General features: G+C 35.9%; 2 protein-coding genes across 7 annotated transcripts in view; one reads left to right on the top strand and one right to left on the bottom strand.

The window, feature by feature from the left end:
* Positions 1–46,303: 46,303 nt before the first annotated feature.
* Positions 46,304–177,748, top strand: LOC145678666 (membrane progestin receptor gamma-like). Of its 4 annotated transcripts, none has more exons than XM_081749051.1 (2): positions 46,304–46,392; positions 163,851–177,748. In XM_081749051.1, the coding sequence occupies exons 1-2, from the start codon at positions 46,313–46,315 to the stop codon at positions 164,872–164,874; spliced, it is 1,104 nt and encodes a 367-aa protein (XP_081605177.1). In that variant the 5' UTR covers positions 46,304–46,312; the 3' UTR covers positions 164,875–177,748. The 4 variants fall into 4 exon arrangements, with proteins under 4 accessions (XP_081605177.1, XP_081605179.1, XP_081605180.1 ...); XM_081749053.1 differs by lacking the exon at positions 46,304–46,392 and adding an exon at positions 129,379–130,862; XM_081749054.1 differs by lacking the exon at positions 46,304–46,392 and adding an exon at positions 150,658–150,834.
* A 40,609-nt stretch (positions 177,749–218,357) lies between these two features.
* Positions 218,358–288,358, bottom strand: part of LOC145678665 (uncharacterized) — a 203,779-nt gene continuing 133,778 nt past the window's right edge. For all 3 annotated transcript variants that reach the window (XM_081749049.1, XM_081749048.1, XM_081749050.1), the window contains 5 exons: positions 272,542–272,683; positions 252,055–252,313; positions 238,219–238,314; positions 230,826–230,989; positions 218,358–220,172 (listed from right to left, as the gene is read on the bottom strand). In XM_081749049.1, the coding sequence (XP_081605175.1) occupies positions 218,513–220,172; positions 230,826–230,989; positions 238,219–238,314; positions 252,055–252,313; positions 272,542–272,683 (2,321 nt within the window). In that variant the 3' untranslated portion in view covers positions 218,358–218,512. The remainder of the gene's footprint in view (positions 220,173–230,825; positions 230,990–238,218; positions 238,315–252,054; positions 252,314–272,541; positions 272,684–288,358) is intronic.

The raw sequence follows: 288,358 nt of genomic DNA, 5'->3' as shown, positions 1-288,358 counted from the left end.
GACTTGGCCTTCGAGACCGAGACCGAGACCGAGACCGAGACAAGCATCTGTTCACCGAGACGAGACCGAGACCGAGACGGCAATTTTTGACTCGAGACGAGATCGAGACCGAGACCGCTACTTATCAACCGAGACGAGACCGAGACTGTACAAAGTCTCGTCTCGATCCCATCCCTACTCGAAATCTCTTCAAGTTAGAGACATGAAATTTGGTACTTGGACTTTTCATTTAAAGTAGTTAACATGTGTTTCAGAGTTTTTAGATGTTTGATCTAGAAACAGAAAGAAAAAAAGTGGTAGGCTTGATTCACTGATATGTCCATACTAGGCGTTCGAATTTCGTGAGAGACTTCGTAGTAAGACGAATTCTATATAAGTGATGCAAAAAGATGTCAATGTTGCCTACAGCAATACGTGGGGTACAGTTGCTGATGTTCAATAATTCTCAACAGAGAGTGAATTAATCTTTACCTTTTGTGCTTGGTAAATTATTATTATTATTATTATATGTAATTACTATACAGTTGGACCTCGATAACTCTAATTCCTTGATAACTTTTTTTTTTTTAACTTCCTTTGAACTCTCCATAACACTCGATAAGTCGGATTTTAGAGTTTCATAATAATATTTAAAAACTTCCGTAGCTCGAACTTTTGCATCTGCACACCTCTACATGTCGAAGTTTATCTCTATAAATCGAATTTCTCTTGATGTGACCTCCTTAACTGGAAGCTCTACCTAGAGTCATGCTTTTACGTTATTGTCATTGTTGCTAATATGTACTGTAAATGTGTTTTACTCACGTCTAGTATTTTATTTTTATTAGTCAATTAAAAAAAAAAAAAACTTTAGCACCTTCGAGTTATAGTAGTTGAATGAATAAAACTTCAAGTTATAGAGGTTATATAGTCACTTTACATGTGGAACGTGGAACCTCGATATCTCGAATTTTTGTTGTCGCCATCTTCATTGCTCGAACCTTGATTACTCGAAAAACTCGATTTTTTTATCTATTCCCTTCAGCTTCGAGTTATCGAGGTCTTACTGTAAAATATGAGCAGTAGTGACAGACTAGATGGAGCATCCAAAGTAAAAAAAAAAAAAAAAAAAAAATCTATTGCTTATAAATAAATATTGCATGTCTTAATGAACTTGCGAAGAGGGACCATTTTAACATTTTCGAGGAGGGCACCCATCTTTAGTTATGTTACTGCTTGCAATCGTATTTTCATTCCGTTTAGGTTGAATTTGCATGCTAACTATATATAAAACAGAGTCATGTATGAATGTGCAAACGTCAGGGCCGGCCTTAAGCCGATTGGACCTATTGCTCCCAATCGGGCCCCGCGCCTAAGAGGACTCCGCGCTAGTGCCGTCTACTCTACTCTTCAGTCCCGTTTTAACAGCATATGCTCAGATCAAACAAGTGTGTTCTGGTGCCTATAACTAAATTTTGCTACTAATACATGTAATATTAGTATTTGCCATTCTGCTCGCGGGTCCCCTCGACCAAGTGGCTATGATACCATTAAGATGGCTCTGTTACAATTGGCTGTCAAGTACACACAACAACATATTGCAATACAGGTACATCCATGGACTTCATAAGGTAGGGTATGGTCTCTCCCTTACAGGTAAATGAATAGTTTGCATTAAGTTTCTGGGCATAAGCAAATATTTTCTGAATTTAATGCTGCAGTAGTTTCTTTATTTTTTACATTTACAACTTCTCTTGTAAAAATTGATATTATGTCCAGGGAGTATTCTGTACACTCCCAACACCTCTAACACTCCCTGAATTTCCTTACACACACTCCTGGGCGTAAAAATATTGTTTTCTTTCAGTTTGTGTAAAAATTCTGGGTGCACACCCTCTTTTATTTTGAACATCCAACTAAGTAAAAGTTCCTGGCGTCTTTGTACTGATTATGTCATGTGATACTACCGTGAATACCGAGATAGTATCAAATAAATGAGCTTCAGTGCGACTTCTTTGCATATCCTTTCTCTCATTATATTTATATAAAAGTACAAAACCAGAGGACAAACTGTGTCCTCACATGCGAAAAATCCCGTGGATGTATTTTTAAAATCAAGTCAGGAAAAGTACTGCGTACTGAATAGGTTGCTGCTTATGAAGACTCGTCTTCTAACTCGACTAATTCAATGGAAAATATGTCATCCATTTTCCACCAGTTCCTTAAGGTTTCTGATCGTCTCATCTCCGTTTCATTTTGTCTGCAGTCAATAACGATTTCAAGCTGATTATACTTTCATAAGTAGCTACCTATGATGTTCTCATTAGTACACATTAAGTTTACCTGACTTGAACTATTTTTTTAAAATACAGGTGTTAAAAAATCTTTGAACTAATGAATTCATATCTTTTTGTATTTCATTATATCTTACAAATATAAACTTATGGAAACATAGACTTCACCATTGTATTTCTCGTAAAATACTAACCCAATTTGATATATTACATGACCCCCTTCCTATTTTAAAAAGTCGAGTGAGATAAAAGGTGGCCGACATCAAGATGGCGGCCATGATAAATATACTCTCAAATAGATGTCTACTTTCTCCCGGAGTAGGTTAATGTGTTTTTGTTTTTCATCCCTTTACCCGTTTTACAAATAAAATGAAATTTTCAAACTTGAAGCAGACTGTTATGGCTTATTCTGATCAATCAGGTTTTATGCTACTGCGGCCGTCTATAAGGACGGAATCACTTTAAATTTTGCTTACGCTCGTTTCTTGATATTTCACAGTTCTCTGCCAAGTTTAGTCAAGAAACTAGATTTCGACATTGATACATTTACTTGTAAAAGAAGAAAGCTATGAAACACTGGTAAGAACCTTCTTGAAGAAATGCGAGGCATAAGAGTGAAATATGTATTTTAAAATTCATTCACTGTCTGCATTTCCATTTGTTATTTTTCTGAAAATTAGTTGCTATAAGCAATGAACATGGTAAGCGTTTTCACCAGAACATCTTGCAAATGGAAAAACGTTATAAAGGGAAATGGGACCTGTCCATGATTATTACTGTTAGTTCCTCCTGAAGGAGAACTCCACAATACAGAAACGGGAAAGTGTTTCGAAACTCTTTGCCGTGAATTATATTTCTGAATCAAGCTTATAAGTGAACATGCAGGGTATTCCGGGGATAAACTGACAAACTTATCATATGTGCTCAGGATCTCAATAAATAAATAAATAAATAAAAATATCTGCGACTTTGGTCGGAAACGCTTAATTATGCAGAGAGAGAGCTAATTAAAAATAGTTACTGGAATTGGTCATTCCTCTTACCCTTTTATTATCCCTAGATATATCTCCATAATTAAGCGTTTTCGATCAGTCCCCCCCCCTTTTTTTTTTTGTATTAGTTCTAAACTCATATGCGAAGTTTTTCTTTTTCCGGAACACCCTGAAAATGAATACGTAATAACAATATACACTTAAGTTTGTAAATGATGTTTTTGCAATGTTTAGTTTCACATATATGTATTTCTTTCATTAAAACTTAGAATTTATCGTCATAAACACTTTTTATTTTATATCTCAAATTACACTTACTCCTGACGGCAGTTTATTATCATCATCACCACAGCAGAAAATCTGAGGGTGATAAGAAAAAAACTGACTGCACTTGTGTTTTCAGGACGTTTGATTTAGTAAGGACTAGCATATATTACCCGCTTCGCTGGTTGAAATAAATAATTTAAATGCACATTGATATTGCTAATTTTCGATCATTTTAATGTATGTCACCCTCGTCATCCGCAAGAACTATAGATTCAACACTTATATCGGCCAGTTTTGACCACACACACACACACACGCATACACACACACACACACACACACACACATATATATATATATATATATATATATATATATATATATATATATATATATATATATATATATATATAGTCCCCCTCCCCCAAATTGCGGGCCATGGCATCGGAAGTGTCACCGTTCATCTCAGCGACCAAAAAAATGTGGATTCAGCACTAATGGTCATTTTCTATGATTTTTAAATATCTCTTCCTCCCCTCCCCCAAATTGCGGATTTGAATTTGAATTTAAACGGGGTCGAAAGTATCACTGTTCATCTAAGGGACCCAGAAAATTATAAATTCGACACTGATGGTGGCCATTTTCGATTATTTTTATATATCTCATTCTCCCCTTCCCTCAAATGGAGGAGCTGATTTTGTATTTAAACTGGATCGGAAATGTCACTGTTCATCTGAATGATCCCAAAAACTATGGATTAGACACTAATATTGGTCATTTTCATCATTTTTAAAATTTCTCTTCCCCTCCCCCTCCCCTACGTTGCATCGTCAAAGTGAATAGCCTAAAGTCATCCCTGCCCCTAAACTCATGTATGTTGAAAATTTGACTGAGATCAGTCGGGTGGTTCAAGAGTGATGAAGTCACAAAGACAGTCATTTTTATTTTGATTTTTTTTACATATATCTCACCCCTCACTCTCCTGTACGTTAGCTTGTCAAAGTAAAAGGATAAAAAAAAAAACCACCCAAGGCGCGACCCTCATCTATGTTGAAAATTTGATTGAGATCGGTTGGGTGGTTCAAGAGTTATTAGGTTTTATATTTTTTTATATATCTGTCCCCTCTCCTTTCCCTCCCCTAAGGTCTACCGTCAAAGTAATATGGTAAAAACCACCCCAGGTCCGAAATCATCCATGTGGAAATTTTTTAAAGATCGGTCGGGTGGTTTAATTGTGATGAAGTCACAAAGATAGTCACTTTTATTTTTACTTCTTTGACATATATCTCCCCCCTCCCCCTCCCCTTGTACTGTAAAAGTGAAATGAAGAAAACATCCCAGGCCCGAACCTTATCTATGTTGAAAGTTTGATTGAGATCGGTCGGGTGGTTCAAGAGTTTTTAAGTTTTATTCATTTTGACATATTTCCTCTCCTCCCCTCCCCTCCCCCTCCCCTACGATCTACTGTCAAAATGAAATGATGAAAAACTTCCCAGGTTTGAACTTCATATATGTTGAAAATATGATTGAGATCGATCGGGTGGTTCAAGAGTTATTAATTCATAAACATAGGCACTTTTATTTTTATATCTATCCCCCTTCACCCCCTCCCTGACGTTGCTCCGTCAAAGTCAAATGATAAAAATTATACCAGTCCCAAACCTCACCTGTATTGAAAATTTGTTCAAGATCGGTAGGGTGGTTCAAGTTATTAAGTTTTATTTAATTTTTTTCTTTGTCTCCCTCTATAAGTTCTACCTTCAAAGTAAATAGCTAAAAGCACTCCTAGGACAGAACCGCATCTACGTTGAGAATTTGATCGAGATTTGTCGGGCGGTTCAAGAGATTAAGAGTCACAAACATAGTCACTTTCAATTTTATTATATAGATTGCATCGTTTTATCCCTGCACATTTGTGAAAGTTTAAATTTTAGATATATTACTTCGAAATACATGTCAAATTTGTTAGATATTGCTGATATACTGTTGTATTTAATAGATTCGTATGAAATTCTATAGTACTATAGATATTTACTATATTTAATATATGCACAGTGGCGTAGCCAGGATATCAATTCGGGGTGGGTCCGGGGTCCTCTCCCGGAAAGTTTTCGGTAATGGGGAAACTAAAACTCAGTTTTAGGGTTACTTTTAACAACTTTAAAATTTTCGGGGCTCCTCATCCTGTCCAATCAACGGCCTTGGATTTGGTTTGAACACAATCAGCAGTTTCCCAGTTTCATTACACATTTCAGCTCTCTACATGCCATCGGATGCTCAGCTTTCATCTTCATCTACAAAAGCAATACCGTTCAACAATTTTCTCTTTGGACAAGGTAGCCTGAGGGCTAGACGTTCTGGCCCCACTTTGCAGGGACGAACCAACACTTCTTGTCATGTCTTATCTTTTCTGAACTAAACTGAAGTAATCGTTTAAATATATCACTTCACAGTCATTAAAACAAGTAGTATTATGACTATGGTCTTTTCAGATGTGATATACTAATATTGCTAGTTGTAGATTTACATATACACAGACCTAATTTTAGATTGAAATGTACTTTGTATATGTGTAGTCGATTAACTTTCAGGGGCCGCGGTGGCTCAGTGGTAGAGCGTTCACCTCTGGTGCTTGGGGTCCCGGGTTCGATCCCAGCCCCCGCCAAGTGAACTTTGTGGTGGACAAACACCGTGTGCGTGGGTTTTCTCGGGGTTCTCCCGTTTCCTCCCACTTTCTTCATTCCACCATTTCATTCATTACTCATCATCACCGTCTCCTTTAGCCTAACCGGCATAACCGTGGGACGTAAAACTCACAGATTTCATTTTATTTTCATTTCGATTAACTTTCACTCACTATTTAAGCGCACATTTTGATTGTCATCCATTCTGTCTGCAAAATCTCTATTAAACTTTTGAAATGAAATGATTTGTTTTTGTTTGACGTCCTAGGATTTGTTCTTAGGAGACGGATGATTAATGAAAGGGAGCTATTATGAAATTAAATATAGTGTGTACTCCCACAGGGAATCAGGTTCGGGACTATGTACACCACAGGCAAACAAACGCGTTAACCACTAGACCAGCAGGGAGAGCGAAATACACACACACACACACACACACACACACACATATATATATATATATGGTTTTACAGACCTTGGTGCGAGTTAGTTATAAACCTGAGGGCCCGCAAAATGTTCCCAATCGGGCCCCGCACCACCTAAGGACGGCCATGGTCTTACATGGTATACATATAACTAACTCTATGGCCTATGGAACCCGGAGGTTCAATGCCGCGCTCACAAAAGCTCTCCACTGACTTCTATCCTTGGCTAACTGCATCCAGTTTCTACTTTGTATTCCAATCTCTGCGAGATCCGTCTTAATATTATCCTCCCATCTACGCCTAGATCTTCCTAATGGTCGTTTTCCGATTGGTCTTCCAGTCAAGACTTTGAAAGCGCTTCTACTTTCTTCCATTCTAGCTACATGACTTGCCCACCTAAGCCTCCTAGACTTGACGACCCTAACAATGTTGGGTAAACCATATAACTTATGTAGTTCCTCGTTATGAAGTTTCCGCCATTCCCCATTCCCGTTCCTCTTGGGTCCGAATATTCGTCTCAGGATCTTGTTCTCAAATACTTTCAGTCTATGTTCTTCCCTCAGAGTAAGTGACCATGTTTCGCAACCATACAGAACAACAGGCATGATTATCGTTTTGTATAGTTTAAGCTTCAAATTCCTCGACAGAATTCGCGACGACAAGAGATTTTGAACCGAATAATAACACGAATTCCCTACTTTTAGTCGACATTTAATTTCTTCCTGAATATGACTTTTCTCTGTTAATATTGATCCTAGATATTTGAAACTATCCACTTTATCAAAAGTATTATTTAATATTTTAACGCATAATTTGCTGTATTACGGTCCCGACGCACTTCCATGTATTTAGTTTTCTCTGCATTTACTTATACCTATACAATGTAAAATACTTTCAATCGTATACTCAAATACATTCGGATAGATTAACCGGCTACATTAAGCAATAAGTTACATAGTTAATTTAATTATTGTTGCTAAGTTTATTGATTTATGTTATATATGTATGTATGTTCAGAGTAGAGAAAAGCAAGTCATTATATCATTTTCAATTATTACACCTTCAGATCTGTGTGCAATGTTCAACATCGTTTTATCCCCACATAACAATAACCTAATTCGCACACTTATTATTATTATTATTATTATTATTATTATTATTATTATTATTATTATTATTATTATTATTATTATTATTATTATAGGTCGTCTAAAATTTAGAGTCTGTTGCGCACGAGATGGTGTTAGTGTCACAAACCTTAGGTTGGTTTTGGGTCGCAGCTGATCAGGCGTAACGCCATTTGAGAGCTTATAGTTGAAGTAAGTAGATATGCAAAATGTGTTGGAATTCTTATGTGACGTAAAGCATTGTGCCGTATTTCGATAAAGGCACAAATGCTGTGCATTTCCGTGAAGAAATCTATGTTGTTTATAAGAAAGATAGTATCAAATGCAACAGCCAAAAGATGATTCAGTCACTTTCATTCTGGAAATGTCGATGTCCAAAATCCTCTTCACGGTAGGCGACCAATCACAGCAACAGTGGATGATACTCTAGCAAAAGTCGAGCAAGACCGACTCATGCCATCGAGCAGGGGCGCAAATCTGTCTTCAACATTGGGGGGGACGGGTAAGACAGTTTCCATATTATATATATAAGCGATGTTCAAAATATTTATGAAGTTGAAAAACAATGCTGTGAAGGATCAGGGGAGCAGAATTGTCTTCAGTGGCAGAATTGTCTTTAGGAGGCTATCGGGCTCAAGCACGCCCCCCCCCCCTCCCCGAAATAAATTTGTTAGTTTTTCGCATTCCACGTACAATAATCCTTCTTACCATTTCTAAGAATTTCATTGACTTTCCATTTTCTTATGCTCTTTGTTCGGAAATAATACTGTATTTGACAAATTTCATTCCATGTATGAACTGCGTCCTTTTGTTCTTTCTTTCGTCCTTTCTATTTTTCTATTTGTTTTTCTTGACGTTACTTTCTTTCATTTCGTCTATCATATTTTATCGACCGTTGTCAGTTGTGATTCAAGGCAGGCGTCATCAGTAACTCCAAGACTAACAGGAGTTGATAAGCGAAACGTGTTCCACTCCAAGTTGCGCGGATATCAACATGACAGGACTTAAGTAATTATAACAAAGGAAAAATTATATCGTTTAGTTATTTTTAAAAGAAAACGTTTGAATTACAGAAAATCAAAACGGAGGAATAATTAGCCTGGAAAATTAGGAAGGCCAAGAGGATGCTTCCATTTTCTTCTATGAATAGAATAAACGGTTAGATTCACTCCTAAATTTTTCTATCATATCATATAGGATTTCTCGGTCTGCAATTCTTTGCCATTATAACTTCAATTTATACATAAATTAAAATATATTTAACTCTCAAACTCAGGTGGGCAATTGCCCATTTCCTTCCTTGTGTTGGGCATAGCGCCTCGAAACAAAATCCTAAATACGCCATTGGTTGTCTTCAACATTGGGAAGTGGGCAGATTTGAGGCTTATTCTAGAGAAGGGAGATGAAACTCATATTACGGTAGATGAATCTGATCAACTATTGTAGAGTATATTATATATTAGGTGATGTAGATGAAGTAGTAGTACATATCAGTATTACAAATCACTGCCGTGAACACATTCTGAAATCTGAATACATGCATATTTATAATTGGTATGATTCTAATTAGGATTCCATCCCATCTTGCCTAATCCCATCTCGCCTAACGATTTATCAGCCGCTGATATCTCTAAGATAAGAATGCCCGCCATTTTAGGCAAGATGGGAGTTCCCATCTTGCCTACTCCCATCTTGCCTAAGATGTAAGAAGGGAATTTCTGCACTAAAGAAGGAATTCCTGTAGAGGGAATTTCTCCATTAAAGAAGGAATCATTTTAACCAGATGTTTCAATCAATATTCGCCGTTCGAATGTGTCTGCAGTACAGATACATGGAACAACGATTACATTTTCTGAAACCATCACAAATCTCGGGATAACAATTGATCCATATTTTGAGTGGAAACCTCGTTCAACGTTGTGCGTAAGAAAGCGTTCTGGTCTTTTCATTCACTCACCAAACTAAAGAAAATTCTAACCATTGACACAAAATCACTCCTTGTAAAATCTCTAATATTTCCTCACCTCGAATATTATGATGTAGCTCTATCAGACTTAAATGAAGAACTGTTTATAACGTATCCAAAACGCCTGTATACGGTTTGCTTATAATCTTAAACGATCAAACAGCTGGGACTAATGAAACTTTCAGACGTTATCTGCATCGACTCACACTTCTCTAAGATTTTGCGCTTTTAACAACCCTCTTACTTATTTCAACGATTGCAACCATTAAATGCTCATCACGATCACGATACAAGATCAGGTGTAAATAAACTCTTTTCACTTCTCCCACACTCCTCTAAATATTACTAGAAATCATTCTTTGCATCCACTGTCCGTGCATGGAATGATCTTCCACCCAACATACGACAATCTCAGTCAATCAATCTATTCAAGAAGTCGGTTGAGCAGACCATCCATGGGTCTCTCTAGGCCAGAGTTTATCAACCTAGTGATTGCAAGAAGCTTTCATGGAGGTCGCGAAGATAATTGGAAGAGATAAATATAATTAGAATCTAATACAGAAAAGTATTTTTAAATATTATTTTGAATTTTGTTCTGATAGGCATATTTTTTTATACATACTGTTAAGAACAACAAAAAATGGTGTCTTCCCACTTGAGTACGTTCCCATTTTCGTACATGTCAAAATCCTTCCCAGTTACGTACAAGTGCCAGATGCAATGTAATGTCATGATTTAAAAGCGAGATAAGAATTCCCATTTCCATACAGGTTCAATAGCTGGTACTATTTCTGTGAATTTTTGTTTGTTTTTGAGCAGAGCTTGATGTGGAATCTAAAGGTTTCGTTTCGAGTAGCAGCCACAACGAATAAGAGCCCCTGAATAGTTTCATTTTGCACGCCAACACGACCTTCTTTATTGGCAGACATTTAAGAGCTACAACAAACTTTCTTCCCAATTTTTTGTAATTCATGCAGATATTGAAAGTTCAATAGAGGAAACTAATGTGATTCCAGTGGTTTTTAGCCTTCTCCCGAACAAGAGAAAGTATATATATGAAAGGTTAAAGTCCTGAATTGGAATCCTGAAGTTGTAATGGTAGACTTCAAGGAAGCAGTAATAAATTCTTTTAGCACAATTTTCCCTTCAGCTTCCATAAGTGGGTGAAATTTTCACTTTAACCGGAGTCTTTGGTTTAAGATACAGGATTTGTTCTTGGTTACAGACTACAAAAACAATGACTTCAGGTTCGAATGTTTGCGTCATTAGCTTTTCTTCCGTTAGAAATGGTCGACAGTGGTTGACTATCTATTCAAGAAGACATCCTCTAAGCTTGAGCAGTTCTATGGTTATTTCATTGACCAGTGGCTAGAAAATTCTACAGTCCTAATTAACATGTGGTACTGTCATAAAAAACGCCATAGAACAAATAATCCCGCAGAGGATTGGGATAATAGATTAAATACTCTGCTAAATAAGCAAAATCCTCATGTCATCGAATTAGTCCGTTTTCTCAAGTTAGAAGCCAGGAGAAGTGACCATGCTTACGACGTAAAGTATCTCAGCTTGCAAGGTAAAAAAAAAAAAAAAAAAAAAAAGGATATATGCAGCTTGAAAAAAAGGGGGGTTGGGTAGTTTCGATGTTTCAAAAGATATTAGATGATATTTGGTTGCACTTTCATATATTCATAAGTTGTCATAAACTGTAAATCGTATATCTATATATATTGATAAGCATTACTTGTAGAGGGTGGTAACAACGGTAAACGGCCTACTGCACATGGACCAAGATCATAGAAGATCCATATCAGGGGCGATCTGGCCAGGTCGGCATGTCGACAATCGCGGCATGCGAAATGGAACAGAAAATTTCCAGGACACCATCCCAACACATTTTCATGTATCCAAGCCTTACAAGAAGAGCAAGCTTCGAATGAATTAGCTATAAGAATGTTGGAGCTGGGCAATACCCCTACAAAACAAAAGAAGAAGTGGAGAATAATTGATGAAAGGCTAAAAAACTTAAAACAAAGACTAGTGAGCGGAAATATTGATTTGTTCAGTTACCTTAACGCAGTATCCCATAACGTTCACATAGGGTAGCTTCTCTCTTTCTCTGTGTGTATATACTATTTCATGGGGCAAATCATTGTAACATGAGCATTAATGTGCTTTCTTGTTGTATAGTGCTTATTATATATTCATATTGTAGTTAACAGATATTGCTAATATTCATTGAAACATACTGAAACTAGATTATTGATTTTCTTATATAGAAAGATTAATACATAAATTATTTCTTTTCTGAAATGTGCGTATGATTTCACAATTTCTTAGTGTTGGTGGTTAATACTAGTACAGGAATTCCCTCTTTAGAGCAGAAATTCCCTTCTTACATCATAGGCAAGATGGGAACTCCCATCTCGCCTAGAATGGCGGAGATTCTTATCTTGGAGATACCAGCGGCTGATAAATCGTTAGGCGAGATGGGATTAGGCAAGATGGGAGGACACCCTAATTAGGCATCCACAAAGATCCACGTTAAAATTGTTTTATAATATAAATAATGACTTCCCCAAAACTATGAAAAAAGAATATCAATTATCTATGACGCAACAATACTCTTTGAGCAAAACGATGATAATCTCAATAACATTACAGAAATCGTTACAGAAATCTGACGCATGTCATATACTCTTTAGTTAACAGATGTGACCTTAAGATTATGGAGAAAAATATTCCAGCAATTGAATTCTTTTCTTTGCTTACGAAGTATCCTCTCTCAAAAGAAAAATTGGGACACGTGGAAATACGTAGGAACAAACCATGGTTTGAACTAGCAGAGAAGAGCAGGCAAAGCAGGCAGAGCAGGCAAAATTACGTTGGCTACAAAATCCGAATGAAATAACTACACAAAATTTCGTAGACATCAGGCGGGAAACGCGATTTCTTGAAAGCGAAAATTTAAGAAACTTGAAGATAATAGTAAAAATAGAAACATTCGGGACATGTATAAAGGGATCAACGAATTTAAGAAAGGCTATCAACCTCGTGCTTATATTAAAGAAAGCTGATGAAACAGTTCTCACTGATACAGATAGCATTTTAAATAGATGGAAAGATTTCTTTGACGATTTGCTTAACACGCAGCCAAAAACTAATGTGCGTGGAGAAAAGGAGATACACACCGCAGAACCGTATATTCCAGAACCCAACCGAACCGAAGTAGAAATTGCTATAAAAAAATTAAAGAAACGCAAATCTCCGGGTGTAAACGAAATTCCGGCTGTTAATTTTAGTTGGAAGCGAAAAATTGTGGAACAAGATACACAAACTTATTCTCCTTATCTACAAGGAAAAATTTCCTCAAGAGTGGAAAGAATCAACCATTGTTCCAATCCACAAGAAAGGCGACAAAACTGACTGTAATAATTAAGGCATCTCTCTTCTGTCAACATCCTATAAAATCATTTCAAACATTCTATTAGCAAGATTGAAATACGCAGATGAAATTATTGGAGATTATCAGTGTGGATTTAGACGAAATCGATCAACTATCGACCAAATATTTACCATTCGCCAAATACTTGAAAAGAAGTGGGAATACAATGCCTCGGTACATCAATTATTTATTGATTTTAGAAAGGCGTACGACTCGGTTAGGAGAGGAACATTGTACAACGTTCTTACAGAATTTGGAATACCGAAAAAGCTAATTAGATCAATTAAGGCATGTTTAAATGAATCCCAAAGTAAAGTCCGGGTAGAAAAATATTTGGCCATGAGCTTTCACGTCGAGAATGGCTTGAAACAAGGAGATGCGTTGTCGCCATTATTATTCAACTTTGTCCTGGAATACGCTATAAGGAATATCAAAGATAGCAACCAGGACCTAGAACTGAACGGTGTTCACCAGTTATGCGTACGCTGATGATGTAAATTTAATAGGAGATATAGGAGAATAATAGAAAAAATTGCAGAGGTCTTATTAAACGCTTGCAGGGACAAAACTTTAGAAGTAAATACAGAGAAAACTAAATACATGGAAATGTGTCGGGACCGTAATACGGCAAATTATGAATGCATTAAAATATTAAATAATACTTTGGATACAGTGAATACTTTCAAATATCTAGGATCAATATTAACAGAGGAATATCATATTCAAGAAGAAATTAAATGTCGACTAAAAACAGGGAATTCGTGTTATTATTCAGTTCAAAATCTCTTTTCGTCGTGAATTCTGTCGAGGAATTTGAAGCTTAAAATATATAAAACTATAATCATGCCTGTTGTTCTGTATGGTTTCGATACATGGTCGCTTACTCTGAGAGAAGAACATAGACTGAAAGTATTTGAGAACAAGATGCTCAGACGAATATTCGGACCCAAGAGGAACGTTAATGGGGAATGGCGGAAACTTCATAACGAGGAGCTACGTAAATTATACGGCTTACCAAACATTGTTAGGGTCACCAAGTCTAGAAGGCTTAGGTGGGCAGGACATATAGCCAGGATGGAAGAAAGTAGGAACACTTTCAAAGTCTTGACTGGAAGACCAATCGGAAAACGACCATTAGGAAGACCTAGGCGCGGATGGGAAGACAATATTAAGATGGATCTCGCAAAAATAGGAATACAAAGTAGAAACTGGATCCAGTTGGCTAAGGCTAGAAGTCAGTGGAGAGCTTTTGTGAACGCGGCATTGCACCTCCGTGTTCCATAGGCTATGGAATTAGTTAGCGTACGAAGCATGAGTAGGTGTCTAGGCTTGAAGGATACGGAAAAAAAAAAAAAAAAACAAGGAATGTCCATGTTTGAGCTTTTTCGTGTGCTTTGTCCTATCTGTTGGTGACTCTTGGTTCTATTTGACTGTATATACCATGCATGCGTAGATGTAAAAATGTCCATGTAAAAAGAGGCAAAAGATGTAACAAACCTATTCTTTTTACGCGGTTTTCAATATTAAAACGCCGTTTTCTCGAAAATGCAGTTTTGTGACATTCCTTCTTTTTTTCCCCTTATCCTTCAAATGGATTAAATGCGCATTTACTGTAAAGATGGATTCTACTGACATTGGATAGTTTGTATACTCTTCGTGTGCTAGGGCCTAGGGGAGAGGAGGAGATAAGATTTCATATCACGTTACGTCACGCACAGTCGCACGCCTTCATTTTCATTAAAAATGGGAAAACCAAGAGAAACCAATTTCATCTCACTTTTCTTTGTGGCAGTCGGTCATCTCACTTTTCTTTGTGGCAGTCGGACACAAATCATCACACTTATATGCAAAAAGCACTTTTCAAATCGGATTATTGGGAGAGCCTCCAGTTCCAATGTTGGGGGGACATGTATCCCCATTATCCCGGAATTTGTGCCTTACCTATTGCTGAGACAACTTTCCAGCATGAGGAGAGGGATATATCCTCTACTGGCATTTATTACAATTTGTGCCCAAGTAGCGGAAGTGGAATGAATACATATTGGTGAGACTACTAAACGCACTACAGCACGAAGTTCAGTTTGAGATACTACAGAATACGATTCTTTTTAAAAAATGGAAAAACCAAGAGAAATCAATTTCATCTTACATTCCTTTGTAGCAGTCGGACACAAATCATCACACTTATCCCAAAAAAGCACTTTTTAAGTCAGATTATTGGGGGGACAGTCCCCCCCAGGTCCAAGATTGGGGGGGACATGTCCCCCTCGTCCCCCCTGGGATTTGCGCCAGTGCCATCGAGCAGTCATGACATCGCCAATGGCGTTAATATTCATCCAGTGTTCGAAGTGGAAAAAAGCAGAGATGGTATGTTTTATTACGATTTTGACTCGACATACCAGCTTTTTAAATGTTGAAACACAGTGAGGGTATGTTGCGTAAGAAATCGCATGACACGATGACTCAAATAGTCCGTCAGTTAGACCGCTAAAAATGAGAAAATAACTTCACAAAGAGGGAGGAGCTGCAACCATTATAAAATTGTTCAACATAGTCCCAGCAGTGAAAAAATGCATGTTGCCCACCCTGAATCGGTAGCTTTCCCAATATGGCGGCCAAAAACAAAATGGTGGTATCAATTCTTAAAACCATCATAATTCTCTCAAATAACATATGTTTTAAAAGTTTTGAGGCTCAATTACATATTTTTCGGGTTTAAGGATTGTGAATTTTGTTTTAAAAATGCATTAACTGGCTTTATTGTATATGGAGTGCATATATTTACCAAAACACAGTGGACAAAACAATAAATTTACTCCAAAACTCTACATTTATTTAATTCTCCTACATATTGCGGGATTGTGTGTAAATTAGATAACGTTCTTAATATGCTTGCTTCTTAATATGCTAATATGCTTGACGTAGATGTAGGCTGAAATCTGTGAATATAGTATTTTACAAATATGTGTATCACATTAGTAGCACCTTTATTTTCGTATATTCAGCAATGCAAAGTAATATATTAAATATAGTTTTAACGACGTAAGCTATATCTGGTGTAAAATGTCTCTTAATCTTCTTCACTGTCACTACCAGCGTATTCATCACAACTACAGTCTGCATCATCTATCATATTCTCACAGTGAATCTTGCAGAAATCAGTGCAAGAAATACCAGCGTCGACACAGGAACAGTTGTCCTTCTCGCATTTCCTCTTACAGCTGCATGACACGAACTGCAGTATTTCTTCTGGAGCTGGTTTGCCATCAATCCATTGAATGGTGATAGTTGAACCATTAATGTTCCACCCATGTCCATCTGGAGATGGAGTGTCCGGTTCTCGTTGTAATGCTCTTTTCCATATAGCAGTCTGGAAATTTGCTCTCCTAATATGCAGTCTAAGTGAAGAACGACATGGTGGTAATCCTTCTGGTTGAACAGTGCACCCCTTCACACAGTGAAGATTATAGCGTAACAAGTTTATATCTTTTGCGCTGTTGTCCTTGGTGTACAGTTTGCAAACAAGTTCTTCTAACAACAAAAATGTTTCTTCATCGACGTCCCATTGTGAACCCAACCGTTGTAGAGCTTTTAAATACATACTTGATTTAATGACAATCTTTAAAATAGACAACTTTCCTTTCCCACAAAAGGATGACACTGTATCACAACCAGATATGGCATGAAGTCCTGGTAATGCCAGAAGAAAGTCTGAAAGTGTGATATCAGTAGGTAGCCAGTTGGATATAGCTGTGACAATGTTTTGACACATTAATATTTGTTTGTTTCCACTTTTCCCCATACAGATATATCCGGAATTCTTAATACGCATAGACTGGTAGAGCAATAGAACAAGCACATCTGTGTCATCGGCATGAATAACAAATGGTTGTTGAAGGGAACTAGCATGGAGAAACATCCTAGTGTCACCTTCTTCTTGTGTACTGCACAGTTCTTCTACTAATGAAACACTGTCTTTTTCAATTTTCCAACAGTCACTTCCACATGTAACGAATAACTTTCTACTACCTAACTGAGCTCTGAAAACTTCCTTCTTCCACTCTGAAACAAGAAACTGAATTACCTCTGTTTTGTTTTCAGAACTTTGTAAAAAGGAGTGCCACTGAGGTACTGCATAAGATCCAATGAGGTTTTTATATGTTGGACCAGATGTAGAGCTATATCTTTTTTCTCGTTCTGCAAACTTAATGGAGGTGTCGAGATACACATCAAAGACAACATCAACTCTCTCGCTACTTGTGGACATAATGGTGTTGAAAAGTACCTGAGCCAATGCAGTAAATGTTATTCCCTTCACCACATTACACTTCTGAAGTAAAGCCATGCCATCGTATATGGAAACACTGTCTTTTGGGTACACATTTTCTACTGCCGCATCTTTTATTAACAGTTTTAACAAAGATGATTTTGATGTCTTCCGTGGTTTTCCATATACATCACACAGTGACCAGGGTAATGGACCCAAAGGATATGACAGAACCATTTTCATGTCTATATTTCGAAACTGACCAAGTATTGCCAATTTCGCAAACAGAGTACGATCTTGTCTTAGAGGAATTTCTTTATCCTTTAATGTCACCTTCACTACTGCCTTGAGGTCACTAAAAGTTTTCAAATTTAACTTTGATTGTTTATCATAGAAGCCAGTTGTTGCTGGTATTGTACATCGTTCTTTAGCAAATGCGTTGCACTTTTCCATACCATATGTTTTAGCATTCATAAGATGATCTTTCACAAGAGGAGTCGGAGCCATTCCTGTCGCAATGTTAACAAGCTCAGTGCCACACCAAGGGTTTGCAACACATTCATTCACTGAGTTGATTACAGAATTTACTGCTTCCATATCTTTCAGTATAGATGCTCGTGAAAGCTGTTTGTGCTTATACTTCTCTCCTACAGGCTGCTGTTTTACATGCTGGAGCAATGTTTTTCTGTAGGCTGCACGACGTGACGAATTTAAAACCCATTTCTGAGTTGTTGAGAAATTTGTACTGAATCCGATAACACCTCCTGAAGTCTTACAATCTTTGTTAATAGTGTTTTCAATACATTTGTCGGCTTCATTACCTCCAAAGGTGTTTGATTCACTCATTTGAATGCTGAATTCCCCTCGCTTAAAGGCATCATACACTGCGGGGTGAGACTGTGGGAGCTGAAGCATATCATTGCAGTACGGAAGTAAGTACTTAGCATAATTCAGCCGGTCATAGGCAAATACCCAAGGAATGACTTCCTGGACAGAAGACAAATATAAATCCCAATCTCCAGTTCTACTTGCAAATATAAGGTTAAATGCCAGCTCCACAAGATCGAGGTAACTCATCCAAAACTTTGCTAAATCGTTGTCGCCTGTTTCTAAGTTCCTAATGAACTCTAGTAGGGTTTTCATCCAATCTTCTGTGATTCTATTACGCTGCAGCGATTCATATGTAGTCTGGCAGATGTTCTTTTGAAATTCTTCAAGAAGTGTTATAAATTGTTCGTGTAATAAGGGCTGTTGTGAGAGGAGTTCTGAGTCCTGAAATTCCTGTATCAGCAAGGAACATAACGCCTCATAAACTGCTTTATGCATTCGAATAGCTCGATTGTAGCTTTTCCCACTTAGTGCATTGTCAATTGACCCTTCCACTACAATCCCACTGTTGACAATTAGATCTTTCAAACCAGCAGCTCCAAACCTACGACCAATTATGCCTAACAGCATCATCAGTAGGTGGAATCCTCCCATCATCAGCACTATATTCCTGAACTGGTCCTTGTGCTTCCAGTACACCTCACATGCTTTAGCATAAAATGCTTGATCGAAAACACAAACCACAGCAGATAACTTCATCTGGTCTTTTATTGCACATCCTCTACACAAAACATCATAGGCTGTTCTTATGTCAGTGGCTGGCGAATCAACAGTATCTAGATAACCAATCTCTGTTTTTATGACAACCACTCGATCCCGCACTGTGATGAAGAATCCTGTCCAGCCTGGTACCAGGAGACTTGGATTGGTCCTCAGGCAACGATTGGTAATCCATAACATGTACTGTACTCTCTGCAGAGCTGAAACTGCTTTGTAACTGGTAGAATTCCCTAAATTTTGAACATGTGTCAATTCACCAGGTGGAAGCCGCTGTCCACGGTAGTACTCTGGCATTTTCCTCGTCGTCAAATCTTCAGGTAATGATTTCTTTGACCGTTTTTCAGGGGGTTCTATTGGAGTATTAGATGGCTGTGTAGTTTCTGTGGCAGTAGTTGATGAAGTCCGAGGTTCTGTAGACAAGGCTGTTGTTTTTGCCTTCAACAGTGATTCACCAGTTTGTCGCATAGCGATTATTGAATTTACACGATGTGATGTGCCACCACCTGTTAATGTTTGTTCTAAATTGTCAATGTTATCTGCAATTAGTAGGGCAACATCTCTCTCTGGGTTCATTGACACTAGAAATTTATCAGGAAGTACCACATGTCCTTGTTTTTGTTTAGAAATAACATTTAGTGCATATTCTGTTTCTAGTTCTTCAATGATATCATAGCTTATACCATGACCATTACTATTCAGGAGCCGTACAACTTCTGTGTTGTTACACAGAGCTTTTACTACAGATGGGAGTAAAACACTTTTAGGGGGTTTAATTTCACCTCGAGAAACATTATACACGAGGTCCTGGGTCAAAGAATTCTTTAAACGCAAGACCCTTGCACTGCATTGTGCGGAATCAGATGTGCCACTGAGTATAAGTGTAACAAATGTATCTAATCTTGGTGGTACATACAGAGAAATGCATTCAGGATGCAAGTCGTCTTCTGTTGGTGGCCATGGTAGCCTTTTACTAACATTTGAAATGTCTTTTCTTAGAGTTAGAGCTGCAAGATGCACTGTTCTATCTTCTGCTTGCATGTTGCGTAGATTCTGCAATTCCTGTTGCAGTTTATCATTTTCTATCACTAACTTCTCAATGTTTAACGAAACTGGGTACACTAATGTTCTCCTATGTTCAGTACTAACAAATACCAAGTTCTTGTTGTGTAATGAAATTTGCCTCATAAGGTTACCTCTTCTCGAGGAACTTAATTTTCCTCCTAATTTTTCAACTTCTTCTTCCATAACTTTGACAAATTGTTGAAAAGGAATAACTCGAGGATTCTTGACTAAGTCTTCTCCTAACTTTAAAACTTCAACAAACGCAACATTTTCACAGTTCATTTCCAAATTGTCACTGCTTGGCTCTGAGTCATTCTGTTTGTGTATTATCCTAACAAAATTTCTGTAACATGTGAAATGATACTTAGCTTCACTTGACACTAAGTCTTTAGTAGCAATACCTAATATTTTTATAGCTAATTCTGCTTGTTCAGTCTTTAATCTAAGATGTTCATTTGCTGCTGAGCGAACTGTGTTATCTGCTCTCAGTTCACAACTTTCAGAAAGTGGTTCACGTGTTTTTGCGCCTTTAACATACTTTGTTTTCTCACAGAATACACACACTTTTGGCAGAATATTTGGTGATACACATGTCCTACTTGTCTTGCGACGTGGTTCCACATCTTGTGATTGAATATTTTTTTCTTGTATTTTCTGAAGCTTTTGTTTATGTGTAAAATCTTGGTAACATTTCCGGTGGTATCTAATGTCTGCAATACTGGTACAGTCATCACTGAGCTCATTTATATGATGATTTCCTCGGGTTTTTGCAGCATATTTCAGTCTCTTCCAGGCAGCCTTCACATCCTTCGGTTCAGTGAGGTCAGCAGCAGATGCAGAACAGATAATGCACCTTCCTCCTGCTTCCATCTTGAATCTGTGGGGGAAAAAAATTGTTAATATCATGGAATTTAATTCTCGAAATAAGTTAATATAGCACCAATTTTTATATTCTACTTTCAAATTATTATGTAATGAACATAAAACATATTTGAACCATGTTCTACAATGAACTAATAGATTCCTCGATCCAAAGAAACATGGAATGGAAACGAAAAGTTAATAAAATTGACGTTATTTGGGAGACTTATGACGGTTTTAAGAATTTACGCCGCCATTTTGTTTTTGGCCGCCATTTTAAGAAAGCTACTCTTCCAAAGTGGGCAACATGCCTTTTTCCACTGTTGACACTATACGAAACAGTTTAAAATATGTTGCAGCTCCTCCCTTTTAGTGAGGTTAAATTTTGCTGAATCTGATAGACTAAAAACCATGGGAGAACTTTTCCGTAGTTACGGGCGGCGGATCATGGAGAATTTTTTCCCCGGTACAACTTTCTGAGAATTTTTAAAAAAAAAATCCTTTTATATTGTATTATAGAGAATTATACACGGAAAGCTTTAAAAGCGAGTTTTTATATTATCAGTTTGTAAATGGTTTCCCGCCACACCATTGGCTTTTTGAGTATCTATCCACGAAGGCAAGTCTGTAAAAGGTCTGCCTAGTTCGGTCAAACTATGTACTGTTTTAAAAACCCTACAAATGTTTTTTTTTTTTTTTCATATACCTACTCTTGGGAAGCAGTTGCATGCAATAACCAATACAACCAATACGAATCCTTGTGTAAGAGTAGGGCATAAATTTGTTTGTAGACACCTCATTTTAAAAGCAAAAAGTAGGAAAAAGAAAACAAAAATGTTGATACTGCCAACTATATAATAAATAGTTTCTATATAATAAATAAAATTTTTGAGGTGCAAAGCTATTCGTCAATCACTTTGTATACAAATGGATTTATTAAAGGTATATTAGCATTCACTTTCCAGTGACGGTATGTCTTGATCACTGAAAAACCAGAGACGGTATGGGTATGTCTTCGTGACTGAAAAATCAGAGGTGGTATGGCATACCACCGCATACCGTCTCACTTCGACCAGTGTACCATCAACAAATAGTGTTAAACCATTAGGAGAAAGCTAGCTTTTTTTTTTTTTTTAATGATGTTTGAGTGCCACACGATCTAAGTCATCAGGGATGAAAAGTGGGTAACCTATGACAGCTATGTCCGAAAAGGATAGTGGTCGAAGAGAGAAGAACCTACGCAGTTTGTGGCAAAGCCCACACTGATGGCTAGGAAGGTTATGCTGTGCGTTTGGAGGGACATCGTTCATCACGTATGATGCTAACGCCGTACAGAACGATAGCTCGGACCTGTATTGTTGACAATTAGCGCGAATTCAGCTATAGCCTTTCTATTTTATGTGTGCTCTCGGAAAATATGTTAAACACACTTCGGCTTCACCTCCGCCACCCTCTTAGGGGAAACCAAAGAAGTGAATGACTTCGGCTCTGTTGCCAATTTGTTATTTAGTCGTTTAGTCTTGGCGAGTGAAGATTGTAGAGTACTTAGGATTTCTAACAGAACAGTGCACAGTGAAGCCCGTCAATGTCGCAATCCTGTCCACATTCAATTATTGAAAAAAACTTGTCCAAAGGAACTCTTTTCTCCTCTTCCCAGGGAGATATGGAAAAACATACATCGACAGTAGCGCCAGCAGTGGCAGGCTTGAAATAGAAAGGCTCTAGCAATTCAAACGAAATGGTCGAAACTGGTCAACAGAAATATTGTTGTACAAATCGCTGACAATGCTAGCTCGCATACATCCTTAAGAGTCTTCATCCCGGCGAAATTAAAATACCGGTAATTTTATAGTAATTATGTGATATCTTCAAATAGATAAAAGATAATCGAAATGTGGAACAAGAGCGCCCTAGACAATATTATTTTACATGAGAAACCGTTATCACGACTCACTTATCTGCTTTTGATTTCGAGCCATTTTGAAAATCGGCATTTATTTTCGCGTTTCTAAACAGCTGAAAACGGAAAGCCACTAGGTGACTTGTGATAACAGTATATCACGCAAAATAATATTGTCTAGGGCGCTCTTGTTCCATATTTCAATTATCTTTTATCTATTTGAAGATATCACATAATTACCGTAAAATTAGCGGTATTTTAATTTCGCCGGGATGGACTCTTAACGGCCCGCAGAAATTAAGAAAACTTAGTTGGATGTTTTAATGTACCTATCATACAGGGCAGACCTGGCACTGTCAAACTATTATTTGTTTCGGTCTCAGCAGAACTTCCTGAGTGGATTAAATCACAAGAATCTAGCATGGTAAGAGATTAGAATTTTAGTATGGTGGGGATATCAAAATTTTAACGAAACATTTGATCTAAACCGCACCTTAAAATCACTTTGGAACACCCGCTATAATTAATTCAAATAAATACATAGTCGTGAAAGTACTTTGAATATTGCTGAAATATTACAAATATGGTGGTATGGTAAACGTGGAATGAAGGGCGAAACCCAAGAAAAGCCAAGTATACATTACTTTTTAACAAGAAAACAGCTTAATAAGCTATAAATAGATAATTAATTCCAAGTATATTGAACATTGTTGGAATATTACAAGTATAGTAGCATGAAAAAGTGAGAAAAATGGGAAATCCCGAGAAAAATCATGAAACGACGTTTCTCATGAGAAAACTTATTTGTCGAGGACTTGGACCGAACTGAAGACCTACGCGTTCGTAGGTAAACATGTTATTTCCTAAACAAAACTATTGCAATTAAAATAAAATCTTTACTTGTCCTACTAAGATCAAACTTAGCACTCCTCGTGGTACAGGTGGGGCATTCTAGCATTAAACTATTGCATTGTCGGAAAAGATATAATACATAGTTGTGTTGCCTCTTGTAGCTTAACAAAAAAAAAAAAAAGGATATAATTTGATTGCATTACAATTATATATTTGTTACCAGCTCCTACACACCACACTCGTCCATAAAATTACATTTTATTATGATCTATTTTTTTTCATATAGTAAAATAAGTTTGATAAAAAAATATAATTATATGAATTTATCTATTCATTTTTAGAATGGAGTAACAAGCAAAAGCAGTTACATTCTGTAAAATGTATCCGAAAGAGAGACTACCCTTTTCATGATTCTTGTCTAGGTGTCCAGTGTGTGCAGAGAGGTCAGTGATAAGGATTATATAAGATACTCAAAGTTTTTATTGAAATACTCGCTGTTCCTAAAACCATATACATTTTTTTTTTTTAAAGATGGTGCCCACAAAACAACAGAAGGCATTTTGTGCTGATGGAATACGCAAAGACAGCGTCCGTTATTACAGTTCAACGCAACTTTCGGTGACAGTTTGGGGTAGATCCACCTGACAAAAACTTCATTAAGCTTTGGCACACATAACTCATGGAGACAAGTTGCCTATGCAAAGGCAAAAGAACCGACCGCCCTTCGCGTTCAGAGGAGACAGTGGGTAGAGTTCGGCAATCCTTCCAACGCAACCCCACAAAGCAGGGGCGATCGGGGCAATCACACCCCCAGAAGAGGAACTTATATATATAAATAAAACCCATCCCAGAGTTTGAAACTCTTAAAAGTACCTCTAAGTAGCAATATTACAACCTTCCACCCCAGAAGCCCGTCCTGGATCCACCACTGCCACGAAGTCAGTTCAGAAATTGGGCCGTGAATTAGCATTGCCCCGCTCAACAGTTTGAGATGTTCTTCGTAAGCATTTGAAATTCAAGACTTACAAGTTGCAGCTTGTCCAGGCACCTACTGAAGGTAACAAAAGATGTTGGCAGACATGTTGGAATTCCTAGAAAATTTGACTTTAGGGCAGGATAGTCTTCAGTGAGGCGATCTTCCATATCAACGGCACAGCCAACAGACATAATGTTTGAATCTGGGGTTCACCCTCACTCGGCGAATCATTGAGTATGTCAGAGATTGTCCACAGTTGAACGTCTTTGTTGTCATGTACAGAACGAAGCTTCATGGGCTATTTTTCTTTGCAGAAAGAACTCTAATGAAACACTTGTATCTTGATATTCTCCAGATGTGTTTGATACCACAACTTGAAGAGGACTCCCGATATTTCATTTTCCAATAGGATGGAGTTGCACCCCACTTCCAGATAACATTATCAAAATTTTATTTTATAAATTGTTGTAAGCTATTAAGAGTCTTCATCCCGGCGAAATTAAAATACCGCTAATTTTACAGTAATTATGTGATATCTTCAAATAGATAAAAGATAATCGAAATGTGGAACAAGAGCACCCTAGACAATATTAGTTTACATGAGAAACCGTTATCACGACTCACTCATCTCCTTTCGATTTCGAGCCATTTTGAAAATCGGCATTTATTTTCGCGTTTCTAAACAGCTGAAAACGGAAAGCCACTGGGTGACTTGTGATAACGATACCTCACGCAAAATAATATTGTCTAGGGCGCTCTTGTTCCACATTTCGATTATCTTTTATCTATTTGAAGATATCACATAATTACTGTAAAATTAGCGGTATTTTAATTTCGCCGGGATGAAGACTCTTAATTACTAGTTAGATGTATAGAAAAATACACTGTATTTACATTAATGGCAGTGAGGTCCAAGAACTGTTTCAGATGTACGCTGGATGTCTTCTGTACTTACGGACATCTGCAAATAAATAACAGGCGAAGATTATTAGGAAGAAAATAATTTAGGAATTCATTACCTAAGTTATAAATATTAAATATTAGACGAATATATAATAAGTTGATCATATGCTCATTCATTCAATATGGGTGAAAGTGTTTATATGATAAGCCAAGTAATGATGAAGCCACATACTGGTATTGTCAAAAGGACAAAAGTAGTATGTTAATTAAAATATTATTGTTTAAATGAATAATTAAAGCCTTCCTATCACACACGATCATCATAATAAGTAACCGCAAGTAGAGTACCGTAAAACGGGGCTACTTTGACAGGTTTTTGGACTAGTTTAGATGTGTACACGGGACACTTTCTGTAACCAATGAATGATACTATTCTCATCATAACAATAGGTATCTAGACTATCACATCCACTACTAAACCTAAGTTTCTACAAGTAAGTTTTGGCGGGAATAAATTAAGAAATACCGGTCAAAGTAACCCCGGGGGTGGGGCTACTTTGACATCTTATGTATTTGCTGCATAAGGTCAAAATTACTCAACGTATGAAATTATTTTGACATGGAATTTATGTAAATTGTATAAAACACGGTTTTGGTCATGTGTAAGGTACGGTATGCTGTATACTTGATAAGCACGAAATCTTTATTTTGTTGTAGTACATCATTAAACACCACTATACAAGTTTTTCTAAAGCTTTACTTTTAACATCTTTTACTTTGAACATACACGGTGCTTTGCCTTACATTCTTACTTTATTTTTTACTCTACTTTATTTTTTTACTTTACTTTTCTTTTAACATGATTACATATGTACTGGTATGTTATCTTTACATGTAACAATGGAAAGAAAAACCTTAGTCGTCAACATCACAATCGTAACAAGCATACTGAGGATTTTTTGATCCACCATTACAAAACCCACACACCCATTTTTTGCACAGGACACATTGAATCCACTCTCTTCCACCCTTCCACGACACGTTGATATATATCGTCAGAGTGCGAATTAGATTATTCATTTTGGGGGGAATAAACAGTGGTGGATCTAGAAGTCCTTATATTATATATTGAGGGATAGGAAGGATATTGGGAGGAGGTAGAAATACAATGGGAGAAATCCCTCATTCCCTCCGGCAATTCGCACCATGGACACCATATCAGCCTTTATCTATGAAAGTATATGCAACAAATCTCACAGGAAGCACGAATTGTTCATCTGTCAAAGTAGCCCCGCTCTATGTCAAAGTAACCCTAAATGTCAAAGTATAATAATTAAGTTTTACGGTATAAAGTCGTATAATAATGACCCTTATGAAGTACAGATACACGAAGCAGCTACAAGAACACTACGTACAAATATCTATATCTACAACTACATTATCTACACTCTATCCTCCTTATGCAGAGTCGTTTTGACGTATGATTAGTGTCATACTAAAGGCCTAACTACTGCAGGAAACATATGTTAGTCGAACTCTTGCGTAAGGCACTAATCACACCTCAGAACGACTCTGCATAAGGCCCTACATCTCTAGTTACGTTCTACTGATACCATCTACTGCTCTGACTACATTCTACAAATATCTACAGTCTACGCCTAAATCTACAGATCTGCCACTACAACTACTTCTAGATGTAACTACAAAGTTAAATGAAAATGATTATATTCACCTATAGGAACGTCTTAGTATCCACTGTAGAAAGAAGTAGGCTACAACAATATGGATGACATGTGATATGTGTTAAAAAAAAGTTTTAAGTTGTAAAATTTATCATATTCAGTGTTTCTTTCAGAAAAAAAAAAATTTCCGGGGGGCACCCTTAGTATTCTGAGGGGCATAATTATACTGTTTTCACAAGGTACTATTTTATTTACTATTGTAGACGTATTATTTTGGTCTCCTCCGGGGGCACTCTTAGAGCTCCGAGGGGGGTGCAGTGCCCCCCAAAATGTCTGGAAGAAACACTGGTTGTCTATGCAAATTACTATTTGTTGTTTAAGCTTAAGAATAATTAATAACCTACTTACCTTGTGTCAGTCTTCTGCAATTTTGTATTCTGATGTTTGTCAAAGTATAATATTTGATGCGTAATCATGGCCTTTCTAACTTTTTTTTTAAAGATCTTTAATGATATTATTGTTAAAATTGTCTGTTGAAACTTGCAATTAAATTGTAACACCATCAGTCATGAGTCGCCTTTGGTAATCCCCTCTTTCTTTTGGAAACACAGTTCGCTCATATTTTCCGAACTACTCAGACTCTAAGCTAATAATTTAATTGCTTGAATCCAGGGGCGGATCCAGGACCGACTTCTGGGGGGGGGGGGCGGTGGGTTGTCATACTGCTACTTTTAAGTGCTCCAAACTTTGGGATGGATTTTATTTATATATATAAAATAAGAAGCTTCCCGATCGCCCCCCCCCCCCGCCCGGATCCGCTCCTGCCCAATCCAGCGATTCGGAAGATATATTCAGCGTTTGCGCACTGGGCGTCTTATTTAACTTAACAAGTAGCTCTGCTTCACTCTATAGAGCGCGAATCCAATGCTGAAGCGTAGGACAGGTGAATTTTAAACTGACTGCAAATAATGAGAGAATACCTATGATGATGATAACGATTTAAGTTACTTCTCTCATTGAACATTTTACCCAGTTCTGTAAGTAATTTTGAACCTACGTTTACAATTCAGATATAGTTAAAACCAGTGTTTGAAAAATTTTCTGACCTAGCCCTGGTTATAACCTTAATATTCTAATAGAAACACTGAGAACTTTCTGTTAATATACAAGCGACGAAATGTGATTTTGACTCCTACTGAAAACTTACATATAGCCCTACTCGTGTCAAGGACGTACGTGAGGTCCAGACCCATCAAAATTTCCGACATTTCTGTAGATTTAATCTACTTTTAGGAGCAATTTTACAAATTTTAATATAATTTATCCTCATATTGAATTTGAACCTCCTGAAAAGCTTTGGACCACTCCGGAAATAAATTCCTGCGTACATCCCTGATTCGTGACACAGATGTAATATAGCACACGTAATGACTACAACGGATTGTAGAACTGAAGAAACGATTTTTTATATAAGGCAATAAATTGCAGATTAAGTAGTATATTAAAACACACTAAGGAGGAGAAATAAATTAAGTATACGTACACAGTAAGCAAAACGATTATCTATTTTTTCTTCTCTTCCTTAAATATTTAATGAGTTTCGAAATATAAACTAGCATTTTCGCGTTATATCCATGGGCGGGGTTATGGGGGACATTGCCCTCCAACTTTTTGATAAAAAAAAATAAAAAATGCCACTTATAAGATCCTTCAATTCTCATTTGTGTTTACCGTGCCCACCAACAGACAAAAGGTCATCCCTCCCCCAGCAGACAATTCCTAATTCCGCCCATGGTTATACCGAGTCCACAGAGAAAATTTTGATTTAGAAATTTATATAAAATTTTTCGAGAACTGAGATGAGACGAAATTTTTTTATACTTCTCCTCTGGTACGAAACGTTCCTAGTCTCGTCTCGAATTTGAAAATTGATTTCTCGTTTCGACTCTCGCTGTTTTCGAGACGAGACGAGCAAATTCTCGTTTCGTGGCAACACTAGACCCGGACTCCCGATTTCGTTGAATGTTTCCCACGTGCCGATGTGCCGTCTGGTGGGTCTTTAAAATGTCTAAATTTACGAAACAAATTAAGACGAGAAAAACTTTTCGAAAATCAGGAGGAGATTAGAATGACTTTTTTTTTTTTTTTTTTTTTTTTTTTTTTTTTTTTTTTTTTAGAATCGAGACGAGTTACTCTAAAACTTACGAGGCGAGTGGGCAACACTACTGAAATATACACTAATCAAACTTTTAATCACAACATTAGCAAGCGGACGATATATTTATACCGAGGTTGTACGGTTAATGATATATAGCTCCTATTATGATTAACTCTTTAAACTTCAATTTTAGTTTAAGTGCGAGATGCTACCCAAAATATCCGAGAATGTCATTGTGAAAACCAAAAAACTATACTTACGTCGTAATGTCCTCTGGCATGTATGTAACGATCTCAGCGTTGTTCCCACTTTTGGAAGCACTCCTGAAAGTTCGCAGGATGAAGGGTGTTCAGAACCCGTTCGATTCCACTTGGATGTCTTCAATGAAATCAATGTTGCCTTTTTGACCAGGAATTCCTCACAACGAGCGAAGTGTGTGGGCGGGCGCGTTATCACGGTGCAGCAACCAGTGTTTCATTTGCCACAGCTCTGGCCATTTGTCCGAACATCTTCCTTCAGTCTCTTCAAAACCTCGCAATAAAACTTGCCCGTTGACATTCTGAACTGGTGGAACAAAGCTTTTTCCGACCTTGGAGAGGATGGCATCTTCCATTGTGATGATTGCTGCTTCAAGTCCGGGTCATAACCATAGACTCAAGATTCATCACCTATAATGACTCTGAATAAAAAATTTGGTCACTCTTGAGCTCTTTGTTGCAGCTCAGTGCACGTTTAAGAAGGCGAGGGAGAAATTTCGCAGCAATTTGTCTCATGTTCAGTTCATCGGATGGAATTCGCTCACATGTACCTTACGACAGTCTGTTACAAACATCGTGAATTGTCTGTCTTCTATCTTCGCGAATCACATCACGCACTTTCATGATTTTTTCCGGTGTTGCACATGTTGATGGTCGACCAGAATGTTTGTCATCTTCCACAGATTCGCAACCTTCTTTCAAACGCTTGAACCATTCAAATGTTCTTGCTTGACTCAGTGCACTCTCACCAAATGCCTCTTTCAGCATGTGGTGGGTTTCGGCTGCAGTTTTCTTCAACTTGACACAGGACTTGATGCAAATACATTGCTCCTTAACGTCAGCCATTTGACAAATCGCAGAAGCACTGAAACACGTCCTTACACGTACAACTACAACTCACAACTAAATGCGCCAAAGATGACGCAACTTTGTGATGTTGTGAAGTAGCTAATATATGTACCCCGAGACATCTAGCGGTGGAATGTCATACTGCTACTGATTTACCCGGTAAAAAAATCTCGAATATTTTAGGTAGCACCTTGTGTAATATTGTGAAAAGATAAGGCATATAGACTATCAATTGATAGATCGCATCGTACCTTCGGTCCCTGGTTCGATCCCAGTTCGCGCCGTATGGACTTTGTGGTGGACAAACACCGTGTGCATGGGTTTTCTCCGGTCTCTCCCGTTTCCTTCCACTTTCTTCATTCCACCTTTTCATTCATTACTCATCATCACCGTCTCCTTTAGCCTAACCGGCATAACCATGGGATGTAAAACTAAAGATTTCATTTCATTTCATTTTAGATCGCATCGAGCGGAATAACGAGACAAGTTTGAGGATATTTTCCATGCATAGTTTTCGAGAAAATTTTTATGGCGCTGAAAGGTGTATGCTTGTTGTCAATAATTGATGGGTTTTATTTTACAAGAATAGTAAATGTATTTATTTGTGAAGGTGCTCTTTATGAAAAGTATCCCCCTGTTAATGTATGTATTATTGTTTGATTTCTCTTAACAGTGGCGTACGTACTCCTAACAAACACACCCATAATTCCAAAAGTGACGCATGTATTATTTGAGGAAACTGAAAAAAGATAGAGAGATTAGCAGGGGAAATTACATTTTATTATTTTGTACAATCACTGACAAAAGAAAATAGTTCTGTAGTAAAAGTCATATAGTATAGAAACGTGGGAAAGCACCCTATGAGCGCACACCGCATGACTACAAAAACGCCTCATTGAACAGTAGCACAAACTCAGTGATTACTACACTACTTCTTTTTTTTTTTTTTAAGTTTAATGTAACACGAAAATACATTAAAGCTGGGGGAGACGGTGATGATAAGTTGGGTGATAATGGAAGAATTCCGAGGAATCACAAGTTCAGTTTGTCGACCACCAAGCTCACTTGGTGAGGGCTGGGATCGAATAAGGGACCCTAATCGAAGAGGTGAGCGCACTACCACTGAGCCACTGCGGTCCCTACAATACCACGTCACAGTTAAAGTATCTATACAACAATATTGAATGGAGTAACTGTAAAATCAATTTTCTTTTTTTGTTGATACTTGCTTTCCTGTACTGTTACTACTAATAAGTACACAGGAAATACTTTCAATTCAACTCAGTTTTATACTTTCTCTGCGGCACTCAGATATTTGAAATGACACCTCTCATACCAGTCACTACGAAGGTTCAATTTTGGAGAACTAATTTTTAAAGTTGCAAAAGTAAAATTGTATTAAGTAAGATGCTTCTGAAAGACAAAATAATAATAATAATTGAAAAATTAATTTAAATTTATAAAAATAGTTTATGATTTCACCGTGATAGTTAAAGAAATTTTACCACACACACATTTCGTATGTTGTAGGTAGTCTCTTTTACACACACATTTCATATGTTGTAGGTAGTCTCTTCTCGTGAAGAGTGCTTGTTGTAAAAGCTTTCTTTTTCCCATTGCAAAAACTTCTTCCATTACACATAGTGGCGGCTCCAGAATTGTATAAGAATAAACACACATCGGCAACGAAAAATCCACTCGCGGCTTTGGGACCTTAAATGATGTTTTAACTTTGAAGGTATTCTTTAATTTCTGATGTAAGCAGTGGTGTACGCGTGATGGGTTCGAGATTTAATCTCTTCTTGAGCAGCGGCATAAGCACTGGCACAAATCCCGGGGGAATGTTGAGGGGGACATGTCCCCTCCAATCTTGGAGCTGAGGGGGACTGTCCCCCCAATAATCCGAATTGGTATGTGTTTTTTGGGGAGAAATGTGATGATTTGTGTCCGATTGCCGCAAAGGAAAGTGAGATGAAATTGATGTCAAACAAGAATAAGCCTCAAACCTGCCCGCCTCCCAATGTTGAAGACAATTCTGCTCCCCCCCCCCCGCCCTCCACAGCACTGTTTTCATTCAAACTCATAAATATTTTGAACATCGCTACTTTGTATTCCTATCTCTGCCAGATCCATCTTAATATTATTCTCCCATCTGCGCCTAGGTCTTCCTAATGGTCGTTTTCCGATTGGTCTTCCAGTCAAGCCCACCTAAGCCTCCTAGATTTGATGATCCTAACAATGTTGGGTAAACCGTATAAATTATGTAGTTCCTCGTTATGAAGTTTCCGCCATTCCCCATTCCCGTTCCTCTTGGGTCCGAATATTCGTCTCAGGATCTTGTTCTCAAATACTTTCAGTCTACGTTCTTCCCTCAGAGTAAACAACCATTTTTCGCAGCCATACTGAACAACAGGCATGATTATCGTTTTATATATTTGAGGCTTCAAATTCCTTGACAGAATTCGCGACAAGAGATTTTGTACTGAATAATAACACGAATTCCCTGATTTTAGTCGACATTTAATTTCTTCGTGAATATTTAATTGCTCAGAAGCTATTTTACTTTATTTTATAAATTTAACTAGTATAAGAAGTTTGAGTAATTAAAAAGGGTTATGGTTATGAAGCACCCTGTACATATATACAAAAATCATTTGACTTGTCATGGGTCTTGGTTGCTCAGTGCTGGAGCGTTCACCTCCGGTGCATGGGGTCCCTGGTTCAATTCCAGCTCGTACCAAGTGCACTTTTTGGTGGACAAACACTGTGTGCGTGGGTTTCCTCAGGGATCTGTTTCCTCCCACTTTTTTCTTTCCACCGTTTCACTCATTTGTCATCATCATTGTCTCCTTTAGCCTAGCCAGCATATCGTGGGACGTAAAACTTAAAGATTTCATTTCATTTTTTTCACTTGACTTGTCCTGTAAGGATATAAGATCGAGTGCTTGAACCACCTTGATGAAATTCTGGGTACGCCACTGGATGTGAGGTACAAATATTACAGAAAAATAATAACGAATTGGCCACTGCATAATCATATATTTAATATAGGCCTATGTTCCGCATACAGAATTTTATCTTAATTTAGATATTTTACTTAATAGAAAGAATAAAAGCTACTGTGAGAAATGATTGAAAGTTGTCAATACTGCTCAAACTACTTTTTTCAATTTGGATTTCTCAATCGATTCTGTAATATTCATTTGGATAGATATTCAGTAACATACATATTTATTAACAGTGAGACTTGAAACGAATACATATAACTATGTACTGATTGAAAAGGTAACTAGCTTCATTTTTCATGTATTTGTAATATTTATTAAATTGTACACGATAGACATGATAATATGTTCATAATATGTTGAAATTCAAGTATGCATTTGATTTCGATCGTTTCTAAAGCAAATTAGATTTCATTCTAACATTCATTTTCATAGTATTTAGAGTATATAATGTGAATCACACGTGCTCCTACTGAGAACCAAATCCTTATATCCCGTGCAGAAGACGCTTTCGCTAACGGTAAAATCACGAGAAAGCTCCAAAACATGCATAAAATTGCAGAAGTCTAGCGGTGACCAAATTTACTATATTCACCGTGAGCTTTCTCCACCTTAAACCTACACTACATACTTGGCTTCACAATTAACTGTTCTCTGCTAGTTGGTATTTATTTGAATTACACATATAACACTTTTTTTTTTTTTTTTTTTTTTTTTGTCTACGGCTTCGCATGCTTGCTTTCACTGTAACGTTTCAGACGTAAATCAATTTACAATCTAGTTCAAGAATGTTCATTAGTTCCCTAAATGCTTCCGAAATAAAGAAAAAAAGTTATGTTAATTTACATCATGTGCTATTAAGTTCTGAATATCGAAAAGTAAATTAATGAAGTATTTCATTTTTCATTTATAATGCAAAAATGTTCTGTAAAGAATTTCGGTCCTGAAACAATATGTCACCATTTTTCCGGACAGGAAGGTCCAGCTTTATCGTGTAAAGCACGCAAAACCAACAGAGGCTGAAGGGTTCCACCTACTAACCCACTCCTATCTTCTCTGCCGCATTAGCTGCAATGAAATAGAAAAAAGCAAAAAACACACACACACACACATTTCTTTTAGTCACATCGAAGGTGTGATTACCTTGTATGTAAGGACAGGCGTTTAACCCGCGATCGGTCCCGCCGCACAGTGGTACATTTTCCCAATTTCCTGGCCAAAACCTCTATTGCATATAATTTCAATTTTTAGCTGCTCAGTTGCTAAGTACATAAATAAGAAAGACTTAAAATCGTAGTAGTGTATTGGTTTAGTAGTCAAATGACTCTTCTGATCCTAATTTGCCAGTTAAAGTATCATGTTTTATGTATTTTTATTTATGTAATTTGTAATTTCATGAGCATAATTTCAGAGAAATCTATCAATAATGATGAATAGTCTCAATGTGAAACAAAAATACCAAATAAACATAGTAGCTTATTACATTTTACATACATTTAACACACATAATTATTCTACAATAAAATTACTGTTTGTTGCAAAATAAATCAAACAAAAAGAAAATCAAAGAATGTTTTAAAATTAAAACAAATAAATTAAGATAATAGGAATACTGTCGAATTCTCAAAAAAAAAAAAAAAAAAAAAAAAAAAAAATCCGAGCTATATTCCTATCGTTATTATTTCTGTAACTTTGCTTTGGACGATTTACAATAAGCCCTAATTTCTCCTTTAACTCCAAAGCAATTTTTCCTTTTCTTTCATGGAAAATAACTCTCTCAGCTAAATAACTTACTTGCCACTTCTGAATGCTCAATTTGTAAGATAAGTGAAGATATTTAAATAAAAGTGTCCAAACGTGTAATGTAGATAATCCGAAATGTAGAGAATCTATATTTATATTTTTACGAAACATTTTTTCTACGCTATTGATCTTTTTGAATGTGACTCCACATAGATGACACTTTTGTATGGGTTCAATACTTGCCCCCCCCCTTTTTTTTTTTTTTTGATTCAGGGTACGGACAACAGCATCTTGGGCTTCGATTACCCTCTTAACTGTGTGGTTTAAAGTTCCTTGCAACGTTGTTTCTGCAGCTTTATCAGAAATTCCAGTCTCTGTCTCATCAGTGTAGTACTGTACTTCCTTTTTGCTTCTAGAACAGTTCTGTATTCAAGGAAAATATTACTATTGGCATCATTTGCAGACGATCTCATGACATTATATTGCGATTTTGTTAACTTGGCTTCAGCAATAAGTGACCGTTTCTTTTCCCATCTTAATGGAACTATGGAATGCGACGATGCTATATGTGCTTTCTGTACTTGGAAGCTCTATGATCAGACTTGTAAAAATAATGTCCTTTACTACCCTCGGTTTCTCCTGAAGCCCGTAGGCTCATTTGTGTTGCATAGATATGCAAGTTCACTTTTAGTTATTGTTGCTCGCAATGTTTCTGTTTTCTCCTTTTTTAAACGGTCGCTAATTTCTTCAAACCCAGTCACAGGACGCCAACCTCTCTGATGCGCTTCAGCGGCATTGACAGGAAAACTGATGCTCTTTCGCAGTCACTTTTAGTTCTGCTCAAGAAATATTTGTGTATTTCTTCTTGCCTTTTGCCACCTATTTTTAAAGTCGCATATTAAGTGATTCAACATAACTTTTAAATTTCTAAAAGTGTTTCAGTTCTGACCCGGTTAGCCTAACTATATATTCCCTGAAAAATTTACATTTCCCTTGAAATTTTAGGGCTGTCTTCTCTTACATAACATCAAATAATTCCTTCCTTGTTAGAGTTATAGGTCTGCTTCCTGATCTTGAAGGTAAATGAAAGAAAGAAAAAAAAAAAACTTTTTGTACAATTTATTCCAAGAATTAGCAAACACCGACGTAAACCTAACTGCGCAATTTCTGGTAATATGTACAATTACGCGTAAAATGGCCGATAAAAGCAGTCGTTTTCACCGCAATCATAAATAACACTACTCATTCTATGAAACTTGAGCCACAGTGTTGCTCGATCGCGCAGGATCGGTAACTTTAATGCTATGAGAAAATTAATAACACGATGCATCATTGAACAATATACATATATAGGTAAATTAATTTGTTTATTTAAATGTTATTAGTAATTCTCAATAAATATCGTACTAATATATTCTATAAGCCTCCGGGAATTTAATCCATGTTGTAGTTTTCTTTTCTAACATTAATCTTTACAATATTATAACTTAAAAAAAAAAAAATCAGAATCACCGTTTACAAGATTCTTTCAAGCTGACTAGAGTGGATGTTAGATTATTATTCTGGCTCCGTATATTCCCCTAAAGAGATAAGATAAACAAGAATTGAAAGCCAAATCCTTCCTCTTCAATTTATAATGACACTGAAAACTAAATTAACGATTTCGATTTTAGGGTTTTGGCCAGGAATTTGGGAAAATGTACCACTGTGCGCCATTAGAAAAAATCTAACAATAATACATTTTTAGCTATAACTATTTTCTTCTTTTTTTTTTTTTTACTAAAGTTATCTTCAGTAAAGTTTTTACTAAAGGGTTTTTTTTTTTTTAACTAAAGCATCGTGACATTTTTTTAACTATGTTGCCAAATCTTTATGGACACCGATTAGGGTTACAGATTTCATATAAAAGTAACTAAAAAATTTGTTCGGTCATTACTCATCTCTATACAAGAATAAATGTCCATAATTATATTGCATTCAATATTACTTTTTGTATTCATTGGGAAGGCACCTAACTTCGTGACCGTGTTTTAGAGCCGCTCCAGCTTACACATGAAATCACGTAACTAAGTGGTGTCCATGACATTTTTCATTGATTTGATGTTAATTTAATGCTCTATTACACCACACCGCGGACGCGCTTACTACTTTTTTTTTTCACTTTTTCTTCTTCAGATTTTAGTAGAAAGATTAGAGCGGATATGAAATAAGCATATATTTTTGGGACGCTTCATTGATTGCAGAAAACTGCTTCTTCCATTATCAAGGCCCAGACTGGCTGTCAAGGGATTCTGACATTGCTAGGCCCCGCTCCCTTCTGTTTTTAACGTTATGTTAAATTTGGATGTTAAATCATTTTTAGGAAAATTTAATTTAAAAATTGTATAGTACAGTCCTGATTTTGTATTCTGGCAAGCAAACGGCTGAATAGAAATTTCACTAACATAAAACTAGGAAAGACGACACAGTTGATTTGTCTTCGTGAAGTATAATATATTCTCTCTCAGCTGGATATGGTCTCTTTTTCGGGTTCCTAAAAATGGATCGGGCGGGTTTTTCAGAAAATGAAGGATAAACTGTTTCAACTTTAAGTAACGAAAACATACACATTTATAAATATTCCAAGGAATACAACACATCTAGTTGTAAACTGGATGAAAAACAATATTTCTGTACTAACAAAGGATGACGGACATGAACGTGTCATCCGGACATCCGAATCAAACCTAGTCCATTCGATAAACACAACAAAGACATGTTCATGTACCAAATTTCACAGAAGTAAATCCCCACGCTGAGCGGGTTTGCATATCCAGGCTCCTAACTATGAAAATATTTACGATCACTCCAACCCCAATCATTTCACAGATTCAACCTGTTGTATAAAAGTTATTAGGACATAAAATTGAATGTAATTTATACGAAAAACCCTTTTATGCATTGCAAGATCTGTAACGTCCAAATATTCACCACAAACTTATAGTTGTATCGACATAAACAAAACAAAAAAGTGTGGAGCAGGAAACCACTTTACAACACAAAAGTCAAAAGAGGTCACTGAAGACATACGAACTGGTCGAGCGGTTTGGGTGACTAGTCTGTCAATCAGAAGTTTATGTGTTCAAACCCTGTAGAAAATATTCGTTTTGTTTTTTTCTTAAAAGTGTGTTCCTATTTTCATCAGAGGACTGAGAACATTTCTTTGAATAAATCTTTGGAAATTACTTTTCTCTCAAATTCGATTAGAAGCGAACATTATATGAATTGCAAATCTAAAATCCACAGCTGAGAACAAAATATTAAGTATGTTCAATATGTCATTATTATCATTTGATTTGTAATTAAAAAGTAATTATAAGCATTGACGATTTCAGAAGATTCTCCCCGGTAATGGTCAAGATATGAATGAGAAAAAACTTATAAAACATTATTAGTCTACTTTGAGCATGATCGAAAATAACTTATGGCCACGAAGGGGAAATTTATGTCGACAGGGTCTCAAATTCTCCTACGGGTCATGACCTGAAATTATCATTGTTTGAAAGGTTTCCTTAACAAATAGAATATTATATTTATTTCTCCTTCTACGTTTTGAAATGGAAAAATCATAATTTTAAATAGAATTATAATACGATAAGCATAAAGATTTATACAACTAATGAAGTAAATATCCTTGTGTAAGTTATCGATTTCTATTCGGATTAAAACTCGAATATTCGTTTGCATCACACTTTAAAGTAAATCCTCTCTATATATAGTTCCTACTGGAAAGCATGTTTAACTCCAATTACTTAATCAATATTTTTAATAATATATTTTTATTGTAATACTCTTACTATTCAATGTTGTATGCACTTAATTTCCCAAAGCAAAACCTCACAAATGTATAATTGACTAGTAAATATTATCAAATAAATTATCATTTAGTTTACGTAAACATTGCATCGCCTGATTTGAAACTTCGTATTTTAAATAATAATAATAATAATAATAATAATAATAATAATAATAATAATAATAATAATAATAATAATAATAATAATAATAATAGTAATAATAATAATAATAATAATAATAATAATAATAATAATAATAATAATAATAATAATAATAATGATAGTAGTAGTAGTAGTAGTAGTAGTAGTAATAAAATCATAGCCATATCTTTATCAGAATTTCAGGCTTAGTCAATAAATGAATTCAACATAGTCTCTATTCGAAGCTCTATTTAATCGAATCAGATAGAAATACGAAGAGGAACTTCGAGAACAGATAAAAGAAAAATGTTACTTTGGTGGGTTTGGATGTAACTTTTAAGAGTTAGTTTTTTTTTTTTTTTTTTTTTTTGCAAATTACAGACAAATGCCTTGGACACTTTTTTCTTTTCTTTAAGTTAACTGATTCACCGAACGTATCTGACATATGAGTAACTTGTCTCTATATTCTACTCGGTTATACACGTTTTACAATCTTTTCCATTAACCTTGAACGACAAGAACACGAACACAAAAACATCCACATAGGTATGACAGTTAAAATTCCTAACCTCCCCCACGGGGAATCGAACCCGGGACTACATACACCTGAGGCACACGTGCTAGCCACTAGACCAGCGGGATGAGCAAATAAAATGTATTTTGTAGTGTCTGAAGTTTATAGCTATTTCACCCTGTTGTAGTATGTTTATTGATTTTTTAATGTTTACCGTATTCGTTACTTTGAGGAATGATATATATTATTGATATAGGTTTTATTACATATTCGGCCATAAATATTATATAAATTATCAGAATTATTCATGATCTTCCATGGAAATTCACTGGTGCATGCGCAGTAGACAGACAGTGTAATTGGAAGATGAGTTCAACAGAGATTATAGGGCTATATTCCGCCGATTATATTTTATTTAATAACTATTTAGAAGAGATAACGAAAACGAGTCTACATAATGAACATGGAATTTCCGTAGAAGATAGAATGGTGAGGTGTATACGGTTTGGGATTGATATGGTTGTTGTTGTAGAATCTAAAAAGAAAATTAATAAGATGTAGAAAACTTGAGAAAGGCTTGTGAAGAATATGGGATGAAAATAAATGTTAGAAAGACAAAATCCATGGTGATTGAAACGAAGCGATCGGTGTGAAATATAGAAGTAGGAGCGGGAAAAAACAACAAGTGATTAGTTTTCGATATCTGAGTACTATTACTAGTGATGATTTGACATGCGAACGTGAAATAAAAGCAAGGATAGAAATGGCGAAAAGAGCCTTTAGGATGGAGGAAATAGTATTTTGAGGGGTATGGTGGCAGGGAAGAGAGGGAGAGGACGAATTAGACTATATAGAAACAGAATTAGGCTATTGGCGATATCAAAACAGAAAAATCGTATGTGAAGATGGAGAGGTTAACAGAAGATCGTGGAGCATGGCAGCTTCTCAGCTGCGGTAAGTGACCCGCTGGTAATGGCGGAATACTTCTGATATAATGATACTGATGATGCACAGTAGGAACAGAAATATCCACTTTACTGTCATTGCTAATACGAATCACAATGCAAATTTCTACAGGTTGTCAAAATACCTCGCTCTAAAAGCTGTAGAAAACTATCTGTTACTATGCGAGGGAAAATCATAGGTCGAGCAACAATTAGACAAATTGCCATTCAGATAGCTAGGGGTATGAGCTGTGACGAGAAAACAGTGAAGAAATTGATTTAGCGGTATGAAGAAGGTAGTGAATATTTCACATCTTGGCCAAGAAGTAGGAGACCAATAATAATAATAATAATAATAATAATAATAATAATAATAATAATAATAATAATAATAATAATAATAATAATAATAATAATAATAATAATAATCATCATCATCATCATCATCCCAGGAATTTATATTTATTTCCAGCAAAACTTTTGCATACCCTCCTAGTGCAATATGATGTTTTTGTAAAACGGTAATTATAAAATTGTCAAGCTGAATTTGAAAGTCATAATAAGTAGTGCTTTATTTACTTATTGCACAATTCTTTTATGCCAGTAGCTTTCGCCACCTTACTCGCTCTTCATGCTTACTCAGGAGGAAGCTGCAGGTCCCTAGGTTGGGAACTATTGCTTTCCACCAAGGAATTCAGACAGCCTGTTAGAAATTTGCGTTCTGACCAACATCAGAAAATTGTGTTCTTCTGTTTCTACTGCGCATGCACCAGTGAATTTCCATGGAAGATCATGAATAATTCTGATAATTTATATAATATTTATGGCCGAATATGTAATAAAACCTATATCAATAATATATATCATTCCTCAAAGTAACGAATACGGTAAACATTAAAAAATCAATAGACATACTACAACAGGGTGAAATAGCTATAAACTTCAGACACTACAAAATACATTTTATTTGTTCTTCCCGCTGGTCTGGTGGCTAGCACGTGTGCCTCAGGTGTATGTGGTTCCGGGTTCGATTCCCCGTGGGGGAAGTTAGGAATTTTAACTGTCATACCTACGTGGATGTTTTTGTGTTCGTGTTCTTGTCGTTCAAGGTTAATGGAAAACATTGTAAAACGTGTATAACCGAGTAGAAAATAGAGACAAGTTACTCATATGTCAGATACGTTCGGTGAATCAGTTAACTTAAAGAAAAGAAAATAGTGTCCAAGGCATTTGTCTGTAATTGTAAAAAAAAAAAAAAAAAAAAAAAAAGAAAAAAACCTCTTAAAAGTTACTTTCAAACCCACCAAAGTAACATTATTCTTTTACCTGTTCTCGAAGTTCCTCTTCGTATTTCTATCTGATTCGATTAAATAGAGCTTCGAATAGAGACTATGTTGAATTCATTTATTGACTAAGCCTGAAATTCTGATAAAGATATGTCTATGATTTTACTACTACTACTATTATTATTATTATTATTATTATTATTATTATTATTATTATTACTATTATTATTATTATTATTATTATTATTATTATTATTATTATTAGTATTATTATTATTATTATTATTTAAAATACGAAGTTTCAAATCAGGCGATGCAATGTTTACGTAAACTAAATGATAATTTATTTGATAATATTTACTAGTCAATTATACATTTGTGAGGTTTTGCTTTGGGAAATTAAGTGCATACAACATTGAATAGTAAGAGTATTACAATAAAAATATATTATTAAAAATATTGATTAAGTAATTGGAGTTAAACATGCTTTCCAGTAGGAACTATATATAGAGAGGATTTACTTTAAAATGTGATGCAAACGAATATTCGAGTTTTAATCCGAATAGAAATCGATAACTTACACAAGGATATTTACTTCATTAGTTGTATAAATCTTTATGCTTATCGTATTATAATTCTATTTAAAATTATGATTTTTCCATTTCAAAACGTAGAAGGAGAAATAAATATAATATTCTATTTGTTAAGGATACCTTTCAAACAGTGAAGATTTCAGGGCATGACCTGTCGGAGAATTTGAGATCCTGTCGACATAAATTTCCCCTTCGTGGCCATAAGTTATCTTCGTACATGCTCAAATGGACTAATAATGTTTTATCAGTTTTTTCTCATTCATATCTTGACCATTACCGGGGGAGAATCTTCTGAAATTGTGAATGCTTATAATTAGTTTTTCACTACAAATCAAAGGATAATAATGACATATTGAACATACTTAATATTTTGTTCTCAGCTGTGGATGTTAGATTTGCAATTCATATAATGTTCGCTTCTAATCGAATTTGAGAGAAAAGTAGTTTCCAAAGATTTATTCAAAGAAATGTTCTCAGTCCTCTGATGAAAATAGGAACACACTTTTAAGAAGAAAAAAAACAAAACGAATATTTTCTACAGGGTTTGAACACATAAACTTCTGATTGACAGACTAGTCACCCGAACCGCTCGACCAGTTCGTATGCCTTCAATAACCTCTTTTGACTTTTGTGTAAAGTGGTTTCCTGGTCCACACTTTTTTTTTTATTTTGTTTGTTTGTTTATGTCGATACAACTATAAGTTTGTGGTGAATATTTGGACGTTACAGGTCTTGCAATGCATAAAAGGGTTTTTCGTAAAAATTACATTCAATTTTATGTCCTAATAACTTATATACAACAGGTTGAATCTGTGAAATGATTGGGGTTGGAGTGATCGTAAATATTTTCATAGTTAGGAGCCTGGATATGCAAACCCGCTTAGCGTGGGGATTTACTTATGTGAAATTTGGTACAAAAAATTAGGTGCCATGGACAACGGAGTAAGTCCCTGGGGCCCATTAACGCTGTTACTATAAAAAAAAATCATAGACTCGCAGTGAAATAACTATTGGATCAACACTGTTCATTGGAAAGTCATGGTTTATACAGGTATGAGGGAAAAGCGAGTATTGGTATACAAGCTTTTCCCTCATATCTATTTCGTCTATCAATTAGGATTGCCAACTGGCCGGTTTTTCATCGCCCTGGCCGGAAATATTGCTGTTATTTTGAAAAAAAAAAAAAAAACGGTAACCGGTACAAACGTCTTACCAGCCCCTTTATGAACTTTTTTTTTTTTTAAATTTGTATCTAGTTCGAAGCAATTTCATCTAGTTCAAAGTATAGATTTAAAAAGCAACTTTCATTCTATTAATCCAAAACTGTCACCTTTCACCATCTATCAACGATTAATATATTTTGTTCATAAATTTACATAATGTTAAAGAGATTACAGGGACTGTATCAGGGGAAATTTGAAATTTACTTGTAAGGAATTTTATACATTTATTGAGAGTGAAAAAGGACTTCTTCAAGCAATTTCCTGTAGTTAAAGTATAAGTTTAAAGAGTAAATTTCATTTTCCAAATCCAAAATTGTCACGTAAAGATCCAACTTCTCTTCATGTGTTTCGATAATTTTAAAGAACTGTCAATTACTGGTAAATACAATAGGTCTAAAATGATCAATGCCGATTTCAGTTTCTCATTTATAGCACAATGTATCTTTTAAGCTTGTTAGTGAATGTACTAAGAGTACGCAAAATACAGGTGTGCTAATGCACTTTTGTTCACGATAGTATATTTCCTTTTCATGGATGAGTCCGAACAGACATACCTCACACTCACACTTAGACCTATATCATAGGGAATTTTGAGGGGGTGCCGTTTTTTTTTTTTTAATTTTCCAGAGATGGCAACTCTACTATCAATACAAAACTTGGTAACCACATTTCTTATCCCCTATAGTATTTTTTGAGATACATATGGGTGTGTACTTTTACCCGGAGCCACTCCAGAGGGGTTCAAAGTTGATGGAAGGGATTTTCGGAGGGAATTTTCCTGACATTCTCCCATTTTTCCCTGTTCAATCAGGAGTAAAAATGTGGGGAAATGCGGGGGAACGCATTCCCCTCAATTTCAGAAAATATCTATGGCGTCCCCCGCTTTCTAAAAAAAAAGTTACAATGGGCAAAAATAGGCACGGGAGACGTCGTGACGTTACGCGTCCCCCTACCTTTTCAGATCCACTTTTACCCCTGTGTTCAGCTACGTTATGGGCCCCAATACATAGCACCTCTGGAAAGCTTGTTTCATGCTGAAGAACATATATATATTTGTGTGTGTGTGTATGAACATACCTTTGTTTTGTTTATCGAATGGACTAGGTTTGATTCGGATGTCCGGATGACACGTTCATGTCCGTTCCTCGTCAGTATTGTAAAAGTTTAACTATATGAATTATGTCTTTTCATTATGCGATTACGAAGACACTTGTCGAGTAATATGATTTTTTTTTTTAATTAAAAAAAAGATTGCCATAAAGTATCCCTATCTTATGGAAACATTATGAATAATTGCAGGGGTCTCGTAGAACACATGTTATATCGTCAACAGAGAACCCCATTTTAAACTGAAGATATTACTGTAGCACTCTTTTAAGATTGTCAGCAGTGGTTGATGTACCGTCATAATACCAGTCAGTAATAATTTCATGGGTGGCCCGGGGGGACAGGGTAGAAATTTCCTCCGGGGTAAATCTCCCGATTGTCCTTCACAAGCGTTAGCAGTATCATTACACTAGCCTACTACTTTAACGCATTATGCATTGAATTCACCCCCTCCCCCAAAAGGAAATCGTTCGAAATCATAATTGATACCGGTATTAAATTACAATTTAGCGACGAGAAACGTAAGGTATTTATCAAAGTACCGGTACCGGCGTAGAGTCAGCATATGTCGTTTCTGTTTCTTTCTTTTTATTCACATAAGTTATCAGGTTTGGTGAGATTTCCTCGTGGGTTATGTTTACTGTTAAAAGATGTTAAAACATTTATCTATTATCATCCAGAAAGTTAATGACCTCTTGAGGTGTTTACTTTGTTAGTAATCGCCGTATATTTGATTCGAATGAATAAATAGTTCTCGGAAATTGCTGAAATGTTAGTTATTGATTAATCTTTTATAATTGTAATACCTTATGAAGGGTAAGTAAGTTAACGAGACATACAGAACATACGTGTTTGCGTTTCTTTTTATTTCTTTCTGAAAAAGATGTTCTGGCTAAATCATTTTGCCTCCTTAACGTGAATATGATGTCATATCCATGCAAGATGGCTGTGACGTAAGACTTGTATAGAAGAGCCTGCGGCAAATTGCATTGCCATTCATAAGTCTTGTTTTGGTATTCGGTCGAGACAACACCGACCAGTTAGTTCACCTAATCGTGATAGAAATAATTTATTGATTAAAGAATACACTGACACTTTATACAATATGATATCCTTATTTATATTTGTAGAAGGAGCAAAATTATAAAATTGATAACGATTGTGTTCACCCAAAGATTTCTCCTTTCTTACGTACTAAGTTAATAAATTCTTGTTTACACTTGTCGAACATACTTATCTAATTGCTTTCTTTCTTGTTTCCGTAGTACTACTGAGGCGCTAGTTGACAGGTGGAAAAGAGCGTCTAGCGGCGAAAATCCGAACTAGTTGGAGTTTGAAGGCAACTCACTTGTTGATCGTAAGTAGATGTATGTCTGTGTGTGTGTGGGAAGCCAACAAAGTTGGAGGGGCTTGGCACGGAAACAGGCTGGAACAAGGCTCAGGGTCCTGGTAAGTGCCTCTACGGATATTTCCCAGTGAATTTAGCACGTATTTGTCGTGCTTAATTCTTTTAATATTGGTGTTATATAACTATATTACATATGTTTGGCGTCATCTGGGTTGGTGGTATTCGCCTTGTTTACGCTCGTGTATTTACAAACAGTGCAGCGACGAGAGAGACGAACAAGATCACGAGTACGCATCAGTGATCTTAGAATGTAAGAATGAAATTAAGCAACAGTTCGTTCAGAAAATGTAACCATTATATACTATTTGACTTCCTATGTCATGTGATTTCTAGAATAGTAGGATAATTCTCAATTAATATGCTTGAGTACTTTATGACTGAAGGGGCGTGACGCTTTTCATTTCTCTCTTTTTTTAAATCACATTTACCTTAATATAAATTTTTGAAGAAAATTGCGGGATAGACATCAGGGAATTATGGCAGTCTTCTATTACTGTCTTTCTTTTTTTAATTTTGATCATCCATAACAAAATATTGAACTTACTGTTGTAATTGCGTATATCGTACAAATTTTGTGTATTTATTACCTTTTAAAGAATGCCACTGGGGAGAAGAGATTAATTATGTCTAACTGCATATAAGCAGTGTAATTTGTGCATTTGTTTTATGAGTCGTGTTTAAGTCTGTCAATTTGGATTTTTAAAAATATGTTTCGTACTTTGTCGAACGTTTCCCCCCCTCTCTTCTTCCCTTCAAAAAGAACCAAATGCTGCAAGATAAGCATTTAAGCCAGGGATGCAAATAACCACTCGCCCGGGGCGAGTGGTTCATCGGTGCGGGCGAGTATTTAATATCATACCGAAGGAAAGTAAACGATTTCTATTGTGGGATGTGGGCTAGTACCGTCAAGTGGGGTGAATAGGAACGGTTTTCCAACTTCCAACCAAATTATTTTAAAACTGCTCGGTCAATAAAAATAAAGTTTTGGTCTCAAATGACAGTCTTTATGGGGGCAATAGAACTGTGACAAATATTAAATCCCCTTTCCTTTTATTACATGTTTTATTTTAAAAAATATTGGTTGTTCCTATTCACCTGCCAAGTGGGGTGAATAGGAACAAGCATTTATTTTTTGCTTACTTTCCTATTGCACTGCTCGAAATATCAATAGGAACAAAAAAATAGTTTTTAAAAATATTTATTGAAAAAGGAATGATTCAAAGACATTTATATTACCAACATAAACATAATGAGGACTTGACAATACCGTACTATAGTTACAGTTCAGATACCAACATTGCAATTGACGGAAAATATCATCAATCCTCTACAGTAAGGCTTGGGCAGCGGGAGTTTCCCTTTTACCTGCCCAAAATGAAAATCGGATACATCTGGAACGTCGGGAAAACCATACACGAATCCACTGTGTTCCCTAGTAGATCTGCCGCGCAAGAACGTTGCTGTAAGACTTCCATTTCTTTTGGAAAGAACTTTTCCGATGAACAACTTTTCAACATTAGCCCTCATAGCTCTTGATGTATCAGCTACAGGAAAAGACACTAACAACCAGTCGTCCTCTGAAATGTCGTCATAGTTAACATCTGTTACTACCGGTACAAACGTTTCCTGCTTCCCCTTGTCCTCCTCTTCATAGTCAGTTTCGATTGCTTCTTCCTCTAGCTCAATATCGTCTTCTGAAGAATCTAGGTCATCTGGGTCTTCCTCATGAAGGGCAACACTTTTTCCGGCTTCAACAGACAATTTCTTCTTTGCAACTCTTTGTGGAATGCAACTCCCATATCGCATTTCTTTGAACATTTCCAACAGTGATCCGTCCAACGCTGCAATATTTCCTGAAGCTTCAGGATCTGCATCGGGAAGCTGCTTGAGAATCTGATCTCTGTCTATAAGAAATATTCCACATTTGCGAAAACCAGACTTTATACTTGCAGTAGAATGTTCTTCAATGGCTGTCAGAAGCTCTGCAAAAAGCCTTGGGAATATATCTTTCCGAAGAGCTGATTCTCGGATACCAGGGCCTCTTTTCCACTTGGAAATGAGTTCCCGCCATTTCCTCTTGAGAGGGGCAAAAAATGCAACATCAAGTGGTTGAGTTAAGTGTGTTGAATTGGAGGGAAGGAATATAAATTTTATGTTATTTTCAGAGCAAAGGCGAATTGATTCCACTGACAGATGTGACGAGAGATTGTCTCCGATGAGTGCTTTAGGACCATTTAACTTTCTGAAGTATGGGAGGGCAACAGTTTGTATCCAATCGTCAAAAGTGCGACTGTCAAACCAACCCGATCTGGTACAGTTATATCTTACTTCCGGCCGTCCTCCGAGCTTCCATGTGTTGTACAGCGGGGGACACTTCTAAATGGTACAGCCATATGGAGATTTACGGCAAGAGTGCTCCACCAGTTGAGTCCAAAGTATTTGCTGGAAGTATTGCAACCGAATTAACTTTAAAAGAAGGCGGGTGGCATAATCGCCAGGCAATGAAAATTCCCGTACACTTGGGCGAAATTCCCACTATCGTCTACAGTATCATTTCTCCAAATGAAATGAATCTACTTCTTATGGCAAACATATTACTTGATATTTGTTCTATTTGTGGAGATAAATTGAAACAAAAAATTGAAGTCCAATCCTGTTGCTGTTGGAATGAACACTCTTTCTGTCGTTTGATCTGAAATTACTTTGCAAAGTCTGAATAAATATTCTGTCACTTCAGGAGGGTAGGAAGAGCGGATACCCCCCCCTCCAGCAGTATGAAAACACATACATTTAATCAAATGCTTAGTGAGAGTGAGCCCATTGGTATAGCACTTTTATGATTTCAATCTTTGCTCCCAAGCCATCTTATGTCATAGCTGATGACCTTGGAAAACGAGAGATGCAAATATGATGAAACAGAGATACAGTCACATGCACAAATTTAGAATTTGAGACAAAATGATCGGATAGCATCCATATTTTGTCGAAAATTTTGATTTGATAAGTAGACATGTAAAAGCTCACCCAAATCTGAGAGCATCCCACTACCAATTGTTGAATTCAAGTGAAGAACTCAGTTGAGAGCATCAGATGATTACGGAGGGGGAGAAACATCTTCAGATATGGGAAACAAATAATGAAAAAAATGGACTGCTCTGAGCAGGACTCGAACCAGGAACCTTCTGATTACTAAGCAACGACTCTACTCACTCATCCACGGAGCAACACTGAAAGCTAGGCAGTCATACGTCACAAACGTTTTTGTAAGAGGGAAAGCTAGGTCGACCGCGAGGGTGAATCAGTGGTCGCGATGATAAACAACCGAGTTTGTTTTTCGAAGTCCGAAAAAGTGAGCCTAGATCCGCAAAAATTCCCGCAGATATATCAGGACCGTAGCCAGAACTCGAAAGCAGGGGGGGGGGGGCGAGAGCACTTCTGGGGGGCCCAACCTGACTCCACGTTTTCATATCTATTGTTGCTATTTAACCTTTATACACTTGGCAAGAATTTGAACGAAATCGTAGGCTCTCAGGCTGGGGACCTAGGGGACCCCCTAATTACAAATTCCCTCTCATGTATAGCTCGTTGGAAAGCTTACGGAACACTGATTCCAACGAGGTATCACTTGTGGAATTCCCACCCTAATCGTAGAAGAAGAAAGTTCATAAAACTTTTTTAAAATACGAAAAAATTAGAACTTGGGGGGCCCTTGCAACCCATACAGACACCCAATGCTGACAAAACGATGATAATGTATATGCAATACACTTATTATAATAGTACTTTGCATTGCAGCAATTGCTACCATTTTTTAAAGCGAGAGAAAAATTCAGAAAAAAATCTATAAGGCGCCCTGTATATAATTTTCGAAGGACTGTTACAGAAATTCGCGTTGGCGGCCCTGGTGAACCCTCTAATCATGATTGAAACACCGTTGGATATGTTATGGAACACAGATTGCAACGAGGCAACAAGAGTTATGCTTCTAGACCAATTCAGTGAAAAATATCTCGTCTTATATGGAAGTCCAGAAAATAAATGTAATTTACGTAAAAAAAAATGATACTTAAAAACTTGGCCAACCTTGTCCCTTTCCTACTTCCCTCATATAAGTAACAAGTACTTTTGCAGGGTATTAGCGTGCAATTTTTATGACAGTACCCCCAATGGAGAATGCCCCCCAAAAAATTAACAAAAAAAAAAACAAAAAAAAACACGAAATTTACCTTTCTCGTCTCCGCCGTGGTACTCCCCACATACATACAATGCATATCGGCGACAAGCTTCATCTTTCACGAAGACTTTGATACCAAAATTATCTTCCTAGCTTAATTAGGGGCTGAGTTATTAAGGTTTAAAGTTCAACGCAGCAGATGCGTCCTTTGGCGTTTAAAGGTTAAATTACGATCATTGTATTCCCAAACAAGAATTCAGAGTAGAAATAATCGAAAACTACACAGAAAATAATTAAGGGTCAGTAATGTGAAACATACTGTATAATGCATTATGTACTGTATATCAGATGACCAGCTTGCTATTTAAAAATATCCCCATACTCCCATCTATTTTACATTTATAGATCCGTATTTCCAATGTGTGAATTAAAGAACATTTTACAAGGGGAATAAAGTGAACATTTGAAAATTATCATGAGGAAATTCAAAATTTATATGAGACATCCAGCTTAACAGAGAGGAATTTCTCCATCATTCCCCTAGTAATTTGCACACTGCGTATCTCAGAATCTTTTCACTACATATTAAATGCATTTTTTTTTCTAAGACAAATTTGGAGAAAAAGTAACTCTAAGAATTTGTATAAATTGAATTACATTGAAAACTTACTAAACAATGATATGTAATTGTTTGAAGTAAGATATAAAGCATTCATATGAAGGAATTAATACAGAAATAAAATAGATGAATAAGCTATACTATAGTTACAATTTGGACAATCCGTACTCCTCTATAATTCTGTACTGTGTGTGTAAAAGTTTAAAATTTTAGTTAAATGATCAAAGCCAATAACAAATAATGAATGTATAGCTGATTCATCAATTTATTTTTCTTGTGAATAAAACAATAGGGAGGGAGACAACAGTGGCTCAGTGTTAGAGCGTTCACGCTGGTTCGATCCCAGATCACGCCCAGGGGCGTTATTTGGGGAGGGCAGGGAGGGGCAATTGCCCTCCCCCTGAGTTTGAGATTTATATAGATTTTATCAATGGACTAGTAGTAATCAGTGAAAAACGCAAAATTTTACATATATCAAGAGGTCTTGCCCCCCCCCAAGCAAAATCTGAAATGATGGTACTGCTCACGCCAAGTGAAGTTTGTGGTGGACAAACACCGTGTGCGTGGTTTTCTCGGGTTCTCCCGTTTCCTTCCACTTTCTTCATTCCACTAGCTCATTCATTTATTCTTATCATCACCGTCCCCTTTAGCCTATTCGGCATAACCGTGGCCCGTAAAACTCAAAGATTCTTTAAACAAAAGAAAAGAAAAGAAAATGCGTCTACTTACTTGACTTTAAAAAGCTCCAATCGCCTATTCTTCATTGCGTTGAACTTCTGCAGAACTTTCATGATGTCTAGGTTTGCAGTTCGTTTCTTTTCAAACGCAAGAAACACCAGGTTGGCCAATCGTTTCTGACTCATGGAAAGTCTTTCTGGGCTATTTATGCGGGTCAACACAGAAAACGAAGATTCACATAACGCGGTACTGCATGCAAATGTTCGGATAGAAGCAAGTAGAGCATAAGTATCTTCATAAGCCATTTTAACCTTATAGATTTCACTGAAGGCGTCAGAAGAATTACATTTGCTAACATACGCCTTTGCAACAGCAAGTTCTTCTTTAGACGATATGGTAATTCCTAATGAAGATAAGTAGTCTGTTTTCGGAAGCTTGAGATTTTCTGCTGTAGTAACTACGTCCAACAAAGCATTGTTACTGTGGAATCGTCTGTTAATTTCTATAAGAACTAAATCAGTCGACTCGTAGAACACCTGTCGCGAACACTCAACTTCTGTATTCCCTACACCAGTTGTTTCTGCTACAACAAAATCCTGTAGTGACGTACTTATTTTTCTTTTCCTTGAAGGGCGTTGACAAGCTTCTTCAATGTGGGTATCTTCTATCATGCGATTTGTTTCACCTACAATATCTCGAAACGTTTCATCATTTCGAATATTGTTCAATGTTTCCACAGCAGCATCAACCAGATTTCATGCAGTACTTAAACTTGCTTCATGCGACTGGAGAATTTTATCAACAGGATGAAGAATTTCAAGTATTTTTTTCATCAATAATAAAAAAATCGGAACTGCAATTTCCCAACAGTCAGAATAAGTCCAGTACTTTCTACTAATTCATCCCCATTAAAATTCCCGTTCTTAACCAACTTTAGCACCTCCAATATTTCCATATAATTGTCGCGAATTATTTGTATTACCCGTAAATGTCCTGACCACGGTGTTCTAAAAGACGAGCAAGATTCCGACCTTCATACAAAGTAGCAATTTTACTTCTTTTAAGGAAAGTATAAACCATGACACACTGATCAAAATGTTGTTTGACAAGAGGAATATCGTTCACACATTTAATTACTACTAAATGCAATCTGTGATTGAAACAATGTATGTAAGGAATATCACGTCCTAGTCGTTGCTGTATTATTGCTTGCACTCCACCCTTCTTCCCGCTCATCACAGAAGCCCCATCGTAACACTGGCTCAACAGTCTTGTGCAATCTAAACCATAGTCCCGAAGAACATTAAGTGTGAGATCGGCAAAGGAATCGGCACTAAGAGATGGCAGAGTTTCTATGCTTAAAATAGACTCACGAACTTTACCGTCCTTCACATATCGAATACCGATACCCACATTTTCTCGATTGTTTTGTCACGTGTTCCATCCTCCAATAGAGTGAACCATGGCACATCTGCACTGTTAATGTCATCAACAATATTTTCTCGAACAGTATCTGTCATCACTTGAATTATATCATTCTGGATTTCCGGAGATAAATAGGAAGCATTTTGAGGAATTTGTTTGTAACAATCGGCCAGTTTCTCGTCCTTTCTTAGTGTATATTCAAACATATTTCGGAAGAGGCTCTGTTCCTTGTGTTCTTCAACATTATAAGTCCCTCTCATTGGTAATTCATTCACAGCTAGGAACTGAATAATTTCCGCGGTGCTCTTTACATAATACTGATTTTTTCAAGTACACTTTGATTTACTAAAAGTGACACTGGTTTCCTTACAGCTGTGCGCTTTTGTTTCTCTGCCCACATATTCATCGCAACGATATGTGTGGTTGTTGCGGCATGTTTTATTAAACCTGCTTTTGATTTATCAAGAGCGGCCTTATAGTTACTAAAACCTTTAGATGTAAAGGCTACTTCTTTACATCCATAAGGTTGAAACTGTCTGCATGCGTAACAAAACGCAGCATCCCGGGATTGCGAATATTCCAACCACGTAAATCTCTGAAACCATTCCGTTTGAAAGCATCGTCCGTCTTTATTCCGAGGATAAGATTCCAGTTTTATTTGTTTAATATTTTCCCCCGGTTTTGAAATATCTTGTGGTATAGTACTGATATTCTTGTTTTTGTCATTCGCTGATGATGGAACGGAAACAAGGGGTCACTAGTGACTTTCGTACGTATTATAGATTTATCCATTTTTACACTGAAATCTTAATTAAAAAAAAAAAACCTCACTGTGCTTGCAGAAAGAACGCAAAACACATCACGATGCGCACGCAATCAGTTAAAACAGACGCTTAATTACTATAAAAGTCATTAGTCATTAATGCACTGAAAACTCAAACAGCTTCCACCAAGACACAAACTTATGCGTATCTCCGAGCGGCACTAAAGCACAAACACCCACCACTGCGGAACATTGACTTCTCTAACGCACGCACACGAACTACGCGTATGAACAAATGTTATCTATTGATGTCGAAGAAAATCTGATGGCTACCGACTGGCACCAAGAGAGGCAGAGAAGGGGCAATAAAACAGCCACTCCGCCTACTATACTGACCTTACATACGAAAGTACTTGTGGATCGTAGAAGAAGATTTACTGTACTGCCATGAAAAATCTATATTTTCAAACCTCTGTTGTACGCCGATGAAAATTGGCGAGATGGGGAAAAAGACAAAACATTTCCTTTCATTCTCTTTTCGTTTGGTGGCTTTCCCCCCCCCCCAACTCATTTCACAACAGGAACTCTCCATCCCTAACCTTCCTCCTTGAATTCGAAGATGACTTATTTATGGCCCAAGCCACCAGGCCTGACAACGGCGTTCTTTGTATACCAACTGCAATCGGGTTCAAACAGAATAAGAAGACAAAACCATCTGGTTTATTCTGGTTTATTTTCATAAAAATACTGAAGGAGTGTAGTTGGAAAAATAAATGAAATGTTGCTTCCGACAAAGTATTTCTCATAACTTTAGTTTGTGGCCAAAGTCTGAATACGATAAAACAAAAACAATGTTTCCATGCATTGCTCGTTTCTTTATATAGAAGCATTTGAAACACTGGTGAAAGTTTCAGGGGGAGCTGAAGGAAGCCACAGGGGGGGCTCAGCCCCCCTCGCCCCTTCCTAGCTACGGGCCTGAGATCTATACACAGGGAATTGCATGTTCCCGCCATTGTTTATATAGACACTAGCTACAAATCGTACTGTCATCCGAGCGATGTGAAAATGAAAAACAAAATCAAACTACTTTTTTTTAAAATTAATATTGATTGCATACCTCATGCACAGTTCCAATATGCAAAATCAACCATTATCTTAAGCAGAAATTGCTGAAAACGACAGAAAATGGATATTTAAACATCCAAGTAGAAATATGTGCTCGAGCGATGGTATTATCAATATTATAATACAAGCTCTTCCAAGTTGCGGCTGTGGTCAAGCGGGTTTAGTATTGCTATTCACATTTCTGAAGCGAAGGGCGACGGTTCGAACCTCCGTGCGGAACGTTAAAGTTATTCTTCCTTTTTTTTTTTTAAATATATGATAACTTTTTATAAATATAAATTTCCACTGTGAAGTGGTAGGAAACACATTATCCGACAAACTGTCACTTTTCAAATCCATGTCCCATTTACTAGCCCGCCATGTCCATAATTCATATACGAAAACGCTAAAAATGAGAAATGTGAACACAGTTGAATACTTAAAACCACACGTCCAAAATGAAAATTATTCATATATATATTTCGGGGAGCTTTGCTAACTTCATTCTTGAAAATAAAAACATTCTACAAGATATTTCATTCACTTTACAATATTTTATTTGAATAAACATAAAATTTGGGGGCGGATCAAGCCCGGAAGTCCCCTAAAATACACCTATATACGTATATGCATGTTTTTTTCTTTTCTTTCTTTTTTCTTTTTTTTTTTTTTTTTTTTTTTTTTTTGCATTACAAAACCTTAGGGTACCTCATAATCTGGATTCTTATAAAGCAATTTGAACAATTATTTAGAAAATATGTACGGCTTAAAATGGGATTAAATCGCAATGCCAGTAATCTGTAATATCTTACATTTTTATTTATTTACATTGAATGTGTACTTGTTTTATACTGTATAGCATGAATATTAGCTGCTACATAAGAAACAATTATCTATAATTGAATTTAAGTAGGAAATCGATATAGTTATTATAAGAAGCTTGTGAAAATGAAGTGTATAATAATGGTTGTATCTGAAATAGATGTTGCGTAATGGTGTAGTTGGAATACTTACCCCGCCAGCTTTGGAATACTGGGCTCTTCAAACTGTCCATCCTTAGGGATGCGCAGAGTGGAGTCGAGACAGAATTTTCCTGACAAAATTCAAGTCGAGGCACAGCTCTTCCAATAGAAAAACATACATGTTTCGAGTCGAGACATCACTTTTACACCATATTGTCGAGACAAGACGACATCAAATCTTGTCTCGCCCATCCCTACCATCCTACCTACATAAAATCAATTTTGGATACGAATATTCAATTTCTTTTAACAATAATTGTAATCTACGATACAGATTGAAGTAAGATATTGGCTTGAAGTGCTTTATTACCCACTTAACCTTCGTATACTGCAATTATATCAAAGTTTGGCATAAATAATTATTATTATTAGAATGTAAACACTGAAGAATATATATTAATACACAATGAGGAAGAACTCAATGCTCGTAGTAATTAACAAATTTGTTGCATGTTTATTTAAAATTAACTCTCTTGAAATCTAAATAATCATTATTAGAAAGAAAGCAAGAGAACCATTTGTTAATTTGGAAATATTATAAGAGATTGAGGAATAAGTATGTAATCGAACAGAATATATGAAACTAAATGGAATGGCATGTGGAACTAAACTTGAAAGAGGATACGATGTGTAAATGAAAAATTAAAGAAACCAATGTTAACAGCAGTAGTCACTACGTACAGCAGATGAGTGAAATCTCGCCCCCCCCCCAAAAAAAAAGTTCAACAATTCTCAAACATAAGGGCGTCACATTTTATTCGTTTCCTGACAAAATTGAAAAATGGATTTTGCATATTGTTCGTCTATACCCCTTCAGTATAGTTAGCTAACAAACCAAGTACGATCGACTGACTAGACGTCACGTGAGTGAAATTTATATAGGAAGTTTCGATACAGCGTTCACCGAAGTGGCGCAGACGTGGTGTTGAAGCTTCTGGTAGGTCCTATTTCGTAATGGATTTTAGTTCATTGAGATTTCTTTATACGTATCAGAAAGCTTTTAACTCCATACTAAAGGCGTGTCGTATGATTTATTCAAACCGTCAGATATTCGGACAACCATGAGCCCAATTCGTTTTGCTTCACTGCTCACAAGTTTAACTTGAAATAAATTCTTACTTTTCCACGGAAACACTAACTGTTTGAATGCTCATTTTATTATGGGTGAAATGTATAATTCTGCAAGTAATAAAAATTTTCATGTCCTTCTCCGAGATTCGATCCCTCGTCCTTTGGCTCAGCAGTTCGACACGTAGACAACTAGACTAATTGTCGTTGTGTAACAGCACGGAGGAAAATCGGTTTCAACTGCACGAAGGAAATTGAGGGCATTGGTTATAGCTAGTGTTGTAAATAGAAAAAAAACGGTTCGTATTTTTTCAGAAATGTACGTTTTTTTTAGAAAAAAAACATTGCCTCTCGTTTTTTTTCTAAATTTCGTTTTTTTTCAAATAGTCATTTGTAATGCATCTTACGTCTATTTAAGTATGAAATATTTTTATGTAGGTGTAATCACCGTAAAATGCAACATAAATTAAACGCTAGATACTGATACGCTACAAATATTTTACAATTTACATGAATACCATACCTATTAACAATTCGGGTTTGAGCAGTTTTAATCAATATCAACTAAGAAATAAAAGTAGAAATGGAATTTTGTTTTTTCGTGAATGCAGGCCTTTAATAAGTACGAAAATAATGTCACGAACAGAATAAAATTCCAATAATTTGACTAAAGATAAAAACTAATACTAATTTGCCTAATAGTATTTTTCTAAATGTCATATATAAATAATTTGTCGACTAGATATATATGATATGCAGAGCCGGCTCTACCACATATGCAGTGGCGTATTTACGATTTTGTTTCGGGAGAGGCTTTGCTAACTTTCGGGGGCATTTGCCTGAAAATGTTAAAATTCTGCAAGATATTTCATATACTTTACTATAGTAAGATTTCGGGGGGGGGGCTTAAGCTCGGAAGCCCCCTAAATACGCCACTGTATATATGCAACACGTGCATTTGCGTGGAACGGCAAGCTTGGATGGTACGACAAATTCTGTCATAAGTATATTATTTAAATTAAATATTTCTTGTTGGAAACAGACTTCATGATGATGATAGTTATATTTACTAAGCTGACCTTCTATTTGAATACAACATTCATAAATTATGTTTAGGTTGCATTAGTTTAAGGTCACATGGACAATGCTAAAACAAATGGTCGAATAAATCCGAGCACAAATTGCTTGATTGTTGTCAACTGCAAGAATTCAATTCTCGAATATTAGTGAATATCTGTTCCATTTAGTAAGTTATCACAGTTTTGATATGAAAGTAATCTTGTTTTTGTCAGAAGCAAGTTCCTTAATTATTGAAGATAGAAACAAGTTTTTTTTTAAAAAATGTTAGAAGATGTAGAAGAAAAATCAACAAATAAAGATAAAAGAGCTAGTTGCACTGGAATTGCAAACTGATACATTTAGATTGAAGCTCGATAGTGAATTCTATAAAAAGGATTACCATCTTTCCTCTGCAGGTGTGTTTGCTTTATCTTTCACTATCATAATAGATTAACATTTAAAGAAAAAAAACATACACAAGGGAATTGCATTTTTAGTAAGTATTTAAGCCTTTCTGAGTGCGACTGCACTTACCCTCACCTTTGTTGTTCATGCTGGAGTAGCATACTTAAAATCATGACTTCTAAGATTTGTTCTTTCTGGAGAAAGGGGGAGGCGAAAATTATGCCATTGCACGAGGCGACAAATTGACTAGGACCTGAATATAGGATGACTCAATTTGAAGTAATGCAGGGTGTTTCAAAATTAATATTAGGGTTTTGAAACTTTGTAGTATCTATTACAATTAACTTACAATTATAAATATTATATCAAATGAAAGAGAAACTCAAACAGTTTTGTACGCACGCATGTACATGCATTATTTCTTCTATCTGCCGTTAGAAAGAGCAAGTAGCAAAGATGAAGACTAGAGAGCAGAAAGCTTTTTTTGTGTTTTAATAAAAACTGAATCTGTACAGTGCAACCGTCTGTGTGAAGAATATTAAGGAGACGCTTGCAACTACGTCTTTATTGTTTGCAGTTGCTACAGGTCTAAAGCCTACAGACTACGGTTTACGTGCCAATTTTGCAAGTGAAATATTATTGCATAACAATGAAGATTTTCTGGATCGTGTCGTCTTCAGTGATAAATCGACTTTTCACCTAAGAGCTAATGTGAACACTCATAATGTTTGCATCTGACCGTCAGCAAATCCTCAGGAGATGGTACAATTGAAACGAAACTCCCCTAAATTGAATGTGTTTTGTGCCATATGGCGGAAAGTTTATGGGCCTTTCTCGCCTATCGACTAGATGTGTGCCGTGTGACGAATGAATCTCACATTGAACACTTGTAGCAAAAACTGTTTAAGGTGCTCTTTTACTTGATGCATTGCTTATAATTGTACGTAAAATGTAATAAGTACTACGAAGACTTAAAACCCCAAAATTTATTTTGAAACACCCTACATTTCTCACCAACAGTGTTGGAACTAAGATGTAAAAAGGAGAGAAAATTTTCCTTATAAAGTTATTGTTTACAACGATATTATTATTAGTCGAGACTCTAACTACAACAACAACACGAGTTAGTAGTCAAAAAATGTAATCAAATGTATACTCGGTGGCCCAGGTGGCCAAAGTGGCACACACAGGTGTGTCACTTGTTTAATCCGCTCAAGTGTGGACACTAATTAAGATATCGGGATATTATTCTTGCAAAATGTGGTTGGTTTATAGTTTATCATATTAATTTCTTTTTTTTTCTGGTATCGAATTTCTTTCTCAAATTTCACCCCAGTCAAAAATTTGAGAATTTTCTAATTTCGAATTTCCTTTACTTTTTTTTCCTGTAGCTTCCTTCGTTGTAGAAAGACATCCTTAAGACTTGCCAGGTAGATACCTCGGATGGATACCTAACTGTTGACATCAATTGGACGGGCCTGCGCGCAGTGTTCCCATTTAGGAAAATTAAAATTCTCCTATATTTGGGCAAAAAATTAGAATTTTTTGTTTATAAATCCGTACCTGTACGTCCGAGTGCAAGTCAACTTACGCCAATCGAACATTTGTCCTTACTTAACAAACGAAAGTACAGATCGTTACAATGGGGTAATTAGGGGGCGCACGTAAAATTCGTATTTAGGTTCTAGCCCTTGATTTTTCTAGTTTTTCCTTACTTTTCTGTTTACCGTAATATATTTTTGGTAATTAGAAGCTTTATTCCTTAAATATCGCCATAATACTTGTAGAATATATCAGTGGTGTACCAATGTTTGATTTAAGATAGTTTGCGTCTGTTTGGTAGCAGTGTTGCCAGCTACAGAATATTTTAATTCCAGATTTTAGGGGGAAATTTTGGAAAAATTATATGTTTTGACTCTATTATTTCCCTCTTGCTGGCGATATCGGAACAAACGTACCATGGTCTGGAAGTCTCGTCTTTGCTCTACACAATGCACTATAGAATGTTTCAATAGAATAATTAGGGGAAGTACGGTTGAGGTTTACAGTGGACCTTGTCCTCTAATTGGAAAGATAACTGATTTTTTTAAAGGTAGAATGAGATATTTTTAATTGACATGCTTACTTTATTAGATATCGTCACAATACTTGTAGGATATATTAGAGGGATACCAGAGCTTATTTTAAGATAGTTTGTGTGTGTCTGATAATAGTGTTGCTAACTACAACAAATTTTAATTCCAGATTTTAGGGGCAAATTTTGGGAAAAATTCCCTTTTTTATTTCTATTATTTCCTTCTTGTTGGCTACATTCGAACAAATGTACCAGTGTGTAACAGCCTCATTCTTAGCCTACACAGCACACCATAAAAAGTTTTACTAGAATAATTAGGGGAAGTACAGTTGAGATTTATAATAAACCATGTTTTGGAAATAGTAAGAAAATGGTGAATTTCTGAGGTAGAATGAGATTTTTTTTTAAAATTTCATGCTTACTTTGTTATATATTGCCATGATACTTGTAGAATATATTCTTGGAGTACTACGGTTTATTTTCAGATAGTTTTCGTCTGTCTGATGGCAGCGTTTCCAGCCAAAACAATTAATTTCCGCTATTAGATGAAAAATTCGGAAAATTTCCATTTTCCCCTCTATTATTACCCTCTTACTGGCTACATTGAAACAAACGTACCACTACCTGAAAGCTTCCCCTTTGCCCTATAGAACGCACCATAAAAAGTTTCAATAGGGTAATTAGAGAAGCTGTACCCCGGCATATTTGATTTTTGCTTCTGAGGCGTAAAAAGTGTCAAAATTTCATGTGTATGACAGAATTTTTTTCTTTCCCTCTTTGGATGGAAGCCAGCGACTTCAGGACTTCACTGTACCTTGTCAACACACCAAAGATTTGTTTAGGTGACTTGAACCCATATAGCAGCAATGGTACTAGATACAAAAAATTTTTGAAATTCGGTTAGGGACTTTTTGTAAATTTTCACCCCTACATTTCCCTCAATAATTTCCCACCCGTTGGCAACACTGTAATACAACTTACACCAAAAAATAGCCACATCCATTTTCTTAAAAACAAGGCCTTAACCATATCAATGGAATGAATAGTTTTTGAGCAATAAGTGACTAACTGGAAATGTAGGAAAACACCAAAAATGACCTGGAGCCGAAAGGAATAATCACACAATTTTGCTCGTATAGGTTCAAAGAAACAAACGATTTGTAAGTTACGAGGGCTTCGACTCAAGTTCTGTTGATTATTTCAATAATCTGCAACATAAATCAATAAATAATAGTTGCCAGAAAAAAAACAGACTTTTGAAAAAAAAAAACATGAAAAAGAACGATGTTTTTTATTGAAAAAAAACTTCACAGAAAAAAAACCGTTTTTTTACAACACTAGTTATAGCTGGATGGAGGCAAATGCCATGTGCTCCCAAGTTCGTAGTGCCACTTGCTGTTTTTGGAAGATGAAGACAGCCTTAGGGAAATCACGTGTACTGATTGCAAGCACCTGGAAGATTTTGTCGTAGATTTGGCAACTCCAAATCAATACATTCAGTGAGTGAACTAGGAGTGCAATGATACCGGTACTCTATTTTACTTTGATTGGTGTTGTTTTTATAAAGATGGAGAATGAAAATATTTTACCGTTCGAACATTTGAAAGAATACTTTTTTCTTAAGAGCTGAGGATGATAGAGGACAAAATTTAAAAGTAACCAGTCTGAACTGCCCCGGCGGAAAATATTTATCAACAACTACGGTGCCATAATTAACGATTTATAGTAAGGGGTTAATATGAATAAACTGTGTTCTGATGAGCAGGCCTACTTTATTACTAGAAAATAGTTTGCTGATGGTATGTAATATTGGGGTATTTTCAGATCAGTTTGCTTATCCTAGAGTCCCGTTCACCATAGAGTTTGAAATTAGCTTTAAAAAGAATGTATCGATTTTAGAGTTACTGGCAAGTCCTGATTCACTCCCAGTTTATGCGTTCTCATTTTATTAGTTGTAATGTAATGTTTCTCTATATTCTGTATTTTTAATTTTATATAACAACATTGTTATTATTATATAATTAGTTTAGCAGAATAATAATAAGCAACATTTTTTTCTAACGCATAGGGATGAGCACGAGTCAAGCTAAAACTCTACTCGACTCGAATTCAAATTGCGTTTCGAGTCAAGTCAAAGGTAATAATCTCGATTCGAGTTCCGAGCCGATTCAGTTTTTCGCGTCGAGTTTGATAAATGGTTCGTTTGTTTTAACTCGTCTTGAAATCATGGCCTGATTACACTGGAAACGAAAGCCATGAGAAATGTAAGCTAAACAGTAATATGGAATACTTATAGTGTTGCTTATGAGAGGGGACACTGCTCGCATCTCGTCTCGTCTCGATAGCTAAACCACAAGAGACTTTTCATAACAAACTCAGCTCGGCTTGGCTCAACTGAGAGGATGGCTCGAGCCGGCTCACTTGGGGTGAACCATCGACTCGAGCTGGCTTGGTAGGGATGAGCCATCTGCTCGGTTCGGCTCAACTGAGCCGAGGGCTCTAGTCGAGTCGTTGGGTGAGTTGTTGGCTCGGCTCACTTCTCGGTTCGGGTCGATAGTGAATGAGCTGTGAGCCGAGCTGCTCGAGTCGTTGACAATTCTAAACCCGGATCGAGCAGTTTTGAAGATATTTGGCCAGTGCCCTATAACTTTTAACAGTGTTTGGCTCGAGCCCGAATACTCAACCTAGACCCTCAACCCAAATTCAGAAGCTAGTGAGCAATGTCCTTGACTCCTAGACTTCACGACTACCGAGGTTCTCATTCAACTAGTTTTTTAGTATTCAAATACAAGCCGCCTTACTTTCACGTTTACATACAGAGTTGTTACAATTAATAATAATAATAATAATAATAATAATAATAATAATAATAATAATAATAATAATAATAATAATAATAATAATAAAAGTTGTAGTAGTAGTAGTGTCATTGATAATAATTATACTGTCTATGTAATATACTTGAAGAATATACCAAATTTCACAATAGTACATCCGCACGTTAAGCGTGTTTCCATATCCAGGCTTCTAACTATGAAAACATTTACGATCACTCCCCTAATTATTCCACAGATTCAACTTGTTGCATATAAGTTATTAGGACGTAAAATTGAATATAGTTTATACGGAAAAGACCTTTGTGCATTGCAAGACCTGTAACGCGCAAATATTCACCACAAACTTATAGTGGTATCGACATAAACAAACAAACAAAAAAAAAAGTGTGGAGCAGGAAACCCGCTTAGATACACAAAATCTAAAGAAACTCCATGAAGACGACGAACTGGTCGAGCGGTTTGGGTCAATAGTCTATCAGTCTTAAGTTTATGTGTTCAAATCATGTAGGAAGTATTCGTTTTTTTTCTTAAAAGTGTGTTCCTTATTTTCATCAGAGGACTGAAAATATTTCTTTGAATAAATCTTTGGCAACTATTTTTCTCTCAAATTCGATTATAAGTGAACATTATATGAATTGCAAATTTAAAATCCAAAACTGAAAACAAAATATTAAGTATGTTCAATATTTCATTATTATCTTTTGCTTTGTAATGAAAAACTAATTATAAGCATTGATGATTTCAGAAGATTCTCCTCGTGTAATGGTCAATATATGAATGAGAGGAAATTGATAGATCTTTATTAGTCCACTTTGAGCATGATAGAAGATATGGCCACGAATTTATGTCGACAGGGTCTCATATTCTCCCACAGGTCATGCCCTGAAATCATCACTGTTTTAAAGGTTTCCTTAACAAATATCTAGGTAGAATATTACATTTATTTCTCGTTCTACGTTTTGAAATGACAAAATCATAATTTTAAACATAATTATAATACGATAAGCATAAACGTTTATAGAACTAATGAAGTAAATAGTATTGTGTAAGTTATAGCTTTCTAATCGGATTAAAACTAGAATATTCATTTGCATCGCATTTTAAAGTAAATCCTCTCTATATATAATTCTTACTGGAAAGCATGTTTAACTTCAATTACTTAATCAATATATTTAATAATATATTTTTATTATAATATTTTTACTATTCAATGTCGTATACACTTCATTTCCCAAAGCAAAACCTCACAAATGTATAGTGGGCTAGTGAATATTATCAAATAAATTATCATTTAGTTTACGTAAATACTGCATCGCCTGATTTGAAACTTCGTACTTTAACAACAACAACAACAACAACAACAACTACTACTACTACTACTACTACCACTACTACCACTACTACTACTACTACTACTACTACTACTACTACTACTACTACTACTACTACTACTACTACTACTAATAATAATAATAATAATAATAATAATAAATCATAGCCATATCTTATAAGAATTTCTGGCTTACTCAATAAATGAATTCAACGTGGTCTCTATTCGAAGTTCTATTTATTCGAATCAGATACAAATGCCTTAGACACTTTGTTTCTTGTCTTTAAGTTAACTGATTCACTGAACGTATCTGAGTAAGTTGTCTTTATTTTCTACTCGGTTATACACGTTTTACAATAATTTCTTTTAAGCTTGAACGACAGGAACACGAATGCAAAAATATTTAGGTAAATTAAAATTCCCCCACCGGGGACCACGTACACCAAAGGCACACGTGCTAACCACTAGACCAGCGGTAAAAACGAACGAAAACTGTTTCGAAGTGTCTGAAATTTATGCCTATTTCGCCCTGATGTAGTATGTCTATTGATGAAATGATGAGGTGTATACGGTTTGGGGTTGATATAGTTGTTGCTGCAGAATCTAAAAAGAAAATTAATAAGATGTAGAAAACTTGAGAAAGGCTTCTGAAGAATATGGGATGAAAATAAATGTTAGAAAGACAAAATCCATGGTGATTAAAACGAAGCGATCGGTGTCAAATATAGAAGTAGGAGCGGGAGAAAAGAACAAATGACTAGTTTTCGATATCTGAGTAGTATTATTAGTGATGATATGATATGCGAACGTGAAATAAAAGCAATGATAGAAATGGCGAAAGAAGCCTTTAGGATGAAGAAAATACTATTTTGTGGGACCTTGAATAGAGTTGAAAAAGACTCCTAAAATGCTTCGTGTACTGTATTTTACTGTATTTATAAGGCAGAATCATGGACATTATGCAAAAATGATGAGAAACAATTGATGGCTTTCGAAATATGTGCGTGGAGAAGAATGGAGAGAAATAGCTGGGTCGAAAGGAAAACGAATGAGAGGGCATTAGAAATGGAAGGAGAAAAATTTTATTAAGAAGAGGAAGAAAAATTGGTTGGGATATTGATTAAGAAGGAACTGTATCATGAGGGATGTGCTAGATAGTATGGTGGCAGGAAAGAGAGGGAGGGGATTAATTAGACTAATTAGGTTATTGGCGATATCAAAACAGAAAAATCGTATGTGAAGATGGAAAGGTTACTACAAGATCGTGGAGCATGGCAGTTTCTCAGCCGCGGTAAGTGACCCGCTGGTAATGGCGGAATACTTCTGATATAATTTTGCCGATGATGCACAGTAGAAACAGAAAAATCCACTTTACTGTCATTGCTAATACGAATCACAATGCAAATTTCTACAGGCTGTCAAAATGCCTTGCTCTAAAAGCTATAGAAAACTATCTGTTACTATGAGAGGGGAAATCATAGGTCGAGTAACTATGGGACAAACTGCCATTCACATAGCTAGGGGTATGGGCTGTGACAAGAAAACAGTGAAGAAATTGATGTAGTGATATGAAGAAGGTGGTGAATATTTCACATTTCGGCCAAGAAGTGGGAGACCAGTAATAATAATAATAATAATAATAATAATAATAATAATAATAATAATAATAATAATAATAATAGTAATGTCAGGTATTTATATTTATTTAAAGCAAGTCTTTAGCATACCCTCGTAGTACAGTATTATTTTTTAAACGGTCATTATAAAATTGTCAAGATAAATTTTAAAGAGTCATTACAAGTGGTGCTTTATTTATTTATTTCACAATTCATTTCTGCCAGTAGCTTTCGCCCCCTTACTCCCTCTTCATGCTTAACCAGGAGGAAGCTACGCGTCCTCAGGTTGGGAACCATTGCTTCCGTTCGACAGCCTGTAGAAATTTGCATTGTGATTCGTATTAGTAATGAGAGTAAAGTGGATTTTTCTGTTTCTACTGTGCATCATTGGCATCATTACATCAGAAGTATTCCGCCATTACCAGCGGGTCACTTACCGCGACTGAGAAATTGGCATGCTCAGCGATCTTCTATTAACCTTTCCATCTTCACATACGATTTTTCTGTTTTGATATCACCAATAGCCTAATTCTGTTTCTATATAGTCTAATTAATCCTCTCCGTCTCTTTCCTGCCACCATACTATCTAGCACATCCCTCATGATACAGTTCCTTCTTAACCAATATCCCAACCAATTTTTCTTCCTCTTCTTAATAATATTTTTCTCCTTCCATTTCTAACGCCCTCTCATTCGTTTTCCTTTCGACCCAGCTATTTCTCTCCATTCTTCTCCACGCACATATTTTGAAAGCCATCAATTGTTTCTCATCATTTTTGCATAATGTCCATGATTCTGCCTTATAAATACAGTAAAATACAGTACACGAAGCATTTTAGGAGTCTTTTTCAACTCTATTCAAGGTCCCACAAAATAGTATTTTCTTCATCCTAAAGGCTTCTTTCGCCATTTCTATCATTGCTTTTATTTCACGTTCGCATATCATATCATCACTAATAATACTACTCAGATATCGAAAACTAGTCATTTGTTCTTTTCTCCCGCTCCTACTTCTATATTTGACACCGATCGCTTCGTTTCAATCACCATGGATTTTGTCTTTCTAACATTTATTTTCATCCCATATTCTTCAGAACCTTTCTCAAGTTTTCTACATCTTATTAATTTTCTTTTTAGATTCTGCAACAACAACTCTATCAACCCCAAACCGTATACACCTCATCATTTCATCTCCTACCGAAATTCCATCTTCATTAGGTAGACTCGTTTTCGGTATCTCTTCTATATAGCTATTAAATAATGTCGGCGAAATACATAATCTCTGTTGAACTCATCTTCCAATTACACTGTCCGTCTACTGTGCATGCACGAGCGAATTTCCATAAAAGATCATGAATAATTCTGATAATTTATATAGTATTTATGGACGAATACGTAATAGAACCTATATAAATAACATATATCGTTCCTCAAAGTAACGAATAGGGTAAACATAAAAATATCAGTAGACATTACATCACGGCGAAATAGGCATAAATTTCAGACACTTCAAAACAGATTTCGTTCGTTGTTATCGCTGATCTAGTGGCTGGCACGTATGCCTTTGGTGTACGGGGTCCCCGGTCAGATTCCCAGTGTTGGAAGTTAAACATACTTTGCAGTAAGAATTATATAGAGAGAGGATTTACTTTAAAATGCGATGCAAATGAATATTCTAGTTTTAATCCGATTAGAAAGCTATAACTTACACAATACTATTTACTTCATTAGTTCTATAAACGTTTATGCTTATCGTATTATAATTATGTTTAAAATTATGATTTTGTCATTTCAAAACGTAGAACGAGAAATAAATGTAATATTCTACCTAGATATTTGTTAAGGAAACCTTTAAAACAGTGATGATTTCAGGGCATGACCTGTGGGAGAATATGAGACCCTGTCGACATAAATTCGTGGCCATATCTTCTATCATGCTCAAAGTGGACTAATAAAGATCTATCAATTTCCTCTCATTCATATATTGACCATTACACGAGGAGAATCTTCTGAAATCATCAATGCTTATAATTAGTTTTTCATTACAAAGCAAAAGATAATAATGAAATATTGAACATACTTAATATTTTGTTTTCAGTTTTGGATTTTAAATTTGCAATTCATATAATGTTCACTTATAATCGAATTTGAGAGAAAAGTAGTTGCCAAAGATTTATTCAAAGAAATATTTTCAGTCCTCTGATGAAAATAAGGAACACACTTTTAAGAAAAAAAACGAATACTTCCTACATGATTTGAACACATAAACTTAAGACTGATAGACTATTGACCCAAACCGCTCGACCAGTTCGTCGTCTTCATGGAGTTTCTTTAGATTTTGTGTATCTAAGCGGGTTTCCTGCTCCACACTTTTTTTTTGTTTGTTTGTTTATGTCGATACCACTATAAGTTTGTGGTGAATATTTGCGCGTTACAGGTCTTGCAATGCACAAAGGTCTTTTCCGTATAAACTATATTCAATTTTACGTCCTAATAACTTATATGCAACAAGTTGAATCTGTGGAATAATTAGGGGAGTGATCGTAAATGTTTTCATAGTTAGAAGCCTGGATATGGAAACCTGCTTAACGTGCGGATGTACTATTGTGAAATTTGGTATATTCTTCAAGTATATTACATAGACAGTATAATTTTTATCAATGACACTACTACTACTATAACTTTTATTATTATTATTATTATTATTATTATTATTATTATTATTATTATTATTATTATTATTATTATTATTATTATTATTATTATTATTATTATTATTAATTGTAACAACTCTGTATGTAAACGTGAAAGTAAGGCGGCTTGTATTTGAATACTAAAAAACTAGTTGAATGAGAACCTCGGTAGTCGTGAAGTCTAGGAGTCAAGGACATTGCTCACTAGCTTCTGAATTTGGGTTGAGGGTCTAGGTTGAGTATTCGGGATCGAGCCAAACACTGTTAAAAGTTATAGGGCACTGGCCAAATATCTTCAAAACTGCTCGATCCGGGTTTAGAATTGTCAACGACTCGAGCAGCTCGGCTCACAGCTCATTCACTATCGACCCGAACCGAGAAGTGAGCCGAGCCAACAACTCACCCAACGACTCGACTAGAGCCCTCGGCTCAGTTGAGCCGAACCGAGCAGATGGCTCATCCCTACCAAGCCAGCTCGAGTCGATGGTTCACCCCAAGTGAGCCGGCTCGAGCCATCCTCTCAGTTGAGCCAAGCCGAGCTGAGTTTGTTATGAAAAGTCTCTTGTGGTTTAGCTATCGAGACGAGACGAGATGCGAGCAGTGTCCCCTCTCATAAGCAACACTATAAGTATTCCATATTACTGTTTAGCTTACATTTCTCATGGCTTTCGTTTCCAGTGTAATCAGGCCATGATTTCAAGACGAGTTAAAACAAACGAACCATTTATCAAACTCGACGCGAAAAACTGAATCGGCTCGGAACTCGAATCGAGATTATTACCTTTGACTTGACTCGAAACGCAATTTGAATTCGAGTCGAGTAGAGTTTTAGCTTGACTCGTGCTCATCCCTATGCGTTAGAAAAAAAAGTTGCTTATTATTATTCTGCTAAACTAATTATATAATAATAACAATGTTGTTATATAAAATTAAAAATACAGAATATAGAGAAACATTACATTACAACTAATAAAATGAGAACACATAAACTGGGAGTGAATCAGGACTTGCCAGTAACTCTAAAATCGATACATTCTTTTTAAAGCTAATTTCAAACTCTATAATAAACGGGACTCTAGGATAAGCAAACTGATCTGAAAATACCCCAATATTACATACCATCAGCAAACTATTTTCTAGTAATAAAGTAGGCCTGCTCATCAGAACACAGTTTATTCATATTAACCCCTTACTATAAATCGTTAATTATGGCACCGTAGTTGTTGATAAATATTTTCCGCCGGGGCAGTTCAGACTGGTTACTTTTAAATTTTGTCCTCTATCATCCTCAGCTCTTAAGAAAAAAGTATTCTTTCAAATGTTCGAACGGTAAAATATTTTCATTCTCCATCTTTATAAAAACAACACCAATCAAAGTAAAATAGAGTACCGGTATCATTGCACTCCTAGTTCACTCACTGAATGTATTGATTTGGAGTTGCCAAATCTACGACAAAATCTTCCAGGTGCTTGCAATCAGTACACGTGATTTCCTTAAGGCTGTCTTCATCTTCCAAAAACAGCAAGTGGCACTACGAACTTGGGAGCACATGGTATTTGCCTCCATCCAGCTATAACCAATGCCCTCAATTTCCTTCGTGCAGTTGAAACCGATTTTCCTCCGTGCTGTTACACAACGACAATTAGTCTAGTTGTCTACGTGTCGAACTGCTGAGCCAAAGGACGAGGGATCGAATCTCGGAGAAGGACATGAAAATTTTTATTACTTGCAGAATTATACATTTCACCCATAATAAAATGAGCATTCAAACAGTTAGTGTTTCCGTGGAAAAGTAAGAATTTATTTCAAGTTAAACTTGTGAGCAGTGAAGCGAAACGAATTGGGCTCATGGTTGTCCGAATATCTGACGGTTTGAATAAATCATACGACACGCCTTTAGTATGGAGTTAAAAGCTTTCTGATACGTATAAAGAAATCTCACTGAACTAAAATCCATTACGAAATAGGACCTACCAGAAGCTTCAACACCACGTCTGCGTCACTTCGGTGAACGCTGTATCGAAACTTCCTATATAAATTTCACTCACGTGACGTCTAGTCAGTCGATCGTACTTGGTTTGTTAGCTAACTATACTGAAGGGGTATAGACGAACAATATGCAAAATCCATTTTTCAATTTTGTCAGGAAACGAATAAAATGTGACGCCCTTATGTTTGAGAATTGTTGAACTTTTTTTTGGGGGGGGGGCGAGATTTCACTCATCTGCTGTACGTAGTGACTACTGCTGTTAACATTGGTTTCTTTAATTTTTCATTTACACATCGTATCCTCTTTCAAGTTTAGTTCCACATGCCATTCCATTTAGTTTCATATATTCTGTTCGATTACATACTTATTCCTCAATCTCTTATAATATTTCCAAATTAACAAATGGTTCTCTTGCTTTCTTTCTAATAATGATTATTTAGATTTCAAGAGAGTTAATTTTAAATAAACATGCAACAAATTTGTTAATTACTACGAGCATTGAGTTGAAGAGCCCAGTATTCCAAAGCTGGTGGGGTAAGTATTCCAACTACACCATTACGCAACATCTATTTCAGATACAACCATTATTATACACTTCATTTCACAAGCAGCTTCTTATAATAACTATATCGATTTCCTACTTAAATTCAATTATAGATAATTGTTTGTTATGTAGCAGCTAATATTCATGCTATACAGTATAAAACAAATACACATTCAATGTAAATAAATAAAAATGTAAGATATTACAGACATTGGATTACTGGCATTGTGATTTAATCCCATTTTAAGCCGTACATATTTTCTAAATAATTGTTCAAATTGCTTTATAAGAATCCAGATTATGAGGCACCCTAAGGTTTTGTAATGCAAAAAAAATACATGCATATAGGTGTATTTTAGGGGACTTCCGGGCTTGATCCGCCCCCAAATTTTATGTTTATTCAAATAAAATATTGTAAAGTGAATGAAATATCTTGTAGAATGTTTTTATTTTCAAGAATGAAGTTAGCAAAGCTCTCCGAAATATATATATGAATAATTTTCATTTTGGACGTGTGGTTTTAAGTATTCAACTGTGTTCACATTTCTCATTTTTAGCGTTTTCGTATATGAATTATGGACATGGCGGGCTAGTAAATGGGACATGGATTTGAAAAGTGACAGTTTGTCGGATAATGTGTTTCCAACCACTTCACAGTGGAAATTTATATTTATAAAAAGTTATCATATATTTAAAAAAAAAAGGAAGAATAACTTTAACGTTCCGCACGGAGGTTCGAACCGTCGCCCTTCGCTTCAGAATTGTGAATAGCAGTACTAAACCCGCTTGACCACAGACGCAACTTGCAAAAGCTTGTATTATAATATTGATAATAGCATCGCTCGAGCACAGGTTTCTACTTGAATGTTTAAATATCCATTTTCTGTCGTTTTCAGCAATTTCTGCTTAAGATTATGGTTGATTCAGTGATGTAATGTTAATTTTTTTAGGTAGGTATACGCTCCATTCCTTGTTACACACACACACACACACACACACACACACATATATATATATATATATATATATATATATATATATATATATATATATATATATATATATATATATATATATATATATATATATATATATATATATATATATGTCTATCTATACTTCTATTTTCGAAAAATGTCACATTCAAGATATCGGGGAAATTACGGAAAATATAATTAAACCTTGTCCCATTCTATCCACAATCATCTATGAGATCTTAACTTAATTTGTGAAATTATGTATCTACTTTCCCCATTCTTTTGAACTTGGTATTTTCTGTCAAGACAAGTGTGTTTCCTCTGAAATTCACCATACTGTTTCTTCTAATACTATCAGTCTTTGCGCTGTTAATGCTCAGAGTTCAATTTTGTGCACTTTCCCGCTTTCATAACTCTGAAAGGAAGCAGTTTTCAACTTCGGTGTAATAAACTTTTTCGCTTGTTTCCGTGTTTTCTGGTAGTTTCTACCCTTGAAGCATTTTTTTTTACCAAGTCATTTTAAATAAAGTTTTCTTTTGTAGAAAGTAATTTGAGAACACAGTTCTCAAATGAAGGAATCAAGCATTATACTTTATGCTTTATTTTGGAACATTATGCTTTATTATGCTCTTAAAGATATCAAACTTGCTTATGTGAGTAACTGTCAAAACTAGAAATAAGGTACCAACCATGAGTGAAATATTCTGTTATGCTTTTTTTTAAGCTTTATGGTTGCACTGCCAATCAGTGTTTCCTCAATTAATACTAAAGAAAAATCGGTCCTTATAGTTAACAGATAGTTATATCTTAGAAGTTATGGAATATCCTTGCTTATACGCAACTCACACTGGCTCTGCGCGTATCGGTTGCATTAACAATCCGGATATGTGTATAAGGTAACAAGAAGAAAAACCTTGATAGAAATCTGCATTTCGGAGAATAGTAACCGAACCACTCAACCTATTAACCAGAGGCAGAGAAAAAGATTACCTTCAGTATTAGAAATTAATTTAAGACCTTATTTGGCTCTCTGCTTTAGGCCAATTTATTGCTGAAATAATCTCTGGTGCCAAGTTAGAATCGGGTAATATCGGTATTCCCATCTAAAACTTTAGTTCAATAATTTATTTCGATTCGAGGTTTCCCGTCAGCAGCGACTCAAAAAGAAAAAATAACAAACTACAATCTTACCAAGCGAAGTATCCCAAGTAATAGAATTTTGGCTTCGCGTTCGGGAGGTCGTGGGTTCGATTCCTATTGCTGACCATCCTGACTAGTTTTCCTCAGTTCTACTAGGCGAATGCCCGGATAGTACCTACTAAACATGCTAGCCGACACCTTACCAAATTGTGTGCCGCAGTGGCTCAGTGGTAGAGCGTTCACCTCTGATACGTAAGATCCTTGGTTCGATTCCAGCCCGCACCAAGCGACCTTTGTTGTGAACAAACGACATGTGCGTGGATTTTCTAGGGATTCTCCCACTTTCTTCATTTTACCATTTTCATTCATTTCTCATCATCACCGTATCCTGTAGCCTAGTCGGCATAATCGTGGGACGTGAAACTTGACGAATTCATTTTTTCCTTCCTAAATCCTTTCCATTGTTATTATTGTTGTTAGATATCCAGTATAAAATGGCATCTGAGCGGTATGTGGTGATTGTTAAATGAAATAAAATACAATAAAACAAATACGCACCCTAGAAAAAGGGGAAAGTAGCTAAAGATAACAAATGCTGTCCTCTTAAAAGTCTTTCCTAAAAGAATAAAAGTTGTAAACTAAAAAATGGGAGTTTTTCTAATTTATAAAATTAAATTTGAATATTCAAGTTAGTTCTTTTTATTAAAACCGAGGAAGCAAATAAGAAAACCCACAAGCCTAACTCCTCTAGGTAAATTACAACTTCCGTGATCAGACATTTTCTTAGATATTGAAAGGTGTTTCATGACTGCTTATTAAATTATTAAATCTTGAGCACACTGTCAGACAAAAGGATTTTAAAAGGACGCTGCCTGGAGTTACAAGTTATTATTAACTCCTTGTGTTATTCCCAAGGATGTTATAAAACAGAGGATCTGCTCATATGTATATTCATCATATAAGCTCAGTGAAGCCGAAAAACAATCGAGCACCGTATGAGCCGGGACGCCTGATTGGCTTCTCTCGTTTCCGCCATGATTGTTGGCTCGAAATGTTGCGATCTTAGTGGCGCGGAGTGGGCAGAATAGGTGTGGCGAAGCTGTGACGTAGTGCTTCACGATTTTGTTGTATGGGTAGATCCTCTATTTTATAACATCCTTGGTTATTCCAGCATTCACTTAATCCGTCAAAGAAAAGCTTGGAAAGAATAGTGAGGATGGATGGCTATCGATTGTTTAACAATAGAATTACCCGAACAACTGTTTTAAGCGAAATTTAAACCCAGGGCCGTTCACACAGATGTAAATTCCATTAATAATAATAATAATAATAATAATAATAATAATAATAATAATAATAATAATAATAATAATAATAATAATAATAATAATAATAATAATAAGTCAAAAATATGTGAGAAAGCCTTTGCAGATCAGCTGTCCTAAGAGAAATGTTTCTTCATTCACATCAGACAAATATCGGAATGGCACCTAAATTACAGGCCCCAAGTATCCTCATTTCCAATGCCTTTAACGAAGGACGTTATCCCTCTGATATCTGCGTCATCAAGCCGGAGATGCCATAACAACCTTTATAATATGAAATAAACTTACGTCTTTGTCCAAAGTAGTAGCTGGCAAATTAACATGTTCTTTGGATTTTTCTTTACTATTTCTTGATGTCTTTGCTTTTACATTTCCGTCAACGGAATTTACACAGCTATTGTCTCTTTTCCTTTTTAGCCAATTTTCTAACACCTTCTTCGACATCTTAGAAATTGCGAATCAACTCTTAATTGGTCAACCCAAACTACTAAGCAAATATTTTAGAAGTGACGGCTGTACTGAAATGATCAAAAATTGCTGTAACATTCTTATACACTACAAGTCTTTCCTGACTTTTCTTTTCTACCCTCATCTATTAACAAATTTTCTTTGAATATTTTTTATCTGAAGAAAAACGGAACAACAAAGGAACATGTTTACTGTTACCCTCTCCCTTTTTTCCCAGTAGGTTGCAGAGTATTTATCGAAATCAATCGTCGCTTTCTTTGATGTCAATTGCGGCTACAAATGAGCAGTACTAATCCGAGGTTCGCTGTTGTAGTTGATGGTATTGGGAACGATAGTGAATGCTTCAAATTAAACCGACGATAGGTCACGTGTTTTGTTACTTTTGTTGTTGTGGAAAATCCTTCCGCGATTAGAAAGGAACTGGCTCGATCCCGTATTGCCTCACTCAAAGTGTATCCAGTTGGCAAACTTTGAATTTGGATCAAAGAGGGAGTGAAAAGTGTATCATCGTTATGTCAAAACAGAACAAGTTCAATGTTACCACTTGAATATAGACCCTACACCTACTCCTCCCTCCTCAACACTTTCGGACCATACGAGTGGACCTAAAGGTACCAAAATCGTAACTTAGTCGTGATAATCGGTCCTGACTCAAAAATACGAATTGTAGGGGGGAAAATATGACCTAAAATGTGTTAAAAGTTCTTTCTAAGAAAATATTCAAAAATTTTTAAAAAAAGAGGTTGCTACCCGTCTTTCCAATCTGCCTTTTGCAGGTCAATTTACGGTCGAATCTGAGGATCCTGTAATATTTGCTTACTTTCAACAAGTTTGGACTTTTTTTTTTCGATTGGAAACTTATTTTGCCCTGAGGAGTCATCCAAAATGGCCGAGCCTAACATTTCTAACTCAAAAATACGAATTGGGGAGAAAATTATATTTAGAATTAAAACAAATTGGATGAATTGATCCCGAAGTTTTGAATTAGTATATTCAAGGTCAATTTACGGCTGTAAGACAAGAAAAAAGTCCCCTTTTCAATGGTCTTTGAAAAAAAAAAACTTTTTGGCGTGAAATTATTCCCCTCCCCCTTAGAATTTGAAATTATCACAAGGAAACAGGGGCCCCGAGAAAAATGTTATAGATATCTTATACTCTGCCTAGCCATACATTATTATTTTTATTACTAATTTAGGCTAAATTCAGTGGCGGATCTAGAAGGGAAAACATGGGGGCTGCCATAACCCAGGCTATCATAGATATATCATGAGTTTACTATAAACTTACAAAAATATATAAATAATATGTTAAATTATTTTTGTCACTCAAAAAACTGGGGGCCTAGGCCCCCCTGGCCCCAGGCTAGATCCGCCACTGGCCACATTATTCTATTGATTGCAGAAGCGACCTGGATTCATCACCTTGGAAATTCAGCTGCGAATATATGTAAGGCACTATTGATAAAGGAATTAACTTCTTGTGTTGAGTGTTTCGTCTCGTATATTGTAGTGAAATGTTTTAACATATTTTTTCTTCAATATCTTATGACTACACAAAATTGACTCAAATCCTTTCTTCAACCATCTATTCAATTACATTAAAATTGACGTCATCTATGTGTATAAAAAGTACAAATTATCTTACCTTAATGTTACAGCCAACATTTCTGGAGGTTGAATAAAGTTCATAAATTTTGAATGCTGCCTCTGCAGCTGGGTCCGTACACGATCCAACAACTCATCAAAAGATACGATAGACATACGAAAGTAATTAAAGAATTTTCCATCGTCTTACCTTAATTGTGGAAACAGTATAGAAAAATCTCCTTCAAGATACCGTTTCTCAAAGAAAGGGTGAACCCATATGTGTCTCTGACGTTTTTTTTTTCTGCCTATGTCTTAACAAGGCGAGTAGAAAACACATTTTGCGTCTGTCCATTACAACCACCACAACACGACAAGAGTTACAGAGTTTTGTTTCTTCAGTTGCACAGTAACCCTGCTCGCATATTTTTCATCCACGGCAAAACGCCGGATAATATGAAAGGGGCCGAAACTGGATCCGGCAAACAGCCAGAAACGGATCCGGCAAATCGCCGGATAATGTGAAAGAGGCCTTAACTTTATCTGTCGCTGATCTTTAGAAACAAAAGAGTTCCCAATACAAACATTATAATATAATACCAGAGGTCAGCTTTCAGAAAGTGGGACAACACAATGTAACATTTCGAGTTAAAAGCATTGCACATTCAGAATGCTGTTTTCCATTATAAAGGTATTCTCGGAAAATTCGATTCCTACATCCCCGAAAACGAAAACATTTTAAAAGAATTTAGACATAATTCGCAGCAACAACCTGACGACCAGCTGTTTAGTGAGATTTTTTTTTGTTTTGAAATGCAGTACATGAAAAGCAATTGTTGCTTGTTCCAATGAAGTGGCTATACTATGGATCAAATGTAGCGTATCTCCGCGGACTTCCTAAATGTTAGGTGGCTATACGATAGTTTCTAAAAATTAGAGGTGGGTATACCCCGTATACCTGCGTATACCCTCCATTACATCCCTCGTTGATTTTGCATATTGGAACTGTGCATGAGGTGTGCAATCAATATTAATCTAAAAAAAAAAGTTTGATTTTGTTTTTACATTTTCACATCGCTCGGATGACAGTACGATTTGTAGCTAGTGTCTATATAAAGAACGGCGGGAACATGCAATTCCCTGTGTATAGATCTGCGGGAATTTTGACGGATCTAGGCTCACTTTTTCGGACTTCGAAAAACAAACTCGGTTGCTTATCATCGCGACCACTGATTCACCCTCGCGGTCGACCTAGCTTTCCCCCTTACAAAAACGTTTTGTAAGTGACAAACGTTCTGTTTCTGACGTATGACTGCCCAGCGTTCAGTGTGGCTCCGTGGATGAGTGAGTAGAGTCGTTGCTTAGTAATCAGAAGGTTCCTGGTTCGAGTCCTGCTCAGAGCAGTCCATTTTTTTTTCATTATTTGTTTCCCATATCTGAAGATGTTTCTCCCCCTCCGTAATCATCTGATGCTCTCAACTGAGTTCTTCACTTGAATTCAACAATTGGTAGTGGGATGCTCTCAGGTTTGGGTGAGCTTTTACATGTCTACTTACAAAATCAAAATTTTCGACAAAATATGGATGCTATCCGATCATTTTGTCTCCAATTCTGAATTTGCACATGTGAGTGTATTTCTCCATCATCATATTTGCATCTCCCGTTCTCCTATGTTGTCAGTTATGACAAAAGATGGTTTGGGAGCAAGATTTCAAATCATAAAAGCGCTATACCAATGGGTTCACTCTCGCTAAGCATTTGATTAAAAGTTTATGTTTTCATACTGTAGGAGAGGAGCTTTTGCTCTTCCTACCCCCCCCCCTGAAGTGACAGAATATTTATTTAGGTTCTGTAAAGTCATTTCAGATCAAACGACTTAAAGAGAGTTCATTCCAACAGCAACAGGATTGGGCTTTTATTTGTTGTTGCACTTTATCTTCACGAATAGGACGAATATCAAATAGTATATTTGGCATAAGAACTACACGTATAAGATTCATTTTATTTTGGAGAAATGATGCTGTAGACGGTAGTGGGAATTTCACCCAAGTGTACGGGAATTTTCATTGCCTGGCGATTATGCCACCCGCCTTCTTTTAAAGTTAATTCGGTTGCAATACTTCCAGCAAATACTTTGGACTCAACTGGAGGAGCACTCTTGCCGTAAATCTCCATATGGCTGTACCATTTAGAAGTGTCCCCCGCTGTACATGTTTACCGCTTTGTAGACAACGTATGGAGGCAGCAAAACTCCGCTTGCTGATGCTGCAAACATAACGGACGTAGCTGACTTACTATGATTCATCACCCTCTCCGGGTACTTACATCCACGTTTAACAACAACTTTTGATCTTCCAGGATCATCTGTAAGATTACTTTCATCATAGTTTACAATGTTTTCAGCAGGAATCCTGTTAAGCTCCTTCTCCAAATTGTCAAAATATGCATTTATGACTTCAGGAGACACTGAAGCCCTAGCTTTCTTGATGTTTTGGCTTAGCCGAACTGCCAATTTTGCCGAATGACGTAGAAGAAAACCACGAGCAAATTCTTTCCCTGGAAAATTATTTTTGAACTTTGGAACTGTTTTCCCACATTTGTCCAGATATCCTTTGATCATAAGCCTTATGTCATACACTTCTAGGGGATAACCCCACTCTGCACACTTTACAATTCTGTCAACAATCATTTCTTCTTCATTTTTTGTTAGCACTGTTTGACCTCCTTGAGACTTCACGTTAGAATGTTTTACATGTCTGTGTAAAACTGTTGTGGGTATGTCGTATTTGTCACTTACACTTCTGTACGTTAATCTGTTAACGATAATGTCCCTTTTAGCCTTTTCCAACAGATCTTTTGGATATTTGCGATATTTTTTGGCACGGGGATCTGGTTTATAAACTCGAGGCATTCTGTTCCTATTCACCTGCCACTCTCAAAAATACTGTTGTTATTTACAGAAGTGTGTTAAAACCAAATTATCTGATTTCGAAACTAGTTTTGCACGTTAAACCTCGAAGTGCGCTCATAAACAAATGATTTGAAGTAGCATACAACAAATTGCTTAGAGCGCCACCTCTGGAGTGAACAAAGTTAAGCTAAGTTCACAATTGTCAACAACAATGCGGCTAAAAATAGTTGCGGAGAAAAAAATATCAAAGCAAGCCGCAAAACCTATTATTGCACGTACAGCAAGGTTAGGCTATGAAGAGTGTCTCAGACAATTAAAATAGAGTTTATATTGCATAAATGAAACGTAAGACTGAACAAATTAAAACATGAAAGTTTTGTTCCTATTCACCACACAGTTCCTATTCACCCCAATTGACGGTAACTTTTTTCTTTGACGAGTAAAATCTTGCTTATTTGCATCCCTGATTTAAGCATCTGAGTCAAGCATGATCTCTCATCAGATTCTTAAATCTTTGACCGAGCCAAGTCTTCAGGTTTCTAAAAGGAGAAAAAAATAAGACGTGACCATATCTGGAGCATATGATGGATGAAGTAGCAGTTCGTAGTGTAATTCGATAGTTTTGGCCATGTCAGTTACAGAGGCTTGGATCGAACTATTGTTCTGGTAAGGAAGAATCTGTTTCTTGACTAAAGGGGTAGCTTTTCCATTAGTTCTCTGTGAAAACAATCTAAAAGGAAGCATCGGCACAAATCTTTCTTCAACACTGGAGGGGAGGGTAAGACCATTCCCATTTTTTTTAAAGCGATGTTCAAAATATTTATGAAGTTGAAAAACAATGCTGTGAAGGATCAGGGGAGTAGAGTTATCTTCAACATTGGGTGGCGGGCAGATTTGAGGCTTATTCTGGGGGGTAGATGAGATTCATATTACGGTACATGAATCTGATTTCTGAGGTGAACATGTTGTATATTATGCAGGAAGGGACATAAATTTCAACTCACTTTCCTTTCTGGTAGTCGGACACAAATCATCACATTTCTCCCCAAAAAACACATTTCAAATCGGATTATTGGGGGCATAATCCTCCAGTTCCAAGATTGGGGGACATGTCCTCTCATCCCTCGGGATTTGCGCCAGTGAAAGGAAGCACAGTATTAACGTATAAGCAGTGGCGTAACTGATGAGCCCGCAGGGCCTGCAGTGCGGGGGGGGGGGCACAGAGTGTGAGGCCCACCGCGAAGAAAATGTCCAAAATTATAATCAACAAAAAAGAAAGCTGAATACGGAATATTAATTTCCCTGAGTAATATTATTTACTTTAGAAAGGGAAAAAATATTCTCTTGAAAAAAAAATCCATTCTAGTAATATCAGTTTAAAAAAAAAACATCTTAGCACTCGAGGATTAAGGAAAAATAATTTTGCTGCCGACTATACAATGTGCTGAAAATGTCTTTTTTGGCGCAAAAAATTATGCAAGAAAATACGTATCCCTATTACTACCAGTTATAAAAAATTTCCGATTCATAAAAACATACTCCACTTATTCCTACATCATTGTTTAGCCATGATGTGAGGTGAAAAATTTTCTTCTTTATTTTTCCAGAAAATTTTCCGTTCTAAACAAATTGTTAAAAAATGAAAGATCGTTTAAAGAATCTGAAAATTATCACGGCTCAAACAATTTTCGGTACTATGTAGGAACAAGTGAAACAATTTTTCATGATTCGAAATATTTTCTGTCCTCTATGAAAAAAATAAAAAAAAAACTATGAGTCGAAAAAGCTTAAATCACTTTGAAGCAAAAAGCTTAAATCACTTTGTGAATCGGAAAGTTTTATTGCTCTGTAGAAACAAGTGAAAGGAATTTTCATGGATCGGGAAATTTTCATTGAGATGTAGAAACAAATGGAAAAACTTTCATAAGCGGACAGTTTTGGATATTATGTATAATGATGTTAGGTGGAAATTTTCCGCTATATTTAACTGCATATTGAGATATAAAATTCGATTCCTGTAGAGGATAATTAGACAGCAACAAATTATAATTTTCCAATTAGCTTTCGGGAACCAGAAAATTTTCTAATATTTCAAGTTGGGAAATAAAAATTTAGACAGTGTTTCTCTCCCTCTCTCTCTTTCTCTCTCTCTGTGTATGTGAAGTGCAGAGAACATACATCGAGTTCGTAGAGAACAAATATCCCATTCCAATATTTAAAATTTAACAAGAAATCAAAAACAAACCTTTGTGAATTTATCAATTATTTGAAAAACAGAAAATTCCACTATTTCTTCACATATAGGCCTGTCTATGTAATGAAATAACTACATAAAAGTTCCATATGAAGATTATTTTTATAACAGAAAAGAAGAAATGCTTTGATTTTATTGTGTTTAACACTCGTAAATCATAATTTCAATATTGGAATTGTGTTTAATCAACATCTTAGAGCAGATATTTGTATTGTAAAACTACCATTATTATGTATAAAAATGTATTGGAAATAATGATGATTCGATAGAACAAGCATATACATATATAAAAAAGAAATATGTTTTTTTTTATTTTGTAAATTAAAATTAAATTACTTGTTGCTTTTAGAACGCAGCGCTAATAGTGCAGCTTTTTACATTTTTTAAATATTTTATTGGAAGAACAACTACACAAATTAGCTTCCTTATTAGTTATATTTCACTTTCCCCTCTGAATGAATATATGAATAAATAAATGTTTATTTCCAGAAAATGGTCAGTATTTGTTTTCATGAGTTACTTAAACTCGAATTTTGGATAGTCAAAAATTTACAGTAGGCACTTTATATTATCTCTACTTATTTATAAATGTTGCAGTATGTAAATCTAGAAAAGTAGTAAAGCTCTGAGAAAACCGTCTTACGCGTATTAAACTAACGAAACATAATTTTATGAGTTCAAAAGTGGATTCTGAGGGAAGAACGCATTGAAGTTTTTGAAACATTTTTGAAGAAATGAAGAATCATTAGATTTTCACTTCTTGAAACTTTTTAAGACAATATTTATTACCAATAAATTTTACGGCTAACCAACGATATACGAATAAGTGAAGTATGTTTTTATGAATCGGAAAATATTCATCACTTTTAATAAATTTAAATTTTAAATAATATTTGTACTTTACGAACTCGATTTATGTTCTCGGCACTTTACACACAAACAAACACCCCCCCCCCACACACACACATATACACACACACACATATACACACACACACACACACACACACACACATACACACACACACACACACACACATATATATATATATATATATATATATATATATATATATATATATATATATATATATATATATATATATATACAGAGAGAGAGAGAGAGAGGGACAGAGAGGGAGAGTTGAATTGAGTTGATTTTGAGTTTAACGTCCCTTTCTGCAGCGAGGCTATGTGAGACGGGACTGACTGATTAACGTGGAATCCAAACTACATGAGCTTCCACCGGGAATCGAAGCAGATCTCCCATGCCAAAGGCGCATATGCTAACCGCTTAGCAACGAAGGAGCTCGCAGAGGGAGAGAGAGAGGGAGAGAAACACTATGTAAATGTTTACTTCCCAACTTGAAATATTAGAAAATTTTCCGTTTCCCGAAAGTTAATTGGAAAATTATAATTTGTTGCTGACTAACTTTCCTCTACAAAAATTCAATTTTGTAGCTCAATACGCAGTTAAATATAGTGGAAAATTTTCCACCTAACATCACTAGGGTAAAGTAAGGTATATTCGTGATAAATCACTATAAAGTCGATATTTCTATTAAAAGTTAAAATCTAAGCAAAAAGTGAGGTTGCATATAGATAGTGCGTACATTGCTTTATACTGTTCCGCTGTATTGTTTATTCTGCATACAATCTGTAGTGTGTATCAAGTTAGTTTATAAAATGAATACATGCATAGGTAATTTCGTGAGAGGTAAGGAAAGTTCGTGATAGTGGGTAGGTATATTCGTGATAGCACTGTAATTAGTACAATATAATAATGCTAATTGAACATAGGAATGAAATATCAGCAGGAAAGAAGCGCCTTGCAGTTATAAAGCGTTTGATACACAAAATACTCTTACTCTAATTAACAGGACTACATAGGGCCTATCCACTATGATGTGGGTATGTAAATATGCCTCATCAATTCTTAATAGCAAATCACACATAGAAACAAGCACACAGATTAGGCAAACAAAAAACGAAGTTCGTGTAACAGTCAGTCCTCATCAGAACTTGAAGGAGTTGTGGCGCAAGAATCACACATAAACACATGAACACACACAACCTGTCGTCCTGCTTTTGAAAACGCACATGGTATGGCACTCAACAGAAAGAACATTGGATCTATTTATCCCCTGTCTTATTATGCGCATTGTCTTCATAGCTTTCACCACACACATCACATTCCCAGTCATCATCACGAATTGCCTGTTTCTAACGGATAGGCCTAGCTTTATTGTTATAGGAAGGTCGTGAATTCTAAGGTTGATCAGCAGAGTTAATATTTTGCACGTTAGTAGGGTTAGAAACCGAGAGCTTTCTCGGTCGACCAACTTGCTTCGTTCAGACAGTTTGAGGATGTATCTCTCTGCTTTCGTCTTTTGGACGGAACTCTCATATTTAATCCGTATCTTTTCTTGAACTCACCCCACCACCATTTATTTGCACATTCACTTTCAGTGTTAGTGATTTTTTTCTCCCTGCTGATTTAGCAGTCTTGTATGTGAGACTCCTGATTTGCTTTACCGTGAGTCCAAAGCCAGCTTCCTGCATATTATCGATAATGTAGTTATAAATTTTTAATTCCAGTTCAGGTGTCAATGCAATAGGTCTTCCCATTTTCGGCACTGCAGCATATGCTTCATTTCCAATATCAGCTAGGCCTTGTCTCTTGAGGAAATCGTTTACGATACAGCATGGAATTTTCATCACTTTTAAGGCTATTCACACAGAATACCCTCCCACTTTCACCATTTTAGCTACTCTCAGAAAGTATTTCTGCTCACATGCTCGGTATTTTCCTTTCTTGGGTGGCATCTGAAACAACCAAAATAGGTCTAGCTATTCACTATGAACAAGTGTAAACATAATATTGACAAAATGGGATTATGGATTTTTACTAGGAGCGAAAAGGTCAAGATAAGCAGGACGTTGATCTATAGACATATTGGAAGGAAAGTGGACCACAGTCGAGATTAGTTGATAGGGCTATAGCCGTATCTAAGCTTTAGGCAATTATTTATCGTTGATGGAATTTTCAATTGCGTGCGCAGTTAATTTAATAATTATATAAAGCGTCAAAAACATTTAAATTAATATATCAGTTATGAAATCAAACACCAATATTTACGTGCCTCGTTTTGCTTTCGTTGTTATTTCATGAAAATAACAGACGTGACACAATCTTCCGCACAATGTAAACAATACTCCTTCCTCTGTCTTGTTTGTTTCCCTTCAAACCTATTTGGGCACATGGTCCAGCGGCACCGGCATACACATGAAAACTGGATCCATACTCGATCTTGTGGCAGGAAGTGGAAATCTTACTGGGATAAGTTTCTTTGCTACAGTTGCTTAAAAAACTATCACGAAATTACTTATACCACGAATATACCTTACTTTACCCTATATATAATATCCAAAATTGTCCGGCTTATGAAAAGTTTTTTCCACTTGTTTCTACATCGTAATGAAAAGTTTGCGATCTATGAAAATTCCTTTCACTTGTTTCTACAGAGTAATAAAACTTCCCGATTCCCAAAAAGTTGTTTCATTTTTTTGCTTCAAAATGATGAACATTTTCCGACTCATAAATAGTTCTTAAGTTTTTCCATAGAAGACAGAAAATATTTCGATTCATGAAAAATTGTTTCGCTTGTTCCTACATAGTACTGAAAATTGTCTGAGCCATGAACATTTTCAGATTCTTTAAACGATCTTTCACTTTTTAACATTTCTATACATGAATTCAATCAATTTTATGATTACTGAGGAACTGTTACTTGATTACTGATATTTTTTTAGAACGGAAAATTTTCCGCCGAAAATTTTCCATCTCACATCACTAATTACTACATTGTTCAGAACCTTTATAACTTACATCGTGATTTCAAATTGGTATTACACAATGAAATAAAGTTGAAAACAATTCGGGAACTAGCATATCTCCTATTAATAGATAACTGTACTTTGGCTTCTAGCGTTCCCGGTATATGCACAGCTTTTTTGTTAATTTCTGACCTTATCAATGAATGTTTCTGCAGCGGAGAAATGTTTTTCAAAATTAAAACTGATAAAGAACCATTTACGCACTTACATGTCTCAAGATCGTTTGACTAGTCTCACAAGAAGGCAGACTTTGGTAAATGAACTTCGGGGTGATAGTTCACATTTAAAAATATAATATTACGTACTGGGAGAACGCAATGGCCAAAAATAACCGAGAAAAACCGTCTGAAATTTTCTTACTCGTCGTATAAATCATACGACGCGCAAATTTTTCAAGTAACGGCGTGGCAGAGTGAGGATAATCTGCGACTTGTGTGCAAAGGGTCCCGGGTTCGATTCCCATTCGAGTCAAACCTTTTTGTTTTATGCTTCAACCAATAAAGTAGCCATTTGTAACTATAAGTAAAATATTAATTCACCATATGCTTATAATAAATAGAAATTTTCAAATCACTTGTAAAATCTTTCAATGTTCCATGTTAACTAGGAACAAAATTTAATTTATTCCGTAAATATTATTGTTTCTGCAGTCGTTGTGTAAAAAATGTTTTTGACGCTTCGTGTCTACGTCTGTTGACAGTGTGCAAATTACAAGGGGAATGAGGGGGAAACTACTTTCATTATAGCAACATCCAGTATTAGCAAAGGGGATTTCCCCTAAACTCCTTTGTAATTCGCACATTGTCAATAGATGTAGACACGAATCGTCAAGAACATTTATTACACAATGACTGTCGTAACCATAATATAACTCGTGATATCAGTATATTTACGGAATAGATTAAATTTTGTTCCTAGTTAACATGGAACATCGAAACAGTTTACAACTGATTTGAAAATTTCTATTGGTTTGTTCATTCTAAACATATGGTGAATTAATGTTTTACTTACAAATGGCTAATTTATTGGTTGAAGCAAAAGCCAAAACAAGTTCGACTCGAACGGGAATCGAACCCGGGACCCTTCACATATGAGTCACAGATTTTCCTTACTCTGCCACGCCGCCACTTGACAAATTTGCGCGTCGTACGATATACGCAGCGAGTAGAAAACTTTAAGACGGGTTTTCTCCGTTATTTTTGGCCATTGCGCTCTCTCAGTTTGTAATATTAACTCTATAAATGTGCAATACCACCTCGCAAAAAATGGCCCCGAAGTTCATTTACCAAAGTCTGCCTTCTCCTTGTCAGTATTTTCAGTGTTGAATGTGAGAGAACAAGAGCAATAGACGTAAGTAATATAATAGAAATATTTGTAGAAAAAAATGATAAAAGATTACACCGCTTCAAATGAACTTCGACATTCAGCGATTCGTTTGTTTTTTTTTTTGATGAGCATTAGTTTTAATTGTAATTTAATTATATTCCATGGTTACTATGTTAATTATGATTTATGAACCGTTGTCTTCTTCAGGGACACCATATAGTGGGAAGTTAATGGGCATGGGAAGGCCCTAAAATAATCCTGCGGAGGGGAGACATTTTTGCGTTACGCTGCTGCGTGTGTTTTACCCTTTTCCAGGTAGTTGATGAAAACCATAACATGGAAACCAAAAAAAATCAGTGCCTGATACTACAGCAGTTCTTGATTTTTTTCGAGCACATTCTTCTGCTGAAATCAACCATTGTTTTAAGTGTTCTTTGCATTCTAGTTGGTAGTTATGTATCCAACCGTGTCCTCAAAAGTCACGGTAACTCAGTGGTAGAGCGCTTACCTCTGGTGTCCAGTCCCTGATTTGTTGAGTTGAGTTGATTTTGAGTTTAACAACCCTTTCAGTAACGGGGCTATATGAGACGGAACCCGGCGGGAATCGAACCAGGGTCTCCGACGCCAAAGGCGCGTACGCTAACCGCTTAGCCACGAAGGAGCTCTAGTCCCTGATTCGATCCCTGGTTAATTAATTTTGTGGTGGACTTACCTATCGTGTCCGTAGGTTTCCTGGGAGTACTCCCATTTCCTCCCACACTCTCATTCCACCAATTCGATCATTCACTTGCCCTAGTCATCCGTCATCTGTAGGCTAACGAGTATAAATGTGAGACGTTAAATTGAAAGATTTTATTTTATTTTATTTATTGTTTTTTTAATGAACAGTGACATCATGCTTCAAAAACTCACCTGGAGTTCGCTTCCACATGTTCAAATATTATCTCGAAATGTTTATACGATTCCGCTTTCGGTCAACAGTGAGGAATCGCGGTACCCATCTTGCCAATCATTTTCTCATACTTCACTATTGATGAAGAGTATTAAAATAAAACATGTTCGATTGAGATAATTACTATCTTAGGTACCTCACGTATCTTTACTCGACGCTTGTTCAGCAGAATATTATGAATTTTATTTATAGTGTAACCAAATAAGTTCTTTCCATTCAAGAGCAGTGATAAACAAAGAGCAATACAGTGGAATATACGCACCTTTAGGTTTCGAAGTAATCTCCGTCAGCGTTCAACACTTGTTGCCAACGTTCCTACAGCTGCACAATACCCTGATGATAAATCTCGGCAGTCGTGGATGTAATGAAGTCCGTGAGTGCGTTCCGCAGGTCTTCCTCATTTGCAAAGGATCTCCCATAGACGTGGTTGTCGAAGAAATGAAACAGGTGGTAATCTGTGGACGCAAGGCCCGGTGAGTATTGTGTGTGGCACAGTGTCTCCAAGCCACGTTGTTGAGGGGCCTCCCGGATCCTGTTTGCCACATGTGGCTTGCCTTTATCCTGCAGAAACAGCACTTCGTTGCGATTCACAAATGCCAGTTCCTGCCGCAACAATGCACGGTGCACCCATTAAAACTTCCGTGAGAGTAGAGATGAGAGAGATAGTCTGATCATTTAGAAGCAGCTCGTAATGCACCACTTGCCGGCAATTCGACCATGCAGAGAGCATAACCTTTCGTGGGTGGTCTTGAGGTGTGATGAACAGGGTCAGGTGGCAACAACTAATATCTGGTACGCTTAAGAGTGTCATAGAGATCCACTTTTCGTCACTAGTGAGCAAGTGATCAAAGATGTATGTGTTTAGGTGCCAAGTGAGCAAGGATAAACAGAATGTCACTTGTTGTTCATTGCTGGCTGCTAACAATGTGTGGGGTACCCTCTTAATTAATTTGTATGATTTCCCTATCCCATGCAGATGTAGTCTGACTGTTTTAGTGGAAACATGGAAACTTTTTTTGCAAGTTCATCAAACGTCAGTTCTCCTCGATGGCTGCTTTCAGGGCCTCGTTATCCAACATATAATTGTGGTCGTCCGTCCACTTCGAGGTTCATCTAAAAGGCTCAGATCTCCCGAACGAAATTTCTGGAACGAAATATCTGGCGGTGTGTTCGTTTAGCACACCACGTTCGAGACTTCGGAAATGCAAGAAAAATAGCACAGAATAGAATAATAATAATAATAATAATAATAATAATAATAATAATAATAATAATAATAATAATAATAATAATAATAATAATAATAATATATTATTATTATTATTATTATTATTATTATTATTATTATTATTATTATTATTATTATTATTATTTGCTGTGTTTTTGCCGTTAGGCTGTTCATGGCACAGAAATAAACTATTCGGGCACGTAGCCAAGCCCTGACCTTCTTCCCGTTCGAGATCAGAAATGAAAAAAATAAGGAAGGATGAAAAAATGAAATGAGAAAAAGAAGGATCGCGTTAAAAGTTTTAAAAAATCCGGAAGCTTTTTGTTACTCTTTCTTATGAGAAGATTTGTATTATTTGAAATACATGATGGCGTGGTGAGCGAGATATCCTGGAAGAGTCAGGGAATTTGAAATTTCTAGAAAAGTTACAGAATTCTCAGAATTTCTGCTACTAGTCAGAGGGATTTCAAGAAAGATTTCAAGCTTCCGAAAGTATAGTATCGTTGTGTAACAACGTGGACATTTTTTTATCATAAATTTTCGTCATCGCATCCTTGCAGTATCAAACATGTTACTTCAAAAACAATTTTCTACTGCTCCTTTAACCTGTCATTGGAACAGACAGTAGTTGACGGAATAATAAAAACAAAAATTTATATGGAAAGAAAGTTCTGTTAACATTTGATTCAACAGAGAAAGGAACGGAGATGTTGTAAAATATTTTACAAGACATTATTGACTATGTACTTTTTATAATAGTGAAAATGTACTTTTTATAATAATTGGGGTCACAATGAAAGGAATATTGTTATATTTGAATGAACAGAGGAAGGATGTAAATATTGTAAAATCTCTTTCAGCACTTTTTTTTTTGGTTATTTTACTCGAGATTTCTCATAATTTATTAAAATACTTACCAGCATATCCTCATTTTATTGTCGTAACAAACCAATATATGTTGATAGTAAAGTAGTTTAGATTGATCGAGCTCCTGGGCATTCAGAATTTCATGTTACCTCCCCCCCCCCCTCGTTACGAAATCCTGGCTGAACGAAGCAATATATGTTCCAGTAAAATACTTTAGAATGATCGAGCCCTTGCACTGTTGTGATGACCACAATATTTCATGTCACGGACCCCCCCTCTTCACGAAATTCTGGCTACGTGCCTGTATTATTATTATTATTATTATTATTATTATTATTATTATTATTATTGAGCAATTTCAAGGAACTAAAAAAAGTCTCTTTGGGGAAATATCTTTTTCCTAAATAAATTACCACATTAACGGCCTTATGCAGAGTCGTTTTGATGTATGATTAGCTTCATACTGAAGGCACGACTAATGCAGGAAACATACTATGTTGGTCAAACTCTAGCATGGCACTAATCATGCGTCAGAACGACTCTGCATAAGTCCCTAAATGTTTACTACTAATATAGTTATGAAAATTCTCCAAAACTTCACAATGCTGCTCACAATTTTCCAAAAGCTGTAAATCGTATGGAAGAGGAATCTATTGTCTGCTTTATCAGTATCAACATGTTGATTTTCTTGGCTTTCAATGCTCAACATTGAGAAAATGTTCGACCGTTTGCAGGATTATGCTACAATATACAGTGACTAGCCAGAGCATTATGACTACCTATTAAATATCTGGTATGTGCACTTTTGTCTCGCAGGAAGCAATGGAAACTATGAGGCTTTGATGAGTAGCTGGAGACATGGCGCACGAAATCTGTACACACAAAGTTCCTTAGTTACCGTAAATTCCGAGGAGGAGATCGATGAGCTCGGATCTTTTGTTCAATAACATCACAAAGGTGTTCAGTTGGGTTAATATAGGGTGAGTTTGTGGGCCATTGCAGCAATTGAAATTCATCACAGTACTCTTCGAACTACTGCACAACAATGATCTTGGAACGAGGGGCGTTGTCCTGCTGAAAGATCCCATTCCGAGCTGGAAATGTGTCGACTTATATGGGTGTACTGATCATCAATGATCTGCCGATAGCTAGTAGCCATAATGGTGGCCTCCACACGTACTATTGGGTTCATGAATGACAACGTGAAGCCTCCCCAAATCATATTAGGGCCACCACCGGCCTGTCGTCACTCTGCTCTACATATCTCGTGCGGCTTTTCCCCTGGAAGACAACGGACTCTGACCTGGTCATCAATGTGATGAATGCAGTATCATGTTTCATCAGACCATGCAATGTTGTGGCATTGCTCTGCGGTCCAATGAGGATTGACACATGCTCATTTCATAGGTTATCAAAATGAAAAATGAAATGGAATCTTTAAATGAAATCTTCGAGTTTTACGTGCCACGTTTTTGCCGGCTAGGCTAATGGAGACGGTGATGATGAGAAATGAATGAAATAGTGGAATGAAGAAAGTGAGAGGAAACGGGAGAATCCTGAGCACACGGTGTTTGCCCATCACAAAGCTCACTTGGCGCGAGCTGGGATCGAACCAAGAACCCCATACACCAGAGGTGAACACTTTACCTCTGAGCCACCGCGGCCCCAGAGGTTGTCAATTATGGCGTCCAGTTAATATGGTACACGTGTGAAACGTCAGATGCAGAAGCCCATACCTAACAGCATATGGTGAACTGCAGGCTCAGACACATTCGTGCTTTGTCCACTGCTACAGTCTGTTGAATTCTGCTATTAATTGTGCCACAGATTTGATCCTATCCTGTTGTACCAACTTCGAAATGACGTCCGACATTTTTAATGAGCTGTGGCCGCTCCACTTTTTGTGGTTTGATTTGGTGATGATTTCACGGTCCCTCTCAACCTTGCAAGATACTAAACACGGCAGATTACGAACATCGGAAGTCATGCTGTTTTCCGAAATGCCATCACCAGCCGTCTGGCTACTCCATGAAGCTCTGATATATCGTCGTCTTTTCCCATTCAACGCACAAGGATTACACTGTTTAATCGGGTGAAATCCCTGCACTGTGTGGCGAGCGGTTCTGCTGTATTGTCTGTCAAACAAATAAATGCATGTTTTCTGCGGGATAGTGTATTGCCCCTCACTGCTATGAAAATAAAATACTACACATTACCCCACATCAACTTCCTATTTGCTGATCAGTTAAAACAGTATTCCTGGGCATCGTGGCGAAAAATGTATTTGCTTTTTCGTGCATTGTACGAAAAATACAAAGAGTGAACGTAATAAAAATGAAGCCAGGAAAAATACTATGCGATGTAAAGTGCTTGGACTCTTTCGCCAAATTACTCAATGTAGCGCTTTCCTTGCAAGTAAGTCTTGGTGTAATCGGTAACACCGTGGGCTCAAGTTCACGGGGTTCTCAGATCGATTCCCCCTGAAGACATACGTTTTTTTCTTTACAACAATAGTTTTTTTTTTTTTTAATTATCCAGTCATCCGAGAAAAGGAAATTCTGTACAAACAACATTTCACTTTTGTATTCATATTATCGCGAAGAAATATGATCATTTCTTGCAGTTCAAACCGTAGACCAGCGTTTCCCAACCTTTTTCAACTTGCGGCACAGTACGGGTGTAACTTGAATTCTCGCGGCACACTCATAGATATTATTATTATTTGCAAATATAAAATCCCATGGTATTTTTTTTCTGTGGTTACTGATCTCCTTCTCACAGAGATGAAAGCTCGATCACTGGTTTTCCCCTATGCTAATTCATTATGCTTACTTTTTTATTCTAATTTTAAAATGAAAACAATTGCAATGAAATATAGGATCAGATTTTTAAAAATACCCTTTCTTTTTCAAAAAAATTGTATCCAACCTTTCACTAAGAACGAAGATCACTAAATAACGAACGAACAAACAAATGTCTTGTACTTTTAACTTTGCTGTTTTAACCAAAACCGGTGCATATTATTCCAAATACAGAGCTTGCGATGCGTCGAAGTCAAACACAGCTGTTGAACGAAGTGTTGTTCTGTCATTCACGTGCGAATGAGTGTTCTACGAACGTTCACTTGACGCGTACCGTACAAGTGTTTCCATTTCTCGTGTTAGTATTACTCTCAATTGAAGCGTAACATAGCTGTTAACCGTGGAAATGTGTACGAGCCGAAATACTGTCTGCTACACAGTAATAAATGTATAATAATATATATATTACAATTACAGTAATTTTTCCATGGTAGAAATTCATAGTAATGTGAAATACAAAAATGTACATTTTTCCCTATGTCTTGCAATTTGGTTGCTATAGAATTAATAATTGTGTTTCGATTTCCTCGCGGCACACAAACGGTCCATTTGCGGCACACCAGTGTGCCGCGGCACACCGGTTGGGAAACGCTGCCGTAGACAATAAGTTAGTGAATAATGTTTTTCGGTCTTTCATGAACAATGTCCAGTGTGTTCTCGTCGGCAGAGCTCTACACTGTAGACCTTAAAGTTGCAAGTTTATGAGGAAAACAGTGTCCAGTTATTATTATTATTATTATTATTATTATTATTATTATTATTATTATTATTATTATTATTATTATTATTATTATTATTATTATTATTATTATTACTAGAATGACAAAAGAAGGAAAGAATAAGACATATAGTCGAAGCTATTGATAGGAACAGAAGAGATATACTTTATTTCAGATTCTTTTTAGGTTTACACATGAACGTAATAATATTATTACATTTATGGATTGGCAGATAGAATTATTATTTTACGAAAACAAGAAATGGAGTATAACTATTTGGTAGCTGGTTGCAGTAATGAATTTTGTTTCGCCCTTTTTCTAGATAGGGTGAGTTGATTTTGAGTTTAACGTCCCTTTCAGCATCAAGGCTATATGAGACAGGACCTACTGATTAACGTGGAATCCGAAACACGTGAGTTCCTGCCGGGAATCGAACCCGGGTTTTTCTAGGTAGGAAGGTGAGGTGACACCTTAAATAGAACCGTTCTTGTGACTATAGTTGTAAGTTCGATCACTATTGGTAATTTGTGTCATTCCTTTCATGCTTTATCAACATTGTATGTAGCGTTAAAGCTAATAATAACTTATTGGTGAAATCACGTGTAAAATTTGAAGACCGAGTTAGTTGTGTAAACTCGCACACATGTCGAGGTAACGAAGCCAGAGTAATGTGCGTATGTCTCTGCTCCGGCCATCCTCCCTCGTAGAGTATTCGATAGCAAGGTAGTCTGAAGATCTTGTAGTCCACGAATCGATTCCCGCGCAAGCAGAACTATTTTTATTTCTTGAGCACAAGTAGAAAAGGCAAAAAAAGAATAGAGACGTTTGAAGTTTAGATCTAACAAGTAAGACCGAACCAAATGTATGGGCTATTACGTGATTTGTTTAAAGAAACAATAATATGGAGGAAAGTTGTTTTGTTTGTGTCTAGGAATGGAGTATAAATTAAAGAAGAAACTACACTTCTGTCCGGAATTTCTGTCGCATGTCTTTCAAAACTACATAAATAGAAACAACTCTCTTTCTTATGATAGAAAATGTTAAATGTCTTCTTAGAAATATGCAGAAAAAGGAAACCAATATTTCCAAAAAAAGAAACATTTCTGTAAAAAATTAAGAAATAAAGAAGTTATAATTAATAAACGAAATCTCCGAAACTCATCGCCAAATTCTAAGTTCCATTTTCGTAAGCGTGGCAAACGCGCGGCGAAATTTACAGAGAGAGAAAGACGCAACTTTATCCTTTATTTGAAATACAACGTAAATCTTCCATAATCTTACTTACTGTACATGTTGCACAGCTCTAATAATAGTAGGTATTACACATTTTATACGTAAACAAACAAATAAAAAGAAATAAGTCACAAAATATGCGAAGAGATCAGGCAGTTTGTGGTAGTGATTTTCTGACCCTTAACGTCTACTAAGAGAGTGACCCTAAACATGCCTTCGTAGAGTAAACGGTTAGCGCGCGCTTCTCAAGTGTTTTGTTTTTATCCACTATCATCAGTTCGAATCCCATACACTACGTTACTTTTTTAAAAAGAAAAGCTTGATTCTGCCAATTTCTTAAACAGTAATATTTTTTTCTAATAATATTGCTTAGTATTATCGTTCATTTTAGTTTATTTGAATATTTCCAAATAATCCAGAATTACGTTCTTTAAATAAAATATTACAATTATAAAGATTTTATAAAAAGACATTTCTAATCATTATCCTAACAGAAGGGGGAACTTTAAATATTTGAAATGGTGAACACAGCGTGTGTGGGGGTTTTCTCTGGGTTCTGTTCTCCCCACTTTTTTTTATTCCACCATTTCTCATAACCACCTCCTCCTTTACCCTAGTCGGCATAACTGTGGGACGTAAAACAGATTGTTTTTTTGTTAGAGGTAAATGACTATATAAGTAAAGTACTGTAAATAATTGTGAATAGAATTTTGTACCTTCAGATAAAATATTAGCTTTCAACCCTACCCGTTCGTCTAGCGAGTTGCACGTGCGCCTTTGGTGTATGCGGTTCTAGGTTCTATTCCCGCTAGAACACAAAAAATAATTATCTTTTCATTTCCTCTTATTAATTGTCTATCATTTTTAACCTGAAGAGCATAAATGTGAAACATTAAACTAAATAATTCCGTTTCAATATTGTCCAGTGATTTCATTGTCTCAATCATCAATTGTTGCGATTTTATAACATCCTTAGTTTAAAGTGTAAAAAGAAGCACACGGAAGGAACTACATCAGGTAGTTCATGTTCAACATGACCAACAACAATGCGACGAAATTTTGGTAACTCTCGGTCCACTCGTCTAGTGCCCAGGTCGCACACAGACAAACAAATACACAAACTCTTTATTTTATTTATATTTATATTTATATTTATTATTATTATTATTATTATTATTATTATTATTATTATTATTATTATTATTATTATTATTATTATTATTATTATTATTATTATTATTATTATTATTTGCCTGACATGCGAATCTAATCCTATACACTGCATTTAACAAGTCATTGCTAATTTTATTTAATTATATCATGAAAATAAATTTTAGTAGGTACTCCAACAAGGTGTAAAATAATCCTGGCTAGGGACCTGGTTTGAAGGGGTAGTCGGGGCGAACAATGCCATCCCTCTAGTGTCGTTACTGGGTTAGACAGCGATTAAAGAAAATCGAAACCAAAAATATGTTTTGAAAACCGAAAATCGATGTTTTTAAATTTGATTTTTAAAAAAATCGAAGATTTTCAGTTTTCTGAAAAGTCGATTTGGACAGCATTACTAATTACTTTGGTGTTACGAACTTCCATTATTTACTTTGCAGTTGTACACACGGAAAAGTTGGCCCCGATGGCTGACATATTGTGTTGGTCCCAACCCCCAGGGCCGGATTAAGGGAGAGGATTAGGGGAGCTGTAGCCCCGGGCTCCCAGGTAAACTGAGGCGTCCACTCTGATCAAAATTTCAACTGGCTACATAAAAGAATCATGAAGATATCATCATAAAATAAAATATGACCAAAAATATGAAATATATTGTCTTAACTTCCTACTGTACTTTGTCAGAAATGTATTAGGCGGTCAGCAGGAGCCACATATATTTTCTAGCCCCGGGTCTCCAAATAAGTTAATCCATCCCTGTACTGTCACGCCACTAGGCTATACTTTCGGATCCATTTTATATTCCGCTATATAGGAAGCGTGTTGGGTTTCACTATTGTTTTTACTTGCACCGATATGACTGAAGCTGACATGGCCCATTCTTACTTTATAGGGGACATGAGTCGCAACAAAATTTTAATTAAACGTTCAGTTCAAACAGCTTGACGTATGCAGATTGCCTTCTTGACTGTTCACAAGAATATTAGTTGTTGCACACGTTTTCCAAATTTTTCTTCCTATTCCTTCTGACCTCTCTTTATTAAAATTTTCATTTGGCCCCCTTTTGATTTAGCCCCTGTCTGGGCGGCGATTGCCACCTAGCCACCTGGGCCAGTCCGGGCTTGTATTTGACAGTTGACAAATTTTATTTTGCCAATAACTCGGGAACAAATGAATTAATATGGATCATTTTGTTATCATTTGAATAGTTATAATTTAATAACGTACCAAAAATAGGCACTCTAACAAATTAATTAATTGTTGAGTAATTAGGAAAAGAAATTTTGTCAACTGAAGAATACTTCTTTCGTGACTGTAGGCCTACGTCCCATGCGTATGTCCTTTGGGTTCAATGAGACAATGAGAAATGAATGATAAAATAAATTAAGTCGGACAATACTAAACACTGAGTGGGATTCGAACCTGTACAGACAGGCCTTGTAATCGTAAGCTTAAGCCTTAGACACCTCTACCATGCCAGTTGGCGGTGTTACGAATTCTTAGGACAATACTTTTTTTTGAAAACTAGGAGGAAGTGATGTGACTTTTGGTTCTATAAATGAATATTCTTTGTCGCAAAGACCTAATAATACAGGAAGAATAATGAAATGTCATTTGGCGAAATGTATACCCTACATTATATGTATCAAATAAACGTTCGGTAGAACGGATATTGTTTCACAGAAAATGCATTGTAACTAGAATCTCTTGAAAGACACCTATTGGCGATAATTACCCAGAATCCATTATATAGCGATTACAAAGATCCGACATCCTGTACACGAGTTACACGTTGTTCAATGTTTATGCTAATACAGGTTATCATTAGGCATTATTCAAGCTGGTAACGTCATCGTGTAATTATATCACAAGTGTGTAAACACAGTGTTTGTCACTGAGAACATAACATCCGTCAGGCGTGAAACAATCTAGTAATTACATCGCTTAATTGAAATATTATTACGGTTATCGTGAATTTGAAAAGCATAACATGACTGCAGTTTAATCAAATTACTTGTTTATTAAACAAGTAATTAGCTGTATTATTGTTGTTATTTTGTTGCGCATGTGTTCTTAAGAGTCCTCTCGTCACAAGCCCTTTCATTTGATATTCCAATAAGAATGCTTCGCAACAGTGGCGTATCTTGAAAATCTCTTACAGGTTTACTGCAGCTTGTACTTACAGCATAGTACAGATACCTCATTTCAGCGGTTTCCTGCATTTGAGTGTTATTCCAGGGAGGTCACGATCGAGCCTACGTAAATGTGCAACTACGTACTTTGATCTTGATCACATGCAAAGGATTTGATAACTATCGAACGAGAAACACTAAATTACAAAGCGTGTGTGCACATTAACATACAGAAAGACATGCTTAATAGTGATTTTACTTTATAATGTTAGAATTGTAGAATTAATTTTACTATATATTACTTGGTTATTACTTTCAAGATTAATGCTCCTTCTTTTAACACCGTGACTATATGAGACACGGTCAAAATTTCATGACTCCGCAGCTCTTATCGTGAATCGATCCCTTGTCTCCAGCGTCAAAGCTCTGTGCACTAATCATATTCTATAACCAAGCGAAAGCTGTGACATACTGTATATTATTCATAAGATACAAGCTAATACGTAGGTAATATTTAGTTATTATATCAGAAACGCTTATTCTCAGGGGTAAAAGTGAGGGGGAATGTGGGCGGATGTCGTTACTCTACTTTCAAAAATATCTATGGCGTCCCCCACATTCTGAAAAACTACAATGGGCAAAGATAGGCACGGGAAACGTCCACTTTTACCCCTGCTTATGTTATAAACCATGATAGTTATTGCTTCAAACTATATTGATTTTCTGTACATTGGCAACTTGTCTAATTTCGCCGCTTCATAGAGGTCTACATGGGGGACCTCCGCGTAGCGTAGTCGCTAACGCTCTCGCCTTCGGTGCGACCGGTCCCGGGTACGATTTCCGGTGGAGACACTCGGTCGCTTTTTCAGGCCAACCACCCTGAATGAGGTTTTCCTGGGTTTCCCTCATTCATACCAGGCAAATGTCGGGGTGGTACCTAACTTATAGGTCCCGGGCCGCTTCCTTCCTTCTCTGATACTTTCTCCATTCCCTTTCCTCGGATAGTGTGCTCGCCGACGGACATCATCCCTCACACGTGACGGGCTAAATGGCCACAGATGCCGAAAGCCCAGAAATCTAAATCCTAAATCATAGGTCTGCATGGGCCGGAATTTTTAGTCCGGGCCCGGCCCGGCCCGTGAGCTTCTAATTTGAGACCCAACCCGAGCCCGAAATATGTTTTAGCATTTAGGCCCGAGCTCATGTGTTAATCAAATGAGCCCGAAGTAAGCCCGAGTTTAAGAAACTTAATAATTAACGTAAAATTGTATTTTTATTTACAGCAAAAAGAGTTAAATATAAACTAATTATTTGCTGAGCAAAAGTATATATTTTCATTAAAATTCAACACGTGTTTCAGTTTCGCCAACTAACTCTTTGGCTTTATCAGACTTAAGCCTACGGGCTCGGCCCGAGCCCGTGCACACCTGCGCTTCTCAGTGAAATCGAAAGTTGCCAACATAGATAGGTTGCGCTGGATATGAAACTTGTAAGTAAAAAACGTAATTAAATAAAATATGTTGTTCTATAAACAATAGTAATCGAAAAGAAGCTTTCAAAGGATTGGAAGTAGAGATGCAAGGGCTCGAAAAAAAAAACGGCTTTTTTGAAAAAAAAACTCGGTTTTTTCTGCTTTGCTTTTTTGCTTGGGGAATTTTGGGCTTTTTTCAAAATACTGCTTTAAATTGATAAAACAGACTTTGTATCGCTTCTCTATAACACAAAAAATCATTTAATTAGTGGTTGATGCTGATAATAATATAAAACATCGAAAATAAACTATGAATTTCGAAAAAATATTTCAAACAATTTTTCTTCAACATATTTACATTATGAATTCCACAGGATTAACCAGTGTATATAATAAGAATTTTTTAACCTCCTATATACAAAAGTAAGCAGAGTTGGCAAGAACCGTGGTTGTTTTTGAAAATGCCAAAAACCCGTTTTTGGGGGATGTTTAAACCAGGCTTTTTTGGTTTAAACCAGGCTTTTTTGACTTAGATTTTTTGCTTTATGTATTTATATTACATATTCACAGAAATAAGTTTGTTTCGCCTTGATGTTATTATGCAACAGCGGGGTTATGCCGGAAGAACTCCCATAAGCTTAAAGAAGTGCGGCCAGTATATTTCTTAAGTTGAGAATCTCCCGCCCTAGCCATTGGGAAAATCCTGTCATTACTTGAAATGTAAGACAATAACGGGAAAATCCTGTTATTGCTTTGCATGTAAAATTTAAAGGCCAACGTACCATAATCAGTACGCTAAAACTGAGGTATTAAATTACAAATTTAGTACCGGTACGTAGATATCATTGAAAGTCCAATCCAAGCTAATGTTGGAAGCTACGTAGGCAATCGATAAATTTTGCCAATTTCTATCAATATATTTAAGCAATATTGGCTTCTTTATAAAACAACATGCATTTAGGCATGCAGAAATATACAATTTGGTTTGTTTCGTATATTTAGGCTTAACATCCTTACGAAATACCGAGGTTATCAAGGAGAAGACTTTCGCTTAAACTAACATCCGAACCGCTACTTGGGTTACGCATGAAAGAAGGTTTGTGGTTCGACCGAGAATTGAACATGGGACACCTTGATTAAAAGGTGAAAGGGAAATAAAACTATTGCAGGTGGTTTGATATCTGGAAACGTTATCATGAAGTTCACACGATTCGCATTTTTCATTCTTTTTATTTTTGTGGTTTAAACCAGTTATTAAAAAAAAAGTTGGTGTAAACCAGCCAACCCTAAAAGTAAACACTTCTTTTTAAAGAATACACAAATAACTAGCAAAATAGTATGTAGTATTTTTACTTCAAAATATTCCATACCCTCTTTTTGAAACAAAATAAAATTAAAATAAAACATAAGAGAAATACTTAGATTTATATGATACACTTAAAGGCTGCACATCTAGAGCTTTTGGTTCTGTATATTCTTGAAATTCTACAGTTAAGTTTTATAGAACCACCATCACAGTTTACCCAATCCTCAAGTTTTCTGAATTTTTAACAAGAGGGATTCAACATATCATTACGGAACTCCCCCCCCCCAAAAACAAAAAAAACTACGGAATATATTTAAGTTAAGCTAAATACAACTCCACAACAAACATGACTGAGTGATTAGCTTTTGCGCTTCTATCGGGAAGTCCGGGATTCAACCAGCATTCGACCATTCTGACAAAGCTTTTCTTCATTCCATCTGTGAATGTAGAAATAGTGCGTGTACTGTGAGTTGGGCGACTTCCTTTTTTATTGTTTTTAAATCGTTATTATTACTAATTACCAGCAGTGACGGTTTTGCGAAGGTTAGGGGGGCGGTCTTTCGGACTGAAGCCCGTTCCCCAAAGTTACGGAATGTCTGCAACAAACGAAATATCTATTATTTATGCCTTTACTCATAAACTTTAAGCTCCCGTCAAATAAAAATTACGAATGTTTAAAAAAAACTAAACATTAGTAAGAAACCCTTCCCAAAATACTTTTCTAAATCCGCCACTGATTCTCAGTATGAAATGATTTTTAAAGTTGTATCCGGAAGATTATTGCTAAACATATAAACGAAACGAAATATTATGCCTATACTCATAAACTTCAAGCACTTCCCAAATAAAATTAGGACTTTTTAGGAAACGAAACAATCAGAAGAAACCCTCCTAAAGTACTTTTCTAAATCCGCTACTGATTATTTGTATAAATTGGTGTTCAAGGTTGTGTCCGGAAAATTATTGCTAAATCACTTCACAGCTACAGTATAACAGAAATATGGAAGTACGGCTTGACGGATATATTGAAAAACGTACGCTTTGACGGATAAATAGAAAAACGGGCAAGTTTAACTTTTGCGCTAGAAGCTAGAGTACTAAAAGCTCTTAGAAATAAAACACGGATGACAAACTAGAGAAGAAAAGAGATGTCGATAACTCAAAAGTTAAAATAAAGTTAAATAGCCTCTAAAATTACCCTCAAATACTACATTCTTCATGTTAGCTTTAATTCGTAAAACACGTGCTCCATCCATCTTGATGGTGAATTTCAGAGCGAAATATCACATTCAGGTCATGGAATTCTTATCTAACTATAGAATATACTATAAGAAAGCTATTTAGATAGAAAAATCATGAAGTTGAAAAAAGCTAAAATTTCCAAAATTCTCGGTTTTTTCCCAAAAAAGCCGGCTTTTTATGTGAAAAAACCATCGATTCAAAAAAGCCGGCTTTTTTGCATCTCTAATTGGAAGTAATATACTTTAGTTTAACATTTCAAATTATTGCTGCTGCATATGTACACACATATATATCTTCTTAATTTTGTGTATTTTGTCTTATAAACAAAAGGATACACAATAAGTCCAAATATAATGTAGCGGACACACTTGTAACGCAAAACTTTATAAGGTAATATAAGAAAATGCTCAGTTCTGACTATTCTTCTTCTTTCTTCTTCTTATTACTATTTATTAATTTCTGCCACTTCCGGTTTGAATAGAAATATGCATAGATAGTTTGGAAGTCTATTAATTCCTTTATCCACCAGGAAGTGCAGGCATTTTCTCTCTTCTAATGAAGCGTAAGCGTCATAATGGAAATTTTACCACGATGAATTTAGTTCTGATAATTTGTTTGCTGCCGCTAAATGCCGTAAACCCGGTAAACGTAGGATTCGCCACTGCTTACAGTTGAGTTTTGCGTTTTTACAATATGTCGTTTAGCATCAGTAAGTTCAATTTTTTGTGACGTCATATACCCAGCGTCAATCTTTCGCTACTACATTAATCAAATTGTGTCAAGCGTTTTAATTTCTGTGGTGATAATTTGTTTAATAAAATGACATTTTGTGTCCTCCATGTTGAATTTCACATGATGCCATATACCCAGTGTCTCTTCTGAGTTAATGAAAATCAATCACCACACTATTCATCAAATTGCATGAAGCCTTCTATGTGAGTTTTAACAAAATTACTTTTTGCGTTCGCCATATTGAAGTTCACGTAATATCATATACGTATATTGTTTAAAGGCAATATTGCCATGTACAGATTTTTTTTTTTTAATTGACCTCGTTCCCAATTTTTGAGATGAAATGTTCCACAATTGCTTTTTTTTTTTTTTTTTAAATAGTAGAAATGGATGAACGAAGTAGACATTCATTCTTACAAGGAAGCTATCCAACTCCTCGACGAGTATCATAGTGAAACTTGCACAAGTGGAAGGACATATTAAAAGATGGAATTATACTTACTCTTACGATTCGCAACGTTTCGAACCGGAAGTAGAATGATCATTTCACCATAGCCCCTGAAAGTTATGTACTCTGGTCATACATGCCAGAATGTGATACGTAGATACACAGGAACCTGTTTTCTTACGAAGACAATATTGCAAATTCAAGATGATAACAGTTGGTGGTGATTGGGATCTCTAGTACGTCATTGATGTGAATCGATGTCAAATGGAACGCGATACACGATCGTAAGTTTCAAACGAACACGCGTTCCCCGGCGGAGAAGAGAGAACGCTGAAACCACAACGCAAGAATGGCTTTCTATTATTACTATTAGTATGACATTATTATTATTAGTAGTAGTACTAGTAGTATAATTAGCATTATTAATATGAACAGTATGATGAGTAAAAATAATAACAATGAGAAGACAACAAATAGGCTATATTGTTGGGCCCGTTAAGTAACGAAGGACTTCGGTCCTTCTTGAGTGTCCTCTAGCACTGCTATAAAGGTTTTTAAAATTCACAAACAACCATACCCCAACCGGGATTCCAATTCGGGACCCTTGAATCGCTGGCTTCACGCCTCAACCCACAGAAGCACGAGGTCTGCAAGAAGAAGAAATAGTATAGGTTAGGGTTTTTCAACCTGGGGGTCGCCAAGATAAGCGAAGGGAAGAATGTAATTAGAATCTAGAACCCGAAAATATTTTTTAAATAATTATTATTTTGAATTTTGTTCAGATAGACAGTTTTTACATATTTGTATACATACTGTTAAGAAAAAAAAAATGGTCTACTAAACATTTTCAACAGGTACATAGGTTTTAAAAAATCAACTTAAATGAAAGAAATATGATATGAAAATAATTAGAACTGCGCACTGAAATACCAGAAAAGTACAAATGTAACAAAACCTTTAAAGGAAAATGCAATTAAAATTGAAAGCTAATGAGATTCCTGAACATGGTGTGATTTCACTATTGCGGCGATGTCCGGTTCAATCTTCGTAACGCACTATATCAAGTCATTTAAAATATTCAATAACTTTTTAAACAACTGTCCAAGTTTTTAAAACTAAAATTAGAAATCGCTTTATTTTTTTATCATATGACCCAAAATTAAGGGAGTTATAAAATTTGAAAATTTTCATACGGCCTCCATTTTGAAACAGTATGACGGATCATATTCGATATTTGTAATATGAATGAACGTAAGAAATTTGGTTTTAATCCATTCGCTTTTAGGGAAGTTACTGTATCCACTATATACAAGAAATGGATTCTACTATTATAGAAATAAATGTATATAGCGAGATCTCCGCAATAGGTAGGCCTATATTAAAAATCCGACACAAGCTTATTACGAGCGAGAAATTATAAGGGGCTCGCTGGCAACAGGATGTGATAATATGTGAGTCGTAATCGGAATTAGGTTGAGAACCACTGAAATAGAATTATTATTATTTTATTATTATTATTATTATTATTATTATTATTATTATTATTATTATTATTATTATTATTATTATTATTATTATTATTATTTCTGTCGTCTTCTTGGTCTTATTCCGACTTCATGTTGGTTGAGGCGTCAAGCCAGCGACTCAAGGGCCCCGACTTCGAATCCCGGCTGGGTTGTGGTTGTTTGTGGATTTTAAAACCTTTATAGTAGTGCTAGAGGACACTCAAGATGGGCCGAAGTCGTTCGTTACTTAACGGGTCCAGCAATATAGCGTATTTCTTGTCTTCTTCTCCTTATTATTATTGTCACTCATCATACTGCTCATATTAGTAATGCTAATCATACTACTATTACTACTACTACTAATAATAGTGATACTAATAACATTAATAATAATCATAGAAAGCTGTTTTTGCGTTGTGATTTCAGCGTGTCCCTTTTCTCCACCTGGTAAATGTGTTCGTTTGGAACTTACGATCGTGTATAATGTTCCATTTGACACCGATGCGCATCAATGACGTACTAGAGATCCCAATCACCACCGACTGTTATCATCTAGAGTTTATAATATTTGTCTTCGTGAGAAAACAGGTTACTGTGTATCACATTCCGGCGTGTATGACCAGAGTACATAACTTTCAGGGGCGACGGGGGAAGGACCATTCTATTTCCGGTTCAACGACGTTGCGAATCGTAAGAGTAAGTATAATATCATCTTTTAATATGTCCTTCCACTTGTGCAAGTTTCAATGCGATACTCGTCGAGGAGTTGGATAGCTTACCTTGTTAGATGCTTTTCTGTAACTCACGATGGTTGGGTGATTTCCTCAAATCATGCAACGTTAATTTAACCCATTTACTGGGTCATAGAATGATTAAATTTCGCAGTGACTGAAGTCGGGAACGAAATTTGTAGGCTTAAAATTATCCCCTTTTCCCCATTAGGGTGTGCTTTTCGAGAAAGGCTGGACAATGTGTTATTTTTAATGACAAACTCATATATCAAGTTTTATCGTCCTAATGTGAGATACTTGATTTTTGGAAGCAAGATTTAGCCTCCCTTAATATACGTTATTTCAAAAAAGTCCTTTCTTGTCTCTTGTTTTCGTGGCAGAGGAGTTTTTTTTTTTTTTTTTTTTTTTTTTTTTTTTTTTTTTTTACGAATTTTGTGTTTTTAGCAATAGTAGTATGGCCTTCATTTACGTTGGTAAACGAGTCACTTTTACAGTATATAAGAGTACAGATATGAAAGGAAAAAATCTAAACCGCACCAACACATTTTAATAATTACGAACTTCTCAAATGAAATAATTAGTGCAATATTGATCAATGGCATAGCCAGAAACACATCTTACAAGGGAGGGTCACGAAGTGGCTTTGCTGAGATCCGAACAAGACAATTGTGTTGGCATTTGATATGTTTTAACTACACGAATCCCAAAGTTATACGTGCCACCTGGCGGGATATTGTGAGTTACAACATATTTGTAATGTAAAAGCTACAAAGCTGGCAAAATAGTTTGAACCGAGTCATTTTTACGTTCAAACGCCACCATTTTCCATAGGGTTGCCGAGGCTTGTTCCATCTTCTTTCATTTAACAACAGCTTTCAAACGATGTGCTACTCAACCCCCTTGTCATTTGAAAATTTTGAGTAGGACCCCGTCCGGAACCCTGCGGGGATCCTGGGTCAAACTTTTTTTACTCCAAAAAGTTTGTCCTTGAAAGTGATGGGATACGTGTTCACCGAGTTTTCCATTTACCGAACCGTTTCCGAACAACTATTCTGCCAGGTAATTTTTTTTGTAGCTTTTACATTATAAAATATGTTGTAACTCACGATATTCCGCCCGGTGGCACGTATAACTTTGGGGTTCGTCTAGTTATAACATGTCAGATGCAAACACAATTGTCTCGTTCTGATCTCAGCGGAGCAACTTCGTGACCCTCACTTGTTAAAGGGTACTGATAATTCCCATAACAAAGAAATGGTTACATATACATACACCAAGCACTATGTAGCATCCTGGCTGAAATGTGGGCCATTCGGTCGGACAGAGTTGTTCATGGAGCAACTTCGTGACCCTCCCTTGTTAAAGGGTACTGATAATTCCCATAACAAAGAAATGCTTACATATACATACACCAAGCATTATGTAGCATCACCGGCTGAAATGTGGGCCATTCGATCGGCCAGAGTTGTTCATGGGCTATTGTGACACGAAGTTTAGTATTATATTTCAGTTCCTAGATGTGAGACGAATTGCAGGTGAGACAATTAAGAAAAAAAGTTATATTGTTTTCAGTTTTCTTTAGTTACAAAGTATCAAAGTACTTATGAGTGGTCAGAGCATTGGTTCCCAGATGCCGTTATTTCTGGCTTTTTGGATTGGGGATCGCTACCTCTTAGTTTATGTAGCTCCTCAATTGCCTCATGATGGTGTATTAGTACCAGGAAATTTTCGAGAATAGAACTACACGGATAAAAATGCATAATCCAGTCGGCATGTAAATGTTGTTTTTACCAGGTTACGCGCGTCACCACATTACTTAATGTTGTTTCATTCGTAGTACGATCTACACCACCGTCCAGCGAAAATTTTGTATTGTGGGACCACCATTTCAAATCTAGAATTAACGCCATACCCATTCCGACGGTGGTAACTTAGGTATATAATGATGTTACCACCTTTCTACGACTGTCCCCTCTTAGTTCTTTCTAAATCTGTGATTCCCTACCTTACGAGAGTAATAAGACGTCATATTCTGTGAGAAGGAAAGAGAGGAAAGATGTTTTTAACACGAAATCCAGACGCTGAACTCCAGACTTGGCATGGTGTTCCCACCTGCTGTACTTTTATACATGAAATTACATTACTTAAGGAGCGCACCCTCGTAAATACGATGTATCCACACGGAAATCCTAGTCCTTTTTTTCTCAGTGTAGGGACTACGCACAGCGAGATCGGACACGCTATCAATAGACAGGAAGTGAATAATCCAAATAATAATAATACTAAAATTTAAATTTCGACTTTCTCTTTTATGCTCTCTATTCGCATTTACAGTTGATACATTTTGATGCATTGATAAAAAAGAGTTGAAAAATATGTAGTATATGCATAACTAATCTGTTGGAATCCTGTGTAAAGATAGAGCTAATTAGAAGAATTAAAAAAAAAAACATCTGTATAGTGTTTAATGTTTAAAACTCTCTTTAGGTTAAGGGAGACAATGATTAAAGCAATTGAAGAATGGTGGAAGAATTGGTGGAATGAGAAAATGGGAGGAAACGGGAATACCCCGAGAAAAAACACAAAATCACTTGACCGGGGATCAATCCGTGGATCCCACGCACCAGAAGTAAGCGCTTTACCCTTATTTCTTTAAAAAAAAATACTTCCTGGGTCTTATTTTCTCTCTCTCTCTCACTCTCTCTTTTTAAATCACTGTTCAGGACTACTGAACTCGACAGGGACACGGACAGAGAAACATCGAGGACAATTAAAATACTACCCATACTGTTACAGAGGGACTCGAACCTCCAATGGATTTCACCTCACGATTGTCGGTCCAATGCCTCAGACCTTTTTTTTTTTTTTTTTTTTTTAAGTTTACTGACTCACCGAACGTGTCGCAGCAACTTACTTGAACTACTTATTACTAATTTTACTTGCCTTACTCGTTTAACTTGCTTTTCCAATCTCCTAGAACAACAGGGACACGAACGCAGAAACGTCGAGGACGGTTAATATCACAAAGGCTCTCCCACCAGGAATCGAACCTGGAATCCCGTATACCAAAGGCGCACGTGCTAGCCACTAGGCCAACGGAGAGGGCAACCACTCGGCTACCCACCGGCTTCACTGATTCCAAGGAAATGTAATTTGTTCTTTATCTTTGTGTTCATGTTCGTTCTTCCACAGTAGAAGCTCTTTTCGAATGTAGAAACGCTAAGTAGAAATAGATTGGTTGCATATTGAGCCAAACTAAAGACAAAACTCTCCCAAATTGTGATTTTTACTAATTTTTCAGAGGGTTTAATTTCAGTTTCAATGGATATTTTGTACTGTTTATACATAATAAGTGCCTCTCTTGGTATCGTACGAATACAGTTTTACACTAAAGTACCAAGAGTCATTTGATGGAAGTGGAAAACTTAGTAATGTCTCTGAAACATCGCAGAGAAACGGTCAAACGGCGGCCATGAAGCAGTTTCATTGCTGCCAGTTCATCTTCTGTGAGTGCAATGAAGCGTCATGTATTGTACTGATTGCAACCCGACGGGAATTATTGGCGTTTATACCCAGCATAATAGTTAATGCTAGACGAATGGGGCATGCGATTTCGGAAGTCTTCCGGATATTGATTTTTCTCGCTCCATAATGTTAAAAATGTGTCATAAGTAAAGCATTGGAGGCACTACAACCCATGAGAGACAAGGCAGCATTGGCCGCCTACGTGTGCTGAGTGGCCACGACCAGCGACATCTGGGCAGACTCGTCCGGACAAACAGACAAACAACAGTGCGTGAACTGATAACGTGAATCAGTGTAGGACGTTCCAGTAACGTGTCTCAGAGAGTACCACATTGCAATGGGATTTCCGTAGTATATCGCAGCCGCAGACTGATATGAGTGACCCACTACTAACCACTTACTATCGGCAACGGCGACTCATTTGGGCTCGGGAGCATGTAGATTGGGTCTTAAATGATTGGCAACGGGTAGCGTGATTTGATAAGTCACGTTTCTAGTTAGTATGTGGGGATTGTTGGGTTCTGGTGTCGTGCAGACCCCATGAGTACATGGACCAAAACTGTCAACATCCTATGTTTACATGGGATGATTTGGGTTCTATGATCCGCTTGAACCGGACATTGACCGGTCATCGCTATGTTCAGCTGCTTGGTGATCATCTCCAGCTATTTATGGGCTTCTTGTACCCTGCCAATAATTTGATTTTCCAGGATTAAAATGCGCCATGTCAGCGGGCTGCAACGGTGCGCGTCTGGTTTGAGGAACATTCTAGCCACTTTCAACGCATGATTCGGCCGCGTAGATCACAATGTCATCCGCCATACTCCCCAGACATTGCACCATCTGATTATCACCTGTTCCATTCCTTGAACAATCACCTTAGAGGACGCCAGTTCAAATCCCTAGTAGAGGTGCAAAATGCATTTGATTCCTTCTTCGCTTCACGGTCTACCAAATTCCACCACGATGAAATCTATGGCCTTCCAGAACGTTGGCAGAAGGTCGTCGCTGCTAGTGGGGACTATTTTTGATCTTCCAGGTACGTCTTAGGTGGCATATCGATGTTCGAAGGTGGTAGGTGAAAAAGCGACAAAACTTTCTTGGTTACCTATATACTTTTTTAAAATGCATTTTTCGTTTCCATCATATACAAATACGGTGTTGTCCACCACAAATTCACATGATCTGGATTCGAATCAGGGATTGCTTACATCAGAGATGAGGGCAATACCACAAGCTATTTTTTGGTTTAAAAGTAACTGATAAGTTTCATGAACACCGAATTATCTCAATTTGGGTTTTTACCCTTTAACTATTTAGATAGTGACATGAACACATCGAGAACTACGTAGTGGCTGAATGGTTGACGTACGCACCTTTTGTGCGGAAGAACTGGCTTCGATTTCCGACGAGAGCTCGTGTGGTTTGTATTTCACGTTAAACTGTAAGTCTACATCTCATATAGCCTTGATGCTGAAACATGACGCTAAACTCCAAATCACCCAACAAACACATCGAGCACAGTTAAAAAAAAAACACCCACACTCGTCAGTAGAATCCGAATCAACGATGGATTACGCTTTACGATTATAAGCCGAGCGTCTCATACGGCTTGACTACACCATGCGCAAGATGAACTTCAACTGAAGTCGTAGTTCTGAATGTACTTCAAACTGTTCCGTGTATTGGTTCTGAAATGAAATGGAATTTCTGGTTTAACGTTCCACGATTATGCATCGACCCTAAGGGAAATGGTGGTGATCAGAACGAATGAGATCAAGAAAGTGAGAGGACTCCGAGGAAATCCACACGCACGTTTTTTGTCCACCACAAAGTCCACTTGATGCGAGTTAGCATCAAGCCAGAAACCCCATGCACCAGAAGTGAGCGCTCTACCACTGAGATACTGCAGTTCCTGTGCTTGATTCGGATTGGAATCCACAAACAGTATCTGGTTTCATCCAGTTATAAACTGAAGGGTGATGGAAACTATTAATTCTTCATTGAAATTTCAGAATGTTCATTCCGTAATTATATCCCTTCAAAATTTTTACCTCTCAGACTGAACTGTTACATGTAATCTAATCCACGAATTTCACAACCCACAAAATATTTCCTCACAACTCATCAGTGGGATGGCAGCCCACAGATTAAGAATCGATGTAATAGAGAGCTGTTGAAATGTATAAGTAAGTCATGTATCCAGTAGAGAGTGTACGAGTCCGATGGTAACCCCATAGAGTAAGAATCCGTAACGATTGGACCAGATTCAACAACGAGGTGATGAACGGTGGGAACTAATGCAACAACAAAATAATCACATGAACCAACGATTGGACCAGTTGCAACAGCGAATTGAAGATCGGTGGGAACAAATGCAAATACAAAATAAAGACGATTTAAAGCAATTATCTGAACATATTGACGGTAAAATAGAATCTATGAATCAACAATTTAGTGCGAAAGAGGAGTTACAAGAAGGTCTGGCAATTATTGAAGATACTCCATTATCAGTCAGCAGGAATGCGTTAAATGAACCTGAACCTTCTACAGATCCTAAATTTGCATCAATGAAGAAATATGACATTATCGATTTGAATGTGTGGATGAAATTAGCTGAATGTTCGCAAAAACATACTGCGGTACTGGTTGGATCAGATTATCCTAACTTCTCTCCTCATTCGAATGTTTTTGATTGCTTTACTGATACTATGTGTAACAAAGATTCTGATATGTATCAATGTGCGAAAAGTTATGATCATTTTCGTGTTGGGAACGCTATTGGCTGTCTGTATTCCCAGTATATTCAACATGATATTAATCCTGTGATTCATGTAGCAAGAAGAAAGTTGATTCCAGTATTCGTGAAATTCAGAAAAAAAAATGTATGCCCACCAATGCTTGTAGTGATTGGCCGATTGAATCGGAGCTGTTGGAATGGTCATTCAACGAAAAGACCAAAATGATAGTAGTGAACAATCAAAGGGCACTTTTAACGAATGCGGTGCAGTGCATTGACTTTAGTAATCTAAGCATGATAGTGCAAAGTTTTGAAAATCCATCAATGGTGCAATACAGTACTAACCTGTACCAAACTAACCTTAATCGAAACCAAGTTCGAAGTGTCCATGTGAGATTAAAGTGCGATCTCAATGTAAAAGGTGATGTTAAATCCATATGTACCGGTAATAAAACCGAACCTAATTACAGAAGAAACAGAAACCATGGCAGGACAGACTACCCTGGATGTCATATAAAGAACAAGTATAGATCAATTAGGAGACAAAATATTTCACCACCAGTGAAACGAATGAGAACTGAACCTAATTTTACCGTTAATACGACGCAATCTAATCACAACAGAAATAATATGGTTTTTCAGAACAGCTGGATGGCAGGAATTACGGTAATAAAAGTAAGAAACGAAGAACTGTAGATAACGCGCAATACTGTATTCCTATTTATGACTTTCAATGTAACCTATACAAATTCGTTGGTCATGTAACTTAAGAATCTTATATATATATATATATATATATATATATATATATATATATATATATATCCAACTTATTGTGTTGTAATTTTTGTTATTTTATATTTCCAAACTTACATTTAACCTAGTAATTTATCTACAGTATGTTGATTGTATTTCCTGATATTGAATTTTGTTTCTGTGTTCAATAATAATTTAATCCTAATATGTATTTCATTCGAATATATTTGATATGATTATTTCTTATTTAAAATATTACAATGTTAGACATAATGACAATTGAAATTATAAGAATAAATAGCATAATGACTTTTAGGTATCAAATCAAAGTATAACTGAAAAAATTTATAAAATATATATTTGTCAACATTTCTTTTGATTTTGCTCGAAGAATTTTGATTTGTGAATTAATATCGTTATGGCTTAAAAACGGACCTAAAATAATTTACAAACTGGACTTCTGACGTGCCCTATCGACGATATAAAATGTAACAATATGATAAATTATGAAATTGAAAATAAATATAATATTAATATTGATACAAAATAAATATAATGAATAATAATTATGATACGAAATATAATTTGTGTATACAAAGGTCGTCTAAAATGTGTAAAAGTTAACGGTCCAGAATTCTTTTTCTTTTAATTGATCCGTCGAACGCCATATACAACAGTATGTTGAATACTTGTATTCTTTATTGTTTACTTATATTCTCTTTTATCTTCGAGCAATATTTGGTTTATAAATACGTACAAGCCAGTTTATTTTATAGAAGAAGAAAAAGATAAAATAATATAAGATTATATATATGTTTTTAATATATAATGAAATATTGATGGGTAACTAAGAACGATGAACTGGAGGTTGTCATAGAAACAAACAAACAAGTTATAATGTAATGTAATGGACTCGCTGTTATGTTGGATGTGAGTTAACGTTTTATGAAGCTCCAAAAGATAATAAAAGGTGTAACAAAGTAATTTAAAGTCGGTCAATTTTACTATTTACGAACCAGTGCGTTTGTTGTGTCAGTTATATAGTGATATATTTGTTATAGAGTGTATGAGTGGGGTGACAACCCATAGAACAAGAATCGAGAGTTCTGGAGTGTACAAGTCAGTCATGCACCCAGTAGATAGTGTAGAGAGTTGTTGGAGTGTACGAACGAGTGGAATGACAATCCGTAAACTAAGAATCAATGAGATAGGGAGTTGTTGGAGTGTATGAGTGGGATAACAACCCATAGAATAAGAATCGACGGAGTAGAGAGTCCTGGAGTGTACGAGTAAGTCATGCATCCAGTAGACAGTGAAGAGAGTTGTTGGAGTGTACGATTGGGGTGACAATACGTAGAGTAAGAATCAATGAAGTGGAGAGTTTTCGGAGTGTATGAGTGGGATGAAAACCCATAGAGTAAGAATCAATGAAGTAGAGAGTTGAAACGTACGAGTAAGTCATGCATCCAGTAGAGAATGTAGAGAATTATTGGAGTGTATGAGTGGGGGTGACAACCCATAGAATAAGAATCGACGGAGTAGAGAGTCCTGGAGTGTACGAGTAAGTCATGCATCCAGTAGACAGTGTAGAGAGTTGTTGGAGTGTACGATTGGGGTGACAATACGTAGAGTAAGAATCAATGAAGTGGAGAGTTTTTGGAGTGTATGAGTGGGATGAAAACCTATAGAGTAAGAATCAATGAAGTAGAGAGTTGAAACGTACGAGTAAGTCATGCATGCAGTAGAGAATGTAGAGAATCGTTGGAGTGTATGAGTGGGGTGACAACCCATAGAATAAGAATCGACGGAGTAGAGAGTCCTGGAGTGTACGAGTAAGTCATGCATCCAGTAGACAGTGTAGAGAGTTGTTGGAGTGTACGATTGGGGTGACAATACGTAGAGTAAGAATCAATGAAGTGGAGAGTTTTCGGAGTGTATGAGTGGGATGAAAACCCATAGAGTAAGAATCAATGAAGTAGAGAGTTGAAACGTACGAGTAAGTCATGCATCCAGTAGAGAATGTAGAGAATTGTTGGAGTGTATGAGTGGGGTGACAACCCATAGAATAAGAATCGATGAAGTAGAGAGTCCTGGAGTGTACGAATCAGTTATTCATCCAGTAGACAGTGTAAAAGTTGTTGGAGTGTGCGAGTGAGGTAACAACCCATAGAGCAAGAATCGGTGAAGTAGAGAGTTACTGAAGTGTGCGAGTAAGTTATGCATCCAGCAGAGAGTTTAGAAAATTATTGGAGTGTACGAGTGGGATGACAACCCATAGAGTAAGAATCGATGGAATAGAGACCTGTTGGAGTATATAAGTAAATTATGCTTCCACGAGTAATGTATCTGCACACCTATCGACTCTGTCATCAATATTCTTGCCTGCTTGTCACCAACAAGTTTCTGGGTTTTCTAAAATACCATATATCTTTCTAAATATCTCTGAGTAGGGTCGATGTTACTTGTATACCATGTAAAAGAGTTTGGTTTCTATGGCGTGATATTTTCTCAATAAATATTAAAACCGGTAGTGATAGTGGATTTTCACAACGTCCGGTGTTAGTACAGGGATAAGAGTGAAGATTAAATATATTCTTGAAACGCTTAATTGATTACAGAAATCCGCTTCTGTTACTGTTTATACTCTATCAACGTTAAAACTGGAATTGGTTGATTTCTACCCCACTTTCGATTTGAATATAATATCTATCGACGAACTTGGTTTCGCACTTTTGGCCCTCTACATCTTGGCCAAAAATTATGGTGATCCAGCAAATGGTTCTTGATATTTTTTTGTCTTCCGGACAGACAGACATTGTTTTGGCTCCCGGACGGACGGATACAGTTAAAGAAATGATAAATATATAAATGAATTTTGATAAACCAAATTGCTTAAAAATTAATTGTATTTCTACAAAAAAACACTTATTCACCAACAATTAGAATAAAAATATTTCTGCCGGCTTATTGCAATGAAAATTTTCCGATTCATAAAAACATACTCCACTTATTGCTACATCGTTGTTTAGTCGTGATGTGCGGTGGAAAATTTTCTTCTATATTTTTCCGGAAAATTTTCCGTTCTAAACAAATTGTTAAAAAGTGAAAGACCGTTTAAAGAATCTGAAAAATTTTCATGGCTCAAACAATTTTCAGTACTATGTAGGAACTATTGAAACAATTTTTCATGAATCGAAATATTTTCTGTCTTCTATGGAAAAATTGAAAAAAACTTTATATGAGTCGAAAAACTTTCATCATTTTGAAGCAAAAAAGTGAAACAACTTTTTGTGAATCGGAAAGTTTTATTGCTCTGTAAAAACAAGTGAAAGGAATTTTCATGGATCGGAAAATTTTCATTGTCATATAGAAACAAGTGGAAAAACTTTCATAAGCCGAACAGTTTTGGATATTATATATAGTGATGTTAGGTGGAAAATTTTCCACTATATTTAATTGCCTATTGAGATATAAAATTCGATTCCTGTAGAGGAAAATAAGACAGCAACAAATTATAATTTTCCAATTAGCTTTCGGGAACCAGAAAATTTTCTAATATTTCAAGTTGGGAAATAAAAATTTAGAAGTCTCTCTCTCTCTCTCTCTCTGTATGTGTGTGTGTGTGTGAAGTGCAGGGAACATACATCGAGTTCGTAGAGAACAACTATCCCATTCCAATATTTAAAATTCAGCAAGAAATCGAAAACAAACCTTTGTGAAATTATCAGTTATTTGAAAAACAGAAAATCCCACTATTTCTTCACATATAGGCCTATGTAATGAAATAACTACATAAAAGTTCCATATGAAGATTATTTTTGTAACAGAAAATAAGAAGAAATGCTTTGATTTTATTGTGTTTAACACTCGTAAATCATAATTTCAATATTGGCATTTTGTATAATCAACACTTTAGAGCAGATATTTGTATTGTAAAACTACCATTATTATGTATGAAAATGTATTGGAAATAATGCCGATTCGATAGAACAAGTACATACACATATATAAAAAAGAAATATGTTTTTTTTTTTATTTTGTAAATTACAATGAAATTACTTGTTGCTTTTAGAACGCAGAGCTAATAGTGCAGCTTTTTACATTTCTTTCATTATTTTATTGGAAGAACAACTACACAAATCAGCTTCCTTATTAGTTATATTTCACTTTCTCTTCTGAATGAATATATAAATAAATAAATGTTTATTTCCAGGAAATAACCAGTATTTGTTTTCATGAGTTACTTAAACTCGAATTTTGGACAGTCAAAATTTTACAGTAGGCACTTTATATTATCTCTACTTATTTATAAATGTTGCAGTATGTAAATCTAGAAAAGTAGTAAAGCTCTGAGAAAACTTCGTCTTACGCGTATTAAACTGACGAAATATAATTTTATGAGTTCAAAAGTGGATTCTGAGGGAAGAACGCATTGAAGTTTTTGAAACATTTTTGAAGAAATGAAGAATCATTAGATTTTCACTTCTTGAAACTTTTTAAGACAATATTTATTACCAATAAATTTTACGGTTAACCAACCATGTACGAATAAGTAAAGTATGTTTTTATGAATCGGAAAATATTAATCACTTTTAATAAATTTAAATTTTAAATAATAGAATGGGATATTTGTACTCTACGAACTCGATTTATGTTCTCGGCACTTTACATATACACACACGCACATACACTCACACTCACAGAGAGAGAGAGAAAGTTGAATTGAGTTTAACGTCTCTTTCAGCAGCGAGGTTATATGAGACGAGACCAACTGATTAACGTGGAATCCGAACTACATGAGCTCCCGCCGGGAATCGAAGCAGGTCTCCCATGCCAAAGGCGCATATGCTAACCGCTTAGCAACGAAGGAGCTCGCAGAGGGAGGGAGAGAGAGAGAAACACTATGTAAATTTTTACTTCTCAACTTGAAATATTAGAAAATTTTCCGGTTTCTGAAAGTTAATTGGGAAATTATAATTTGTTGCTGACTAACTTTCCTCTACAGAAATTCAATTTTGTAGCTCAATGTGCAGTTAAATATAGTGGAAAATTTTCCACCTAACATCACTATATATAATATCCAAAATTGTCCGGCTTATGAAAAGTTTTTTCCACTTGTTTCTACATCGTAATGAAAATTTTCCGATCTATGAACATTCCTTTCATTTGTTTCTACAGAGCAATAAAACTTTCCGATTCACAAAAAGTTGTTTTATTTTTTGCTTCAAAATGATGAAAATTTTCCGACTCATAGTTCTTCAATTTCTCCATAGAAGACAGAAAATATTTCGATTCATGAAAATTGTCTGAATCGTTTGTTCCGCTTGTCTGTTTCGCTTGTTCCTACATAGTACTGAAAATTGTCTGAACCATGAAAATTTTCAGATTCTTTAAAATATCTTTCACTTTTTAACATTTCTATACATGAATTCAATCAATTTTATGATTACTGAGGAATTGTTACTTGATTACTGATATTTTTTCAGAACGGAAAATTTTCCGAAATGGAAAATTTTCCACCTCACATCACTACTTACTAGTAAAAATCTCCAAGCAACAGATGAACGAACGGAGTCAGAATAAATGAACGTGAAAATTTCTTGAGCGCTAACTACATATAATGACTTCATGCATATCTAACTTATTCACTTCGGTGAAATTGAGATAATCGAAGACCCTGTTGGCCTCTTCCACATAGCCTATGTGTGTTTACCATTGAATCTAGATTTAACATCGTTGAAATATGAAGAAACTGTCGCCTCTACTCAGATATTGAATATAACCAAAACTTAAAACAGAACACGACTCTTCTCTTGTTGTCACTGGTTACCATGGTTTACAACGTGGATAGAAAGGTTGATTTGTCATCCAAGAACCGTTGATAAACTTGTTAGGCATGCTATACACTATAGATTAGATCCTAGGAAATCTCTTACGAATTTTTCTAGTCAAAATCTCAACGTGTATGGCATCAGATAGCATCTATGTTCTGAACGATCCTATGAGATTTCTCTTGTTTAGAGCATGCTGTATTTCGGAAAGCAAATTCGTAAGATTTCGATTTAAGCGACAGCAGGTGAGAGAAAGTTTGTTTCTTTTTTTAGAGGTGTGCAATTTAACAATTGACAAACATGGGTGTAGTCATCCTGGTGCTATCCTATTTTAGATCTCGCAAATTTGTGAAATGTAATATAATTTTGAAAGAACATTTCACAAGAAATCCAAATATGTGGATTCCTGTGAGTTTAATATATTATGAGAAATGCATGTTGAACTTCTCAAAGACGTAGTCAGATCAGACAGGAAAAATCCTCACATGTATGGTACAAAAGGGTAGGATTTCCTGCCAGATATGTCGTAACATTTTTCCGGAGGTAAATTGTTATAGATTTTCTAGGATCTATCCTATAGTGTTTAGCAGGCCTTAGTGCAATAGTGTATGACCATGATCAGATGGTTGCTTCCACGTCAACACAGCGCTATCTTCCACAGCAGCTTCATGATACGAAGAAGAAAACTTCATGAAGATTATCCAGCGTTTACATATATATATATATATATATATATATATATATATATATATATATAGACCGTTATCCTTGACTCAGCATTTGATGATTATACGTGGTGAAACATTACTGCATGAAATGGGAATGCTTTCTGTTTTGCCCAGATTCTCACCAGACCAGTTTGAAGACCAAGGTCTTCCGCATACCTTCTCTGATCAACTGCATGCATATTGTAATAGTGAACACTATGTTGCAATGCTTGGCAGTGACTGGCGTGCTTCAGTGTCCCTTTTCACTGTCCAAGACTTTAAAGTTACTGTTGGGTGTACAATCATCAATTATGGGCCAGTTGCACTGTTTACTTTCATGGAATGGTCAATATCTAATCAGCTGCTTGCATTCAAAATACAATCAATCACCAAGGATTTTGATGACATTTGTCACTGGGCTGCTGTTGTTATAATTTTCAACTTGAGAACCAAAACCTGTGCTGAGATGTGGTTTAGTCAAGATGCCAATATTATTTAGAAACTGGACACGTCTGTTATCTGAAAACGAATCATCTCAGACATTTCAACGGAGGAACCTGAGGTTCACGATGATGCAGATTCTGAGTATTTAAGCAGCAAATCTGATTTATCTGTCAGTAAGTGTCAATTTTGTATCAGAGCATTGTTTACTCGATGTAGAAAATGAATATATAGTGTAATAACATTATAAAACTTGAATTTAAAAAAGTTTTTTCATCATAAAAAGTTTTATTTTTAGTTAAATAACCAATATTGTTTTGTATGGTTAAAACTAGCAATTATATGTAAAAAAAAATATGTAAAATAATACTTAATTAGGTAAAAAAAATAAAAAAAGGAATTTTAACAAATAGTAACACTTATTGTGAATTAATTAGGTTTTTCGGCAGTCACGTAGCGTAAAAAGTAACTAAAAAAAACAAAACAAAAAACCTCAGGGTTTAAAAAATATTGAGCTAAAATTGTGAAGAACAATTGAGCTAAAATGCTCCCGAAGTCCCACCTTATTTTATTATATGTTCGCTGCTTATTACATCCGAGTATTGTAATATCTGAAAAGAAAAATAAAGTTAACTATTTAGTTTAACGTGTCACAATTATGTGGTGTAGCATACATATCTTCCAGATATTTTTTTCCAGGAAGAGGAGCAAAATCAAAATATGAAGATGGAATACCATTGGCTAAAGGGCGTGCCCTGCACAAGTGTGACATATAATTGCGCTTTAATTTATCTTAGCTCAGAGGGGCCGGGTTTACTAAGTCTCGGAGTGGAAGCCCTCCGGGAGTATGCCTGGAAAACCATTTTTCTGTAGGCTACAAGAGAGGCTGATAATAAATGCAAAAATCAAATAATTAGTGTACCTGAGAAAGTGCGACAATAAGAGGGGAACCCTGTGAGGACATACAGGCATGATTTTGTCCACCAAGGACTCACAGAATTCCTTTGTAGTCGCTCAAGAAATGAGTTTATTATTACTGAGTCACTGTGTCCCAACAAATGAGAAATAATTAAAGAAGTAAAAGAATTGTTTTCTTTTAAATACTTAACTTTAAGAAGCAATAAAGCTTTTATATAAGAAATATAAACTTTTATATAGGCTATAAAGAATAAGTTAAGATAGGTCGGTAATGCAGGTTACATAACGTGTCAGGCGTTTGGCGCAATGCAATTTCTCGAAGCTACCAGTACCATATGTTCACTAAGCGCAGTAGTAGTAATGGCATGACTTGGCCGAAGTTTGGACTTTGACCCCGACATTTGTGACGTCATAGGTCAAAGGTCAATGACCTTGGCCCGGGGTCAATGACCTAGGGGTACATAGGACCACCCCCTCTAAATTTTGGCAGGGGTACCATGGCCCACCCCTAAATTTTGGCAGGGGTACATAGGACCACCCCCCTTAAATTTTGGAAATGGCCAAATCTAAAAATTTGGTATGGAAGCCTAAGACCATAGTATGTACCTCTATCAGTATTGGGTGTCTATGTCGTTCCCTTTCATGGGTAAAAAATTGCCAAAAATTCAAATTTCGGGGGTTTTTGACCTAATTTATCCTCTTTGATGAGGTATTATTGCCTTATATAATTATATGGGCGTATACAGGGGTCCATTACCTTTCATAAGACATGGGTACATTAATGCACCCCTTGAAAAATTTGGGAGGGGTACCTTGGCCCACCACTTAAATTTTGGAAATTGACCAATTTAAACATTGGGTATTATAGTATAGGACCCTAATATGTATTATGATAAATTTGGGTGGTCCACCTCATTTCCTTCTAGGGGTACAAAATTGCCAAAAATATAAACGTAAGCAATACGTTATACCACGTGTTTGGTTTTTGGTCCATTTTATCCCCTTTGATGAGGTGTTATTATCCTATATAGTTATATGGTCATGTATAGGGGTCCATTCCCTTTCATAAGATATGGGTATATTTGTGCACCCGTTTAAAAATTTGGGAGGGGTACCTTGGCCCACCACTTAAATTTTAGAAATTGCCCAATTTCAACATTTGGTATTATAGTACTGGACCCTAACATGTATTATGATAAATTTGGGTGGTCTACCTCATTCCGTTTTAGGGGTACAAAATTGCCAAAATATAAACGTAAGCAATACGTTGTACCACGTGTTTGGTCTTTTGGCCCAATTTATCCTCTTGGATGAGGTCCTATTACCTTATATGGTTATATGGTTATGTATAGGGGTCTATTTCCTATCATAAGACATAGGTACATTTGTGCACCCCTTTAAAAATTTGGGAGGGGTACCTTGGCCCACCCCTTCATTTTTAGAAATTGCCCATTTTACACATTTGGTATAATAGTATAGGACCCTAATATATATTACTATAAATTTGGGTGGTCCACCTCGTTCCCTTTCATGGGTACGAAATTGCCAAATTTTTAGTACAACCACGTGTTTCGTTTTTGACCTAATTTATTCCCATGGATGAGTTTCTATTACCTTATATGGTTGTATGGTTATGTATAGGGGTCCATTACCTATCATAAGACATAGGTACATTTGTGCACCCATTTAAATTTTTGGAAGGGGTACCTTGGCCCACCCCCTTTAATTTTGGAAATTACTCATTTTATATATTTGATATTATAGTATAGGACCCTAATAGAGATTACTATAAATTTGGTTGGTTCACCTCGTTCCCTTTCATGGATACGAAATTGTCAAATTTTAATACATTCACGTGTTTGGTTTTTGGCTCAATTTATCCCCTTGGATGAGGTCCTATTACCTTATATGGTTATATGGTCATGTATATTGGTCCATTTCCTATCATAAGACATAGGTACATTTGTGCACCCCGGGAGGGGTACCTTGGCCCACCCCTTTAATTTTGGAAATTGCCCAATTTAAACATTTGGTATAATAGTACAGGACCTAATATATATATATATATATATATATATATATATATATATATATATATATATATATATATATTACTATAAATTTGGATGGTCCACCTCGTTCCGTTGTAGGGGTACGAAATTTCCTAATTTTAGTACAACCACGTGTTTCGTTTTTGACCTATTTTATTCCCTTGGATGAGGTCCTATTACCTTATATGATTATATGGTCATGTATAGGGGTCCATTTCCTATCAGAAGACATAGGTACATTGATGCACCCCGGGAGGGGTACCATAGCCAATCCCTTAAATTTTGGATTTTTTCCAATTTAAGCATTCGCTATCATAGTACATGACCTCAATATATATTACTATAAATTTGGATGGTCCACCTCGTTCCGTTGTAGGGGTACGAAATTGCCTAATTTTAGTACAACCACGTGTTTCGTTTTTGACCTAATTTATTCCCTTGGATGAGGTCCTATTACCTTATATGATTATGTGGTCATGTATAGGGGTCCATTTCCTATCATAAGACATAGGTACATTGATGCACCCCGGGAGGGGTACCGTAGCTAATCCCGTAAATTTTGGAAATTTTCCAAGTTAAGCATTCGGTATTATAGTACATGACCTCAATATGTATCATGATAAATTTGGTTGGTCCACCTTATTTCCTTTCATGGGTAAAAAAAAAAATGCCAAAATATAAAGATAAGCAATATGTTGTACCACGTGTTTGGTTTTTAGCCCAATTTTTCCCCTTTGATGAGGTTTTATTACCTTATATGGTTATATGGTCATGTATATAGGTTCATTTCCTATCATAAGACATGGGTACATTGATGCACCCTTTAAAAATTTGGGAGGGGTATCTTGGCTCATGCACTCAGTTTTAGAAATTGTTTAATATAAGCGTTTGGTATCTTCGTACAGGTCTTCAATATGTACCATTATAAATTTGGATGGTCCACCTCGTTCCCTTTCATGGGTAAAGAACTACCAAAAATCAAAATTCGGAGGTTATTGACCCCTATTTAATACGTTATATGGTTTATTACCTTCATATGTTTATGTTCCCTTTTAAATTTGGGAATTATCAAATAACAAAATTCGGTAAACGTTTTCTAGGACCCATTGGTATTCCTCTTATGGCGAAATATTCAAAATTTAAAGGTTATTGACCGGCTTTATTATTGAATAAGTACAGGATTTATTACTTTTTTCATAAGACACAGGTGTGTTTGTGTACCAATCTTAAATTTTGGGAGGGGTACATTTCTTATTGTTGAATTAATAATTGGTAATTGTTCTTAGAATTGGGTGGTATCTCTTTCTTTGGGTAAATCATTGTCAAATATGAGTATGATAACGTGATCAGTTATTGACCTATGATGGGATTAGGAGTCCAGGACATTGGTACATTTAAACTTTCTAGGATAATTTGAGAATGCGTCATTGGTTTTGATTATTACAGCCAAATATAAACGTAAGCAATACAATGTACCATGTGATTGACCTTGATGAGGTAGTGTACAGGGATACATAGCTAACCTTATTGAATCTTATGACTCATAGCCTTAAGGAAATACATGCTACAGCACTGGCAAAGTTATTGTTGATGCAATTTGATTGGTTGATCACTATCTTTCGGGCAATCTGATTGGCTGATCACTATCTTTCGTGCAATCTGATTGGTTGCTGATTTTCAAATCTTTGCTGCATTCAGTTTTAAGTTTTGTTTAACATTTAAAAAAGTTTTTGAAATTTTTGTTTGAAAATTTTTTGTTTGAAACTTTGGTTTGAAATTTTTTAGTTTGAAAATTTTTGTTTCGAACTTTTTGTTTGAAATTTTTGTTTCAAAATTTTTTGTTTGAAATTTTTTGTTTTGACATTTTTTCAAAATTTTTGAAATTTTTTCGTTTGAAATTTTTAATTTTTTTTCGTTTCAAAACAAAAAATTTGTTTGAAATTTTAGTTTAAAAAAATGTTCGAATTTTTTTTCTGTTTAAAATTTTTTGTTTGAACATTTTTGTTTCGAAATTTTTGTTTGGAAAATTTTGGTTAATCTAATAAATTATAATCTACTGTATTCATATAAGTTAACCTTTCATTATAATTGAATTTATCTTGTGTTAGAGAATGTATTTTAAATACTTCTCGAGGAGGTCTCTCTACAGGCCTATCTGTATTCAGTATATTCCAATATTTCTCATAAAGTAGTTTTTTTTTTCAAATAGTAACTTTTAATATGTTTGAAATAACAGATTAATAAGAGACCTCATTTAGAATATGTCTGGTTTTGATTGTAAACTTTTGTTTTATCAAGATTGATTAATTAATCGAATAAATATATATCAATTTGAATTTACTTCTTTCACAATTTAACCTCGTTTCAAGATAAAAATGATATTACCACTTGTAAAATCTAGAGATTAAATATTAATATTCAAAATATGGTTATTTAGAGTAATCGACTTTTTATGAATCGACTTATTCTAGTGAATCGAAACAATACTAAAGAGTTCGACTAACATATGTTTTCTGCAGTAGTCAGGCTTTTAGTGTGACGTTAATCATATTTCAAAACGACTCTGCATAAGGCCCTTTGTATTTAACCGTCACAACGAACGGATCTATTTTCTTTCTTTCTTTAACCTAGAGGTAGGGTTTAGGTATTATTTTAGGCAGCCTTGAAACTGTATTCCCTATTACACTTTCCTTGGTTTATTTGATATGAGTTGTATATTCTGTCTTAATAGTCCAAGATCTGAGTGAAAATTCCTTGTCAGTGAGGTTCCGTATAATCCTTGAAACCAAATTATTGGAAGGTCTCTGAATTTGTTGGTCTCTGTTGATATACAGAAAGTTATTTCTTTTTTAAAAATTTTATCTGACTTGGATATAGAAAAAAAATTTTAATCACATTTGATTATACGGACTGGTCTGAAATAAATTAATATTTTTTCATATTTTGGTAAATTTTAATGAACGGATCTCTTCTAATTCTCTTGGAAACAACCCACAAGAGATGAATATTCTACGATTACTTTTATTTCTTTCTTCTTTTTAAATCTAAAGTACTTCAATCAGTATTTTTTCTGTATTCAATTTCCATTCCAATGTGAAAATTTTAGTGCTTGTTACTAGACACCAGTGTTTCTTCCAGACATGTTTCTGGGGGGCACTTTCTTCCCCCCCGGAGCTCTGAGAGTGTTCCCCGGAGGAGAGCAATACGTCTATACTATAATAATAAATAGAATAGTACCAGCAGTGCCCCCCGGAATACTAAGTGTGCCCCCCGGAACAGCTTTTCTGAAAGAACGACTGCTAGACACCCAGTAAATGACGAAAATAATGAAGAAAAAAATACTATTGACAGAAACCAACCATATTCGTAATTACACATATTACGAATGCTGTAACAAAGAAACGTTAAATAAAATACCGTACAAACCACGGGCGTCTGTGTTGGCGGGGGGCTCAAGAGGGACGAGTGCCCCGCAATATTTTAAAGTACAAAATGTTCAATATTTTATTCTAATTTAATTTATTTACGATAGAATAACATATAAATAATAATTATTATATTTATTTGGAATATAATATTCAGGCTGTCCCCCCAAAGTTTACATGCCAGAGACGCCAGATAAAATAACTATTGAGTATAAAACGTGATCCTTTAAGAACTAAGTTGGTAAAAGATAATACTACACTACAATAGTATGCAGAAGTCTTGCTGGCAGTAAATATAAATTGGTGGGAATTATTATTATTATTGAAGATTTAAGAATTCAATGCTGCATTTGAAATCGCGCGAGGAAGAAGAGGGCCCCGAAATATTCAATCCTCACGAAGGGAGGAGGGAGCTTCAGGTAAACAAGATGGGGAACCATTACTCTATAGCAGTTGGAAATGATAGGTTCACTAATTGTGATTTTAATATTCAATTCCATAGTATGGAAGGCTAGCATAGTTAAGCACTATGAAATTAAATCACCAATATGCGAAAATTTTTCTTGGCGTACTGTCTGCCGTGTCGTGACAAAACGCTGTAACTTTGGCGGAGAAGTTTTGCGAAAATGAGCCGTAAAGTTTTCATCGGAAAATGTGATCTGTATCGTGTAGAACCAGTGTAACTAGGCAATAATGGTCAACCAATCAATTTTCACCAAATTTAATCACACAACATGCATTTACGTAACATTACATGTAACCACGTGTTTCCAAAGTCAAGTTACACTGGTTCTACACGATACAGATCACATTTTCTGATGAAAACTTTACGGCTCTTTTTCGCAAAACTGCTCCGCCAAAGTTACAGCGTTTTGTCACGACACGGCAGCTGTACAATACAAATTTCTACAGATTTCTAAAAAAAAAAAAAAAAAAAAAAAAAAAAAAATGCTGATTAGTCTTGTCCTAAAGTTATTGGTAAAAAAAAATCAAACGATGTGACAATATTTCCACATTCGTCCGTAACAGTTCTTATGACGCTATACAGAATGCGACAGGTATTTGAGAACACACATTAGAGGCGAGACAGTATCCTCTACATCCAGTGGCGGCCGGTGGATTGTGGTTTCGGGTGTTGCAGTACGAACGATCGGAGACAGAAGATATAAAGTGGACTCATTGACTAATCAGCATAACTTTAGATGCAAATGCTATGTGACATGTTAAATTAAATAAAATTCTGTTTTTTAAAAAATAAAAAATGCAGAACATTTAATCCGATTAATCACCTTATTTAATTAGTAAGTTCATTCTTCTCTCTTTGATTGGAACAAATCTGCCTAATACGTGCTGGTTGAACTCTAGTATTCTTATTGTCCGGTCTTTTTCGATGGAAAGCATAACCAATGGTTGACAGTGTTAATGTCGCAATTAACTGACTTTATTATGTGCATGTTCACGCATAACTTCAACATAGATGTACTGATTTTGCTTATTCTTTTTAGTTTCAAGAAGTATACATTCTCGTAGGTTTCAACGAATTTTATCAGGATCTAATGACAGTATTTGGGGCTAGATTATGGAAATCGTCAACAGATGATACCGTACTGTTAATATCGTGTGTTTGTGTGTGTGTTCACGTATAATCCTGTAACGTGTAGACCGGTTAATATATAGGCTATAGTCACGCATGTGTCCTGACCACTTCATAGGAAGATAGTACCTTACTTTTAGTTTAAGTATGTAATTAAACTACTGGGGTAACTAAAAAGTAGAAAAATTAAACAAACATAAAAGAAAAATAACCGACTTTAAAAACGCACTAAGAACCAGGAAATAAAATCTTTTTCTAAAGAAAAAACAATATTAACCAACGTCAAATAACGCGCTAAAATGTAGAAAATAATAAAAGCGCTAATACGCAGAAAATAATAGGAAAGCGCTTAAAAGAAGAAAATAATTCATTACTGTTATCTGAAAAAAAAAATGAAGTCTTTCTCAAGCCATACAAATTAACGTTTCATAAAATTATCATCCAAACTAATTTTATATTAGATATTAATTTGTTTGGTTTGGCGTAGGCTTCACATTTTTTTATTGACGAATATTTTTTGCTTTTAAGCGCTTTATTATTATTATTATTATTATTATTATTATTATTATTATTATTATTATTATTATTATTATTATTATTATTATTATTATTATTTTCTACATTTTAGCACTTTTGTTAATGTCAGTTAATATTGTTTCTTAAAAAATATTTTATCCATACCGATAAATCCATGACCTAAAGCAGTGGTTCTCAACCTTTTTTGAATGACGACACACTTCACTGAACGTTCAGGACATCGTGACACACTTATTTAATATTTTTATTATAATAATAATAATAATAATAATAATAATAATAATAATAATAATAATAATAATAATAATAATAATATCTATTATAATAGTGAAACCAGTTAGTTTTTACTATAATGACATTATGGTGGATCACCACTCGGAAGTCAGTACATATTTTAGCTCATTTCCTTAACTACTGTGCAATGAAACATTACATATTATAAATATTGTAGTATAAGATAGAGTTATGTTTCAGCTACAACATAAGACACTGATTCATTTTGTTGTCTCTTCTGATATCGAAAAAGGTAAGAAATAAAAGAAAATATTTTATTCGTTTTACAATGAGCACACAATATGACACTTGCTGTTAGATCTTACTAGAAGTGCCCAGTTTTATGAAATGTTTATTTGTATGTGTAAGGTATTTTAAAGTAACGATCTTATTATGAAATAGATATATTGTTTGACAGTTTTTCGTGTTATGTTTCACATTTTATTTAAATATTAATTTACATTTAAGGAAATAGATTTTGAGAAGAAACTTACGCAGAACGCCATAATGCGTTGTTGCCAAATTTGTACGTTTACTATGACAGACACAATAAGAAAATTCCTGGATTCAAGCATTGCAGTTCGAGAAGCGGAACTTAGCTGTGAATTCCGGTAAGAGTCGAAAATTAATTTCTCCAGTAAGTATTCAAGCAAAATTCCATGATTACTTCCTTTATTATCAGGCATCAGTAAACACTCGACACTATCTGGTAACGCCACACTATTCAAGCAGCGTTTAGCGTAACACCGAGAACACCTAGTGATCTACCTTATATAGCGCTGAGCATTATTCTACCGCTGGAAGTGTTGACTGGTAGAGTCTGTCTGGATTTTAACTAATAATTATTAAATTCTTCATGATTTTTAAATTCTAAATTTCGCGACACATCTTAGAGAACTGTGTGACACGCCAGTGTGTCACGACACATCGGTTGAGAAGTACTGGCCTAAAGAACGAAGACAGCCAAGGTACCTAATATCGTTAAATGTATTTTACCGTCCGACGGATATCCTATAGTCAAAAAAAAAAAAAAAAAAAAAAAAAAAAAAAAAAAGAGAGAGAAACAAAGAAAAGAAAATAACAAGAAAAAGACGGATGATAAATGAAAATAAATTCTGATGCTCAAGGACGTATTAGCAGAGGGTGGGTGCTGGGGTTCGGACTCTCCCGGAATCCCGACTTTTCTGTAAATTTAGTATAATTTTAGGGTTATTTTACAAATTTTAATATAATTTACCCTCATATTGAATTTGGACTCTCCCATAAATTTAAAACCTCTCCCGACCCGAAATAAAATACTGCGTACGTAAGTGCTGATGAAAGAATTAGTGGCATACAGGCGTGGAAAGAAATCTGATAAATCCCTTGTTTTATTTTTCTCAATAAAAATAATTGAACGTCGGTTAAAAGTTGGTTTGTGTTCAAATAATTTCCAAGGTATATTGCTGTCTCTTAATACTAAAACATTGTAAGCCCGAGGTAAAAAATTAAGCCTTAAAACCAGATTCACAAATTCACCACTATATTACAAAAGAATTCTATGTAACAAAACAGTGGTGTAGGTATATTTGACTAGGAACCAGGTCTGCATCTAAAGATATAAAACCTCTATTAAGGTTAAGTTCATAGAGACATTTAAGGTTGTGGACATACAGGAAGAAGTTGATAAGTACTTGATAGTACTTTTTATTCGTTACAAGTTTATTTTTTTAGTATTTTTATTATTTCAATGTGTTCTTTAACACAATTTAATATTACGTAAATTAATTCCATTTCAATGAAGAATTAATCTATGGAAAACTTTTCCAGAAGACACGACTTAGTAGTACACTTTTTGTTTGTAAGTATTGCTAGATTTTTTTTTTTTTTTTTTTGGGAAAAAAGTAGTACAATTAGTGGATGAAACTGTAAAAAAAATTGTAAAAAAATTGGTGGAATGAAAACTATCAAAAGTAATAACTATACTACAGCGTCAAACAAAATTTCAATATTTCTATACAAAGTTCTGTACGTCAAAATATTCAATCAGTTGAAAAGTATCTTGCTCAAGCATTGACTTGACAATTATTCCGAAGTTGGTCGTCGGCCTGGTTTTCGACAAAGAGCGTAATAATAACTATGAAAATTTAAAAATGATCAATTTTTAGGATTGCTTTAAAAGGGTATAATAGAGTAGAGTAGGGTAGGGTAGGGGTAAGTAGAGTAGGGTCAGGTTAGCTTAGGGTTAGGGAAGTTTAAACCCACTTTCTTAAAATTAATAGAGTGTAATTTCTCGTCTCTGTGTAAGGATACCAAATGGTATGTTTACACTTGCAGCCATGTTCAAAATACGAATGCTCGTTACTTTCCCACAATCCAACCATGCGGTAACCTTGCGCGAAGTAGTTCCCTCCGCTTGCAAAACAGTTTCATGTTTATAACCATTTATATATATTAAACACATCTTCCGCTCTCCTTACATATTATCAAGCACACAAACGAGCAAATGATCCACTTTTTCCAGGTAAATTTTCAAAATTTTGCTAGAAATGGACGACCAATCTTGGAACTTGAGTTGATTTTGAGTTTAACGACTCGTTCAGCAGCGAGGCTATATGAGACGTGGACCTACTGATTAACGTGGAATCCGAACCACATGAGCTCCCGCCGGGAATCGAACCCGGGCCTCCCACGCCAAAGGCGCGTACAACCTTGGAACTTTACCCCAAAGTATATTACTACGCAGAAGTAAGTGGATACTTCAATTGAGTTCGGGGGTACCTAATTTCTAGATTTTTAAATACTTTGAAAGACATGTCTCTAAAAATGTTGTAAAGAACGTTATACTGTAGATATCTGTTTGCAGAAAACCGCAATTCGGTATGCCTCATGGTTACCGACACATAAGGAAACAAAGAACTACAATATAGAGATGACTGCAAGTCGATACTCCTAATGGTTACCAAAATATAAGAAAAATAAAGATCCACATCATGAGGATGTACGGTTGTTTTGGATTATAAGTGTTATTCGAGTGTTTCAATAATCAATTTCTCCGAATTGTACCGTCTCAGTACGCAAACCCCCCACACATATATAGTTTTCTCTTCATTTCCTCGTTTTTCGATAACTGCTAGACTTACCGACTTACGGTTTACGGTAAACAAATACGTATAACGTTATTCGAAACTTTCTTAAGACATATTTTGGAAATGTTTAAAAATGAGAGTTTTGCGAAGCCGAATCCCATAGAGGCTTGTAATTGTTTCGGATTGAAACCGTTTTTGAGGTTGTTATTAGGCCTCAGTAATTATTTTTTCGAAATTGTACCACCAAGTACTCACATCTCTACGGTGTCGCTCTTTATTTCCCCGTATTTCGGTAACCATGAGTTGCGGTTTTCGATAAATAGATATCTAAACGTTTGTTACTTAGTTCCACAATTTGACTTTAGATTTGTTAATATGTCACGCCGTGGAAGAGTAAAATAGAAATGAATTGAATTTGACAACATTCATTATATCAATGTTGGAAAATGTCAGATATTCTCAGTTTACCAACAGTACTTTAAGGTTAAATTTAGATAAGCCCCGCCGAGCCAAATCTATGGAAGTTATTAAGTAAGTGAAAGAAACCAAAGCAAACCTAACCTAAACTAAACTAACCTATTCATAAGTAATTATTGTTAGGTTGAAAAGCTGGTGGGGCTTAACGGAATAAATGCCGTACTTTGTGCTGCGAGGAGGAGCGCTCAACGTCTACAGACACCTTGTTTTCACAGTAAACTGTAGGTTCATCATTTTAGCTGGATCTCCAACTTGTAAGACTCGGGGTTGTCCCCCAAACTATTTTCAGGTCTGAGTTTTGCTGATCCTTGCAGACTATTCTTTGCAGCTTAAAGCATGTTTCATTGTTCTTGCCTGGAAAAGAAACTTCGAGTATCTACATTCTTTGAATCTTCCGTATCGCTCTTTAAATGAATGCATTTCATTATACTAGATATAGAGCTGTAAATGAAGAATGTAAGAGATATTAAAGAGTATATGCGTGGATAACTTACAGATTTTTAAAAAAAAGATAAAATCTGAGTCGATAGCTTCCACCAGTTTTTGTACGCTATAAAGTTCCCTGCTCTCCATCGCTATATTTGCTATGGATGAGATTTTGTTTCTACCATTAACGTAAGCTCTTTTATTTTACAAAAGACTATTTGTAATCTTACTCGCTTTAGTCGGAAGTAGCAAAATTTCGTTATTTCAGCAAATTTTTATATTGTCGCGTTGATATTTACATTCTCCGCAATCTAAGAGACCAGGAAACTTTTCAATATCTTTTCTACTATCTTGTGGCATATTTCAATCAAGATTACGTGCATTTATTATAGATAATGTAAGGATGCAATATATTAACGTTAATACTAACAGGGAACGACAAAGAATTGACCTACATCGGTACAATATGTAAGGATAACAGATAGAAACTTAATATTTTTATTTGAGTGGTAATTTCTTGAATTAGGTGGAGAAGGTTATTTTTGTTGGTCATAAATTTCAACTTTAGAACCCCAAAAGTCATGTGTTAACTTGAAAACATTGTTTTAGCACACCCTCCCCATCAAATTTTGACTTGATGCAGCACCAAAATTCCGAGCTCTAACTAACTATGGCCTATGGAACCCGGAGGTTCAATGCCGCGTTCACAAAAGCTCTCCACTGACTTCTATCCTTAGCTAACTGCATCCAGTTTCTACTTTGTATTCCAATATCTGCGAGATCCATCTCAATATTGTCCTCCCATCTGCGCCTAGGTCTTCCTAATGGTCGTTTCCCGATTGGTCTTCCAGTCAAGACTTTGAAAGCGTTTCTACTTTCTTCCATTCTAGCTACATGACCCGTCCACCTAAGCCTCCTAGACTTGACGACCCTAACAATGTTGGGTAAACCATATAAATTATGTAGTTTCTCGTTATGAAGTTTCCACCATTCCCCATTCCCGTTCCTCTTGGGTTCGAATATTCGTCTCAGGATCTCGTTCTCAAATACTTTCAGTCTATGTTCTTCCCTCAGAGTAAGCGACCATGTTTCGCAACCATACAGAACAACAGGCATTATTATCGTGTTATAAATTTTAAGCTTCAAATCCCTCGACAGAATTAGCTTCGACAAGAGATTTTGAACCGAATAATAACACGAATTCCCTGCTTTTTGTCAACATTTAATTTCTTCGTGAATATGATTTTCGTCTGTTAATATTGATCCTAGATATTTGAAAATATCCACTTCATCAAAAGTATTATTTAATATTTTAACGCATCCATAATTTGCCGTATTACGGTCCCGACGCACTTCTATGTATTTAGTTTTCTCTGCATTTACTTCTAAACCCATGTCCCTGCAAGCGTTTAACAAGATCTCTGCATTTCTTTCTATTGTTCTCCTATCATCCCCTATGAAATTTACATCATCAGTATATGCCATAACCTGGTGTATACCGTTCAACTCTAGGCCCTGGTTGCTATCTTTGATTTTCCTTATAGCGTATTCCAGAACAAAGTTGAATAATAATGGCGACAACGCATCTCCTTGTTTCAGGCCATTTTCGACGTGAAAGCTCGTGGACAAAAATTTTCCTACCCGGACTTTACTTTGGGATTCACTTAAACATATCTTAATTAATCTAATTAGCTTTCTCGGTATTCCAAGTTCTGTAAGAACGTTGTATAATGTTTCTCTCCTAACCGAGTCGTATCCCTTTCTAAAATCAATAAATAGTTGATGTACCGGGGTATTGTATTCCCACTTTTCTTCGAGTATTTGGCGAATGGTAAATATTTGGTCGATAGTTGATCGATTTCGTCTAAATCCGCACTGATAATCTCCAATAATTTCATCTGCGTATGGGGTCAATCTTGCTAATAGAATATTTGAAAGGATTTTATAGAATATCGGCAGAAGAGAAATGCCTCGATAATACAGTCAGTTTTGTCGCCCTTCTTGTGAATTGGAACAATGATTGATTCTTTCCAATCTTGTGGCAATTTTTCTTTGTCCCAGATAAGGAGAATGAGTTTGTGTATCTTATTCCACAATTTTTCGCCTCCAGCTAAAATTAACTCAGCCGGAATTTCGTCTACACCCATTTATGATTATTACAAGTTGGAACATAATATCATATAATATTAGAAATAATGTTTGAACATGAAAGAACATTATACATCATATCTAGGTCTCTTGGAATAAGGAAAAAAAAAAAAAAACAATTATATACTGTAACAACCTCTACTAGGACATTCTATCAAGGTTATGACATATTGTATTTTTATATTAAAACACTGAAATAAGAGACTCGGATAAGTTAACAATTTATACTGGTAATAATAATAATAATAATAATAATAATAATAATAATAATAATAATAATAATAATAATAATAATAATAATAACTTTATTTTCAATGCTGTGCTTTATTTCAACTCATTGGCAAAAATACAACACTATGTTAAAACCATTATACATTCATTTAAAACAGATTCAAGCTCTTGTCAGAATATTAATATATTCAAATTACAAGATTCAAGCTTATTATAAAACAAGATTAAAATAGGAACAGTCAATATCAAAATACTATTTACAGAACTGTGGAAATTAAATCTTCATTTAACTATCGTTTAAAGAATGAGTCAACCTTGCTTAAAATTACATATCCGGTATGCAAAAGATCCTGGTTACTTATTGTCGTATTTTCACACAAAAGATTGGCTCTTTAAATAAAATATTTTAACTAAAGATATTTTGAAGATATATAGTAACAATAAAATCAAGTCCCTTGTCATAAATTTAATATAGTTTAATTTTGTAAAAACTGCTCTGTTGTTTCTCCCAACATTTGTTCATTTTAAATTGTTATAAGACATTGCCACTATAATAATAATAATAATAATAATAATAATAATAATAATAATAATAATAATAATAATAATAATAATAATAATAAACAGTACATAGAAAATACAACAACTTCAATTGATATAGTGAGAATAAAGAAATCTGAATTCGATCAGAGATTCCATAAGTTGTGCATGGAGACAGTAGATGATATATTTTTGCATACAGCCAGTCTCATACTGGGGAGAGAGACGAGAGAAATGGTCTGTATCTGTAGGCGTACTACTACAGAGCACTACATATTTTTGTTAATTTAGCTGCGGTTTATGTTTGGTTGAGTCTGAATGAGGAGGAAGCTATTCTCTCCCTATTGAAGTCTCGCTCTGTAAAATAGATGCCAAGGCCAGGACCGTATAATCATCGCCTTGCTTCATCTGGCACCAGTGGCTGTAAACATTTACTTGTAAAACACTCGTCTAGTTAGTATAACAGAAAGAGAGCGACCACCATTCTCTTATTAGTGATCTGTCTGAAAGAAAAAAAAAATGTGGATTTGCAATACATTTATAGTTAAAGAAATAATATTACATATACAACATATGTAACAGAATTGTTCTTTCCCAACACGAAAACAAGGTTTAAATATGGATCAGTCGGAATCAGCTTCGCTTTTCAGTTTTGACTCTCATATCATAATATGCAAGGAAATAATTTTAAACTACGTTGTAAAGATACGAAGGGATTTGAAAATTTTGGGATTTGAATTAGCTAATATCGTAGGTTCATATAGATGATAGAAAATGTTGAATAGGCTACCTAAATCTAAATAATAATAATAATAATAATAATAATAATAATAATAATAATAATAATAATAATAATAATAATAATAATAATAATAATAATAATAATCTTTATTTCAGTGCCGCGAACAGCTTGTTGGCAAAAATACAGCACATTGTGTGGTATCAGAGCACTACATTACGATAGAATAATAATAGTAATAATAAATGAGAAAACAGTAAAAAGAGGAGCACTAATATAAAACACAATGTAGATAAAAGCCAATTAAGCAGAAATAATTCCCTGTCTATGCTGTAAAAATTGTCAAGTTCTCTATTTATCTAAAACAACGAAAAGGTAGGAACAGCAGTCTTAAAATTACATTTTGGCTCAATGTTTCTAAACGTCATTGCTTAAAAACTATGAGTTAGATCTCATGAAATTCTCTTTTGTTTAATACAGTAGGTCTAAACTTATGTGCTTAAAGAATTTGTCAATCTTTTTAAAATTTCACATTTCTAATTCAGAGGAACTAAAAAGTCCTATTTTTTACGCTATGATTTATTTATTTATTTATTTATTTATTTAACGGCAGAGTTAAGGCTATATTTGCCTTTTCTTACACTCAACCAACTAAAATGTATACAAGATATACATACTACCATTATCATCTAATCCATAAAGATTACAATTACTACATTAATGCATATGTATATACACACATATATACCCCTACACACGAATATACTCCCTTACATACCCCATCCCCCCATATCTTCATACTATTTATCATAAAAACAAGAAAACTATACATACAGCATACACAGAACGATATATATATTCTTAAAAGTATATTACCTTACATTCCCCCCTCCCCCATACCTTCCCACAAACCTAGTATTATAGATACATACCTCAAGTTTCTGTTTACATTTGGTTGCTACTGCTCATCTTTGTGAAGAAAGAAAGAAAGAAAGAAAGAAAAAAAAAAGAACATCATTCCCGAGATTGGTGTACATTGGCTAAGGCTATCAGATATTGCTTCAAATTTCTTTTGAATGTCGCAATTGAGGGTGAATTCCTTACATCTGGTGGAAGTCTGTTCCATTCTCTAATACCAGAGATTGTGAATGAATTAGCCATTTGATTCGTATTATGACGAGGTATCGACAACAGTGTTGATCTGCTAGAGCGAGTATCACGATTGTGGCTATCTCTAACATACTGCAGTTTATTGTAAAGATATATAGGCACACCAAATTTCAAAACTTTAAATAAAATTGTCATTGATTGGTATATGTAGCGAGCTTGGATGTTTAACCAGCCCAATTCATTAAAAAAAGGCGTCAAGTGATCAGAACGTTTGAGATTAAAAACAAACCGAACGCATGCATTCTGAACCCTCTGTAACTTTCTTAGCGCTTCTTTATTTACATTGCCATAAGCTCCAATGCAATAATCAATATGTGATAGTACGAGGCTTTGTACTATAGATGCCTTAATTGGATAAGGCAACATATTTTTCAAACGGTATAGAGAGTGCAGTGCACCAAACGCCTTTTTGCATACATGATTTATATGATCCGCCCATAGAAGATTCTGATCAAATATGAGGCCAAGATTTTTCACTTTTTCATCAAACGCTATATGTGTGCCATTTAATGTAATTTTAGGAAGCTCAGTGCTCTGCAGTCTGGAAAGGATATTTCTCGAACCAATTATGATACATTTAGATTTATTGGGATTTAGATATAAATTATTAGATTGGGCCCAGGCACTTATGCGTTCCAGGTCTAAATTTATGAGTGAGATAGTGTCATTTATGTCTCCAAGATCTGTCGAAGTATATACTTGTACATCATCTGCATATAAGTGATATTTAAGGTGACGAATTTGTTGAGACAAGTCATTTATGTATATAGAGAACAGGATCGGTGCTAAGACTGTTCCTTGACTGACTCCACAGTGCACTGTTGTCCATGAACTTTGATTGTCCAGAACAGAAACACGCTGATATCTATTTTGAATGTACGAACGAAACCATTTAACCGACGTATCTGTGAAATGAAAGAATGACTTAAGTTTTGTTAAAAGAATTTCGTGATCGACCGACTGGAATGCTTTAGTGAAATCTAAAAGTAAAAGTATTGTGAGTTGTTTCTTGTCTATGCTTTCTCTAATGTCATCTGTAATTTTTATAAGAGCCGTATGTGTGGAGTGTCCTTTTTTAAAACCAGACTGATATGGACATAAGAGATCATGGGAAGTTATAAAATCTGACATTTGATTTAATACAATATGCTCCAAAACTTTCGAAATACACGGCGTCACATTTATTGGTCTATAATCGTTCGCCGTTATTGGTTGTGCAATGATTTGGTGCTTTTCAACCTATGTTTCGTAAACAGTATTCACTGATGTTACGTAGTATTATAATAATAATAATAATAATAATAATAATAATAATAATAATAATAATAATAATAATAATAATAATAATAATAATAATAATAATAATAATAATCGTACCAGCTATTAGGATGAAACTGATACGGAAGAGTACCTTCATCAAGAATTTTATTATGACACCAGCAAGACAATAATACACAATATAGTTGATGAAGTGTAACCCAAAATGATGATGAACTCTTGAACATTTTCATCTTAACTATAATATTATTGGAAGATGAGACATACATCAATTGATAGATCAAATTGGGCTGAACAAAATGGCATGCTTAAGGGTAAATTATCATCCGTGGTTTTCAGGAAAATTAACCAAAACTTATTTATCTCCCGAAGAGAAGTCGAAACTAGAAGTAGCTACGTTTTAAATTCCAGGCGAGACGCATAACATGACAATTCTTGTCTCGTTTCTCGATTCTCATTAGCTCATCAAAGTCTTAGATCTCAGACATTGTTTTAGTGTTAAATGATCCATAGTATAAAATCTATAAATTGCTAGTGTTTGCACAAACACACACTGAAGAGCATTTATCAAAGTTTATAAGATACGCAAATCGTTACACAATATACTACATTAAATAAATATAGTATAAATGTTGTTGTATCACACCGTTCACGGAAATTTCGTGATGCGGAAGAATTTTCATGAATTCTAGATAAAATTAAAAAAAAATCAGGGTATAAATTTTGTAAAACGAATCGAGACGAGATGTGGTTTTGAGAATCGAGACGAGAAAAGACATATACATCTTTACAAAGCGAGACATCTTTATTTTTCATCTCATCTCGTCTCGTCGCGAGACTTATCGTTCGTTGCCAATACTAATTGATACTCTTTTATTCTGATGGATTAGATTACTTATTTATTTATGCACGGTATATTTAACAAAAATGCACTGTTAACTAGCAGATTGTACGTGTCTATTCTTTGCGTTTTCTAACAATGACACGCACATTAATATGACGCCTATTTCTAATGTGCCACCATTTTTAACATTAGTGCCAAAGCTGGGCAAACCAGGCTTCTATGTTATACATAGACGACTAGGGTTACTAAGTTACGGTTTTAAATATAACTTTCCCCTCCATTAGCTCCATGAAATGTCAATACACTTTGCTTTGGAAAGGTGGCAACCCTAGCTAAAACACCCGGGGCCTTATGCAGAGTTGTTCTGACACGTGATTAGTGCCATAGTAAAGAGTTCGACTAACATGTTTCCTGCAGTAGTCAGGCCATTAGTATGACGCTAATCATACGTCAAAACAACTCTGCATAAGGCCTCCGGTCTTCGCATGGGAAGAATAGGTTTATGGGAATATTTGAAAGGTATATATCATTTTTGGTGGGGTGAGTTGAGTTCACCTTATATTCGTACATACATACATGCAAAAGAAAGTTTTAGGAGCGCTGAAATTAGTCACATGTGACGCTTAGCTCCCAAGTCACGCTGTAGCTACAGTCCTAAGCTCTACCCAAAAGCGAAATATGTTTAAAATTTCATTTCAAACGGTACCCTCGTTTCCTCTCACATTTTCATTCCGCCAATTCTTAAGGTAGCAGTTACTCTTTTGTAATAACGTTTACCCCTTCCGCCTTTAGGATACAAAATTCAGGTAAAGTGTAATGATAAAAAAAAAATGTTCCAAGTTCAAAAATTCATTTTAAATGGTTTCCTTATTTTTCCCATTATAATAATACGAAATGTGATAAAAATATTATATATAAAAAGCATCCTTAGAAACGAATTTTCGGAAACAATGGGATGTTTCCAATTGTTTTTAATTAGAAGTTTTTATACACCAAGTTTCATCTCTAGCTTGAGGCACACTTAAGATTCTCTGTTTTTGGCATAAATTTAAAACCCCTTTTTCCCGTAGGAAACACATTTTTAATCTAAAAAGCCTACGATCTCTTCCGCACTCTTAGTTAGAAGCATACCAGGGAGTTGTTACTTCCCGTTTCGCAGAATGTCTTATCAGTGTGAACGCTGCCAAGTCTACCCATTCCTGTTTCGCAGAATCGCATGGAAAGTTTTGGTAGCACCTCCATATTACAATTCGCGAAAGAAACAAAACACCAACATTAATCTAAAGAGTTGCGGCTCGCAATAGAGTCTTGTCGCAATCGTGATTTACTGTTACAAGAACATATTACGAACACAGAGACATAAATAAAAAAAATGCATTCAACAATAAAGGCATGAACCTTAATAAATTTAGTACACAGGTGCAACTTTTAATATTACCTTGTCTTCATTGGATTGTAATTTCAACTACCCAACTGAATACAATGAGATACTGCATTAAAGTACGGATTTAGATTTTTCATCTGTTAGTTTAAAAGTTTTAAGGATGTTTCAAGATAAATAGTTCACTCTGTATATAATAAAAAATCTTTTAATAACAAATAATAATTACCGGTAGTTTCTATCCGGAAGTCAATTAGGAATGCTACATTGCTAATACTTGATAGCATTTGAAATCTTACAAACTTTATCTTTTCATTGATTTAAACCGCCAGTTTCCCTCGCGGTTAAACCTCACAGCTACAATCAATTAATTATTGTTCCCCAGCTGGTGCAACAGATGAATCTTCCTACCAAGATGTATGTTCTCCACCTACCCTTAAAGAAGAACTTGAAAAAGTACCTGATCCAAATTTTGCTAGAATGTCATAATGGATTGGATTGAAGCCTTGTGATTGATTATACGGTATATAGATTAATTATACTCTCTTACATACAGAAGAGAACAGAGAGGTAAACTGTGTTATACAAAAGATAAAAATAAAACAAACAGTGCTTATAACCAATCACATCGTAGATTTACATTCATAAAATGAGAGGAATATCTATTATTATTATTATTATTATTATTATTATTATTATTATTATTATTATTATTATTATTATTAATAATAGTAATAATAATAATAATAATAATAATAATAATAATAATAATAATAATAATAATAATAATAATAATAATAATAATAATAATAATAATAAGCCAAATCTAATAAATACTGGAATCGATGAACCAGAAGGGATATAACGGTATTTAGGCCTATCTCGTTTGATTTTCCTGTGCATGCGGTAAAGTTGCGAACTAATTTCCCTGTTTACAAGCGACGTTACTCGCATGGTAGGGTTGTTAAGAGATACTCGCATGGTAGGTTTCACTTGAGATTTCTTTCATATGTAGTTTTTCAAGAAAAACAAAAAGATATCCTAAACCAAATCAAATTTAATGGAAGCAGTCTTGTACATATTTCAAATAATTGTGGGCTTAATACTTAAAACTATAAAGGTAACCAAGAATGTTCTGTCGCTTTTTCACCCACCAGCTTCGAACATCGATATATCATCTAAGATGTACCTGGAAAATCAAAACTAGTCCCCATCAGCATCGACGATCCTCTGCCAACGTTCTGAAAGGCCATTGATTCCATCGCCGTAGAACTTGGTGGGCCGTGAAGCGAAGAAGGTATCAAGTACATTTTGCACCTCTACTAGGGATTTGAACTGGCTTCCTCTAAGGTGATTGTCCAAGGAATGGAACAGGTGATAATCGGACGGAGCAATGTTCGGAGAGTATGGTGTATGCAATAGTGTTTCCCATCCAAGGCGTAGAGTGGTGTTCCGGGTCATCCTAGCTACGTGGGGCTTAGCGTTGTCCTCTAACAGGAGGACCTCTTTGCGATTCAGAAATGCTGGCTCCAGAGTGTGCAGTTTTTCTTGAACACGACTCAACTGCTGACAGTACACAGATGCATTGATACTCTGACCAGCTGGTGGCAGTTCCCGATACACGATGCCGCGAGCAGTTCACCAAACAACAGTAGGACCTTCTTCTGGTGTAGTACTAGTTTCAGCTGTTTAGTAAACCGGTTCATGGGATTCTAACCAATGATGACGGCGCCGTGGAGCATCGTACAGGAGCTATTTCTCATCACATGTGTGGCACACCCTCCTCTTTCTCACGTAGATGAGTTTCCATGTAAAGTCGAAGGGAATAACTAATTGATTGTTCTGTCTTGTTCTACTTTTGGGAAAACAAAAGATCTTTAAATTCAGGACTGTATCGAGATTGCGAATTCGGAACTATGACGGTGCAGTCCACTGATGAAGGTGAATAATCGGATATATTGTGTAAATCAGAATTCAATGTACGCATAGTTAAGTTGTAAATAACAATATTTCAAGTATACTAAACACGTGACAAACTGTTACAGCTATGTAGTACAAACAGACCCATCCAACGACCATAAAATCGATGTGAGCATTACAAACATACTTAGATATCATCTCAATTGCAATTCATGTAATCTTAATCCTTTCGACTTAACCTCACATATGTATGCGAATGCAATTGCTTCTGTTTATCGTTGCAATACTATAGCAATATACCACTAAATAATCATGCGTAGACAATTAATATATTCAATTTTCTTTTAAGAAACATTTATATTAGCCAACGAAGAATATATATTTACATACATCCGGAATAGTCAACAGTCAATACCATTTTCTAATTTGAATTGCAACATAAAGAATAACCAGTAACTTGCGGGCACTTGAATATTCCATATCATAGTAAATGTGGTAAATACATTGATAAGATTTAATGCATTGGCGATAAAACATCAGATGGTCAAGCTAACATGCCTTCAGAAATCATTTCGTAAACTAAATATGACGAATTTAGTGTATTGACAATAATAAATTAGAAGTACATCCGATATATTTCGGTACAGCACATGTTATCTTTAGGATTCCGGGAAATCGTTAATTTATAGATACATAATTTTCATTTTTAGATTTCCTTTCAATAAATCAGATTCATCAACTAAGATAAACACAAGGAAAAATAATTACTTATTTTACGTATATATATATATATATATATATATATATATATATATATATATATATATATATATATATATATATATATATATATATATATATATATATATATATATATATATATATATATATATATATATATATCTGTACGACGACTACACACTTTTATCAGTTTACCTTTCCTTTTTTCTTAGTTACAAAACTTTCAAAGATTATTTAAATCTGTCATAAAATCAATTTACAGCGTTCTATGCACAGATAAAGTATATCATAGCTTATTGCTAGAAATATTAAAAACAGAATGGAATATGAAAAGTTGATTGTAGGTACACTTAAGAGAATTAACAAACAATAAATTAAAATAAACAAGTACAGAATGACACAATGTCGACATACTGTACAACGATCATTAAAATAAACAAAATTCAGTAAACATTTGAAAGTTCAAATAAAGGAGAACATTAGTTCATGTGGATTATTAGTAGATTATTCTGTAAACGGATCGGCTGAAACATCCGTTCTGAAACGATCGTTTCAGAGGAGACAGGAAAGAAACACAGGTATCTGTTCGCGTTGCTTTCTGTCCCGGAGTCAAATCATGTGGGACCCATTGACCCAACTTATAGTGCTTCCCAAGTTGATTGCGGTGCTGTCGAATGGTTTCTCCACTTACACTGAATTATAGTCCCGGTTTCTCACATGTCTTGCCACTATCCGCCTCAATTGCTGCCTGAAGATCTTCATTTCTACATATGTTGGTCTTCCGGCACGTGGTGGGTCTTCGAGTGTTTCGTCACCGTCCTTAAACTTGTAAAACCACCGCTGCACTGTCCGCGTAGTCACGACACCCTCATCAAAGGCCTGGCATATTTTCCACCCCGCTGCAGCGGCGTTTGACCCCATTTTGAACTCGTAGAGCATACACGCCCTTATGACGCTCTATGGAGGTCCATGTTCACTCTGTCCTTACGCAAGTTCACGGTGTAACTGAACTGCCACAACTAGGTAGTATGTTGGATATACGCACACCAACAACTGACCTTCGCCTTATCTACATTCGCATTCAACTTACGGTGCGAGGGCCAATGGAGCATAGACCTCCACAAAAAGCGACAGAACTTTCTTGGTTACCTTTATATTTAACATAGGATGAAACATTAAAGTAAGTAGATAGTTGCAAACTTAATTTTCCCATATTAAAGTTATAGAACTTAAAGAATATGAAATAGTACATAATATCAAAATCATTAATTTATTAGTACGGGACTCGGTTTTTCTTCTACAACCTTTTATTATAAAAGTCTTGTTATATACAAATGTAACATATAAGATCGCTTTAATTGTGGTTTGAAGACCAATACAATGTTCTATAAGTGTAGTTTGTCTAGGTAAAATAGGTGTCTCAAGGCCCAGACAACCAAGCGAAGGATACCACAGACCTTCAGACAATCTCAGTGGTTATAGTTAGAAATTCTCAGTGGTCCAGACAAGCCAAGAGAGGTTGAAGTCTTGCAGAGATCCAGTCAAGTTAAGCAGGCAGGGAAACCACAAGACTCCAGGCAAGCTACACAGTTGAGGTTAGGATCTCCCACTGTCCAGGCAAGCAAAGAGAGGGGTTGAGTTCCCACAGGGCTCCTGGTAAGCTAAGTGGGCTGGAGACCTAAGAGCTTCAGTCAAGCTAAGAGAGTGAGATGACCAGCTGAAACTGATACCGATGAAGGTCTTACAGTGTGTTTATACCCTCTTCTGGATAGTGGTGGCACTAGTGTTCTCCTTCTGTCATATGACTTGATGATGGTGACGGTGCTTTTCGTCTGCTTGCTCGTAGTAATTGTAGTAAGAGAGCTCGTGGTGAATCACGAGCTTCCGTAAATGTTGGAGAATTATTTATGACATCGGATTGCAGACAAACCTGAGGTGCGACAAGAAGCGGTTCCAATTATTTTGGAGAAAGTTATACCTGATTGACAAAAGGAGAGTGGTAGGAACGCGGTGCAAGGATTTGCAAAAAGAGAGGACAGGGATCAGTTGTCTGTGTGCACTGACCAGAACAGACTTATAGGCAATAAGGGAACAAACAAGGATTATAAATGGCGAATCATGCATGTGCAGTACATAACGAATGGAAGTGATAAGTGGCGTTACTACAGAAGGCAAGGAGCATGTTTCCCCCGACGTGAAACAAATGACCCAATCTGGAACGACAGTTTACTTGCGGAGACTGGAAACGAAAAAGAGAAGAGAGTGAACTATGCAGGTGGTGTCCCTGATACAAGCGTCGTCGATGCCAATGGAAGGACGTCATCCCTAATATGTGATAGTCAAACGTGGCCATAGATGCCGAAAGCCCAGATATGTAATTCCTAATCCTAAAGCTTTAAATAATTAAATTGAAACAATTCGGTTTAAATTGGTGTGTAAATACATATTAAATGCTCAAACCTAAATTTGATTACGGCCCTTGACCTATTGTGAAATAAATAAATTGAAACCATCCAATTTATAAGTTATAATTAAATCAATAGTGTCAAATCTGCAAATTGCCAACACGCTATTGGCATCAAGCTGCGCAGGTAGCGACAGGCAGAGATGGAGTGGGTCAGTAAAACGCGGATCAAGATTTGTGAGAGGATCAGTGGGTCTGGATCAACAGTACGTGACCCACTCTGACCCACTCTCCTCAGTATATTGTAGGCAGCATCTTTGAACACTGGTGAATTTATCTACGTTTAACTTTCAAGGCCTCCATTTTTTTCCTTTTTCAATCGTTTCTGTTTAATTACTTGAGATGAGTATATCTAACTTGTAAGTGAAAAAAGAACTTCAGGCACTTTTGTACGTATATTGATATTTGTAATTGTAATAATAGCGATAAGGCTTACTACTTGGCTTTTGAGACAGTCGAATTTTACACTTTTTCTCGTTGGTCTACTTTACCTTGATTTGAGACTTTCATCCTATTTTCCACTGAGAATTATACAAGGTTTGTTCGGAAAGTAGTAGGACTGACTTTTTTTTAAAAAAAAGTTATTCATAATTTTGACACACCGACTTGATAGTTTTCAAAGTATGCCCCTTCTGCATGAACACAGCATTTCCAGTGACTGTCAATTACTGAAGGCTCCTCGGAACGCAGAAACTGTAATGTTCTTCAGTTCCCTCGATACATCTTCTTGAATGACCTGGGCCAAGCCGTAGTGACGTCCTTTCATGACCGTTTTCAGTCGGAGCAAAAGGAAGAAGTTTGCAGGAGCGACATTTGGGCTGTAGGGTGGCTTGGGAAGCTGTTTGGCCAGGAAGTCCATGACAGCAAAGGCGGTGTGGCTTGGCGCTTTGTCGTGATGAAGCTTCCATAATCCAGCAATTACTGGACGGACACGGGCGATTCGTTTTCTGAGTCTTTCAAGTACTTCCACGTAGAATACAGCATTCACAGTTTGACCAGACGGTACAAATTCTCTGTGAACCACTCCTGACCGTTGCTCATCTTCAACTTGCTCTCTTCTCTCCCTAAACAATTTGTGTCACTCAAAAATACTTGATTGACCCATGCCATCACTCTCATAAGCAGTCTTGATCATGTCATAAGTCTCACTTGCAATTTTACCCATTTTGACTCAAAATTTCACAGCGTAACGCTGCTCTAACAAACGATTCATTGTAAAGATGACAAGACACCTTGAAAGGGGTTCACCTTAAACTCTATCTACACTACGTGAAGGATTGGGGACGACTGGCAACTGGTGCGCTGGTAGCTAAGACCCGACCATCCAACCGGCGCAGTAAAATCCCCCTCCTTCTCCACGTTTTGGCGGGAAAAAAATCAGTCCTACTACTTCCCGTAGAAACCGTATATGTAATTTAACAAGGAAATAATATGAACAAGGAATTATATATCAATTTATGATAATTAAAGTGAAATTCATAGTAATTTGGCTCATGACAAACCCTTTACCATTTTATGTTGTAAAGGTCAGATCCACTGTTACTGTAACAGAGCAGTACTTGAGCGATTGACCGTAGAAATTAAAACTCCGATTAGTGATAATTTATCAGCTTTGTTTTATTACAAGTGTAAACTATTTAGTCAGTGGAGAGAAGGGCATGGATCATGGGTCAGAGTTGATGATGATGGGTTTTGGTGGGTGGTGGCTCATGCTGGTCGTGGGACACGCTGAGTGGTGGGTCAGTGGGTCATGCATCAAGTTTTCATTAACCCATGCCATCTCTAGCGACAGCTACAATCTTGACTTCGTATTACTACGAAATTGGCGTTACTCACAGATAAATATGATATAATCTATATTAATTAAATTACTAACATATTAAATTATACATCTAGGATTATGAATTTTAATTTTTACATTATTCTCTTTATGCATTCATAATTTAATTGTTAAATGTGTGTTATATTTTAGATGTTTTTATTACATAATAATAGATACTATACCTATGAAATAAGACCATCGTTTCATTCATCGTGTGCATAGTTTTGCGAGACACACGGTCAAGTGGAGATCGGAGAACTCGCACAAAATCGCGCGAAGATTCAATATTCCGACGGCTCAGAAAATTCGCATGCGCGTGTTTAATGTGACATCCTCCAAAAGCAATGAGAGCAAGCAAGCAGCAATCGATCGATCATTCTTCGTCTCCACGCTTCGGGGGTTAAAAACGATTTCTCGCTATGAAAATAGAACACGGAAATTGAAACTTTAACTTCATTAGCAGAGAGTCAATTCTTCTATAAATGTAACACTTTAACAAGGAAGCAAATTGGCGAGGTCAAGTAGGTAGTTGTTCCTAAAAAGAAGGCATTTAGTAATAACAATAATGAAAAGTGTATGCTATGTCAAACACTTCTTTATTTGCTGTGGCTACTTAATTTTATTTGCAGAAATAATTATCTCTTCACTATGTTCCACAATACCTCTTTTAAATTTTAGTGGAGTAACGTAAAACCGTTAACAATATCGCAAATGTAGTCAAATACAGTAAAAGATTCTTCTTACAAATCAAAAATTCGAGTGTGCACTTAATGACGTCATAATAATCCGGGCGTGGAGTTTTTCCACTATTGGTTGGTTGCACAATGTTCATTGACATACCGTTTAACGATTTCTAATGCATGTATCGTCTAAAATAAATTATGTTTTAAGTTTTACTGTGAGCTTAAGTTGACGTAATGCAACGGGAAATAAATAAATATAGGTCTATAAATTCGGTTCAAAATCTCTTGTCGTCGCGAATTCTGTCGAGGAATTTGAAGCTTAAAATATATAAAACGATAATCATGCCTGTTGTTCTGTATGGTTGTGAAACATGGTCGCTTACTCTGAGGGAAGAACATGGACTGAAAGTATGTGAGAACAGGATCCTGAGAAGAATATTCGGACCCAAGAGGAACGAGAATGGGGAATGGCGGAAGCTTCATAACGAGGAACTACATAGTTTATACGGTTTACCCAACATTGTTAGGGTCGTCAAGTCTAGGAGGCTTAGGTGGGCAGGTCATGTAGTTAGAATGGAAGAAAGTAGAATAGAAACGCTTTCAAAGTCTTGACTGGTAGACCCATAGGAAAACGACCATTAGGAAGACCTAGGCGCAGATGGGAGGACAATATTAAGATGGATCTCGCAGAGATAGGAATACAAAGTAGAAACTGGATGCAATTAGCTAAGGATAGAAGTCAGTGGAGAGCTTTTGTGAACGCGGCACTGAACCTCCGGGTTCCATAGGCCATAGAGTTAGTTAGTTAGTTTTAATAGGTCTATAAATAAATAAAATATAAGGAAGGATTTATATGTATTGCACAAGCAAACAAAATGCATTTAACCCTCTATGAAAGAAGCTTAAAAGCGTATATTATTAATAGTTAATTTAATAGAGGGGCTGCGGTGTCTCAGTGGTAGAGCATTCACCTCTGGTACGTAGGGTTCGTGTTTTGATCGCAGCCTGCATCAAGTGAACTTTGTGGTGGACAAAAACCGTATGCATGGGTTTTCTTGTAGTTCTCCCGTTTTCTCCCACTGCGTTCATTCACAATTATCATTCGTCTCATTATCACCATCTCCATTAGCTTCGGTGCATAATTGTGGGACGTAAAACGGAAAACAATAATTTAAGACGGGTAGAATTTTATACATCTTGTTTTACAAAATTATTTCGTTTTATATTTAAAAATTAGGAAAAAAATGTTGCAGAAAATAGAACACGAATTCAGTTATTTTTGTTAATAACAGTAAAAAAGGAAAGAAAGAAATATTCTATTAAGTATTACGATAGTAGCAGGCCCTTCCTTAGCCAGTGATAGGCCAAAGGGTTTAGCCCCCCCTGAAACTTTCAGTTATTTGTTGGAATGCAGTACACGCAAGTTAGCTCCACTCAAAATTATTTCGGTCCCCCATGTCCAAGGGCGCCGATCCTGGGGAACCGGGCCCCGAATGCTCATGTGGACCCATGTATTTTTATATGTATTTTTTATTATACAGTATGTATTTTTTTTTTATGAATATACAATATTTGGCATAGTCAATTTGTTTTAAAATCCTATATACCTTTTTAGATCCTTGTCTGCAACCAAACACTCATCTAGATGCCCCCCTTCCCAAATTACAGAGAAATCGGCGCCGTTGCCCATGTCTTAGGGTTTTTGCTAAGGGCCTGAATGCCGATTGATGTCATAACTAATATGTTCACGTGCCGTTCCATGGCGTCCCAAGAATCCAAATGATGGAAGAAAATTCGCCGAATTCTTATAAGGATTAATTCAAAGGATTTTTGGAAGTTTGAAAAAAATGTGCACATCAATAGATTAAAGTACTAAATTGGTATGTCGCTAATATTATATTTTGTACAAAATATTCTATTTTATTATTATTTATAGGTTTACAGAAAATATTTGAATCCTGTTTTAATAATGGAATCTTTTGGTTGCAATTTTCCCCAAGATTATTGTTATCTCTTTAATCTTAAACCTGCATATTTAGAATAGTTAGCGGTAGTTAACACTACTTTATCTAGTATTCTCAATTTTAGGGGTAGGAGATCTAAAGCTCTAGGGGAAGACCATATTCATCACCTACATGCTGCACCTATATCTTAAAAATTTGGGGGAATACTTTAGAACTTTTGGAGGGATTCCCCGTAACATGTTTGGATAAAACATTGCTGAAGTGGATAAAACATTGCTTAAGATTTTGATACGATTTGTGTACGAGAAAGAATTTGGAATTATAACATAAAGTTTTTAGTGCATCGGGAATTTGGAATTATAACTACTACATATCAATAAATAAAGTTTTAACGCATCTGTCTCTCAACTGTACAAAACTATCATAGATGTCTAAACTCAATGGGAGCGTTGCAACTAGTGATAGAACGCCAACCTCTGATGCGGAGAATGGTTCAATACAGGTTATGTAAATTTATTATAGACATGCTACGTATAAATTTTCTCAAAACTTTCTTTTTCATTTTCTTTACTTTATCATTTCATCAATTTTTGTATGATTCACTTCCGTGTTTTTCAGCCTATGGCATAATAGTGGGAAGTTAAGCTAACCAGGAATGTTTTCCAACTGTAAAATCGGTTTTGCATAATTTGAGAACAAGTTAAAATATCTCTTCCGAAGGTGTATAGATATTCCAGGGCAAAATAAAGATTTGAGAAAAGTATACCCATACAATGATAAAATTTTAAGATAAATTCAAATAGCTTCAAGTATATTCAAGCAGCAGAGAAGAGAAAACAGGCAAAATTGCGTTCGCTACAAAATCCGAACGAAACAACCACAATATTTCGTTGACATCACGCGGGAACTTCCAAATCTTTTAGAACAAAGGAATGCAATTTACTGACTGAATTTTTATTGTTGTTGTTGTTGTCGCAAATTCTGTTGAGGAATTTGAAACTTAAAATATATAAAAAGATAATTGTGTCGGTTGTGCTGTATGGGTGCGAAGTATGGTCGCTTACTCTGAAGGAAGAACGTAGATAGAATCTTAAATACGTGGAAAGATTTCTTTGACATTTGGCTTACACGCAACCAGAAACTGATGTTAATGGAGAAAGAAAAATGCACACAGCAGAACCGTATATTCCAGAGCCTAACGTAATAGAAGTAGAAATCATTATTAAAGAAACACAAATCTCCAAGTGTAGACGAAATTTCGGTTAATTTTAGCTGAAGGCGAAAAATTGTGGAACAAGGAGGAATTGCCAGAAGAATGGAAAGAATCAATCATTGTTCGAATTCACAAGAAAGGCGAAAAAACTGATTGTAATAATTATCGAGGCATTTCTCTTCTGTGTTAGAGGCCTATAAAATCCTCTCACACATTCTATTAGCAAGATTGATTCCATACGCAGATGAAAATATTGGAGATTATCAGTGCGGATTTGTTTGAAATTGATCTACTATCGACTAGGTATTTACTATTCGACAAATACTCGAAAAAGATGGGAATACAATATCTCGGTACATCAATTATTTATTGATTTTAGGAAGGATTACGACCCTATTAGGAGGGAAACATTGTACAATACTCTTACAGAATTTGGAATACCGAAAAAGCTAGTTGGATTAATTAAGATATGTTTAAATGAATCCTAAAATAAAGTCCGGGTAGGAAAATTCTTGTTCACTATTTTTCACGTCGAGAATGCCCTGAAACAAGGAGATGCGTTGTTACCATTATTATTCAACTTTGTTCTAAGTACACTATAAGGAAAATCAGACAGAACTCAGGGCCTAGAACTGAATGGTACGGTATTCACCAAGTTATGGCGTATGGTGATGATGCAAATATAATAGAGGATGATAGGAGAACAATAGAAACAAATGCAGAGGTCTTATTAAACGCTCGCAGGGACATAGATTTAGAAATAAATACAGAGGAAAGACTAAATACATGGAAGTTCGTCACGATCGTAATACTGCAAAGTATGGATACGGTAAAATATCAAACAATACCTTCCACAAAGTGATACTTCCAAATATCTAGGATCAATATTAACAGACCAAAACCATATTCACGAAGAAATTAAATGTCGACTAAAAGCAGAATTTGTGTTACTATTCAGTTCAAAATTTTTGTTGTCGCAAATTCTGTTGAGGAATTTGAAGCTTAAAATATATAAAAAGATGATTGTGTCTGTTATGCTGTATGGTTGCGAAGTATGGTCGCTTACTCTGAAGGAAGAACATAGATTGAAAGTATTTGAGAACAAGATCCTGAGACGAATATTCGGACCTAAGAGGAACGGGAATGGGGAATGGTGGAAACTTCATAACGATGAACTACGTAATTTATACGGTTTACGAAACATTATTAGGGTCATCAACATGGGCGCCCGCAGGATATTTTCCAAGGGGGGACAAGACACACACATACAATTGCTAGAATGAAACCCAACAAAACAAAACTTCATTGTTGTCAGCACCACGCCAGCAAAAGAAACAACAAAGAGCGAAATTATCTTTTCAACTCAACTGACGGATACCATCATTCAAAATACTTAGCATTGCATGCAGCATCAGGCTGAATATAATTATTACTGAAAAAATATGAAACATCACATGGGGGAGAGAAGTAGATTAAAATCTTAGGGATGTATTAGACTAAATTTTGTTACTCTAATCGTTTAGAGAATGTTGATTTTAAAAGTATACTATTGTCTTCAGAAGAGCCTATAAACGTTAATCTTTTTCGAAAATCCAGGGAGGGGCAATTGCCCCCTTTTGCCCCTCCTGTGTGGACGCCCATGGTCATCAAGTCTAGGAGGCTTAGGTGGGCACGTCATGTAGCAAGGATGGAAGAAAGTAGAAACGGTTTCAAAGTCTTGACTGGAACACCAACCGAAAAACTACCATTAGGAAGACCTAGGCGTAGATGGGAGGATTATTAAGACAATATTAAGATGGATCTCGCAGAGATAGGAATACAAAGTAGAAACTGGATCTAGTTGGCTAAGGATAGAAGTAAACGGAGAGCTATTGTGAACGCGACATTGAACTTCCGAGTTCCATAGGCCACAGAGAGAGACAGAGACAGACAAACAGAGAGAGACAGACTTAAATTATTTTTCGAAATATAATTGAAACGAATCTTGTTTTATAATGTTTTCTTCTTACATTATTTTGGGTTGAGTTGAATTTGAGTTTAACATCCCGTTCAGGAGCGAGGCTATATCAGACGTAGACCTACTGATTAACGTGTAATCCGAACCACATGAGCTCCCGCCAGGAATCGAACCTGGACCTCCCACGCCAAAGGCGCGTATGCTAACCACTTAGCCGCGGATGAGCTCTTACATTATTTTATTATTCAGATGATATAGTAGTCCTTAGGTATATATACGCAATCGGTTGAGCAGGATAGTGCTAGTCAATGAGCATATTCCTTTAAATAAACTTTCTGGGTCTTATGCGGAGTCGTTTTGACGTATGATTAGCGTCATGCTGAAGGTCTGACTACTGAAGGAATGATATTAGTCGAACTCTTTAGTATGGCACTAATCACGCGTCAGAACGACTCTTCATAAGGCCCTCTACGTCTTGTAATGCTGGAAATAAGGAACTAAGACGTAGGATGTTAATGTTAAAAAAATAACTACTTTTTTTTTTTAAGTATTTGAGTAGCCCTATATGCTCCTTTTAACATAACATTTCGTCTTAAACATTGATCTTGTTGGCTCTTCAATTCTCAGCATTGAATTCTCATTCTTCTTCTTCTTCTTCTTCTTCGCCAAGTTAGTTGGAGTCGACTTTTCAGATTACTGTCTTCCGCCTGTTTCTACCTTGTATCATACCCACTATGACATCACATTGCACCATATCATTCTTCACGCTACTGCTGCACTTCATGGTTCTACACGTACACGCTTTTGTTGCTTAATTATACATTTCATATTTCTGTCTGTAAATTCATGTTGAAGTAGGCCTAATGTAGATCCTACAGTGCATGTAATAACAAGTGAGATCTTGATAATTAACTTATTTCAAAATAACATTTTATTATAACAAATTAATTTAGGAGGTCCGAAAATGTCGTTATATCGGCACATGTTTTACTGTAGTTTGTACGCAGTCTTCCCCGAAACAACGCTTAGACAATTTTTTTTTTTTTAAAAAAACATTCTTCTAATTTTAAAAACAAATACAGCTTTATGTTTCACAGTTATACCATGTATGCTAAAAGAGATGGTGATTATGAGAATGAATGAAATTGTGGGATGAAGAAAGTGGGAACAGGAGAACCCCGAGAAACCCCCCATGGTGTTTGTCTACTGTAAAACCCATTTGGCGTGAGTTAAGATGGAGCCCAAGTCCCCCAGGCACCAGAGGTGAATGCTTTACCACTGAGCCACTAAATTTTCTGAGAAGAAATCTAATAAGTTTATACAGTAGTATATGTTTTTTTTTAATTAATACTTATAGCATTGAGCTAAAGGTAGCATTTCTAAGAATGATTTATGTAGTTTATCTTTTATTTCTTTTTTAAATCCGCGTGTCACTCACATAGTCGCATGTCAGTGATTGACACGCATTTCATAGACTCGCATTTTTTATTGTGGGTAGCAAGCACGAAAGCAGAAAAAAATCTGTGTAGTTGTGATCTATATACAAGTTTGAATTTATCTTACCAAAAGACTGCTTTTTTTTTTTTTTTTTTTTTTTTGCATATGAGGTCATGAAATAACCCACTTTGAATATTATATATATACTTTGCATGCTTTCAAAATACTTTTCTTCTGTAATTATGATCATTAATCTATTGATCATTGCTAATCAGGTATATAATTTTTTGTTGCAATCTGAATGGTGAGATAATCGGGATCTGTAGCATGAATCTTTAATCCAGTTCTCCTGGATGTGAGGTAGTGAACGAAGAACAGCCTATATTATGAGGATTGATCATGAATGATGATCTGAGCACTTACCATTGATTGATTGATTGAATAAGGTTTAATGGGAACGTCAGCATCTGTGCACTCGCCAACTGCATCGGATTCACACACTTTGTTCGGAGTCCACGCTGATAGTAGCTTCTATTTCAAGGTCTGATTAAGGCTAATTTTAGACGGGAGCATTTCTCGTAGCAAAAGTCGTATCATCGATATCCTACCGTGTAAAGTAGCAAATGCTATATATAGCATTTCCCATGCCATGGCATATCTTATGGCATTTCTTGTCGGTAGAACCTGCTCTATTTCGTAGCATTTTCCCCAGCATTTCTGGTCCGATTGCAGCGCCATGGTGTGTTAAAAAGAAGCGAAAGATTTTGTGCCAAATATCCATGCTCTTTGTTTTGTGTGGGAAATTGGATTGTAATAAAAAATATGAGTTGGAGTAGGGATGCTCTTTGTCCACATACTTCTTTGTGATTTTCGTTTTTTAATATGACCGGCGAGAACTGTTGTTACAATTAGTATAGCTTTAGCTACGTCACGCTTAATTTCGGAGCCATAATTGCGCTCTTCTCCAGTGATTTGTTTGCTATGTCACGAAAGATGCTTATCAAAATGCTACCGTTTAAAAGCACTATATACTTTTAATGCCATAGAATATTACATGAAATTTTTGGCAGCGCATCTGCCACGAGGAATGCTACGATAAATGCTTCCGTCTAAAACTAGCCTAACATATTCTTGTATCGTAGGCCATACTTCTGGAACGCCAAATATCTCCCCTGCCCCTTCCCAGCCAAAGAAGTAATGTGATTTAATTTCAAATGTATTTCTACTCATCGAATTTGAAGGTGTTGTAAATTCTGTTTTAACACATGAAGAAAATTTTATATTTTGATCGATCTTTTAGATTTCAGTCTTTAGTTTCAGAACATCAGAAATTTAAAAATGAAAAATAACTAAAATTTCTTGACCAGAATAATACATTTATTTATTAAAACTCAAATAATGTGTTAGTTTCAACAATTTAACGCTGTCTTCCTTAGACACTTATTCTAAGACCTGTGTCTGAAGAAGACAACGTTAAGTTGTTGAATGTGTATCATATTATTTTAGTTTTAATTAACTATGGTCAGAAAAAGTTACTTGTTTATCTAATAAGTTCCAGAATCGTAATGAATAAATTTAAAAATGAAATGGATAGAAATTACAGGTATTACGGGAACAAACCTAATACAGCACAGTTACGTTTAACAGTACTAGTAGAGTTCAGTTTAACCGAATTTGACGAGACCAATGATGCTTCGGTTGAACGAAAATGAAATTAAATTAAAGGTTCTTTTTGATATACAGTACTGTATATTTGATATATTTTTAGCGTGAAAAGACGTTGTTGACAACATAAGATGTCTTCAAAACGGAACGTTAGAAATGAACATTGCTTAACTGAAGCTGTACGACTAAATCAATGAAGTTTAATTCAACTTGTGGTTTAGAAAAAAGTTTTTTTTTTTTTTAGAGCATTTCTGTTAGCCTGGAAATTCGAATAAACGGAACGACTAAATCAATGGAAGTTTAATTCAACTTGTGGTTTTAAAAAATATTTTTTTTAGAGCATTTCTGTTAGCCTGGAAATTCGGATAAACGGAACGACTAAATCAATGAAGTTTAATTCAACTTGTGGTTTTAAAATATATATTTTTAGAGCATTTCTGTTAGCCTGGAAATTCGGATAAACGGAACGACTAAATCAATGGAAGTTTAATTCAACTTGTGGTTTTAAAAATATATATTTTTAGAGCATTTCTGTTAGCCTGGAAATTCGGATAAACGGAACGACTAAATCAATGGAAGTTTAATTCAACTTGTGGTTTTAAAAAAAATATTTTTTTAGAGCATTTCTGTTAGCCTGGAAATTCGGATAAACGGAACGACTAAATCAATGGAAGTTTAATTCAACTTGTGGTTTTAAAAAATATTTTTTTAGAGCATTTCTGTTAGCCTGGAAATTCGGATAAACGGAACGACTAAATCAATGGAAGTTTAATTCAAATTGTGGTTTTTAAAAAAAATTTTTAGAGCATTTCTGTTAGCCTGGAAATTCGGATAAACGGAACGACTAAATCAATGAAGTTTAATTCAAATTATGGTTTTTAAAAAAGTTTTTTTTAAGCATTTCTGTTAACCTGGAAATTCGGATAAACGGAACGACTAAATCAATGGAAGTTTAATTCAACTTGTGGTTTTAAAAAATATTTTTTTAGAGCATTTCTGTTAACCTGGAAATTCGTATAAACGGAACGACTAAATCAATGGAAGTTTAATTCAAATTGTGGTTTTAAAAAAAAAATTTAGAGCATTTCTGTTAGCCTGGAAATTCGGATAAACGGAACGACTAAATCAATGAAGTTTAATTCAAATTGTGGTTTTAAAAAAAGTTTTTTTTAAAGCATTTCTGTTAACCTGGAAATTCGGATAAACGGAACTGTAGTTTAATTGGTTGGATTGAAGTCTAGCATCCCTTTTAGCACCGAGACTATACAAGACGTGCATTTAGAGCTTACGGGAGATTTAAACGACTTTAGCTACCACTGGGAATCGATCCTGGGTTTCCCGTACCGAAGGCGCATACGCTAACTATATAGCACGAAGGAGCTCCATAGAGCTCCTTTGTGGCTAGGCGGTTAGCGTACGCGCCTTTGGCGTGGGAGACCCGGGTTCGATTCGCGGCGAGAGTTCATGTGGTTCGGATTCCATGTTAATCAGTAGGTCCACGTCTCATATAGCCTCGCTGCTGAACGGGACGTTAAACTCAATTCAACAACAACGAAGGAGCTCCATAAAGAGGGTAATGGAAAGCATTAAGAGGTAGACAGGAGTCAGGTAACATCTATATCAGAGGCTTTTTTCCTAGCTTTATGTTGGGGAAATCCTTCAATTAAACATGCAGCTTCAGCCTACTCAGCCTAGGCACTAATCTGGCCCTCTTCCGTTCTTCACAACCTATAGTGCGTCCAGTAAGAGAACGTCTCTGACAGCTCGCAGTGACATTGCCACTACTCGCGTGTCAAGGTTTTTTTCGGTGCAACTGTAGTGGCAATTTAATTAGTGGTATAAGACAGAGTGATCGTGGTTGGTAACACTGGTATCAAAGTAGGGGCTGCAATGTCTCACCGCATGTGGTAAGAAAGGTCAGAGACCATCTCTTGTTGGCCGTGCTATAGGTGCTGGATAAGGACACCAAATCCAATCTGAGACTCAACATGAGATATATTCGTATGATTGATCTTATAACAAGTAGCGTAGCAGGGAATTTTAAAAATAGATTGCCAAGTCAATCACTTGGATGACAAAATACTACTATAAACAGCAAAACTAATGGTTTCTCTGTCTTAATTTAAAATTAATTGTTTCCAAACTTTTAAAACCTAATACTTGAAAATGCACTAAATATACATAAATATGTAATTAATATCGCCTCATCAAAAAACGAATATCTAGTGCTAGTCCCGAATTGCTGTAGAACATTAAAAATTGGGTCATTCCAGTGGCATAAAATGAATTATTGTAAAAAAAGAAAAATGTCTTGACAAATTACGATATTTTGAAAATAATTTAAAATGATATAACAATATTCATATAGGTGTGCCGTAGGATTTTAAATTATACAGCTAATGTGCCAAAAACGTTATTATAAACTTTTGTCTTTTTAAGAAAAGCTTTAGTGTAGATTATGTGGGGTGGATTTGAATGTTTTCATAGGTTCCATAAAAATATACTGTTACACAAGTACTACGAATAACTATAACCTTGTATATAGGCCTACAGAAAATGGGTGAAACAGGGAACTTGCTAGTATTGACGAAAAATAAGTTTTATATTGGGTTAGGCATTTAGATTTAAATTTAACGTTCTAGGCATTTATAAACTCTGCAGTGCAGTGTAAAATATGCCTTTAATTTCAAGTCCAATGATCCATCTAATACGAAAAAATGACTCATAGAAATGCATTTAAGTGAAATAACGTAAATAATTGAGTTAATAAAATGAATTACTGTATCAAATAAAAAACACATAACAACACTCCAGTAAGATCTAATACTACACACAATCAGAATTTTGCTCGTCTGAATAACTTCTAGTGAAGCTGCAAGACCAGGCCGTAAGATAGCATCCTAACGACAGTGTTATCAATTCGATACTTGTGACACCATAACGTCGAGTAATTCGAGCAGTGTGGAATTCGAACAGTAGACTAACCAAGGATCTTATAAAATAGAGGATCTGCCCTTACAACAAAATCTTGAAGCCATACATCACAGTTTCGCCATCCCTACTCTGTCCACTCCGCTCAATAGGATCGCAATGTTTTGAGCCAACAATCATGGCGGAAACGAAAATAGCCAATGAGACGATGGCAGAAACGAGAGTAGCCAATCAAACATGCCGATGTTCGGTTGTTTTTTGGCTTCATCGGTTTAATAGGATGAAGATACATAGGGTCTATGGGCAGATCCTCTATTTATAACATCCTTGGGACTAACAGTAAAACAGTAGAAGTGAAATACTTATAAGTGTGACAGAATCAGTAGAAAACGCAAGTAATCGTACCTAACTTCATCCAAGTTCTCTTGGAAAGACTTGTATTTATTTATTTATTTATATTATTTTCTTTTATTTATCTATTGTTTTGCAGAAGAAAACAATATTGTTGAATGTTTAATATGCTAGGAAACGTTAAATTGTTTTAGAAAGTTAACAATCCAGCAATATCCAAATTATCGTGCCAATGAATGTAACAAGTTTCAAAGCCCTCCTCGGTGGAGTAGTAACCGGTGGGCATGATCTAGTGTTCTGCGGCGTTTGGATGAAACTTGTGGTGAGTTCGAATTCCACTGAAGAGCATAGGAATCTTCTTACTGTTTTCGATGTTTCTGTATTTTTGTCCGTGTCGTTTGAATAAGATGAAAATGTAGAACAAAGATGACTAAAGAAAATATACTTAGAGATAATATGAGAAAAATTAACTGAAATAACAATACAATTTGGCCAAAGCAATCATTTATAATTACTTTATGCTAATCTGTGTTACAGTTTTTGCAAACTATATCGTTGCCTTCATCATGCTGAAACTTTATTTGGCCAGAAATTTTATTTCGGTTATAGTTAATTCCAAAAACAAGAATGAGTAGAATTCAGGGATAAAAACTAGGTTCAAAATAAGACAGACGACAAAGAGAAAAGTGACTGGATTAGATTTAGTGCTTTAGTTTTTAGTTAGGTAATAATAATAATAATAGTAATAAAAATGTTTGCACGTGGTGTTTTGGTGCACGAGGTCTCAAGTTTGGTTCCTGCTGGGAGAACCTCAAATGCATTACAGTTGTTCAGATTCCACTTTAAATTGTAGGTCTAGTTCCATATAGGATCGCTGTTAATCAATGGACGTAAATATAAATCAATCGATCCATCAATTTGAAAAGGAAATAATAAAGACTTAAAATCTGACCTGATATTATCTACGGCCCAATTGCTTATCCCAGGTTTAAAAAAAATGGTATAAAACAAATGGATCCTCAGAAATCAAGTCCAGGTAAATTACAGGATCAAGATTATCATCTGATTTGTCATTATCCTTATTATAAAGCTATATATATATATATATATATATATATATATATATATATATATATATATATATATATATATATATATATAGCAGTCTCTGAGTAACACTAATATGCGAAGTTAATAACATTTAAGAGTCACAGGTTGTATAAACATCTAAGCGAAAATTCTTATTATGCCTGTGTCGCACTAATTCTCAATACATCACAGTCAGGCTAATAGTTATTTCTAGCTATACTGCCTCCAACATAACGCCAAGAGATATCGCTAGCGTGAAGACAATTTACGAGTTTGGGGGAACAACTAGTTATTATTTATTTACTTAAAAAATTCTAGATACAGCTGAATGAGATAATTTTATACGAATACATTCAAATGGAACACCAATGACTAGTTAGTTTCATCATGTATTGCATGAAAGTCACGAGTTTGATTCTCTGTAAAAGTACATGTAGTTCGGTTACCACATGCGCATAAGATAATAATGTAGGTCTGCACTTGCCCCTTAACGTTCGAGTCACTAAACGTGTGGTCCCAGCAGGGTTGACTCTGGTAATAGTGTTTATCTCGGATACAAACCCGAGTGAATCGGATGCCAAGTCCCGTTCCTTAATGCTGAAAAGGGAAAAGTTGAATTCTAACAAATCAATCTGATGTTGTTTCTGATGATAATCTGATGATGTTTCCCGGATGAAAAGATGAGGCAGCTAAATGCAAACGCCCAATAACTTTAAGAGTGGAAGATAAAGAACATGTTTTGGTAAGAAGTCTGGTCAATCTAGATATTACAGGTATCATATTTTCACTTTCTATATGAAATTAAAATAAAACCTGGAAAAATAAAAGTTAGAATGACTACCCGCAGTATTAAACCCAATATCTCTCGTTGATGAAACGAGACTTAAAGTTCACCTACATAAGTTTCTTCAAAGTATAGTTTAAAATAATGACATTTTTACTGATGTACCTAGTTGTGTCTTAAAAAAAACTTTTCTTCTTTTCCTCATTCCTATTATAATGTCCTTGCTATAAAACAAATGCTTATAACTTGTTTCTTAAAATAATGACATTACAGTGAAATAAATGTTAAGATATTTTTTGAGACTTACATTTTGTATCATCATCCATAGATACACCGCCGCCATCATTGCTACACCTCCTGCTGGGCTCCGTTGACATTCATACATTCCTGGAATCTCCGGCGAAATACGTAATGCTGTTCTGTCTGGTGTCGTCAGAAATGTCATGAATCACTTAACTAATCTTATCTTTCAGGTTCTGCAAGCCCGTTGGTTTTTCCGCATACACCTGTATCTTAACGTGATCCCACAAAAATCACAGTGTTTCAAATTGGGGAACCTAGGGGGCCATGGGGTGGGGCCTTTGCGCCCAATCCATCTGCCAGGTAGCTCATAGTCAAGGTAGTCCCTGACCATTTGTACAAAATGTGGGGGGCTCCGTTTTGCTGGTAGTGCATGCGATCCTTGATTCTCAACCTAATCAATTCTGGCATCAGGAAATTTGTAAGCATTTGAAGGTATGTCTCCCCTATCACAGTGTTTTCGTTGAAGGAAACCGGGCTTATGAAGTGATCCATTAATATAGCACACGATACATTCACTTTCGGGCTGTCTCTTTCGTGCGTTTCATGTTCATGACAGTTTTCATTTCCCCAAACAAGACTTTCCTTCCAATCTAATTTCCTGAACTCCGATTAGATCCACCCTATATTTCTCTAACTCACTCGTTACGGATTTTAACGTACTTACCCTAATAAAGACTTCTTATATTCTTATATTCCATGTTCCAAATCTCATGTCCAGTTTACTTTGCTGAGGTCGTGGCAAGTTACCAGTCCTGGTCCAAAGCTTCTTTGAATGTTTATGAACAAGTATTTTTTTTTTAAATGGAATGAGGTGGTAGTCTCACGTCAAAGTCCCAGTCTGGAGGAGCACCCCTTGTTGTCTGTCCATAACTGCTTCTTCAATACATTCGCAGCTTATCTCTATATCTAGAGGCCTCCTCGATCCGCAACCTGAGGACGCGCCAGCGCCATGCCATGGTGATAGGAACCCACGTTACATGGATTCGGAGTTATTGTCAGAGAAAATTTAGTTGTAGGAAACCACTTCCGCTTTCTTCTGTACAACATTGTCTCTTGTCTATGACATGATGCAGCATTTCCAATGAACTTTTGCTCAGTAATTTGCTTGGTATAGGAATCTACTATAGCTTATATGCAATTTATATGTAACTTAATACACATACAAGAATGAAAAAATTACAAGTGCTTGTATTCTTTTACAGGGTTACCATGGAAGATGATGATGAAAATGAGCCTGAACGGCGCAGCTTTATTGAGTTGGTGAGAACGTATAAAGTGCCTTTGTACACTGAGAAAGAAGTATCTATTGATTATCGTGAACCAGCAATCCTAACTGGATACCGTCCTGAGAAGTCTTCAACCACCACTTGTGTAATCAGTGTCTTCCGTTTTACTAATGAAACTATCAACTTTTGGACACATTTTATACCTGGATGGTACTTCTTATGGCGGCTGCTGTGTTTTTATAGAGATTTTAACCATGATACATATAATTGGCCATATTTAGGTTATATGTGCACTGCATGTGCGTTTCCGTTCATCTCATGTGGGGCTCATGTTATGTCAAGTCTATCTACACGTGCGAGGCATATATGCTACTTCTTTGATTATATGGTTCTGAGTATATTTAGTTTCGGAACAGGATTACTATATAGGTGCTACTGTTTTCCCGAAGAGTTCACTAATTGTTTATATGGCGATTTATTCTTACCAGGGTGCGTTGTTTTTTCATTGGTATGCACAGGTATGGCGTGTTACTCTCGGTTTGCTGAGGCAACTAATCTAAAATTTTTGCTTCGATTGGGAGCATTTACAATTCCTTATATTTGGGACAACTTTCCTTTAATATATCGTCTTATTAGATGTACAGATTCAGCCTGTTCAGCATCATTACCATACCACTTACTACAATATGTTGGAATGATCACAGCAGGAATAGTGTATGGGTCTCACTTCCCAGAATGCCTTGCACCTGGACGATTTGATTTCATTGGTAACTCGCACAATATTCTCCATATATGTGGTGTTCTTGCCGCACTTGCTCAAATGAATGCAGGTATTAATGACTTAAAAGTACGAAGATATCCGTTACCAATATCTGGTTGCACCAGTCTAGTGTTTGTGTTCACGGTTGCATCTTTAAATGTAGGTCTTGTTTTTGCGTTTATAAGTCAGCTTCATTTAATCGTATACCAAAGCAATGTAAATGATAAGAAAGCAAGATAGGATATGCATTAGTAGTTTACAGTGCAAACATAAACAAAATGCTTCCTCAAAATATATGCTTTATTTTTTATTTTATATCTACATAGAGAGAATTGTGGAAAAATATTAGTTGCAAAAGTTATTTTCTATTCACGATTAAAATATTTTACTATTGTGATACAATGCAAGTATTAATACAAGTAGTTTTGTATGCAGTGATATTAACAGGTCTCTGAGCTTTAACAATAGAAGGTAAGTTGTGAAATTTAATATATATATATATAATTCAATATATATATTGTCTGCTATTTCTTTAAATCTCTTATTTGGAAGGCGTTGTTTTAAAGCATAATTTTATGTATAGGTAGTACATTTTATTTTTAACAGAAATATGAAATTTTAAAGATTATTTTTAGTAGTGCTGCTAATTTGTTGTAAACAACATTCTGTTGATAGAGGCACTGCGTTGTAGTATAGTTAGCTCTCATTTGTTTCAGCGTGAAAAAATTATATTGAAATTTCTTTGAAATGTTTTATTGTCTGATAAACGTTAAGATTGATGACCAAATGAATTGACCTAAGCTATGAAAATGTTTGTCCTCTGAAAGCAACTAAAATTTGATTCTGTGGAGTGACTGATCCAGTTTTGCAAACTCTCCAAATTTTTGAACACGTTTTAATAGAAGATGGATGTAAAGATGCGCCAACTGCCAATAGATGTCAGGACATCTTGACTATTTTTCGACATTTTAATAAAATGGCTGTATTTGTAGTAATTCAATTCAAGAAATCTATATTGAAATTTTACACGAAGATAAATTGAATCAACAGATAAAAAATAATCCGTGCACTTTCTGATATTTGTTTATTTTTTTTTTAGTAAGAGTGTATTTATTTAATGCGTGATGGTAAAATTAAAAGTGCGCTCCAACGATAATTGAAACAAACTAATCATTCTTTGATGATTGATTCACTATATCTTTGGACAATATTTTAATATATATTTTGAATTTGATACAATTATAGTGAATATTATCGTTATGAGCTCTCTAAAATACATTGGAAAGATAAGGCAATCGTCTGTCAAAAGGCTAGTCATTTGTTGGTAGATGGCGCTTCTTTATGCTCACCTTAATATACAATTAGTATAGAGAAATATATTTCTATAGATATTGACATTTATTTTTTGAAATACGGAGGAATTTAAAAAGCGTTTTTACACCATATCAAGGAGGTTTATTTCTGACCTTTATTCTGGTGATTGTGACTTCCAGGCAAATGACGTATCATAGTTGGAATTTTGCTATTTTGTAGCCATTTTGTGGAATTTTAAAATTAAATATTAATGATCATCATCATGGATTAGCAACTGAATGCTTCTGATTTGTTACATCATGAGTTTCATCGTGCAGCAGAGTGAATAAAGGGCCTTATTAAAGTTTATTTATTTTTAGTGAAAAGAGATTTGTATCATTTTCTATTTTACGCAAGAAAAGCAAAATGACTATCTGTTAATTGATATAGTTTTTCAAGGGGTATTATTAACTAGTCACTAAGTTATTCCTATCAATGACGCTTCTTATTCGTGAAAATTTAAGTTAATTAAAACAAAATAAGAATAGGGTTTCGTCAAATAGTCATTTTCACTAATTTTCTGTTACAATAGTTACGAAAGAGACATGTGAACGCAGATATTATTTCACACGAAATTGTGTGAACTTTCATGCATCATCATTGCTTCAGCAACAAACAGGAAATAAGCCTTCCACAGAAAAGATTGCAGCTGGATTTACAAGTAGATTTAGATACATTGACTCTAGAGCATAGTTAATGACAGCAGAAAATAGTAAATAATATTTTGTAAAATATTTATGCAAACAGAGCTTATATCTATTAAAAATAAAGAAGCGTACATCATATCGATTTGTCACAAAATATGTTGTGGCATTACCAGATAAATATTTTTGTACACCAAATTTTAAATTACAGCTAGATCATCATGCCAAACAGTCTAAAAGTAGGATCACAGATATTTTATATATTCTATAAGTAGCATCACGTAAGATATATTTCTCTTTACCGAGTGATAAACATTATCCTGAGATAACAAATCAAGCATATTCATGATAGTAATGAAGACAAAGAGTTTTTATTATAATGAAAATTTACTGTCAAGATATACCACGAAAAAGTATTCATGTTGTTAATATCAGTACAAATATAAATACATCGAGAAGCAAAATTTCTATACAACTCGTGGAAATATTTTTCCAGCATAATTTTTTAAAAGTTCTTGATAGAATTTAGTGCCTGTGTTGCGATTTATACATTATTGTATTAAGTAAAAGAGAAAATTAAGAATGTCGAAATTATTTGTCAAACTAGACAAGAAACATAGGGGAGAAGTGTTGCATTCAATTGTACATATGTTATCTCAGTTGGTACATATTGCACACCCGGTAGAAGAGTGTTACAACTCAAAAAAATGGAAATTTTGAGTTATCATCGTTCAAAAGATAGAGAAGCGAGCTCTACCTGGGTAGTATTTTCACAGAAACGTAACTAAACAAAGTAACCCCTAGATAGCAGAAATACCAGTATGCCAGTGAGCAATTTTGATAAAATAAACTTTAAAAGTCATGTTACCACAAATGTGTAATTTTGACTTGTAATTTAATTTTTAATTTCGTAATTTGTAATTTTGGCAACAGTCTTCCACCGGATGTGTGATATATACATTGAGAAAAGAAAAAACTAACTGAAATTTTAGCCTTTTAATTGCAGCTTGTATATTTTTCCAGTAATAAGAACTTTATCACGAAGGAAATATTACAGTCGAGAAGACGTTAGATTGTAATTATTATGCATCTCGAAGAAGAGCAAATGACAATTAATGTCATTCCAAATATGTATAAATTACAGTTTCTCTGATGTGAGAAAAAGGAAACGAGTTTGTTCCACATATTACCTAGAAATACACTGTAGGAATAGAAATATGTCATTCATATATATATACCCAATTGGATTACGAAATTGAACAGATTATTGTTTATAACGATGAATAATTTCATTTAACACAATTTCCAATTTAAAAGCATGAAACTTAGGCATTAATGGCTTAAATTCGAATCTTTTGCTCTATTCTGAATTAGGAATTTTTTCGACTTTCGTATTCTTTCTTTTTTAAATTGCAATGTGTATATACCATCATTTTGCACGCTTGATTTCAAATAATTGATAAGTATTATTTTTCTCGAGAGAATTTTAATCTCTAAATGGCATTAATCTTTTAATAGCAAATAAATATACGCTAAAACTACTTAAATTACTCCAACAAGTCTGTTCTATTTTCGATTCATGCATCGCGAAAAATAATTATTATGTGCGGATTAAAAGACCCATGCTTCTCTTCGGCCTACACAGCTTAACTAAATCGGTATATCGGAAATGTATTCAATAACTAAATACTTGGTTAATTGGTTGTTACTTATAGTGTTATTTAAGAGAACGATCAAATAAATGATGGAGTGGTTTAGACTACTTCAGTTAGGAGATTGTATTATCAACCGTTCCAGGCTGAAAGAAAAAAAAATGTATTCAGGAGGATATTTTATATGCTTCAGACGTGAATAAAAATTACGTTTGAACGTCCAGCTGCTGTTTGGTTCAGAATCTAATTTTCCAGTCAGCTTTTCTTGGAGTGCCACACCGAAATTTAAATTTCTTGACCCTAATCGGCAATTTCTCCAAGCACTATCATCGTGTTAAATGCAAACTAAACTGTTTTAACAAAGTTGTGTTAAGAATTTTTGTTTTACCATTCATAGTTTAGCGTAACAGCGTGCCAAACACCCTGTTAAAGTTAACAGGGCCTCCAAGTTCTTTTTAATGTTGAAGTCCTAACAGAAAAAGACATTGTGTGTTGCGTCAATTGATTGTAAACTAGCAGACATATGATTTGTTCATCTTCACATTTTGTGTGATATCTTGTGCTGCTTTGTTTTCTCGTGCATTAGCTCCGATACAATACTAAGTAATATTAGAAACGGTTTAACCAAAGGCAAATGCAGGTAATCTTTCAAGTTTGTTCCATCTGGTTGCAACATTCCAGTCTGGTAACATTTTATTACAATACCAATAAATCAATTCTTCGTGTAACTACAGAAGTTACTAAAATTTCTTCATCCATTTTATATGTAACGTATATCTCATTTTAATCAAAACTGCATCAATAAGTGCAAAATCTACTTTGTTGCGTACTCTACATATCAGGAAGTAACATTAATAAGAAAGTCTCTTTTGTGTTGGTTAATGAGAAAGGAACTGTACTATGTAAAATTATGCAGTAACAAAATTTGCCTGGTTATTAACATAAATTAAAATAACAATTTCACGTTATCAGGCTTGAAAGTTTCATCGGCTTCGGACGAGAATAAAAATGTGAAAGTACCAGGTTGAATTCGCGAAACACGGTCATAAATCCTAAAAATACGAATATATACCAACTCAACTAAATCGAAAATCATAAATAATACAAAATAGCTAAGATCGTGTTTTTTTGACTTCTCATTTTAATGTAAACTGATATTTTGTTGAAAAATATGCAAGAAGAAACTTTGAAGGGAAGTGTCAAAAAGAAAAATAGGTGTCTTAAAACTATTTACTCCTTTATCTTGTGAAAAAATCAATTAAAATTGTTTTATGTGTGGCTCAGAAAGGCCATTGTATCTGTAACTTGCAACAAACTGTACATAAGTTGATCAATACAGGGTACATTCTGGTTATTAACACAACCCAATTTATAAAGAGGAAAAATTTCTGAACGGAACTAAATACATAGGCTATTACATCTTTTTATTATTATAAATAGAGAATCATTGCAAACGTGCTTTAGGTTCGTTATAATATATATATTTTTTTCTGTTAAGAAAATTTATAAACTCTTGTATGGCAGCTCTTGTATCTTTGTGTACATTTTTTGCTACTATTATTCAACTGTTTGTCCAAGTTGTAGTTTGAAACTGCCAAAATCGAGCTTTAAAACGTCTGTGTTAAAGGTTATTTGTAAATGATATGTAATATGTGCGTATATTTTATATAAATGTGAATTTGTAAACAGAATACTTGAAGTTATGGTTCTTAACTTTTAACGTCACCAGAAGTCATATATTTTTTTCTTAAGTAAATCGGTGAAACTTCAAGTCAAATATAGCAGTTCAGATCTGAAAGTAACTTCAGAAGTGAAAAAGTGAATTTCCGTATAGTCGCTTGTGCTTTAATAGACAATGTAACCTTTCCAAGGCAAAGAGTCTAACATATTCAGAAAAATTTAGCCAAAGACTTTGTGATAGGAAGTTTTCAGTTTTTGATGCAGAAGTACCAAAACTACGCATTATCTGTAAAATATTCAACATAAAACGGGAAGTTAGTGAAGCACACAGCTACCTATTCAAACGTAATATTCTTCATTATACTCTTTACAAGGCAAGTGTTGATAGTTTTACTTGGACTTATTGTCCCTTGTGAAGACCAAGGCTTAACAAATTACAATGGTATTGAAACCATTTGTGTTCCGCAAGCCCATATACTGAAACAATACACGTGCTAAGCAGTTATCTACAGAAAAGTTCACGAATATTAATTATGTTGTTTCGAGTATTGGAAATAAACGCTCGCATTTCTGCGAGTTTTAATATACGTAATAAGACACATATTCTAAAATTACATCTTCAAGATAAATTCAGAATATTATTTACTTTGGTGTCACAAAAATAGAATCTACAGTGTTTCATAATTCTTACTGAAGTTTTTAGAATAGCGACAAATAGCACTTGAAACTGTATTAGTATATATTTGAAGCATGGATATACATTTGCTTCCTTTTATACTAGTGTGATCGAAGATAGGATGTGTTTGAGAAGTTTATTGCAGCCGGCTGGATGCAAATATGGTTTCTTTGGTTTTCTGCAGCTAGTAAATTTCTGTGGGAAACGTTTTTTTTTTAAATACTGAATGTTGCTGTTATTGACTGGACTTGAGCTCAGCCACAGAACATAAAAAAGTTAGTTTTTCCTGACTATTTACCATCTTTAACAACACAAGTCGTATATACATAATGAAAAATAATATAATTTATGAGAAATTTAATGGTCCCTGACAATTTAATAATCAACAATAAACAAGTATTACAAATTCTCAAAAACAAATAATTAATTAATTAATCAATCAATCAGTCAATTTCATGACGGTTTTCCATATTGAGTACCGGGTTCAGTACTTGAACCCTTGCCTCACATTGGTAGCATTGAGTATATGAGGTCTAGGCAAATGAGGTAGTTAGGAAAATCGAGGCGCAATCTCCAACGTATTGTGATGTTGGTAAATTGGTACCAACTTCCTTCATTGGTCTGATTGAGTGATTGTGAAAGAATACTTGAGATGTTTCCTAAATCTTCACTGGTCGGTTGCTGGAGATGGAGATTGGACGCTGACTTATAGAATGGTGTAACTTGATTGGTGATCTTTTCGTCGAATTATAGTAGCTGGATTGGCCCTCATAAGGGTGTGGTCCTGTCTGTGTGTGTTTATGAAGTTAATCCGGAAGTTCATCTAAAATTTCACAGAGGATTGAAAGTTTCGTGAAGACATCTGTAGCTGATTTAAGCCGTTGAATGCGGCTATAAAATGCTTGGAAGAGTTTCTTCAACTGGGGATCTTGAAATAAGGTGAGGTCTCGCCAATTTGCATCAGGATTTTCTGCTGAAGATTGTCCTACAGGGGCATCTTCCGACTTCGTGAATGAAGATTTTGTTTTTGCAGCGTAAGTTGTTTGAGAGTTTGTCATGTTTGCTGGTTTCAAGGAAGAGTGGAGAGAGAGCTGGAAAATCTTTCGCATGAGGAAGCGATTTTTGGGGGGAAGTTCGTCTGGATAACACCTTATTAATCGTTGGACATCTTGAATAATTAGCTGAGTATCCTCCTCCACAATTGGGACATTTTACTGACACATCCGGATTTTTATGTGAACATTCATAACTGAGGTGACCTGCGCATTTAATACAGCGGGGATTGGCATGGCAAGACGATTGGTTGTGACCCAAGCGCTGGCAACGGTAACACTGCACGTATGATTTAGCTTTATACGGCTCAATTTTGATTTTATAGAATTCAAGGAATTCCAATTTATAGATATTATGGCTATTTGTCGTCTTCTTTAGCATCACTAGGAAAAGGGGCATAAGGAGCCTACCTCTGCCTTTCATTTGAGATACCCAGATGACTGGATAACCTTGGTTTTCCAGGTCAATCTTGATATTGTCCAATGAAGTATCGATAGGTAATTGTCTGATTACCACTTTAAGTATCGGATCTTTCCGCACAGTTTCCAGAGCGTACTGTAACTTAAATACTGTACAGAAGTTTATAAGTTCTGTATAGTCTTCCTGTGTCTGACATTGGAATTTAATGCGATCAGGATAGACTGCACGGTGTGGGATGTTTACAAACAGTAGAAGCGCCATGTGTGAGTTTATAACCTTTATTGTCAGGATATTCATAAATGCTAAGAGATTTAATGTGCCGACGGCTGCCGGTGTTATTTCAATCTCTTGTAGCTGTAGGAGAAGGAACAGTCGGTTCAGTAGGCACTGTAGTTTCCATATTTTCATCCATTTTTTCTTCTTGATGGCTATCCGTCGCTAAAGGAGCGAAACTATTTCCGGTTGGAACTTGTGCAGGTGTCCCATCTTTAGGTTTAAAGGTATATTTTGCCAATTTAAATTTCCGGTCATCTGATGTAGGTTCGTGGGCCACAGACCTAATCATTTGTAGAGCAGCCTGAGTACTGCTGGCAGTAGACATATTTCCAGAAGGAACAGGAACTGGAGAGTCTGCCGTGCGTTTTGGAATTTTAAAAGGGCGTTGTTCAACAAGATTATCGTCAGCTTCTGTGGTCGACTTGCTATAGATAACACTGTTATAAACAGTGACTTGATTGAGGAAAACAGCGGAGGATCAACTGGAGAGTCACTTCGAAACCATGAAGTAAGATAAAGGGTTATGGAATGGAACATTCATAACAAGCCTATCACATTGAACAACTGGATCCACGTTTCTCCCAGACACCTTCAGAAAATTTATTGCAGTAAAAAATTTCTCTTCACTTTTGTTATTTAGTGATAGACATTATTCTGGTATACCTTGGCTTTCTCTTTACTGGAATCGTGTAATTCTAGAGTCAATGGGGTTACGAATATCTGAGAAGTGAATATTCCATAATCCCCTTTCACGACCATTTGTTATTTATGTGTCTAACGCACAGAAGTTTCGACAAGAACACAAATATCATTTGATTGCTTTGAAGCTTAACAGAAGCCCTTGAAATTAGAATGAACTGCACGTCTATCGTAAACTGTACTCATTAAACTCAAATAATGGAAATATACTTGTCCTACTTGTGAAACTTTCTAGGCATTTTCAGTTAAACATTTTTCACTATAGATCTTTCACAGCTCTAAGAGAAAATCTTCATGTTATGATGTCATGCACAGTATGTATAGATAACGTTTCAAATGACAACCCGAAGCAGATGGGAAGTGGCACTATTTTATAAATTCTTTCTTTTCTCTTTATATAAATGAGTTGTGAATAAGATTATATACCTGTGGCTCCTATAATCTTCAGAATATTTCCCTGGTGTAGCTACGTACCGTACTTCACTAGACGAACGTACCACTGCCAAAAATATTCTATACGATGCACAGTATGTTTATCTCAGCGCTAGGCTGATTATATATCTATAAAAACCGGCTTTGGCCATGGCACACACGTGTTGGAAACATGCATTTGGTAGACCTATTTTCTCTGAATAAATCGATAGGTAGTATCGAACAATGTGAATCCGTAGTTATAGAAACTATTTGTATCAATGTCAATAGACAAATATAGGTTATAACTATGAATAATCACTTACTAATGACAAGTATAAAAAACGTGACAAAATTGACACTGTTCTTTTCATCATGCAGTGAACGGCATTTCTTTCAATTTTTGATTATTTGAAGAATTACTTTCGCGCCTCACCGGAATTTGTTGAAATATATTTTCCAGCTATTGTGCTTGTTATCGTACGGTAGTAAAAAAAAGAATATCGTATAATCCGATAACTATCGTACATGCTAACAACGCTGTCTATGATCCAGTCGAGTGCATGTTTGAACATGTCAACAAGCTTGAATGCTACTGGCTGAGCGAATCTCTATCATAGTGCCACGCCGAGTATTTTGGGAATTGTCACATCTTTACGTAATAACTATTCTGTTATCGTTGGAGTTAATTCTCACAAGTTAAGAGTGTTCATACATTAAGATCCTCGCTAATCTCTTTAGATTGACGTACGAGTTTTCTTTCTTTCTTTCTTTTTTTTTTAAAAAGAAAGCAGTAATAAATACAGCTATTATGGACGAGTAGCTTCGATTTAATGGTTCGTAAACACTTTTATATATCTTGGGTCTGTGAACATTTTATTTATTTATTTATTTTGGAAAAGTGGAGCAACAGTCCAATGTAAACGACAGATATGTTAATGAAGCTGTACGATGGAAGTTTAATGAGCATATAGTTTATCATATTAATAATCAAATACTCAGTAAGGAAATGGATTATTAATATAATAAATTAAAACTTTAATATGTCCATGAAGCTTCCATTGGTACGGTTGCATTAACATATCTATTGTTTATATTGAGCTATTGTGCCATCACAAACAAAAGAAAAATTTTCTGTCTACATTGGTTGTAGCGTGGCTTTCTTAAATTGGCCCTATTTTCGTAATTAGGGGTTTCCGACCAAAGTCGCATAGATTTTTTCTATTGAGGCCCTAAACATGCGAAGTTTGTTAGTTGTCTTATTCAATGTAGCCACCCTACGTCCAATTCCACTGATTGCCTTAAATTGGCCGCATAGACTTTTTCGATCTAAGTAGTTGCAACTTCATGTAATTTTATCCGTTTATAGGGTTTAATAAGGAATTTGTACGTAAGCGTAAACATACAATGAAATATAGCATTGATTTAAAGGAAATTTTATGCAGAATAAAAATTGAGTTACAGAAGTTACCTATATCTACAACAATGGGCGATATTTTACAAATTGACGACACTTTTTTCTTGTATTAAGGCCCTAAACATGTATGCGAAGTTTGTCGGTTTATTCCCGGTATATATGAAAGACTCGGGGAAACATTTCTAACTTTCGAGTAAACTGGAAAAGAAAGTTAAGCATTCTCATGCAATTCAAAGGAATGATATATACCAAACAAGCTTCCCTTGCCATCTGCAGGTACACTTCAAAATTAAACTATCTACATACTGTTCTATGGTTCAATCCCAACCCATCCCACCTAATAACTCAATTTGACCGGAGGCGCTTACCATTATATTCTGTGTGCCGCTTATATGTAAACACTCATAAACCCGAGGTACACAATGAAAAGCTTGTCCCATGTTAAATCGAAGTTCACAATTCATGCTAGCTGATACAACTTCTGCTCTCTCTTAATATTGCTATCAACTTAGACTTCTTCCTTTCTAACTTATCTCCTATCATATCCCTACGTTTGAAGCAGTCAAATATCAATAAGAAATATAGGACATTATACAGTACATTAAACGTTTGTAAGCGTATGTAGCAAGGTGAGGCCAATACTTTAGGTTTCAACCAATAATCGCGATACAATGGATAACTATTATTTCCATTAGATTTTAGAAGTTACCAGTTCATTATACCATATTTTTCCTTTAAAAAAGAAAGAATTACACTAAAATAAAAATAAAATGTGACCAAAGCAACCACTTATAATTACTAATGTGTGTTACAGTTTCAGCAACATACCATCGGTTTCATCAAACGCGTTATGAAGATTAATCTTAAGGAAGAAGTTTTATACAGTAATGTTAAAATTAATTGCAACTTCATGTAATTTTATCCGTTTACAGGGTTTAATGAGAAATTTCGACATAAGTAAGCATAAACATACGATGAAATATACATCGATTTAAAGAAAATTTTATACAGAACGCAAATTAAGTTACAGAAGTTACCTATATCTGCAACAATGAGCGATACTTTACAAAATGACGGCCATAAATCGCGGTGAATTTCAGCCGCGGTTACAAGTTTCGAACACACAAATCCAATAACTGAGCGGACTTCTTCGCGAGACCAGTTTTTCAAACGAGTCAGCATTTGTGTTTACCTAAAACTAGAGCCGTGAGTGGCTGAAACTCGGCACAGTTGTCGACTTTATGTATTAAAATTACCAAATACTACTCATTCCTCTATAACAGACGAAACTCCAGAAATACCGGTCTTGTCACCTTACTTTCTTATCCTTTCTCATATATAAATACATATATGTGTGTAACACAGTAACTAAAATTGGTTGCTTTGGTCAGACATTGTTTTTATTTTAGTTTGAAGGTATTTCAAAAGAAAGAATGAGCAGTCTTAAGAAAGAATTAAACAAGTTTTGTTATTTATCATGGATGTTATTTATTTATGGATGATTTATTAAATGTTAAATGAAAGCAAATATATATTTTTTTGTTAAGAGTCTATAGCATTATAGTTAAATGAAAGCAAATATATATATTTTATTAAGAGTCTATAGCATTATATATCTTTTACGATTACATGTATGCACTTCTTGCACGGACGTCCAAGAACAATTGTTTGATTAAAACCATGTACTGTTAAAAGTTGAGAACCATTAATGCATGTAGGACTTCATTATGGTAAATGTTCTAAATGATTGACGACCAAAGAAAACTTTTTAAAAATATATCTAAAAGGAATGAACGTTATTACGAAGTGTTCAATTAAATAATTGAATATGCAGATAATTCATAGTAGTGAATTCTTTGTGCCGAGGAAACTTGAATCTATATACCGTACCATACACAAACGAAAAATATCTGAAGTATTTACGCATTAATATATATTGTAGGTAGATCATCAAAGTAGGGTGACCTTGGAGGACAAAACGCTTTTGGACACTTACGGTCACATGCAATGCAAATTTTGCTAACATCGGCATAGCAGTTATAAAAACGTTTTTGCTTTTGCATTGCAACTCAGAAGTTTGTGAAAATAGGTACAGAATGTGACCCTCTGCCTGACATCCGCGAATACCAGCATCTGCACTACTAAATAATAAGAAAGGGGGTAAAGGCTGATGATTTAAAACAAAAACAACATTCGAACGGAAATCTATGTAGTCTACATAACAGTCTGTATATAAGATTTATAATCAAAAGTTACATAAGTGATGTTGCTTTATGGCTAATGTTTAAATGCTGAGATGACAAACATTATTGTGGTATCTTCACTAAAATGCACAATCCCAACAGATCAAGAACTGGGACTTAGAAATGCTTTATAGTTCGATAATGGAATTATCCAAATTTTAACAATAGGATACCTATAATTTCACGTGAGTTGATACAATAGCAACAATTTTTCTTCACTACATTTGCGCTTGAAAGACTGCTATCAAACAGATTAATGGTGGTCACCCTACTTTAGATGCATTAAAAGAAAACGATAATGCATTTATTATTGTCTACAAATAAAAATAAGAAGCTAATGCGAAGGCATTTTTGTAGGATGCTTGCTACATATTTTACAATTTTATGTAAACATGCTGTGATGATATAGGAAGAAAATCCTATGTATTTTTTGTATGCTCTGTAAATTTTATATGTTATAAAAATGTTCTTAAAATTGTGGAAATTTTAATGTAACAAGTTTATATAACAATATTTGTGGTCATATAATACATCTTTATATATGTATGTATGTCAGGTACATGCAATAAACTTTGATTTACTACTCTGGGTTTGGATTGTCAAGAACACATTTTCCCGTACATGTAAAATAATTAACGTACAGCTTTGTTTTTTTCTTTTAAAAAAATCTTTTAAAAGTTTTCTTTCGCCTGAAGATAGTATGATACAGTGGCCTCAGAAAAGGAAAAAAGTCTTCACAAAACGGCAAAATACACTCGTAGAAACAAATTTAATAATATACAGTAGGAATTCACGGATTTGACTCGAAGTAGGTGTAGAATAAAGTGGTTTTTGTGGTAGTAATCCCTCACAACGCCTGTGGAACACCCTGAATATGTTACACAGGTTTTTTAAAAACAGTTCTCATCTTAATAGGACTACAACTATCTCAACCGGCATATAAGCAACTGTACGAACTGTTAATCGGTAATACAAATATTGAATGTGTCTGAGATATGGTATTCTACGCTCTGTAGATTTTGGTGTAGCTAAGCGATGATCGTTGACAGAGCTCGACTGGCGATAGAAATTTGTTCCACTATGTCGCACATGTGCTCGATAGGGCTTAGATCTAGAAACGTAGCACGCCAGAATAGAATATACATATACCAACAGGGCCGGATCTTGAATCCTGCAAACTACGCGTTTGCAGGAGACGCCAAGTGAAGAGGGTACCAAACTGGAAATTGAATTTTGTGTTTTAAATGTGAATATTTATTAGAGAAAGTGTTATGATGAAAAGTTTTTCAAATAGCTTCAGATAAATATTGTACAGACTGAGATACAGATAAAATACATCAAAAGGACAATAAAATCGAATCTTTTGGCTGTAAAAATACCCCTTTACAATTAAAATGAACTCGTACATCAATTGGCGCCAATGTCACACTCACAAGTGATGCTTGTGTAAGGAAAATTTCCCAGGGCGAAGGAAGATTCAGGAAATAATTTTTAGAGAGAGATTTAGGAATTTTTTTTTAAAGAGGAGAAAAAGGGAGCTTTTACAAATGAGATAAAATGTAGGGAAATTTAGCTTTTCAATAGATGTTATAGTAAGCACTGTGGCAGTACGACTAAGGACAGCGGCATTTTTCCCACAATCCTACTATACGCACAAAATACAAATATTCTCTTCATTCCTCTCCCAACAGCCCTTTTGTGACCTTGCTAGGGAATATCATTGCCAAATGTCACTGAAATGGGAATGGATCAACAAACAAAAGGAAGTTAACTGCACGTGTTGCTTATGGGTTGGGTGGCATTATCACAGTAGAAAGAAATTTCTTCAAGGGTGCTTCGCCTTATCATAAACAATGTCCCCGCATAGTGCTTCGGTTCAATGATCACAATTAAAGGTTGAGAAAGATTATCGAAGTCCAAGCGATTAGACTTTTGTTGTCCATCGGTCCAGGGAGGGGCGCGAATACTAAGAAAAGATAGGTGGTACAAATTGATTTTTGATCATTTCTGAGGGAAATTTTAACTTTAGTTCCTAATATCAGTGTCTCACAATTGCTGCGCACAACTTAATGCTCACTTTGTTAATGTCTATTAGTCCATTTGCCACTCGTTAACATTTTAATTTCTATCCTGAATCGTTTCGTTTATTTATAATGATGTGTGTTTTCACTTTTCAACAGTACGTTGTTTCTCATATAAGAATAATGGCCAATGAAAAACAAAATGCAGTGAGCATTTATCGGAAAAAAATCTACGAAACTTGAAAGAAGATGAGAGGCAAGCAAAGATTGAAAATTTTTTCAGCTTCTGGACAAAATTTGGAAAGTGATAATCATAAAATGTTGAATGAGGGAGTTGTCAATACCAGTTACTATTAATAAAGCATTTGAAAGTCGATAAACTTTTGAAACTGTAAATTTATTTTACTCGATTGCAGTTATTTAATTGTTAAATTAAAGTGGAATGGATACGGCCTCTTCGGTTATGAGTCTGAGTTAATGCATTTCAGAATTTATTTGAGTACAATTAGTTTTCACGCAGTATATGCGTATATAACTCAAAAGGGTAATTCTAATCGATATCGAAACTGTGATCAAAAGGTCATTAGGATTATAAGATATTTTTTTTTCAGTCTTACTGTCAATCACGGCAGCATATACAGATGTGCGTTGTATTATAACAGTGTAACAATCATCAATCCATTCTCTCATATTAAATTTAGATGGAGCGATATTTTTAAACTTTTGGTAATAGTCCTAATACAAAGTAGAGTTTTGATTATTAGTTACTTGTGTTCAAGGATGCACCGACGGAGGTAGTCTGAGAGTCTGAGTCCCCCAGTACTTTTAATATTTTTAAGAAAATTAGCACAATTTCAGGGTCAAATACACAAAATTATTTGCATTCTGTAGGCTACTCCGAAAAATCTTCGGACTCAAAAGAAAAATCTAGAGTGCATCAATGCTTGTGTTTACATTGTGTTACTCATTGCCTGATTTCGAACGTTTATGTTGGAAAGGGACATGGAGATTGGATTGTTTAATATGCCTAAGGAGCTTTGACCTGATTTTGAAGTTCCGCCACCGGATCGAAGACAATTTAAATATTGATTAAGGCACACAATTTTGTCATTTGTTGTGTATTAAACAAGGTCAGCTAAACTTAATAAAGAATTATTTGAGATCAACTATATGTCAAGAAGGATTAATGGACTAGCTGCCATTGAAAATGACATACTCAATGAAATGGATACGTGCCAAATTGAAACCAGAACAGTATTTTTATAACATGAACTTTTCACTAACAAAAGAAAACGATAAATTAAGCTAATTACCATAATCATATCACTGGAAAATACTATGTAAATATGCTTTCAATGAAGCATAAAAGCATACCTCTGTCAAAATCAAACTTAAGTTAACGTCATGAGTTTTATTCTGTTTCGACTTTTATGTTTCAATTGCACTTGTCAAAATCCATCTTAGGTTTATATCTTAGTTGTGTCTTGTGCTTATTTAACAAAAAGAAATGCTATTAATTATTAAAGTTATAACTTTGTTCAGTATTTCTTCACAGTCAATTAGTTATAATTTCGTTATATTTTCGTTAATATTCACAGACTACAGATATTAAAGATATTTGCAATTGTAACAATTATTTGAAGAAATTTTGTCCATTAGAATTTTCTACTCTTCTATTATCGTTTAAGTGGGGGTGCCTCAGCCCTGTATACCAAATAGTATGAGGACGCGCGTTATCCTCAGGAATTATGTAAGGTCGAAAGATACCTCACGAATATACGATTCGCTAGGCATTGGGTTTTAGCTTGTCATTCCTCAACACCAAGTTATGCTAATCATACTACCCTGAATAAAAACCACAGGTGAGCTGGATGTATAGTATATTGTCATCCACATCAGAATGCCAGTTGTGGGTCCTGTATATCGAATGCGAACACACGCTTATTTTGCAGCATGTGTACCATCACATATCCGATATAGAAATGTTTCATTGCTGAATACCACCGCCTCCATTTACCCCACCAATAAGCCGGCCGCATATTCATTGAAGGACAGGACAGCCGAGCCTAGGAACAGTACTGTAAGCAATGAAATCAACCCCTGTACTGCATATTCATTCGAATGTGCTAGACAATGGATTTCTAACGTTGTGATTGCAATACACGATCAATGTACTCAGGGCTCTTTCTCCGCATAATCTCCTGCCTCCCTCTGCTTCAATTTTGCGGCCCTGCTTCTAGTGAATATGCGACCGGCCCTATAGTTTCTCCCAATACTAGGAAGACGTTCTCGGCGATAAGCAATTGTCAGAAGTAATCCTGCGAGATGAACGTGAGAAAGTACTACGAACGTTGCTTCCAACAATCGACTGTTTAGGCTAGTTTTAGACGGAAGCATTTATCGTAGCATTCCTCGTAGCAGATGTGCTCCCATAAATTTCATAGAATATTCTATGGCATTAAAAGTATATGGTGCTTTTAAACGGTAGCATTTGATAAGCATCTGTCGTGACGTAGCAAACAAATCATTGGAGAAGAGCGCAATTATGACTCCGAAATTAAGCGTGAGGTAGCTAAAGCTATAGTAATTGTAACAACAGTTCTCGCCGGTCATATTAAGAAACGAAAATCACAAAGAAGTATGTGGGCAAAGAGCATCCCTACTCCAACTCATTTTTCTTTACTACAATTCAATTTCCCACACAAAACAAAGAGCCTGGATATTTTGTACAAAACCTTTTGGTTCGTTTTAACACACCACGACGCTGCAATCGGACCAGAAATGCTGGGGAAAATGCTACGAAATAGAGCAGGTTCTATCGACAAGAAATGCCATAGGATATGCCATGGCATGGGAAATGCTATAGCATTTGCTACTTTACACGGTAGGATATCGATTATACGATTTTTTCTACGAGAAATGCTACGATAAATGCTTCCGTCTAAAACTAGCCTGAATTCATATGGGGCCATGGAAGCTTTGATTGTGCTGGCAGTCGCAGTCTTGTCAATTAGGATGGCCCCGATATTTTTTTCCCAGAGGGCACTGCAGAGGCATGTCTGCTGTGTGAACCCTTTGCCTCCATCGTGTACACCACCAATTAACCACTGACACTTCACGATCCAAGCAAGTGACAATTCTTCGGAACGACCCATCGGCCTCGCAGCTTTACTATACTGTAATGAATTACTTTTCATAAATATTGCATATTTTAACAGCATTACAATTTATGTCCTTATGCTATTAACATGTAGGATGGCAATAATTCAAATAATAATAAAAAGAAATCAGACGATTTCAAATCACAAACTTGCAAAAGATGATATTATTGGTTATGTTAAAATATCAAACAGTGAACTTCATCACAAAGTTCTACATCTAGTAAATCATTATTCTGTCAACTTTTGAAGAATGCATAGGTCACCACCTTTCTAAATCTCAGATTTCTACAACTTACAGAGATACAGAAGATAAAATCTTCTCTCAAGACGCTTAATCGATAAAAAGAAGTTTATTGCTTTCTATCACCGTTTCTGTTCTATGGCGATCAATGATGAAACCGGAAATGGTTCATTTACTTTATTTCCAGTTTGAATATAGGGACACAGAGGAGATGAAATCTATTCTTTGGACGCTGCCCTGAACCTATTCCGAGAAATAGCTTCCTGATATATGTATTTTTACCGTTTTGTTCCTATAAATATCAATAAAAAACCGCAAGTATTAGTAAATGTCCACCACTTTCGGTTTTACAAAGTGTTATAGTGTTTAATATTGTTACGAGTGAAAATAGAACATAAATTTTGTACGCTGAACCTATTCCGAAAAACCGCTTCTGGATATCTATTACCGTTATGTCTCAATGGAAGTCAATATTGAAACCTGAAATACTAGTAAATTTCTACTACTTCCGGTTTAGGTGAAGTTAGTAGATTTTCTTAAAACGCTGAATCGATTAAAAAAAAGCGCTTGTTATATATTACAGTTATGTTCTATGATCATTAACGTTGAAACGGGAAACCGTTGATTTCCACCACTTCCAATTTGAATCGAGGACTTTAAGGCGGATTTTCATGCCCGCGTTAGAACGGAAGCATCACATGTAGCGTATTCACCGTAAGTTATTTTCGTTTTCATACATCCGTGCATGTATTGCGCCAAATTACTACTCGCTAGCTAATGCGCATGCGTAAAATAGAAAGTTTGCGACTAATGGAGGAGATGGAACCTGTTCTTGGAACGCTGGATAGTTTACCAAAAAATATGTCTCGATATCACTTACCACTTTTGCCCTTATCACGACATACGGATATAGCCGTTCTATAATACTTCCGACACTTATGCATCGAGCAGCTTGTTATAGCAAAGAATGTTTTTAGGGGGCGATAGAGTGCTCGGCTTTAGTACGTGGGGTTCCTGATACGATTCCACCTTGTGTCAACTGTGCTTTGTGGTGGACAAACATCGTGTACGTAAGTTTTGTCTGTTTCACTCCACTTTCTTCATTGATTACCATCATCTCTGTCTCCCTTAGCCTAATCTCGTAGAACGTTAAGCTACAACGTTCTAAGTTACGTTTTTCTTACAAGAGAGAGAAAAAAAGACATTCTTTAGTTCTCTTCAGCATGAAACAAGCTTTCCAGAGTTGTTACGTATGGGGACTATAAATGTACTTGAACAGGGAAAACAGGGAGAATGTCGGCAAAATTCTCTCCAGAAATCCCTCCCGCCAACTTCCCCCTGCCTCTGGAGTGGCTCCAGGTAAAAGCACACAATTCAAACGTATCTCGAAAAAAATGCTATAGTGGATAAGAAATGACTGTACCTTGTTTTGTTTTGATAGACGGAATAGGTATGAGGGGAAAGGTTGTATACCAATACGCTCTATATATATAAAACCGAACCTATGACCTGAGCCATAAAGAAAACATAATATTAAAAAATATAAACGGAGTATTATTTATCCTGATATCAAGATTTGTACCACATTCTCTGTAGAATGAAGCAGCGTTTTAAACAGTAACTGTGCTACAGTTGTATCGACATAAATTCAGATCAGTAGCGTACGCAGGAATTTATTTCGGGAGGGGTCCAAACTCAATATGAGGGTATTTTATATTAAAATTCCTAAAACTGCCCCTAAAATTAGTCTAAATTTACACAAACGTCAGAATTTCGGGAGGTCCGGACCCCCAGGACCCACCCCCTTCGTACGTCCCTGATTCAGATGCATACAAGTTCGGTTTTGTATGTACAGAACGTATTGGTATACAAACTTTCTTCTCATACCTATTCCGTCTATCAAAACAAAACTTCGTACAGTCATTTCTTATCCCCTATAGTAATTTTTCGAGATACATTTGGATTGTGTGCTTCTTACCCGGGACCACTCCAGAGGGGGCCAAAGTTGGTGGGAGGAATTTTAGGAGCGAATTTTCCCGACATTCTCTGTTTTCCTATGGGGTCCCATACATAGCACCTTTGGAAAGCTTGTTTCTTGCTGAAGAAAATGAACTATAAACCATGACCTTCTAATGAACAGTGTTGATGCAACATCTATTTCACTGCGAGTCTACGATTTTCTTTGTACTAACAAGGTTAATGGGCCCCAGGGACTTATTCCATTGTCCATGGCACCTAATTTTTTGTGCATGATCATATCTTTGTTAGGCTATGTTTATCGAATGGACTAAGTTTGATTCGGATGTCCGGATGACACGTTCATGTTCGTTCCTTGTTAGTAGGCCTAAGAAACAGCTAATTATTCAATGAAAATTAATCTATGGAAAACTTTTCCAGAAGACTCGACGTACTAGTACAGTTTCTGTTTGTAAGTATAACTAGGATTTTTTTATATAAAAAAGGCACTCAAGATTACTTTCAACAAACACAGTGTGCTTCGGAGAGCCGTTTGTTTGAAAACCTCACATGAAAGCAGTAGGTCTTTCGATGGAGTTAAACAAAGTTGGGAATATCTTCCATTTCCCTGTCACTTACAAAACAAAATTCTTTATTTCCTGACGGTACCAATCTAGGACTACTACCGTTGTCCCCAATCTCTCTCTTTCATTGAGAAAGTTAAGCATGAGGAGTGATATCTAGAGATGCAAGGGCTCGGAAAAAACCGGCTTTTTGAAAAAAAAAAAAAACTCGGTTTTTTCTGCTTCGCTTTTTTGCTTGGGAAATTTTGGGCTTTTTTTGAAAATTCTGCTTTAAATTGATAAACCAGATTTTGTTTCGCTTCTCTACAACACAAAAAGTCATTTAATTAGTGGTTGATGCCGATAATAATATAAAACCTCGAAAATAAACCATAAATTTCGAAAAGATATTTCAAACAGTTTTACTTCTCAACATATTTACATTATGAATTCCAAAGGATTAACCAATGTATATAATAAGATTTTTTTTAACCTCCTACATACAAAAGGAAACAGGGTTGGCAAGAGCCATGGTTGTTTTTGAAAATGCCAAAAACCCGTTTTTTGGGGGGAGTTTAAACTAGGCTTTTTTGGTTTAAACCAGGTTTTTTTGGGTTTAGATATTTTGCTTTATGTATTTATATTACATATTGACAGAAATAAGTTTGTTTCGCCTTGGTGTTATTATGCAACAATGGGGTTATGCTGGAAGAGGTCACATAAGCTTAAAGAAGTCCGGTCAGTAAATTTCTTAAATTGAGAAACTCCCGCCCTAGCCATCGGGAAAATCCCGTCATTACTCTAAATCTAAAACAATAACGGAAAAAATCCTGTTATTGCTTTGCATGTAAAATTTAAAGGTCAACGTATCATAATCAGTACGCTAAAACTGAGGTATTAAATTACAAATTTAGTGCGTACATGTCTGAAAATACAATCCAAGCTAATGTTGGAAGCTACGTAGGCAATCGATAAATTTTGTCAATTTATATCAGTATATTTAAGCAACTTTGGCTTCTTTATAAAACAACAGGCATTCAGGCATGCAGAAATATACAATTTAGTTTCGTTTCGTATGTTCAGGCTTAACATCCTTTCGTAATACCGAGATTATCAAGGAGAAGACTTTCGCTTAAAGTGACATCCGAACCGCTACTTTGTTTACGCATGAAAGAAGGGTTGTGGTTCGACCGAGAATTGAACATGGAACACCTTGATTAAAAGGTGAAAAGGAAATAAACTAATGCAGATGGTTTGATGTATGGAAACGTCACCATGAAGTTCACACGATTCGCATTTTTCGTACCTTTTATTTTTTTTCGGTTTAAACCAGTTGTTTATTTAAAAAAAAAGAAGAAAAACAGCTGGTGTAAACCAGCCAACCCTAAAAGTAAATACTTCTTTTAAAAAAATACTCAAATAAGTAGCAAAATTCTATGTAGTATTTTTACTTCAAAATATTCCATACCCTCTTTTTGGAACAAAATAAAATTAAAATAAAACATAAGAAAAATACTTAGATTTATATGATACACTTAAAGGCTGCACACCTAGAGCTTTTGGTTTTGTATATTCTTGAAATTCTACAGTTTTATATAAGCGCCATCACGGTTTATTCAGTCCTCAAGTTTTCTGTATTTTTAACAAGAGGGATTGAACATGAAGTGTGTGAGATAGGAACATGGTAACCCATAATTTTACTATTTTAAGAAATTAGAAATTTTCTGCTGCACAATCCATTTTGAAAGTCGGAAAGCTGATTTTTCACATAAGTCTATACATGAGGGATTAAACGAAGCGGTATGCGTTGCTGCCTATCTGATGCTGCGTAACTCAGCAATTGAAAATTTGTTAGTTACCATGTTCTTGGCTCACACCCTTCATATCATTATGGAACTCTCCCCACCCCACCAAGACAAACAAAAAAAAAAAAAAAAAAAAAAGGAATACGGAATATATTTAAGTTAAGATAAATACAACTGCACAACAAACATGATTGACTGGAGCTTTTGCGCTTCTATCGAGAAGTCCGGAATTCAACTCAGCATTTGACCATGCTGACAAAACTTTTCTTCATTCCATCTATGAAGTAGAAATAGTGCGTGTACTGTGAGTTGGCTGACTTCATTTCTTATTGTTTTTAAATCGTTAATATTACTAATTACCAGCAGTGACGGTTTTGCGAGGGTTAGGGGGCGGTCTTTCGGACTGAAGCCTGTTCCCCAAAATTACGGAATGTCTAAAACAAACGAAATATCTATTAGTTATGCCTTTACTCATTAACTTTAAGCTGCCGTCAAATAAAAATTACGAATGTTTAGAAAAACTGAACATTAGTAAGAAAAAAACCCTCCCAAAATACTTTTCTAAATCCGCCACTGATTCTAAGTATAAAATGATCTTCAAGGTTGTATCCGGAAGATTATCGCTAAATATATAAACGAAACGAAATACAGTATTAGTTATGCCTGTACTCATAAACTTCAAGCACCTTCCAAATAAAATTAGGAGATTTTAGAAAATGAAACAATCAGAGAAACCCGTCCCAAAGTACGTTTCTAAATCCGCTACTGATTATTTGTATAAATTAGTATTCAAGGTTGTATCCGGAAAATTATTGCTAAATCGTTGCGCAGCTACAGTATAACAGAAATGTGGAAGTACGGTTAGACTGATATATTGAAAAACGTACGCTTTGACGGATATATAAGTTTAACTTCTGCGTTAGAAGCTAGAGTACTAAGCTCTTAGAAATGAAACAGACGACAAACTGAAATGATATCGAGAAGAAAAAATATCGATAACTCAAAAGTTAAAATAAATAGCCTCTAAAATTGCCCTCAAATACTACATTCTTCATGTTAGCTTTAATTCGTAAAACATGTGCACCATCCATCTTGATTGTGAATTTTAAAGCGAAATATGGCATTTAGGTCATGGAATTCTTATCTAAGTATAGAATATACTATAAGAAAGCTATTTAGATAGAAAAATCATGAAAATGAAAAAAGCCAAAATTTCCAAAATTCTCGTTCTTTTCCCAAAAAAGCCGGCTTTTTATGTGAAAAAAACCATCGATTCAAAAAAGCCGGCTTTTTTGCATCTCTAGTGATATCATTTGTACATAACATTGAAAAGTACTCTCTTCACAGAATGAAACGTTGTAAAATTTACCATTTAAAACTGCGCTCTATTGACAAAGTAATAATCATCTTCTGGAATTTTAAACTAATGATTATGATAAAGGGTATAGCCGGATAAGGGGGTAAAAAGTGCCGTTACACGGAATGCTCTGGTATTTAAACCAAAACATAGGCCTACCTCATATCTAAAGACAACTTTGACCAGAAAATAAACTTCAAATCCTTTCGAATTTTGAAGTTATTGATGAAAATTCGAAAATAAAAAAATTCATATCTCAGAAACGACTTGAGTTACGAGGGTGAAGTAAAATATGAATATACTTTGTTCCAAGGGCCTTACAGGAAACAAGAAATAATGTATTTCGCCCTTCAAATTTCAAGCGTAAAGCATGTCGAAAATATTCGAGTGCAAATCTTTTAGCTTCATGTTTGAGTGACCACCTATTTTTCACCATAGAAGCAGCACCATCTCACCAATAACATATTTTGACCATGTTTTGATACGTGGATGCAGAGGTGGATCTAGAAGGGGAAGGGGCAGCCAGAACCAAGATTATGATAACTATATCATGAGTTTACTATATCATGCCTTTCAAAAATATATAAATAATAGCTTATTTTGGGGCCTAGGCCCTCCGGGCTACATCCGCCACTGGCTTCAGGACACATTACGTCCTTGATATTTAAATCTAAAAAATTGGTTTGATTTGCTGAATAAGTACAGATTGTACTTTCAGGCACTTTTTTTTCGCCAGCTACTACCCGACGCTAGCTACTACCCGAAGAGGGTTACGCCCTCTGTAGGGGAAGAGATGTTTAATAGATTGTGCTGTTCAGGAAGCAGTGGTTGGGATATGGGTTGATACATAAACTTTATTGTTCATATTGTGATGGCCTTTAACCATAATCATGAGGTAAAGGAAATACATAAGCTTCAATGAAGGAAAAGCATAACTGTAAAATGATATGAGATGAGCAGATGAAATGAAGTGCGAAACTCACTACAACACATAGGTTCTGTTAGTTGAACAAATGCAGGTTATCCTCTCGCCTAGGGGCGACGCTAGGCATCAATGAAAACAGAGGAGCCCTGTTAGTACAGAAGGTATTACTGTGCACATGATGGCCATATGTGAGGTAGATGAGCGTCTGTAGAGTATGGTTCGTAATAGGCGGTGTCAGGGTGGTCTGGAGGTAGAGTGTAACGGTATAGAGTAAAGAGTAATGAGAGCGGAGGGAAAAGAGCAGCAGTAGGAGAGATGCTTCGGGTGTGGTCTTCAAAACTTTTCTGGAGAAGTGGATGATAGTTGTGCAGGCGCTGGGTGATGTATTTGGTTCGGAGTGTTTCTAAATGATACAAGATGTGTGGAAACGTAAGTCTGTCATAAAGATCTTGAGTGGGACTTGGTAATTTGATACGGAAAGCGATTCGCAAAGCATGACGTTCCAGGATGCGTAATTTCTCATAGTAGAGGATCGGAGCAGATATCCAAGCTGTAAATCCGTACGTGAGAATAGGACGGAGAAAGACCTTGTATGTGTTGAGAATTGTATGAGCATTGAGTCCCCAGGTAGTTCCAGCAAGACGTTTCAGGAGATTGAGGCGAGAGTAAGCCTTCTTGGAGATATCTTTTAGATGTGCTGTCCAGGTTAGATGCTGATCGAAAGTGACTCCAAGATATTTGACACTGCGAGTAGGGTTGAGCAATACATTCTAGGAAGGGCGAAATACATAAATGTGAGGTGCAGAAGTCTTGGATTTCTGTGGACACGGGAACGATGCTTCGGAGCAAGAAAGAGAATTGCTTGAGTTTTTGCAGCATTTATTTTTAGTCTCCAGTGAGAGTACCAGTCAACAAAGGCATTGATAGAATCCTGTAGAGCGAGATTGAGTTGGTGAATGGTTTTCCCTGTCTCAAAGAAAGCAGTGTCATCGGCATACTGGAAGAGTTTAACTGTAGCTGGAACAGGTGGAAAGTCGGAAACAAAGAGAATATATAATAACGGCGACAAAGCCGATCCGTGGGGAACTCCGGAATGGAGAAAAATGGGAAATGAAAAACTGGAGTTAATACAGACGTATGCCAGTCGACAAGAGAGAAAATTAAAAATGAATCTGATGTAAGCAATAGGCAACCGGAGCTGTTTGAGTTTATAAATGAGAGCGGGATGCCAGACCTTGTCGAATGCCTTTTCAAGGTCAAACAGGACCAAACATGATGGATTACCTGTGTTAAAGTGATTATAGATGGAATTGGAAAGGGGAAGCAACTGATCATTTATGTAAAAGAAGGTCTGAAACCAGCTTGTTCGAGTGGAATGACGTTGTGTAGTGCCAGGTACGGATGAAGATGTTTAACAATGATGCGTTCCAGTATTTTACTAAAGGTTGACGTTAGTTGAATAGGGCGGTACGAGCTAACAGAGGCAACAGGTTTATGTGGTTTAAGGAACATTAGGTTTTTGAAGTTTTCCAGTCAGCAGGTATAAAGCCAGTTCTAAGAATAAAGGTATAGATGAGACAAAGGAGATATAGGACTACGTACGGACTTTCTTTAATGTGTCGATATGTAATAGAGTCCATGCCAGGGCTGTGTTACGTCTATGAGCTACTACTGAGGTTATGTCCGAAATCGAGATCGGTGCAGTAAGAGGATTGTTTTCGGGTAAAGTGTGATGAAAATTAGCCTGCAGATGAGGAGAAATCCAGATTGAGGTTGTCGACTGGATGAGATCGATGGGGATATTCAGGTGCGAGAGATGCCCTGGAGATACCTGGCGAAAGCATTGGCTTTATCTGTATCAGTATGAAGCGGAGTATTGTTGTCGATGAGAGGATATGTTGTGTGAGTATTTAGACCAGTAAGTTGCCGGAAACGTTTCCAATACTGAGTAGGATGTGAAAGAGAGCCGAGATTATTGCATGTTTTGACCCAGCATCGCAACTTGTAAGCTTTAAGATAGTTGTGAACTGTTCGTTGCAATTGTCTGTGATGCTGAAGAGAGTCAAGGTTGCCAGTTGCAGCATAATCTCTATAAAACTGTCGGGATCGTTTTATCAGCGGTAAGTATTGAGGAGGTAAAGAGGGTCGAAAATTGGAAACTGTTGATTTAGGGATGTATTTTTCTGTGGCGTTTTGCATAACAGTGACGATAGAATCCAGAGCATGAGATAGGTCGGATTCAGTGGTCGGTGAAGGAAGATCATTAAGATGATTCTCAAGGTATGATCGGTAGGCATTCTAATCTGCTTTATCATAGCGCTAGGTAATACGGAGCGGCGGCGTTTGAGAAGTGGTATTGCTATGAGTCTGAATAACTAATTTGATTGGAGCATGATCACTATCAATGAGGTCAAGAACATTAACAGAACTACGTTGTGATATGTTGCTCGAAACAATGACTATATCGGGAGTAGTCTGACTCGTGGGGCGAGTCGGTTTGGGTAGTGGCAAAATCACTCCGGTGGTATGACTGATAATGTAATTGAGGAAACAATCCCGCTGCGTAACTGACCGGCTATGTAAATTTACATCTGCCATGATTATGTAAGTACGGAAGTTGTTGGAGATATATTGAAAGAAGCTGAATGGAATATCATGACCCGGACGAACGTAAATGGTTGCTACAGTCACGTACAGTGCTTGATAATATAGTGATGTAATAAGGTATTCAGGAAGATTTGGGAGAACTGGAGAATGGCTTCGAAACGGAATAGAAGGTGGAAACCCAATCGCTACTCCCCCATTGGCTCGTCTAGCTGGCATCATGCTATCTTGGCGTAACAATTGGAAGCGAGATAAGCGGCAGGGCAGTCTATGGGTGAGATGAGTCTCATTAAGGATGAAGGTATTTATGTGTTCTTCTAGTAAAAGCGCTTGAAAAGGCGGCTTATGCTGTGGTAAAGAGCGGATGTTTAGAAACAAGAATGAGAGTGCCATAATGCAATGCAGAATAATACGAATTGTGACTAGATAGCGCTTAGACTTCGGTTTCAAGGACATTTGAATGATAATATACTCTATTGCCTGAATATGTTGGGTAGATGTTGGCATGGAAAATTGCCTTGGCCGCGGATTGAATTTGTTGAGCGATGTGATCTCGTAGAAAGGGGTGGATGTTTTGTAGCGAGAGAGTTAGAAACGTCAGTAACTGATGAACAGTGACAGGTTGTTGTAAAGCAGGGTTGGTCGGGGGTTGGATTTGTTCTGGTATGCGTAATGGTGCCACAGTCTCCGGTTTCTATGGCTCTGGAGCTGGCTGGGAGCGACATTTATAGCTGTATGTTGGGTGAGAGTGATCTTGACATGTGGAGTAGGTCGAAGGTAGTTTGATATTTGTACAGCTGCGTGTAGGATGTGATCCAGAACAGTAACCGCATTTAAACGGGTTTTTGCACTGTGAAGTAGAGTGCTGGCCATAAACCTGACACCGCTCGCAGCGAAGAAGTAAAGGAGCAGAGGTGCGTGATGGTTCAACGCGATGACGTTGTTTGTATATGTATGCGCCACGAGTTAGTAACTCATCGATAGTCTGTTGAGAGTTAGTCAGTACCCGCACCATGTAGGTCAAACCATGGTCGTTTTTGATCCTGAGGCATTTAATGACATTATGACCTTCTAGTTTTAGTTCTTCAAAGACTTCCTCGTCAGTGTAACTCGGATCTACCCCTCGGATCACAACAGACAGTGTGGGTGTTTTTCTCGGTGGCGGCGGCTGTTTCGTGCGTTGATCACTGAGCTTGGTCATAGTTGATTTAGACCCAAAGATCACAAAACTGAATTTGTTCCTGGTCGTACGGAGAAATTCCGGATCCGGCGTTCAGACACTTTGATGTACAGGGTATTTAATCAAACACCGAAATTGATATCATGCGAGAAAGTTCACATTTTTTCTTCTATACACATCTCAATGTGGTAATGTGTATTTTCCTAATATATTATTTAAGAGAAGGTTAAAATCTGAAAATTGCAAATTTTGGTGTTACTATTTAAATGCAAAAAAAAAAAAAAATGTTCTTCAGGTATGAGCATTCGATGTATAGCTAGCATCGAAACTGTTCATAGATGGCAGTACGTAGCCAATTTCTCTTATTACGTGATAATGTAATCTACTGAATATGTTATAATACTCACTTCATTTTCAATTACTTTTATTTTCTGGATTAAACTTTATCATCTTTGTCATTAAAGAATATGTACTAATTATTGTATATAAAACATAAGAAAATAAAACTGTCGAAGGTGAAACGCTAAAGAAGTAGTACTGTAGTAGCGTTGGAGTCTTTTTTTTAACCCCTCAGATTGGAAAGTCTCCAAAATCAGAATGTTCCATAAACCGACTAAATTTGTACATTCAGTAACTTCTTACATACCCATGCAACTCAAATCAGTTTTCAGTAAGATACTGAAAAAATTCTCGTGTGCCGCCTCCATACGTACCTTGATACCACTTCTCTGCTACCTGTTCATCAAGCGGGGTTTCGCCCTGGTTTTTCCATAAATGATCAGCTACTTCGCATCAGCCCAATAATTACTAATCAGTATAACAAACCATTTCCATCATGTCTCATTCTCATGGATTTAGAGAAGGCATTCGACAGGTTTGGTATTATGGTCTCATTAAAAAATTGCAATCGTTTAATCTTCCTATATGCTGTCTCAGGCTAATATATTCTTTTATTTCAAATCGCATTGCTCATGTTACAATTGGTACGGCACTCTCCTGGCCGATTTTCCCCCTTACTGGAGTACCCCAAGGATCTGCTCTCAGTCCTTTACTATATGTATTATCTGTCAGGAAAGTAAATGTACATCTATTTTTCGAGTCTGGCACTCCTGCGCTTCATCCGTGGAGAGTATGAGAATTAAATCAATCAAATGTTTACTGAGAGGCAAAAAGAAAAGTTTAATCTGAATTAGACATTGCAGAGGGGCATAAGCTGTGAATACGAATAGTGCATAGTGTAAAAAAAAGGACGACACCGAAAAAGAAAGAAAGAAGCAGCTGTTAAACTTAGAAAAAAGAGTAAAAATTGTCGAAGTGGGAACATAAAACACAAATATAACAAATACGTCGACAACTAAACGTTCACTATGCTATGATCTTGGTGTAGTGGTTAAGGTGCTGACTTACAAATGCTAAGGTCACCAGTTCGAATCCCCGTCAAGGACATTTTAAAAATTTTTTGTTAATAATACATACAGCTCATCAGAGGGTAAAAGAGGTCGTATTTAGTTTTTCGTAGCAATTATTATTGGTAATGTTTAGTACTGATAATGCACTTTATCTTTGCGTATTGCTTTCATTCTTTTCTTCATTTCGAAAGAGAAGAATATCCGAACAAATGCCACCAAAATTTCTCTTATTTTGAATGTAAACGCCATTTGCAATTAGTGAAGAATAAAAATTGAACGTTCCGAAGTAGCTGCAAAAAGTAAAAAGAAAAACATGGAAGTGGACCATACTCATGATTACTAAAAATACAATTTCTACATGCCTTACACCTCCCGACCACGTTTCTACGTTAGCAAGTAAGAGGCTTGTGTTTAGGTTAGGCTGGTCAATACGTTTTGCAAAGGGGCCCGGTTTAGCTCTGACCCACCACAGGTGCGAGAAGGGAGCAAAACACTTTTTCTCTCTCCCTCTGTGTGTCTATTTATCTATATATCTGTATATATATATGACGCTATTTGTGAATGCCATAACCATCCTAATTTTCAGCGGATTGAGACAAAACTTGGCACAAACATTAATTGTTGAAATATTTTGATGAGTTCGTTAACCAGAATAATCAGAAGAAATTGTTCAAAATGGCGGCCCTTCAAACTCTTAAAAAGTTCCAAGGGAACCAAATTTTGCCCATAAATAGGTATTCAGAAAGTTTGAATAACTTTCCCTCTTTTACTGGAATATTTATGTGCAGGGGCTTATCCTCTTTTATTGAAATATTGGACCCGATTAATCGCCTAAAGAAGGTTCACGCCCTTTCACCACGGTCAGGCTTATTATGATTATTAGTGATGATATGGAATTACCCATTGAAAGTGAAGTAACTTGTGAAACGTGTTATTTGAAAGAATAATATAATAAATGTGCTTTCCCCTAACACAGAGAACTGTAAATCATGTATTTCGAGTTCGGGAGCCTGAATGGCGAGAAGTGTTATTTGATTTGCTTTTTAGTAACACATTGCATTGCAAATAAAGGTAGGCAACATTAGTGGTAACTAAAACAACAACAACAACAACAACAATAATAATAATAATAATAATAATAATAATAATAATAATAATAATAATAATAATAATAGGTGTTGTTTGTGGCAAGGCAATATCTTCCTCAATTCTTCTTCAAACGTAATGATTGTAACGCCATATCTCCCTCAGAAACAAAATATTAGCAATTTATATCGAGAGAACGAGAAACTGTAAAGTGATGGGAGCAACGTTGGACAGTATACACTCATAGTACTCAGACAAGTAAGCGATTTCAATGCAAAATGAACGAAGAGTCATTGTCATAGGTAGTCATGGGGCCACGATAGAGCCATTTTTAGCCAAAATGTCAATAACTTATATCGAGAGAACAGGAGGTGATGGTGGGATGGGACCAACGTTGGACACCGTGGACCCATAAGGCGCATCGAAAAAATTAGGGGGGCGGGCGCCAGCCAGCCTTACTTATTTCCACTTAATAATATAAAATTATATTGCCGAAATACACACACCAGTTAGCTACTAATATTTCATATTATTATTATTATTATTATTATTATTATTATTATTATCGACAGCGTCTTTTCATTACGTGTGCATATTTGACATGAAGCCAAAGAGAAGATCCACCATTCGTAGAAAGAATAAGAATAGCCAGTTACTTTAACTGTGAGCGACGGCGAAAAATACGAAAAGAATGATTACCTGTAACGAAAAGAAACAATACTTTCTCTCAAATGGATAAAAAATCAACCCGAGATAGATTCGAACCCACATGGACGGCGCGAAAAGCCAGTGCTTTGTCTAATTTTTTTAACTGACTCACCGAACGTGTTTCAGTAACTTCCTTATTGCTAATTTTACTTGCTTCACTCGTTTAACTTGCTTTTTCTAATAACTTATAACGACAGGGACACGAACACAGAAACATCGAGGACAGTTAAAAATCAATGATGCTCTCCCGCCGGGAATCGAACCCGGGACACCATACACCAAAGGTTCACGTGCTAGCCACTAGACCAGCTGGGAGGGCACAGCTCACTCTCTGTGCCGTTAGGGATTACGACCACTGTATTGCCAGCTATCACTTCTGTCTCTGTGCGTTGTATACTATGATCACATGTTTCTTCTTTGCTGGAAGAGTTAAACCTACATTCTATGTATTACATGAGGTATTTAGACCTACATGCTCTTCATATAGTATAATAAAAGGGTCATGCTGGGAATAAGAAAAAGAGCATTCCTTGGACAAAACGGACACTATTGGCATCAGAAATGTTTATCTACGAGGCATGCGCAGTAGTATATTTCAGAATAGTTACTGTTTAGTTCAGTAAACGAAGAAAGGGGTATAAAAAAGCAAATATGTCGCGTCAACGAGATCGACCAGAGTTGAGAGAGGCGGAAGCAGATGTGTAGTAACACAACAACTTGGTTAAATTGATAATTGGTTCTTTATTCTGTAGTAGATCGTATCACAACTTTACGGGAGAGCAGAGGAAGACTTTCTAACGCTATCATATAGTAAGCTTTAGTAACACGATCATATAGACACAAATGGATGTAACTGTGAGTACTACAATTTGGATTTAACGAAAGCCGTTTAGATATTCAGTGGTTTGCAGGGTTGTATAAGACACAAAAAAAGATAAGACACAATACAATTCTTCATACATCAGCTTCCAGTAGCTAGATACATGATACATGCTAATTTCTGGTTAGATACTGAAACTGCTGTCGGATTTTAATACATGACGTATTGCAGGATACAAAATGCTTTGCATTACTTGTTTGTTTGTAGACAGCTATTAGCTTAGTGTTCTGAAAGGTTGTGTATAAACTAGGGATAGCCAATTCCGGAATTATTGCTTTCCGGACTCCGGAAAGTAAAACCGGACAAATTCCGGAATTCGAAAATTTTCGATTTTGGAATAATTCCGGAATTCGGAAAAATCCGGAATTAGAAATTTCTGATTTCGTTAACATTCCGGAATTCGGAAAAATCCGGATTTTTTTGAAATCCGGAGTTTTTCTCAATTCCGGAATTATCTAAATTCCGGATTCTTCCCGAGTTCCGGAATTCTTCTGAATTAGGGAGTTTAACTGAATTCCATAATTTTCCGAAATCCGGAAGGTGAAAGTTCCGCTTCCGAAAAATGAATTTATTTTGGTTAATATGAATCGTGGCGGAAATGAGTCTTTGACCAGGTAATAGCGACTGCTTTGAAAGAAATGGAGAGTATGCGAATTCAATCTGTCATATTTGTAGTTTCGTGTGGAGAAAAAACAAACTTGTGAACCAACGGTTTAAGAACAACTCAAGTTATTAATGTAAACTTTGCCGACATCATAAAACAAATACGAATGACATTTTGAATCGAAGAAATATAACATACAAGTTTGCAAGCGGAGACAAAGAAACCTAACGTAACCAGACTAAAAACGAATCGTTTACCGCGTAGCGATCGCGGTTCAGTGGTCGGGGTGCACTTTTATTTACTTTAGGACTTTTGATGGCGATTGATCGGCGATAACATACCTTTTATTATATTCAGGGATGTTTCAATACGTGAGCTATCAAATCTTCAGGAATAATAATAGTAATAATAATAAACTAATAATAATTATTATTATCTCGTAGAAGATTAAAAGCAAGGAGCTAATTATCGCTCAGGTCATACCACTACAAGCAGAAACGTGACATTTGGAAAGAATATTTCGGTTTGGTTTAATGTTGCTCACGAGAAGAGGAGTTCCTCATCTCGTTTCTAAAACAAATAACATGAGAATTAAGATTTTACATTCGAGACGGGTCAAGGCTAACTCAAAATTTTCGTCTCTTTTTGGAGATGAGAATCGAAACGAGAAGGAACATGTTTGGAACGAACCAATAATGTTCCTCTAATGATATTTCCATGAAAGTGCATGCCGTAGTTAATTTATTCGTTGATCTGGAGACAATTTAGTGCCCATTAATAAACTAAATAACATACAATGGAATAAAATTACAGAAATGATATCGTATTATACAGTAATTTCGCCGTGCAAGCTCAATAGTATAATAATAATAATAATAATAATAATAATAATAATAATAATAAATTTTCATCGGTCCTGCCCGGAAAGTGAGAATTAAATCAATGAAATGTGTAGTCAAGGTAAGGAGAAAAGCCTAAACTGAATAAGACATTGAAGCGGGTCATAAGCTGGGAATAAGAATAGTGCATGGTGTAAATAAAGGACGACACCGAAAGAGAAATCCAGAAACAGCAGGTAAACGGAGAAGAAAAGAGTAGAAATTGTTGAAGTGGAAACATAAAATACAAATACGAATAGGGATGAGCACGAGTCGAGCCAAAATTCGATTCGACTCGAGTTCAATTTGAGTCGAGTCAAAGGTAATTTTCTTGAGTTCCGAGCCAAGTCGCTGTTTTCGAGGTCGAGTTTCGAGTTGAGTCGAGTTTGATAATGGCTCGCTCGCTCGTTTTAACTCGTTTTGAAATAATGGCCTGATTAGACTGGAAAGCGAAAGTCATGAGAAATGTAAGCAGTAATGTGGAATACTTTTAGTGTTGCTCACGACAGGGATGCGTCTCGTCTCGTAATTTTAGTGCATCTCGTGGGACAATTTTAGTGTATCTCGTTTCGTCTAGATAACGAGAAGAAAAGAGGTTTTTTATTATTACGAGACAGCCTCAAATGTCGTAATCATCAATATAAGTAATACTGTAGTTCTTAAAATCAAGGCTGAGACCTGCACGGTCGAATTCTTGAGCCCAAGCAAAAGACCAACTCGGGTAGTGATATCAACCGGCTCGTCTCGTATCAACTGAGCGAACAGCTCGAGTCAGCTCGGTTGGGATGTGCCGTCGGCTCGGCCCAATTGAGCCGATGGCTCGAGCTTTCTCGGTTGGGATGGGTCACCTACTCGGCTCATGTGAACCGGTTCGAGCCAGCTAAGTTGAAACTAGTCCATCGGCACGTTTCGACTCAGCTCAACTAAGCCGATGGCTCAAATCGGATCGGTTGGGTGAGCTGTTGGCTCGGCTCACTTCTCGGTTCGGCTCGATAGTGAATGAGCTGTAAGCCGAGCCGCTCGAGCCGTTCAGTAGCCTAAACCCGGTCCCAGCTGTTTTGAATATGTTTGGCTATCTCGAATGTAAAATGTTAATTCTCATGTTATTTTGTTTGTTTTAGAAACAAGATGAGAAATTTCTCTTCAAGTGAGCAACATTAAACCAAACCGAAATATTCTTTCCAAATGTCATGTTTCTGCTTGTAATGGTATGATCTGAGCGATAATTAGCTTCTAGATTTTAATCTTCTACGAGATAATAATTATTAATATTAGTTTATTATTACTCCTGAAGATTTGATAGTTCTAGTATTGAAACATCCGACTATTCAAATATCTGAACATAATAAAACGTATGTTATCGCTGATCAATCGCCATCAAAAATCCTAAAGTAAAAAAAAAAAAAAAAATTGCAACGTGCATTCGCACAAGCACCTTGACCACTGAACGGCGATCGCTAAGCGTTAAACGATTCGTCTTTAGTCTAGTTACGTTAGGTTTCTTTGTCTCCGCTTGCAAACTTGTATGTTATATTTCTTCGATTCAAAATGTCTTTCGTATTTGTTTTATGATGTCGGCAAAGTTTACATTAATAACTTGAGTTGTTCTTAAACCGTTGGTTCACAAGTTTGTTTTTTCTCCACACGAAACTACAAATATGACAGATTGAATTCGCATACTCTCCATTTCTTTCAAAGCAGTCGCCATTACCTGGTCAAAGACTTATTTCCGCCACGATTCATATTAACCAAAATAAATTCATTTTTCGGAAGCGGAACTTTCACCTTCCGGATTTCGGAAAATTATGGAATTCAGTTAAACTCCCTAATTCAGTTAAACTCCCTAATGTAGGTTTAACTCTTCCAGCAAAGAAGAAACATGTGATCATAGTATACAACGCACAGACAGAAGTGATAGCTGGCAATACAGTGGTCGTAATCCCTAACGGCACAGAGAGTGAGCTGTGCCCTCCCAGCTGGTCTAGTGGCTAGCACGTGAACCTTTGGTGTATGGTGTCCCGGGTTCGATTCCCGGCGGGAGAGCATCATTGATTTTTAACTGTCCTCGATGTTTCTGTGTTCGTGTCCCTGTCGTTATAAGTTATTAGAAAAAGCAAGTTAAACGAGTGAAGCAAGTAAAATTAGCAATAAGGAAGTTACTGAAACACGTTCGGTGAGTCAGTTAAAAAAATTAGACAAAGCACTGGCTTTTCGCGCCGTTCATGCGAGTTCGAATCTATCTCAGCTCAATTTTTTATCCATTTGAGAGAAAGTATTGTTTCTTTTCGTTACAGGTAGTCACTCTTTTCGTATTTTTCGCCGTCGTTCACAGTTAAAGTAACTGGCTATTCTTATTCTTTCTACGAATGTTGAATCTTCTCTTTGGTTTCATGTCAAATATGCGCACGTAATGAAAAGACGCTGTCGATAATAATAATATGAAATATTAGTAGCTAACTCGTGTGTGTATTTCGACAATATAATTTTATATTATTATGTAGAAATAAGTAAGGCTGGCTGGCGCCCGCCCCCCTAATTTTTTCGATGCGCCTTATGGGTCCACGGTGTCCAACGTTGGTCCCATCCCACCATCACCTCCTGTTCTCTCGATATAAGTTATCGACATTTTGGCTAAAAATGGCTCTGTCATGGCGCCATGACTACCCATGAGAATGACTCTTCGTTCATTTTGCATTGAAATCGCTTACTTGTCTGAGTACTATGAGTGTATACTGTCCAACGTTGCTCCCATCACTCTACAGTTTCTCGTTCTCTCGATATAAATTGCTAATATTTTGTTTCTGAGGGAGATATGGCGTTACAATCATTACGTTTGAAGAAGAATTGACGAAAATATTGCCTTGCCACAAACAACACCTATTATTATTATTATTATTATTATTATTATTATTATTATTGTTTTAGTTACCACTAATGTTGCCTACCTTTATTTGCAATGCAATGTGTTACTAAAAAGCAAATCAAATAACACTTCTCGCCATTCAGGCTCCCGAACTCGAAATACATGATTTACAGTTCTCTGTGTTAGAGGAAAGCACATTTATTATATTATTCTTTCAAATAACACGTTTACAAGTTACTTCACTTTCATTGTGTAATTGTATATCATCACTAATAACCATCTTGTTCCGATACGAAAATAACGAACTCCTGCAAATAAATAAATAAATAAAGCCTGACCGTAGCGAAAGGGCGTGAACCTTTTAGGCTATTAATCGGGCCCAATATTTCAATAAAAGAGGATAAGTCCCTGCACATGGGCGAAATTTGGTTCCCTTGGAACTTTTTAAGAGTTTGAAGGGCCGCCATTTTGAACATTTTCATCTGATTATTCTGGTTAACGAACTCATCAAAATATTTCAACAATTAATGTTTGTGCCAAGTTTTGTCTCAATCCGCTGAAAATTAGGATGGTTATGGCATTCACAAATAGCGTCATATATATACAGATAGATAGATAAATAGACACACAGAGGGAGAAAGAAAAAGTGTTTTGCTCCCTTCTCGCACCAGTGGTGCGTCAGAGCTAAACCGGGCCCCTTTGCAAAACGTATTGACCAGCCTAACCTAAACACAAGCCTCTTACTTGCTAACGTAGAAACGTGGTCGGGAGGTGTAAGGCCTGTAGAAATTGTATTTTTAGTAATCATGAGTATGGTCCACTTCCATGTTTTTCTTTTTACTTTTTGCAGCTACTTCGGAACGTTCAATTTTTATTCTTCACTAATTGCAAATGGCGTTTACATTCATAAATATGAGAAATTTTGGTGGCATTTGTTCGGATATTCTTTTCTTTTGAAATGAAGAAAAGAATGGAAGCAATACGCAAAGATAAAGTGCATTATCAGTACTAAACATTACCAATAATAATTGCTATGAAAAACTAAATACGACCTCTTTTGCCCTCTCATGAGCTGTATGTATTAACAAAATTTTTTAAAATGTCCTTGACGGGGATTCGAACTTGCAACCTTTGCATTTGTAAGTCAGCACCTTAACCACTACACCAATATCATGGCATGGGGAATGTTTAGTTGTCGGCGTATTAATTCCATTTGTGTTTTATGTTCCCACTTCGTCAATTTTTACTCTTTTTTCTAAGTTTAACAGCTGTTTCTGGCTTTGTTTTTCGGTGTCGTCCTTTATTTACACTATGCACTATTCATATTCACAGCTTATGTCCCTCTGCATTGTCTTATTCAGATTATACTTTTCTTTTTGCCCCTCAGTAAACATTTGATTGATTTAATTCTCATACTCTCCAGGGATGGAGCGCAGGAATGCCAGAGTCGAAAAATAGGTGTGCATTTACTTTCCTGACAGATAATACTGTATGCTTCCGACATCCCTGCTGTACCACGCAATGTCTTTACTTTTCAATATGCTGACGACACAGCTTTTCTTGCTTTCGGCAAAACTGTGCATTAGCTTAACATTGCTTTACAAACAACACTCGGTAATTTCGTCAAGTGGTGCAAGAAATGACAGTTAACGATCAACTCCAAGAAAACCCAAGCTCTGGTTTTTCTACTGCCTATGCGTCGTTCCAAAGTCCATTGAAACCCAACTCTCTTACAACTAACTGTTGATGGGTATCATGTACGCCCTTCCACCAGTGCTACCTATCTAGGCTTAGTTTTCGATTCGAAGCTTAGCTGGAATGCTCACTTGAAAAAAAACTAACGGAGAAGGCTAATCTTAGATTAAATCTTTTGCGACGTCTCACAGGAACATCTTGGGGACTAAAAGCCGATGTTAAGCTTCATACATATAAAGCGTTCCTCCGTCCGATCCTTACTTTTGGGCATACCGCTTGGTGCAATGCTTCTGTTTCTTTCTATGAAAAACTCAGCATACTAGAACGACATGCTATTCGACTGGCGTATCGAATTAAACTTCCATACCCAACGAGGCTCACATATGAATATATAACTTTCCAAAGATCACCGAGCATCTTGCACAACTTCGCCTGAGATACATAAGCTCTCGCATCCAAACAGGCCATCCACTTTTCATGGACATCCTTCACACCGACGCTCTTACCAACGCAGTCTATCGATACAAACATTCACCTTTAAATATTTCTTATCTCTATATGTGAAACACGAGCACCTTCCTGCTGCTGAAAGGGAAATATATGTTATATACGTCATTGATCATTATATACCGCATCTTTTTCCATCTCAGTACTAGATCCTCACCATCAACAAGGGCTTCCTCATGCGTTCATTAGTCCCGAATCGCCCCGGGACAGAAGCTCTAACTCTGCATCTGTCTCACTAATCAAACTGGGCCTTATGCAGAGTGGTTTTGACTTATAATTAGCGTCATACTAAGGGATTGACTACTGCAGGAAACGTATGTTAGTCGAACTCTGTAGTATGGCGCTAATCACATTTCAAAAAGACTGCATAAGGCCCACTATGTTTGTGGCGTGTTAGCCCTTCACCTCATTCATCATACTCATTATTATTATTTATATTTATTATTATGTATTCTAATTCCTATTAGTACCTTAGAACCTGAATCACATACCTGCACTCAACTTCATATTATTTCTTCCGAAAAAACGGAAGTGACTTATTACATGATTACTAACCCTTATGTTCACACTTTCTGTACTTAGCCCATCTTCAATTAACTTATCATCAATAGAAATCCTTTAAAAATCTTTGCCAAAGAGAGGGCGTAACCCTCTAATGGTTGGGAGTAGATGACTCTGTTCCTATAAAATAAAATGATGAATAAAGATTTATGAGGTTAACCCTATTCCCGTACCCTAAAAATATATATTTTTTAAGTGGAAACCATCTAGCACCTCACTATCTTCACATGATCAGGCGCTCTCGAGAGCTTTACCGAGATCACATGCGCACAAAGAACGAAGAGGCACTACGTCACCACCGGCAACTCCAGCACATGATTCGCAATTACATTGTTGCCTATAAACTTCGAAGCTGGATTAATACGTGCAATACTCTGGACCACTTCACATCCCATCAACTACTGGAAAAGATTCAATGCATTAACTGGGAAACTTACTCTAACACCTTATCCACTCATTGATGGCGATCGTCCACTAACCACCGATAATGCCAAAGCTGACGCCTTTGCAAACCATCTGAACGACACCATCCTGCATACAGGTTCAATATTGACTCTCCTCATCTTCAACCCAGTCCAGGACACTCCTTACCAGCTAATCATGTTCTTACCACCCCAATTACAGTTCCAGAAATTCGAGCAGTAAACAGCACGCAAGCGTAACACTGCTCCAGGCATGGACCTTATTACCTACCGCCACATTAAAGAGAGTGCGCTTTGTTTACTAATACTATTATCACATATTTTCACTTTCATTATACGTACCGGCTTCATTCCCGCCAACTGGAAAAGACTGTTTCTTAAACCTAGCAAACCAGCTACTTCTGTATTATCTTACCGTCCAATCCAATTAACTACTGTTTTCTCCAAAATCCTTGAAAGCATTCTCGTCAACCGATTTCACCCATATCTATCTCGCCATCGTCTTATTCCACTCTACTAAGCAGGTTTCCGTCCTCATATTTGTATCCACGACCAACTCTTACGTCTTACTAATCTCATTACCAATAATTTCAATTGCCTACAGAATTCTTGCCTAATTCTCTTCGATCTTGAGAAAGCTTTCGAAAAGGTATGGCATCTCGCATTTTTCTCTAAACTTCTGTCCTGTAAGCTACCAGTGTGTTACATCCGCTTCATTTTTAACTTGCTGTCCTGTCACATTACATATAAATCAGTAAACAGTTCCTTATCACATCTTGTTTTTATTCATTCCGGAGTTCCATAAGGCTAACCTCTATCTCCACTTTTATATTTGCTTTGTTGCCGATCTTCCTCCACTTTCTCCTAATGTACATCTTTTCCAGTTTGCAGACGACACAGCCTTTCTTGCCCTTGGCAAAACGATTCATCAATTAAACACCTCACTACAATCCGCCATTGATATCTCTGTTCGCTGGTGCTCGAAATGGCGATTACGCCTAAATTCTGAGAAAACCCAGGCAATAGTTCTTCTTGACACTTTGCGACGATCTCGCGTCCACAGGAATCCAACCCGTCTAAAGCTTTCTGTTCTTGACACTTCCATCAAACCTACCAAGTACGTTAAATATCTCGGTGTCACGTTCGATACTCACCTGACGACCTCACTTAGTTCAGCTTATCACTAAACCGTATACTAGACTGAATATTCTCCGGCGGCTCACTGACACAACCTGGGGACTACAAGCAGCTACGATTCTCAAGACATTCAAGGTATTCTTGCGACCTGTTCTTACCTAGGGATTCACAGCTTGAATCGCTGCACACACTACCTTCTACAATAAGCTCAAGATCCTAGAACGCCACGCCCTGCGCATTGTTTATCAAATAAAGCTGCCTAGTCCTACACAAGATCTGTACGATTACCTTCCATTTCCGCATATACTTTACCAAATAAAAAAAACTCAGACTCTCCTCACAAACAGATTGGCTCACAAGCATCCACTTTTCCTTTATATTCTACACCATGATATAGACTACGCTCCCCACAATCCTGTCCGCCACCCTCACTCTTCCTACTTTTTACTCGATATCGTTATTCATTGCCACCCAATCATCCTGATGAAAACATTGCATCAGCCTTTGCCATTCATTCAGATTCGCATTACATCTTTCCATCATATGCACAGTAATCCATCTTTTCTAACAGGGCTTATCGTGTCTTCCATCGTGATCCTGAGCAGTTCCAGAATCAGAAGATAACACGCATTTGTCTCGCTAACCCTTTCCCTCTGTGTTGTGGCGTTGAGTGCACCTTACTCTCATCTCCATCTCATCACTCATCCTCATGATTATGGCTAAAGACCATAATGTCTGCTATGGTATTTCTATGCTACGAAGTTTATGATTAATAAAGTTTATATGGTTTATTAAATCACTTAGACCATCCCTGCTACCTTCTTTCCATATCTCTACTCCTTCTCTTCCCGAGATAAGGACGTAACCCTTATGCTAGCATTTATATATATATATATATATATATATATATATATATATATATATATATATATATATATATATATATATCTTGTGAAGTAGCTGTGGATTAGATGTGAAGTGACCATGTGATAATTGTGTAAACTCCAAACTTAATTCGCTAAATTCAACCCTCTACTTTTATTAAGATTGTACATTCTCAGACAGCCTCTGTAAACACATATTTGTTAATAAACACGGCTAGTTTCCTGATTGCCTTTCCGCATACCTTCAAGCATAGCCTGATACTTCCCCATTCATTGAACTCCGACGTCATCATTCTTCAGCCAAACAAAACCACGGAGGACATATCAACTAGGGATATTCGACACACGGTTAGGATAGGTGCAGGATCAACGAGAGAAGCGGATCTCACCGTTGGAGAATAACCAGCTCCATAAGTCAAGAATACCATTCTGTTGGTTTATCTACACAGTACATCAAGCTTAAGTTGAGACTAGTGGAATGAAGGTGTAGGAGAACATCATCGTAAAGATGCATTATCAAGAGAGAACTCGACGCCCATTGCAGATCAACAGGATAGAGATCCAGATGTTGACTGTTTCCAGCTTATCCAGGCTCCTCCAGAGAAAGACATTCATCGTTCCAGATGACCAGGACGACGCCAGCCTCGTTGGATTTATCAGGCTAGTGCTCATTCCTTTATCTCAGTTAAAACCTTTCTCTTTCTCTTACCTTTCCCACAACTAGTCACTTTTCAAAATTAGAAACATTTGAATTTTATTTAAATTCAACCACAACTTCTCAGTTAAGTACCGTGTTGTGCATCGGTTTCATCCCCATTTGGTTGCGTTCATTTAATAAGTATTCTGAGCTACAACTGATGGTACAGCACCGGCACAATATTTATATAATTGAAAATCACTATGTTTGTGACTCTAAATGTCACGAACCGCCCGACCGATCTCGATCAAATTAGTAACATGGATGACGTTCGAGGCTGGGCTGATTTTAGGCTATTTGCTTTTAAGGTAGAACTGAGAGGTGGGGGAGGAAGGGGGTATTAAAAATAAATAAAACTTAATAACTCCTGAACCACTCGACCGATTTTGATCCAATTTTCAACATAGATGAGGTTCAGGCCTGGGATCGTTTTTAAGATTTAAATTTGACGGAGAAACGAAGGGGAGGAGGGGGAGATATATAAAAATTAATTTATATAAGAATGGAAGTGACTATTTTTGTAAGTTAATAACTCTTGTAACTATCTGACCAATCTCAATCACATTTTCAAGGTACATGAAGTTTGGATCTGGAAACATTTTTTTTTTTTAATTTCCCTTTAACGGTAGATCCTAGGGAAGGGGGAGGGGAGGGGAAGTATAAATAAAAACTAATAAAACCTAATAACTTTTGAACCACCCAACCAATCTCGATCAATTTTTCAACATATATGAGGGTCAGGCCTAGGGTGTTTTTATTGTTTCACTTTGACAAGCCAACTTAGGGGAGAGATATATGTAAATAAATAAATAAATAATAATAATAAAAAATAAAAATGACTGCTTTTGTGACTTCATTACTCTTGAACCACCGACCGATCTCAATCAAATTTTCAACATACATGAATTTAGTGGCAGGTATTACTTTAGGCTATTTACTTTGACGATGCAACGTTGGGGAGGGGGATTAAATTTAATAATGATCAAAAATGACACATATTAGTGTTGAATCCATAGTTTTCGGGGTCGATGAGAGAAACAATGACACTTCTGATGCTGTTTCAATCCAAGTTCAGCCCTGATAGTTGGGGAGGGGGATAAACATTTAAAGATGATTGAAAATGATTAATATTAGTATCGAATCCATAGTTTTAGTAGTAGCTGAAATTAATAGTGACAATTCTGATGCCGTGTGCCGCAGCACGGAGGAGGGAATCTATATATAATAATGATCGAAAATGACCAATATTAGTGTCTAATCCATAGTTTTCGGGATAATTCAGATAAACAGACATTTCCGATCCCGTTTAATCCAAATTTAAACCCGCAACTTGGGGGAGGAAGAGATACTTAAAAATCATCGAAAATGGCCGATATTAGTGCTGAATCCACATTTTTTGGGGTCGCTGAGATGAACGAACGGTGACACTTCCGATGCCATGGCCCGCAACATAGGGAGGAGGAAATATATGTGGTAAAAAATGACATACTAATGTTGAATCTATAGCTCTTGCGGTTGCAAAGATAAAAGTGACACTTCTGATGCTGTTTAAATCAAATCTATTTTCAGCCCGACACTTGGGGGATAAGGAGAGGTGACATACATTAAAATGATCGAAAATGACCAATATCAGTGTTGAATCCATAATTTTCGGGGTCACTAAGATGAACATTGATACTTACGATACAGTATATATCCAAATTCAGCCATACAACTTGGGGGATTGGGGAAGGGGGACATCATAGTTCAGCATAAAATGTAAGTTATTATCAATTTACAACATCGTATTATATGATCTTTGGGACTTGGTGACAAGCTACATGGTTCGTATCATAAAATATAAGTATAAAAAGGTAAGAAAAATGGCAATAAAATACATGAGATACAAAGATGTGCACTTAAATTATTTATTTCAACTCAGCGAAGCGCGTAATAAAACTTTTTAAGCTGTTTTAAAATTTGGGATGATCGTTATTGTATTTTTAGAGGAGCAATTATGTGTAATTTATGCCCTTGCTTCAATAATGCAAATAAATTATTTCGTTTGAGGTTAAATTATGCATTACTTCACATGTAGCTTTTCTTTCTTGTACTTTATCGTATTAATTAGAGATGCAGTCAGTTATTTTTCCGGAATTGATTCCTTTCAATCTATTCCAAACAAGGATTCATTCTTCCGGATCGGATTCTTTGGTTCCGTGCGGGAAGTCGTATGATTTCAAGTTTCTTGGTTTTCCAATCTGATTCGTCTAAACAAGGACTCGATTGTTCCTCTGGATCCAAGCTCCCACGGCTCTCCAATGTGATTCTTCTTTTCAGCCAAATTAGACAACCTTTATTAATAAGTGATAGCAAAGTTCTTTTTTTTTAAAAAAAAAAAAAAAAAAATATGGGGAAAGGAGGGACGTGTATGGGGAGGAATTGCTGTTTCAGAACACGAATACAGAGTTCCATTTTTTTTTTTTTTTTTTTTTGCTAAATCCTTTTCTTGTTATATGCATTAGAGCTATTGTATAAATGTTGTCAAACATTTGGTCTTGAACGTAAGAATACAGTAATTTGCTCTTGTGGTACTCTTTGACCATATGCATCATGTGCAGTGTCGCTGAAATTTTGTAGCAAAATTTTAAGCAAAAGGTGTTATCTACCAAACAATGACTACTAGTTCACACACCGTGACAACCCATTGTAGTAGTGCTTTAGGCACTGACTTCCCCTTTAGTCTTTTACGAAATCTTTAAGTTTTACGTCCCAAAGTTATGCCGGTTAGGAGACGATGATGATGAGAAATGAACGAAATGGTGGAATGAAGTTTGGAGAAAACAGGAGAACTCCGAAAAAACCCACGCACACGATGTTTGTCCACCACAAAGTTTACTTGGAGCGAGGTGGGATCGAACTAGGGACCCCATGCACCAGAAGAGAACGCTTTACCACTAAGCCACCGCGGCCCCTAGTCTTTTAGTAAAATAAATGTAATCAGTGATGATTCCAAAGGGTGGCCCATAAGGGATATTTCTTCCTCCTCTCTCCCCTTTCCGGAGCACATCTCGGATAGTGCTCAACGTGGGTTACCAGTATTCCTTCAGTACTACTTTCATTTTCCGTATATTCAGTCTCCCGGGTGAAATCTTGAAATTACAACTGAATCCAATATTTTTTTTTTCTTTTTAATGAACAAGGGTTGATGATCACCCTCTTCTATGCAACTGAGAGCGACAAACAATGAAAAGCAAGTGGTTCGTTTATTCTCAACAATTCAAATCAATGCGTTTTACCGCTATCTGTCGCGTCCAATGGAGATCAACATAAGGTCTTTCTTTGGGTTAACTAATTATTGGCGGGGAGCACGGTGTTTGGTTGATACAACATCACTTTTGGTGTGAAGGGCGTCTGGTTGAAGCCACAGCATGTGAGGTTGTGGTAGATACACAGTATAACCCGGTTTTCTTTTAATTTTCTCGTTTCTTGCTACATTTTTATGCCATTAAAATTCGATGTATTCTTTTAATAAGCATAAAAGAAGAGCGTTAAGCGGAATACTGTATTTTGTTTTGTTTTATATTAGCAAATCTCAGGGCTGTAGTCGAGGGTACACGGCGGTACACGCCGTATACTCTCTGCCCAATCTTAATAATTAGAGTGTACCTTCTGCTTCAAAGCGTATAGTACTTTCTACTTTTGTTTCGTATTTATTTATTTAATTGGGCCATGACTCCAATGATAACCCGGCGTGGGGATGTGGTGTCCCCATCGCCCAGTTCTTCGTAACTGAGGTCAGCCACAAGTCTTCTAGGTTGGAGGTTGTGCCGGGCCGATCACTAGGCATTTTAAACCTACGATCGAGCAGAGTAAAAGATAAGCCTCAGATGTGGACGATTTTTTTTTCTTACCAACCTTGCTATGGCCTGTTTATGATAAATGGATTTGTGGTTTTAAGACGTATGGATCCGGAGCCATGGGACAGGGGGAGTTAAGTGGATGCTCACCCAGCAGAAATGGATGGAATGGTGCCGTGAATGGTTGGTGGGAGTCTTGGCAAGTGGCAATTTAAATAAGAAATGTCACCAAGAAAATAGCACGTTATGCTTTTAGACTATAAAACAGTACTGTATCCTTTATATTTTAATTAAATTAATACATGCGTTTTACATTGTTCATTAAAAAATGCCTCCTATGTCTTTCACGACAAACACAGATGATCAGAAAACAGCGTACACCATCTGAAAATTTTAGGACTACAACACTGGCAAATTGATTTAGAAACCTAGTCGTGGAAGCATCAGAATTTTAGAAAGTATATTATTTCATCTAACGCTAAAATGGTTTCTTTCTCTACTCTCAAATTTCTTTTCTTCGGTCTCAAATTTATTACTTCACTTTGGTAGGAAGGTTTGGAATACAACTTTCCATTTCTGTATTACTTGGCTGTGACTTATAAAAAAAACTCGTATATATCACCACGTTGTAAACGATATATTATTTTATTCGACATAAAACAAGCTTTTAATACAACTCAGATTTGGAAAAAGTGGTTAATGTGCGTATGTCGAGTTCTATCTCAATGAGAGTGTCTGCCTTGGATAATATTTTGAATCCCGCCTTATGCAATAGGTCTTATTCTATATAACATTCGTGTTGAACTGTACCGTTAAAATCAATCAAACAATCGATTGCGTATTTTCCATTTGCATACGTGCCAATACATCAACCTATACAAAAAAAAAAAAAAAAAAAAAAAAAAAAAAAAAAAATCATGGTGGTTTGACCGAAATTATTGTAACCAGGGCCCGGATTTTGCTGACCCAAAATTTTCTAAAAAGTTACGTATAAAATGACCCTAAAATTCACAAAAGTTGACCTTAAAACTTAGTTTTTTAAACGTTTATTTCATTAAAACATTGACATTTTTAAAAAATATCTATTGGTTTTTAATTACCATTTGCACTCATTTTCAAAAGTTTTGTTTCAGTTAGTTGCAGTCAATTGATCATTTGTCTTTGGTTTAAAAAAAGCAATAATATTAAAACTAAACTTTGACCAATTTAGTAAATAGCTAAGCATTTCATATTTGAATTACAGATATATAGGCCTATATCCAGTTAAGAAATATATAAAAATTATATAAGCTGTAATACAGCAAACTAACTCAGGAACTTTGTAATCGTCAGAAAATTTAGCTCATACTTTATTCAGCATTGCAGTAGATAACTGTAAACATTGTTACGATCTTATTGAATTAGCGGCCTTAATTATATACGGAGCAGGATCTGTTACAAAAACAACATGGTCATGTTGGACACTTTCAGGCCAAAGTAGGGATATCGATTTATCGAAAAGTCTACATATTGTAAAATGGTTGACAGATTCCAACACTTCACCAGTTAGCAAAAGTATTTTGCTAGGTTCGTCGGTTTTTATTGCCCCAACAATAATATTGACTATATAGCGTTCCTTCACATCACTAGTCTGTCTATAGAAACAAAACTATTTTGAGTCCAAAGTTCCTCCCTTATTTTTCTTATTGTGTCCTCGTTACACTTTTTCATGTAATTTTTCCTAAGATTCGTTTCGTCTGGAATGGAACGATCTGTATGACGTTCCAGGAAATCCCGCAATTTCGCATTGTTCAGTTTCCAAAGAGGAATATTTGAAGACACAAAAACTTCACACAACTCTTTTGAAAACTGAGGATTTGCCTTTACTATTCAAAGCACTCTACACAAGTAACAATTGCGAACACTTGGCTTTATGTTTGTTTTCAACTGCGCGTAAATGTTTATCGCTTCTGATATGCTTTTGCACAGTGTATCTTTTCTCTGCTGCCACTTTTACTTCACATACCTTACAAAACAATACTGTACCGTCAGTACTAAAAACATCCTCACCAAATTCAGAAACAATCTGTCTTAAATGAGAAGCTGTAGATGGTTTAGGCCTCGGCATTCTACATACTAAAAGCATTAATTCACTCTCGAGTTGAAACTAGGAAGCACACTTAAAGAATAAAAGTTCGCAAGTGTAGATTGTATACACCAGAATAATATACAAAAACCGTTTAAAATCTTTGTACGTCTTCTAATCTATTTTTAGTTATTCATGTAGTCATATCCTTTGTGGTAAACAACCTACAACCATCTGCTTTGGACACTTACGAACCCCCAGCCCTCGTCAACCAGCTACAGCTTAGTGTTCATTAACTTGTTAGAAAAGCAGTTTTCCACCCCAATAATGAGGAGGCAGGAAAAAAGATCATTTAACTTCGTGTTTTTAAATCCGTAAACAGTTTTCATTTTAAGATTTCCTTATGTAGAAGAAAAAGAACAGAAAGATCATAAGTGGCCTAAAAGTTACCTTAAAATATTAAAAATTGACCTGAAACTTCAAAACAGCAAAAAGTGACCAAAAGTTGACCCTAAAAAAACATATTTTTAGAACCAAGAGTTGATGGATAATGTTTTTATTTGAACTTGCCTTGTCCTATGCGTAACAGAAAAAAGTTGGCTTGTCAACAAGATCCGGGCCCTCATTATAACATAGTAGACCTGGTAATTCTTAGAACCTGTTTGACTGTAAGAGATAAAGAAACATTTTGATAAGACCGGCAGCAACCCCCTCTACTCTTTGTTAGCAGAATAGTGACTGTGATCACAATATTGCAAAGGCACAAAAATCACAAAGGCTTGGTTATTTCTAGGTATGCGCAGTAGGTTCATTTTTTCTTCTCTGTAATTTTTGTCTGTTTTGAAGTATTGCTCTTGTCCGATTCCATCCAAATTGCGGTGCAACTAAGGCAAACCAAAGTAGGTACACTGTACTTTCGCCTGCAATATAGGCAATCCATGCCATTTTCAATCAAGTTAAATCTATGGAAATTAATCAGTCTAAAGAATAATAAATTAAACCAATTAACTCGAATTTTACAAAAAAGAAAATTCCAGAATTAACACTGCATAGTAATCCTTTTATTGTCTAAAAGTCTCATACGAATTAATGAATGCTGTAGTAGTTTGGCTTCTTTCTAAAGTGTTTCTAAGTTTCTATGCTTAAATTTCTCAACTTGTTTCTTTTTTATTATCTTTTGAAGGTTACGATTAAGGTAAATTGAGTGTGTTACCATAATATTTTAAAATATGATTCAGCAACGTTCAAATCCCGTCGTAATCTATTATTACCATATTCACTTTAAGGCTTATCCTGGCCCCTATTAACCCTATAAAACTAAGTCCTCCACTATGAGAAATTTGGTATAAAAATTAATTATTTAAGTAAAATAAGTTTAAAAGAAATTCAGATTTGAGAGGTAATTAGCTCCCATTCGAACTATTCCGCCCTTTGCTCCAGAGCTGCATTAAATACTATCAAAGCAAAACAACTTCTATCTCTCTTCATTCACAGAAATTCGTACTCAATTTATTCAAAGAGGAAGAACGAGGGAGAGAACTGACTCCGTTTACTTCACCTCTGCTACCTTTGGTTCGATACTATCCACCACTCCGGACATGAATGAAGCATTCAAAATTGAATTTTAATAGCCAGCATTCATGCTATCCTAAACTTTCTCTCCAAGCATCAATTTTACTCTACTTGCAATATTACAAGTATTTCTGCATTCAGGCAGAAAAACTACAAGGTTATTTCCACCTACCACTAAGGCTGTAAAATTACATAAAGACATTTTCCTAGCAGGGCAGTTGGAGGGTATAATGGTTCATCTCTCAGAACCACGGGAGTTCAATTTTGAGAGCAATCAATCTAGTGAGTAATGGATGAACTACGAGAGTTGTTACATAAATTTTAAGCCTAATGAAGAAATATTAGAATCAGATATATAATACTTTTAGGCCGTATTTACTGAATCTTTCTATGCTGACATACCAAATTTGGTATTAATATCAACTTTTGTTCTAAGTTTAGAAAGACAGAAGAGTGACCGAATGGAGAAACTGAAGGCGAGAGCTGTTATTGAATATCTCCACAAGAAAGGTTTAAAGCCGTAGCAGATCCACACCGACGTAGTTGATGCTTTAGGTGACAGTGTCCTTTCATATGCTATAGTGAAGAAATGGGCAGCCGAATTTAAGAATTTAAAAGGGGAAGAAACCTCCATTGAAGATGATACTCGATCAGGAAGGTTTGTGGAAGCACTAACTGAGGAGAACATTGACAAAGCGCATGAAATCAAAAGTTTTGGCGAATGATTATGAGTGAATGAATGGCGAATGACCACCAGGGAGATTACTGAGACAGTGGACTTTATCTATTGCAAGCGTTGATCGAATTATCATCAAGCATCCGGGGATAAGCAATGTTTCCGCGAGATGGGTGCCAAAACTTTTGACATCTGATCAAAAGTTCACCAGACGCAACATTTCAAGAGACAATCTTCATCTCTTTCGGACAAATCCAGATGCCTTTCACACTCGATTCATAACAGTAGATGAGGCTTGGGTCCACCATTATCAACTAGAGTTCAAAGTCGCAAGCAGTGAGAAACACCCCTCACGCCCCCAAGAAGGCCAAGCCAATGCCCTCAGCTCGAAAAGTGATGGCTACAGTTTTCTGGGATTCGAAAGAGATAGTGATGGTATTTTATCTTCCAAAGGGGCGAACAGTGATTTGGGGGTACTATGCAGGTCTTCTACGACAGCTGCGTGATAATATTCGGCAGAAGTGTCGTGGGAAACTGACAGTAGATACGCTTCTTCATCAAGACAATGAGCCACAAGTCAGTGATCGTAATGGCAGCAATTCACGGTTGTGGCTACGGATTGGTCCCAACCCACCTTATTCGCCTGATTTGGCACCTTATGACTCATCTCTTTCCAAAGCTCAAAAAGAAATTGGAAAGTACTCATTTTGACACTGACGATGACGCCATGCATGCCGCAGATGAAATTTTACACACCTTCGACAAGTCATTTTATGGGCAAAATGTGAGGTGAGGGGATTTTGAGTTTTACGTCCCGTTCAGCAGCGAGGCTATATGAGACGTGGACCTACTGATTAACGTGGAATCCGAACCACATGAGCTCCCGCCGGGAATCGAACCCGGGTCTCCCACGCCAAAGGCGCGTACGCTAGCCGCTTAGTTATGGGCAAAATGTACTGCTTGTCAGAGGACTATGTTCAAAAGTAATACAATCCATAAACTCTCTGCTGCTCCATTCATAGGCAGGCTTAGAATTTTGTAACAATACATGTACGTGCTAGTTTGACAATGCTGCACTTATCATAAACTGTACGAAAGACGCAATAATAGCTGCGGTTTCAAAATTTACGTAAATTCGAGGACTGTATGTATTTCATTTTTAATGTTCTCTTTCGGAAATTAAAGTGAAAATTACAATTTCCTCTAATAATATAATATTTATAGATAAATGAAAAGCATCGCAAATTTCCTAAGCACATTTCTTTCGAATCCCGCAAAGAAATGATGCCGCAGACCAGGCGGAAATATGCCATGCTTAATCTTTCTATTAGGCACATGGACGTACAATACAAGCCGAATAGGAAGGTCTGGAACGAATTAACAGCCTCATATCGTATAATACTGAGCAAGCTGTTGGAAGCAGCACACCAATAGCTATTTTTCCAGGCCTGATTTGATACTCTTTTGTTCAATGTTCTCACTATTTTCTAGTTCATAATGGCGAAGTTCATCTGAGCGCTTCACAGCTCCTTTTTCATCCTCTCTTTTCCTACTTCTTTCCTTTCTCTATTTGTTAACCTTTATAGCGAAAGAGAGAAAATTTTTTAGCCTCTAAATACGTTTTCACTATTTTCTAATCAGCACGTCATTTCATTATGAATAAAGCCAAGAATCTTTCTTACCTTCTTTCATATTCAGATTTATTTACAAGCTACAAATGATCGGTAAAACCACTACACGCTAAAGGACACAAGTTAGAAGTTGATAAGTGTTCACTTCATTGAGTAACTTTTAGGGGACTCAAGTTTTTCTACTTTTATTTTATGCTACAAATTAAATGATTTCGTGTCTATCTCTCTCATATCTTTATTGTACACTTCCCAAAGCACATTCTTTTACTAACAAATTACAATATAACATTTAGAAAAGAGGATTGCAACTAGTTTGACTATGATTATTGGGTATCCATGTGAAAAATACAACTGCAATCCTCCCTTACCTTTCGTGAACTCTGTATTTAAACTCTGATGTAGTTCAACACACTGCAAAGTAATATAATATCTTTTGTATCTTAAATTCTCAAAGATAATTGAGATTTCCACGTATTTTTAATGAGATTGTCTAATCACAATCCAAAGCTGAGTTCCAGTAGTAAGAACATACTTTGGATAACTCCAGATAAGTTTGATAACCTTCTATTAACTGAACACTGTCTGCTTTTCACGATCATCAGATTAATAACGTCGCATATGGCTCCTCTTACAAATTCTAATTTTTGGTCAGTATGTTTACGGAGAACTATGGGATATTTATACAAGATGTCCTGCCCATACGCTTTTATGCTTTCTTTAAATTAAATTATTATAAGATAGTAAATTCTTTAACATATTATTGCAATGAAGCTTTGTACACATATTACGATTGTATTTTATGAACCAGAAATTGTGTGTGCTGCCCTTATATTTGTTCATAATACAGAAAATACATGATCAAAATAGTGAAACAATCTATAGGAAAATAAATATTTAAAGTACAGTATCTCTTCATTGTTTTCAAGGAAAAGACATGATCATGTTTTAATTTTAAAAACGCTTTTCTACAGGAGGTAAAGAATCCTACGGAAAGAAAAGTATAAATACTACTCCGTAAACATATTGACCAAAAATTAGGCGTGTACGATGACATAGAAACGAAACTTGACAATACATATGTAATGTTGATGAAAGGCAGACGTTCCCTTTAACATAATATCATAAAATGACTATTATCTGAAATAAATGAATAATAATACTGCTCTTATTAAAATCATACAAATGTTATTAACAACGTATTTGTAGAAAGGGAATCGGTTTTTAAACGTAGCCTGTACTACAGGTGCATTTTCCTCTTTCAGAAAAGAAACATTTACTACAAGACAAATATATCTATTTCATTGGAACAACATACAGAAGAAAACATGCACTGATAGATCAGACCAACTGACAATATAAAAATGCATACTTAATTCAAGTTCAATGATAAAAGAGAGTCTACGCATTTGCACAAATCACAATAATTTTTAACGTTTTTTACCATGTATTTTACATGTGGTCCTATATTTACAGTCTTTACACTGAGACTTTCTATCGGACGAACGCCCCCGTTTATTTTTATCACCACTATCAGAACTTGAAGAATATCTCCGTCGTCTACGATCTCTGCTACTTGAACTGCTACTCGAGGATGAGCTAGGAGAACGACGTTTGCCTCGGCTCCTGCTGCGACTTCGCTTGATACTTCTGCTTCGGCTTCGTCTCCTATCTCGACTCCTGCTACGTTTTCTATCTCTACTCCTACTACGTCTCTTATCAGCGCTCCTACTGCGCTTCCTATCTCTGCTTCTACTCAGTCTTCTTTCAATGCTTCGACTACGTTTCCGGTCTCGGCTACTTCTTCGATCGATCTTTCCGCTTTCTCTGGCCTTTCTGTCACGCTCTTTGTCTCGTTCTCTAGATCTTTCTTTCTCATTTTCCCTTGATCTATCTTTAGTTCTTGATTTCTCCTTCTCTTTCTCCTTTGATCTTCCTCTTTCTTTTGACTTTTCTCTATCTTTTGATTTTTCTCTTGGCTTTTCCTTTTCTTTTGTTTTCTCCTTTGACCTGTCCCTTTCCCTTGATTTTTCTTTTTCCTTTGATTTAGCTCTCTCTCGTTCTTCTGATTTTCCTCTTTCCCTTATCTTTTCTCGCTCCCTTGATCGTTCCTTCTCCTTTGATTTCTTTTCCCTTTCTTTGGATTTATCATCATGTTTCTCAATTTCTCTTGATTTATCAATATCTTTTAATTTATCACCTTTCGGTTTTTCCTCTTTTATCTTTTTCTCTTTCTTTTCTTCTTTCTCTTTCCTCTGTTCCTTTAATTTCAGATCTTCACGAATTTCTTTTATTTTCTCTCTCAGAGCAACGGTATTCTTCTCTCGTTTCCTTTCCGATTCTTCCTTTTTATCTTTAACTTTACTTCTATCATCTCTTTTAGACGCACTATCACTATCTTTTCTATATCTCTTCCTACTTCTTTCTGGCGATGATGACGTGGAACGTGACTGGCGTTGTTTCTTACTAACATCTGTTTTCACCGTCTTTCTCAGTGGCGAAGGTGATGAGCTTGAAGAACTACTTTTATGTCTTTTTTCTCTCTGCTGTCTTGAGCTGCTGCTACTATCTCTTTTACTTACCTTATCAGACTTGCCATCTAACGATGTTCTAAACTTGTTATCTTGTGGTTTTTGTGGCGAGGATTTTGGGGTTTTATCTTTCTCCGTCGAACGTTCACGTTCTTTATTCGAGTAGTTCTTCTGACTGTAAGTAGTAAGAGGTTCTTTCACAGGAGGGATTCGACCATCCTTCGTATCACGCGATGAGTTTCTTCGTCTATCTCTCCTACTGTCGTTCTTTTCAGATTGGCCACCATCCATTGTTTCGTAATCTAATGCATTATAATCTACTGGTCCCGCTGAATCACCCGAGCTACTATTATTCTCTTTGCTTTTCTGCGATCTTGACTTTGAAATTTCTGACATGCGTTTCGGTCTGGATTCTGATGATGTGCTTCTGTCTCGCTTTGTCGATTTATTTCTTACTGGACTCTCCACCTCCCCGTCCTCTTCATCTGTGTCTCGCATTTCGCCCTCCTCTTCAGATGAGCTTTCTTTCTTCGGCTTTTCTGGGCTTCTAGAATCTTTTCTGTAAACAATAGAATTTGAAAGGCTTTAATTTTGAAAACAGATATTAAAATTAACAATAAAAATGTAAAGAAACGAAGTGAAAAAACTTACAAATAGATTATGCACTAGCTCAATTACGGCGGATGTTCGTATTTGAAAACAAATTGTAAGGCACATGTCTATGTATGCTATGCACAGTTTATGTAGGAGTACAGATTCGATGAAAGAGAATGCTCAAATGTCATAGTAGTGATTGATATCAGTATTTGACGTGTAACAAACCACAACTCTAACGACAGGCAAGTATTCCTGAGAACTGATTGATCGTTTTAAACAAGATAATAACACGTTAAAGTTTGAATATTCAGGCTCTTTTAGTAAGTAAATAACGTATTTGTCTTGAATGTGTGTTTTTGAATTGTAATCTTCTATGATATTTCGTTCCCTATATGTCTAATAATTTCTTCGATAAATTTATTCTTAGAAAAACAATAAACTGCTACTATTACATTTTGAAATTAAAAAACTTCCACTTTAGGCATAAATAATTTTGAAAAGATGTTAAGACAGTTAAAAACATGAAACGACTGTAGTATTGAAACAACTATAGAGTTACCTTTCAGTTGTATTGATGGCAAACAACTCCTTAACAACTTTATTTGTGTTTTTATATTTTCTTTCTGTCTACAACCGTGTTTTCTTTAACTACAACGAACTTTCTGACATTTGCCAAGATACTATTTTGTTCTGAAAGTAATATTGCATTAAGTAACGAAACAGGACTGAATATTTCAAACAGTAAACAGCGAGATGTATCTGGGAATTCTTTACTATTCCGATTCTTTCTCCTTCGAATGCGTTGTTGCCAAAATGCCTATTTTAAGGAACTTAAAATAATACACGTGCGCAACTATACTTTGGAGTACTATACAATCATTCTAAACTTACTGAAGCCCCTCACGTAATTTACTTTTATACGTGTCGCCAGTCAACGTGTTAATATATCAAAGATCCTGTTTTTATGTTTCCATTTATGATATAATCCTATTGCATATCCAGATTACTTTTGCCTAAGTTTAACTGGGTTCTTTATTCTAATAAAATATGACTTATACATATACTAGTCTTTCCAGTAACGAGAAAATCTAGTGTAAACTGTTGACTTCTTTTATGATATGCTAAAGATTCATAAAAAGTAAACATTTTACAGTTACATATGAATATTTTATTACAACAAAGGACTCAAAATTAAACTCGCTAGGCACGATGCTTCAGTGGTAGAGTGTTCACCTCTGGCGTAAGGGATCTATTGTTCGATCCGATGCCATATTAGCTTGTGTTAGACAACATCGTAGGTTTTCTAATTTTCTTCCATATTCTCACTCCATCAATTCTTTCATAATCGTTCAGTTTTCATTAATCATCCATTTGAAATTATTATTATTTAGTTTAAAGATCAGGGTTATGCCCTTTAATGATCATGCCTGTTGTTCTGTATGGTCGCGAAACATGGTCGCTTACTCTGAGGGAAGAACGTACACTGAAAGTATTTGAGAACAAGATCCTGGGACGAATATTCGAACCCAAGAGGAACGGGAATGGCGGAAACTCCATAATGAGGAACTACCTAATTTAGACGGTTTACCATACATTGTTAGGATCGTCAAATCTAGGAGATTCAGGTGGGTAGGTCATGTAGCCGGGATGGAAGAAAGTAAGAAAACTTTCAAAAACTGGAAGACCAATCGGAAAACGAACATTAGGAAGATCTAGACGCAGATGGGAGGACAATATTAAGATGGATCTCGCAGAAATAAGAATACAAAGTAGAAACTGGATCCAGTTGGCTAAGGAGAGCTTTTGTAAATCTCTGCGTTCCATAGGCTATACGGTGAGTTATTAGTTATACCCTTTATGCTAAACGAGACAGATGATTAAAAACGAAAGCGAATGATTATGAAATTAAATTATTTGTGCTTTCCACTGAGAATCAAACCCAGACCGTGTGCATCAAAGACGCACGGTTCTGCCACTAGATCAGCGGAGAGGGCTTAATCATTCGTCTACTGTAGCCTAAAGGGCATAAGCATGGGACGTTAAACCACAATTGAAGGGTGCGGGGAAAAAACAAGGAATGTCCATGTGTGTGCTTCAACGGGTGCTTTGCCCTATATGTTGATGACTCTTGGTACTATTTGCCTGTATATGTCAGCCGTGTATGCGTAGATGTAGAAATGTCCAAGGAAAGGGGCAAAAGATTTGACTAACCCTATTCATTTTGTACGCGGTTTTCAATATTAAAACGTCGTTTTCTCGAAAATACAGTTTTGTGACATTCCTTCTTTCTTCCCCTTACCCTTCAATTAAACTCAAAAATAATCTGGCGAAACGATGCGATTATATCATAAATTTAAAATAATACATACAAAATCCCTGATATAGTAATGGAATTTGGCACCAACATATCTGGAGGAATCTATATATTCAGTTCCTGTTCCACAACAATTACGCCCAATAATAGCTTCAGATACGGTAACACTGGAACTTCCAAAATTGAAAATTGCAGCCCATTTCTGATTGGAATTCGTGTTACACAAATCTTGTTTTTTCAAGTTTTTAATTATCTTACAGCTTCTCAAAATTATATATTTATGCTCATAGTGGAAGGTCATTTTTCTCATATTCCAATAAGGATGATGTAATGATGGTACGAAATCGTGGAGGAAAATTTTGCTGAGTTGTTACAAAGTGACAATACCGTTAAACGTTTGCAAATTAATTACAGTAATTCATTTGTAATTAACATGTATACTGTATGTATGAGTGAACTCGTGATTAGCGATATCCCTATCTTAAACAGTTAAATAATAATAATAATAATAAAACGGATGTTTAAATATGTAAACACACTACATGTCGAAACATTCTAGTGCGATTTTTTTAAAAGTTTCAGTCCCTCCCCCCCCCCCCCATGTACACAATTCGCCTGTTACGATTTTGCACCCTTGAATAGTAACAGTTCAATGTTTTTTCAAAGGATAAATCTATATGAAGAAGATATTAATAATGCAGAGGATCACACTTCAATAATGTAGACCAAGGTAACAAATACATTATTATTTAAAGTCAAATTATAGTTTTTGTAACAGTTAGTCACCTGTGATGACATATAGGTCCATCACAACACACCACAATTAGAGAGCCAAGTTAAAAGCTGATATGTTAAATCTGACTAAAAATAACTTTTTTACATCAAAAATCACTTTTGTCCCGATCACTATTCTACATGTTGTGGTAAAACAAATCTGGTATATCAAAGTTAAATAGTCTTAAAGTAATCGGATAAAATAATTTATTTCTTCTTCTTTGAATAAAATAATCTTGGCAGAATATGATATGCCTGACGTAACATGTTTTTCCTTTAAGTGTGAAGTCATGCGTTTGCCAGGCAAAAGATATGAACAAAGAGCATATTTTTTAAAAATACAATTTCATATTTGCACAGCACATTTAAGCTACAACAATATTGCGGGCTCTCTTTGAGAAGCGGTTTTTACTTTTCAAAAAGAAAACTTTTTTTTTTTTAATATACTGAAATAAGATCTATCATGTCGCCTTGCTTCAATAATGGTCTTTAAATACACTGAAATTTGAACCTTGCAAACATTGTTTCCTGATTTATTTAGCATTACTTGAACTAAAATTGAAAATTACTAAGACAGAATGCCGGTTACGTAGGTTGTGTCGATGAAAATTTACATGAGATGGAGGAAGATGAAATTTTGGCCGTTTTAGAAGATTCAGGTAATGAGTTCGAGCTGGAACCTAACAGAATATCACGAATAACTATTTAATGAATATAAAAGAGGAAATCCAAAAACAAACATCACATACAGGAACTTTCGACAATGAAGAAATTTGGGATGGAACAAGTAGCGCTTAGTATCTTTCCCTACCAAAGGCAAAGGAAGAATGCATATATATATATATATATATATATATATATTTAAACCAAAGACTTTAGGAAGGAGTATGTTACTAGGTCAAATCAAGTAATACCTAGTAAAATACTTGTACCACTTCCGTCGTGCTGTACATGCAACGAAAACCTTTTTTTTTTTTTTGTTTTTTAATTATAAGGTGATAATAAGCTTCAAGATCAGTATTTAGCAGATGGTTTGGATAACACCAATAAAGGTTACACTCGAAAAGACCATGGTAAAAATGACGTACATCACGAGCGAATGATCACAGTGAAACACTATCTTCGTTATGAAGAGATCAGTGTACCAGTATGCATGAAGTTATTTATTAATATGTTTACCATTGGCAGAGGAAGATTAGATGTTATTCAGAAAAAGTGATCTTCACACACTAGTATTACTACAAATTGATGCAAGAGGATATCATGTGTCTGGAAACAAGAAAAGTGATGAGAAGAAGGAAAGGACTGCAATCTATATAAAGTTTTCCTTTGTATGGGAGTCATTATAGTCGCGCACACAAAAAAAGGAATATCCGCATCTGAATTCAAATACATGGAAGATGTCTCAACTATATAAAGAAGAATGCATTTCACGCTCTCTGAAGCCAGTAAGTAAAATTTACTACAGGGAAGTTTTCCGTTCATTAAATAAATCTTTTAAGAAGCCTCCACTACTGTAGATCTTGCAACACATGTGATCAATAACGTGTTTCAACTGGAAATTAAGCAAATCTGATGGAAAATCAGAACTTGAATAACAGATGAATAATCACACACATAATGAAAGAAAGAAGGAAGACAAGCAGTTTGCAAAAACCTTTTAAGGAATATATAAACAAGTTTCTTCGATTTACAACAACGTCTTCTTACTCCCAGTCTTTGTTCAAATATAGTTTTCTATTAACACCTGTTATAGATAATATACAAAGAGTGAAAAAGCGGACGACTGGATAGGACTCGAATCCGGGATCTTCGGAGTACCTGCCAATGCGGCGCTACCCAGTCCACCTCCCAGAACATCCACACTCTCTCCCTCTCTCTTGAAGTCATCACTCTTCACTTAGTTCAGTTATAGACATTTAATTTAACCATGGATGAACTGAAGGAAGATGTTTGTGCTTTATGAGGCAAAGCTACAGAAGGAAAAAGGATCTAATGACAGAAGCTTCGTGTATGTATTTCTACTTGCAAATACTTTATCCTGAAGTGCATCACGTGATTTTGTACTCTGATTCGTGTACCGGTCAACACAGAAATTCAAATATATGCCATGTTCTCAATATCATTAAACACATTACTGTTATAGATCACAAATTTACGATTCCGGGACATTTACATTTAAAATGCGATTCAGATCAAGCTAGAATTGAACAAGCCAAGAAGCACGCCAATACTGAAATACATACTCCAAAGATTGGTTCCAATTTGTGAAGTTTGTTCGCAGTAAGAAAAATTTCCAGTTTTGAAATTAATCACGATATTTCCTTTAATTTCTCCAACTTTTTCAGTCAGGAGCTAGCACGAAGGAGCATGGACAGCAGTAGGGAAAAGATACTTGGCATGAGATTCGTTGGATGCAGTAAGAAACACCATTTAGTGTCGTAAACCTCAAAGACATTATAGATGAAACTCTTCCATTTCGAAAAATGGATCTCAGGAGAAACAAGAAAAGGCGACTGAGACTGCCAACAATTAAGCAGATCACTCAGTGGAACACTTCCAATAACACAAAATAAAAAGCAAGACCTCGTCGGTCTTTCTCCTCTACTGGAAACAGTGTACCATCCATATTAGGAGTCTCTTACAACTGACTCTCATCAGAAAAATATCTATGGAATTCAGACTTGGAAGACGATAAAGAAAGTTGAAGTAATATATAGACAATGGACAGAAATGCAGTGACGCTTCATCATGAAACAGGAATTTCTTACTAGATTTGTGAGTTTATTGTTGTATTTCACACTGCATTTTAGTGAATATAATTAAAAAGTGTTACACGTATGTTCACGGTTATCAAGGTATTAATACATTTATTACTTAAAGGATTATGTTACAGAAAAAAAAAAGCTATTAACAAAATTATCAAAATCCTCTGGGAAAAAAAATCAAGGTAACTGAAATACGTGTTGTTCACTTCGCATAAACTATTTACTCCTTTCTTACAAACGACTGCTTAAAACTATTTTGTCAATATCATGATGTCACAAACGTATAATTAGAAACCAAAATTAGTAAACATGTCATGTTTTGTAATGCCTAATAATTCTAATAAAATAGCGCATATACTATGTTAAAATTAAACTTCTCTTCTCATTTTTTGATTTTATACAACAGATGAAACGCTTTAAAATGCTCTTTTGTAAAATTGTGCTTTTTTCACATATCAGCTTTTGCCTTGTAACCAAATATCTGGATTACAGTTACTTCCAGTCCGAACATTGACTTATAATAGTTCAGAAACTAATGACAAATCCGACTAGTATACTCATATTATTAACGCATTGGTATATCGATGGTATAAATCCTATGATGTAAGTGGATATATATGTAAACTCCTTTGCTGATTTACAATCCAGCTCTTTACCAGTCTAAACGGCCCTTGTACATGATGAAACGAACATGAACGTAACTAACATTAAAAGTACCTAACAAAGTTGAAAATGTCTAAACATACTGTGATTCCACGTTTTAATTAAATTTGAATGATATATTTAGACACATTCAATTCTCATTGAAAATTTACGAAGATTAAGTTGTAGTGACGCTATTAATATACACGAACAAGTAATTAAATTGACTTCTACATATAATCACGATTAGTAAGAACAGAGTAAGATTCACTTGATTTAACATCAATCGACATGAAAACAAAACTATGTACAGTAGATTTCCGGATTACAAACCTTTAGGTTCGTGAACAAATCAATTTTGTGAACAATTTTTTGTTCGGCTTATGAACAATATTTCGGGTTGGGAACGCACATACATGTCTGTGTTGACAATTCCATGTACTTAGTAGTGCTTTTGCGCATTTGCCTTAAACCTGTCTGTCAAAGTGCTGTGATCAGAAACACTTTTTTGTTCTTTATTTTTTTTTATCCCTCATAGGGCTTTGCTTAATTCAATGTTACTTATTTGTCATTAAAAAAAGGACGTTATTTTCATTTTATATCCTTCATCACAGAAAATATTTAAAACATGTAAAACATACATACAGTACTATGTTTCTGTGACTAGAAGGATTAAGTGTATTTACATTAATTTCAATAGGAGAAATAATTTCGGTTTACGAATATTTCCTAGGCTCAAGACTAAAGAACCCTTTATGACGTAATAAAAATGGATCGTTCCTTGAACAATAATTTTGTCCTTATACGTATATTGATATGGATGTTGCTGACGACAGAATGAAATATACATCAGAGACACAACAAAAAGTTTAAAGCATAATACAAACGAGGAATCAAAATATAATTTTAAGGGTGTGTTATCTGTCCACAAGCTGTTCCCCACATAAGTGAGTAACTGTACGAGATGAAAACTACATGTTTTATAAGGAGAATCACTACTTAAACTGCCGTTTCCTTAGTTAGCCTTGTTTTACTTTGCGCCTCAAAAAGAAGACAATCTTCTCTTTCTGCTTCATTTCAAATCTTTAGTTAAACTTCCCACGATTACGCTTTACAGAACAAAGGAGACAATGATAAACTATAGAAGGTGGTATATTACAAGTAGATTAAGGATTATTTCACAGGCCTACTTTGAAACTAATTTAACACCATTCAGGGAGTTTTGCAGTGGCCAAAACAAATGAAGAATCCGACGGTGCCAGATCCAGTCTACGGTGAATGCATTAAAACCATCCAGTGAGTCCTCTCAATTTCTGACGGGTCGTTAAAGATGTATGCGATCCGGGGTTATCAGAGTGGTATACAACCTATTTCGGCCGTTTATTTTGAATTGTGTTAATGGTCGACAGTACAGGTCCCAGAGTCTGTCGCTCTGGCCGGCGACAGCAGCTTGTGATGCACGATGCCCTTCCAATCCCACAAAACGCACGAACCATTCTGAGCATTAGCGTAGGCTTTGTCAGACTGTGTACTTTTTTTTTTTTTTTTTTTTTTTTTTTTTTTTGCTTCTATCACGATCTTTTTAGCACATTACTGTAATAAGTTATCTGCTTTCCATCACTCACGATCAATTGCTTCAGAATTGCTCGAGCTCGCTACGTTTCAGTAAAGAGCTGTAAATAGAAATTCGATCAGGTAAATGTTTTGAGTTAGACCTATGGCACCCAAACGTCGAGCTTCTTTTTATTTTATTTACATATTTATCTCTATATATTTCTGGGCAATAGTGGCACATATGACCTTAAGCCCGTTATGTACGAGGGATGACATACCTTGGCGAGCATACTATCTGGGGAAGGGGGAAGGAAAAAGCGGGCTGGGACACCTGTATATTAGATACCATCCTGGCATTTGCCTGGTGTGAATAAGGAAAACCTCACACGTTGGTCCAAGCGAAAAAAAAAAAAAATAAAAAATAAAAAATAAAATAAAAAAAATAAAAAAAAATAAAAAATAAATAAAAAAAAAAGATTTCTACACCTAGGTTGGTTTATACTTTCTTGCTTTATTTCAGTGTTGGGAATTCTTTCCCGAAAGGTTTGTTGTTGTTTCCGAAAACCGATATTATGGTACAATTCTAAAATTCTGGTTTTGTTTTTGAATTTTTTCTACTTCACATAAAGGCTATAGGATTGCCAACTTTCCTTATTATATGTGAGCTCCCGTGTTCAGCACAATTTAGAACATTTTTCCCGACATGATTTAATCCGGGTGCTCTTACCTTCCGTATTAAAAAAAAAAAAAAAAAAAAAAGCTATTTAAATCTGATATCTGATGACAGACAACCTTATAATTTAGATTTAATGAAAGCTGACTTGTAAATCACTATGTATTTCGACTAGACTTGTAGACAATTTGTTGATTACACAAGGAAAAATCTCAAAGTTCAACCTGCTTCCAAAGACATAAATAAATGCAGCTTTAATTTTATAGCTGCTTTATGTAATAAAATGTTTTAAATCTATTTATTTTTTATTTATTCATCATACCTTACGGTTGTAACAATATTTCTTTTACTTTTACGAAAAAGGTTACGAAAAAGGCTAGTTACTCTAAACAAAGGACAAACACATCTGTACTTAGAATACTTTTACGAAGGTGAGCCCTAAGTCTTGCAATATTTCCACAACCCAAACAGTAGGCACGTGTATATTCTGTGATCGACTGTAAGTACAAGGTCAAACTGGCTTAAGAAGTAATGAAGCAAGCGGGTTATTCAACACAGAGGCCGCCAGTCCGTCAGTATCTTCAGTCAATTTTTAGAGGCAATGAGTGTTCAACAACGTCTGATACGTAAATTGTTACTCTCTGTGTTCGAACTCAGGCATAACGCTGCGGCAGCAACTCGAAACATTTGTTACGAAAGGGAAGGTGTAGTGATTCACAGCACAGGAATTCGTTGATTTCAGAAATTTCGTGCAGGTTGTAAAAATATCTATCAGCCAAGAATCGGTTGCCTCAGGGTAAAAGATCCTGAGGTTGGTGCAATCATGATACGCCATTGAGGAAAATCCATTCACCAGCATACGACAATTGTCAAACCAACTCGTGATGTCTCAGTAAACCGTAATGCGTCACTTTTACGAATTCGGAAAAAAACAATTAACAGCTGCCGCATTGTGCCACATGAGTTGGCCCCAGCTCAGGTCCGGAAGAGCGCATGCGTGCCAATATCTGCTGCAAAATTCACGTGATGCACGTTTCCTGAAACGGATCGTCACATGCGTCCAAAAGTGGGCGTTTCTCTGAAATCTGAATGTACAAAAATAGAGGTTAAACAACGGCTAGCTTATAGAAACGGTCGACAAACAGAGCCGTTTCGAGTATAAAGGCCTGCTCTATGTGTGGTGAAATTACGAGGGCTGATTTACTTTGAGTTCGTTCCTAACGGTCGTATCAATATTAATTTTTATTCCGAACAGTTGGAGCAGGTGTATGCTGCACTACGTCAAAAATATCACAAAACCACACTCGGCTCGAAATGTGCAAGAAAAAATTCAAGAACTTGACGTCATCGAGTTGACGAGCTCAGCATATCGTCTTGAGCTTCCCGCTTCGGATTACTACCTGCTTTGTTCATGGTACACTTCCTTAAATCACTATACTTCACTAATCAGAAGGTGGTGGAAACATTAGTAACTGACAGGAAATTGGGAAATTGGCTACAAAACAGTCTAATACGAAGGGCTATACTTTCAATATAAACCTGCTTTTATTGTAATGTAATAAATATAGGTATATCGTGTGCCAGAATATTTCAAGACTAGTGATTCACCTTTGTAATTTATCTTTTAGTGTTTGTAAGTATTCATTAATATGAAACTTTCGAAATATTCACGATCATCGCATGGAATGAAGTTTCTGGTGCTGGACTTGAGTTCACTACTCTACTCAAGCCGCTCATGCGTTGGTTGAGAAAACCGTATTAACATCGAAGTTCAAAATACAATTGCCGCCAATTAGCACAACCGAAGAGATCATCATTACGAACCCGTACAGAAGGAAAATCACGCTAAAGGAGAATTCTTTTTTATTGGAACTGAATTGTAAGTAATACCTCTTTTGTTTCCCATCTCGCCGCTTGCTATCTTTTCTTCTTCTATCTCCTCTGTCCCCGCTCTTTTGAGTCTCTTGTGCCTCCCTTTCTTGATGACGCTTCTTTCTTTCTTCCTCACGACGTTTTATTTCATCTTCACGTTTCTTGCGTTCTCTTTCCATTTTCTACAAAAATAAACATTTATTCAAAAGATTATAATATTCCTACGTATTGTGTTATTTCTCGACAACAAAGACCAAAATTTTACACAGAGTTGGGAATGAATAAAGAACAATTAGAAAAACTGGCCTTCCCCATTTTTTTTAAAACGATTTCTTTTATTCAATTACCAACACTTCTTTCTTGCTGTAGGTTTTACAGTTACCAAAGGCTTTACATAATACAGTTCTTGAGTCTTCGTGTTCAAATGGGCAACTAGTGTATTTTCTATGTGGGTGTACATACCTCGGATAGAAATCCGTAATAGAGGTTCGGATCCCGCTTTAAACAGTAGATCTTTCTCATTTCGCCTCAAAACAAATGTTAAAATTGAACTTATCAATAATACTTACGAGCCCTAGTTATACCCTGGCTTGATGGATATTTGAAATGTCGATAACTTTTTCACCTACAAATAAACTGCCCTTTTGAGTATGCAACCCAAATTTATGTATCAATACCTTGTTTGTCGGGATATTTAATATCAAATTTATTTTTAATACATACTTTGAACAAAGAAATAGACATGAATGTATGAAAGCCAAAATTTCTCTTTTGGTATTAAAATACCCTTACAATATTTTCACTTCAAGGCTACTTTGATCTCCCAAATATAGTCTGATGATTCTAATGAGAGCTGTTAACAAAATTAAATAACTAAACTAACCTATTGATTAAATTGTGGCTAACTTTCCATTGAATTCGTTAGTCACTACACGTAGTTAGCACAGTGCTTTCGGCGTGGGAGAGCTGGGTTCGATTCCCAGTAGGAGCTGATATGGTTTTGAAACCATGTGTTATATTATCTCGGTGCTGAAAAGGATGCTACTATTCAAACCAACTAAACTTAAATCATTTACACTATAACGTAATAATTATACATCTTTTAGACAGCCCTTATATACACAACAGGATTTCTTAAACCTCGTAGAACCACTTTTTTCCTCGTATGGCCTAATATGGAAGAAAAACTCGGCTCAGCTTAGTTCTCTTCACCCTCCTGCACAAGCTGAATTGCGAGGCAAAAAAGCAGCACCGGACTCTATGCTATAATTTGCATACTTTGTGAAAAATACTGATTATTTATATTACCATGTGTTTAAATGTGGTTAATGTGCTTTCAATAGTGCAACTTCTAATCAATCAGTTCCTATCAGTGAAGCAACTCTTTAAAAACTTAACGTTTTGTGGGAACTATTTTTTTTATTCTAATAGTGTATTGTTACGCCTTCATTATGTGGGGGAACACTGATGCTCAGACAAAGGCGGGCAGTGAGAGTTTGAAACTAAAAGGCATCGCCTATCCTTTCTTGCTATTCTCACTCAGTAAATTGTGTAAAACCTTCTAATGTTTCATACTAAAATATAAAAATTAGCAATATGTTCTGAAGTGGCAAAGTGCATTTTTAAAATGTAAAACTGCGATATATCTCCAAAATGAACATCAGTATATTTTAATGACTCTATACTCAAAATGTCACTATGAGGTTACCGGCCAACTAAGAAGAATGGTGGATGAAATCCTTTTTTCTCAATTTCATCGAAGGCAATGGAACAAAGGAAAAACATCTAAGGACCCTTCCAAAGGAATTATTAATCAATGAAATCGTATTCCCCCAATGGTGAAAGGAACGAATATGTTTCTTACTTTGAATAATGATCAAGTATTTCGATGAATGAACTTTCGGAATCATTGGCGTTCGTACGTTGTAATCGGTATCGTTAGCGTGCGCGTTCGTACGCAAATAGTAATCTTGACCCTATATTTCATAGACCAAAAGTACATTGTTGTTTGTATTAAACGTATGTGCTTGTGATTACCCAAAGGCTAAAATATATGCATTGAAAATAGTTATCGTGAGTGTTAATTTCTGTGTTGATAAGGGAAGTATATTCTACGATATGGTGGACTCGTCAGTCACGGTGCAACACGGCCCAGAACCCTCATCCATTACATTTTGGTCAACCCACCTTCACGAACTTTATAGCACCCAAACCCAACTACCATCATAATTTGGCTAAGCCCTCTCAGGGACAGCAGGAAGATAAACCTAGGACTGTTATAACACAATTTCTTTCTTTACTGTTATAACCTTAAAGGTGTTTTAAATCAATATAATTAAAATAGAAACATGGCTCTTCATAACAAGTTGCCAATGTGAGTGCTTTCTGTGTGTGATCTTTAGTTCGATCTCCAATGAGAGTGCAAAAGTCTTGGTGCTGCAAAGAGACGATTAACTTCAGTGACAATCGATCAGTTAATCAAAACAGAAACCTTGGTAAAAGTTTTAAACAACTCCAAATACACTATAGGACAAATAGTTTCCGGCCTATACTTACTTATGGCTGACTGAACTTTTAGTTCATACTTATAAACGATAATTCCTAGAAAAAGATATGGCTTTCAGTACAAGAACACATACTACAGATCTTGGCGTTGAAAATAATTTTTCCAAAAAACTACCACAAAGCACTTCTTTAAATGAGAACTCGCCGAGTCCATGATTTGTACTTTTTCTTTCCCCCTATAGATTAACATTTTACTTGTGAACATTATACACCATCTTTCTCCCCAGAATACTAGTATTAAATCTTTATGCGTGGTATAATGGGATGAGTGATGAAACTATTGTTTCTTCATTTAAATTGACATTTTATATATATCTTGCGGTAGAAAACAAAGAAACCCTTACAAAGTTTGTTTTTCTACGATTAAAATTTAATGAATAGGTTTTAGGCAAAGTGGATTGATTTAAATCACTTGATTTTTTAACTAAAAATCGTTTATTTAAATCAAATTCCAAAATAAATTAATTTAAAGTGAAAATAAGTAAAATCCTGTTTCTGTTCTTATTTCGATTATGGAAGTTAATAATACAATGATACTCTAAATGTACAGTGTGTACAGCATAATATGAAAACAAGTGTCACGCAGAAAATGATTAAGGAAAATCCCGTTTTGAACGGATACGGGAGCAATCCTGCTTTCTACTCTTCGTAACGCTGGATTTGGGTTTTTAATCATTAACTATTCCAACGGGGAAATCACCATCGACATCTAAGACGAAGATTTGTTCCCAGATAATAGGGCATATTTCGAGGGGTCCTATCCCCTCTCTAATTTTTTTTTTTAGATTTTATAACTTTAGGCGAAATTTATGTATTTCGTGCCGCAAGCAAGTTACGATTTTTTAAAAATATGCCCCTGCCAAATATCAGTAACTTTTGTGAAAAAAGTGTCATTTTGATAAACATTGCTTTACTTTCTCCTTAAATGCTTAACCTTTTAAACTGAATCACCTATTTTGAGTTGATGGTAGAATCTTGATTATTCGATTAAAAAAGTACTGTACCAATAAAGCTTTTTACTTCGTTTCTTTTTTCAAGACTGGAGGTATTGTAGAACACGTTACATATGCTTTCACGGCTTTCTGCATCGAGACACACGGTGTGATGACGTCATATATATTGAAAAAGATATTTTTTGTTATGCCATTTTTATTTTTTGGTGGGAATACATTTTGCATTCAGAAGACTGAAATTTTGGATACTCGTTCAGTGCACTCCTTAGTGTTTTTCAGATGTTTTCAAATCTCTGCATGAAAACAGGAGTTTCCAGAGGGGCAAAAATGTAAACAGATATTTTCAACAAAAAATAATTTTTTTTCGCGACTTTTCTGCCTCTGATGGAAACATATGAATACTACCGTTTGAAAGGCTGTTCTGTTTTGAAGAGAATGATGTACGAACCATGAACTTAGATAAATAGAGATCTCAGCAAATTATTACCTGGAATCCTGTTTTATACAGGAATCTGGGGAATATTATTGTTCGCGGGCTTACTTTTGCACCTAGAAGATTGAAATTTTGCACAATCATTCAGTGCACCCGTTAGTATTTTTCAGATTTGTTTCAGTTCTCCGCCTTAAAACAGGGGGTACCGAGGGACAAAAAGTAAAAAAAGGCATATCCTTTTTTTCGTGATTTTCCCACCCGATACACGATGAAGACATTTGAATGGTATGATTTGAAAATCTGTTTTATTCTGAAGAGAATAATGTACAAATGATCCTAGGATAAATAGATATGTTTGAGGAAATTTTTATATTACATCCGAGTCATCTGCGGCATTGTGGGTATGTTCTTAGCTTATATTAAATATTTTCCCCACCCTTTCTATTCAAGATAGAAGCTTGAAATTTAGCACACCCCTTATTTCCCAGTTGATTTTGAAATCTGAGCGTTAACACAGGGGAGTCCAGAGGGGATTTAAAAAAAAAATCAGAAAAAAATCCCGATTTCTCTCAAAATTTTCCGCTTCGGAGACATGATAGGGAAATGTGGATGTTACCGTTTTTAAGGCTGTTCTATTCCGAAGAGAATGAAGTATGAACCATGATGCTGTAGGCTGCTTGATTGAAAGTATATAATTTACAAAAAGTTAAGAAACATTGTTTGGGATTGATATAGGTTAACGATTGGGGATTAATTCAAAATTCAACCCCAATACTTTTACTTAAATGGCATAATTAGCATTTAATACTAATTCTTAATGTTTTTTCTTCAGTTCACGACTTGTATTATATGAGAAGAAAGATTTGATTTAAATAAAAAAAAATCAACAAAAATGATTTTATTTAAAAAATCATGATTTTTTTCCATCCTGGTTTTAAGGTTTGGGAAATTATCAGTATGTCATTGATTCACTATCACAGTTGAAAAAGAAAAACAACTATTTCAGGTTCTATTTTTCAAAATCAAAACAAACTACCTTGCTATCATGAACAACTGGCAAAATAAAATAACGTTTGCCCATACATATGAAGAAAAAAAAAATGTAAAGATTAGTACTTAGCAGTACAACTTTTATTTTTCAGAACTGCCATGCACAGTTTTTTTCATAGAGTCGACTGATTTCTCACACACTGCTTTTGGAATGGAGTTCCAAGATTTCTGCTTTTCCTCTCGCAATACATTTTTGTTTGTGATGTTTTCCTTTGGTATAGTCACCTTAACGAGGTTCCGTAAGTTACCTATGAGATTTAAATCCGGGACTGCGTACATATTTTACTTTTATCATACAACTAATTCACAAGCATCTATTTCAAATTTATTACTAAAACGGGGAAAGGAATTTTCATACATATATACAAAATGAGTGCTTCAAATCTAAATTTTTTGCATTGCTTACTTCGTTTCTAATATGGTTTTGGACCTGTTCTCTGACTGATATTGGAACAGAAATTATTATTTACTAAGACATATTAGTATAGAAATTAGATAGAAATTAGTATATTATGGAAATTTCACTTGCTGTATTGAGGGCAATTGCATAGCTTTTGGACTTTGAAAACTGCTATGTATGATACAATGAAATACAGAATGGGGAACACGAGATTATTCTAACGTCTAATACCGGTACTCATACAATACAGTGTACTGTGATCTAGAGAAATGTCATCTTGAAACAAGAATAAAATATATATATATATATATATATCTCGACAAATATTGCTGTAGTTGCTGAGCTAGACTTTTCGAGGAAGAAACATTGCATATCACACAGCAAATATGAAGTTATTTATTTATGATTTCTTTTTAAATACGAATTAAACATTTTTCTCTGATATATTAGGGTAAGTCATTAGTTCATTCATTTTTGGTATGGAATATTGGTACGATATCAAAGGTGTGAAGAATTACCTTGTTCTTCAAGATAAAGTTCATTGTATTGGATGGTCTCTGTAAAAGCTCCAGATGGTACTATTCGGCCGATTTGGTGGCCATAAACTCGCGTAAGTATGCATCAAGTGTTCCAAAACGTCATCTTTGTGCGAAATGAACCTAAATCTCTAGTTTTAAGTTCATGCTTACAGACTAAAGGAGAATAATTAATGAAAGTGAATGATTATGAAGTCCATAATTTACAAGGTTTACCAAACATTGTTAGGTCATCAAATCTAGGAGGCTCCGGTTGGCAGATCATGTAGCCAGAATGGAAGAGAGTAGGAACGCTTTCAAAGTTTCAACTGGAAACCCAATCAGAAAACGACCATTAGGAAGACCTAGACGCAGACGGGAGGACAATATTAAGATGGATCTCGCAGAAATAGGAATGCAAAGTAGAAACTGGATTCAATTGAATAAGAACAGAAGTCTATGGAGAGCTTTTATAAACGCGGCCCATTAAATCTCCGGGTTCCATTAAAAAAAAAAAAAAAAAAAAAAAAAAAAAAAAAAAAAAAAAAACCGGAAAAACTCGAGAAAATTCGCGGATACGATGTTGTTTGCCACGAACTCATATGGTTTGAGATCGAACCAGCAGAGGTAAGCACTCTACCACTGAGGCACCGTGGCCTCTCTCTTTTGAAATTAGCAAAACAATAATTTGAGTGTGCAAGGTTTGGTTTGTATGCAGGGTTTGTTTTACTGAGCGGAGCTTATTTTCGTTGGCCTAGCACCAATTCACCTGCCAGTGTGAACAAATTCGTTGTAGGAAATAGATACTAAGATTAGAACACAGTAGAGAGTGCTCCAGTGCAACATTTCCCAATGTGGCGTTCTTCACTGTTTGTCTGGATGCAAACACAACCTTGTTGATGTAGCTAATGGTATCTAACAGGAATGTCTTGCACTAGAGCATGTAACAGAAGTAATATTATACATTCGAATGAATTCTATGACTCACTCTAGTATATGATTAGTTATACAATAATATTAAGACTAAAGAATAACTGTTGAATCAAATCATGTCAGAACTTTTTATATTTAACTGTACAGTAACCGTAATGTTAACCTTACAAACTACTGGTAACGTTTTTGTTAGACAGGATCTAGTCAATTTACCTAGCGTAATTAGTGAAACGACTAATCAAACAGTGCAGAAGTAGTTCAACCCTTTTCTTTTTGATTCGACAAGATGGAACCCCAGAAATTAAAGAACTGGAACGGAGGGATGGATTGAAAATTAGGATTCGAGAAACCGTGTATGTAAGAACCGAGAAATTATGGATTCATTACATACACTGTATATATTCAATTGTACACGTCAATTAGTATCACTTTGGTATAAAGTATTGTTAACATTTCTAGTGGTAATAATCTAGATTCATGACTGATGATTACAGATAAGGATAGATTATCTTAATAATAAACGGTAATGTATGTAAAGCATAAAATACAGAAGTTCCATTACCTCGTATTCGCTAAGTTTGATTGTCCGATTTTGAGCTTGGCGCCAATGTGGTGGTGTCACACTTCGTGAGCGACTTCTTGACGGCGTTCTATATCGCTATGAGATAAAAGAAATTGACATTAATTGAATACTGTTTTCTTATACACAACAGCAACATATTTACAATAATTGAAGAGTTAATATAAATTACATGTATTTTAGACATTATCAAGAATGTAATCATGAGAAATAAAATAAAATTTTATAAAATGGACCCACGTTAACACTTCCAATGTTAGCCAGTACAACAGCCATATTGACTCATCTCTTGATTCATCCACAGCACCTATTGTTGAAAAATCAAATCTTGGTGTACTTATCAATTAAGTAAGCAATTCAACTTATTGCTATGTATAAAAAGATTTCAAAATTGCATTAAAAGCTTCTTATTCGTTTCTGTTAATAGTAAGTTAGAGAAACAGACTAGAAATATAGCTTTGAAAGATTGTAGGAAACATCTTATGCATTCTACAAATACTATCTAGAGATAATGATACGGAGTAAGTATCTGAAATAGAACTGGATGTGTAAAATTTTCTTTCCCTCTGGACGTTAATAACAAGAAAAATAGCTTCAACCTATATTTTTGAAAACATTATCTTATAAGAAAACTAAATATTGCCTGAGGTCAACTAAAGAGTTTAATTCGGCTATCAGAATTGATTCACAATTAAGAGGAAATTTGATGTTTCGTCAATTCATCAAACAACTGTAATATGTTTAAAAAAATACTTTTCTTGTCTCACTGCGCTAGTTCATCCCTTATCTCATTCTAATTTTCCTTAAATTTGCTAAAGATCTTAATTGATCAGAAAATCGTATACAATTATGAAAAACGAATCTTAACAGATTCATAGCTCAGATGTCTGGCCCCTTTATCTCATAGGCCACAGATAACTTTCTTAGCCCAGAAGGAGTACCTCTCTTTATTAACTAAATGTGTAGGGGTATATTGCAACACATAATTATAAGTTCACGATTTAAGTTTTTTGTATAAATCAAAAAGCTCCGTAGTTTCTATTTGAATTTTTTATTGAGATTTATTTTATTAAAAGAGTTATTGCAATCGATAGCTTTCGATGAGCAGAACACGCCTGTGAAGGAACCAGAGTGGTCAAATGCACCGTTCTAAACAGCCTAACTTCCTTGGAGAACAAAACGAATTCTGATACCAGGACTCAAAAACATATAGCTTACCACTGATCTCCTAAAGACCAGAACATTCTAAAGAATCTTATCAAGATCATAACATCCAGTGTCCGAAATCGGAGTAGGACGTAAAATCATTATCATTCACAATCAAATCTAAATTTAAAAAAAAAAAAAAAAAAATCTCTACACGAAAAATGCCTATTTCTAACATATGGGACATGTATCCTATCTTAAATGCTTACAGTCATTATCACGACTGTCTTTATTATGTCAATCTAATCTTAAAACTTGACTAACTCGAGAAGCCCGGCACTCCTGGCGCAAGCCTCTCACAGTTCCCTATATTGAGATTCATCCTTCTACGGAATAAGCAAAGCCAGTCTAGTATGAAAGATTTCCATTCCTTATATAGGATTAGCGACAAATGACTCTAACGTCAAAACATTCAACATAGCTTCCAAGCAACTACGTACAGCGAGCGAGTGAGTGAGAGAGAAAGAAAAAAATAGAAAGAGAAGTCCCTTTCCTATACAGGAATGTCACAATATAACTATCAGGATGGTAATAAAATTTAAGGGAGAGCTCCTTCGTGGCTAAGCGGTTAGCATATGCGCCTTTGGCGTGAGAGACCCGGATTCGATTCCCGGCGGGAACTCATGCGGTTCGGATTCCACTTTAATCAGTAGGTCCACGTCTCATATAGCCTCGCTGCTTAACGAGACGTTAAACTAAAAATCAACTCATAATTTAAGGGAAAAAATGCCCACTTTTCCCGGTTTCCCAGAAAATAAATAATATATATATTGAAATTTTTCCTGATATGTAATTAGCCATACAAACTTTCTCATGTTTATGGAAAAACAAGACAAAGAAAACATGATAACGATGACACATAAGTAATATATTTTTTCTCCTAATCAACTAGAACAATGAATAATATAAAAATAAATACAAGGTATCTTGTAATGAAATTACAGAACATTTCCTAACAGAAATTCCTGTACAAAGCAATAACACAGAATTTCTTAATCTTAGATATTGTAATTGTGGTCAAATAGCCGTATTATCAATAATTAATATTTTTTCGGTTATTGATCACCTAAAAACGTATGTAAATCAAACAGTTGCTGCGATATGAGATCCATAGAGCTTTCGTTGGTACAGGTATATATGTAGCATTTAATAGCAGATCTGCTGAGAATAGTAAGCAGTGGTACATCATAAGCGAAGTCGTAAGCCGGCAGGGACTTAGGTCGTATACACACGGCAACGATAATATCGGTGGAAGCGCCAATAAATCGGCGGTGGAATCGACTTCAATGTACTCAAATCGTAGTTTGCACACGCCACCGACATTATCGGCCGATCCTCCGACACAGCAGATGCTATCGGCCAAGCCCCCGATATCGCCGACACCGGTTTTGTCAGGGGTAGTTTTCTTATGATTGGATGCACATGCGGCCGATAATGTCGGCCAGCCAGTGGTTTAGGTGAAGAGAGTGAGTGACAACGTGCTGAAGTATTTTAGTTTCGTTTCTTGTCTTTGGAATTTTGTTGTTTCCATTTTCTTCTTCTTATTATTATTATTATTATCTTGTCCTACAATCAACTCCGGAATAGCTTATTATTTTTTTTACAGTCTCTGTTCTGGAGTAGCAAATTCCCTTTATTAAATAAAGTATAAAATGTGGGAAATCTGAAGAGTACTAGTTTCCCTCTAAATAGCTATCATCAAATAGAATATAGGAAATTTAGATAACAGATTTCCATTGATTATTTTCTACTCCTTTTTATTTTTGTTCTCTCTTTCTCTTTGATTGTATCTTTTTAAATCTACTAATGCATTTAAATTCTATTACATTCTGGAAATTAATTTAAGCATAATTTTTAAAGTTTGATACACTGTGAACATACGCATATGGAAAAAATCCTGATTATTATCACTTCCTTTTATTTCCATCAGAATTGTGTGCAGATCACTCAATAAGCAATGACTGAATAAAATATTTGTTGACAAGTCAAAGTAGAATTATTATTATTATTTTGAAACGAAACAAGCACAATCAAACACTCTTTGCAAAGCTCTCAAAGGCAAGTGACTCATTTGGCATTTTCTTGATTGTGATCTCAACAGGGATGTGACTCCACGCTTCACTTGTCGCAGATCTTTTCTCTCACTTCCAAAACTAGAGATGGCCACGAGCAAGTTCGAGCGAGTTTTCATTGAAACTGGACTCGAGTCGAAACAGACATATTTGAGCTCGACTCGAGAAATTTCCCTTAACTCGACTCGAATTTGACTCGAGTTTCGAGTCCAATTGAGCCAAAACGAGCCAAATGCTGTGTGTAGTTCCAAGTACTTTCTTCAAGTATCCTACATAGACAATATAATTACTATCAATGTTACTTACTAGTATTTCACCACAACATTATTATTATTAACAAAGCCGTGTATAAACATGAAAAGACAGGTGGTTTGTATTGAATACTAAAAACTAGTTGATTGCTGACCTCAGTAACCGTGAAGTATAGGAGGCAAGAACATCATTCATGAAGTTCTGGGTTTGAATTCCGGTGGAGCAAGTATTCGAGCTCGAGCCACAAACTGTTAGAAGTATAGGACACCGCCAAACATGTTCAAAAGTGTTCGGCCCGGGTTTAGGATTGTCAACGGCTCGAGGGGCTTGGCTCACAGCTCATTCACTATCCAGATGAGCCAACAGCTCACCCTTGCTCAAGCCAATGGCTCACTTGAACCGAGTCGGTGGCTCATCCTAATCGAGCTGTTCTCTCAGTTGAACCGAGCTGAGCCGGTTGACATCACTACCCAGGTTGAGCTTCTGCTTGGGCTCAAAACTTCGACCATTCAGGTCTCAGTCTTGATGATAAAAACTATATACTTATATTGGTGCTCACGACATTTGAGGCTGTCTCGTTATAAAAATCCATTGTCGTCTCGTTAATAGAGATGAGACGAGATGCGAGCAACACTAAAACTATCATCTCGTGAGCAACACTAAAAACAATCCACATTATTGCTTACATTTCTCATCGCTTTCGCTTTCCAGTCTAATCACGCAATGATTTCAAAACGAGTTAAAACGAGTTGAACAAGCGATCCATTTTTTCAAATTCAACTCGACTGAAAACTCGACCTTAAAATAGTGACTCGAATTGTGAAAGTACCTTTGACTCGACTCGAATTCGCTTTGAGTTTCGAGTCGAGTCTAGTTTTAGCTCGACTCGTGCCCATCCTTATCCAAAACTACCCCCCCCCCTATTTTTTAAAAGAATTTGTGAAATGGCAATTGAAAACAAAGACCAAAGTTATGTATTCAAGTTTTGCCTCCCCTCTTTGTACAGAGATCGGCTATCTGATAAGAGTTCTGCAGTTTAGCTACAGTGACTGGGTGAAAAGGTTGTGTATTATTGCATTCTTACCTTTCTAGTTTTGCTAAGAATTTTAGAGATGGGAAGAATTTTTCCATACGATATTTTAACCCTTATTGAACTTGTGGAATGTAGACCTTGCATATGGGATAAGACAACAGAGTCTTTCAAGGAAGAATTGGAAAGCAAAAGGTGTAGCGAGAAGTTTATGCAAGCCTTGCCGAGGATTTAGAGTTCATGGACAAAAAGAAACGAGAAACGACAGGTATGTACGGAGCAATGTAAAACAAAATTACTAATTCGAATCTTATTATTTAATCTACTATGACATTAGTGTTAATTGCATGGAAAACAAAATAATATACATACATACGATATGTAACAGTGTTTCAACAAAAATTAAAACTAATATAGTTTGCAATGTACCACAGCATCAATTCTCATCGAAACGAAAATAATATGTTTACGAAATCTATTTAAAACGGCACTGTTAAATCTAAACATCTTTAGGCGTATTTTTTCTAAGTTTTGTACCGTCCTCCACACCTCTTCAGTAGTTTTTCAGTTCTTGTTTTAAAAATCAATTTTCCCGATTATTATTACTTTTATTTGTTTTAAAATGTTTCAGTGTAAAATGGCCTAGTGCTGTATCTGAAACCTATTATAAATAAATAAATAAATATATGAAGAGTTTTAGAAACAGTGCAGAATATATTGTAAAGTTTATGTACACAAATTATAATAAGAAATTCCACTAATATTAGGTAAGATTAGATAGGAGCCCGGTGACCAAGCGTCGTGGGCTTTGAGGTGAGGTACTCTCGGTGACCAAGCGTCGTGAGAGGGGTGTAGATTAGGTATTTCTCTCTCGGTGACCGTACGTCGTGAGAAAGAGGTTTTAGGTGTTTTGATCAATCCGGGAAGATTGATGTTGGTCGAGGCGTGCAGGTCCTTTTTATCCTGTCTTGTCGGCTTCCTTCGTTGATTCTCGTCCTTCCGACTGTTGGCGATGGTGATCGACTCCTCTTCGGGACCGTCGTCTGTTTGTTGTTATTTATTACTAACACATGTAGTTCACACGTGGTTATTTCATGACGTGTAGACATGCGGAACCCTACAGTATTGTGTGTATCGATTACTTCGCTCATCACCGGCAACGATATTATCGGGACTTCCGCCGATTTTGTCGGTATCGTATGCAAACACGCTTACTTTGTCCCAGGTCGCAGTACCAAATACCAAGCTCACTCAACGTGTTTATTTGACCGAACGCCTGTGTTGCTCCATATTAAAAATATACCTCAGATTCAAGCTTTCAATAACCATTATTAAGTTTATCACACTTTTTTTCTTCACTTTCTCTTTTAGTGCTATAATTGTGGTAATTATTAGTAATAATCTTTCTCTACTTATTAGCTTATGATTAATGCGTTTGGTTTTGTTTAAGTGCAAACGTTGTCATGTTTGTTTACGGGTGCAACTCTGTGTGGGCTCATTAGGATTTTGAATCGTGCAATTACTGACTTGGTTAAAATTATTATTAATAACAAAAGTGGGGTTATATTTAGTTTTTTCGAGTGATTTTTCTTGTCAAAGGTCTTTTAGACGGAGTTAGTTCTCTCCATATAATTGTATAAATTTCAAATATTGATGAAATTTGAAATCATTAGTTTTTAGTAGTTGGCCTTTACAGTCAGTTTATGATCTTGTCAAAACGCTTGCTGCAAAATATACTACGATCAGACGGTTGCCAGTATTTATTATGAAATGACTATGACATAACTGTTGCGAAATAGCGAATTTAATTTATGTGATAACGGAATTCATAAAATTATACCTTTCTGGCTTTTCTCTTGGTTCTTTTGCACCAAGAGACACTACAACAGAATATTTTGTATTTACGCAAAAGATGGTAACACACAAAAAACTTGCAATACAGAGCGGCATCCCAGCTATGGTACTACAACGGTAATGTATAGTTTTGTATATTCTTTCCAAGTATTGTTTATATTTTCGAGCAAAAAGTGTTATTTAAAAAGCACAAGCACTTAAGAAGAAGAAGAAAAAATAGAAAGAAATAATTTAAATATTTGTATTTTATCGAGAGACATGTTTATCTGTTTAACGTCGTTGTTATGGTAACTGAAAAAGATAGAGGTAACGAAGAACCATCTTGTGTACTCAGAATGTATAATATTTTAATGTGACAAATGAGATATGCTGAAAGTGTATAACTGTGTTGTGTTATTCTAGATAATCTTGTAAACTGTATAAACATTTAGAACCAGGTAATGTAACATAGTTGACAAAAGAATTAACGTTATATATTTTTATGGTGCCGAGACCGTGGAACCTTGGGATTAGTCAGAAGTTTAGTAAACGATCTCAGCAACACGGAGTACATTTTACTATGTAATAAAAGAAAAATATATCGAAGAGATAAAATGAATACCAGTACCGGAGTTGAAGACATTAATATTCTAACAACTGAGAATTCATCGGACGTGATTGGTCTTTTACGACAGCTAGGACAGCAGATGAATTCCATGACAAAATTTGGATTCTAGACTGGAACAAGTAATCCAACTGATGGACTCTAGGTTGGATCAAGTTTCACAAAATTTGGATTCCAGACTGGAACAAGCAACACAACAGATGGATACCAAATTGGAACGTGTGACACAAAACTTTGATACCAGATTGGAACAAATGACTCAGCAAATATTGGAACAAATGGATTCCAATTTTGACACCAGATTGGAACAAATATGAAATTGGAAATAACTGACACTAGGATGGAACAAATCATTCATAGCTTTGCACTGGTGAGAAGTACTGTTGACGTAGTCGAAACACAAGTCAACGAACATGCCAATCAAATTCGAAGACTGAAAGAAGAGATTCATACCTATTAAGGAGAAAATCAGTACGGCCAACTGTAATCCTGATCCTACCCTTAATGTTGTGTATGATGAACATAGGAGACCTGAGTCAAGATACTGCAAAGAAGACAACAACTCATCCGAAGTCTATTCTGACAGGGAGGACACCATCTCAAATACTGACAATGAAGATAGATCACGTCACAGGAATCACACGCACGTAAAACGACATCTACGGTACTTTAGTAATAATAATAATAATCGCGTGAAATTCAGTGGCAGATCAGAGGACATCCCAGTGAGTACGTTTCTAGAGAAATTTGAGGAATAATGCGAGTTAATTGGCATAGATAAGGTTAATTTCCTTAAAATCTTACTGCATATTTTCTTACCACCTTGTTCTGTATGGTACAAAGCAATTAGAGGTAGTTTGCGTAACTATTCCGATTTTAAAAATGCATTGTTAGCTAATTTCGAGAACGACTTTATGTTAGCAGACAGAGATGCCCAAATAAGGAATCAACGTTTTGATCCAAAAGTCAATAAAAGCCTTACCGATTTTGTAATCTCAGCGTATAAGACTTGAAACAAATCAATCCCTACCAGCAGGAATCACGTACCAATAGAATATTGCTACCGTTTAAGCTTCAGGAAGTATTGATTTCGTCGCAATGCATGAATTTCAATCATTTAATAATGATTGTTCAAAATTATGTAAGTCAGATTAGATTGCAGGTAATAGTAATAGAAATCAAGCTAACTATATTCCTGTTCGAAATATCAATGTTAGAGGTGATTGTAACCATAGTACGAGAGGTAATGTTAGATTTACTCGTAACAACAACACGACAGAACCTAACTTCAGAAGAAATAGAAATAATAATAGTACCGTTTTTAGAAATAATGTAAATAATCGAATTAATTTCTCACGAACTCCCAGATTTCGTAATAATTACCTAGGTGGCAGAAATTTTCAAAATAGAAACCAAAGAACTGTTGAAGTAAATAACACACAGGACTGTACTCAAGACTGTGCTATTCAATGTAACCTAATCGAATCTTTTGCAAATGCTAATTTAAACTAGATTCGGCTGACGTGGAACGGGTTAATGCCACGTCAGCAATATATTCGCAAGAATATAAAAACAGTAATTTAAATTTAAAAGACCATGCTTCAAATCCATTAAATGTTAGCAACCAAAACTTATAGTGATTTAAATTTATATGGGAATTTTGTGAATAGCTTTCCAATACATGAAACTATTCCTAAAGCCTTAGATTATAGTAATGAGCTTCAGTATATTTCTCTACGTAACTGCCAATGGATGTTTGATGATGTGTAGAAGATATGTGTTTACCTGATAATGATTTGTTTTCTTACCTTTAGTACAGCTAAAATACCTGTTAAAGTTAATGATATCCCGGTTCAAGCTCTGATTGATACTGGCGCATCTGTAACACTTATTTCACATTTCGGTGTGAACTCACAAAAGAATATTCTAACCCTAGATTGCAAAAGATAGACAATCTAATTTTAATTGATTATACCGGTAAGCATAAGAAAAGAGTCATGGGAAAGACACAAGTCGCAATTACTATACAAGACTACGAAATTTCCATTCCTATGTTGGTTATAAAAGAATTAAATGAAAAAGTATTGATGGGCCTCGATTTTCTTACTCAATTACGAGTAACTGAGAATGAGAACCGGACATTTTCCATACGAAATCTTAATGATAAAATTATTCAGGATTTGATTCCAGTCAGCGATAGTTTTGCTTGCCAATGTCAACTCCTTACGCATAATGTTGTTTTAAGTATAAGTAATGGCAGTGATAATAAGACAGATAGCGGGAATCATAAGGATGAAGAGGCTATTGCGGACAATAGAGACCATCATTTTGACAGTTGTGTAGATGTAATTGTAGGATGTATTTATTGATAAAGCGCATGGAAATTTTGTATCTTAATTTAAAGAAATCCTTTATAATCATAAAAATGTATTTTCTAAAAGGCCTGGATGTTGGAAAAATTGTGTGTATGAAATTGAAGTGGATACCGAAAATCATACTGTACCGAAGCCGTATATCATTCCATATAGATTTAGAGAAGAAGTGAGAAAACAAATTAGTCAAATGCTGCAAGATGATATAATAAGGCCATCACAAAGCGTTCATTTAAATCCTTAACATGTTGTGCCTAAGAAAGATGGCAAACGACTGAGAATAGTGCTAGATCTGAGACAATTAAATAAACACATAAAATTACAACAAGTTAGATATCCTCCTGTTGAAGAAATTCTTAGTTCGTTAATTTAGATTTTTTTTTTTTTTTTTTTTTTTAAGAATTCTATTGAATTTCTAGGGTATACAATAGATGCTCAAGGAATGTGTTTCAGTTAATCAAAAATTCAAGCGATAAAGGATTTGCCAGCTCCAACAAATTTGAAAGAAACTTGACAAGTTTTAGGGTTATTTAATTGGTTCAGAAAATCCATACCTCGGTTTGCGAATTGGTTCAACCTTTATTTTCTATAACTAAAAAGGGAATTCCATGGCAATGGGGTGTTCTACAAGAAAGGAGTTTTTACAAACTGAAAGCTTGTATTATGGAGAATATTAGTTTGAATCACCCTAAGTTTGATCGTTCTTTTACATACAATGCGACGGATCGTTGTCTGGAATTTCTGGCATTTTGTGGCAACCTAATCCTATTGTGGATAAACCAGCAGTCATACATTGTGTTAGTCGTACACTGAAGAGTTCAGAGAAAGGGTATACAACGACCGAAATTGAACTACTTGCGCTACGCTTTGCACTCCAAAAGTTTGCTCCATATGTAAGTGGCTGTCATTTTATAGTTTTAACTGACCATAGTTCTTTACATCATCTAAAGGAAGTTCAAGGCAATATAGCGCTCCTAGCGTTTCTGCGACAGGTGTCCTGGAAGTCTTCTTTTCAAAGCGTGTCAAGTACCTTCTGCGATTCACGCTGGATCTCCGCAATGGAAACGGTGAACCTTGAGCCGGATCTTCAGCTTCGAAAAGATGGTGAAGTCCTCAGGGGCCAAATCAGGCGAGTAGGGTGGGTGCGGAAGTGTGATCATCTTTCTCTGGTGAGAAACTCATTCTGGTATGAGGAGAGCACGGTAACCGGGTACATTGTCGTCGTGGAGCCAGGCCCGTATCCAGGGGGGCTAGGGGACCGGCCCCTCCTAAATTTTTACTGCCCCCCTAAAATTTTCACGGTAGGCTTGCGAATGAACTTATAATATGGTGAAGAACTGTAATATGGTTGGATCGGCTCCCCCCTAAATTCTACCGGACCTTCCTTAGAGTATGGGTTGGCTACCAGCTTGCGTGGAGCAGTCGGCTTTTTGTAGGCTACTGATCCGGTTACTTACGCTGAATGTCCTTCCTCAAACGCCCTAAAACATGGCAGAAGAATTTGTAACTTATGGTCTGGTCCCTGGGAACGAATTCGTGATGCACAATGCTGCGAATGTCGAAAAAGATTATGAATGTACTTGGTCGAACCACAGACCTGCCTCGCCTTTTTCGGTCGTGGAAATAGTCTCTTCTACTGTGAAGACTCTTACTTTATCTCAAGGTCGTACTCGCAACACCGAAGTTTCGTCTTCAGTAATGATCCTCGACATGAAGGGCGGAGTTCTTTGCAGACTTCGACACGGTGTTCCTTCTGCTCCTGAATTAGCAGCCTGGAGACGAAGTTGGCAGCAACACGGCGCATATTCAATCTCTGCAGTGTTCAGTATGACACACCAACAATGGCAACAATGTTATACATTGTTCTCCGACGATTATCATGCACAAGTTGCCGAATTGTTGGGACATTTTCGGGTGTTGTGCTCGTTAAAGGTCATCCTGATCTCTAGTCGTCTTCCAGTGAAGTGATGTTCTTCCGCTTTTAAAACGCGCGTGTCACTCAAAACACCTCGAACGACTCATTGTAGCATCGCCGTACACTTGCCGAATGTCAAGCGTCTCTGTGGCGGATTTGCTCAGTTTCACAGAATTTCACGTTCGCTCGTTGTTCTAACTTGCTGTCCACGCTGAAATCGCAGACGTGGTAACGCACATGGTCAGAATAGCACCAGGTACACAGCTCCCGATATACACAGGACGATGTCTCTTGACACACTGACTTATGAAGGACGGTGCTCCTTGTACAATCCGCGGCAAAAAACCTGCAACATGAGCATATAAGTTTATTGTGAAATGACGAAGTCTCTTGCTCCAAAATAAGTGTGCACGGGAGGAGGCCGATGTTTATCCTGGCGAGATTCGTTCCACTTAGACGTTATGTTCGTTCCCTGTGCTGTTAGGCGTAGTTTCACAATAAACTTACATCCTCATGTTGCAGGTTTTTTGCCGCGGATTGTACCTGTGCGTGCAGCCTTGCGCTGCCATCTGCTGGCATGTTACAGAACTGGTCTCGAAACATTTTCGTATATACCACCACTACCTCGTGTATTAACATCAAATATTTATATGTAGATATAATTAAATATTTTAAAAAGCCAAGGTGATCCGAACTCCCGGCGGCAAAGTTGTGTAACCCATCCTCTGTTGTCGAGCCTAACCTACCTTTGACACGCCTGGTTAACATATACAGCGATTTTTAATTTCTAGGCGATGGGCTACTTGTCCACTGAATTTCTTTCAGATCTGGTCAGTAGTTATCCAAAAATAAAACAAACACTATATATATATATATATATATATATAATGAAGCTATACGCTCCCGTATGCTTATGCCGGAGCTAAAAACAATAATAGTAGTTCCGCGTAGTTGAAAACGTTCTCGCCTTTGATGCGAGCAATTCCTGGTTCGATTCCCGGTTGGGGCACTCTGTCGAAAAGAGCTTTTTCACGCCAGCCATCCTGAGTGAGATTTTTCCCTTGGTTTCCGTCATTCACACTGCAAATACCGGGGTGATATTTAACTTACAGGTCAGAAGCTGCTTCCTTCATTTTCCACTCCTTTTTTTCCTTTCCCACCTTCCCGGAAAGTGTGATCCCCGAGGGATATCATTCCTCATACGTGACAAGCTTAAGGCCATGGATGCTGGTAATGCCCAGAAATATGAAGAAATAAATAAACAATAGAATCAAAAGTGGCTTAAAATCAGGACCTTGTATAGCCTACAAACTTACTACTGTTGAAATAAAATAATAAACTAGAGTTCCTCTTAAAATTCTACCGTATATATATATATATATATATATATATATATATATATATATATATATATATATATATATATATATATATATCACATGACCCCGTTACCATTTGAATTTTTAGAGCGAGATTTAAAATGTTGGATAGCAAGATGGCGGCCGTTCGCCTAACACATATAATAAAAGTTCCCCCTCTGCCTAATGTGTCCCTAAAATAACCAATTCCAGCTATCTACACTCACTTTCATTATATAAGGGGTGGTAAGGGACTTTTGACTCACCCTGTAAATAGTGCCCTTGTGATTATCTATCTATCTTATATATACTGTTTTTAAAAGAAGTCAAACGAAGGACGGAAAGGGCGCTATTCAGGTTCAAGAATATTCAATATCATATGCACGCATTAAGTTTTCTTTTTTAATAAAAATAATAATAATTCGAAGTATACCGTCCAAAGTGCTTTTCCAAGGCTAGGCTTTCTTTGACCAATAACTTCGAAATTAACTAACCAATTTGAATATAATTTTCGGTAACGTACACAGAATTACGTTCATTCTGCATCGAGAATTTGACTCAAATTGCTCTATATATGAGTATTCCAAAGAAAATTTCGTGGTGGATGAGCACTTATGCTTTCAACTATGCAGATCAATATTAATACCAAACAATATTTTATGAATAATTATTAAATTTTAAGTAACAGAAAAGTTATAATGTTCGAGTACATTGACAATCAACAGACAATGAATGCCATAGCAAATTTTTATAATAATATCACGCAGATATACAATTTTCTATTGTATAATTCTTAATTAATTTGCACAGTTCCAAATATTTTTAGAAATAATTTTAAAGCTAATACATCAGGATATATTTTCATAGTTACAAAGGAACTTTTCAACCAACGTGAGAATAAATAATCTGTTACATCTAAAGGTAAATTTTCGTAGATGCTTTCGGTGGCAGTTCACAGAACGCGTTATTGACACAGGAATTTTTGCAATTAATTTCATGCTGCTTTCATCGCTACGCTAGCGTCAGAACTGAAACTGAAATTGTTTCAACTCGAGCACTTTTCAGTAGCAAAAAAGAAAAAAATGAAAATAAAAATAATTGAGTACGTACTGATACCTTAGTTGGTTATTTTGAATAAGCAATAAATTTACTTACAAAAACTCCTCTTCCTTTGATGATTCTTCCACTTTTGGTGATTCCTCTTATTCTTTGTCTGTTGCGCCTTCTTTCTCTTTTCTCCAGGTCTTCCTTCTTTCGATCCTCTTCCTTTTTTCCATCTCCACGGTAGAGAAACTTGTTCATCGGAATTTCAGGGATTTCATTAGGATTAATCTTGTGAACCTGAACCAGAGGATGGGTGTCACCATCATCTTCAATTTCACCTTCACTTACGTCTGACGGAGGCTCTTTTTTGCTGTTTGAAATAATAATAATAATAATTCTCAACATTTCACAGTATATTACCTTATACCAATCAAAATGAAATTAATATTTTATAACTAATCAAACGAATCAACATGTACTAAACAAAATCACTGTCTTGTTGTCACACAACTACGAGGGTAAGTCAATAAGTAACTGCAACATTTTTCTATATTTTTTTTTCAGATTGGCTCAACGGCATTGTGTGCTCACCAGACGCTAGGTGTCATCGGTGGCTTCGCCTGTGGTAGGTTGCAGCGACCACATCAGTCCACTTTGCGCTGTTGCGAAATAACGATGGCCACGCCACTCTCTGTGTACACCAAAGAAGAACAGCGTTATGTCATCCGTTTTTGGTGCTCTGAAGGTGTATTCGGAGCGGAAATTCATAGGAGACTTTCAACACAGTAAGTGTTTACAAGTAGATTAAACAGTTTAAAAGTGGTCGAACGAGAGAGAAGGATGAGGAAAGAGCAGGGCGTCCAGCTACAGCAACAACTGATGACATTATTGAACGATTTCGTATCTTTATTCTGAATAACAGACGAGTAACTGTTGATGAAGTGGCAACCCATATGCAGATCAGTTATAGTTCTGCACATGACATCCTGCGTAACAGACTCAACTTTCACAAAGTCTGTGCGAGATGGGTTCCGAAAAAACTTGAAGAGCACAAGCGAAATCATGTGAGAATCTATCAGCACCTACTGGATCATTACGGTAACAAAGGTAAATACTTTCTTAGGCAAATCATCACTGGAGATGACACGTGAATTCTTCCCTTTGAATCAGAAAGCAAATGCCAGAGCATAGAATAGAAGCACCCAGGATCTCTCGTCAAGAAGAAATTCAAGAGTCAACCTTCTCCAGGGAAAATGATGTTCAAAGTGTTTTGGAACTCACAAGGGCTTATTCTGGAACATTAGCTGGAAAGGGGGTTAACAATAAACAGTACACGGTACAGTAATATGCTGGTAAGCAAGTTGAAGCATATAATTCGTAATACACGCAAAGGTCGATTGTCAGAAAGCGTTTTTTTTTATTGACTGACAATGCACGTCCACATACTGCTGCCCACACTGCTCAAACTCTTCAGACGCTGCGTTTCGAGGTGTTGAAGCATCTGTATACAGCCCCGATCTCACCGTTTGTTTTATCCACTTAAAAATGCTCTTAGAGGCCGTCGATTTGCTCCGATCAACAGGTGAAAAAAGCGGTGCATTTGTGGCTTGCTGCACAACCATAAACCCTTTTGCTCGGAAGGTACCGAAAAACTTGTGCAATGGTGGACCAGGTGCATTCAAAAGCAGGGTGACTATGTTGAAAAATGATATGAATAAAAACATTGTACTCTCGTGGTAATAAATAGTAATAAATTGATCGTAGATACTTATTGCCTTATCCTCGCACTTGAAGTTTAACGTTCTATGTGAGCACCAAGAATACGAAACAAAAATGTATACCTTAATGTAGTGTCCTGGGCTAAAACGTGTAATCCTACCGGGAATTGAACTTCAATCAATTTTCTTAAACATTATATGAGTAGTAACATTCAAAAGTTAAGGAGTCATCGCCTATGTTTACTAGAGTTTTGCCATTGTCTGTAAATGTAATATTTTACTAAATTTTGTAAGTTTAAGTGGGGTCAGCAATTCTCTACTATGTTTTCTACTATGGGACTTAGAGGATATCGATCTTCATGAAATCCTGTAAATTAAATTAATATTTTAATAAGACTATGTTACTCCAAGGTAAATTAGATTCTACCATTTGCATTTAGTTTTGGTTCCATTGGAAGCAAAAGCTAAATGAAAATAAAATCTGACCAAAGTAAATACAGATTTAATAAATGTTGGTGAAGTTTTGCAATGCGTACAGAAATATTCCAGCGACAATTGAATTTTTAGTTTGTCCACTGCATTCGTTCACAAAACGAGAAAATAAAAGCGATTACTTTTCTATTTGTCATTATGTTTCATGTTTTGCTGTCTTCTGTTTGGGATTAGAAGAAACATGTCTAGTGATGTATTCCCTTTGAAGTTGGAGATTTCTCAGACCCTAAAATGATGTATTTCCTCCGTTTCTTCATCACTGAAAGCAGAATTTCTTCTCCCATCTCTCTGGTAAAGTGTTCCAATGCATCGAGTACCAACTCTGTGGCACTAAATTCATTGTATTAACTTAGTGGTTTCCCAGTGCTTAGCAATTAATTCCTTATTTACTTTCTTCATGTTTAGTTGTCAAACTAGTTTTATTCGTCCACCCAACGTAGTTCTGAAGAATGAACTACATTTTTCTCGGGGTGAATCTTTAACGAAGTACCCGTTCTAAATGTTAACAGCTGATACTTCAGAAGTGATCCTAATGATTCTGTGCTCTTCTTTGGTACGTTTCCTTGTTTTCCTTGGATTTGTTTTGTGAGCATCATAGGTGATTGATTAAAGTGAAGGGTACAGGTTCTCTGCAGGTGTAGGCAGCAAACATGTTTTTTACACTGATCGCAGGTGCTTACAGCATCTTCATCGCACATTTTCGCACTGCAAGTTCCCATGTAAGATGGATATTCATCTTCAAGACCACCAGTTTCACACCAGCTATATTCATCGCTTCCTATTTCTTCTCTGTAGAGTATTGGTGTTGTATTACAAAGGTTACGACAATTCCTTGAAGTGGCAGTTAACTGAGACTCAGATGTGAAGTAGCAGATAACGTACAGAGTTTTGAACATTCCGTTGGGCTTTTTTCACCCTTTTCTGGATATGTGGAGACAGAAGGCACAGCATCACTACAATAGAGAGCTTTATTTGGAATCAATGTAAGATCATCTGCAGATGACCACGAACTTGAACTGTCTTGGGATTCTAGCTCACATGACAATTGCAAAGAATTTGTGGCAGTATCAGTGTTCAACACATAGCCATTATACCATTTTCCGTCATACCACATTTTCACTAATGATCTAGCTGTGAAACTAGTTTTATTTGTCCACACAACGTAGTTCTGAAGAATGAACGACATTTTTAGATCCGTCATTCCATTGCACTACAACATCCATCTTAACACTTCAAAATGAACTACCAACATTGGATTAATCACGGCAATCTTGAAAGAGAACTGCCAACAACTTAGCGCGCAAAGTTTCGAACAATTACATGCGACGTTGTTTGAACCAAGATGCACACATACAGAAAAAGTATATTGTTGAATAAGCAAGCCTTTCTTTGTCCTGGTACCGGCAAACAAACTTAAAACTCTTTATTGATGGAAAAATAAAATTAAAAATCCGCTAGCGTAAATCAACTTGCAATGTCTTGGGGAAAAAAATCACGATCACAAATAGGCGTAATTTAATTTACGCCTCTTTGTGATCTGAAGGCTGACCTCTTTATGAGATATGTCTTTCTATTTTTTATTTATAATTTCGACACTAATGGGAATTGAGCCATGCAGATTTGAGAGCAACAAGATACCACCGTTACCCATGCTCCAATGGATTTATTTCAGAAATACACTTTTTTGAGTTACGCCCTTTCGTGATGTTGACGACGATAAATCCGACGTCATTCACCATACCTGAGGGAATGTGTGATGAACATGTTTATGAATTTTGTTAGTGTGTTTCGAAAAAATACAGTTCATAATTTGATGTAATAAAACTGGCGCGCTTTTTGAATAACCCTATATTTTCCAACACGTACTGTACTAAAAATGTATATTTAGGAAGGTAAGGTGCTTTTACAGAATGAATTCTAATGTCAAAATATATATTAAATATATAAATATTGGATCTGGGTTTTCTTAGTTATACGCTGTATTATGAAGAAGTTTGGTACTTAAGATATTTGGGTGAAACATCTTCCTTTCTCGAATTTACTCAATGAGGAAACTACTAACTCTATGGCCTATGGAACCCGGAGGTTCAATGCCGCGTTCACAAAAGCTCTCCACTGACTTCTATCCTTAGCTAACTGCATCCAGTTTCTACTCTGTATTCCAATCTCTGCGAGATCCATCTTAATATTGTCCTCCCATCTGCGCCTAGGTCTTCCTAATGGTCGTTTTCCGATTGGTCTTCCATTCAAGACTTTAAAAGCGTCTCTACCTTCTTCCATTCTAGCTACATGACCCGCCCATCTAAGTCTCCTAGACTTGACGACCCTAACAATGTTGGGTAAACCATATAAATTATGTAGTTCCTCGTTATGAAGTTTCCGCCATTCCCCATTCCCGTTCCTCTTGGGTCCGAATATTCGTTTCAGGATCTTGTTCTCAAATACTTTCAGTCTATGTTCTTCCCTCAGAGTAAGTGACCATGTTTCGCAGCCATACAGAACTACAGGCATGATTATCGCTTTGTATATTTTAAGTTTCAAATTCCTCGACAGAATTCGCGACGACAAGAGATTTTGAACCGAATAGTAACACGAATTCCCTGCTTTTAGTCGACATTTAATTTCTCCGTGAATAATGAGGAAACTACTGTCTTTAAGAAACTTCTAATTAAATAAATTAATATTTTATATAAAATTTGAACGAAATCATTAATAGCAGAAAATCGTCTCCTAAAATAATCAAAATGAACTGATTATTCTGGCATTTATATTATTGTGTCACTTATTACAACAGAATATAAACTTCTTTGTGACTTCGTTGAGAGTCTCACTCAATTTGATAATAGTTTCGCGAACTATTGCTACGTAAGGCCATTCATACAGTTCTCAAAAATTAAGTATGGACAACAGTATTTTTTAACATGATTGTATACTCTTACCAACAAACGAACACCTGCTTTTCTTCTGAAAACACTCAATTCAAACCAGTACAAAACGTCTAAAGGAAATGGAAAAAAACAAGCGAGTTTCGTTTCACATGTGTCACTACGGTAGACTCCCGAAGTATGTGAATTCAATACTGAAATTGCAAGTAGTAAAACTTTAACTCTTAGATGCAATAGATGGATGTTTCATACTGCTTTTGGTTTATGGAGATCAATATTGAAACTGGAAGTAGTACTAAACTTCTACCATTTCCGAGTTTAATATAGAAATGTATATGCTTTTGTTATAATATGTAATAATAATAATAATAAATAACAGTATGTAGAATTTTATTATCAACTCGCTGAATATACCCATTCTTCGCATGGGAGCTGTATTTGGAAGTCAGTGCCTGTGGGAGTATCACCATTCATTTTAGCAACCACAAAAACTATGGATTTGACACTAATATCGGTCATTTTGGGCAATTTTACATGTCTCGGTACCCCCCGGTGACCCCCAACACGTAGCGAAATGGGGTGAATTTGGAAGTTAATGCAATCGAAGTTTTCACCACTGATCTCAGCGACCGCAAAAACTATAAATTCGACACTAATATCTGTCATTTTCTACTACTTTTACATGTCCCGATAAACGCCTCCTCCCCCTTAGACTCCCCTGGTTCGAATTTTGACAAAAACGCTTCGCCCTGGTCTGGGGCTTGGACCAAGGTATTCGTCACCAAAGTTTGGTAACTCTCGGTCAACTTGTCTGGTCCCCAGGCCAGTCTCGGTAAACGACCCCCTGAGATCCCCCTGGTTCGAAGTTTGAAAAAAAAAGAAAAGAAAAGAAAAGAAAGAAAGAAAGAAAAACGCTTGGTCTTGATCTGGGGCCTAGACCAAGGTACCCGTGACCAAATTTTGGTAACTTTTGGTCTCCAGTCGTCTGGTCCCCAGGCCGTACACAGACAGACACACAAACAAACTCTTTATTTTATTTATGTTAGATAGTTATTTTTTAAGAAAATACTTTTTCGCGCAACAATATTTATTGTTTCAGATAAGCTGTAAACGATCCGGGAACTTGCAGCAGTGTCATTCCGATCAAGAGATTAAAATTGAACTACCAAATAGTTGGAAATTTTTGCTCTTCCTGTATTATATCCAATTTACTAGAAGATATAGATAAATATTTTTATTGCAAAGAAATATATTACTTTCATTGAGAAACGCTTGATTAATTTTTAAGTGCAGTATTAAAGTAACAATATCAATAGCTTCCACAAGAGATTACATGCAAATGGAACTTTACACACTCATGTCCAAAATGATTGTCGCATATCTATAACTGTTTCCTTGTAAGAATATAATTTGATAATGATTCTCCAGGGTACTTTTAATATTGATACTATGTGTATAATCGGGAAATGTATATTTGTCGTAAATTTCACAGGAAAATAATTATAAATACGAAAATTAGAATGAGTAAAACAGAATGTTGTTAAATGAGAAGAAAATTTTATTTTCGTTTTATTGTTCCTATTTACTGCTCTTTTGACATGAAATTTGTCACATACATGTCTTTGCCGATTATACAGATACTAACATTATAAGAAATACCGGACGAACTCATTATCAAATTATATTTCTAGTATAACATATTTATAGACATGCGACAATAATTTTGGATATTTGTGTACATACACAATATCTTAGAGAATTAATTTGCAATCAATCATATTAATTATTTCATGAGCTCTTCAATTACAAATTTAATAAAATTTACATTATAATTTCAACTACTGCTTCAATAGTTAATAGGAAACAACATTCTTAGTCTGGATTCTTTTTGTTTCATGGATTGAAATCTATGCTTGGTACTTCGTGATCAGATCTCCTGATCAGTCACAACTATTTCATTTAATTAATAATAACATCAATGGAATTAATAATAATATAGATGCAATGCAGATTCAACATTATCATCAATCCATTCTAAGTATGCTCAAACAATAAAGACTTAAAACAATATATTTTTTTAAATATTCATTCGAAGAACACATTGTTATATTCCTTTCTTTAAACTAATATACTCAGCTTCAGAACAAGTTCATATTCATTTCAAGGAAGGACGACATATTCATATTCCCTTTTTAATGAAACCTATATCTCCATATTACCATTATTCATCGCCTGTCTCATTACAGTAACTCATACAATGATACGGGACCTTAATCCAACATTGTCATATAAACATATGAAATTAATGATTAATACTATCCTACTTTCCCCAAGGATGATGACGAATCTACTTGACATAACCTGATTATAAAACTTATTCCACTATTTCAGATGATGATGAAAGGGAAAAAAAAAAAAAAAAAACTTCATTGATGTATACACTATACATAAACATTTACATTGATTATTATTATCGTGATTTATTTTTTCTTTTCTTTTTTCTTTTTTTTTTTTTTTCATAGAGTAAATATATTTTATCTGTTCAATAGGTACTCAGGAACTAATACACAGGTATCATCTAGATTAGATATGATTTTCAGGTACCAAATGAGATACTTCTTTCTGTCATTCTTAATCCTTAGATTAACGCATTAGGATTGTTTACTTGCCAATCTTAGCTTTCTGAAACTGATTTTTTTTTAAAGATCTTTAAGTAATCTGTATCGAAGACCCGTACTTAACACGGACAACTCATTTAATAGTGAACGCTCGCAGACATTATTATGCCAATAATAAGCTTCAATAAATTATTATCAATATTCTGCAATAATAGTCGTCCTAATTTAATCGATTTAGGATTTAGATTTCTGGGCTTTCGGCATCTATGGCCATTTAGCCCGTCATGTACGAGGGATGACGTCCCTTGGCGACCACACAATCCGGGGAAAGGGAAGGAAGGAAGCGGAAGTTAGGTACCATCCCGGCATTTGCCTGGTGTGAATGAGGAAAACCCAGGAAAACTGATTTAAGATGGCTGGCCTGAAAAAGCTTTTTACACCTTTTCGAGCGAGTGCCCCCACCGGGAATCGAACCCAGGACCGCTCGCACCGAGGGCGGAAGCGTTAGCGATAACGCTATGCGGGGCCACCTAATTTAATCAAATGGGATATGCATGTTATTAGATCGAATAATGCACCATAGCATATTAACTATAATTTGGAATAGTATTTATAGGCCTAATACTTAAAACAAGTTAGGACATGCCCCCTCATAACCTGTTTGAATATATGTGACGGAACGAAATTGAATTTACTACTCATTATAATACACAACTGAACTAATTGCCTCAAAACGCATACGATGAAGAGAAAATGTCTCAAAATTCATTATTTCAGTTTCTTTAATAATATTCCACTAACTGAAACAGGTTCTACCATACAATGGCGTCCATGACAAGTTCTTTTCCTGCTATCTAATATTTAGAATTCGAGTTCTTTTACCTGCATTATTTTGAGTATCTCGTTTTCCAAATAATTCTGAATGTTCTAAATATCAATTTCTTTAGATCTGTGTCCTAAACATCACTTTTTCTTGACTCATTTTCAAATTTTTGGGCAACTCAGGTGTAGAGTTGATTATACATCCAGACTTCCTCTTCGGCAACCCTCGTGCCCTCTCGGGAGCCGAACAACATTTATATTAATAAACTTGAATTTTGAGCAATTTAATTTTATTGACTTAATGCCTCAATTTTCTTTTCATTAAAAGAAAGCCGCTCTTCATTTTTATTTTAATTGCACTTCATTTGATGCAACTTGTCCTTTTTGACAGTTGCTTTCCTGTTTATTCCTCCCTGTACTGTACGTAGTCATAACAGGCAGACAAGAATTGCTTCTATGGCAGCAGCACGTTCAGCCAATTATAGTGACTCACTTCTCTCGCTCTGCAATGGTAAACATTCCACCCTTACTGTTCACGTTGCCAACTTGAACATAAGCAAATGCGCATTGTTTTAGTCGAATGTCAACTTGAGTAGTGGACTTGCTGGTTGTTAGAACACTCTTTTTAGTTTTGTTTTGTGTCATTTAATTTTATAAAATTGAGATTTACTTGCAGTGAATAAATTCGTGTTTCGTATATCAGTATTCCTATTGATCTGGAGAAATCTATTTCCCTGATTTCTCCCTGGCCTTTGGCAGGAAATTTCCTGATTTTTATGACATGTATCGGATATAAATAGGAATAAATAACGATGAATATTTATATATAAGAACATTTATTCCATAGAGACAAATAATCAATTGCTCACACATACATTCCACTTATGACCCATAAAAATCTGAGCAACGTTCCATACTGTGATCATTAATGATTGACTAAGCTGAAATTGGTGTTTGAAAAAATGTATTTTATGAAATTTCCCAGATTTTTCATGATTTCCAGTCTTTTTCGTTGAGTTTCCCCTGATCTGCACCTTTTCTCTGAATTTTCCCTGACCAGTAGGAACCCTGTATATACTTTAGAGTATTATTTATTTCTGACTCTTTCTCTCTTAATTTGAGTGTGTGTGTATGTGTACGTGTGTCCTCTGAAATGGATAATGCGGCAGAAAGTGCAAATCCTGTTTGTCGAAGAAGAATTCACTTGTCTGTGAAGAAATATTAAAAAATTGAACAGGGTGTCGTTTTACGAGGTCAAGCTCGCGAGATAGCGTGTTCATTACGCGAACAATTTGAGTGGGAAGGAGAAAATAGGGTCCTCTTATCGATGTGAATCAAGTCATAGAAAGGACAGCGGCTGCCCTTAAAATTAACAAAAACAGTGGTGCGAACTGAAAAAAAATAATAAATAAATAAATAAATAAATAAGGAAGGAGAAGGAACTTGAGAAGGAAGAACAAGAAAAGGACGAGCCTGGACCATCGTAGTTATTTCTGGAAACTCCAGGTAAATATCGTTGATATAGAAAGAAGGTCATAAAGCTCGATTCATTCAAGCGGGATGCCGTTTGTCGCCACATTAATTCAATTTTATTTTAATTGAGAGTTTAATTTATTACAGAATTTCTGAAAAGCAGTATAAAGTCTATTTTCATTTATATGTTTATATTTAAAAGGTCAATTTTAGATGTACTAACTCGTCTAATTAAACAAGTACGCGTAAACTGATGAAATCTGAAAATTTACAGTAGAACCAGGCACTATTTCAAGTTTTACGATTAAATTTGCATGTACATTTCTGAGTTAAGCTTTCTAATTGTGCATGAATTACGTACTTTTGCTAATGGAATCCTAAACAATGCTTCCGGGATTCAAATTAATTTAATAAAGTGAATATGGTTTTGTGTATAATTGTTGCTAACTAGAATCTACTATATAAAAGCGAATGTGATTTTGTGTGCTACCTCATTACGCAATAACTACTCAAAATTATTATCAACCTTAGATCTCCCAATGATTTTATGTTATATTGGCAATTTTCGCTATGGAGGAGAGATGATGGGATCGGAAGAAATGACATGTTAAAAAAAAAAAAAAAAAAAAAAAAAAAAAAAAAAAAAACAATGTTAGTGTCCAATCTATGGTTGGATCTATGGTGTCATTCAAAGGGTGACATCACAGATTTTCGTCATTATACTTTCACTGAAATGCGTATCCTCAGGAGGAGGGATTCAAATACTTTCCATAAACCTATCCTCAACGTGGGAAGAAGTATGTTACTAAAGGAGAAATATCCTCCGAGTTCCAAATTTTACAACGATAGTTCAAGTAACCTAAATTCAATATGTTGTTTAAATTACGAATTCTACATTTTTTGTTCACACCTAACTTAAATTTCACTGTTTTATTGTTTCACGAAATGGGTTCAATTATATAAGAAGCATATTTAAATTTATTTTCGATTCTATAGTTTCATATAGCGCGTAAGATTACTGCCACCAACCATGAATATCGAGTATGTTGAAGGCTCCGTTCCGTATTTTAGCGATTAGGCTAATTTCCTTGCATTCTAAACAGATACCTGTAAATGACATCGTCAGCATAAAGAAGTTACGTTGAATCTTATGAACGATTGATTACCTGATTATGTTCTTTTAAGAATTTTGTTTAATTTACTTCGACGAATTAAGAGAACACGAAATGTTAGGAAGTTTGTATAAATATGAATATGCTATGAGTCTCTAAAATATTGAATGAAAAAAAGGATGCATTGATGATATAATTAAAAGCTTTATATGTGACACAATACAGGTTTCATTTTCAAAGTTACACGTGATTGTCAAATATATATATATATATATATATATATATATATATATATATATACATACATACATACATACATACATACATACATACATACCCCAATACTAATCGGAATACATTGTCTTCTACCTAACTTGCCACCCAAGCAATTCATAAATTATTGCGATTGGCTGAATAAGTTGCTAAATGAGAAAAACTTGAAAATACTGCAGCTCCTTGGGAGTTTCAATTCTGTAACCATCGATTGCACAATTGAATAGAAAAAATAAGTACTAATCTAAAATCGGAAGCTGAAAAAATGTTTTCGAGTTAGCATCAATATTCAATTTAAAACAGTATCATCAATTATACGACTTTCAATTGCCGCACAATATCTAGAATCTTGTTTTATCTAACATTATAGAATGTTTAGTATGGTATAATGTGGATCCATTAGTTAAAATAGATAGGTATCATCCTAATTTTGTCTTTGAATAGCAAGTCGACAAAAAAATAAAATTCGCTTAATGTACATAACATACAAGATCAAGGTGAAGTATACGACTACGTAAGAGTCAACTTCTACCAATTGTAAGAGGACATCAAAAATGAGATGAAAATCTATAGGTTCTCGGGAAATGTAAATAGTACTACTATATTAATGCATGACTCTTTGGACACTATACTTAAAGCAAATGTACACAAAAAACTTGTTGTACACAACAGGAAATATAAAGCTCCTTGGATAATAGTTAAAAATATTACGGAATATTTTGTAAAAATACTGTTAACTTATTCTTGTATGAAAAGTTCTCTGTTTTAAGAAAAAGTGTGAAAAGAATGTACAATAATCTTAAAAATATTGTTTTGACGCGTGAGAAAATAGTTAATTTCTTAACTTCGAAATTTGTAATATTAGAGAAGTGTTTACACGGAAGTTACCTTTGAAACATCCTATTGAATGCCCGATAGCCGTACAGTAATTTCTGAAAATAATGAGGCTAGCTTATTCTTTTTTTTTTTTTTTTCGCCGTATATTAGGGTTAACCTGCACGTATTTTAATATTACATAAGAGCACGTTTATTGTATTCTGTAATTTCTTAAGTAATGTATAAGTCATTCTGTCAGACAGGAAGATCTGTGTTACACATTAACCATTATATATTTTTTTTTCTTTTCTATATTAAATAATCTGATAATACTTTTTTTCGCTAAACGAAATCTGAAGTTATTTGTTGGATAGATTCTACCGGTTTATGATTCAAGGAATTGGAAAAAGATTGAAACTATGCTGTGAATAACACATTTTGCTTTATAAACGATTTTTATTTCATTGAAAGAAATTTGATTAGTTTAACTTAAAGTATTTTATTTTAATCTAATACTTTACTTTGTTCGATCTGTGTTCCAAATTCGTCCTGTTCACAAAATAGAGGATTGATACTGCCAGTATCAAAGTGTCTTCGATTTCTTAGAGCAGTCATAGTTATGACGTGGAGTTTTTTCTTCGTTTTATTATAGTGTTTTGATTTAATTTTCTTTTTCAAGCTGCAGTTAAGATGCAGCTTTGTGATTCGAATTGAATAAAATTATTTAAATTAATAGTAGTATATTGCCACTGGCGGATCCAGGATATGATCAAGGGAGGGGCTAAACCATATTTTGCTGTTTTATCCAGTGTAAAGCAGGATTGAAGCCCATTTTATTCAGTGTATACCTGAGCGTCAAGGGGGGGGGGTCTATAGCCCCTATAGCCCCCCTCTTGGATTCGCCACTGTATATTACTATCTGACTTATTTTAACAAGAAACACAATAGAAGATTTATTTTAACATCCGAATACACAATCAATCAATCAATATATATATATTATGGCGGAGCGAAAAATCACTTTTTTATATATCGAAAACGCAATAGTGCGGAAAAGTTGCAAATTGATATTGATAAAATGCTGTAAAAATTTCGCCACTGAAAAATCAAATATCTTCCGGTGGCAAATCGCCAAAAAGATTTTGTCTTTATAGGGCATGAAAACCCGCAGTACACATAACTTTTTTGTGTTTCTATGGTAAATGAACAAAAGTATTACCTATATTTCCTAACTTAAGCAGTCTATAAAATTGAAGAAATTATTTTTTAGATGATTTAGGCAGATTTGGAACCATAAAATAGCTTTTTTTAGCAAAACAAATTATTGTATATTATATACTGCACTTGTGGTTTCACATAAGGTTCTAGCATTGAATTAATATGCCGATAAATGTGTTCATTGTTCATTATAATTTTTCTTTCAATACTCTTTTTCCTTTTAAAAAAATCTCGTACTGATTTATACAGTTTACCTTCTTCCCTTGCATAAGAATTCAATTTGGACTAGCCCAATTGATAGTGGCAGTATTAAAAAGAAACAACGTTAGTATTCGATAACTTTGTTCGAATGTGGAAGACGATCTTTTCCACATTTTGCGGTGTTAACATTGCATTTCAGTGTTTACTTCGTTGTGCGTAGTTGGTAAGTGTATAAACAGTTTGTGTTTGTACTGTAAATTAAACTTTATGTAATGTGTGTGAGATCTGTATTTTATATCAATATTGAAACTCTAACCATGCCGAAAATAAGAACAAGATTAACAACAACTTACCCCGTGCTTGGACATTCAGCTGAACTTTCAGGTGTGCAGTTGCCCACAAAAGCAGATGTAATGAAGCATTATTTTCAATTGGTAGAGCTTGAAAAGTGTGAGAAAGGATATGATCCATCTGTAAATGAAGGTGGCGAGAGACGTTGCTCAGTGTGTGAAATCTGTTTAGGGCAAAGATTCCATCCCTACTGTGTCGTTAGAACGTGTAGTTTAGTTTTTACTTGCCTTGCATGGAAAGTATATGAGAAGTTTGTTAAATCTGAGAAGAAAACGAAATCTTCTGCTAGTTTCCAGAAAAAATGGATATATTTAAACAAGATTACACGAAGTCTTTTGATATATGTTCCTATAAATGTCATGAACTTTCCATGTGCTCATGTGAATTAAGAAAGAAAGTACCTGTGGACATTTCTGCAAGATCAGAGAACATGAATAGCCAGAATAGAGGAAGCTGACTACGAGGGGACTTTAAAACTAATCGTACGCACTAAAAGGAAATCGAGAGACCACCCGCCAACAGTCTTTTTTACATATCACAATGAGTACTTCTAATGAACTCCAGACATCATACTCTGATGGCGATGAGTCAGGTGTTGAAGATTACTTTGCAAAACAACAGAATACAGTATTAGAGAAAAAGAAGCAAGCAGCAACGACATGTCCTTAGACTTATATGTTATGCTGGAAGACCGATTTCGAACATCTGATCGTGCAACTCCTTTGATAGCAACAGCTACATTGCAATCTTTTGGAATAATTGATCCAAAGAATGCTGGCCAGATGATAGACCGCTCAAAAATCCGGCGAGAAAGGGAAAAGATACGAAAAAAAGAAGTGCTTATGGACAAAGGAAAGGTTCTTAGAGGCTTGTACTTAGATGAGGGTCTTAAAGATCAAACTCTATGCAGGAAAGAGACAAGAGGTCGCTGGTTTTCAGTAAAAAGATCTCTACTTGTAAAGACGAAGATAAACACGCGCAGCTAAATGATAATTTCAAGATACCTACCACAAAAGGAGCCGTAATTGGTTCAAGAAGTAATCCAAAATAACTCTTATTTCGCACACTCGGAGAATATCTTGCTTTCTATGGTTGACGATGAAAGACTTCACGTGAGAAAGGAGGCATGGAGAAAGATAGTCAACGCAATGGGAAAAATGAAATGAAATCTTTGACTTTTACGTCTCACGGTTATGCCGGTTAGGCTAAAGGAGACCGTGATGAGAAATGAATGAAATGGTGGAATGAAGAAAGTGGGAGGAAACGGGAGAACCCCGAGAAAACCCACGAGCACGGTGTTTGTCCACCACAAAGTCCACACGGCGCGACCTGGGATCGAACCAAGGACCCCAAGCACCGGAGGTGAACGCTCTACCACTGAGCCACCGTGCCCCCCCTCAACGCAATGGGAAAAGCTAGAAATGAGAAGAGTAGAGATTATGACAGTAGCATCAGTAGGATGGCGAAACGAGGAAGACCAGCTAAAGTAGACAATGGTCACATGTAAAAAAAGCTATCAAAGCTCAATTTCAATGCAAACGATTACACAGACCTTATTAATTGGGAATCAGTTGAAGTCACGCATCCTCCAGCGTTGTCTTGTTTTCCAACAAAGAACTTGACATTTACAGTAATAACCGTGAACATCCAGGCATAAAAAGAGCTGTGAAATATTCCTCTGCGTGAAACTTGTAACAGAAGCATCTGCAGCAGTTTGTGGCAGAGATGATTTTATCAGAGTTAAACTAAAATCCCGATTTGTAATCATAAAAGTAGAAACAAAGGCAAACTATGCTCTGCAAAGAACCAAAGATCTAATCTTGAACATACGTGTATGGATGGTAGGGTGGGCATAGGAGAGACCCAACCTGCACCCACGTCCTCTTCGTGGGTCCTGGGTTGTTTCACTGAAACACGCAGAGAGGTGCAGAAAAAAATATGTATTTTGTATTAAGTAGATCGTTATTTTGATCAAATTACCTAGTGTGTGATTCAAAATTTGCCTAAATCATGCAAAAAATATTTCTTAAATTTTATATTACTTAACTTAAGAAACGTAGGTAATACTTTTGTTCATTTACCATAGAAACACAAAAGAGTGATGTGTACGACGGGTTTGCATACCCTATAGACATAAAATCTTTTTTGGCGATTCGCCACCCGAAGATATTCGATTTCAGAGACGAAATTTTTACAATATTTTATCAACATGAAGTGACAACTTTTCCGCACTATTGCGTTTTCGATATATAGAAAAGTGATTTTTCGCTCCGCCCTATTATATATATATATATATATATATATACAGCGTGATTCAAAATTATGTGAACGATAAGGAAACGTTCTATAAGTGATAATACTCTATCAACAATGAAATCTCTATGGAAATACTTTCAATATTATCCTCAAGTTTTGTTTGGAACGAGCATAGTAGTTTAAAATTTATCCGCTAGGTGGCAGAGTTATTAGTTCCGCTGCTTGTGGTGCAGAGAGAGCATTTACAGTTTTACGTTTGTAGGTCTGTTGTTAGTGTTCAACGCGAGTTTCGCACAAAATTTCATAAAGATCCACCATCAAAGAACTCCATACGTAAGTGGTATGACAAATTCAACAGAACGGGATGCATTTGTAAAGAAAAATCGCCCAGTAGGCCGTCCACTTCTGAGGCAGATGTCGAAAGGGTTCGAACCAGTTTTTAACGCAGCCCACAAAAGTCAACAAGGAGAGTTAGCAAAGAGCTTCAAATGCCTCAAACAACTATTTGGCGTGTAGTGCGTAAACATTTAAAGATGTATCCGTATCGAGTGCAGTTGTTACAACACTTAACATCTAATGATCACACGTGTCGCAAGACTTTTTGTGAGTCATTTCAAGAGTTGTGCAGTGTTGATGATGATTTTTTGGGCAAACTTTGTTTTAGTGATGAGGCTACGTTCCATGTGACAGGAAGAGTGAATAAACAAAATGTTCGCATTTCGGGAAATGAGAAGCCTCACCAAATCTGTGAAATTGTGCGTGATTCACCGAAGACGAATATGTTTTGTGCAATTTCATCTTCAAAAGTTTATGGTCCGTACTGCTTTGACGAAGGAACTGCGACTGGACAAACATTTCTACAAATGCTTACTACGTGGCTTATGCCACAGCTCGAACATGACAGTGCAAACTTCATCTATCAATTGGATGGAGGTCCATGTCACTTTCATCACAATGTCAGAAATTTCCTCAACAACAGACTGTCACACCGCTGGATTGGGTGGTCAGGTAAAAATGATCATCAGCTTCTACATTGACCACCAAGATCACCGGACTTACCCCCTGCGATTTTTTTTCTGTGGGGACATCTAAAAGACATTGTCTACAAATCCCCTCTACCCCAAGATCTGAATGAACTGAAAGAGCGCATCACTGCTGCAGTGCAAACTGTTGATGCAAACATGTTGAAACGGGTCTGGGGCCCACATAGAATATTTGTGATGTACTATTTTCATCTTTTTATCACAAAAACTTGGAGAGTTTTAGCATTTAGCTTTGGATGATGATTAATAAAAAAGTTATTAGGAGTTGTAATCGTTCACATAATTTTGAATCACGCTGTATATATATATATATATATATACACACGAGGGGGGTAGATAAGTTTCCGGCCTAACATAGTGAATTAACTCATATTTCAAAATAAAAATACTTAAAGTATGTTATGTAAAGAATGTTTTGCAAAAAATCGTGAATGTATTTAACATATTTCTCTTTTGTTGCAGGTTTGAAGTGAGCATGACGGAGTACATTGTGACTTTTACCAAATGTGAGAAGAGAGTAGTCATCAAATACCTTGTCTCAAGGAACATGGAAGCGAAGGAAAATTTTGATGAATGGACACAGATAATGGCCAATGACTGTCATTCGTATAACAAAGTGAAACTGTGGGTAGCAGAGTTCACGAAGGGCAGGAGGGGCACCGAAGATGAGGAGATGTGAAAGACCCAAAGGTGTGGTGACTGTGGAAACTGTGGATCGTGCGCACATGATCCTTGCAGACAGGCGAACTGGTCTGTCACGTACTACAGAGACCCTAGGGATCAGTGTGGGACGTGTACATAAGGCAAAAGTTGGTATGAAAAGATTGTTGGCAAAGTGGGTGCCCAAAGCCCTTACAGCTGATCAGAAGCGGACAAGACGGGACTGTGTACAGAGTGTGTTGCGATATTTTTCAGTGAATGCTTCCAACTTTATTCAACAAATTGTTACTGTTGATGAAATGCAATTATATGTATATGACCCCGAGACAAGAACTCAGACTATGCAGTGGTATCACCATAGTGGGTCACCAAGGCTGAAAAAAATGTCGCAGAGAAAAATCTGCTGTCATTTTGAAAGTGATTGGTGCCATTTTTTGGGATTAGAATTAGAAATTAGATTTCTGGGCTGTCGGCATCTATGGCCATTTAGCCCATCACGTATATGAGGGAAGACGTCCCTTGGCGACCACACTATGCAACGAAAAGGAAGGAAGAAACTTGGGACCATTATGTTAGGTTGTGTGAGCATTCGCCTGGTGTGAACGAGGAAAACCCAGGAAAAATCTCACTAGATGCCTGGCCTGAAAAAACTGTTACATTTTTTCGACGAGTGTTCCCACCGGGAATCGAAACCGGGACTGCTCGTGTCACTTTTTCGGATTGTGAGGAGGTAATACTGAGAGAATATCTGAAAAAAGGCACTACATTAAATGCTGAAAGATATGTGAACTTGCTGAAAAATTGTATACCGAATTGAAGGAAAAGAGGCGAGGAAAATAGTCCAAACACATCGCCTTTTTGCAAGACAATGCTCCTTGTCACAAAGCAGCCATTGCAGTGCAGAAACTGTGGGAACTGAAGTTAGATATCATTGACAATCGCCCTGTTCCCCAGATCTGGTCCCCTCATATTATCATTTCCCAAAACTACATGCACCTAAAAGGAACGAAATTTAGGGACACTAATGATGTCATAGCAACTGCAGAGGCATGGTTTGCAGCACAAGACAAAATGTTTTATTATTATGGGTAGAATTGCTGCAGGATAGTTATATTAAGTGTGTCAACTTACAAGTCCACTACATTGAATAAAATGCTATCAGTGTGTACCTAACGTCACGAGTTCACTCCGAGACAGAAGCTTATCTAACCTCCTTCGTGTATACATATAAATTGGCGTTTCTGACAGTATAAAACGTTCAACAGATAGTGGCTATTACCTGTGTCCACGATTTTATATATATATATATATATATATATCGCGCTATATTTTGTAATCGTTAGGTACAGTTTCCGAGTTCGCTCGTAATGTACAGCATACTTATAATGTCTTCTAAATAAGCCGCAGACATTACAACGAACACTAACGCACTTCAGTGAAATTCCTGCACGGTCAATGCATTGTGCACCATTATACTTTGACCAGTATGTCTTTCATCCTGAACTTACAAGATATGCGCCTCACTGGGATGGGCCTATTCCATTATTGCAGACCCTCATAAAAACTTATGAGAAAACACGCAATGTACAGTGCCTGTTTTCGCATGTTTTGCTCATGTGCTACAGGTGTTACGTGTAAAGCAAATGGTTTCGAACAGAAACAGGCACTAATCCGGGTAATAACACCTGTTTTTGAATGTAATAATTCTTGTCCTGACATGAAATCACATGTGTGCACTGTACATTGACTGATCAGTACCTGTGCGACGAGCATGTACATGCAATGTTCAGAAGAAAATGTTGCGGGCTGCAGACATGTGTAGATCAGCGAATGTAAGTTCATGTGTAGCACGTGGTATTTAGTGAAAACATGTCTGCGTATGTAAGGTACCAACACATACACTGTACTCCACCGATATTGTAAACATGTACATTTGCGTTCCAGGCCAGCCGGTATTTTAAATGTTGAATGAAAATTTTCTGCACATTACATATAATGTGTTCCGTTTTTTAACGTGATTTTCAGCTATGCTGAATTTCAAAAGAAGTCTGCTGTGAACATGAGCTGTTTTTTCCCTGTATTGCCGAACGTTCATGCAGGTTCCAGAGAATTGTTCATCTAGCAGGAGTTTGTCGTTTACATGTCTGGAACATGGTATGTTTTTAATACGGAAAATAGGATTTCCAGGTGGTTTGTTTTAGCAGAAACGGGTTGTATAAACATTAACTGTACATGGTATGTAGTGACAGCAATCGAACAATACTAGAATAGCACTGGTCTTCTTCCTTTTACATGCAATGTTCAGCGGATGATCAGCTGCTGTTGAAGAGAAAACACGTTAAGATCAGTTGCAAAACATGCAGTCCACAGATGTTGCGTTCGGTTATAGGTACAAAACATGTGTTTTCTAGGTACAAACCAGGTGTTCACTTCTTCCTTGTTTACCTGTGTTTTTCCGTTTCCAGGGACTGAACACGCAATGTTTTTAAAAAACATGAGCACATGATCAGGCGTAAAACAGTGTTCCAATTTCAAGGGTTTTCCAGGCGCATGTTGTACATGTGCATGTATGGTACGTGTTTTTTTCTGCTGGGGAGTATTAAATTATTTCTTTGTAATTACTATATTCTTAACTGTATTTAGGCAGCCAATTATCTTACCTTGATCTGACCTTCTTTTTCTTCTTCTTTTTCGACTGTTTCTTCTTCTTTTTCTTTTCTTCAGAAGCTGTGCTGGATTCACTTGAGGATTCACTATCAGAACGAGAAGAACTGCTACTAGTCCTCTTCTTCTGCTTGCCACCTAAAATATAGAAATAATTATTAAGTATTGTATAATAGACAAGCATTAAGATAAGATATTACCATATCAACACAACAGGCCATTTTCCGCAAACTTAAAAAAGAATAAAATAAAATAAATAAAAAATAAAAATAAATAATAAAATCCGTATCTGCTAACTTACTCATCTTGACGTAGAAATTATATATTTTGCTACACACAACTCTTCTTGATAGTTTCTAGCGCGTGTCATTGACGCGCATGGTCCCGAGTCCAATTTCCGGTGAAAGAGAAAAAAAAAAAAATTCATAGTCGTTCATTTCCATTAATCATACGTCTTCTTTAGCCTAAAAGGCACAATTGTGAGACGTTAAACTTTAAAAAAAAAAAAAAAAAAAAAAACTTTCACACTTTGCTACACATCTGAATAATTGCCAAATCGATTAGATGAAGGGTAAACATGAGTGCCTTCAACTGTTAGTGACTTCCAATATTGTATGCCTTCAACTGTTGGTGACTTCCAATATTGTACAGTCATGTTCAAATTAAATACCTACCTTTCTTTCAGAAATTTTATTTATAACTTTTCAACAGCGCCCTATTAAGCCTTCTTTGGTAGTTTATGTATGCAATTGTACTGCCTATAGGTCCGAGTAGAGTTTTCCGAGAAAGAAGATGAATGTTCTAGTTTCCTCAACATCATTGAACATTGTCCAATGTGTGGTAACCACGTAGTGATCATTCCAAGACCACCAAATTTATACGAAAATGGCTAATTAACATGATTACACAGTAATGTATGCAAAGAAACTTTATTGAAGCTTTTACAGCAACTATATTGACAAGTACGAGTAGACAGTTTCAAAAGACAAATAATAATTCAATATGCAGAGACATGAGAAATTTTCTACAAAAGTTTAACTTCAAAACAGACATTCAAACAGAAGTTAAACGCAAATAAAAGAAAATCATATGCTTATAAGTCATAATTTTCTCATGACAAAGACTATCTTGATCTTACTGGTTAACGAAGCAACAGCTCAAAGATGTAAAGATAGAAAGGGGAGAAGGACAACAACTTGAGGCAGGAGAAACAAGTAATATTTGTTAACCACTTAAAAGATCAAAAGTAGCATGGCTTTCTTCTGTTCCTTACGTGTCCCGATTTAGGGCCCGACAGATCCTACGGAAATGCCAACTTTGGAGATGATGTGTCCCAGATTCATTCCGCGACCCTCCAAAACAACTTTTTCCCCTCACTCGATGTCGTCAGACCGGCTTGTGAGAGGCTGAGGTTGTTTTGATTTGTTGTCACACGACATTCTGCCTTTTCTGAACTGTCGCACCCGCGAACACATATTGCACAAATCCATGACACCATCATCACATGTCTCACTCAACTGGCGATGAATTTCAAGAAGTTCATACCATGCAAATGCAGAAAACGAATGATTACACTCTGTTCTTGTAATGAAATGTGAATATCGTAAGTATCAAAAACAGTCATCACTCTCAACGCTGCTGCTAATTCTATGTGCTGTACGGTTTTGCCAATTCTATCGCGCAATGACAACGAGTGCTCGCGTATCTTAAACCAAATAACACGTTTCTGTCTGTTACCAGTCCTGAGGGGGAAGGGGGATGGAGGTGTTATAACTTGAATGCACCTCGTAAAAACGCTTGTTTAATTCACCATTTTTGGCACTGAAGCAAGTATATTACCAAACATTTTAATCCGCTCCGTCTAATTCAATTTCCTCGTTAGCTGGTTTATTTGTTTAGCAATCTTCCAAATACAACCCATAATAAAGTAATTAACACTGATAGCTGAAAATGAAAAATTGGAACAACAGTAGGAAACAAAGTGGAACGTAGTCGACTATTCTTTATTTAAAGCTATTATTATGCCATTGGAACTGAGGAAAAACTGGAAAATAATAGAATAAAGAGTTCGATAGCAGAGCCTTTTGGCTGCGAAGTAAGAATGCCAAGTTCGATGGACTGGCATTTATTTTCTTCGTCCAGCAGAAAGGAAACATGAGTGGAGTGGCATTAAGGGCCTTTTTATACATTACAACTTTTGTCGTCATGTTGTTGTGGCAATAGCCGCCCTGATTTCAAACTCAGTGCGAATAAATGGTTACTTTTATGCCTGTCGCTGCGCCAGCTGTGTCGTCGTGACCTGTCCTAGAACTTGTATGCAACTTGAAAAAGTTGCGTAATCATTGTTCCGGTTATGGAAGAGCGAGATGTTGTCGCGACCTTATACTGTTGTCAACCGTTTTTAGTTTATCTGAGGAAACAATGGATGCTGTAGGCATCGAACAGTTTATCGGTAAGACATGAGTGTATTTTCTTAATATTTATACTGGCCTGTTTGTAAGTGTTTTCCAAAATTCACGAGAAAACTTATTTTTATTTTTGTACTAACGAAAATTGGTAAGTTACACAAAGTGCAATTTAGTGAGATTATACACGATTTGAACACGGCTATCTATAGGAGGAAGGCAAACCTGTAACTAAGAAGGGGTTAAGGTCGAGAAGCCCTCAGGTCAAGAAACTCAGCACCACATTGGAAAAGGATTCGCGATTGCCTTGCCAACTGTTCGCGATTGCCTTGCCACTTAGTTTAGGCTCTGTCTATTAGAGCTGTAGAAATGCAAGGGATGATAGGAGATCTCTTCAGAACATGTTAGATGGTGTTTAATGAATGAAAAAATAGATGCATTTGGGAATCCGGATTCTTATTGGGAAATTTCATATTAGAGATGGCGGGCGGCTTATACCTACATTGGAAGATACTTTCGTTGAAAGAAGCTAGAAACTTTGTTTTTGTGCCAGATTAGAGATAACTGATATCGGAAGTAACAAAAATCGGAACATGTTTACACATTGCCCCCATAGTTTATTCTCGCTTCCTTTTTGCATTTTATGACACATAGCTACGAAACTAACACAGATATAGAAAAACAGTCGAAAATGATTAAAGAAACACAATCTGTGCCACCTCGAATATGAAATTTCCCAACACGGACCTGGGTTGTCAAATCACTTTCTTCGGTTTTGAATAGATCTGCTGTTGTTCTTTGCATTACTACAACTCTTATGGACAGAACCTGGATTAAGTGGAAAAGAAGAGTATTCACCTTTCCGGGATAAGGTACAACAGAACGATAGGATCCTAATCAGAAGACTATCGTTAAACTGATAGCGTTGTAGCAGCGTATTTGGATAGTACAGGGTGTCCGGAATAGGACTGACGGTTTTTAAAAGTGTATAGTTTTAATATGGCCAGAGATACAGAAAAAAAAAAAAAAAAACATTCATATTGAAGGAAAACTCAAAAAGTTTTATTCAGCAAATTTTCATACTTCAACAACTACCGGTAACGGCGCTAGTATCGACGATAAACAGAAACGGCGTCGGCAGTCGAAAAGGCACAATGCGTGTTGTAGTTTGTAGAGACTAAAAGTGTTGTTTAAGTTCAACGAAACTTTCGACGTGTTTACCACAAAGATCTTCAATCACCCAACAGTATCCAGGCGTGGAAGGATCAACTTTTATCACCGGGGAGTGCAGTGAAACAACACAGCGGTGGTAAATCGCGTGTGTCAAAAGAAAATGTGGAAGCAATAAGAGAGTGTTTCTCACGTAGCCCGAGGAAGTCAATTCGCGCAGTGAGCAGGCAATTGGCAATTCCAAAGTCAACAGTGCACGATATCGTACACAAACGATTACGTTTTCGTGCGTATAAGGTGCAATTGTTGCAAGAAATTAAGCCCAATGATAAGCCACAGAGAGCAGCATTTGCTACTGAAATTCTGGACAGAATTGATTATGATCATAATTTCCTATTGAACGTTGTTTTCTCTGATGAGGCAACTTTTCACTTGTCTGGCTGTGTTAACAGACACAATGTTAGGATATGGGGATCTGAGAATCCACATGCGTACATTGAGCATTCTAGAGACAGTCCCAAATTGAACGTTTGGTGTGCTTTAATACATAATGCAGTTATAAGCCCCTTCTTTTTCATAGAGCAAACCATAACCGGAAATGTGTTCTTAGACATGCTTCAACACTTTGCTGTTCCCCAGTTACAATATTTGCAACCTCAAGTGATATTCCAATTGGATGGTGCCAAGCCACATTGAAGCCTTCAAGTGAGGGAGTACCTTGATACTGAATTTACTGGCCGTTAGATAGGCCGTAATGGGCCAATTAGGTGGCCTTTACACTATCCAGATGTTACCCCCTGGATTTCTTGTAGGCGTATGTGAAAGATCTTGTGTATTCTGGTGAAAGGTGCGTAACCTTGATGAACTGAACAACCGTATTAGGAATGCGATTGCTTCAGTAACACCGCAGATGTTACAGAATACGTGGAGAGAGATTGAGTTCAGGTTAGATATTGTAAAAGTTACAAAAGGAGTTACACTGTGTTAGAATCACTTGTAAGTAAGACCAAATAAACTTTTTGAGTTCTTTAAAATTCATGTTTTCTTTTTCTTTCTTTCTTCTGTATCCCTGACCATATTAAAACTATACACTTTTAAAAACCGTCAGTTCCATTCCGGACACCCTGCATATGGGGAACAAGTATATTCGTCAAGTTCGACGTACTGATCAATGCTCATACAGGAAAGGACTATCAGAAAAAGAAAAGCAAGAAAAATCCAGGTAAAATAACGGGTAACTTTCTTTTTTATGTAGGTTATAGGACTGTTGTGTGATTAGAATGAATATAGTGGGTGGAAAGTATTGGTAAGTTATGACTGAGTCGTGAAGATGAAGAGAATGAAACTGATACAGAAAACTGGCAATCTAGGCTGCTTTTATGTGAGGATTAAAATTTAAACTATGCGAAATATAAGTTGATTTGATTCAATTTCAAATACATGCTGTATTGTTATGAATTTGATGGTTTAATGGTATAGTTCAAACATCAGAGATGTGTCTTCGTGGAAGACATTACATATTGCCATATGATTAAGGTGGAAGAAGCAGAATTATTAGTACTACAGCAGTATGTAATGTTCCATGGTTTGTGATTGCATTCTCTACTTTCTTTGAAAAATAGAAAAGTGCACCGGTAATAGTTTTAAGTTATTATTCTTACAAGAAAAAAATGCCAATGAGTTATCTAGGAAGGCTATGATTTTTAGCTGGAGCATGAGAAACGTGGGTAGCAACACTGCTATCGCTCTCTATGCTTAATGACAAATGTTGCGTGCATGAATGGAACATTAACAACACAACCAGCTTTGTCGACAATGACGCAACGACAAAAAGTCGTGTGCATAAAAGGAATTTCGCTTTTGAAAAACGATTTTACTGAAAAATTAGTTCGAACTGCTACGTAAATGGTTAGACTTCGAACTTTCTGCCTCCTGAGAGCATCAAACCAACATAACAGAAACTGTCAAATAGCCTCTTAAATTTTAAAACAATCAGAATCAGAAAATTTGATATATGGCTTGGAGAAACCTGGAAGGCAGCAAATGAAACTGAGAAACATACCACTTCATTATATGACAATAACGCAATGAAAATAAATACTAAATGACGCTAAAAACAGCTTTCATAACAATATTTATTCCATAACTATGGTATCAGTGAATGGATGTTCATCAAACATATTCTACTGAACGATAATCAAACAATAATGCGATGAAAACGGTTCGAGAAAATGGGAAAAATAAGGCGGAAGAATAAACGGACCAGATGTCTAGCACCAGCTTACATAAAAAATAATTTAAAAAGTAGCATCAGAGATGAGCTCTCTTCCGCTGGGTCATCACGCCTTCTCAAAATCCTAAGCATACACAGAGGACATATATACACTACCTGCACGATAACATATAATGGGAAACTGAACGAATGCGACATAAGTAGTGATGTGAGCACGCAGTAACAAGTGACATTATAGCGCATAGACGTGATGCAAGAAGCTGATTGAGTTTATTTGAGGTATAATTCGGCATTGGGAACATGACAGAAATCAGCGCAATATCTATGCTGTTAACTCCGCCTAGGCTGGTCCAAAGCCCGCGATGAGAAAGGGGAAGGAGCCCCCGTACTTCGTTGAGTGTCGTCCTTATAACGGTTAGTTAAGTTACGCGGGGAAGAATGCACCGCATGGATATGTATGTTTAATCATGCAATAATCACATTGCTAGTGCCATCACACCCCATTCTTCGAAATTCTTTTCAGTGTGGTTTACAACCTACTGGGGATGGTAAGTATCGGTGGACTTTTAAACGGGCATGTAAGGCATGCCATTGGACCTGAAAGCATGCGTGGTACATCAGCACGGCAAACTGAGGTAAGTGGTAATGGACATGGAGGCTTCGACTCGATTCCTGAGTGGGCGAGTAACTTGTGCCATTGGGTCTGGGTGAGTACGTGGTACTTTGACTTGTAAAATTGAGGTAGCTGGGGTTATCCAGAAATGGAAGGATTCGAACGACCCACCGAGAAGGACGGTTTAGGCTACGGCCGGTCTGTTAAGGAAGACTTATACGTTCTTTTGGGTCTGGAAGAAAATACTTAGTATTTCAACACACATGTGTTGGAGGTAGGAAAGGACATGCCCTATATTTCGGAAGGAAAGTGTATGTGAGGCCTCAGCACATTTTTTTTTAATGTAATGAGGAGGGAAATTTCCTATTCTACCGGGGGAAAGCTCAGCCTCCCAGCTAACCGTATCTGTGTTACTCACGACAGCCTATATGAGTCATTGGTTCCAGTGATGTACGGTGTACTTTTGTCGTAACTGGAGGAAGGCAGAGTTTAGGCTCTGTCGCCCTGCCGGGAAAGAGAGATGATGACGGCCCTTCTCTCAAGGAGTGGTTAGCGATTTACACATGTTACTGGGTCCGGGATATGTACATAATACCCGAAGTATACGTTGTACGTCAGCACGTAAACTTGACGTAACCCTGTAATGCTAGTACGCCCTACAGTGGGAACGCAATGGTTACAACCCTTCTCTCAAATAGCAACCTACACGTGTTATTGGGTCCCGGAGGAAGTACCTAGCACCTTAACGTAAGCGTAGTATGTCAGCATGAATTTTAACAACATGAGGTACGCAGGGGCGCCAGTTAGCAACCCTCCTCCTGCTCAATATTTCCTGGTTTCTCAGATTTGGGTTGAACTCTGGTGGCTAAACAGTGGGATTCGGTACTTTGAAGCTTGGTTGCCAAGAGAAAAGTGAGTTTGCCTTAACGCTCGGTTACCAACATTGCTGATAATAGTCGACTTCTGCCCGCTACGGAAGTCGCCTCCATCAGTAATTATAACTGGAAGGAGACTGTCTTCGGCCTCTCGCGCAATGGGTGTATCTCATTCATTACTTGTTATACGGGATTAAGTGTTCTAATGGAAAATTGTTCGGTTGCTTACTGTAAGTATAGAGGTACTACTGCACAATCCGTGCGGACGCAGGTCGGGAACTAGTGGATACCAGCCTGGAAGTAGGGCGGACTCCATCCTCGAGTGGAGCAACAATGAGAGTTGCTAGTTGACCTCGAATCTGTTCTGTTATGTGTAGTAACTATTAAAAGGATTATAGTATAGTTCAAATGGGGCGAAAAGTTATATGCAGGCTCAAGATCGGATCGCGAGGATGTCAGGGTGCAAGGACTCAACATCCAAATCTGCTAGTGACATCGAAACCGAGGCTGACATCAGTACCAACTGTTTAGTTGTATTTGCATAGTACGGGAATATATCGAGTCAACAAAAAGAAGCTGTTTGTTACATAAGAAAACAAACGAACAAACAAGACACAATTGGGCTACAGCAATATGCAACAAGCAACAACAGTTTTAGAACTATATTATTGTTTTAGACGAAAGCCGACTTTCGGACAGTGGGTGTGGAAGCGATTGACGGATTACGCACGATTCACTACAATTAAATCGTCCTGCTGTGCAGTGCAGTAATGTGATTGTCATAGGGTTCAATTTGAAAGTGATAGCAGTAACCTCAGTTTTTGTGATGGACACATCAATACATGGAATAAATTGCAAATTAGATTGTACTAAATAGGCGAACTGTTGCGGGACTCCAAACAATTAATCGATTATGAGATATTAACATACCACAGGCTGAGGATAAAACTGACCACACGCTGGAAGAAGCAAAATGGGGTTCAAATTCTGCCATGGTCCGGACAAAAATCTATAGAAAAATGTCTGAGATTTCTTACAACTAAAATTGCACAAACAACCACACAGACCAGCAACAAACAATAGTTATTTAAGCCAGTGTGACCAATGTCATCGATGACTTGATACAATACCAAGCAGAACTGATACTTTACGTGCTGCCAAAGAGGTCTTCACCAAGTACTAACTCTAACATCAGGAATGGAATGGATCCTTCTGTGCATTTAAAAAAGATATAGGCATATCAGGGCTCACAGTGGTCTGGTCTCTTGTAAATAGTTAAAAAGTGACCAAAAACACACGAAAAAGTGACCAAAAACCCATCAGGTTCCTTTTTTCCTTTGTCAATTTCTCCACCACCTCTCTGTTGTTTTTTTTTTTATCTTTTCTCTTTTAGTTCTTTTTGAGCTTCCTCCATTCTTAGGTTTTCTAAGTATGCTTTGTAGTTACAGTAAGCAGACTTAGCAGATGTAAGAAGCTTCTGAGTAAGTGGGACCAGTTCTGGCCTATTTCCGAATTTCTTCATCCCAGACATTATATTTAACTTAGCACTGAGAGTTCTCAAAGTCATGAAATATTCAAATTCATCACCTACTTTTAAGAAGAACATACAAGAAGCATAACACAAGACGAACATGATGAACCACACACACAAAAAAACACAAATACAAACACACACACACACACACACACACCATTGAGCGGAGCGTAAACTATTACGAGAAAAAACTAAAAGACTATTATGATAGAAGAAAGAATAGACACAGATGGGTTCTCAACCCCACCTTGAGAGCTTAAGCATCCGCCAACCATCCACTGTGCTTTAGAAAGAATAAAAACTGTAGTGAGAATAAAGCTGACCGTTTCACATGTGGCAGCAAGTACTGAAGCTTTCAGAAGAGTAATGACTAACAAGTTTCTGCCTTTTTCCATTTATTTTTATATTTTTCTTAGAAAACTGCCAATGCAAATTATAAATTACACGAAAAAGTCACTTTACCTCCCCAAAAAAGTAACTTTTATTCACCAACTTGATAAAAAAAAGTAACTTTTAGTTAAAAAAAAAGTGACTCGCTATGAGCCTGGCATATTTATAGGGTGTCTACTGAAGTAAAGGTAGAATATTTTCGTACAAATGTGGAATTAGAAAATATATTTATGCATTTCTTGGTAGTACGATTGTAAAATTTTAAGATACTAAATTAACTTAAGAATACCAAAACTTGGCGTGTGACTAGAACCACCATCGTAGACCAAGAGTTGAAAAACTGTTAACTGAAATGTCTTATATGTAACAATTTAAACCTCTTTTCCAATCTGAGTCCGGCAGTGAACTCGCCTTCTTTAAACTATTCCGGAACTTTTCTTGTATAGCTACATAATCTCCGTTATCTATTGGAGATTTCAATGTGTGCCTCCCCCTCTTAAGCGAGTTAAGCTAAGTTTCAATTACGAGTGCAAAGATTTCTTGTTTGTTTTTGTTTCGTGTCTTCGACATATTCCATATTTTCTTTCTGTAATATGGTACCTCTGTTTTCTTTTCCGCATAGATACTCTCTCCGACAATCATCTTTACTAAGACATCCGCCAAGTTAACTAACTAACTAACTAACTCTATGGCCTATGGAACCCGGAGGTTCAATGCCGCGTTCACAAAAGCTCTCCACTGACTTCTATCCTTAGCTAACTGCATCCAGTTTCTACTCTGTATTCCAATCTCTGCGAGATCCATCTTAATATTGTCCTCCCATCTGCGCCTAGGTCTTCCTAATGGTCGTTTTCCGATTGGTCTTCCAATCAAAACTTTGAAAGCGTCTCTACTTTCTTCCATTCTAGCTACATGACCCGCCCATCTAAGCCTCCTAGACTTGACGACCCTAACAATGTTGGGTAAACCATATAAATTATGTAGTTCCTCGTTATGAAGTTTCCGCCATTCCCCATTCCCGTTCCTCTTGGGTCCGAATATTCGTCTCAGGATCTTGTTCTCAAATACTTTCAGTCTATGTTCTTCCCTCAGAGCAAGTGACCATGTTTCGCAGCCATACAGAACAATAGACATCCGCCAAGTATCTGAAGAATATTTTATTACCAGAATATTTTGCGCTGCGAAGAGCATTATAAACTATTTTTACACCTCCCTTTTCTTTTTTTCTTTTTTCCTATTCAACAACTAGGGTAATTATTGTGATAGTTGCCCGTTTATTTCAAACTGTAGTTCTCACCTGACCGCGCTTAAAATTGATGTCAAGTTGCCGCAGCAATTAATATGATTTCCGGCTACTTTTTCTAGTAGAGGAACTACTGTATTCTCCCAAAATACACTAAATGAATAGCTACTTCATTTAGATCAATTTGGAATTGGTGACCTTTCTGGTATCAATCTACGCTGGTGTAGCTCGAAACATTACTACAACGCACAATTCTTCTCACCAGACACAATAAAGATCTCTTGTTATCTATATGTGATCTTCACTTGATATGACCTTGACTTCATGGAGAAATGGCAGCTGGAAATTAGAACCTTGTGATCACATTCAAAGCTCATATACAAAGATAGTACGCTCGGAAAAGCATGATTCATATTCGATGCCCATCTTTTCTAATTATTCTGAAGAATATGGCATTTTAGAGGAAGTCATGGAAATTATAAATAAAGAATCATTGATAGGATGATTGTGTTCTTGTATTTACTTCTATTTTTTGGAAGCATAGAATATTTTTAGATCAAGCCTTCCTGCAAGTTTCTCACTATTGATCACTTAGTGATGTAAAATATTTTATTCTATTCTTAGTTCCATGTCTGCTATAATGAGGCAAAGAATATAAATAAAACAGCTTCACTCTTTAGTTGTCCACGGAAGAGTTCCACTCGTTTCAGGAGAGCGCATTCACATTCTTGTTAATCTGCCATTTGGGATTTTAAAATCCTTGTCTGAGAATACTGCTGTGAATCATGAAAAGCTGAAACAAAAGTTACAAAATGTAATTTAGACGTAAGTTTACTAAACACGGGTTATTCTTCACTCATTCTATTAACATTCAGTTGATTTTCGGAAAAGAAATAAACAAAATAACGATAACTCGTAGATTATACACAGCCTGCTTTTCATTATAAAGGGAGTTTTCATGGATGTGTTAACAGCGAACTTAGAGAGAGAGCTGTTAAATAACCAACGAAATTAATTACAGCAGAGCGCTGTTTATCCACACACTATAATAAAAAATCTAATAAAAAACTATGCGCGTATTTTTCTCCATAAATAACCAAGTACTGTAATTTAGGCAAGTATATTACACGTGTATTCTCATTTTTCAGTATGTATCTTATCTGGATACAGTACTGTACAATATATACTTTTCGCTCAACATGTGACACAGCTGTGCAAATGAGTTGTGATGCAAACAAAAGTGGAATGTTTCGTAACTGATACCAAGTGTATTGATCTTGACTGAGAATTATGTGTAGGTTCGTGATGAGTGTAGACAGATGTTGCTAAGATCGTGAATTTAACATGGAACAAACAGCGAACATCAAGTTTTGTGCGCGTCTGAGTAAGACTGCTCCAGCTTATAAAATATTGCAATAACAGTATGGGGGCCACTTGTTTATCCCGCGTCCGTGCTTTTGTATGGCACAGGCGTTTGAGAGAACGAGAGTCAACTGAAGACAACGAAAACGACTGAAGACAAGTGCAGCAGGGACAGTGAGAACTCAGGAATCGGTGGAAAAAGTGAGGACACTGATCACAGAAGACCGAAATGCAACACTGCGAATCCTTACTGAGGCGTTACACATAAAAAAAGAAATTGTGTGGCAAATAATAACCGACGGTCTGTGGCCATTTCGTGCCTCATTCCTTAGAAAATGACCGACAAAGGAGCAGCGTTGACCACTTGATCACTGCGAAGAACTGATTGCTACCATTAATAGAGACCTTAACTTCCTCCTGAATATCGTTACTGGGGATAAGATGGATTTTCAATATGACCCGTCGACAAAACGTCAAAGTACAGAGTAGAAGTCTCCTAACAATTCACAAGCAAAAAACACTGCGTCAGTCAAAACCCAAAAAGCAAGCTTTTGCTCATTGTTTTTTTACAACAGTAAGGACATTGTGTATAAGGAACTTGTGCCTGCAGTACAGACAGTTAATGCTTCATTTTATCTTGAGATACTGAAGCGGTTACTGCAACGTATCACACGTGCGAGGCCCGAGTATCGGGTTGATATTCATTGGCGTATGCTTCATAGCAACATCACAAGGCAATGATTGTGTAAGATTTTTTGTCCCAAAAGGAGATCTATGAGTTGTTTAACCCTCCCCATTTACCAGATCTGATTCCTTGCAGTTATTTTCTATTTCCTAAATTTACGTCTATAGTCAAAGGTTCGTATTTTTGATGACGTAATGGCCATCAAAAGGGTTACGACAACGGTTTTCAACAGCATTCCATAAAAGGACTTTCGGTAATCCTTCTATGCACTGACGACCAGGTGCAACGATGTGTGCGCGCAGGTGGTGAATAATCCAAGGTAAGAAACTTTCTATGTTCATATTCATTTATTTATTTATTTATTTTTGTACTGCTCCAGTCTCGATTTTAAATTGTCGTATTCTGTATAACTGTACGTGCTCTTGTTTGTTAAACGCATGATTGATTATCCGCACAACCTTCGGTTCCTATTAACGCGGATAACCAACCTCTAATGCATACATCACAGTTATCGCGTTGCAGCTTATCATAAGGAAAGACACCGTTAGCATCAATGAAAATCAGACAGTGAAAGGTCTGATATTTTATGTCCCACCACAATTCATTTATTTATTATACACTCAATATAACACAAGCGTATCACAGAAGTGAACGAATGAAGTTTGAAGCTAGTAATCACAAGATAACGATAAATTCCACTGAACTACAGTTTATTGTCCTATATCCACAATCTAATATGTAACCTTTAAACTCAATCCCTAATTTCATAATACACAAGTAAACTCTGCCATAAACAGTGAATTTTAACTAGTAAGTTTCCCTATAGCAAAAAAAGTCCTTCATTATTTTATGTGAAATCTTTACTGTAAAGTACACAATGCATTTACGTAACATTGACAAGTTTTTTTAAGTCCAAATCCAAACTCTGATGACCTAATAACTCAGAAATCCAAGTTCTTCACTTGACCAAGCCTGAAATGCGGTAGATGCTGACGAGCTCAACAGGCATATGAAATATTATACAGTGCAGATTTCTCGTTCCCGAGTTCCTGACCATTAAATTTGGGCTTTGAACTTAGTCAAAAAATAATTTCAAACCCTCACTTTGATGGTCAATAGCTAGGGGACCAAAGGTATGCATATTATAATATTACATACAATATAAACATAATAAAACATAAAAATAATGACATATATACAGACTCAAAATTAAAATCTCGTTGAGCATAGTTAAAAAGATATAAACGGATGAAACGGGAGACTGGTAGAAGATTTTATAAACGAAAATAACCTAACGATAATAAATAATGGTGAACTGCCGACATACAAAAACAAGCAAGGGCTGAGTCGAACATACATGTTATCAAAATGAAAAAGTCGTAGATGCGGCAATAGACAAGCGACCACAATGTTATTATCTTTGACATTATGGAAGCAACATAACCTCAACAAGAAGCTGATAATAATGAACAGCTAAAATAAATTTACATAACATTCAACGCAGAAGTTTTTGAAAACAAAGCACAAGTAGAAACAAAGCAAAATACGAATTTAGACTCTCTTGCAACAAAGATTGAAACATTAATATAGCGACAATAAAGAAAACAACAAAAACAAACAAGAAGTCACGATCAATGAAGAAAATAAACATTTTGAACCAGCAATCTAAAATTGAAACAAAAGATAAGAGAGATAGAAAAATTGTACCAGCACACTATGAACCCAATCATAAGGCAAATTAGATTAGAAAAATACAAAAGAATTAAACAAAAGGAAAACTAAGAAAAAATACAAGAAACTAAAAAGGAAACATGGAACAATTATGTTAAAGAACAATTAAAATATCGACTCATGGGGTAAACCTTACAAAAAATAATAAACAATAAGATTTGAAAACCAGCAACCACATTAACCTTTCAAAAACTGGATTGCACTTTTACGGAAGGGTGGAAAGATACGATAGAATACCTTACGGAAACATTATTTTCAGATGTAGAAGAGGGTACATTGCACAACGAAAGAGCAAGAAATAAAAAAAAATGCCCGAAAGGTTGTAAAACACGGAAAGCACCAGGACCAGATTGCATCAAATCTGGAATTTTTATACACCAGATAGATAACTGGGAATATAATGAATGCCTTCTTCAACAAAGAGTTCCCACACCTTGGAAAATTTCAAATTTGATGATGAAACAAAAGGGAGAAGGCAAAGATAAAAGAGGTCCAAAATCATACCGGCCTATTTGGTCGCTAAACAATTGGAAAAATATCCGAACAGTAATAGTAACTACATTAAATACGAAAACATAAATTGCAAGTTATAATACGGGTTTAGGAAAGGAAAACGCAATCGAGACGCAATACGTGTTTTAACAGAACATATAGAATCAGGAAAAACAGAAATATATCAGATAATATTTAAGGACATTATCAGAGCTTCTAAAAACCTTCGGTGGCCCGCTCTATTCAAAAGACTAAAGGATTTAGGAGTACACAGAAAGTTATACAAATTAATACTCGACTATTGCAAGGACAGAAAGGTAAATTACAAAACATCTGGTTGGCACACAGAAAAGACGGTAACAAAAGGGCGCCCACAAGGAACATTCTATGGACCAATAATGTGGGACATATTAGTAATCTAACCCTGTCTTGAAATATTAGATAAACTCAAACAAACAATAGTGGGCTATCCAGGCAACATAGCAATAGTGACAGCTGCATCCTCTAGAAGAGATTTAGAAGAGAAAGGAAACAAGACACTAAACTTAGTAAACGACTGGTGCAAAAATAATAAACTAAAACTATCCTTGAATAAAATAAAATATATGATAATGGAGCAAAGATAACAAAAAAAATCCGATCCTGAAAATAACACAGGAATTAAGAGCCTGCCTTACTAAAAATAATACGAAATTTACCATTTTTCTTTTGCTTGATTATTCATCAATGAAAGGAGATAATGAAATACAACTTACCACAATAATAGATAATGCTATTCTACAACAGAAAATATAAATATGAAGAATGTCCAGTGTTGCCATCCATAGATATTCCAGTGTTGCCGGAAAAACAATTTCCCTAAAATCTAAGTTAAGGCAGCAAGTAGAGGAACAAACTCAACTGTATTTGGTTACGTATCATATTGTTTTGGTTTCTTGTGAACTACTTTTTAATTAACATTATTATTTAGTTTTAATAACTGTATGTTAAAACTATTCTGTTTATTACAAACTAAATACAACTATTATTTAAAAAGTAGTTCACAGGAAACCAAAACAATATGATACGTAACCAAATGCA

This window comes from Thermobia domestica, chromosome 2 (genome assembly GCF_964235325.1).
Source record: "Thermobia domestica chromosome 2, izTheDome1.hap1.1, whole genome shotgun sequence".
NCBI lineage: Eukaryota > Metazoa > Arthropoda > Insecta > Zygentoma > Lepismatidae > Thermobia > Thermobia domestica.
The sequence above is the reverse complement of the archived record's forward strand: the minus strand, read 5'-3'. Positions and strand labels throughout refer to the sequence as shown.

Coding starts and splice junctions, on each gene's coding strand:
- LOC145678666 (XM_081749051.1), top strand. CDS start 46,313: ATGTCTGTGTGTGTGTGGGAAGCCAACAAAGTTGGAGGGGCTTGGCAC. Junction 46,393..163,850: donor GAACAAGGCTCAGGGTCCTG/GTAAGTGCCTCT, acceptor ATTCTTTTACAG/GGTTACCATGGAAGATGATG.